This window comes from Anabrus simplex, chromosome 1, assembly GCF_040414725.1.
Source record: "Anabrus simplex isolate iqAnaSimp1 chromosome 1, ASM4041472v1, whole genome shotgun sequence".
In the NCBI taxonomy this organism is placed as follows: domain Eukaryota; kingdom Metazoa; phylum Arthropoda; class Insecta; order Orthoptera; family Tettigoniidae; genus Anabrus; species Anabrus simplex.
This window is the reverse complement of record NC_090265.1, coordinates 648,182,473-648,454,875: the sequence shown is the minus strand read 5'-3', so window position 1 is coordinate 648,454,875 and position 272,403 is coordinate 648,182,473. Positions and strand designations below refer to the sequence as shown.

The 272,403-nt window shown below is 38.7% G+C and overlaps 1 protein-coding gene across 1 annotated transcript; it reads right to left on the bottom strand.

The window, feature by feature from the left end:
* Positions 1 to 42,493: 42,493 nt before the first annotated feature.
* Edem2 (ER degradation enhancer, mannosidase alpha-like 2) lies at positions 42,494 to 254,732 on the bottom strand. Its single transcript, XM_068225114.1, has 19 exons — positions 254,167 to 254,732; positions 237,924 to 237,969; positions 237,599 to 237,699; positions 231,689 to 231,728; positions 231,490 to 231,602; positions 230,104 to 230,257; positions 229,571 to 229,699; positions 229,282 to 229,485; positions 224,189 to 224,314; positions 206,482 to 206,586; positions 194,704 to 194,891; positions 181,358 to 181,517; positions 166,010 to 166,180; positions 165,780 to 165,878; positions 152,291 to 152,491; positions 70,260 to 70,379; positions 65,037 to 65,265; positions 59,251 to 59,381; positions 42,494 to 46,158 (listed from the first exon to the last, which is right to left on the bottom strand). The coding sequence occupies exons 1-19, from the start codon at positions 254,307 to 254,309 to the stop codon at positions 45,457 to 45,459; spliced, it is 3,162 nt and encodes a 1,053-aa protein (XP_068081215.1). The 5' UTR covers positions 254,310 to 254,732; the 3' UTR covers positions 42,494 to 45,456.
* Positions 254,733 to 272,403: the final 17,671 nt, after the last annotated feature.

Sequence of the window (272,403 nt, the reverse complement as noted above, 5' to 3'; positions counted from 1 at the left end):
AGGTGGATCTCATGATGTCACAGTCGCTCAAGAAAGTAGAAAATGACATTGTATTGGCAGTATATATAATTGAGTTATTCATTTTTAGCCTCTCAATATATCTATATATTAATGTCTCCATTTGGAACTGTGTGTCTATTATTTATGCAGATGTGGTTTCTGGTTAATAAATATATTTTTTCCTCAGGCTGATCACGAATTCCAGTTGCTACTTTGATTATTCTTCAGTGTACTAGGTTGCTTGTGACACGGAATTTTGCCTTCTCGCCTCTTCTTTCGGCGGCTCCAATATCACCCTTCGTTAATATTTTAAATTTAAAGATCTCTGAACCTTTTCGTATCTTGAATGCTGTTCTGATATTATCTAGCTTGGAATATCACTTTAATCTCCTTATTTGGATTACTATTTTATTCTTCAACGATGATAGATTCCTTCTCCTTGCTTCTGCGATGACTATTCCTGTACAACCTTTTTCTTCAAGGAAAGAATGAGTTAGTTTCAGTTATTTTTTTAAAACAATACCTGTTCCATCTTAGAGTTCCTTTTCAAGGTCTTTATAATTCTGCGCTTTCTAGAGTTAGATTGATCTGAGGTTGGGTGACAATTTATATGTATTTGTACTTCCTGAAGTTGCCGCGCACCATTTTGTCTGCCACTTTTCCTTTCGTATGAGCGCCTCGAATGTAACGTAATGGTACACTAGTGATGGGCAGTCTGAGACGGGGTCTTGAGATTTCTCGAGAATTCTTGAGCCTAGCACAGGCACTGTCTTGCGAGAAATTTCGAGAGATCTAGAGTGTTTTTCCCCACACTGTGTAGCGAGCAGCGTGTCGTAGGCCTACAGGTAGACGGATCAGAATATTGTTTGTGCCGACTGTGCGAATAGCCAACCACCGGAGCTTCTCCACTCCACAAATAGTGTCAACAAGCGACTAGGGCGTTCATTTCTTTAATTTCTACCGAGGTCCATTTTAACACAGTATAACTTAATTATGAAGGATACACATTCTGGCATTGTATGCAGCGGTAAGTACACGAATGAGTGGGCTAAGTACAGAAACTGACGGCTACTGTAGGTACCATGGGCGCCGGCAAGGCCCCTCCCCCCCTGGAATTCTAAAGATTTTTATGTTCAATTGTTTAATATCATACCAGATTATTTCATAATCTGAACTTACTGACAGTCATCTAGCATCTGTTATAACCGGAAATTCCTGTAAACATTTTAATGTTGCTGACGTTATATTAGTTTTTATATTGAAGAAAATCCTAGAAAAGATCCTGCGGGCGCCCATGGCATGAATATTAGGTGGATGTAGTCCTAATCTGTGCATAGTGCCTGGCAGCAAGCTATTTATTTCATGCCCTGTTGAAGACATTGACATTGTTGGAATATTGAATGGAAGATCAGTGATAGGCAATTACATTATTATGTATTTTCTAAATTAATGTTGACTAGTAAGTTGCTATACAGCCAGTGTTGCCAACTTAGCAGAATTTCCATTAAATTTGGGGGACTGTTTTACTTCATCAATGGTTAAAAGTATGGGTGTAACAGATAGAGGTTTTTAGTGGATGTTGTTACAATTTACAACATACTTTGATGGGAGGAGGAGTAAAGCAAGTCCCAATCACAAAAAGACATTTAGTATAAGTGCAAAACATTTCTGTTGTGTCTAGCAGAAAATTCTCAGTGCCTGCTGCCACAAAATGTTTTGTAAAATATGTTTTTGATTGTACCAGGACAATGAATAAGGATGGTGAAATAATAGTACTGAAAGATGGGAGTAACTGAAACGATAGTTTAGTGATGGGCAGTCTGAGACGAGGTCTCGAGATTTCTCGGGATTTCTCGAGACTAGCGCGGGCACTATTCTCGCGAGAAATTTCAAGAAATCTCGAGAGGCTTGTCCCCGCATTGTGCGGCGAACAGCATGTTGTAGGCCTACAGGTACTCGGAGCTGAATGTTGTTTGTGCCGAGTATGCGAATAGCCAACCACGGGCCTTCTCAATTTCGTAAATATGTGTCAACAAGCGACTAGGGCGTTCATTTCTACCCAGGTCTATTTTGACGCAGTATAACATAATTATAAAGGATATGCATTCTGGCATTGTTTGCACTGGTAGGTACACGAATGAGGGGTTTAAGTACAGAACCTTACAGCTACTGTAGGTACACGCACCTGGATACTAAAGACGTGCATTATTCGAACTCGAGACGAGACAAGGTGCGCCTTGCTACATATGCAACCACCATTACGCAGGGGAAGGAGATTGCAGGCCAAGGGCTCTATTCAGGATCAGAATTCAGGACAGGTGTCTGTGCAAAATCGGTACGAGTCACTCCAGGTAGAACAACAGAGGGAAGATGAGGGACAGGGAACTGTTGCTGAGATGCGTGGAAATAGGAGGAAGGGAAAAGGTAGGAAAGGGAAATGTAGAGTAGAGGATAGGAAAAGACAGGTGGAACAGGGTCATGGGAAGGAGAAAAGGGAGGAGGAAGTAGCTTCTGCAGCTATCAGGAAAGATAGGGCTGACCAGGAGGGGAGGGGATCAAATGAGGTGGGTAGGGTTGAGGCTCTGGTCATGGGGGATTCCATCGTTAGACACGTGGGGAAAGTGTGTGGAGGAAAGGGAACCAGGGTAGAATGTTATCCAGGAATTAGGTTGAGGCAGGAAAGTAGAAGAGAGGGAGGAGGGGAAGGAGAAGGTGGTAGTGTTTCACGTTGGTACCAACAATGTAAGGCAAGCTGATATAAGTACCAACATAGTTGGAGATGTGTAGGATCTGGTAAATGCAGCACGGGTGAAGTTTAAGAAAGCGGAGATTGTTATTAGTGGAATACTGTGTAGGAGGGATACTGACTGGAGGGTGATTGGGGATTTAAATGAGACTATGGAGTGGGTATGTGGGAAACTGGGAGTGAAATTTCTAGATCCTAATGGGTGGGTAGGAGAAAGGGATCTGCGCTCGGATGGCCTTCATTTAAACCGCAGTGGTACGTATAAGTTAGGAAATTTGTTTGGAAGGGTAATAGGGAGGTACATTCAGGGAAACGGGATGGCCTAGGGAGCAGTGATAAGGGAACAGGGAACTGGAAATCAAGTAGGGATGACATAAAATTGTTAGTGTTGAACTGTAGAAGTATTGTAAAGAAAGGAATAGAATTAAGTAATTTAATAGATATATATTTACCAGATATTGTAATAGGAGTTGAATCATGGCTGAGAAATGATATAATGGATGCAGAAATTTTCTCACAGCACTGGAGTGTGTATCGTAGAGATAGGATAGGAAAGGTGGGAGGGGGAGTTTTCATTCTGGTGAAAGAAGAATTTGTAAGCTACGAAAAAGTTAAAGATGAGACACATGAGATTCTAGGTGTAAGGCTCATTTCTAAAGATAATAGGCAACTTGATATATTTGGAGTGTACAGATCGGGAAAGGGTAGCACTGATGCGGATTCGGAATTATTTGATAGGATAGTCAGCTATGTGGGAAACGACATGGAAAGAAATGTGATTGTAGCGGGAGATCTGAATTTGCCAGATGTCAGTTGGGAAGGAAATGCGAACGACAGGAAGCATGACCAAAAAATGGCAAATAAGTTAATATGGGAAGGACAGCTGATTCAGAAAGTGATGGAACCAACCAGAGGGAAAAATATTTTGGATGTGGTGCTGATAAAACCAGATGAGCTCTATAGGGAAACTGAAGTAATAGATGGTATTAGTGATCATGAAGCTGTTTTTGTGGTAGTTAAAAATAAATGTGATAGAAAGGAAGGTCTTAAAAGTAGGACTGTTAGGCAGTACCATATGGCTGATAAAGCAGGTATGAGGCAGTTTCTAAAAAGTAACTATGATCGGTGGAAAACGGTAAATAAATATGTAAACAGACTCTGGGATGGGTTTAAAGAAATTGTTGAGGAATGCGAAAACAGGTTTGTACCTTTAAGGGTGGTAAGGAATGGTAAAGACCCACCTTATTATAACAGAGAAATAAAGAGACTAAGAAGGAGGTGCAGACTGGAAAGAAATAGAGTTAGAAATGGCTGTGGAAGTAAGGAGAAATTGAAGGAACTTACTAGAAAATTGAATCTAGCAAAGAAGGCAGCTAAGGATAACATGATGGCAAGCATAATTGGCAGTCATACAAATTTTAGTGAAAAATGGAAGGGTATGTATAGGTATTTTAAGGCAGAAACAGGTTCCAAGCAGGACATTCCAGGAATAATTAATGAACAAGGGGAGTGTGTATGTGAGGATCTTCAAAAGGCAGAAGTATTCAGTCAGCAGTATGTAAAGATTGTTGGTTACAAGGATAATGTTGAGATAGAGGAAGAGACTAAGGCCAAAGAAGTAATAAAATTTACGTATGATAACAATGACATTTACAATAAGATACAAAAGTTGAAAACTAGAAAAGCGGCTGGAATTGATCAGATTTCTGGGGATATACTAAAGACAATGGGTTGGGATATATTACCATATCTGAAGTACTTATTTGATTATTGTTTGGCCAAAGGAGCTATACCAGATGAATGGAGAGTTGCTATAGTAGCCCCTGTGTATAAAGGAAAGGGTGATAGACATAAAGCTGAAAATTACAGGCCAGTAAGTTTGACATGCATTGTATGTAAGCTTTGGGAAGGCATTCTTTCTGATTATATTAGACATGTTTGTGAAATTAATAACTGGTTCGATAGAAGGCAATTCGGTTTTAGGAAAGGTTATTCCACTGAAGCTCAACTTGTAGGATTCCAGCAAGATATAGCAGATATCTTGGATTCTGGAGGTCAAATGGACTGTATCGCGATTGACATGTCTAAAGCATTTGATAGGGTGGATCATGGGAGACTATTGGCAAAAATGAGTGCAATTGGACTAGACAAAAGAGTGACTGAATGGGTTGCTATGTTTCTAGAAAATAGATCTCAGAGAGTTAGAGTAGGTGAAGCTTTGTCTGACCCTGTAATAGTTGAGAGGGGAGTTCCTCAGGGCAGTGTTATCGGACCTTTATGTTTTCTTATATATATAAATGATATGAGTAAAGGAGTGGAATCGGAGGTAAGGCTTTTTGCGGATGATGTTATTCTCTATAGAGTGATAAATAAGTTACAAGATTGTGAGCAACTGCAACGTGACCTCGAAAATATTGTGAGATGGACAGCAGGCAATGGTATGTTGATAAACGGGGCTAAAAGTCAGGTTGTGAGTTTTACAAATATGAAAAGTCCTCTCAGTTTTAATTACTGCGTTGATGGGGTGAAAGTTCCTTTTGGGGATCATTGTAAGTATCTAGGTGTTAATATAAGGAAAGATCTTCACTGGGGTAATCACATAAATGGGATTGTAAATAAAGGGTACCGATCTCTGCACATGGTTATGAGGGTATTTAGGGGTTGTAGTAAGGATGTAAAGGAGAGGGTGTATAAGTCTCTGATAAGACCCCTACTAGAGTATGGTTCCAGTGCATGGGACCCTCACCAGTATTACCTGATTCAAGAACTGGAAAAAATCCAAAGAAAAGCAGCTCGATTTGTTCTGGGTGATTTCCGACAAAAGAGTAGCGTTACAAAAATGTTGCAATGTTTGGGTTGGGAAGAATTGAGAGAAAGAAGAAGAGCTGCTCGACTAAGTGGTATGTTCCGAGCTGTCAGCGGAGAGATGGCGTGGAATGACATTAGTAGACGAATAGGTTTGAATGGCGTCTATAAAAGTAGGAAAGATCACAATATGAAGATAAAGTTGGAATTCAAGAGGACAAACTGGGGCAAATATTCATTTATAGGAAGGGGAGTTAGGGATTGGAATAACTTACCAAGGGAGATGTTCAATAAATTTCCAATTTCTTTGAAATCATTTCGGAAAAGGCTAGGAAAGCAACAGATAGGGAATCTGCCACCTGGGCGACTGCCCTAAATGCAGATCGGTATTGATTGATTGATTGAGTTGAATGTGTAGGCTAAAGTGCTTCAGTTTGCTCCAATTCTTTCGACAGGTAGGTGTACATCGTTATCAGACCCCACATTCCACAACATATGACCACTGCTTGTGTTTACCGATATTTTGGTGACGAAGGAAATAATTCTTTACAATGTAATAGAGTATTCGCGTCATTAAAAAAATAAAAATATTTCGATATATGGCGGTGCAATGTGAAATTGTGTCTAGTTGTACGCGACAACTGAAGACGGTGTCCGAAACGCAACGTTAAGTCGTGGATGTCGGTTATTTTAAAGAGATATCACATAGCACAGCCAGCTGTGTTGCCTATTCAACAGAAGTAAAATACGTCGGCAGAAATACTTCTGGGATGATCCGGCACTTACAAACGCGTAATATCAATGAAGAGGAATATGCACAGAACACCTCCAGCCCGATCTGAATCACAAGAAGCTACCCTGCCGACAACGATTGTGAGGAATCCAGGTAGGTGTACGTTCTAATAACAGTTATTAACAAATTATACAGGTTATTCAGCTAAGAAGTCCACCTGACATAACTCGTGAACAGTTTAAGATACTGGCATTCTGTCTTTACTTCCGTTGGTATTAAGGAGCTCATAGTTTAACATGCAGTGCTTTCCTAGGCTTTTGACAAAATTTATCGTCACACACGTTTCCATATGAGAACTGCTGATGATAACTATCAAGCTTGGGTTCGTATTTACTGGGACGTCGCACAGCTCGCAGCACACGAGAATCGGTCTCGAGAGCGTTACCCATCACCCCTCGAGCATTTTAGATTACACGTTCCACTCATCTTCCCCGTCTCAGGTTCGAATAATGCACGCCTCTAGTATCCAATTAAGTGCACATCCTATCTATAGTTATTCACAAATTATGCATGGTTATTCAGCTAAGATGTCCACCACAAATAAGCCGTGAACAGTTTAAGATACTGACATTCTGTTTTCACTTTCGTTAATGGTATTAAGGGGTTCATAGTTGAACATGCAGTACTTCTCCAGGCTTTTGACAAAATGTATTGGCCCACATGTTTTCATATAGGAACGTTATTTCACGCAATTACTGCCAATGATATGCTATCAAGTTTACAGTAGTCGTTACTAGTACGTCGCACAGCTGCACTGCAGGAGGATCGGCCTCGAGATCTGCGACGTCAGTCTCGAGCGAGAGCGTTAATTAATTAATTATATAAGGAGCACTCAAATGAGTATTAAGTTTGTTGTCCCAATTTACATTGTGCTGTATTCTGTTAGAGTCTTTATTCTGTTCTTGCACTTTAGCAGATGGTAGCGGTCGCACTTTTCCTTACACAGTGTACAAACAAAGTCATCTGTTGGATTGTGGAATTTTGTCTTTGCGCATATTTTGTGGTGGAAGCCATGTATTGCATATCTTGTTATGACATGTCTTTGCTCTTGAAGTTGCTTGGTCCAGTTTCGATCGATCATGGCGTCATTTCCGTAGAATTCGGGGTCTATTTCCGCGCGTTTCTTGAGAAGTTTTTTCTGAAGCTCTTGGAATGGGCTGGTAGATGGCAGTGGTAGATTGAGTCGTAGATCCTCAATGAAGTAAGTTTCCCGTGCCAGTACATAAACAAGTCTGGAGGGTGCCAGTTTGCCTACTCCTAGGGCCTTCTTCAGAAACCTTGCTTTGACCCTTTCTATCCTCTCCAAGTCACCAATTGTCAGGTTATCCCATATTATTTCGATTCCATACGAGACAATTGGGGTTATTGCGGTCTTGAATAGAGTCATCGCTGTGTTAAGGGATAGCATAGATATATTCTTGATATTGTGGATGGCTCTGATTGCTGCTGTCGTTCTGTCTATGACGTGGCTGTTGAAGGATGTCATGCTCGTTTGGAATGTGATGCCCACGTATTTGAATTTCTTGACTATTTCTAGTGGTTTATTATTTAATGATATAGCGTCGCCCTTGGCCGCCTTGCCACCTTTTCTGAAGACCATCTGTACTGTCTTTTCCTGGTTAATTTCAAATTTGTTATCTGAAGCCCAAGCTTCTAACTTCATCACTGTCGACTGTAGTTCTGCTTTTGAGCTCGATCCCAGAGCCATGTCATCAGCGTACATTATTAGAGTAGTCTCAGGGGAGTCCGTCATTAGCTGTGTGATATCTGCCGTTGCTACGTTGAATAGTAGCGGACTTAGTGGGTCTCCTTGGGGTACCCCGTTTGTTTGAATTACTTTCCCGGATGAGGATGCTCCATCTTCAATTTTGATTAGGTTGTAGTCTAGTATGGTCTCAACGATTCTCACGAGCTTGTTGTCACCAATCATTTGTTTCAATTTTCCTATCAGAATATCTCTGTCGATAATATCAAAAGCCTTCTTATAGTCAACAAAGACGACGTAGTACTTCCCTTTTGGATGCCTCAGTGCCTCTTCAATTTTTTCTTTCAGGCATGCTGCGGCTTGTAACGTGCTTTTTCCTTTGCGGAAGCCTAGTTGGCATTCTGGCATGAATGGGTCTATTTCGTTGTTCAGGCGATTCGCTACAATAGTTGCAAATGCTTTGTATAAGTTGCTTTCTAGAGCTATACCTCTATATGAGTCGGGGTTGTCAGTTTCTCCTTTCCCTTTGTACAAAATCTTCAGCGTTGCCGTTCTCCAAACTTCCGGTATTTTGCCTAAATTTAGACATTTGTTGAATAGTTCTGTCCAAAGCTGTAGTAAATGGTCTTGAGTACTTTTTAAGTGTTCTGTATATATGTTGTCCGGTCCTGCTGACTTCCCTTTTTTTCCTTTGCTGATTACCATCTGTACTTCCCCTGTGGTTAGTCTAATTTCATGTTCTGGATCGATAGGGTGGTTTGCGGTGTCACCTTTTGCTCTGCTGTCCCTGTTTAGAAGCGCTGAGAAATGTTTTTCCCATGTTTCCATTGGTATTTCCCTCGCTCTACACTCTTGCTTTTTCTTGAGGGCCCGAAATGGGTCTGTTTCTGCTTCGACTGCAATCTTCTTGGCTTCTGCTTCCAGGTATTCAGCTCGCTTCTCTTTTAGAAGTTTTCTGTCATTTCTTCTTTTGATGGCATATGCTTCCAAGTAATCAGCGGTCTCCATTTTTCTGGCTGAGTATAACGCGCGTAAGGTGTCTTTTCGTGCTATGTAGCATTGCCTGTCAAACCACTTTTGCGCTCTCCTTTCTTTCACAGGCAAAGCGGTTTCCTGTATCAGATTTGTAGCAACTTCTACTGCTTCATCTAGGTGTCCTCGAGCTACAAGTGCTCTTGCTTTTTGTATATTCGGGTGGTCTTGCAGTTTCGTTCCATCAATATTTCTTGAAATTGTGATGCCCTTATCATCGGGGATTAGTGTTTTCCATGACTCTTTGTGTTCAATTTCTGTGCAGATGGGTATATGTTTTCTGATTGGCGTTGACCCTGAGGACCATAGACCTTCCTGTTTCCTTATCATAAATCTTTCACCTCTGTAGAATAAGAGATCAATTGCACTAGAGCCATTTGGAGCAAAGTATGTTTTAAGGTCTTTTCTGTTTATCATTGTGTAACCTTCATCCCTCAGGATTTGAATAACTAACTCCGATTTTACGTTCGGCTTGTCTATCCTGCAGTTGAGGTCACCCGCGATTATCACTTCTTCCGCAGTATTTACTTTCCCTATTGCATTAAGTACTGATTCTACTACATCTTCTATTGAATTATCTGGTGCGATATATATTCCTATTAATGTTAGGTCAGTGGTCTTAACTATGATTGTGTTTTCACTTCTCTGGATTTCATGTACTCTTCCAACAGTTGGTTTGAGGAAGCATGAGACTCCTCCAGCCGGTCGACCTCCTGTTGGCGTTGCAAATGTGTGGTATCCATAGAATTTTGGTAGGTCTGTTGGTTCTAAAAGAAAAGTTTCCGTAGCTATGATGACATCGAAATGTTCCCATGTTGCCCATCACTACGATAGTTATGACCAACAAATCATCAATAAGTTAATCTGGGTAAAACAACTGGATCAGAAATTGATAGAACCAAGTAGAGGGAAGAACATTGTAGATGTGCTGAGCTTGATAGGGAAAGTGAGATGATGGATGGTATAAGTGATTGTGAAGATATTTTTGTTGCAGTTAAAAATAAATGCGGTACCAAGGAAGGTTGTAAAAGTAGGTCTATTAGGCAGTATCACATACAGGAGTTGATAAGACAAGTGTAAGGGAGTTTTTAAAAAGTTATCATGTTCAATGGAGAATGGTAAATAACCTTTCGGATGGATTTAATGCAACTGTTGAGAAGTGTCTTGTCGTAGTTATAAAATAGTTAATACCTATTTAAAGTTGGTTAGGTTTGTGTGTATATATGTGTGATTCACCTAGTGCAACCATTTTACAAGATACTCTACGTCACACAGACTCAGATAGGTCTTATGGTGATAATGGGACAGGAAAGGGCTAGGAGTAGGAAGGAAGCGACCGTGGCCTTAACTAAGGTACAGCCCCAGCATTTGCCTGGTGTGAAAATGGGAAACCACGGAAAACCATCTTCAGGGCTGCCGACAGTGGGGTTCTAACCCGTTATCTCCCGAATACTGGATACTGGCCTCACTTAAGCGACTGCAGCTATCGAGCTCGGTTGTGCAATAAATAGTGTTCTAGTGTGACATTATTTAAATTTTACATTGAGTAGTTCTGCTGTTCAGTAGATTACGTGTTGTAGGTTACAGAAGTTAGGTTTACTTAGTTTTACAAATAGGAAATAATACTCTATTTAAAAAATATCTATAGTGTTGGTACGATACTTATAAAGACAGGTTATTATACGGATTTGTACCTATCATGAGGAAAACAATATCTTTTAATAATCAATACAGTATTGGTAGCATCGTAAATTTAGTGGAAAAATGAAAACCTACAACCTGTTTGCTAGTCATTGACCAGGTCAGGGATGTAATGAATAAATCATATATAGGCTATTAGTATGATGGGGTCACCACTCCCAAAGTGATTTATTAATGACTGATGGATGCTATGAAATGAGAATGGAGAGTGTTGCTGGAATGAAAAAGGACAGGGAAAACCAGAGAAAAACCTGTCCCGCCTTTGCTTTGTCCAGTACAAATCTCACGTGGAGTGACCGGGATTTGAACCACGGTATCCAGCGGTGAGAGGCCGATGCGCTGCCGTCTGAGCCACGGAGGCTCTGTAAATTTAGTTAAAGAAAATAAAAGGACTTCAAGAGAATATAAGGTATTTCACCGGCAACATAGTTAACAATCTTTCATTGTTAGTGATTATTGCTGCTTGTCGAATTCAGATACTCCCTGTGAGCATATGGTCCAGTAAATTAGCTGATTCATATAATTCAATAATTGTAGTTGGCATAATTTTGAGAAAAGTTATTGGGTCACTGTTTTAGATGTCCTTTTAGCCAGGCTGAATGGCTCGTCTTCTTCCAGACCTCGTCCAGCTATATCATTTCTAATCTGATCAATCCATCATTTCCTTGGCCGACCTTGTTATTCCTATTATTTTAAAATTAAGATATACCTAAGTAGAATACTTGTAGTGTAGTTATTTTATCAGTTAGAATCTTGCTTGCTTTATTGTTAAATATTTATATATAATACAGGATTTCCTACCTCTGAAATATTGTATGCTTTTATACATAGAATACAGTATTTTATTTCTGTTTATATTTCTGTGTTATTTCATATTTGTTTGAAGAAGATAAAAGAATAGCTGAGCAAGACAGGTGTAGGGACTCTGGGTGTGAGTGGGAATTCAGGAATATGAGGGAAGAGATAATTAGGCTTTCAACAGGGGACAGGAATGGAGGTAGGTCTCCCTCAATCAGTGTACAGGATACGGTAGGTCAGCAAGAGGGAAGGGAAGTTGTGAAATGCAGGCGGGCTTATGTTTAAAAGGGGGAGGAAAATGAGCACTAAGGTTTCTCCTCAGGGAGCGATTTCAGCAGAGGAATTGTTATGAGTCGCTGCAGGTAGAACACCAGAGGGAAGCTGGGGAACAGGGAAGTAAAACAGAGAAGGGGCAAGGCAAGATGACAGACAGAGAGAGGTGGAACAAGGTCATGAGAGGCAGAGAAGGTAGGAGGAAGTAGGTTCTACAGGCATAAGGAAAGTTAAGGAAGCCCAGAAGAAGGGATCTAATGAGATGGGTGGGGTTGAGGCTTTGGTCAATGGGCAACTCTATACAATAGAAAGAAAGGTTGTAAAATTAGAATAATTAGGCAATACCATATGATTGATATGTGGGGGAAAGGGAACCAGTTTAGAGTATTATCCAGGAATTAGGTTAGGCAGATGTTGAGGAAATCAGAAGAGAAAGAGGAGGGTAAGTAGAAGGTGGTAATTTTCCATGTTGATATCAATAACGTAAGGCAAGCAGGAATTGGGGATATATGGGCTCTGGCTATGATAGTGCGGGAGACGTTCGAGGAAGAGGAAATTGTTACCAGTGGGATACTGACTGAGGGTGACTGGAGAATTAAATGAGGCTAAGGACTGGATATGTGGGAAATTGGGAGAGAGATTTGTAGATCCTAATGGGTGGGTAGGAGATAAGGATCTATGCTCAGATGGCCTTCGCTTGAACCACAATGGCACATATAAGTTTGGGGGTTTCTTTAGATGAGTTATAGAATGGTACATTCAGGGAAACAGGCTGGACTAGGGAGTGGTGACGAGCTTCTAAAGGTGCTGGAAAGCAATTAAGGATAACATAAAATTAACCCCACGGCACTTATCGCCCTTGAAAGGGCCTTGGCCTGCTCAGCCGGAAGGCCTGCAGATTACGAGGGGTCATGTGGTCAGCACAACGCATCCTCTCAGCCGTTATTCTGGGCTTTCAAGACCGGGGCCACCATCTTACCGTCAAATAGCTCCTCAATTCTAATCACGTAGGCTGAGTGGACCTTGAACCAGCCCTCAGGTCAAGAGAAAAATCCCTGAACTGGCTGGGAATTGAACCTGGGGTCTCTAGGCGAGAGGCAGGCACGCTACCCCAACACCACGGGGCCGGCTTAACATAAAATTATTAAACTATGTAAGTACTGAAAAGAAAGGAATTGAATAAAGTAACTTAATAGATATGTATTTACCAGATGTTGTAATAGGAGTTGAATCTTGGTTAAGAAGTGATATAGATGCAGGAATTTTCTCACAAAACTGGAGTATTTATTGTAGAGACAGAATTGGAACAGTAGGAGGGGGAGTATTCATGAAAGAAAAATTTGTATGCTACAAAAACATTAAAGATGAGAAACATAAAATTCTAGGTGTAAAGCTCATCTCTAAGAATAATAAACTTGATATTTTTGGGGTGTGCAGACCTGAAAAGGGTGTTGCTTATGATGATGATAATTATTTGATAAGACAAGCAGCTGTTTGGGGGGTAACAGAGAAAGGAACATTATTGTTGCGGGTGACCTCAATTTACCATATGTTAACTGGGTAGGTAATGTGAATGGCAGAAAGCATGATCAACAAATGGTAAATAAATTAATCCGGCAAGGTTAGCGGAATCAGAAAGTGACAACCAACTAGAGGGAAAACTATTTTGGACATGGTGGTGATAATGAGAAACTTGAAGTAGATGGAATAAGTGATCAAAAATTTGTTTTTGCCATAGTTAAAAATAAATACAATAGAAAGAAAGGTTTTAAAATTAGAATAATTAGGCAAAACCATATGGTTGATAAGAGAAGCATGGGGAGTTTAAAAAAAGTAATTACGATCACTGCAAAAAGCATAAATAAAAATGTTAACAGCATACGGGGTGGGTTAACAGCAATTGTTGAGGAGTGTGAAAAACAGGTATGTACCTTTAAAGATGGTAAAGAATGGGAAAGAACCACTATTTTATAATACAGAAATAAAGAGATAAAGAAGGAGGTTCAGGTACGAAAGAAACAGAGTTTGGAATGTTTGTGGAGTAAGCAGAGATTAAGGAAACTTATGTCCGACTCCATGGCTAAATGGTTAGCGAGCTGGCCTTTGGTCACAGGGTTCCCGGGTCGATTCCCGGCAGGGTAGGGAATTTTAACCATCATTGGTTAATTTCCCTGGGACGGGGGCTGGGTGTATGTGTTGTCTCATCTTCATTTCATCCTCATCACGACACACAGGTCGCCTATGGGTGTCAAATCAAAAGACCTGGACCTGGTGAGCCAAACCAGTCCCAGGATCTCCTGGCACTAAAAGACACGCGCCATTTCTTTTTTTTTTAAGGGGCCTATTAGAAAATTGAATTTAGCAAAAAAGTCTGCTAAGAATGATATGGTGGCAAACATAATTGGCAAGCATATGAATTATAGTGAAAAATTGAAGGGTACACATAGGTACCTAAGGCAGAAACAGGTTCCAGGAAGGACATTCTAAGAATCGTTAATGAACAAGGGGAGAGTATATACAGTGGGATGTATGGATAATGTTCCGTCGGAGCAGGTTACAAATACTGGAAAAATACTCATGTTACATACATACATAATCATTATAGACTATTGTGCATTTCAGTGTTCAGTCTGCAAGCCTCTGTGAATTTACTAAACGTTGCCACAATCCTCTATTTGCAACTAGTGCTGTGGCCTCATTTAATGCTATACCTCTTATCTTTAAATTGTTATAAACTGAGTCTAACCACCGTCGCCTTGGTCTACCTCTACTTCTCTTAACCTCCATACAAGAGTCCATTATTCTCCTAGGTAGCCTATCCTCCTCCATTCGCCTCACATGACCCCACCACCTAAGCCAGTTTATGCATACAGCTTCATCCATCGCGTTCATTCCTAAATGAGCTTTTATCTCCTCATTCCAAGTACCCTCCTGCCGCTGTCCCCACCTGTTTGTACCAGCAATCATTCTCGCTACTTTCATGTCTGTTACTTCTAATTTATGAATAAGATATCCTGAGTCCACCCAGCTTCCACTCCTGTAAAGCAAAGTTGGTCTGAAAAAACACTGATGTAAAGATAGTTTCGTCTGGGAGCTGATTTCCTTCTTACAGAATACTGTTGATCGCAACTGCAAGCTCACTGCATTAGCTTTACTACGCCTTGATTCAAACTCACTTACTATATTACCATCCTGGCAGAACACACAACCTAAATACTTGAAATTATCTACCTGTTCTAGCTTTGTATCACCAATCTGACATTCAATTTGTTGAATTTCGAACCTACTGACATCAATTTAGTCTTCGAAAGGCTAATTTTCATACCATACTCATTGCACTTACTTTCAAGTTCCAATATATTAGACTGCCATTAAGACCAAATCGTCAGCATAGGCCAGACTGCTTACATTTCCACCTAACTGAATCCCTCCCTGCCATTTTATACCTTCCAGCAGATGATCCATGTAAATTATGAACAGCAAAGGTGAAAGGACAAATATTTCAGATTCCGTATGGGAATCAACATCTATATAATCTGATGGCCAAGCAGGCATCAATTTTTAGTGATGAGACAAAGTCTCTTGGTGCTCTGGCACTGCCGGTGGCTCCAGTTAGCTTACGCAGTGGCCTCCACGGTATGCACTAGCCAGCGTCTTGGTAGGTGTGCTAGGTACCAACTGATGAGCCCACCCTAGCACATGAGGGCGAAACGCTGGCAACCAAGAATGAGTTAGCTGGAAAATTTATAATGTCCAATAACGGACCATTTATATTGGTATTAAAAATTTACTCATTCAGGACAAATATTTCAGATTCCGTATGGGAATCAACATCTATATCATCTGATGGCCAAGCAGGCATCAATTTTTGGTGATGAGACAAAGTCTCTTGGTGCATTTGCACTGCCGGTGGCTCCAGTTAGCCTACGCAGTGGCCTCCACGGTATGCACTAGCCAGCGTCTTGGTAGGTGTGCTAGGAACCAACTGATGAGCCCACCCTAGCACATGAGGGCGAAACGCTGGCAACCAAGAATGAGTTAGCTGGAAAATTTATAATGTCCAATAACGGACCATTTATATTGGTATTAAGCCTCCTCCACTCAATCAATCAATCAATCAATCAATCAATCAATCAATCAATCAATCAATCAATCAATCAATCAATCAATCAATCACTACTGATCTGCATTTAGGGCAGTCGCCCAGTTGGCAGATTCCCTATCTGTTGTTTTCTTAGCCTTTTCTTAAATGATTGCAAAGAAATTGGAAAATTATTGAACATTTCCCTTGGTAAGTTATTCCAATCCCTAACTCCCCTTCCTATAAACGAATATTTGTCCCAATTTGTCCCCTTGAATTCCAACTTTATCTTCATATTGTGATCTTTCCTACTTATAAAGACACCACTCAAACTTATTCGTCTACTGATGTCCTCCTACGCCATCTCTCCACTGACAGCTCGGAACATACCACTTAGTCGAGCAGCTCATCTCCTTTCTCCCAAGTCTTCCCAGCCCAAATTTTGAAACATTTTTGTAACGCTACTCTTTTGTCAGATATCACACAGAACAAATTGAGTTGCTTTTCTTTGGATTTTTTTCCAGTTCTTGAATCAAGTAATCCTGGTGAGGGTCCCATACACTGGAACCATACTCTAGCTGGGGTCTTACCAAAGACTTATATGCCCTCTCCTTTACATCCTTACTACAACCCCTAAATACCCTCATAACCATGTGCAGAGATCTGTACCCTTTATTAACAATCATATTTATGTGATTACCCCAATGAAGGTCTTTTCTTATATTAACACCTAGGTACTTACAATGATCCCCAAAAGGAACTTTCACCCCATCAACACAGTAATTAAAACTGAGAGGACTTTTCCTATTTGTGAAACTCACAACCTGACTTTTAACCCCGTTTATCATCATACCATTGCCCACCATCCATCTCACAACACTATCGAGGTCACCCTGCAGCCGCTCACAACCTTGTAACTTATTTATTACTCTGTACAAAATAACATCATCTGCAAACAGCCTTATCTCTGATTCCACTTCTTTACACATATCATTGGTATATATAAGAAAACATAAAGGTCCAATAATACTGCCTTGAGGAACTCCCCCTCTTAATTATTAGAGGGTCAGATAAAGCTTCGCCTACTCTAATTCTCCGAATTTCATTTTCTAGAAATATAGCCACCCATTCAGTCACTCATTTTTCTAGTCCAATAGCATTCATTTTTGCCAGTAGTCTTCCATGATCTACCCTATCAAATGCCTTAGATAGGTCAATCGCAATACAGTCCATTTGGCCTCCTGAATCCAGGATATCTGCTATATCTTGCTGAAATCCTACAAGCTGAGCTTTAGTGGAATAACCTTTCCTAAACCCGAACTGCCTTCTTTCAAACCAGTTATTAATTTTGCAAACATGTCTAATATAATCAGAAAGAATGCTTTTCCAAAGCTTACATGCAATGCATGTCAAACTGACTGGCCTGTCATTTTCAGCTTTATGTCTATCACCCTTTCCTTTATACACAGGGACTACTATAGCAACTCTCCATTCATTTGTTATAGCTCCTTCATGCAAACAATAATCAAATAAGTACTTCAGATGGGGTACTATATCCCAACCCACTGTTGTTAGTATATCCCCAGAAATCTTATCAATTCCAGCTGCTTTTCTAGTTTTCAATTTTTGTATCTTACTGTAAATGTCATTGTTATCATAGGTAAATTTTAATATTTCTTTAGTATTACTCACATCCCCTATCTGGACATTATCCTTGTAACTAACAATCTTTACATACTGCTGACTGAATACTTCTGCCTTTTGAAGTTCCTTGCATACAAACTCCCCTTGTTCATTAATGACTCCTGGAATGTCCTTCTTTGAACATGTTTCTGCCTTAAAGTACTTGTACATACCCTTCCATTTTTCACAAAAATTTGTATGACCACCAATTATGCTTGCCATCATGTTATCCTTAGCTGACTTCTTTGCTAGATTCAATTTCCTAGTAAGTTCCTTCAATTTCTCCTTACTTCCATAACCATTTCTAACTCTTATTTCGTTCCAACCTGCACCTCCTTCTTAGTCTCTTTACTTCTCTGTTATAATATAGTGGATCTTTACCATTCCTTACCACCTTAAAGGTACAAACCTATTTTCACATTCCTCAACAATTGCTTTAAACCCATCCCAGAGTCCGTTTACATTTTTATTTACCATTTTCCAGCGATCATAGTTATTTAAAAAAACTCCCTCATGCCTGTTTTATCAGCCATACGGTACTGCCTAATAGTCCTAATTTTAATACCTTCCTTTCTTTCACATTTATTTTTAACTACCACAAAAACAGCTTCGTTATCACTAATACCATCTATTACTTCACTTTCTCTATAGAGCTCATCTGGTTTTATCAGCACCACATCCAAAATACTCTTCCCTCTAGTTGGTTCCATCACTTTCTGAATCAGGTGCCCTTCCCATATTAACTTATTTGCTATTTGTTGTTCATGTTTCCCAATTGACATTTGGTAAATTGAGATTACCCGCTACAATCACGTTCCTTTCCTTATCGTTTCCCACATAGCTGATTATCTTATCAAATAATTCTGAATTAGCTTCAGTGCCACCGTTTCCCGGTCTGTACACTCCAAAGACATCAAGTTGCCTATTATCTTTAGAGATGAGCCTTACACCCAGAATTTCATGTTTTTCATCCTTTTTTGTAGCTTACAAATTCTTCTTTCACCAGAATGAATACTCCTCATCCTACCATTCCTATCGTATCTCTAAGATACACACTCCAGTTCCGTGAGAATATTTCTGCATCCATTATATCATTTCCCAGCCATGATTCAACTCCTTTTACAATATCTGGTAAGTATATATATATCTATTAAATTACTTAATTTGATTCCTTTGTTTACAATGCTTCTACAGTTGAGCACTAACATTTTTATGTCATCCCTACTTGATTTCCAGTTCCCTGTTCGCTTAACACCACTCCCTAGGCCACCCCATTTCCCTGAATGTACCTGCCTATAACCCTTCTAAACAAGTTTCCTAACTTACATGTACCACTGCGGTTTAAGTGAAGGTCATCTGAGTGCAGATCCCTGTCTCCTACCCACCCATTAGGATCTAGAAATCTCACTCCCAGTTTCCCACATACCCACTCCATAGTCTCATTTAGATCCCCAATCACCTTCCAGTCTGTATCCCTCCTACACAGTATTCAACTGATAACAATCTCCGCTTCCTTAAACTTCATCCGTGCTGCATTTACCAGATCCCACACATCCCCAACTATGTTGGTACTTATACCTGCTTGCCTTACGTTGTTAGTACCAACGTGAAACACTACCACCTTCTCCTTTCCCTCTTCCTCCTCTTCTACTTTCTTCACCTGGATAACACTCTACCCTGGTTCCCTTTCCTCCACACACTTTCCCCACATGTCTAACGAAGGAATCCCCCATGACCAGAGCCTCAACCCTACTCACCTCATTTGAACCCCTCCCCTCCTGGTCAACTCTATCTTCTCTCACTGCTGCAGAAGCTACTTCCTCCTCCCTTTTCTCCCTCCCATGACCCTGTTCCACCTGTATTTTCCTTTCCACTACACTACATTTCCCTTTCCTACCTTTTCCCTTCCTCCTATTTCCACACAAATCAGCAACAGTTCCCTGTTCCTCATCTTCCCTTGGTTGTTCTACCTGCAGTGACTCGTACCGATTTCTCACAGACACCTGTCCTGAAATCTGATCCTGAACAGAGCCCTTAGCCTGCAATCTCCTTCTCTTTTCTGTCCTTCCACTTTTCCTGCTCTCTTACTTCTGCCACATCCAATCCAGCTTCTCTAATGTCCTTCCAAATCTGGTCCATCCACCTTCTTCTCGGTTTTCCAACTGGTCTCTTTCCCTTAACTTCTCTTTCAAATTCTCTTCTTGCTACCCATTCCTTTCCCATTCTTTTTACATGTCCTAACCATCTTGGTCTTGCTTTCTGTATCTTGTGTACTAATGGTTCTATATTCAGCTCTTCTCTGATTTTAATATTCTGAATTCTATTTCTTCTTGTCTTTTTAACCGATGTTCTTAAAAATTTAATTTCTACTGCTTGGATCTTACTACCTTCTCTCTTGTTAGTTACCAGCGTTTCTAGTCCGTATGTTACAATTGGTATGAAATACTGTTTATATAATGTTAATTGCATTCTCTTGGGTACTTTGTCATCCCATAGAATCTCTCTGACTTGATAAAATGTTGTACCTTTACTTAGTCTGTTATTAATTTCAGGATTGATTTTATTACTTTCATTAATAATGCTACCCAGATATGTAAACTGTTCTACATTCTTTAACATTCTCCATCTATGTTCACTTGGCTTCTCTTTTTCTCTTTTCCACAGTGCATGACTACAGTTTTCTTTTTATTAATTCAAATTACTGATTCAAATTTCCTGTAAATCACATTAACAGCCCTAAGATGTTGCAAATCAGGTTTGCTTTAAGTACGGGCTGTACTGTGCGAGAGCGTTAGTTACCTGTGAGATTGGACGGAGTGACTGTGAATGGGTCAAGATGCCTTTATGATGATGAAGAGGCCAGTATCAATGGTTCACTGTGGTTGAACAAGGCCGTATAATAGGGCTATGTAAAGGTGGACTTTCCTTCTGCGCTATTGCAGAACAACTTGGCAGGAATGTCTCCACTGTGTATGCGTGCCGGCAGTAGTGGTCACGAGAAGGTATGCTTGCAAGAAGATCGGGCTCCAGATGTCCCCTCGACACGGGGAGGACCGCTGTATTTGGCATGTGGCTGTGGCGCAGCAGACTGCGTATGCAGAAGAAATTTGAGGGGCAGTTGGCACCACAGTGAAGCAACGAACTGTTTGAAATCGGTTACTAAAGGACAGCTCCAAGCCAGACGCTCTGTGGCGTGCATTCCACTTACCCCAAATCACTGTTGTCTGCGACTTCAGTGGTGTCAAGCAAGAGCTCATTGGAGGATCGAGTGGAGGTCCGTTGCATTTTCCGATGAAAGCCAGTGCCAGTGATGGCCGTGTATTGGTTAGGAGGAGGCCAGGTGAGTGCCTGCATTCCACCTGTCTGCGGCGTCGACACACTGGACCTACACCGGGAGTTCTGGTCTGGGGAACACTTTTCTATGACAGCAGGAGCACTCTCGTGGTTATCCCACACACCCTGACTGCAGATGTGTACGTCCGTCTGGTGATTCATCCTGTTGTGCTGCCATTCATGAACAGCATTCCCAGGGGGTGTTTTCCAACAGCATAATGCATGCCCCCATGCCGCTGTTGTAACCCAGTGTGCTCAACAGTGTGTCAACATGTTGTCTTGGCCTACTCAATCCCCAATCTGTCCCCAATTGAGCACATATGGGACGTCATTGGACGACTAACTCCAGCGTCATCCACAACCAGCATTAACTGTCCCTGCATTGTCCGACCAAGTGCAACAGGCATGGAACTCCATCCCACAAGCTGATATCCGGCACCTGTATGACACAATGCATGCATGTTTGCATGCCTGCATTCAACACTCACGAGATTACACTGGTTGTTAATGGACCAGCATGGCACATTTGCGATGGCTTTTCTCGTGCAGATATTAACCTGTAGTCTTGAACCTTTAATCAATTAAATATGTTACCTTGACAAATATATTGCCAAAATTTCCATATTCTACATTCCTTATTTCATGGTACTTGCATATTTTTTCTGCCAGTGTATATTTAATTGCCGTTTGCATGAAGGAGTTATACCAAATTAATCGAGAGATGCTCTAGTAGATTCATTGTACAAGGGAAAGGGTGATAAACAGGATAATTACAAGCCGTCAGCTTGACGAGTTGCATGTAAACTCTGGGAAGGCATTGTTTTGGAATATAGAATACATGTTTGCAAAATTACTAACTGGTTTGATAGAAGACAGTTCGGGTTTAGGAAAGGTTATTCTAGTGAGGCTCAACTTGTGGGGATCCTGCAATATACAGCAGATATTTCAGATTGATTTCATTAAATGGACTGTATCACTATTGACTTATTCAATGCTTTAGCTAGGGTAGATCATGGCAGACTACTGACAAAAATGACAGCTATTGGACTGCAGAAATGGTTAAATGCATGACTACATTTCTAGAAAATATAACTCAAGAGAATTAGAGTAGGTGATGCATTATCTGATCCTATAACAAGAGGGAGGGGTTTCCAAAAAGCAGTATTCGCAGATCACACACTGCGACGTTATGTCTCAAATTTACTTTGAACATCTGACTCAAATTATGAATTAAAAGAAATAAGTTTCATAATGATAGATCCGTATTGAACTGTGATTACAATAGAGTAAAATAATATATTATTATTGGTCCACCTTTTCAATACAAAATGAAAATTACATAGGGACTAGTTTCGACCTAGTAATAGGTCATCATCAGCCTGAAGTAAATTAAAGCGTAAATATCGAAGAAAGACATAAACAATGTAAACACAAGTACAGTCTTTTTAAAGGTACATACCATGTGGGAATTTGAGTAGAGATATATTAAAAATAATAACTCTTCCAATTGACGAAGCACTGAGCGGAAGTTATGTAAAGTTCGGTGCGCCGTATATTATAAAAGACCACTGTGCACTAAATGATGTAATAAAGAAGAAGAGTAGGTTGAATGCTGGCTTCTTCTTAGCTGTTGTATATTCGAAGAAGATTACGTCGTATTTTGTAAGGTATTGAAAGACGTCAAAATACATGGATGTTGGAAAGGCTCTTCATTTTTTAGAATTATGAATGTTGAAAGAATACCAGTATTGGACCTTTAGGTCTAATTATGCACATAAAAAATATGAGTAATAATTTCGTGTGGCTATTTCTAGCCAGGTGCAGCTCTTGTAAGGCAGACACTCCGATGAGGGTGGGCGGCATCTGCCATGTGTAGGCAACTGCATGTTATTGTGGTGGAGGATAGTATTATGTGTGGTGTGTGAGTTGCAGGAATGTTGGGGACAGCACAAACACCCAGCCCCCAAGCCATTGGAATTAACCAATGAAGGTTAAAATCCCCGACCCGGCCGGGAATCAAACCCGGGACCCTCTGAACCGAAGGCCAGTACGCTGACCATTCAGCCAAAGAGTCAGACATAATATGAGTAAAGAACAGGTATCACAGATAACGCTTTTTGCAGATGATGCTATACTGTATGGAGTAATAAATAAGTTACAGAATTGTGCAAGAAGACCTCGACCATGTTGTGAAATGGGCAGCAGATATTGGTATGATGGTAAGCGGTATTAAAAGTCAGGTTGTAAGTTTCACCAAGAGGAAAAAGTCCTCTCAGTTTGAATTAATGTGTGAATAGGGTGAGTGTACCTCACGGGGATCGCTGTAAGTAGTTAGGGGGGTAAAACAGGAAATCACATAAACGAGATTGTAAATAAATGTTACAGATCTCTGCATATGATGAGAGTATTCAGGTGGTGTTGTAGGGATGTAAAGGAGAAGGCATATAAGTCTCTGGTAATTAGTATATGGTTCCAGTGTATGAGAACAAGAAAAGACCTGAAGGAAAGCAGCACAATTTGTTATGGGCAATTTCCAACTAAAGAGTACATACATACATTATCATTATAGACTGTTATGCCTTTCAGCGTTCAGTCTGCAAGCCTCTGTGAATTTACTAAACATTGCCACAATCTTCTATTTGCAACTAATGCCTTGGCCTCATTTAGTTCTATACCTCTTATCTTTAAATCATTACAAACTGAGTCTAACCATCATCGTCTTGGTCTCCCTCTACTTCTCTTACCTTCCATAACAGAGTCCATTATTCTCCTAGGTACCTATCCTCCTCCATTCGCCTCACATGACCCCACCACCAAAGCCGGTTTATGGGTACAGCTTCATCCATTGAGTTCATTCCTAAATTAGCCTTTATCTCCTCATTCCAAGTACCCTCCTGCCATTGTTCCCACCTGTTTGTACCAGCAATCATTCTTGCTACTTTCATGTCTGTTACTTCTAACTTATGAATAAGATATTCTGAGTCCACCCAGCTTTTGCTTCCATAAAGCAAAGTCGGTCTGAAAACAGACCGACGTAAAGATAGTTTCGTCTGGGAGCTGACTTCCTTCTTACAGAATACTGCTGATCGCAACTGCGCGTTCACTGCATTAGCTTTACTACACCTTGATTCAATCTCGCTTACTATATTACCATCCTAGTAGAACACACAATCTATATACTTGAAATTATCTACCTGTTCTAGCTTTGTATCACCAATCTGACATTCAATTTGTTAAATTTCGTACCTACTGACATCAATTTAGTCTTCGAAAGGCTAATTTTCATACCATACTTATTGCACTTACTTTCAAGTTCCAAGATATTAGACTGCAGGCTTTCAGCACAATCTGCCATTAAGACCAAGTCGTCAGCATAGGCCAGACTGCTTACTACATTACCACCTAACTGAATCCCTCCCTGCCATTTTATACCTTTCAGCAGATGATCCATGTAAATTACGAACAGCAAAGGTGAAACATTACAGCCTTGTCTAACCCCTGTAAGTATCCTGAACCAAGAACTCACTCTACCATCAATTATCAATGAAGCCCAATTGTCAATATAAATGCCTTTGATTGATTTTAATAATCTCCCTTTAATTCCATAGCCCCCCAGTATGGCGAACATCTTTTCTCTCAGTACCCTGTCATACCGCATGCTTTCTCTAGATCTACGAAAGATAAACACAACTGCCTATTCCTCTAGTAGCATTTTTCAATCACCTGGCGCATATTGAAAATCTGATCCTGGCAGCCCCTCTGTGGTCTGAAACCACAATGGTTTTCATCCAACTTCCTCTCAACGACTGATCGGCTCCCTTCCAAGATGCCAGTGAATACTTTGCCTGGTACACTAATCAATTACTGGTGCAATTACTGCTTTTGTCCAATCTAAAGGTACCTTACCAACACTCCATGCTAATCTTTTTATTCTATGAAGCCATTTCATCCCTGCTTTCCCACTATACTTCACCATTTCAGGTCTAATTTCATCTATTCCTGCTGCTTTATGACAATGGAGTTTATTTACCTTCCTTTCCACTTCCTCAAGCGTAATTTCATCAATATCATTTTCCTCCTCCCCATGAGCTTGGCTATTTGCGACACCACCAGGAAGATTTCCTTTAATGTTGAGAAGATGTTCAAAATATTTCCTCTACCTCTTCAGTGATTCCCTTGGATCTATTGTGAGTTCACCTGAATTACTCAAAACACTATTAATTTCCTTTTTCCCTCCCTTCCTAAGATTCTTTATTACTGTTCAGAAAGGTTTCCCTGCTGCTTGACCTAGCCTTTCCATGTTATTACCAAAATCTTCCCAAGACTTCTTTTTGGATTCAACAACTATTTGTTTTGCTCTGTTTCTTTCATCTGCATACAATTCCCTGTCTGCCTCAGCCCTTATTTGGAGCCATTTCTGATAAGCCTTCTTTTTACGTTTACAAGCTGCTCTCACTTCATCATTCCATCAAGATGTTCGCCTTTTCCCATCTTTACACACAGTTGTTCCTAGACATTTTCTTGCTGTTTCTACTACAGCATCCCTGTATGACACATATTCTCTTTCAATATCCTGAACCTGTTTACTGTCTACTGTTCGAAACTTCTCACTAATCATATCCATGTACTTCTGTCTGATTTTCTCGTTCTGGAGATTTTCTACCCTTATCCGTTTGCAGACAGATTTCACTTTCTCTATCCTAGGCCTAGAGATACTCAGTTCACTACAGATCAGATAGTGGTCTGAAAATCCCCGGAGAACTCGTACATTCCTAACAGATTCCCTGAATTCGAAGTCGGTTAAGATATAGTCTGTTCTTGATCTGGTACCCCTAGCCTCGCATGTGTAGCGGTGAATAGCTTTATGCTTGAAGAATGTATTTGTAACTGCTAAACACCGACTAGCACAGAAGTCCAGCAAACGCCTCCCATTCCCATTAGCTTCCATATCTTTCCCACATTTACCAATCACCCTTTCGTATCCTTCAGTTCTATTCCCAACTCTCGCATTGAAATTGCCCGTTAGCACTATTCTATCCTTGCTGTTGACCCTGACTACGATGTCACTCTCTGCTTCATAAAACTTGTCAACTTCATCCTCATCTGCACCCTCACATGGTGAATACACTGAGATAATTCTCGTCCTAATTCCTCCAACTACCAAATCTATCCACATCATTCGCTCATTTATGTTCCTAACAGAAATTTTGTTGCGTGCAATAGTATTCCTGATAAACAGCCCTACCCCATACTCTGTCCTTCCCTTTCTAACACCCATCAAGTACACTTTATAATCTCCTATCTCTTCCTCATTATCTCCCCTTACCCGAATATCACTTACTCCTAGCACATCCAGATGCATTAGTGTTACAAAAATGTTGCAAACTTTGTGCTGGAAAGACCTGAGAGTAAGGAGACGAGCTGCTTGACTAAGCAGGATGTTCTGAGCTGTCAGCGGAGAGAAGGTATGGAGTGACATTAGTAGACAAATAAGCTTGAGTGGATTGGAATAATTTACAAGAGAGATGTTCAATAAATTTCTAACTTCTTTGAAATCATTTAAGAAAAGACTAGGTAAATAACTGACAGGGAATCTGCCCCTGGACAGCAGCCCTAAATATTGATTGATTGATTGATTGATTGATTGATTGATTGATTGATTGATTGATTGATTGACGCTTGATTGACAACGGGAGAAAATTAACTTTCAGTAAATCAAAATGAACATCCATTATGTGGAAAAATGTAAATAACACGATGGTTTTTTTTAAATTATGTGGCATCATTTATAGAGATGTCTATTTTTCAAAACTCATTCCAAGATCTCTCAAATTTTGTCTTGAAGTTGCTGGGTGTGCCAGGGTCTAATGCTGATGCCCAGAAATCTTCCAGTTTGCCAAACTGTGTGAAAATGTCCCTCTCCGAGCGAGTTGGCCGTGCAGTTAGGGATGCGCAGCTGTGAGCTTGCATTCGGGAGACAGTAGCTTTGAACCCCACTGTCCGCAGCCCTGAAAATGGTTTTCCGTCGTTTCCCACCCTAGTCGTTCCCCATCCCATAGTCACCATAAGACCTATCTGCGTCGGTGTGATGTAAAGCAACTTGTAAAAAAGAAGTCCCTCAGGAACAGACTAAAACCTGAAATGGTGAATGTGATTCTGACTATGCATGCCAAACTAAGGTGTATGAACATGCTGTTGTGATTACACTATATGAGAAAACATCCTCTGGCAAATGAGCATGATGACTTACTCGAAGAAAGAGCAACTGAACACCTCAACCACAGAACCAGAGGCAGATGAAAGAGTTATTGTCTCAGTTCACTTTGGGAAGTTAGAATACTTATTTTTTTTATTTGTTGAATGAAAATACTTTTTTGTTATGGATGCAATTCACAAATATGTACATCTTCACTCAGTAATACAGTTAGCATGCTCGTTTCCAGCCAGAGATGTTTGCTGTACATTCATGAAAAAATTAACATACCTCACATGAAATTAGCAATTGCAGATAACTTTCCTTGAATTAATTGGTGTAATTTATTAAATACAGAATACCTGTAAAAGTTTTTATTTTACAATTTGCTTTATGTTGCACTGACACAGATAGGTCTTATGGCGACGATGAGATAGGAAAGGCCTAGGAGTGGAAAGGAAGTGGCTGCGGCCTTAATTATGGTACAGCCCCAGCATTTGCCGGGCGTGAAAATGGGAAACCATGGAAAACCATTTTCAGAGCTGCCGACAGTGGCGTTCGAACCCACTATCTTCCGGATGCAAGCTTACAGCTGCCCGACCATAAGCGCATGGCCAACTTGCCCGGTACCTGTAAAAGAAGCGCCTGCACATCATGCTTGATGACTGTTCGATCATCATATTCTGCACAGAGCTATAATATCTTAGAACTTGAAAAGAAGCAAACTAACTGAACTCAGAATTTCTTCATGTTTGGCCAACTATGATTCTATTATATTAACTGAAACAGAATTATATGATGAAATTAATGACGAGGAACTAGGACTTCAGATATATTTAATTTTCAGATGTGATAGATCTTCTTTAATGAGTACAAATACATCCCATGGGGATGTGATGATCTGTGTTAGTAAGAGGTTTAAACCTACAGTGATACCATGTAACTGTACAGTTGAACAGTTGTTTGTGTCCCTGACTTTTAAGACCACAAAATCATCAGTGCTGAATACTTTCCATCCAGGTCTCCTGTCCAAAAACATTTTGATCATTGCTTTGCTGTTGAAAACATGATCTCATATCTTGATGACCATTGGAGACTACAATCTACCACATCTTAATTGGATACTAAACAACAAAACAGTTCCTGCCCTTATGTTAAGGTAACCACACAGGGCAATACAGATAAATTATAGACAAATTTTCTTATCTCTACTTAAAGCAGTTTAATTATATCTCAAATTTTCTAAATCATTTTCTTCATTTGGTTTTCCGGGACTCCAGTTCCATTGCAATAAAATCTACTAATGAAAGCATTGACCCCCTTGATAGACACCAACCAGCATTAGAGATTTTATTACCTATAAATGAAATATACAATTACTTATCCGTTGATAGTTATTATTTTGACTTTTAAATGGAGATTATCATGGATTTAATTATTACCTGTCTCAATTCAGCTGGAAGGTGATGTGTATCAATTGATGAAGCAGTTGAATCCTTCTATTCAGTGCTACATTATGGCAGGGAATTTTACATCCATAAATTTTAAGAGCCCCAAATTACCATCATAAATTGAAATCACTGATTATTGAAACAAAGAAAGCACATAAGTTGTACAAAATATCAGGACTCAGTAGTGATTATCAGGATGGCAGAATGAGTCTGCTTGGTGTATAACAAGGGAATACATATTTTTTGCAAGGTGGAAGAAATGGACAAGAAAGTTGCAAAAACAATTGGGAGTGAAAGCTGGAGGGCCTTTCATCATCATAATCATCTGTAGATCCTTTCAGCAGGTTGAGTAGGATTTGTGTGAACACTATAACCCCATCTGTTCTTGTTTTTGTAAACTTCTTCTCTTATTACATCTTCCAGTGTCCCTCCCCTTTTTTATTACATCATCTTTAATTGGCCCAACCACCTCTTTCTGGCTCATCCAACTGGTCTTTCTCCACACACCATCATCACAAGTACTTCCTGCTGCTTTTATCATCTATGCTGACAATCCATCTGCTCCTGGTGACTATCCTCCTTACATCAATTTCAGGGCACTTTCTGTTCTGCCCACGTAACAGGACTGTCTTTTTCCTCAGATTCAACAAACTTACAGATCTCGTATTCATCATCTTCCTCTCCATCCATTCACCGACTTGTTAAAATATGTTCACCTATCTTCTGCACTCATAACAATGTTCCCATCTTTTATTTTAGTTGCTTTAATGTCCTTTCTGTTTGATCATCTACCATTCAGTACTCCACACAACATTTTCTGTTTCCCTTTACAGTCCTCTTCAATTTTTCTTGTAAATATCTCCCAGCTCTTGACCTATTCTGATGTCACAATTCTCTTTACCAGTAGTTTCTTAGCTCTGTATTCTTCTTCAAGGTTTGCTATTTTTTTCATTCACTTTACATGGCCAAACTACTTCAGCCATGCAGTTCTCAATCTTTCCTCCATTGTTGAATTCACCTGCATATACTTTCTGAATTTTAAAAATTATTATTATCATCTGATCCATGTCTGGATTTGCCATAGACACAGAATTTTTAAGAGAAGTGCATGCACAAACTGTAAATAAAATATCCTGAGATATTTAAATATACACTGCCTGACAAAAAAAAAAAAAAAGTTAAGCACCGAGAAGGAGTGGTTCAAAGCGAATGAAACTACAAATGCAGAGAGACCGTGTGCCTTTACTGAACTGATTACAATATGGTATTAAAGAGACAAGGCCGTTGGCAGTTACAGGTGGAATGTTGGCGCCACGTCAGAATGGTGTCAAACACCCTTTGGATCCTCTCCTGAGGCAAGTTCATCCACAGTTGTTGCAGCTGTCCCTCCAGATCCTGTAGGTTGGTACTGGGATGGAGTCCCCTTCCAATGTCATCCCACACGTGTTCAGTGATGGAGAGGTCCGGGGATCTTCTTGGCCACGGGAGGACCTCAACATGCTCTAGGCAGTCCATAGACACATGTGCTGTGTTTGGACGTGCATTATCTTGTTGGAATACTGTCCCAGGGTGCTGTGCCATAAGGGGTAGGACATGCGGATGCAGAATGTCTGTGATGTATCGCTATGCCATCAAAGTCTGCCCAAGCACTATCAGAGGTGACCTGAATGCATATCCTACGGCTACGCACACCATGATGCCAGGGATTATGCCTGTGTGTCTTTCCACAATATGGGCAGGATCTTCCCTCGACGCCGCCAAACCCACACACGATGGTCATCAGAGGTTATGGAGAAGCGGGACTCATCACTGAACACGATGCAATGTCAGTTGTCCCCTGTCCATGCCTCCCGAGCAAGGCACCACTCCAAATGCAGGTGTTGGTGTTTTGGTGTCAATGGCGGTAGGACCCCAATCCTTCACAAAGGAAATTTAATATGTCCTATTCAATACATACATATCTCCATCTTTAGGTGCATTGAATAGGAGGACATATTAAATTTCCTTTGTAAAGTGAAAACTGTCAATATGAAATGATTTTAATATCTTGTAAAGGACCCCAATCTGGTGGATGCAAGTGTCAAACTGTGCAGGAACTCACAGGATGTTGTAGAGTGTCCAGTACATGTTCATGGATGGCGGGTGCCAAAGTTATGGGATCCCGCAATGCAAGATATATATATAAGTGTATAAATGTATATAGATAATACAATTAATCTTGTACAATCCTAGTTACGTATCTTCAATTATACTAAATTGTATTATATATATACATTTTCGCAACCGAAACAATTACAGACTGGATCATTAAGCTATTCACAGAGTTCCGTCGGCATTTGAAAGCACAGTGCCGGACATTGAATATGTAATGGAATAATATTAATAAGTTAATTTATTGAATTTACCACCTAATTGATTGTATTGATTGGGTGGTAAATTCAATAAATTAACTTAATGATATTATTCCATTCAAGTATCATCAATACGGATCAAGAATGATATTTATCACATGTAACATTGAATATGTTGCACTGATATTCAGGAGCTAGCAATTTGCTTCAATAAAAAGACTGGTCTTCGACTTCTACACCATTTTGGGACTTCATAATTATTAAATTATGTTGTGATTTTGCGCCTGATAGTATATGCAGGCTGGCTCTCCTTGTAAACATTTTGAGACAGTGCTGAACTTTGCGTGTTTTGTGCTACTATTCAGAAGATTGCGCCTTACTTCATATAAGTGACTGACCTTCTACTTCTTCTAGATTTTACAATTTAAAATCACACAGTGCCAATCCCCCTTACATTATCTTATATTGCCTCTTCAGTTGTTTTGTGAAAGACTCATTCTTTAATTTCTTATTTACCTATGCATTGTTTTTGCATTTTATTCGGCTGATGATGACCCGGACTGGGGTCGAAACCGGTACCGGTACCGCTTATAATTAAATAGGAATGTAACACTAATTTTCATATTTATTTGTATTGAATAGGTTGAACTATATTATTTGTTATTTCAGTTTAATTGTGATTTCAATACGGAACATCATGAAATTTTTATCTTTAAATAAAGTGTGGTATAGTTGATTTATAGATGTTTTTTCTTCTGATTGTCACTGCTTTGGGCTAAGTTCATGATTGCTCAAAGTGAATGGTTGGATAAATGATCTCTGCTGTATTTATCTTTATTGATAGTAGTTCCCAGTCAGCTTGTTTGCAGGTATAGATTTCCCTGTTGCATTTTTTTTTTTTACGGGTTGTTTCTTGTATGTTAGGGTAGCTGTAATGGCTAGGTGGTAAGAGACCGGGGATGACTTCTATCTCCAGTACTGAGAATGGGAGGTTAGTAAGGAATAAATCTAGTGCAGAACTAGAGGTTTAATTGTCTCACTGTATTCACCATGTGAGGGTGCAGATGAGGATGAAGTTGACAAGTTTTAATATGAAAGGGTGATTGATAAATGTGGGGAAAATATGGAAGCTACTGGGAATGGGAAGCATTTGCTGGACTTCTATGCTAGTATGGGTTTAGCAGTTACGAATAGATTCTTCAAGCATAAGGCTATTCACCGCTACACATGGGAGGCTAGGGGTACCAGATTCATAACAGACCACATCTTAACCGACTTCAAATTCAGGAAGTCTGTTAGGAATGTATGAGTTTTCCGGGAATTCTTTGATGATACAGACCACTATATGATCTGTAGTGAACTAAGTATCTCTAGGCCTAGGACAGAGAAAGTAAAATCTGTCTGCAGATGAATAAGGGTAGAAAATCTCCAAGATGAGAAAATTAGACAGAGGTACATAGATATGATTAGAGAGAAGTTTCGAACAGTAGACAGTAAGCAGGTTCAGAATATAGAAAGAGAATGGGTGGCATACAGGGATGATGTAATAGAAACAGCAAGGGAATGCCTAGGAACAACTGTGTATAAAGATGGTAAAAAGCAAACATCTTGGTGGAATGATGAAGTGAGAGCAGCATGTAAACGTAAAAAGAAGGCTTATCAGAAATGGCTCCAAACAAGGGCTGATGCAGACAGGGAATTGTATGTTGATGAAAGAAACAGGGTGAAACAAAGAGTTGTTGAATGCAAAAAGAAGTCATGGGAAGATTTTGGTAATAACCTGGAGAGGCTAGGGTAATAAAGAATCTTAGAAAGGGAGGAAAAAAGAAAATGAACAGTGTTTTGGGTGATTCAGGTGAACTCATAATAGATCCCAGGGAATCACTGAAGAGGTGGAGGGAATATTTTGAACATCATCTCAACGGAAAAGGGAATCTTCCTCAAGCTCATGGGGGGGAGGAAAATGATGTTGGTGAAATTACGCTTGAGGAAGTGGAGAGGATGGTAAATGAACTCCATTATCATAAAGCAGCAGGAATAGTTGAAATTAGACCTGAAATGGTGAAGTATAGTGGGAAGGCAGGGATGAAATGGCTTCATAGAGTAGTAAAATTAGCGTGGAGTGTTGGTAAGGTACCTTCAGATTGGACAAAAGCAGTAATTGCACCTATCTATAAGCGAGGGAACAGGAAGGATTGCAACAACTATCGAGGTATCTCATTGATTAGTATACCAGGCAAAGTATTTACTGGCATCTTGGAAGGGAGGGTGGGATCAGTGGTTGAGAAGAAGTTGGATGAAAACCAGTGTGGTTTCAGACCACAGAGGGGCTGTCAGGATCAGATTTTCAGTATGTGCCAGGTAATTGAAAGACGCTACGAGAGGAATGGACAGCTGTGTTTATGTTTTGTAGATCTAGAGAAAGCATATGACAGGGTACTGAGGGAAAAGATGTTCGCCATACTAGGGGACTATGGAATTAAAGGGAGATTATTAAAATCAATCAAAGGCATTTATATTGACAATTGGGCTTCATTGATAATTGATGGTAGAGTGAGTTCTTGGTTCAGGGTACTTACAGGGGGTTAGACAAGGCTGTAATCTTTCACCTTTGCTGTTCGTAGTTTACATGGATCATCTGCTGAAAGGTATAAAGTGGCAGGGAGGGATTCAGTTAGGTGGAAATGTAGTAAGCAGTCTGGCCTATGCTGACGACTTGGTCTTAATGGCAGATTGTGTCGAAAGCCTGCACTCTATTATCTTAGAACTTGAAAATAGATGCAATGAGTATGGTATGAAAATTAGCCTTTCGAAGACTAAACTGATGTCAGTAGGTACAAAATTCAACAGAACTGAATGTCAGATTGGTGATACAAAGCTGGAACAGATAGATAATTTCAAGTATTTAGGCTGTTTGTTCTCCCAGAATGGTAACATAGTGAGTGAGTTTGAATCAAGGTGTAGTAAAGCTAATGCAGTGAGCTTGCAGATGCAATCAACAGTATTCTGTAAGAAGGAAGTCAGCTCCCGGACGAAACTATCTTTACATTGATCTGTCTTCAGACCAAGTTTGTTTTATGGGAGCGAAAGCTGGGTGGACTTGGGCTATTTTATTTATAAGTTAGAAGTAATAGACATGAAAGTAGCGAGAATGATTGCTGGTACAAATAGGTGGGAACAATGGCAGGAGGGTACTTGGAATGAGGAGATAAAGGCTAAGTTAGGAATGAACTCTATGGATGAAGCTGTATGCTTAAATCGGCTTCGGTGGTGGTGTCATGTGAGGCAAATGGAGGAGGATAGGTTACCTAGGAGAATAATGGACTCAGTTACGGAGGGTAAGAGAAGTAGAGGGAGACCAAGATGATGATGGTTAGATTCAGTTTCTAACGATTTAAAGATAAGAGGTATAGAACTAAATGAGGCCACAGCACTAGTTGCAAATAGAAGATTGTGCCAACGTTTATTAAATTCACAGAGGCTTGCAGACTGAAGACTGAAAGGCATAATGGTCTATATTGATAATGTATGCATGTATGTATGTGTATGCCTGTACCAAGTGATCTTCCCTCATTCTACTCAACTTCACTGCAGTAATGTGCAAAATCTCTTATCTCTAAACTTTAGTTTTGAATCTGATTGTGAGCTGTAGCAGATAAATTATAATCATTTACACAATTATTGATGTATATTAACTCTCTTGGTGCCAGTCGGTAGTGCGAGCATCCACCCTTAAAATTGCCAGAGCCGATCTGGTCGGCCGTTAACAATCCAGTCGGAAGTTGCCAGAGCCGATTACATCGGCCGGCTTAAAATTCTGTGATATACGTAATTTTGAGGCAACCTATAGTGAAGTGCATACTTTTGTTACAACCTGTAGTAAAGGGGCTACACGTCATTGTGTGCCTGGCCTTGCTTTGGCAGTTCTAAGAGGGTGTTATACCTTTCACAAGAGTCGTTTCCTGTGTTTACAAATACCGCTAACCGGTCAGTAAGAGATTGCTCCTTGCAGTGAGTGGTTTTGTGACAGGAAAATGGCATGTTATTCACGTGATAATTTATCAGCAGGTATTGATGACAATAAATTAATGCAGTATTTAGAACAGTGTGAAGTTAACGCTGATGATTTATCGGATAGCGATAGGGAATTTAGTTCAGAGAGTAGCGGCGAAATTATACCGGACACGTCCGCGGAATCACCGCAGCTAAAGGAGAGACGTTTAATTATGTCTAACAGCACTAAAGCTGCTCTGAATATGGTGGTAGATGAAACTAGTGATAACGAATATGATGATGATGATGATGATGTCTCTGGAGAACATTTTGTGGAAATTTGTCCCAATGAACCCGACAACATTCTTCAACCTCCTGTCTCCTTCAAGAAAGTTCTTGGACCTAAACATGCCCTACCGTCTGATTCTCCGCCCGTATCACACTTCTATTTACTTTTCACTTGCTCTCTGCTAAACCTTATAGTCACATATAGTCCTCTATCATTACCTAAATGCCGGACTCCGCGGGCGAAGTGTAGCGTGCCTGCCTCTCACCCGGAGGTCATGGGTTCGATTCCCGCCCAGGTCAAGAATTTTCGCCTGGTCCTGAGGGTTGGTTCGAGGTTCACTCAATCTAAGCGACCCTAGGTGATTGCAATTGAGGAGATATCTGAGGGTAGGGGACCCCGGTCTGGAAACCAAGAATAATTACTGAGAGGATCTGTCTCACTGACCATGATTCACCTCGTAAAGTGCAGGTACCGAACTGAGCAGCGGTCGCTTAGTAGTTCAAAGCAAATCACGGCTTTAGTGCCATACATTTCTTAATTTCGTAAATTCTGTTGTATTGTAAAATTATTTTTCTAATATATACTACAACCGAAAACGAGAAACTACTTTTTCTGAAAACAAAAAACTATAATATCAACTACTATTTTTTACTTATTTAATAATTCAGAATTATTTTAATACTGTGTTGTCCACACGTAGAAAATTTGTTGTCAGTATTTGCCAAACATCGATACATACACGCGAATTTTATCAGTGAGTAAAATCGTCTTGTTTTATTAGTGACATATGTTTGAATTTTTATTTTTTTACGTTTTTATTTTTCTCGTTCAAATTAGTTATTGTATAGAATTGTATTTAGAAATACATTATACATAATTACGTATACTCTTTTGTATCGTAAATTATTTTTTCAAAGTAGATATTGAGAGAGAAAGTGCGAAAATATTTTTCTCTTCCTAAAAATAAACGTTTTCGACAACTATAAATCAACAATAAAACGTTTTTGACTCTTTATATCACTCCAAAACAGTTTCTTATTCTGCGTAGTCGATATGTAGAAAATTTCATGCCGGTATTTGCTATACACCGGTAGATATACGCGAATTTTAAAATACATGTATTTCCACTGAAAACGGCCTGGCACTTTACAGTAGTAGAGTGGAGGCGGAGCTCTGGCCACTTCCAGCTGATGGGGAGCGGCCGACTAGATCGGCTCTTGGCTCCAAGAGGGTTAAAACAGATGTTCAACTTGTTCCAGGTGCTGATATTGGAATGTGCACACCATTTCTTGGTGTGAATACACATTTTCATTTTTCCAGAATGGTCAAGGAAACAGCTGTATTTTAGAGAGAAATCTTGTCTATCAGATAATTTTTTGCTATTTGCTTTATGTCGCACCGACACAGATAGGTCTTATGGTGACGATGGAACAGGGAAGGGCTAGGAGTGGGAAGGAAGTGGCCGTGGCCTTAATTAAGGTACAGCCCCAGCATTTGCTTGGTATGAAAATGGGAAACCACGGAAAACCATATTCAGGGCTGCCGACAGTGGGGTTCGAACCTAATATCTCCCGAATACGGATACTGGCCGCACTTAAGCGACTGCAGCTATCGAGCTCGGTCTATCAGATAATAGACAGTGTATGGGGAATATGACTGACTCCACACTTTGCCTTTTACCAAGACGAGGGGTGTTATGGACAAGGCTTTATTCACAGAAGAAATCCTCTGATGGAAGAAATCCCCCTAATACTAAATTTTAAATCAGGGTGAATGGGGATGAGCTGTAGGGTAGTAGGAGAAAATAAAACAACATGCACTACTTGAACCAACAAAAGATATCTCTGTATTGGAAAAACAATGTATACATCTTAATTTGGCACACAAATATTGTGGACCAAACAGTGCACATAACTGCTAGGTATATATTACAAGAGTGGTTCCCAAACTGTAACATGCATACCAACAGTAGTGGATGGATGGAATATTTCTTCCGAACACTAAAATATCAGATAATGTATATTTAATACTGGCAAAGAATGCAGTATATTGACAATATTGTCAAGATGAAGTTTAAAAAATAAGTACATCTAAAATAAAAATATATGTATAAAACTGCAGTGTTCTTCATAATATTTGGATATCTTATTTTTTATTTTATTTAAAAGCTTTCTTGGTGTATCAAAGGTAGTGTGCTTGACTCATGATCCCAAGTTTGTAGGTTCAGACCTGGCCAAGGTAATACAGTTTTGAATGACAGGCAAGAATTTGGCACTCCATGTCTTAATTGTCAGCATGTAAAAACCTCTGGTAGTCTTCCAAGAAAATTAACTCAACCTTAGCAACCAACCAATAGAGTTCACTTTGCAGCCATATCCTGCCCCCCAAGACAAGAAAGCAAACCACAATAAAAGCAAGTGACCTAGACTCAGTCCAACAGTTGTTGCTCCAGAACCTGGTTTAAGAAGGTGCAAAGAAAATTTTCAAAATTACTAAAGTGTGAACAAAGGACTTCTATGTTCATAATTAATCTCTCTTGCTCTTAATATTACCAATTCACAATTACCAACAAGTTTATACAATGTAAACAATATTGTACATAATTTACATACATGGTTAAAGTCATTTGATAGAATTTGAGGAAGTTCTCATCATCCTACTTACACTGTTCATTTTTTACAGATATGTTACATTTCGTGTTTTGACAGACTGAAAAACTATACGTTACTCTAACTGAGTCAACAATGATAAAGAATGGCTTCCTTCTTAACTAAGTACAGCTAGATGGCAGAAAATTGGAATGTGAAAATTGATTTGCAGTCTTCCTAAATGGCACCACTTCAAGGACCAGTTAATCAACATTTATTTCAGCCAAATATTTAAAGTTAAAAATACACCTGTCAAGAGCCACAGTTGAAGCAGCAGCAGACTTAAGTCTGCATTGTTACTAAACTGGCTATTTAAATAAGTAAATGAAATATACTTAAATATAATCAGACTATTTGTACTTACATGTAGTATGGAAATACTTACACGAACAACTCAGAGTAAAGTTTACAAGTAATCCAATACTTGTGGTAGTGGTGTGGTATCAGTGATACACTATACTTTCATGTGAAATTGAAAACAAAATATAATTTTTAAAACATTTTGTCTATAAAAAGGAAGCATGAAACAGTATAAAAATAAATACCCTATTTACAATAAAAAATCTTTTGGGTCAGAGGTTATTGACCAGCTGCTCATGGGTAAGATGATATGAGCTGGTCGAATTTGAATGGTGCACATGACAGTGACATGCCAGATGGATGAGGGATTCTGTTTCAAGACATTCAATATTCCTTATTCCATACTGTTTCTGGATCCATTGCTAACCGGTTAGCATGCTGGCCTCTGGTCCAAGGGATCTTGGATTTGATACCCAGCCAGGTTGGAGATTTTAACATTCATTGGCTAATTCCTCTGGCTTGGGTACTGGGTGCCTGTGTTATCTTCATCATTAGATTTCATTCTACGTAAGGGCCCCATCATCACAGATGCGTAGGTCGCCTGTGGCCATAACTTGAAAGACCTGCATCGGATCTCTCAGGTGGCCATCTCCTATTATTATTCCATACTGTTGTGTATATTCTGGGATTATCTCACTGAAGGCACAAAAATCCACAGTATAGATCGCAGTAGACAACCACGACTGCTTAACGATCACGATAAGCAGTGTCTAGCTAGAACTGTCCATGATATCTAAGTAGCAACAGTGGTTCAGATCAATGTGGGAGGGACCAGACACATATCCAACAGCTTCTACGGGATATAGGTGCAGAAGACCAGCCATAGTGTCCACGTTGACAGTATAACGCTGGGTGCAGCATCTCACGCAGGATTGTGAGGTTGCCAAATGGACTTAACAATGCCGGGCCGAGTGGCTCAGACGGTTGTGGCGCTGGCCTTCTGACTCCAACTTAGCAGGTTCGATCCTGGCTCAGTCCGGTGGTATTTGAAGGTGCTCAAATACATCAGCCTCGTGTCGGCAGATTTACTGGCATGTAAAAGAACTCCTGTGTGACAAAATTCCGGCACCTCGGTGTCTCCGAAAACCGTAAAAAGTAGTTAGTGGGACGTAAAGCAAATAACATTATTATTAGATCTGAAAACTTGTAGCATGGCCCAGCGAGTCAAAATACAATATTGTTCTGAGCAAATGGCTGGGGTTAAATTTGCCATAAACCTAGTGAGGCCGATCCCAGTTGTCAACAAGGCAACATTCAGGTTAGTAAAGTGTTTTCCTGCTATGGGTATTTTTGCATCGCACTAACCCAGACAGGTCTTATAGTGGCTATGGTATAGGACTGGGAAGGAAGTGATTGTGGTCTTAACTAAGGTACATTTACCTGATGAAAATGGGAAAACATGGAAAATTATTTTCAAGGTTGCCGATAGTGGAGTTCAAACCCACCATCTCCTGAATACAAGCTCACAGCTATGGGACCGAATTCACCATCTCGTTTAGTTGTTATTGGCATCAAGTGTGTTAGTAGGATGTATGTCTGCCAGTCTGTTACACTACACATTTGAAAGGGGGGATGGGTATCCTGTATCCTACAGATAATTTAAATAACTTTCTTCCTTAGAGTTAAAATTTAACTAATTTACTGCAATAATAATAACAACAGGAAACACTCACATTCTACAGTGAAGAAAGGCCGGATTACCACTTTGGTTTTTTGAAACAGAAGTACTTGGTAGAACTTTGGATTTCATCAAGTATTTTTTAATATGAGGGCTATTGGACTAGAAAAAAAAAGAGTGGTTGAATTGGTTGCTATGTTTCTCAAGAACAGAACTCAGAGAATTAGAGTAGGTGAAGCAAGATCTGATCCTGTAATGATTAAGAGTACATCCCTCAAGGCAGTAGTATTGGACCTTTATGTTTTCTTATCTCAGACATGTAAATGATATGATTACAGAACTGGAATCACAGATATGGCTTTTTTGCAGGCGATGTGATACTGTATAGAGTAGTAAGTAAGTTGCAGGAGTGTGAGTGACTGCAGGAAAGACTTCGGGTATGTTGTCAGATGGACATCAAACAATGGTATGATGGTAAACGGGATGAAAAGCCAGGCTGTATGTTTCACCACAAGGAAAAGTCCTCTCAGTTCTAATTACCATGTTGAGGGGGTGAACGTACCTCAAGGAGATCACTGTAAATACTTGGGTGTTAATACTGGGTCATCCAATTATCTTAGAATCAGAGTTTTGTGTTTCAGTGAGAGCAACACTCGTGTGCAAAGTGAAGTGAGAATGAAGGAAAATAATAATAATAATAGGCCTATTTATTTTATTCCACGTCTATGCCCTTACAGAATCTCAAGAGAAATTCATAGTTCCAAGTCGTGGGACAGTTCATAGGTTAGTTAATAAGTTTTGTGAAACGGGATATATTAATGATAAGAAGCAAAGAAGGCGATGCACAATGCTAACAGAAGAAAATCTTAAAGATGTTGGGCGATGGCTGAGAAATTCTCCTACGAAATTTCTTAGCCATCTTTCTCAGCAAACAGGAATTTCTTATGATTCCGTACAAAGGGCTACAAAGTTACTGAAGTTAAAACTCCATAAATGTACAGTCGTGCAAGAATTTAATCCAGGTGATCCTGTGTTTAGGATTAGATTTAGTGAATGGATTTTTAATAAATGCATAACAGAGAAACTGATCTCAAACTCATTTTCTTCTCAGATGAAGCATGGTTTCGCTTATGTGGGTACATAAATTCTCAAAGCAGCAATAATGGAGTACCGAAAAACCTATTCTGCTCCTCTTCATTATGAGAAATTAGGATGAGTAATTTTAAAATGCATCAGAATTTATCAAGCAATCACTCTACCTTGCTTTTGTATTGCCTAGCTTGCGGGAAGTGATAGCTTGCGGGCCGGACCCTCCGCCTCGCCCAAGCTGTGGTTAATTGGATGACCCTGCATAAGGAAAGTCTTCATTGGGGTAATCACATTAATGAGGTTGAAAATAAAGGTTACAGATCTCTTTACATGATTGAGGTTTTTATGGGTTGTAGTAGGGATGTAATGAATAGGGAATAAAGTCTCTGGTATGACCTTAAGTAGAATATGGTTCAAGTGTATGGGACCCACACACAGGATTATTTAATATGAGAACTGGGAAATGCTCACAGGAAAGCAGCACAATTTGTTCTGGGTGATTTCCAACAAAAGAGTAATGTCACGAAAATGTTGCAAACTCTGGGTTGGGAAGACTTGGGAGCAAGGAGACGAGCTGCTCGCCTAAGCCTATGTTCCGAGCTGTGAGTGGAGAGATGGCATGGAATGACATTAGTAGATGAATAAGCTTGAGTGGAGTTTGAAAAGTAGGAAAGATCATAATATGAAGATAAATTTTGAATTCAAGAGGACAAATCGGGGCAGGTATTAATTTACAGGAATAGGAATTAGGTACTTCAATAATTTATCAAGTTTCCAAGTTCTTTGAAATAATTTAAAAGACTAGGTAAACAAGTGACAGGGAATCTGCCACCTTCGCAAAATGCAGATCAGTGATGATTGATTGATTGATTGATTGATTGATTGATTGATTGATTGATTGATTGATTGATTGATTGATTGATTGATGTGGTAAAACAACTCTCATGATAATGTCAGAAAAGAAGTTTTAAATGTTAAAACTGCTTTAACAGTGTCAACGTCTAGTCTGTTCTTTCTTGTCACTCAAAATTGAATTCACGAGTGAAAGCACAAACTCGACTGAAGCATTAGTCCAAGGGGAAAGAACAAATTCAACTACAGTCAAGACAGCTGATGCATCTACATTGTTTTTCAATAAATTTTCTAAAAGCTGGCACTTGACTGACAAATTATCATTCTCATATGAGGAAACTTTGATAGAGAGTACAACAGACTCATGCATAAAGGCATGGTAATCTTTCATAACATCCTGATGCATGAAGCAAAAACCGGCATAAAATTTTAATTTTGCTGAATCCTTTTGGAACACTGGGACAGATGACTGTAATCCAGTACTGTCCCAGAAAATCTAGGATGTACGGCAACCCTACTCAAGAAGCCCCCTTTATGGGCTTCGTGTTTCCTGTCAGTAACGGAATATTCCAACAGGATAATGCACTGTGTCATCAGGCTGCAGTTGTTCAGGATTAGTGTTTGGAGCATTCAAGAGAGTTCCAACAACCCAGGGCCCTCTGAACCAAAGGTAACTACACTGACCATTCAGCCTAGGGCTAGACATATGTAAAATCTATTAACAACTGAAAAGGTTTTGAACACATCATAATTCATTTGGATGAAAACATTACTTACTGAATAGGCTAACAACATTGTGTTGCAGTGTCTATTTTAATAATGAGCTGTTAGAATTGGGGAAATATTTAGCAATGCTGAAACACAGTTCGTTTTGAACAATTGTTTGTTATTACCCATGATATAAAGGTAAGGAACAAATTACTTCATCAAAGGATGACATTTTTCACACTGAGGGAGGGACAGAGTAAGTTAAAATAAGTGTATAAAATGTGATGTTTAATCAATTTATAAATACTGTAATTCAATTGGGAGGAGTGAACAACAGAGGAGTGACTTAACTAGGTACAAACATAAAGGATGCAATCATAGTAGCCCAGAATAACACAAGGAAGAACTTTGTCTCCAGAAATCCCTCACACTCGAGTCCTCTCATCCTATGCACTGACCATTTCATCCAGACAATCTGAAACCTGCTAGTTTCTAGATATAAGACCTTGCAACCATGCATTGTTTCTTTCTACATCCTTACAACTGTTGCAGCTGCCAAGGCCAAAGATCTGGAAGTCTTACAGGCCAAAGATGAGATAGTAATTCCCACATACAACGTTTTCATCACTGTGTTCATGATTTGCCTGGGCTACAATGCTGAATTTTGTGACACCAACATCTATATTCTTCTGTGTTTCAACTCAACCAGTATAAAAAGAACCTTCTTCAGCCAGTCATTTCAATAGAAGGCCTTCTTTAAGGCCTCTCTCATTATTGCTTGCACAAAGTGGTCCCACTGTACCCATGCATTTTCACTTTCTCAAAATTAACAAACCTGCATTTCTAGACTTAATAAAAAAAAAGTCAGCTGAAGTTTTATCACAGAAACTCCTTCCTTGAATATCTCAACACATTATCAATGTCATATGGCACATAAAATTCAATTTTATCTTCCTACCAACACACTCTCATGAAAGGCATTGCTGCAAGGACCTACATAACTGGATTTGCACTCAATCAACCAGAGAGCAACTCTTCTGTCTCACATTTGTCACCAACTATTTGGATCAATCCTCTCTGCCAACAGTGGTTTCATATCCTCTCTTCCTCCTACTAAGCTGCCTGCTTGATCTCCCTTACTTCAGACTTCCTTTCATGTTGATCAGCATATGTGCAAGACCTGTGATATTAATCAAAGCAGCAGCATTTTCATCTCACCTATCCTGTCAAAAGAGATATTGACTGGTCGATCAACACCAGTGCAAGAATGTTCCTCTCTGTCAAATGGCTCGATACCACATCTTTATGGACATTGAAGCAGAGGTAAACAAAACAGCAACGGCCTATACTTCCCTGACAATTCTTTTGTTGAACATTTTGATACCTGTCTTGCACAAAGAAATTTTGAGATAAGGCCTGGCCAGAGCATTAGGAAGTTCCACCTTGACCATTCTTTTTGACTTTTCTCTTTGTCACCAACTGTAATACCTCTACATCCAGCATTTTACCCATTCCTATTGAATGCTTGTTGGTTTATGAAATCTATTCACACATAATTTCACTTTCCCTCAGACTAGTGAAAATGAAATGTTAAAATATTTATTTTTGTGACATTCTAAGCTACTAGGTAATGCTTGGGGTCTTATGGTTTATCATCATCACCATTATCATCACCACTCGGAATTCTTATGAAAGAACTGCAAGTATTTCCATACTACTACTAAAGCGAAATATGTGGAAAGTAGCGCTCTCCTCGTATGTGTGCAATTTGTGATGTGGATTTCTTCAATGGAACTATTAAGCACTCATCAAAGTGAGTTACGGCTTTTTTATATTGATTCTGTCTAAATACTATACAAAATAACTACGATCAGTGTAGAATCCAACTAATAACTAGTATGCAGGATAAAAAGTTTGAGAACCTCTCACTTAACAAAATGTACAAGATTTGAAGGAAATTTTTACAACAATCCATATGAACCCTTCAATCAACAAGACAGGGTCAGAATAACAAATCAGAGATTTTACATCCACATTCTGCAAGCATGACAAGCAGCATCTCACATGAATCACTTCCTAAAAAAGTCGATTTTGACATTTTAAGTCAATGAATGTGTTAACCTCACCTTCTTTGAATCCAACTTTGAAAATTACTCTTTGAGTCAACTGCAGTAAGAGCTACACAAAATTCAGATCTATCTATATATTTTGAGAAAGTTGCTGCCTATTTACTGTAACGTTCCTCGCCCACCAAATTTAAAAAGAAACTTCAATCTAATACTCATTTGTTATTCTCATTACACTTTTCCTATTGCAGCAGTGACCTGCTGAAGGTTTAGACGTGGCAAAAAAAAAAAAAGATCTCGCCAAGAATATCTGATCATTAAGATGACTTCAAAATCACCATCTTACTTGGTTAGTCAGCATTTTTTCACTTGTGAAAAGGAGATACTGTATGTATCCTGTATGGCCGAATTGATGACACAAAAATTCTCTAGTAGGGCAAGGATTACCAAAATTGACTTTTCTAAGCTCTATGCTAACATTTTCTGCAAGAATATGTATGGTTTTGCCAAACTGTACAATTTTCCACATACATACAGGATAAAATAACAGAAAACTGAACTTGAGTAGCTCTTTCTACAATGCTCAACATTCACAAATATCTATTAAGCATATGCTCTTGAAACCATCTACCTTCCACTTCCTAAATAAGATTACTGTAAACGTTTAATACTGCCCTTGTTTGAATTTAACTTCCACTTTCAATCAGCAAGGAGGAAAAAGAAAACACACCTCTCTCTCTTTCTTGGCAGAAGGATAAAATAACCCCTTTCTTAAAGAATTTGTAGTCTGAGACTTGAAATAAAATTGTTATGTCTGTATGAAATGCTACTTTAAATGCAGTCAAAACTTCCCAGACATACAAATGTTAGGATGACATACACCCAACATTACAACTCATCACGTTTCTTCACTATCACTTTATTTTGTTTCTTACCATCAGAGAAATTTTGTATAAATCTATCAATGATCTCCTCCCTTTCTGTCCTTTCTTTCACATCACTATCTGTCCACTTATTATTAATAGTTGAGAGTTTTTGATCACCTGTTTTGTCACTGGCAGTTTCTGTATCCTTTTCTGGAGACTGTTCTTTGTCACTGCTAGCCAATGTCTTTCGTTGGTCCACACCTGCTTGGGTATCCCTGCCCACTTTCCCTGACCCCAGTTCAGAAAGTTCTGCTAACAACCAGGCTTGCAACTGTGTGAGTGAAACAGATAGGTCCTGCCCATCTTCAGACTGCTGCTTGTTCAAAAACTGGTGGTAAAGTCGCAATATGGGTGCAGGAACAACAACTTCTCCTTGTCCACTACCCTGCATCAGTCGTGACAGCAACAGCTCTCGTAATTTCAACCATCGATCATCCACTAAGTTTAGTGTCTGTGTTGGAGGTGGGGCTGGAGTTACACTACTGCTACTACTACTACTACTACTACTACTACTACTTCTACCACCACCATCACCATCACCTTCATCACCACCTTCCTTATTTCGTGAAATACGGATCATTTCCACACCACTTCGATCTAGTTCCACTGTGGCACGAAAATCACCAACATTCACCTGGGTCACTTCTGCTTTTCCAACAACAGTCTGCAAACACAGAGAGATAATAATACATACTAAATAGCATTTATGATAAGGACATACTGGTTTACAGAATTCAGAATCATAAATGAACGGAGAAATGAAACTGAACTGCCCAACATGTGAATCATCCCTAATTGTCCATCACAAAATATTGTACAGACTTATGGAAGGTAAGACAATGGTATCCTATAATTTATGGTTACATTGGATTACAAAAGGTCTCTACCATTAGCACTCTACTGTTATTGACAAATCAAATTATCACCTGACTCCAAATTTCATGCATATTTTGTATATAAGACCAGTTTTAGGTCATATTTCCACAATTCTGGAGGACATAAAAACAAATTTTGATTAAATTTACTAAAAGTACCATGATATCACTATTTTCTAGCAAACACCATATGTGTGAATGTTATCTGTCTACCCCTTAGTCTAGTTTCCTGATAAAGGGTCGGGGATGAAGAGAGATGAAATTATATGGGATGCTTTTACAGCCGGATGCTCTTCCTTGATGCTAACATCAGTTGAGAGGTTAATGAAGATGAAATGAACGATGGTGAATGAAATTAATAGGAACTATCCTGGCATTTGCCTGGAAGTGAAAATGGGAAACCACAGAAAACCATTCACAGGCAGCTGACGGTAGAGTTCGAACCCACTTGTCTCCTGAAAGCAGTGCTTGGCTCCATAGCCATAGCATGTTAGCACATGTGGCTACTCCACTCGGTTGTGTGAATACTATTACTATGTAAATATTACATGACCAGTTTACTTAAAGCACAATAATCAAGATAAAAACATAGCCATGTATGCCACAAAAGCAATATAACTACAATGCAAATGAAAGTACTGACTTCACAGGATGTTTTTCTCACACTATTGTATTTTCCCACCTTCTCTTTCCGCCCACATGCTTATAATACACAAAATGAAATGCATAGTTTCAGGCAAACTGTCTCAGCCTGGCTGCATATGGCTTGACTAGGCTAAAACAAAAATCATTCTCTCTCTCCTCTATTCAACACAATACTAAGTGATCAAAACTACTGCATATTGCAGTAGGTATCAAAGTCATGACCCTTACTAATAGGGCTTGTAAGGCCGACACCATATGAACTTAATTGTTGTGATTATTATTATTATTATTTTTTTTTTTTTTTGCTAGTGGTTTAACACCACACTAACACATCAACAGTTTTCCGGGATGGAAGGATGGGAACGGGCTAGGATTGGGAAAGGAGCGACTGTGGCCCTAATTAAGGTACAGCCCCAGAATTTGCCTGGTGTGAAAATGGAAAACCATGGTAAAACCATATTCAGGGTTGCTGACAGTGGGATTCAAACCCACTATCTTCTGAATGCAAGCTCACAGCACATACATGTTGTTTTGATAGTTCTACAATGCAGATGTGAAATACTGTACATTGTCAAGTCTCAGTTTCATTCCAGATTTTATTGTGGAATATTCATTTAACATTATGTGCACTTGGCAGTTGATATTTTAAAATGGAAACTTCACATTATCGTTCCGGGATCTTTGATATATCTGAACGACCACAAAGCACAATTTTACAAAAAAAAATTGATTTGCATACTGGTAGTGATTCTCGTACGGTTAGTGCAAATTTCACATTGTCAAAGGTTTCTCCGTAGCCTCAGCACAACGATGCTGTCAAAAACGTTCTTCCCAAAAGTAGTTTCACATCATCCTGTGAAAACCTGGCTGATAGTGAATGTACATCGACATAATTTAGCGTGTCTGCTGAATCATTCAGAAGTGGTAAGTGTACTGTTCTGATTCTGGAACCATCAACATCTTCAAGTTCCAGTGAACCACACACTTAAGATACTGGATTTCATGCAGGAAAACCACACGCTTAAGATACTGGAGTTCATTTAGGGAAAGAATTGTCTAATGAAAAAAAAAAATGAAAAAAAAAAACCTGGAACATTCACTCCCGTATCCGACTTAAGGCGGATAACAATAACAAGTGCCTTAAGGCGTTTCATGAGAAATATCAAGTTTCAAAGTTCAATATGCATTTAGCATCTCAGGCTTACCAATAATTCTTATTTCAAGCTAATACCGTAACATTCATATGTGAAGTACACTAGTGTCCAAAAGTTAAGCATAATCACTAAACGAGGCTATACCACCTGATAGGAATGTCAGACGGATTGCTGAACAAACGGAAGCTGAATTACACACCATATGTCACACAACTTGTCTAAAAACAGTGTCAGAAAGGTTCTGATAGCTAAGGTGCACCTTTGACAACAACTAACAAAACTCAGCAATGTCTTCCACAACAAAATATGCTGTTAATAGGGTGTATGGTTACCCCTAACAGCCACACATGCTTCGCAGCGATGTGGCATGCTCTCTATCAGATGGTCCAAGAGCTCTTGTGGCAGTTGATCCCATTCCTCTGAAAGGGCAATGCGAAGGTGTTGGAGGGTGCTTGGTGGAGGCTGACGGGATGAAATTCGCCTCCCCAATGCATCCCAGGCATGTTCTATAGGATTCAGATCCGCAGACCTTGCTGGCCAGTGCATGTGATTAATGTCTTCCCCAGCCAGAAATTCATCCACCAGAGCAGCACGGTGAGGTCGGACATTATCATCCACTAAGAGGAAGTCTGGACCAACCACACCTCTGAAGAGTCGAACATGTGGTCTCAGTACCTCATCCCTGTATCTCCGAGCATTAACAGTGTTCCTCAGACCACCCATGAAGATGTGCAGGTCCGTACGGCCATTCAATATGATGCCGCCCCACATCATGACGCCACCACCATACTGGTCCTGTTCCATGATGTTCCTGTGGTTGTATCAGCTACCCGATTCTCTCCAGATTAATGTGTGATGGGAATCGTTTTACAAACTGAAGCGGGATTTATCTGTAAAGAGCACATGCCTCCATTTATTCATGGTCCAGTTTCGATGTTGGCGGCTCCACAGTAAACGGGCCCGTCTCTGTGCTGGAGTGAGCGGGACGCACACTGCTGGACGTCGGGCAAACAGCTCTGCAGTTCTGAGCCTCCGGTACACAGTTTGCCGGGAAACGGCAACCCCTGAGATGGCTGCAAGCTCCGCCGACAATTGTCTTGCAGGTGCTCTCTGATTTCGTCGGGCAGTTAAGGCCAGATATCAGTCCTGCTGTGGGGTGGTTAGCCTTGGTCGATCTGGTACTGGCTTACGACTAACATCTCCTGCGTCTCAAAATCGTCTCCAAAGCTTGGAAATGACACTTTGTGGCACATTCAAGGATACGGCTACTTCAGTCTGTGTCCGGTCTGCTTCCAGGCGACAGAGTATTCTACCCTGAAAAAAAAAAAAAAAAGGGGGGGGTCCAAATGGCGTCGTCGTGGCATTATGTTGTCACGTTCACCACAAGGCTACATTCCGCACACTATAACAGGGCAAACATGACTGAGGGAATATGGGACGCAGGCACTGGCTGTGTTTATCTTTCTGTTAGTAAAAGCAGGGAACACTCCTTTCCTATACAGTGCGAACATGTAAGGTTGGTAGGTGCATATGTCGTGCGATTTGCAGTTTCTTTCCTGTTGCCCTGCTTACTCATAACTTATGCTTAACTTTTGGACACTAGTGTAATTTTCCATAAGCTATGCTTTTAACATTCAAAGACCCATCATTACTGCCTACTGGCCATGGGTATGTATTGCGAGGCACAAGTATACTTGCACGACCATAGGTCAGTAACACAGAAAATAAACGGTGGCTGATATGCATGGATGTTGATGGGGTGGAAGGAGTACCTTTGGTTGTGTTGGATCTGGCAAGCAACTCTTATGTCAACTTTGTAATATGAAATTTGAGAACTGAAAACCTGTTTTCGAGTGATTTTCAGAACAAAAAAGTGTCTGTATCACAAAAAATGTTTGGAGGTAGCCGGTACTTTGGTAGATATTCCACATGGGGGGAAAAATTATAAATGTGCTAACAGATACTGTAACAATGCAAAAGAAACTGGAGAACAGGAAATATCTTAAAGACATGACATGGCATAAGCCCAAAAGCCTATACAGTATCATGTCCTTAAGTACGGGCCGTGAAAGCATTAATGACAACAGGAAATATCTTATTCCTATTATTGAAAGTGTTTTGTTCTGCAAGAAAAGGAGTATAGCATTGTGAGGAAACAGGGATTCAGGACAAATAGGGGTTGACCAAGAACCAGAAGAAACTGATGGCAATTTCAGGACACTTTTTCGCTTTTCAGGTAAGACTGATTCAGAGTTAAAAAGTTGTCGACGTGCAGTGCCGGAAATGCACAGTAGACCAGTTACAGAATACAGACTGAAATAGCTTAAGAGTGCAACAACCTGACTGTTTGAAATCTTGTGAGAGAACTTACTGCCTCCAGCTGCACTTCTCTATTTTCATCAATGAGATGTCAGACATAACAGGCTTTGAACAATTATCACCATTTGTTCATCATGTTGATAGAGAAAATTTCATTGTGAAAGAAAACTTTCTACAATTTGTACCATGTTATGATGTGACCAGAAAAGGAATCACAATAGCGACGTTGAACAAGTTGCATTCATTAAATACAGACATAAATAAGCACACAGCCTCACCTTAGCTGTATCCAGTGCCTGTGAAGTACCTGCCATTAGAAACTCCATGGGTACAATATCAAGTTTGTATGAATTTCTTCATACACCTAAAGGCAATATGTTTTAAAATCTGTGATAAGTGAAATGAAAACTACATTATCATGCTGTGAAATACTCTATCAACTTTGTGCAACACATTGTTTGGAAAGGTATAACTTCATGGTGGAATTGTATGACCCTATTATTGCAACCCTTCAAAGCACATCAGAATGGAAAGACAAAGGCTCGTTCTCACAAGCAAATTCACTTGTATGTACTCTGACTGACTGTCAATTTGTAATATTGCTGTTTTGTATTCAGAGACTGTTTCTTTAAGTTTCCCACTGTGTAAATTCTTGCAGAATTCAACTACTGATTTTGAGGAAAAACATTAAACCTTGCTGAAGACATTAAGAGTGAATTTTTATTTGTGTTTCTAAAGTCTTGAACATATTGGGTTCCTCCATTCATAATCCCTCACATGGCACCACAAGCAAAATACTGTGTGAACTTGGACTTAACATCAGTGAAGCCAGAGCTTTACTTTTGTATCTCTACTTTTATTCCATTTCTGGATACCTTCATGTCCCAACTAGATTTGTGTTTCTTCAAACACAAGGAAGGCTTTCAGTGCCTTTTACCTGTGAACCCAATCTTTCTACCCCTGCTGTCTAAAGTTTCTGCTTTCACTTTGCTCACAGAGTTCTACACCAGTGGTTGCCAAAAAAGACCTGAATAATGAATTTAAATTATGGTACTGAGGCCCGGTTTCTCCAACTGTAGGTTAAATTTTACTTAACAAATGTTAACTAACAATTGTTATTAATTTAACACTTTGTTTAAAAGTGCCCTGTTTCACGAACACATTTCCAACATTTCTTATAAAACAATTGTTAAAGACAAATTAACACATTTCAGTGAAATTTCTGAACGCGTTTGGCAGTGAGCGTCTTTTGTTTCTTTATATAAAGCGCTCCTAGTGGTGTGTTGAAGTAGTATTTTGTCACATAGATCGTTGCCTACGCTATAATAGAAGGCCTGGACAAGCCGACACATTTCTGGGCGAACAAAGTAGTTCAGGCAATTGCCACTTGGATCGCGTTTATGTTCTGTTGTTCTCATGTTCTGTCTATATCCTTATATTGAAGATTCATACAATAACGCGAAATAATACATTTTATTATCATTATGCCTGGTGTGAATCAAATATAGAACACACTACACTTCATATATTTATTTCATTTAGTACTTGATTATCACACAAGAATAAAGAATAGGGAAATAGGCCTAAATAGAAGTACTCACAACATTTTTCCCTATTTCTATAATTTCAACACTTTTCTGCTCGGAAGCTTGCTCTTGAATTTGTTTAATAAATCACAGTCTTTAGTCTCTTTCTTTGCATTACTATCAATAACAGGCCTGAAAAATTTTGTACCGTGATGTGTGCTTGATCACAGTCGCGATACTGAAACGTCTCTTTAAACTTTGGAGCAGTGAGGAATTTCAGCTTTCGGACAAGGTTACATTTTCTGAGATATCCTAATGCCCGCATTGTAAATACTAATACATTTTTAAGAAGAAGATGAATTTGCGCCAGCACTTTGTCGGGGAGCAGAATTCCCCTCACTGTACTTACACTGTAATCTGATTCGACAAAGTGCAAGCTACATATTCTGAAGTTATCATTAGGAGCCTAAAGAGATCCTTCTTGCTACCCTGTCGAGAAATAGTAAGCCTCCATTTGTCCCCTAAACTCGGATCTTTAGGAAAAAGATGAAAATTTATATTTGTGTATATTTCTTCGCTGTGCCAGATGTGCAGTTAGGCACGCAACAATAAACCACCTTAACCCACAGAATGGAAAGAGAAACTTGACGGCAATTGGACCCAGGGGCTCTGAAATTTGGATCGTGGGTTGGCGACCACGGGGCCCTTAGCTGAGTCCTGGCATTTCTTCCACTTACTTGTGCCAGGCTCCTCACTTTCATCTATCCTATCCGACCTTCCTAGGTCAACTCTGGTTCTTTGCCGACCCCGACACTATTAGGTTTCCGAGGGCGAGGGAGTCTTTCATTTTCACGCCCTTTGTGGCCCTTGTCTTCCTCTGGCCGATACTTTCATTTTTCGAAGTGTCTGGTCCCTTCCAGTTTCTCTCTTTGATTAGTGTTATATAGAGGATGGTTGCCTAGTTGTACTTCCTCTTAAAACAATAATCACCACCACCACCTTCACGGTAATTTGAAAGCACATAACTAAACAAATGTTAAGTGCATCTCAGCAACCATCCATATATTGCAAACCGTGAGACCAAATAAATTAAAAAATGACAAAACTCTTCATATTTCATGTAAGATAAGGCTTTTCCTTATAAAACGAAGTTTAATATGTTATTTCTTCTCATAAAACATGTTGCAGTAACACACGTAATCATAGAATTCGCGCCAAACAACAGAACATAAACGCGAACCTAGCAGTGGAAAAGAGAAAAACTATTACCCCGCTTTTAATGCAAGAAATTGGTTCTCTGTCCAGGCCTTCTAGTATCTAGGAGGGTTTGCATAGACACATGGTTGACATTATTATAGGTTATGGTTAGCGGAGACCGATAAGACGTAAACATATCAAGTAAAAGGCAACAAAAGCGTTATGATGAATGCGAGTTTTTATTTCATTTTATTTCATTTACTTTTAATTTAGAAGTATGCGACTGTGCTTAAAAAATGAAAGTACGGACTGTTATATCACAACATTCGATATAGCCTATTCTTATATTCTTAACACTGGGAAAATGTGATCAATTATGTGTTTTGAATGGTTTTCGAGCATTATTTTATTGCGGGGAAAATAATGTAATGCCTTGTTAATGCTGCAGTGGCAGAAGGAATCCTTTGCAGGATTCTACACACTTTTTCTTGCAGTCATGAACATAGTCGCCTACAATTACATGAAAAGTGTCTCAAGCAAGTATAGCCCAGACCCTGCGGTCAACCGATTTCACCGAGCTTCAATGTACCTGTGGGGAGACACTCAATGGTAACTCGTGTATAAGGGTTTAATTCAAAACTCTTTCGTTTTCGAAAAAAATGAGGTCAGATGTCATTATACAGAATCTGCTTCGGACAAAGAGGAGGTGGTAGAACAAATTTTACTTAAACATGTCAGGTCTGCAACCTAATAACTTCTGAAAAATTGATGAATCCCCGATTCCAATGCAAGGCATATATACTTGGGAGTTACATCACAGCGGAGCGGAGTGGTGGCCAAGTGGTCACCGTGTTTGTCTGCGAACCTCGTAGACGTGAATTCAAGTCTCGTCGCAGCTATGATTTTTGCACAAAATAAATTAATATGTCCGCCTCTGTGGTGTAGTGGTTAGTGTGATTAGCTGCCACCCCTGGAGGCCCGGAGTGGATTCCTGGCTCTGCCACGAAATTTGAAGAGAGGTACGAGGGCTGGAACGGAGGGGTGTCCACTTAGCCTCCGGAGGTCAACTGATTAGAGGTGGGTTCGATTCCCACCTCAGCCATCCCGGAAGTGGTTTTACGTGTTTTCCCACTTCTCCTCCTAACTTAAGGCCAAGGCCGTTTCCTTCCCTCTCCCTTCCAATCTTCCCATGCCCCAGCAAAGCCCCTGTTCAGCATAGCAGGTGAGGCCGCCTGGGCGAGGTACTGGTCATCCCCCCAGTTGTATCCCCGACACAGAGTCTGAAGCTCCAGGACACTGGAGGGTAAATAGATAAATAAGAATAAGAAGATGATTAAATTAATATTTGAGGGAACGTTAAGATAAAAATTGGAACACAAATATTACAGAAATTGCAGTACAGTTTATTTTCTACCTGAATTTTTTTTTTTTTGCTATGGGCTTTACGTCGCACCGACACAGATAGGTCTTATGGCGACGATGGGATAGAAAAGGCCTAGGAGTTGGAGGGAAACGGCCATGGCCTTAATTAAGGTACAGCCCCAGCATTTGCCTGGTGTAAAAATGGGAAACCATGGAAAACCATTTTCAGGGCTGCCGATAGTGGGATTCGAACCTACTATCTCCCGGATGCAAGCTCACAGCCGCGCGCCTCTACACGCACTACCTGAAATTAATATAGGCCTAAACGTTCTCACAGTTACTGCTGGATATCTTTCTATATATATATAAATATCTGGATATCTTTCTGTTAATTTTAGGTAGAAAATAAAGTTCCACTACAATTTGATTATTCATTTTATTCACATTTTACCTTCACATTCCCTGAAACAATGATTTCATTTGTATTAAAATGTATGTCTATGGCTGGACGCGAACTCATGTTGTCACGGTTAGCAGACAAGTGCGATGACCACTCATCCACTGCTCCACTTGTCAAGGTTGCAACTCTTCAAGTATATAGATGTTGTGTTAGAATCGGGGGATTCATACATTTTTCGGAAATTATTAGGTTGCAGACCTGACAAGTTTGAGTAAAATATGTTCGCATTTTAGTGTTCTATCACCTCCATGTGGTCCGAAGCGGATCCTGCCTCATGATATTTGTCCTCACTGTTGGAAACTCTAACGTATTTTCAATATCGTCTAGTATCTTGTTCATTATGGCTTTGGTAATTAGAAATATATCTTCTGACAACTCTAGAAAGTAGTTATTTTTTAGTATGGGTCATCCTTTGCCTTCTTAGCTTATAAATAGTCTTCATACAGCAGTAAAGCTTCAAACTTACTTCTTATACATGCCTCCATTTTGAAATTTTAGCAGTTGTTAAGAGGTTTAACACAGGGCTGCTGCCAGGTTAATTTAACACAAATATTAACATTTGTTAGAGTTAACAATTCTTGATGTGACGACCATTTTGTTAAATTATGTGTTAAGTCTCCTTAACAGCTGAGTTAACACTTAACATTCGTTGAAGAAACCGGGCCAGAATCTTGAGAAGGGAGACCAACTGAAAATGGCCATAGGTGGGTTAACTATGTGCAATCCTAACATAATGCGATATATTTACTTTGCCAGAAAAATTAGCTGTGCTTCCAGTTATCACATGTATAAAAGAACGATGTTTCTCAACATTACACCGTCTGAAAACATATTTACATATTTCTACTAGAAAAAGCACAATCCTGAATCAATGATGCTTGTAGTCTAAAGGGATCCAAAATCCAGGTCATCGAACCCTCATTATGGTACTTATCACTAAGAAAGTAGAACCATGGTATTTATCATGTTGCGGTACTAATCAAAAGGAGCGTAGACTCACATAATGGTACTACTCACAGTTAATGTAATATGCACATGTAACACAGACCTATGGTGTTTCTCACATTGCGGCACCATTTACAGTTAACGCAAATCTATGGTGCTCCTCACTTAGGTGTACTAATCACAGGGACTCCTACTATCCCATGGTGTTGCTCACATAGTGGGTACTAATCATAGGCAATGCTGACTCATGGCTCATATAGTGGTACTAATCACAGGTACTGTAAAACTCACCCTGATTCACACACTGTCGTTACTAATCACAAACCTATTGTGTACCTATGTGCAAGTAAAGGCAACCCATGGTGTTCCCCGCGTGGTGGTACTAATTACAAGTAGTCGCATAGTTCTCATTCGATCATCCTTTGGTCGCTCCTTTTAGTCGTATCTTACGACAAGCAGGGGATACCGTGGGTGTATTCTTCGCCTGCGTCTCCCATCCACAGGGGGATGTGTGTTTGGTCCGCGAGAGCTATTTTATTTCGCTGAAGTCCGCCGGCAAGCCGGTTAGGACCTTCCTATCTGCCACGTGGGACGTGGCACATGGGAGTATCACCTCTTCCCCTGCTATGTCTGTATAGTAGGCTCATGGCATTTGAATGGATTAGCACTCCTCGACATACATAGAAATTACACTCCAACTGCAGAATATGTGGAGAGACAAAGAAAGGGGAAAAAAATAGTAGTCTGGACATTGTATTATTTGAACATTTGAGACAACCGGAATGAATTCTTGATTCAAATTCAAATTCATTCCTAGAGCGTGGATTCATCATGCCAGTTTCATTCTTCAACCTTGGTGAGTCCCATATTGACATATTGAGTTTAATTAATTTTATTTAAATATATTTGATTCCTTTCATGGATTTTCCTGTTATGTAAAGTGTCTCACCTATCATATACAAATGACCATTGACCAAAATATATGATTACTGTGTAGCATAAGTGTAATACTGGCATGTGGCACTGGTACAAGCATTTTTAACAAAACGAAACAGATGTTAAAAATTTGTTAAAAATTGTAGCCTAAGGCTATAAAAAAGATACGTTCAGAAGGTATTTATGAAAATATTCTATTCAAACATAGGAAAATAAATATACCACAATGTGATGATAATAAATACAGTAGAACCTTGATAATTCAAAATCACACCTAATTCGAAGAAGCTCCCATTCCCGGAAACATGAGGTACGGTTTTGCACGTTATTTAAAGTGTTTAATTCGGAATACGGATAATTCGTAATTCGAAGAACAATGTCTGTTCCATTACTGAAATTCAGACTTTTAATTCAAAACTACTTTCACTCACTTCGGTGTGTCTACAGTGTGCTTCGTATTTGCTAAGTTCAAGTGAAATCGTCAGTCTTCTGTATTCGGCGTTTTAAGGAACGCCATAATATCACGTAGGAGACAGTGTGCAGAGAAGCAGAATCATGAACAATGGTGATGCCAACAGTTGTCGAAAAAGAGTGGCTCATATAATCAATTCATACGAACCGAACAATATTGTCATTAATAATACCAATATAAATGGTCCATTATTGGACATTATAAATTCTCCAGCTCACTCACTCCTGGTTGCGAGCGTTTCGCCCCCATGTGCTAGGCTGGGCTCATCAGTTGGTACCTAGCACACCTACCAAGACGCAGGGCTAGTAGTGTATACCGTGGAGGCCACTGCGTAGGCTAATTGTAGCCACCGGCAGTGCCAATGCACTATGAGATACTTTGTCTCATTACCAAAAATTGATGCCTGCTTGGCCATCAGATGATATAGATGTTGATTCCCATAGGGAATCTGAAATATATGTTCCGAATGAGTAAATTTATAATACCAATATAAATGGTCCATTATTGGACATTATAAATTCTCCAGCTAACTCACTCCTGGTTGCCTGGTTGTCACTGTTGATGAAACTATGATTTTTTTTAATGATGAGCACTTAATGTATTAAACAGTTTTAAACGAGAGAAGCACCAGCTGGGAAATCGTACATGGAAGCGAGACTTCCCGCCCTTGTCATAGGAAAGTTTGATAAGCCACCATGTTTTAAGGGCGTCAGGCACTTTCTGTGCAAGTACAGGCATCTAAAAAATGCAAACACTAACTAATAAAAAAAGCACTTGCACAGGGGAACCAGCAATATTTTTCTTCGTCTTTGAATCGTGTGGATTTTTTTTCGTTGCGTGAGGTTATATTTGCCAGTGATTTATCCAAATGCATTATTTGAATAGGACTTACGTCAATGCATTTTGTTGGATACATTTCAGAAACAGTATTCTCCATGGCACTTGAAATGTTTAAACTGTGAATCAAAGCGACTGCATGCATTAATGGGTCTTCTAATACTTTGTGATGCAGCAAGGGTTGGCATTTCTGAATTAGGAGTCGGCGGTTAATTCAAAATCATGTAATTCGAAGTCTGATTTTTGTGTCTCAGCGACTTTGAATTAGCGAGGTTTTACTGTACTGAAGTCAATTTTAAACAATTTTAATAATGACCCCACCCCACCCCAATTAACAAAATTCTGCATAACACAACAGTCTAATATGAACCACATCAACTTCCTCCCTCTTCATGCTCTCTCCTGAGTGAACACAACTGCTGCAAGACATGCCACTTTCATATACCCAACACCACTTCCACTCATCATCAAGTCTTGTTCATAAAAGGTTATCGTAACTGCATTTCATCCAACGTCATCTACCAGCTTCAATACAGACTCTGTCCTGCTTTCTACACTGGCTTAACTACCAACACTCCAGCCAAACAAAAAATGTCTGCTGCAATTGTGCAAAACCTATAATATGGATATCCCTGTCCCCATTCATGCCTGGCACAATCAAACCACATTTGATGTTTGTTTCACAGTTAAAATCCTTAAACATTTACTCCCATCTTCCCACTCTCTTAACCTTAGAGATTCTAAAGTTGGACATCAACTAGTATTCAGGTCTAAGGAAGCACCTAGCCTTAAAATTAGGTAACTGCTACTTTTTTCCATTCTCTAATCTCACCTACTCCCTCCTGCTTTCTTTTTTCTTACAACAGCATCTAATTTTCAACAATGATCACTACAATCATTTTTTATCCTCCACTGATGAAGACTACTGCTGAAAAGTTTGAAGACAACTTTCCAATTAAACATTACGATTCAAATACTTTTAGGTAAAAAGGTGCAACAGTTCTTCACAAAACATTTTAATTTCTTACCTTTTTTGACATCCCATCTTGTCGACGGAGGATCTCTTGCAGGGAATCTTTTAGCCGTTCCAGAGTAGTTTCTGTTGTTCGTTTTTCATCTAATATGTTAGAAGTTTGTTTTGTAATTTCCATATCCTTTCCTGCAAGACACAGGGAATTATTCACAAAAGCTGATAATAAAAGTTAAGTAAAAATACTTAGTTTAGCTAATGAGAAGCCTACAATCAATACTTTAACTGAACTTGTTAGAGACAATATGCTACTTCTAGATTCGTATATATATTGGCGACTGGAAGTTAGATTAAACAAGAAGTGGAGGAGAGCATTAAGTCATGTTTTATCCTTTTAAATAAAACTGTTCATCACACTGTGGAAGGATTAACTAAATCAGTGACTACCACCCTTCAACACTGTTCATGCCATCAGAAGAATTGTGGGATCATTGACTAATTAATAAGAATCGTACTTAAAAGTTCCACATAATACCAGAAGTTATTTATTTTTCAAAATAACATGTCTGTTAATTTAGAACATGTCTCGTTCCCATTGGGGAAATCATCAGCTAAGGAGCAAAAGACAAGTTAAAAATAAAACGAGGATATTATGACACATTTAAAAGATAAAAAGTGTAACAATTCAAGAAACAATGTTTACAGATGAACATGCCTTCGAGTCACAAGGTTACAGAACCTTTAAAAGTAAAAATTGCAAACTTGTAATGAACAACATTCCCCACCTTGGCATAGGATATATTATTACAGAACGATTTTAGATGCAATCACGGACTTCACCTCTCCTAACAGCCGAATCTCGACTCTTTTCTTCCGAAGTTCAAACAAGACCTACACTACTGTCAACATACATGAGCCAATTAATCAGTTGAACAACTATTTTTTTGCTAGTGGTTTTTTTTTTTTTGCTAGGGGCTTTACGTCGCGCCGACACAGATAGGTCTTATGGCGACGATGGGATAGGAAAGGCCTAGGAGTTGGAAGGAAGCGGCCGTGGCCTTAATTAAGGTACAGCCCCAGCATTTGCCTGGTGTGAAAATGGGAAACCACAGAAAACCAGCTAGTGGTTTAACGTCGCGCTAACACACTGAAGTTTTTGGCAATGCAAAGATGGGAAAGAGCTAGAATTGGGAAGGAAGCGGCCATACCCTTCATTACGGTACAGCCCCAGCATTTGCCTGGAAATAAATTAGGAAACCACAGAGAACCATCTTCTCAATCGAACAAGACAGACTCACAAGGAACAAATACACAATTATTTTTCTTGAGGACTTCAACGCCCAACTCGGCAAGAAAGAAAATTCCGAAACCTTGTTAAAAATTACCTGACTTACCAGAAAACCAACCATAATGGAGAGAGACATGTAGAACTCTGTAAGGCATTCAACTGAATTATGAAATCAATTGCATTCAAACACCTACCCAAGAAGCAAAAACTTGGGCATCTCCAAACCCCACCCCTGGTGAGTTCCAGATCGATCACGTCGCTACTAAATCGAAAGCACAATGAGAGATCTAAAATGTGAAGTTTCTAAGAAGTGCCAACCTTGATTTTGATCATTACCTTTCCAAGATCACGCTCAAACTCCTTCCAAGAAATACCAGAGAGATCCATCTTAGAAAAATCAACATGTTTGTAACAGAAAAACTGAGAGCCAACCAAGAATTCACTGAGAAACTTTGCTCCTTGGATTGACAGAATTGGAAACAACTACATGAGACCCTGGTTGAAACAGCTAAGGAGACAGTCTCACTAACAAAACCAAGGAAACTTTCATGGTGGACAAGGGAATGTGATAACACCACTTGCCTGGTAAAAATGGAACTTGCTGAAGATCACATAGGTATATGTAATTGGGAGATGTTCTTAGATACAAGAAAAAACACTTCAAAAACTACCTATGGGGTACAGTATGTCTTTGACAAGAACCAGCTGGGACAAACTGAGCAAGACTTTGAGAAGGAAAACACTCCTGACTTCTATACAACTTACAAACAGAGCCTCAATACATACGCTCCATCAAGCCTACACATCTAGGATCCTGACAGAAAACTGCTCATAATGACAACTGCCAAATTCTGGCTAATTACTTTGAGTTTCTCCTCAACTGCAAAGCACCCCCCAGAATCCACATTCTTCTTCGAAGACAATACACCCACTCACCCAGATTCACTTCCATCAACAAAAGAAGAAGTCAAACAGATGATCCAGTCACTGAAAAACAACTGTGCACCAGGTGAGGATTCTATAATCACTGAATTATGGAAGCATGCTATTGATAAGTTAACTGAGATAATATGCAAGATTTGGGAAACGGAGAAATTCGCTGATGGCTGGACCTCAGTCTTGGTTCACCCTCTTCATAACAAAGGTGACAGAATGGAAGTAAACATGTCTTGCTCCTCACAATAACCTATAAGATTCTCTTGAAAGTTCTTCAAACTAGGGCAGAAGATCAACAACAACTGGACCCACTAGTAGGAGAATACCAAGAATGTTTAAGGAAAGAACGTTCATGTGCTGAACAGATCATGAATATTAAATCTGTTCTTGCATATATCACGCTTAGAAACAAAGAGTTTGTAGTGATTTTTGTTTTCAAGAAGGCATATGACCTCGTTGATCAATTCACCCTATTTGAAACCATACAAGAACTAGGCTTGGAGACAATAAAACAAGGGAAATCATTCAGCAGACCCTAACCAACACTAAAATTCAGGGGAGAGTTCTCTCACCTCTGTTCTTCAACAGCATACTTAAGAATATCATCCATGAGTGGCAAAGAGAAATGAGCAACCCAAAGCAGTAAAAAATGGGGTCAGGCTGGGTTACATAAACATGAAGATGTTAGGTGACTGCCCTAGCCTTTACAGATGATCTTGCAATTCTTTCGGTTAGCCTGGATACAGCTGCAGAACAGATCAACAAACTCCAGAAACGAACAGCAAAGGCAGGCCTCAAAATCTTCTTTGAGAAAGAGTAAGTAAGCTGGTACCTAGAGAGCTAAATGATGGACAGGGAAAGAACATGCAGATGGGAAAGTTCAAATATCTATGTGAGTGGATAGAGCCCAACATCTCTAAAGAAGTCTTTGCATCACGGATGAGAAAAATGGAACCAGCATATTAATTAACCAAGGGCTTCTAGAAGATACCACTACCCCTAAATGCCAAGTGCTTAGACATTACCGCACAGTTATCTGACCAGAAGCCTTATAAGGTGCAGAGTGCCTTGCAATGCAAAGGAGAAGTCTTATGGAGAAACTTGAAGTTAAAGAACGATTCTGAGAAAAGTCTCGGGCCCAGTAAATGAAAATGGTAAATACAGATGATAGCACAACCAGGAACTCTACACCCATGTGGAAAAAATAACTGACATGATGAAGAAAAGGAGGATTGTATTTTATGGTCACATAGCACAAATGAAGTCAAGGAGATTGACAAGCAAGATCTTAACCTACTTTCTGAAAGAGGAAACCAAAGGAGTCTGATTCACAGAGATGGAAAGAGACCTACATGAAGTTGGGGTTACATGTGATGATATTCAGGAGCGTATCTCCCTTAAAATGAAACTCAAAGAACACCAGAGTTTCCAAAAAAATGCCTGAGCTTAAAAGAGGCAAATTGTAGACTGAAGAAAGGAAATAACAACATCAAGAATGAATGAGATATTACTGGGCAAATGCTAGAGCTTGGGGAAGAGAACAGTTGGATTAAAATGGTCCATAGCTGGCTGAAAAGACAACAAGAAATAAAAATTAATTCTAATTCTGTAGAGAACAGTATATAAACACAGGAGTACTCTGAATTAATAAAATATTGTGACAACGTTTATTTTCCATCGTATTTCTGTAGAGAATTGGATGAAGCATAGCCCTCATTCAATCGGTCAATTGTCAATTATTTCATTTTGCCTCCAGGCACATAGCAAATTTTTGATGTCTTGATTACCTCTAGACACTCCCCTGGCTTTGTTAAGTGTTGTGGATTGCTATGGACAATCTTCCTTCAGGCTGATCACCACATTATTGTTATACACCATGCAGAATGGATGGTACTTCAAGCAATGACGTCCATGTAGTTGTAGGCTTTACCTCAGTGCTCTGAGACCTATAAATTTCATGACATGATCCTGGTGCAACATTATTAATTTGTATTCCTTGTCGGAATGGGATTGACCGACAACTTTACACTGGGAGCTGTAATCAGAAAAAAAAACGTACGCTTCACCACAGCACCTTTTCCAAATCTATTTCATTTTTCTAGCACAGCTTGTAAAGGTTCGTGTGCAATCCAATATCATGACGAGTAATGTTCTTTTACTTGGGTGAAAGTTCTTTCAACATTATACCTCGTTCTTCATGGCCAATGGATAAATGAACCTCGTGAAGTGTGCTAAATAACTCTGTCCGTGATGTAAAACAGAACACCACTCTCACCTTCTTCAGTCTACCTTTGTTCTCAACCACCATCACATTATAATGTTTCAGCAGCCAATAGTCCTGTGGTTCCTTCTTAGCAGTATCTTTTTCCTCATTGTCCAATAACGTTTGGTAACTGGTTTTGGTTAGAAATGCACAGAGTATGCCAGCATAGGTACATACTTCAGATAGTTCGCAGAACTGCTACTGCATGCCAGTATGCTCTGATTCTTGTCTGGACACTACACTCTCTTCAATCATCTCACACAGCAAAAGACTATCAACACAGCGAAACTTGTGTGCTTCGCCATTGCCAAATAAAGACTTGACTGTGACTGGTGCACACTGGGCTGGGGTAGGGACCACTGCTGAAAATCATGTGCTTTGTCATGCAACACCGAAGTATCATTATCAAAAGCATTTTGTACTTTGCTGTTTAGGCTTTGACATTACACAGAGTGTTCATTCAAAGTGTGAAATATTAACCCCCCCCGCATTTTCACCAGTGTATACATTTCCTGAGCATTAATACAAGTATTTAGAGATCAACTGGTGGATGAAGTAATCCCAGTTATTTGAGCCCAAAGACGAAAAGGACTTGGTGTCCAATAAATACAGCCTAATTCCTTTATTGCATTATAGATATTCTTATTCACAGGACTGTTTCTAGCATATTGAATCACTGAATCATTGAATCACAGTAGTTAAGATTATGCAAATTATGGTAATCAGCCTTTGCTGGCAGGACCTAGTGTTTACACTGCACTATGTCTTCTGGTATAGGCTAGAGCAATTTTGTTTCTTTCATTGAACTGTCTCTGTCTTATCCTTGGCTTTGACAATATGACTGAGGTATGAGCGATGCTAGTAATGCCATTCCTTGTGCAGCCAGTCCCTGCTATGAATGGTGTGAAAATTTTGCTCATAGGGTCAGTTGATGCGTGCATTTCAGTGGGCTTGGCAGGCTGATATGTAACAGCAACTTCTGGCTCGGTGAGGAAAGCAACGGGAAACTACCTCACTCCTCGTTTCCCTAGTACACCTCTTCAGTGATGCCTAGGCCATCTATGACAGCTGATGGCAGAGCTGTTGAAGATCCAACCAGCCTTAGGGCTGAAGACTGAACATGTACATGGATGAGACTTAGTGCACTCTTTTGAAAAGTTTATGGAATCTGAACTTAAAAAAATGATCTAACCATCTATATTACAGGCTTACAGTCAATAGTATTAGTCTTTCAGGTAATGTCATGAAAGTTTGAATAAAACAGAGGATTAAATTTTCATGCTTATCACAAAATTAATGGAAATATGATAGAAAAGACTGACTCAACCAATTTTGATAACTGATGATGTCAACCAACCTTTTCTTACAGAATTCATGTCAGCCAAAGTTACGACAAGAGCAGGGTTTCGACCTGCTGCCTGCAATAACTGCGATCCATCCTGATAGAAAAGAAACACAACTGGAATTGTTACATCATTTGTGCCATCACCAGACATGGCAAACATAGGTGAAGTAGTAGATGAAGTTCCAAAAGTATTGTCCACAACTATCCCAGCAATAGCACCTGCTTTCTCAATGCGACGAGCCTGTAAAACATACATCTTACTTTTAGTACATGTGTTACCTCATTTTTAACATTGTTCACAAGAAAAACCAATACCACATATACATTTAGCTTTTTCTTCACACATTTCTCTCAATTTAACAATGAAGTAACAGTGTCTTCTACAGGGAGAAGTAGGAAGAGGATAAAGACACAATCTTCAAAATGAAGTACAAAATGAACAAAATTAATGTTTAAAAAAATTATATAATGTACTGTAGTCAGGTAAAGTATGAAATATATCGAGAATGTGGAAGAAATTTCTAGTCAGGAAGTACGGCTATCAGAAAAGGCAGAAGCAAGGAACACATAAATACAGACGAGTCCAGCATAGCAAGATATGTGAAGAATAAAAAGAAGGAACTGTTTGTTTGTGTTGATTTTTGAGGTATGGAGTGGTATCACATAAGCAAGTAAACAATAGCTATTTCAAGTCAACTGGAGAATTCATACAACATGCTTTCACTTACCAGTGCCAGGCTCCTGACTTCCATCTGTCCTATTTAATCTACCTTGATCAGCTCTTACTCTCTTCTGACCCTGACAGTATTAGGTTTGTGAAGTCTAGAGACCCCCTTATTTTCACAACCCGGGGCCCATTCCTTTCCTTTGTGCTACATTCTCTTGGAAGGGACAACTTCCTTTTTTCTCTTCTGTTTAGAGTTAAGATGAGATGTTTATCTAGTTGTACTTCCTTGTAAAACTGATAAATACTGGTACAATCTGCATGGTACCCTGGTACCTATCCTCAAACTCTATATAAACACTCGTAATGCCAACAGCGATCTATGTCAGTGAAACATGGAAAATTACAGCATGGACAGCACGGAAGGTCAACGTATTCCAACGGCACTGTTTACGCAAAATTTTGGATGGCACGATCGAGTCGCCAATGAGGACATTTTGAGACAGGCTGGCTCCAAGAAATTACAAGATATTGTAATGGAAAGTCAAAATGTTTATACCAGGCCACCATATTCTTCATTCACTTACCAGACAGCCAATACTCGAAAATCACTATGCATTGCGAACCACTAGGAGGCAGGCAGAAGCCTGGTGCCAAATGTACAAAGAAGACCTACGAATAGTTAACATCAGGGGTGACGATATAGAGAATGCCTTTGAACAGGCCTTGCTGGTCAAAGCTTGTTGCCCTATGCACTTCACACTGAAGGAACCATTCAATGGTGGTGGTGGTGGTGGTGATGATGCAATTTTCAGTCTTACTGTTCCATCATTTACATAATTATTTACTGAAAGATAAAAAATAACACGGTGGGACTTTGTATGTTGAAAATAGAGTAAACTGATGATTTGGTCTTAATAGGGGAGCTTCCCAACCCGGCGGAAGCTGGATGAGGGAAATGGATGATGATGATGATGATGATGGGACTGTATTGAAAACTTTCCAAGTAATATCTTGGAACTTGGAGAGGAACTATAAGATGAACTATAAGATGTCTCTTTCAAAAAGAAGAAGAAACCTTGAGAAATGAGTACCACTTAGGTATTACAAAACTGGAACTATCAGATCATCTGAAGTACTTAGGATGGTAAGTGAAAACGAATTAATGTGTAGCAAAGGTAAATTTGTTTGCAACTGCAATCAAAAGTAGCAAAAACTATTCTTACATCGCACAGTTTTCTAACCAAATTTGCTATAATAATGAAAGTATGGAAGACAAGGGAGAAGGAGGTAACAGACATGACAATGGTACAAACATGCAGGACCAATGGCATTAGGGTATCTAAAGTTAACAGATAAAATCAAAGTAAGAATTGAACTTGTGGTGCATATAAACCTGCTTTAGTGGCATGGTCATGTTAAGTAAATGGAGTGGAATGGGTTATCTAGGGCAATAATGAACTTAGCCATGGAGGGAAAGAAAAATAGAGGGAGTTCTAGAAGACAACGGTACAGTACGGTTTTAAACAATTTGAAGGCATAAGGCATGATGTAGTGTTATTGCAAATAGAAGGTTGAAGAGGTGCTTAGTTCATTCATGAGACTTGTAGAATGAATAATGAAAGGCATAACAGTCTAAAATGAAGATGTATGTAAGCAGTGGTTAATTTGTAGCTAAAAAGCTGGGGGGAAGTCTCCCTTAAAATAAAATAAAAGGAAGGTATTTACATAACAGTAAATACTATCTCTGACCAACTCGGATTAAAGGGGTTGAAAAACAAGCAGATGGATTTAAACAAACATATTCTATAAAATTTAGTACAACATCAACATGTTTTGTTTCCAGTAGGTTTATCCTGATAAATTGGCTTGTTCATAATCAATTAAACTATATAATGTAACAACAGACTGCAAAACATGACCTTACTTTTCATACACACTATACAAAACTTACACAAATTTTCATAAGATTCCACAGTGACTCTATTTGGATGGTGATCCTTACTATTTGTGTTTGTGGCTAAACTTTCTAATAGGTAGGAGAACACCGTAAACAGGTGGGGATCACCGATCCCCTGTGTTCCCTCAGAAATTAAGCACTGTATGTATGTTACATACAGAGTAGGTAACTCAAAAAGTAACTTTCCCTGCTTTATTGTTCAGAAACAAAAGAATGGAGTTCACTCTGAGACCTGTGGAATATGTCTTTCTCAAAGAAACGTTTACTATGTTGTGTAAAATATCATCTTGCATATGACCTGTGGAATATGTCTCTTTCAAACAAATGTTTACTATGTGGTGTAAAATATTATTGTAGAATATTTTATTTGTAATCCTTTTATCTATCTAAATTTGGAAATGTAACTACTAAATTGTAATTTATTATTATTGTTGAGTGATATTTTGTAATGTTCTGGAAATTTTTGTGACGCAGACTTTCAAAACAGGGTGTCTGCCCCTGTCGATTCTAGAAGCATGTTTTTACTAATTTTGGAAGATGGAAAGTTCGCGATTAGGGTTAGGTGATGTTCTGGAATATTGTGAAAACATCGCGACTTGGTAAGGGGTTTTGATTGGTGGATCTGGGTGGCGAGAGGGAAGCTTCTGTGGTCTGATTGGTTACTCGGTGATCGCACCGGGACCAGCCTTGCCTTCTTAAGAGAGCGAGGCAAGATTTCGTGGTCTTTTCATTTCTCGTTAGTCCAGCGATCAGACACACGTAGGCGATTCTCCCTCCCAGGATGGGCTGCCTTGGGGTAAGCGCTGTTGGTTTCATTTCAATCTTAATTTGTATTTAATGTTTGCTTGTACTTTCACATAGGAGTTTACCCCTACTCGCCCAGACTCGCCATTCAATTATTTAGATGCCTTAGCTTTTCAGCTGGGCCTGCCTGTTTGATTTTGGAGGCATTTCCTTTCCTTTTCTTGTAAACCATGTAATTAGTAGATTCATTTTATTTCCCTTCGGGGTTTGCCTCCAGTAACTTTGTATCACTTGTTGCACGCTAGTTTTTCCTCTGCCCCACATCAAAAGTGTTCTTGGTGTGGGAGCAAGTTGAACTGGCCTCTGCATCAAGTTTAAGTATTTCTGATTTCCCTTTGTTTTCATTACGTGGCGTGATTGTCTGAAAGCGCGTTAACTTTGACTTCATATCGTATTTGTATCATGTGGTTCCTATTTGCCTTAAACGTTGTATTCTGGAAGTTGCATTATGTTAAGGTATCTTTGGTTAGCCTCTTTGACTTAAAAGAAAAGCCCTTGGCAAATTAATCTAATTTGTTGTTGTGAGATATCGTAACTGAATTTTGAATTGATGGATTTTGTTTTGGATTTTCTTTGTACTGTCTATTTTGGAAAAAATATTAACAGATTAAGGAATCACCATTGAATTTTCTTAAAATCTGCCACCTACATATCCCCATGGGCCTGGTACGGTTTCCGTGCTCCACATCCTTATTATAGTTGTCACGTTGCCCAACCTGATGTTCATTTGTTTAGACTTGATGCAGTTTATCTGATGTTTTGGCTTGTGCTAAAGATGCTAAAGTGCCATGTAATTTAATTTTTCTTTGTTACGTGCTGTGCAACCAGAGAAGACCAGTTACACACTCCAAATTATGTATCCGATAGTCTGTAGTTGCATTGTGCACAGGTACGTACGTCGGTAAACCAGAACGACGCAATGACAGTCGCAAAATGGCCAACTTACTGAATGAGTAGTCGCAGAAAGAGGTATGTACAGTGATCAGTTTTCTGCAGGCAAAAGCACAAAACCTGTCAATATTCACAAGAGGATTGCGTCTTTAAACATAGAGAAAGTGAAGTTTGTCCAAAAAGTGTGGAAGTGGTAATGCACATCTGCAGAGGACTGAAGGACTCTGAAAGATAAAAAGCGGAATGGTCATCTATCAACATCAGATACATTTATTAATGCCACTGATGGAATGGTACAGGAAAACAGATGTGAAACTCTATATCAGTTGAAGGTGATCACACCAAAGAAAGGAGAAACTCATTTTATGCTATGGTATGCTAAATGCTTGAATAACTTTGGTGTTTACATTAAAAAATAAGGGAGTGATGTCAAAATAAAGCATACCGGTAATTCTTTATCTTGAGCTGTCTTTACCTGTTCACCTAGAAACATGTTTTAGACTTATCCTCAAATATTGCAATATAGGAGGGAAGGCCTGAATAATTTTGGTGATGCTGGTGTTTAACAGTGAGCAACCATTCTCAATAAATACCTGTTACCTGTCATATAATAGAACTGTTCATTTTCTCTATGGTCTGTGGTTTATGAGAAAGACATCATTTTGATTTTATTTCAAATGAGAAACCATGAAAAAACATTGTTAAGGAATGTCAACAATACTTGAAACTATCGGTATTATCACATTGGTAGTGTGATATCCTGGTTTGGTCCATTCATGTGTTTCAACTGTAATTCCTAATACTATCAGTTTGCAATTTCCTTATAAGAAAGGCCCAAGGAAGTATTTCATTTTTGCTTTCCGTGGTGAAATGTGCAATCAATAAAATAAGGTACTGAAGATAAAATGACACTTACCTTATCAACAAACATGCAGTCACCTCTTTCCATTATAACCACACGACCAGCTAATCTTTCTGGGTTTACCAACTCTTGACAGGCTCTTAACGGGTCAGCAACAGCCAGTCTACCCGTCACCTGAAATTAGAAATCGACAAAAACATTATGCAAAAGTTATATAATATGTTAGGCAGAACACAATTCTATTTCTTCAAAAACGGAGAAACAGAATGTTGCCAGATTTGAAGAGATGAAGAGCATAATTATATCAGATTGAAGAATGATTCTATTTCTGGATGATTTCATTTCTATTAAACTGTGACAAGATATTCTACATGTTCTAGATATGATTCATGGTGTAGGTTAATACAGTCATGTCCTAGTCTGTGAACCAATGGGTGAGTGACATAGTAAGTGGTCCTGGATGTCAGGATAGCAACTGCTATGGAATAGGAGTGGAGATCTTGGACATATTCTGAGTCATGGCCCTCCATGTACTCAGGTAGCTAGTACTATACAACCCACTGTGGTCCCTAACCCGTTCGAGGAGAGATTCTCACTGGTCTATGTGTAAGCAGGGTAGCATCCTGCTTTACAGAATTTTTACCAAGCACGCTCAGAATGTTTTACGCAAGCCTCAGACCTATGGGAGTAACAGAGTAATAATAATGTTATTGGCTTTACGCTCCACTAACTACTTCTTGCAGTTTTCAGAGACGCCAAGGTGCCGGAATTTAGTCCCACAGGAGTTCTCTTACGTGCCAGTAAATCTACTGACACCTTCAAATACCACCGGACTGAACCAGTATTGAATCTGCCAAGTTGGAATCAGAAGGCCAGTGCCTCAACTGTCCGAGTTACTCAGCTCGGCAAAGTAACAGAGTCCCACTTTCATTTGACAGGTGAGGGACTCGTTGGAACTTGGTAAACAAAATGTAATTTGATAGGGAGCTATCAATATTAATGTGGTTAATGGAAGAGTCAGCAAAGAGAATGTGCTGGACTTGTTGAAAGTTAATGATATTCGGGTAAGGGGAGGTAATGAGGAAAAGATAATAAATTGTTCTTAACAGATGTCAAAAAGGAAAGGGCATAGTATGGAGTAGGACTGTTCATCAGGAATACTATTGCATATAACACAGTTTCTGTTAGTATGAGAACTGTCTCAGAATATTCACCATCACAGGATGCAGATGAGGATAAAGTTCACAACTTTCATGAAGCACTGAGTGACATCGTAGTCAGGGTCAATAACAAGGATAGGATAGTTAAATGAGTGATTTCAGTGTGAAAGTTGGAAACAGAAGTAAAGAATATGATGAGGTGATGGATAAATGTGGAGAAGATATGGAAGCTAACAGGGATGGGAAATGTTTGCTGGACTTCCATGCTAGTATGAGATTAGCAGTTACAAATACATTCTTCAAGCATACGGCTATCACTGTTACAAATGGGAGTGTAGGGGCACCAGATTCATAATAGAGTACTGTATGTCATAACCGACTTTGAATTTAGGAAATCTGTTAGGGTAAAATTAATGGACGTAAAGGTCGCGGTAGAAGAAAACACTCTTGGCTGAGGAATGTACGGGACTGGACAGGACTAGATTTGTGCAGACTTCGCTGTGACTGCAGCCAACCTTCAGTAGTGGAGAAGGCACTACAAGAAGTTAGGAATGTGCAGGTATTCCAGGTTTTAAAAAAATAATACAGACCACTATCTGATCTGTAGTGAACTACCTACCTCTACGCCCAGGACAGAAAAAATTATATCTGTTTTCTGGCGAATAAGGGTAGAGAACCTCAAGGACGAGGAAATAGATGGAAGTAATGAATATGATTAGTGAAAAGTTCCAAAAAATATATAGTCAGCAGGTTCAGAATATAGAAAAGGTCCAACTCATTGGCTGAATGGTCAGCGTTGAGGCCTTCGGTTCACAGGGTCCCGGATTTGATTCCCGGCTGGGTCAGGGATTTTAATCACCTCTGATTAATTCTTCTGGCCTGGGGACTGGGTGTTTGTGTTTGTCCCAACACTTTCCTCTTCATATTCAGACAACACAGTACATTACCAACCAATACAGAAACACGCAATAGTGATTACATCCCTCAGTATAGGGTTGGCATCTGGAAGGGCATCCAGCCGTAAAACAGGGCAACATCCACATGTTCGACACACTTCGCACCCGCAACCCCACAGATGTGGGAAAAGCGGTAGAAAAAGAAGAAAGAAGGTTCAGAATATAGAAAAAGAATGGGTGGCATACGGGGATGCTGTAGCAGAAACAGCAAGGGAATGCCTAGAAACAACTGTGTGTAAAGATGGTGGAATGATGAAGTCAGGGCAGCTTGAAAATGTAAAAACAAGACTATCAAAACTGACCCCCCCTCAAAAATATTCTGATATAAGCAGGGAATTATTTGTAGATGAAAGAGAGCAAAAGAAATTATTGTAGAATCCAAGAACAAGTCAGGGAAGATTTCGGTAATAACCCGGAAAGGCTTAGTTAAATGGCAGGGGAACTTTTCAGGACAGTAATAAAGTATCTTAGAAAGGGAGGGGAAAAAGGAAATGAATAGAGTTTTAGATAAATCAGGTGAACTCATAATAGATCACAGGGAATAACTGGGCAGATGGAAGGAGTATTTTCAAAATCATCTTGATGTAAAAGGAAATCTTTCTTGTGGAAGTTGCGAACAACAAAGTTTACAGGGAGGAGAACAATTATGGCAGTGCAATTATGCTCGAGGAAATGGAAGGGATGGTAAATAAACAACACTGTCATAAAGCAGCAGGAATAGATAAAATTGTATCTGAAATGGTCAAATATAGTGGGAAGACAGGGATGAAATTGATTCATAGAGTAATAAGATTAGCACGGAACGTTCATAAGGTATCTTCTGATTGGTTCAAAGCAGTAATTGCACCCATCTATGAGCAAGGAAACAGGAAGGATTGCAACAACTATAAAAGTATTTCATTGATCAGTATACCAGGCAAGGTGTTCATTGACATTATGGAAGGGAAGGTCCGATCAATGGTTGAGAAGAAGTTGGATGAAAACCATGGTGGTTTCAGACCATAGAGAAGCTGTCAGGGCCAGATTATCAGTGTGCAGCAAGTAACTGAAAAATACTATGAGAGGAACAGACAATTATGTTTATGTCCTGCAGATCAAGAGAAGGATATGGCAGAGTACAAGCAATCAAAGGCATTTATGTTAACAATTGGGCTGCAGTGAGAATTGATGTCAGAATGCGCTCTTGGTTTAAGGTACTTACAGGGATTAGACAAGCCTGTAATCTTGCGCCTTTGTTGTTCATAGTTAAATGGATCATTTACTGAAAGGTATAAAGTGCCAGGGAGTGATTCAGTTACCTGAAAATGTAGTAAGCAGTTTGGCCTATACCAACTACCTGGTCTTAATGGCAGACTGTGCACAAAGCTTGCAATACATGTGCAATGAGTGACACCATCTGGTTGCCTGCTCACCAATTTCAATGTTTCATTTTACTCTAGGTCTACCAGATGACAGAGTAAACTGAAATTCTCTTGGGCAGTGTCTATGACTGAGATTTTAATTAATTCTGTCAGGTGAACACCATATGGTGTCACCAGAGATCCTTCACATGCTGATAAAGTACGACATGGAGAGATGAATGGGCTTTTTTCCCAACCTTCAAAAATCCAACTACCTCTGCCGAGGTTGAACCCGCTACCCTGGAATGCGGAGGCCGACACTCTTATCACCGATCCACAGAGGAAGCTGTCAATCGGGAAGAAACCTAAGAGGATTGAATGCCAGGTTGGGAATACACAACTGGAACAGGTAGATAATTTTAAGTATTTAGGATATATTGTATTCTCCCAAGAAGGTAGTGTAGTAAGCGAGATTGAATCAAAATGCAGCAAAGCCAATGTATTGAGCTTGCAGTTGTGAAAGAAGTATTCTGCAAGAAAGAAGTCAGCTACCAGGTGAAACTATTTTTACACCAGTCTGTTTTCAGACCGACTTTATTGTACGAGAGTGAAAGCTGGGCGGACCCAGGATCCCTTATTCAAAAGTTAGAAGTAACAGACAAGAAAGTAACGAGAATGATTGTTGATACAAAGAGATGGGAACAATTTCAGGAGGATACTCAAATTAATGAAGATGTATGCATAAACTGGCTTCAGTGGTGGGGACAAATGAGGCGCATGGAGGAGGACAGGTTATCTAAGAGAATAATGGACTCAGTCATTGAGGCTGAAGGAAATCCAGAGAAACCAAGGCAGCAATGGTTAGACTCAGTTTCTGATGATTTAAAGATAAGAGGTATAGAACTCAGTGAGGCCACAGAGCTAGTTACAAACAGAGGACTGTGGAGGCATTTAGTAAATTCACAGAGGACTGAAGACTGAATGCTGAAAGGCAGAACGGTCTACAATAAAGATGTATGAATGTATGTAACTAGGCAGATGTTTACCAAATTTACCCTTCTTACCAGGGATAAATATAGTACCGATACAAGGTCTGTTTCTTGGAATCACTGTAACATAGCAGTTAGGCCTTCATTCAATACATACCTGAATGAGAATCATATTCAAATATGAGGCAGTACACCAATTAAAAAATCAAACATGGCATCAAGTCCATTACAGTTGATTGCTACAGCACTTGCAGATGATACATTTTCAGATCATTGCAGAACTATTAATAATATCAAGTAATTGCTCACTTAGCCTACAATCTGAATACTAATTATAAAAGCCAGAATTCTAAATCTATTTATATATAATTTCCATTTATTTTGGAAAGACCTCCTGTATTTACAGGCTGCTGCTAAGAACAAGGTAAAACATATCGTCATCATCATCATTGTTGTTATCATCATCATCATCATCATCATCATTGTTGTAATCATCATCATCATCATCATCATCAGCTTCCTCTTGGCTTTCCACCAATTTAATGGGGTCGACACTTTGGATTTGAACCAATTTAATGGCCGGATACCCTTTTCCTAATGCAATCCTATGAGGAGTGATGTAGTCACTATTGCACGTTTTTATGATAGTTGGTAGTGTGGCATGTTGTATGCAAATGAAAGGAAGTGTATTAAGAAGGACACCCTCTGCTGCTGGGAATCTAACCAGAGTCCTCTGAACCAAAGGTCAGTATGCTGACCACTAAGCCAAGCAGCAAGTCTTTAAAGGTCTAAGGATATGCATTTCATATTAATGATAGATGGATGATATTTTTCCATATAAATTTCACCAACATTATAATTACAGATTGATTTTGTTTTTTAGTTTACATTCAGGGCAAAAAAATCATGTAATGCAACCTGCATATAAATATTTTGCAGAACTGTGCTCTGTTGTTGCAGATATTTTTCTAATTAATGGAAGTCCCATATAATGTTTTCATTAAGATACAGTACTATATGTTTATAAATATCATGACATATTAAAATTTGGATTTATTAGAAAAGCTTTCAGAGCTTGCACTAACAGAAATTTTGTAGCTCACCTCTAAGGTATTAATGAAAAGAAACCTTTTCCAGGTGAGGTATTGGCTAAGAGTACGCAGAGAAATTCAGAGAAGAAATCTATCCAATTCAGAGAAGAAATCCATCCACTACAGGAAGTTAAATAATAAGTAGCTGAAACCTGCCAAGACATAATGGTCAATGGGGTGAATATTTATTGAAAGATTTCCTTATATATGACATTCCTTGTACTTTACTTTTTTTTTTTTTTTTTTTACAATTTTCTTTACATTGCACTAACACAAATAGGTCTTACGATGACGATGGGATAGGAAATGGCTAGAAGTAGGAAGGAAGTGACCATGGCCTTAATAAAGGCCTGGTATGAACATGGGAACCCACGGAAAAATATCTTCAGAGCTGCTGACAATGGGGTTCAAACCCACTAACTCCCGAATGCAAAATGATAGCAATGTGACCCAAATCATGCAGCCACTTGCTTGGTGCATTCCTTGTACAATTATCCTTTGGTACTACTGCAACTTTAAAATATATCTCTCTTGACATTGCAACATTTAACTGGGCATGGGTGAAAACTGGCCAAGGGAAATAAGAGACCTACACGTTCCTTGAGGCTTAAGGCTCGTGATAAAATGCCAAGCAAATTGGAAATTGATGCCTTTTGAAAGAAAATGGAAGTGTTTTAGCAGATGTTGTTAAGTCAGTTTGAGGGATTAGAGCTCTCTGTCCAGCTTCATCTCCACTTATTATTTCCAAATATAAACTGGTTCAATTTAGGAACCATTGGGAAACGTTCCGATTTCTAAGGAGCATAACTATGGCTCCAATTTTTAGAATATGAATATGTGGAGGCAAACCATTAATTCGAAAGAATTCAAGAATTCAAGAATTCATCATCACCATCATCATCATCATCATCTCCCGGGTCAGGGTATTTATGACACTTCTCCATCTTCCTCTTTCCTTCCACCATTCCTCTTCCACGATCTTATCCCAGTCTAAATTTCGTCTTCTCATGCTGCTCTTCACTGATCCAATTCACCTTGTTCTAGGTCTTCCTCTTGCTTTCTTGCCCTCGCACTTTGCCTCCAGCATCTGTCTTGGAATTCTATTCTCCTCCATCCTCTTTACATGTTCAGATCACCTGAGTTTATTCTTTTCAATTCTCTCATTTAGCTTTCCTATCCCAACTTCCATCCTAACATCTTCATTTCTCACTCTGTCTTTCCTTGTCTTTTTTATCATACTTCTTAGGAATTTCATCTCACTTGCTTGAATTCTACTCTCTTGCCTGCTAGTTGAAGTCCAATTCTCAGCTGCATAAATCAATACGGGTACATAATACATTTTGTACATTATCTCTTTACTTTTCCTTGGTACTTCTTTGCTCCAAACAAGTTTCCTTACACTTTGGTCGAATGCATTGCCCTGCTGTACTCTCCTGCTAATCTGCATGTCCACCCTAGCATTTTGCATTAATTCACTTCCTAGGTATTTAAAGCTGTCCACAATTTCCAGACTTTGACTTCCAATTTTCACAGCGCCCCCTTTCCTTGCCTTTCCCCTCTCGCCATCACCATAGTCTTGCTTTTATCTGTACTGATTTTCATGCCATACTTCAATTTTTTGTTCAGTACATCTAGTTGTTGTTTTTGTTGCACTTCTTTGCTGTTCTTTCCCCAGATCACAACATATCTTCATCTCTTTATCTCCATAGTCTTCCTTTTCTTTCCTTTACAATTTTGTCCATGGCCATAATAAACAAAAGAGGTAACAGCACACTCCCCTGCCTTAGTCCAGTCTTATTCCTAAACCATTCTGTCTTTCCAAATGGAGTCAGTACCCTGCTAACACAGTTGTTATACATTGCATGCACCATTTTTCTTCCAAGTCTCCTTTTAACCATGGTTTCCCAAACCTTCTCTCTGGGGACACTGTCATATGCCTTTTCTAAATTTATGAAAGTCATGACCAGATGCTTTCCATATTCCCAGTCCTTTTCCATCAGCTGTCTCATGCTAAAGACTGGGTCCACTGTAGATCTTCCACTCCTGAAACCATATTGTTCCTCTTGTAACTCTCCTTCAATCTTTCTTCTTATTCTTCTTTCTAATATCCTTTAAAGTATTTTAACTACCTGCAATATAAGTGTGATTCCTCTATAGTTACCACAAACTTTCTTGTCCCCTTTCTTATTATTCTTATTATTCCTACTACTCCTATTTTCCAGCCTTCTGGTACACATTTGTGTTTCCACATACACTTTAGTAGTTGGTACAATCATTGCATACCAAAGAGTCCAGCAGCCTTTAGCATTTCCACACTGATTTCATCCATCCCTCTTGCTTTTCCCATCTTCATCTTTTGTACTGCTAACTCCACCTCCAACATTGTTATATCATCCCCTGTTGTTTCTATTGCTTCTTTTGCTTTCTTCTGTTTGATCTCAGTTCCATTCTCGCCAGGCTGTCTTCTTTTCTTTCACCGCTATCCTCACTTCTTCATTCCACCACGGTTGTTCACATTCAATAGCTTATCAAAATACTCCTTCCATCTTCCCTTTATCTCTTCTGAGTGTGTTGACAATTCCCCATCTTCCTTTCCCACTAGCTTTGTGATAACTCTTTCTGTCCTCTTACTTCTTAAGAGGCCATATAGCAAGCATCCTTTTACTGCCACTTACATCCACTTCCATTTTTTGTGTAAATTCTTCCCAACTCCTCTTCTTTTCTTCTCATAGGTACCACCTTCTTACATCTCCATTTGCTGTTGAGATACTTCCTTTTGCTTTCTTCTGTTTGATCTCAGTTCCATTCTCGCCAGGCTGTCTTCTTTTCTTTCACCGCTATCCTCACTTCTTCATTCCACCACGGTGTCTCCTTTTCTTTCACTCTTTTAGATGTCCTGCCACAAGCACTCTCTGCTGCACTAACAAATGCCTTTTTAAAATTGTCCCACTCCTCTTCTACATTTTCCACTTCAGTAACTGAAATTTGTAGCTTCAATCTCTCCTGAAAATCTTCCTGTACATTTTTGTCTTTCAATTTCCATACTTTTATTTTCTTTCTCTTATCTCTTTTAGTTTTTCCATTTTACCAACCGTAATTTTGCCCCCACAACTCTATAGTCCCCATCAAATGCTTCTTCTGGTAAAGCTGTCACATCCATCAACTTCCTGTGATTTGTTTTTTCCACCAAAAAGTAGTCAATTACTGATTTTGTTCTTCTGTTCTACCCATATCTGGTAATTTTCCTGCTGTTTTTCTTTCGAAACCATGTATTCCCCACTATCAGTCCATTCCTTTCACAGAAGTTCACTAGTTTCTCTTCTTCATGATTCTTTTTCCCATATCCACAGGGTCCAATGACTTCTTCCTTTTTTGTCTCTTGTTTCTGACCTGTGCATTCAGATTTCCCATAACAACCACTTCCACACCTGAAATTTCTCTTTCTACTTTCTCCAAGAATCCTTCAATATCTTCTTCCTTGTTTTCCGTCTGTGGTACATACACTTGGATGAAGTCCATCACTTCATTCTTCAACTTTAGTCTAATCTTAATTATTCTGTCACACATTCTACCACTTCAAGATACTCCTCCAATTACTTCAAAATGACTTTTTTTTTGCTAGTTGTTTTACATCGCACTGACACAGATAGGTCTTACGGCGACGATGGGACAGGAAAGGGCTAGGAGTGGGAAGGAAGCGGCCGTGGCCTTAATTAAGGTACAGCCCCAGCATTTGCCTGGTGTGAAAATGGGAAACCACGGAAAGCCATTTTCAGGGCTGCCGACAGTGGGATTCGAACCTACTATCTCCCGAATACTGGATACTGGCCGCACTTAAGCGACTGCAGCTATCGAGCTCGGTCTTCAAAATGATTAGTCCCATTCCATTTATTGCCTCTTGGCCACCACTCCAGTATAATGTGTATCCTTTCCTCAATTTCTTTCTTCCGTTACCTTTCCATTTCACTTCACTCAACCTCATCATTTTCACCTTCTCCTTCTCCATGAAGTCGACTACTTCCTCTGCCTTTCCTGTCAGGGTCATAAGATTTACTATTCCTATCTTAATGTTGGTTACTGGTCACCCATTTCTCACAGTTCCCCCAGTACCCTGAGAACTGCACGTCGCTTTAAGTAGGGGACGCCGTGACCTTTTCCGAGGTTGATTTACTAGTACCATATCATTTATAGGTTATTATTACGATGCATAGGTTATTATTACTCCCAAAGGCATTTTATACCTACTGCCAAGTGTTATTCTAGGCCTCTCCACTGGAGTACAGATGCTACAAGTTTCCCTCTTCTGTCACTGATGCCATACCGAAGTTCACCTTCTCCGCCTCTGGTGCCGTTGGGGTCTTCACCCATATCCTGGGCTTGGGCCCTCCATATTTGTGACACATGGAGAGAGGGTGTCCTAGTATTTTAAAGCCCCCAGGAACTGGGCTGCCTGTTGGTCTGCAGGGTGTATTATTTTGTGGTTTTGCGCTCATATATTTATGTAAATGGCGTGTTTTGAAGAAGGGTAAAAGAGGAGACTATTTAATACAATTATAACTATATAATTGTTTGGCAATAAGCATGTGGCAAAAAAGGCAAAACCTTTATTAAATCTCCCCCTAGAACAACAATTTTTGCACCAGAAGGAATGGAATGTTGTTACCTATGATATATTTTAGAAGATGATTCACATACATTAATGAATGACTATTTGCCATGGGGCTTTATCCCATATTGAGCCGTGCTCATCGAATATCGTCACCAGCTTTGGAATTAAATTTTAATCCAGACTCTGAACTCTCATTTAAATTTAGAGGAATTTTGAATGTAATGTGCACTGCTCAACTGCTGAGGAGCAAAACAGCAACTACGGTATTCCTGTCCACAAAGTACAGCTGACCAGTAAGTGTACGAAATGCAGGGTGGAGAACTCCTCACTCAGCGCTCATCACTCCTTTCTCTTCACACAGGAAGCCGAGAGATGCAAAACACCCATATATTTCAATAGTGGTGTTTATGCCAGCACTTCAATCATCCTTCTTCTCTCCGCTCCTCCTTCAAGAATCAAATGGGTGATGTGCTTCATGAGTACTGTTCTGTGATTGGTTGGCTCAAGACCAAGGCTGTCTACTCATAATATTATCGTCCTATGTTCATAGAAAGTAAAATATCAATATTTAGTCGGCTACAGTGGGGTTCGAACACACTATCTCCCAGATGCGAGCTAATACAGTAGGAGAATTCGGATTGGGACAAAGGAATGAAAGAGGAAGCCGGCTGGTTGAATTCTGTAATGATCATAATTTTAGTCCTTGCTAATACTTGATTCAAACACCACATACGATGGCTGTGTAAACGGTAGAGACCTGGAGACATGGGAAGGTATCAAATAGACTTCATTATGATTTCGCAGAGGTTCAGAAACCAGGTGCTGGATTGCAAGACTTTCCCAAGAGCTGACGTGGACTCTGACCACAACTTGGTGGTCATGAAATGCCATCTGAAGTTGAAGAAATTGAAGAAAGGAATGCAAGGAGATGGTATCTAGACAAGTTGGAAGGAAAGAGTGTGAAGGATTGTTCCATGAAGCACGTCACACAAGGACTAAACGTAAAGGCTGAAGGAAACACAATAGCGGAAGAATGGACAGTCGTGAAGAATTAGGTCAGTAGGGTTGCTAAGGAAGGTTAGGAAGAAAGGAAAGATCAACTAAGAATCAATGCATAACTCAGGAGATACTAGACTTGATTGACAAATGATGGAAGTACAAGAATGGAAAAAATGAGGACAGAAAAGAATACAGGCAATTAACGAATGGTGGATAGAAAGTGCAGAACAGCTAAGGAAGAATGGCTGAAAGAGAAGTGCAAGGATATTGAAAGCTGTATGGTCCTAGGAAAGGTAAATACTGCATACAGGAAAATCAAGGAAACCTTTGGAGAAATGAAAACTAGTTGTAGGCCTATGAATATTAAAAACTCAGATAGAAAACCACTTCTAGGGAAAAAAGGCAAAGCAGAAAGATGGTAGAAACAGTTGTATCAAGGTAAAGAAGACGATATGGTTCTGGAACAAGAAGAGGCTGTTGATGCAGATGAAGTTGGAGACCCAATTTTGAGGTCAGAATTCGACAGAGCTTCGAGAGACCTAAATAGGAACAAGGCACCTGGAATTGATGACATACCCTCGAATTATTGACCACCTTAGGAGAAACCAGCTTGGCGAGGTTATTCCATTTAGTGTGTAAGATGTATGATCCAGGAGAAATCCCATCTGATTTTCGGCAGTGCTGACAAATGTGAAAACTATCGCACCATTAAATTAGTATCTTACGCCTGCAAAATTTAAACCCGTATTATTTAGAGAAGAATGGAAAACAAGTTGAAACTGAGTTGGGAGAAGATCAATTTGGCTTCAGAAGAAAAGTAGAAACATGTGAAGCAATCCTGCTTGATGATGCTTGTTGTTTTAAGGGGCCTAACATCGAAGGTCATCGGCCCCTGAAGCAATCCTATCCTTATATCTGATCTTAGAGGACCAAATTAAGGACAAATCCACGTACATGGCATTCGTAGATCTAGAAAAGGCATTCAAGGATGTTGATTGGATAAGCTATTTGATATTCTGAAGATGATTGGGATCAGATACCAAGAAAGAAGAATTATCTACAATCAGAATACAAATCGGCCTGCAGTGATAAGAATTCAGGGCTTTGAAAAAGCAGCAGCAATCCAGAAAGGAGAGAGGAAAGACTGCAGTTTGTCCCCCATCCCCCTTTCCAATGTTTGTATAGAAGAGGTGGTGAAGGAAATCGAAGAGGAATTTGGAAAAGGAATAACAATCCAAGGAGAGGAGATCAAAATCTTGAGATCTGCAGATGATATTGTTATTTTATGCGAGTATGCAGATCTGGAGAAATTGCTGAGTGGTATGGACAGAGACTTGGGGAAGAAATACAAAATGAAAATAAATAAATCCCAAATAAAAGTAATGGAGTGCAGTTGAACGAAGTCAGGTGATGCAAGAAAAATTAGATTGGGAAACGAAGTCTTAAAAGAAGTAGATGAATACTTTTACTTGGGTAGTAGAATAACTAACAATGCCAGAAGTGAAGAAGGGCATAAAATACAGACTAGAACAAACAAACAAACAAACAAACAAACAATGCCTTTCTTAAGAAAAGAAATTTTGCTAATTTTGAACATTGATATAGGAATTAGATGTTTTTGAAGACTTTCATCTGGAGCGTTGCATTGTATAGAAGTGAAACATGGATGATAACTAGCTCAGAAAGAAAGAGAATATGAGCTTTTTAATTTTTGGTGTTACAGAAGAATGCTGACGGTGAGATGGGTAGATCAAATAACAATAGGTGACAGGAGATCGATTTGGTTAAATTTGATGAGAAGAAGGAATCTAAAGATAATAGATAATCTAAAGATAATAGGCAACTTGATATATTTGGAGTGTACAGATCGGGAAAGGGTAGCACTGATGCGGATTCGGAATTATTTGATAGGATAGTCAGCTATGTGGGAAACGACATGGAAAGAAATGTGATTGTAGCGGGAGATCTGAATTTGCCAGATGTCAATTGGGAAGGAAATGCGAACGACGGGAAGCATGACCAACAAATGGCAAATAAGTTAATATGGGAAGGAGAGCTGATTCAGAAAGTGATGGAACCAAACAGAGGGAAAAATATTTTGGATGTGGTGCTGATAAAACCAGATGAGCTCTATAGGGAAACTGAAGTAATAGATGGTATTAGTGATCATGAAGCTGTTTTTGTGGTAGTTAAAAATAAATGTGATAGAAAGAAAGGTCTTAAAAGTAGGACTGTTAGGCAGTACCATATGGCTGATAAAGCAGGTATGAGGCAGTTTCTAAAAAGTAACTATGATCGGTGGAAAACGGTAAATAAAAATGTAAACAGACTCTGGGATGGGTTTAAAGAAATTGTTCAGGAATGCGAAAACAGGTTTGTACCATTAAGGGTGGTAAGGAATGGTAAAGACCCACCTTATTATAATATAGAAATAAAGAGACTAAGAAGGAGGTGCAGACTGGAAAGAAATAGAGTTAGAAATGGCTGTGGAAGTAAGGAGAAATTGAAGGCACTTACAAGAAAATTGAATCTAGCAAAGAAGGCAGCTAAGGATAACATGATGGCAAGCATAATTGGCAGTCATACAAATTTTAGTGAAAAATGGAAGGGTATGTATAGGTATTTTAAGGCAGAAACAGGTTCCAAGAAGGACATTCCAGGAATAATTAATGAACAAGGGGAGTGTGTATGTGAGGATCTTCAAAAGGCAGAAGTATTCAGTCAGCAGTATGTAAAGATTATTGGTTACAAGGATAATGTCGAGATAGAGGAAGAGACTAAGGCCAAAGAAGTAATAAAATTTACGTATGATAACAATGACATTTACAATAAGATACAAAAGTTGAAAACTAGAAAAGCGGCTGGAATTGATCAGATTTCTGGGGATATACTAAAGACAATGGGTTGGGATATAGTACCATATCTGAAGTACTTATTTGATTATTGTTTGGCCAAAGGAGCTATATCAGATGAATGGAGAGTTGCTATAGTAGACCCTGTGTATAAAGGAAAGGGTGATAGACATAAAGCTGAAAATTACAGGCCAGTAAGTTTGACATGCATTGTATGTAAGCTTTGGGAAGGCATTCTTTCTGATTATATTAGACATGTTTGTGAAATTAATAACTGGTTCGATAGAAGGCAATTCGGTTTTAGGAAAGGTTATTCCACTGAAGCTCAACTTGTAGGATTCCAGCAAGATATAGCAGATATCTTGGATTCTGGAGGTCAAATGGACTGTATCGCGATTGACATGTCTAAAGCATTTGATAGGGTGGATCATGGGAGACTACTGGCAAAAATGAGTGCAATTGGACTAGACAAAAGAATGACTGAATGGGTTGCTATATTTCTAGAAAATAGATCTCAGAGAGTTAGAGTAGGTGAAGCTTTGTCTGACCCTGTAATAGTTGAGAGGGGAGTTCCTCAGGGCAGTGTTATCGGACCTTTATGTTTTCTTATATATATAAATGATATGAGTAAAGGAGTGGAATCGGAGGTAAGGCTTTTTGCGGATGATGTTATTCTCTATAGAGTGATAAATAAGTTACAAGATTGTGAGCAATTGCAACGTGACCTCGAAAATATTGTGAGATGGACAGCAGGCAATGGTATGTTGATAAACGGGGCTAAAAGTCAGGTTGTGAGTTTCACAAATAGGAAAATCCTCTCAGTTTTAATTACTGCGTTGATGGGGTGAAAGTTCCTTTTGGGGATCATTGTAAGTATCTAGGTGTTAATATAAGGAAAGATCTTCACTGGGGTAATCACATAAATGGGATTGTAAGTAAAGGGTACCGATCTCTGCACATGGTTATGAGGGTGTTTAGGGGTTGTAGTAAGGATGTAAAGGAGAGTGCATATAAGTCTCTGGTAAGACCCCAACTAGAGTATGGTTCCAGTGTATGGGACCCTCCCCAGGATTACCTGATTCAAAAACTGGAAAAAATCCAAAGAAAAGCAGCTCGATTTGTTCTGGGTGATTTCCGACAAAAGAGTAGCGTTACAAAAATGTTGCAATGTTTGGGTTGGGAAGAATTGAGAGAAAGAAGAAGAGCTGCTCGACTAAGTGGTATGTGACATTATAAATTTTCCAGCTAACTCATTCTTGGTTGCCTGCGTTTCGCCCTCGTGTGCTAAGTTAGGCTCGTCAGTTGGGACTTAGCACACCACCCAAGACGCAAGGCTGGTGCATACCGTGGAGGCCACTGCATAGGCTATTTGAAGCCACCAGCAGTGCCAATGCACTGTGAGAGCCATGTCTCATTTTCAAAAATAGATGCCTGCCTGGCCATCAAATGATGTAGATGTTGATTCCCATAGGGAACCTAAAATATTTGTCCTGAATGAGTAAATTTATAATACCAATATAATGGTCCGTTATTGGACATTATAAATTTTCCAGCTAACTCATTCTTGGTTGCCTGCGTTTCGCCCTCGTGTGCTAAGTTAGGCTCGTCAGTTGGGACTTAGCACACCACCCAAGACGCAATTCAGGACAAATATTTTAGGTTCCCTATGGGAATCAACATCTACATCATAAGTGGTATGTTCCGAGCTGTCAGCGGAGAGATGGCGTGGGATGACATTAGTAGACGAATAGGTTTGAATGGCGTCTATAAAAGTAGGAAAGATCACAATATGAAGATAAAGTTGGAATTCAAGAGGACAAACTGGGGCAAATATTCATTTATAGGAAGGGGAGTTAGGGATTGGAATAACTTACCAAGGGAGATGTTCAATAAATTTCCAATTTCTTTGAAATCATTTCGGAAAAGGCTAGGAAAGCAACAGATAGGGAATCTGCCACCTGGGCGACTGCCCTAAATGCAGATCAGTATTAACTGATTGAATGATAGGACACTTCCTGAGACACCCAGGACTTGTGCAGTTTGTTTTTGAGGGAAGTGTAGGTGGTAAGAACGGTAAGCATAAACCATGGTATGTATATGACAAACAGATTAGAGTAGATGGAAGATGTAATAGTTATGCAGAAATTAAAAGGTTAGTAGAGAATAGGGTGGCATGGAGGGCTGCATCAAACCAGTCTATGAACTGATGACTCAAACAACAACACATTCATTTTTATATTTCTTCCTATTCTCTGTGTTTATTCAGATTTCTTCTTATTTCTCACTTCCAGCATCAAAACAATATCTGTCAAGATAACCCCTCCTGATGAATCTGAGAAGCAGAAAAGAGTTCATCAGGGGCCAAGAAGAAATGGATCGACTGGGATTGACACGGGGAAAGAATATATACACTGGCAAAAAATAAAATACCAACACAAAGAGTGTTACTGTGACCCTGAAAAGCAAGTTTGTTTTCAATGTACTCTTCATGAGTGTTAGTCATCATCTGGTATTGACGCTGGTTGGTGCGAGTCAAACATGCCTTTAAGGAGATGGAGAAGGCATTATCAACAGCTTAAGCAGTTTGAACAAGGCCATGTAATAGGGCTATGAGAAGGTGGGTGTTTTTCCTGCAATATTGCAGAAAGACTTGGCAGGAATGTATCCACAGTGCATCGGCGTTGGCAACAATGGTCATGGGAAGGAACTGTCTGAAGAAGACCGGGGTCTGGCTGCACACGGGCCACTACAGAGAGGGAAGACTGCAGTATTTGCCGCATGGCTATGATGGATCATGCTGCATCTGCAGCAGCCATTAGACATTCTGTTGACACCAAAGTGACGTAGCAAACTGTAACAGATCGATTACTTGAGGGACAGCTCTGAGCCAGACGTCCTGCAGCGTTCATGCCACAAACTATGAATCACTGCCATCTGCAACTTCAGTGGTGTTAAGCTAGAGCTCGCTGGAGGGCAAGTAGAGATATGTTGTGTTCTCAGATGACAGCCGTTTCTGTCTAGTGCTAGTGATGACCGTAGGGTGGTAAGGATGCCAGGCGAGCACTTGTAACCAAGCCGTCTGCGACGTTGGCACACTGGACCTACACCAGGAGTTATGGTCTGGGGAGTGATGTTCTTTGACAGCAGGAGCACTCCCGTCATTATCCCAAGAACTTTGACAGCAAATTTTTACGTCAGATTGGAGACTGAACCGGTTGTGGTGCCATTCACTTGGAGTATTCAAGGAGATGTTTTCCAACAGGATAAAGTTTGTCCTCATACCGCTTCTGTCACCCAACGTGCTGTACAGAGTGTTGACCAGTTGCCTTGTCCTGTGAGGTCATCAGAACTTTCGCCTATTGAGCACATATGAGACATTATAGGATGACAAATCCAGAATCATCCATTACCAGCATTAAAACTTGCTGATTTAACTGACCAAGTGCAAACGGGCGCGGAACTCCATCCCACAAAATGACATATGGCACCTGTACAGCACAATGCATGCATGTTTGTATGCTTGCATTGAAAATCATGGTGACTACAGCAGTTATTAATGCACCACCATGTCACATGCCTTCTTTTGCATATTTGAATCTGTAACCTGAAAACTTATATCAAGTATGTTTCCTAGACAACTGCTTAGCCTAAATTGCATTCCTTTACAATAATATTTTTGGTGTTCAGATTTCATTTTCTGCTAGTATGTTGCAGATGGTAGTGTAAGAAAATGTGGAAATTGTCCTTGTCCATATGTGTTTTCAGTTTAATCTTGTCTCCTTTCTCTATTGCTCCTTCTTCCCATACTGACCTGTCATTGTATTCATCCTATGTGTTCCTTTCCATGTTCCTATAACTATATATATATTTATAAATTATATAATTTAATTTAAAAACTAACTGTCTGCCAATTACTTCTTTCAATAATGCAACAATAACTGAAAATGCTCATGCTAAATTAAAAACAGTGACACTAAGCTACCAAAAGAAAAGTTATAGAACAAAAGTAAATTAAATTTATCTTGATAGTAAATATATATATATATATATATATATATATATATATATATATATTCAGAGGTCAAATTCGTATTTTCTTCTTTTTGTGGTTTAACATCACACTAAAACAATGAAGGGTTTTGGCCGATACAAGGAGGGGCAAGGACTAGGATTGGAAAGGAAGTGACCGTGGCCTTAATTAAGGTATAGATCTAGCATTTGCCTGTTGTGAACATAGGAAACCACGGAAAACCATCTTTAGAGCTGCCAACGGTGGAATTCGACCCACCATCTCCCGATTGCAAGATCACAGCTACGCGGCCCTAACTGCACAGCCAACTCGCTCAGTCAAATGACGTTTACGGAATACAAATATTTAAAATATTTTTCAAGTGTTCAATTATGACAGTATTTGCAAAATAAAATAAGAAATCTTACTCAAATAATGCTTCCATTTGTAACAAGAAAAGCTGATGATGCTTGTTGTTTTAAGGGGCCTAACATCGAAGGTCATTGGCCCCCAACACAAGAAAAGCATCAATGTTGGCTACCTAGAGTGAGTTACATAGCTGTAAACTTCATTCAGGAGAAAGCGACTCTGAATTCCACTATCAGCAACCTTGAAGATTGTTTTCCATTTTCACATAAAGCAAATGTCGAAGATGGACTTTAGTTAAGGACAAGGCCACTACCTTCCCCATTACAGTGTTGTCAAAAACTTGTATTAGGAAAAAGAAGAAAAGCATTAGTAGCTGCCTAATCATAACATTCAACATCATCTGAAGTACTCTTCAAATTCTATTTCATTAATAAGGACATACCATTAAAACCTTTTCGATATATACCCTCAAAATAGCAATGTAATTCATTCTTCAAATTGGTGGTCACACATCTTACCAAGTTCCTACTCTAAAAAGTGTTGCTTCACCAAGCTATAATAAACATACGTGTGATCAAGCTAGAGAAAAATATTTACTCAAATCATGAGCTGCTAAATAGTACGTTACCATTTTGTTATAAAAATGCATGTGTTTGTTTAAGAGTAACAAGACAAAGCTCTTTACAAGCAAGATAAAGCAGAAGTATAATCTAGAAACTTCAACAGATATCAGATAAAGGGCTGTGAATGAATACTGAACAGAGACAAATGGAAGCAAGGTCAGGAACATGACAACCTATGACAACCTACTGTTATAGATATGAGGTGGAGTTAAACAAAAATAAGACTGTAATCAAAATTAATGAAAGGAGACACTCAAAATAATTTATGAATAAAAAATGAGTCCAATGGATACAAACAGGCAACATGAAACGTACAACTTCAAAGGCTGGCTGGAATGACCTGACCTGGAAGATTTTTTTCCCCCCTATTTGTTTTATGTTGCATCAACTCAAATAGGTCTTCTGGTGATGATAGGATAGGGCAGGTATTGGACTACGAAGGAAGTGAAGGTACAGCCCCAGGATTAGCCTGGTGTGAACATGAATGTGTGAGTAACAACAATTATGTGATTGATACTATAGTCTGTGACAAATGGGAAACTGATTCCGGTGGGGTCGGTTTTATAAAGTAAAAATATTTTGGCCTGGCGCAAGTGATATTTAATACAGAGAAATTTTCCACAGAGCAGAGTGCAGTGCAGCACATTGAGTGGATGAGTTAATGTGATAAAATAGCAGTCACTTGGTTCGACATTAATTCTAAGTAGCCTCTTGAGGCCAAAACAATTCTATTTTGACACAGATTATAACTAATACATTTTGTATCCTGCAGCCTTCTGCTTTGTGTAGTGTTGTATAGTATTAAATATAATATACATTTTTATTATAAACCGTTATGTCACACAGAAATTTTCTGTGACCGAGTGAATTCATGGGTCATGTGGCAGTAATCTTGTATTTGGTGGTTTCAAACGCCATCATCATCAGCTATCAAGACCAAAAGGTGTTAGTAATAAAAAGAAATGGTTCGATGAGCCATGTCAAGATGCAGTTAATGAACTGGCAATTTGGCGTAATAAGTGGCTGCAGTCTAATAAGAATGTAGATGTTAAGGAACTATACAGAGAAAAACAGAAAGAATGTAGTACATTAATTTGTAGAAAGAAAAAAGGCTACCTGAGACAACAAATAGAATCAATCCAAGATGATTACAGAAACAGGAACATTCGCAAGATGTATGGAACTGTCAACACAATTAAAAAGGGATTTCAACCAAGATCGAGTATTATGAGAATAAATCTGGAAATTTAATTGCTGATCACAACAAATTATTAAATTACTGTAAGCAATACTTCAATTCCTTGCTGAATTGTGATGATCCAGAAACCTGTATTGGTAAACCATCTAGTTCCCCATCAGAAGAACAAATACCACAGCCATCATATCAACAGGTATTACAAAGTATTATACGTTTAAAAAACAATAAAGCTTCAGGTAGTGACAACATTCCTGCTGAGCTTATTAAATACGGTGGAGAAAGATTACATATATATATATATATATAAGATCACTCTAAGGATACAGCACGATGAAGTTATCCCAAAAAAATGGCAGGAATCACTTATTGTCCCAATTCATAAAGGAGGGGATAAGGAAGAACTTCAAAATTATCGTGGTATATCTCTTGTAAACATGGTCTACAAAAATCTGCCTTTTATTCTTTCACAGCTTTTAAAACCATTTGCTAAAAATGTTATTGGGGACTATCATAACGGTTTTTGAAGTAACAGATCCACTACAGACAACACATTAGCAATTAAGACTATTAATGATAAGGTGTGGGAATACAAGGAGTCGGTTCATTATCCCTCTATAGATTTCTTCACGGCATATGATTCAATCCATAGAGAAGGGCTGTGGAACATTATGATGGAGTTTGGCTTTTCCATAAAATTAATTAACATGTGCATACTGTGTATGGATGGTAATGTTAGCTGCGTTTAGCTCAAGGGCAGAAACTCAAGTACCTTCCAGAATAAAACTGGTCTGAGACAAGGGGATGCACTATCTCCTCTTCTATTCAACATTGCACTGGAGAAGATTATCAAGAAATTAGCTCTTGTACCTCCTGGCATCATATTGGGGAGACAACATAAAGTCTTTGCATATGCAGATGATATTGTTCTTATTGGCCACAATGAATTAGAAATTAGGCAGTTATTTGTGGAACTAGAGGAAATAGCAGCAAAAATCGATTTACGGGTAAATGATAAAAAGACACGTCCACAGAGACCGAATCATGAGGAGGTTGACAGTTTGCCTTTGAAGATTGGGAAATATATATTTAAAAGAGTAGAGAGGAGTTTAAATTTCTTGGTGTATTAATTGATGAGCAAAACTGAATGCAACAGGAACACCAAGCTAGAATTAAGAATGTAAATAAGGCATTTATGAGCCCTATATTAGGCTCCAAGTTTTGAACAAGGAATGCAAAACTGACTATCTACAATACAATCATTCGACCAATACTTCTGTATGGTTCCGAGACATGGAGTATAACCAAGAAAGGGCAGCAGCAGTTGCAAGTCTTTGAGAAAAAAGTTTATAGAAAAAGATTTGGCCCATGGTTCGATCCTATCTCTCAAAACTGGCAGAGAAGATCTAATTATGAGATTTACACCCTCTCACAACAACACACTATAATGGGTGTGATAGAATCCAACAGACTGCACTGGGCTGGATGCGTACTAAGGATGTAGGATAACAGAGCACCAGCAGATCTATACAAGGGATCTCTTAATGGGAAAAGACCTTCAGGAAGACCCCAAAGCACCTGGAAGAAGGAGATCAACAAGGTATGCCGGACACTCCAAATTGATGGCTGGAAAGAGCAGGCTCAAGATCGAAAAGGTTGGAAGAGGATCGTGAGATCGGCACGGGAACTTCATGTCCCTCAGAAGCCTATGGAGTGAGTGATTGAGTGAGAGGAACACTAAGAATAATAGTAATAAAACCTAGAAGTACAGTTCAAGTGTCATTGATCTAACTGAAGCATAATGTAACATAAAGTTAACTAACTAACCAGCTGGACTCACACCATTGACAGAGTATTACACCACCTTGCTATTCCATGCTAGAGTGGAGAGAAGTGAGGATTTCATCACGATAAGTTATAAATTTCAAGTATTTAATTATTTAAATGTAAATATTCATAGATTTCTAAATATTTTTGAGTGTGATTTTATAGAACATGTCATTCTATTTTTAATTAAGTTGTTTCTTTTTCTGTTATACATTGTGGGTTTTTCAGGTAGTTTCCAAATGTATTTATTCATGAATTAGTTTTGACAGACTGAAGAATCTAACAATTATAAATTATTATTTCTGGCAATATACACAATTCTTGGTCATGAAAGCCAAGTAGTATGGCTGAGGATGTCATCACGATGATTACGTGACATTCTAAAATCTGCAAGCCATCTGATTGGTAGCAGTTGTCCTGGCAGGCCAAAGCTCCTCATTGGCTATTGAACATGGATTTGTTGGTTGAACAGAACTGTTGCACTGGTTTATTATGCATAACTTTATTGATAAAGAATCATCTACTTACCTTATTGTTTGCCCAACACCATAAAAAAAAATTGATTCATCCCAAGAACTGATCAAAAGGAGATCCATATCATCAAATAAATAGAACAGATGTATTATTTTGAATACCTCCAAATTATAGTTTGTCTCATAAATGTTTTCTCCTTTCTATATCCAACAATGTAAGCAGTACCAAGAACAGCAAAATCCAAGTGTACTGTATTTTAATTTTTTTTTAAGAGCTGGAGAAATGGGATGTTGTGTACATAATTTAAAAATACGGTGCAGGGAAGACTGCCGAGGCATCACTGAAGAGGTGTACAAGAGAATTTCCTAATGTAAATAAATAAATGATTACTGGATTAAAGCCACCATGTTTATTTAAAGAAATCGAGCTTTCAGCCAAATTGCATTGGCCTTCATCAGGGCAAGTTAAATTCTGCTTCTGATAGTGAGCAAAGAAATTCAAAGAAATGTGGAAGTCATGGCCGTACTATCCACGGCCTACCCCACTAATAGGTCTCAAGGATCTACGTGCTGTAATTCAATGCCCTCTGTCGACGGTTTCGTGAGTGTGTCCCGCTGTTCCATGGTGGTGTTACGCATGTATTTCTGCAGTACAGGTCTCCATGTATTTGATAACTTGAAGCTGTCTTCCCTGTTGATGTTACTTGGGCGCAGCTCTATCTCTATGGCTTCTCTTCCCAGTCAAGCACAGAAGTCTTTTACAGGTGCGATGACCTTCGCCTGATCAAAGAGGATTTCATGGTCTGTACTGTAGAATTTCCTTTTTATTTTTACAATTTGTTTTATGTCGCACCAACACAGGTAGGTCTTATGATGACGAAGGGATAAGAAAGGGCAAGGAGTGGTAGGTAAGTAGCCATGGCCTTAATTAAGGTACAACCCCAGGATTTGCCTGGTGTGAAAATGGGAAAGCATGGTAAACCATCTTCAGGGCTGCCGACAGTAGGGTTTGAACCCACTATTTCCCAAATGCAAGCTCACAGCTGTGCGACTCTAATTGCATGGCCAAATTGCTTGGTTACTAGGAAATTGAGGAGTAAGGTATTTTTCCATTACTTTCCTCACCGAGTCAGAAGGCTCTACTGACTATCATTCTGCCAATCCCACTGAAATGCATACAACAACCGACCCTTTGAGTGACATCTTCGCATCATTCATCACACGGACTGGCTGCATAAAGAGTGATGCTACTAGCATCTAGCTCAGCCACTTTCACATTGTCAAAGCCACAGACAAGACTTATGCAAGCAACAAATTCGCTCTAGCCCATACCCCCACACTACAAACTTAGAACTACATTTATTATAAATGTCCTGGCCATTCTACCAGAAACTCTGTCTGTGCTTAGTAAACGAGCACTAGCATCCAGCCTGCTTCAAGCACCTAGGCTGCAGTTGGCTATTGCAAAGTGCTGTGCATAATATCATTATTTAATGACAAAATGTTGATTGCCATGGTTTATTGTTGTTCTGCAGGATGATAACACTAAGGGAAGAGAGATAAGAGAGTGTAAATAGAGTGAAATAGCAGTCAGACACTGCATTTTACCACAAAGCAAATCTCCGCCTGTGTGTGAGCTTGTCAAAATATGCTCTACTTACACTTCCCAGCAAATCAATCCTAAAGCCCCATGTTGTCACCTGTTTAAAAGAGAACTTTACTGAGACTATCATAATAGCGAAATTTAGTTGGTGATGAAGGAACATTTGGTTCTCTTATTTTATTGATGATATGATTATTTGGCCTGAAGTTTTTTTTTTTTTGTTGCTAGTTGCTTTACGTCGCACCGACACAGATAGGTCTTATGGCGACGATGGGACAGGGAAGGGCTAGGAATGGGGGAAGGAAGCGGCCGTGGCCTTAATTAAGGTACAGCCCCAGCATTTTCCTGGTGTGAAAATGGGGAAACCACGGAAAACCATTTTCAGGGCTGCCGACAGTGGGGTTCGAACCTACTATCTCCCGAATACTGGATACTGGCCGCACTTAAGCGACTGCAGCTATCGAGCTCGGTGGCCTGAAGTTCAGCATTTACATACAGGAGTTTCTGTTATCAATATAGTGGATATGGATTGATACATACATACATACATACATACATACATACATACATACATACATACATACATACATACATACATACATACATACATACATACATTATCATTATAGACTGTTATGCCTTTCAGCGTTCAGTCTGCAAGCCTTTGAGAATTTACTAAACGTCGCCACAATCCTCGATTTACAACTAGTGTTGTGGCCTCATTTAGTTCTATACCTCTTATCTTTAAATCGTTAGAAACCGAGTCTAACCATCGTCGTCTTGGTCTCCCTCTACTTCTCTTACCCTCCATAACAGAGTCCATTATTCTCCTAGGTAACCTATCCTCCTCCATTCGCCTCACATGACCCCACCACCGAAGCCGGTTTATGCCTAAATTAGCCTTTATCTCCTCATTCCGAGTACACTCCTGCCATTCTTCCCACCTGTTTATACCAGCAATCATTCTCGCTACTTTCATGCCTGTTACTTCTAACTTATGAATAAGATATCCTGAGTCCACCCAGCTTCCGCTCACGTAAAGCAAAGTTGGTCTGAAAACAGACCGATGTAAAGATAGTTTCGTCTGGGAGCTGACTTCCTTCTTACAGAATACTGCTGATCGCAACTGTGAGCTCACTGCATTAGCTTTACTACACCTTGATTCAATCTCACTTACTATATTACCATCCTGGGAGAACACACAACCTAAATACTTGAAATTATCGACCTGTTCTAGCTTTGTATCACCAATCTGACATTCGATTCTGTTGAATTTCTTACCTACTGACATCAATTTAGTCTTCGAGAGGCTAATTTTCATACCATACTCATTGCACCTATTTTCAAGTTCCAAGATATTAGACTGCAGGCTTTCGGCACAGTCTGCCATTAAGACCAAGTCGTCAGCATAGGCCAAACTGCTTACTACATTTCCACCTAACTGAATCCCTCCCTGCCATTTTAGACCTTTCAGCAGATGATCCATGTAAACTACGAACAGCAAAGGTGAAAGATTACAGCCTTGTCTAACTCCTGTAAGTACCCTGAACCAAGAACTCATTCTACCATCAATTCTCACTGAAGCCCAATTGTCAACATAAATGCCTTTGACTGATTTTAATAATCTGCCTTTAATTCCATAGTCCCACCAGTATGGCGAACATCTTTTCCCTCGGTACCCTGTCATATGCTTTCTCTAGATCTACGAAACATAAACACAACTGCCTATTCCTCTCGTAGCATTTTTCAATTACCTGGCGCATACCGAAAATCTGATCCTGACAGCCTCTCTGTGGTCTGAAACCACACTGGTTTTCATCCAACTTCCTCTCAACGACTGATCGCACCCTCCTTCCCAGGATGCCAGTGAATACTTTGCCTGGTATACTAATCAATGAGATACCTCGATAGTTGTTGCAATCCTTCCTGTTCCCTTGCTTATAGATAGGTGCAATTACTGCTTTTGTCCAAAATGAAGGTACCTTACCAACACTCCACGCTAATTTTACTACTCTATGAAGCCATTACATCCCTGCCTTCCCACTGTACTTCACCATTTCAGGTCTAATTTCATCTCTTCCTGCTGCCTTATGACAATGGAGTTTATTTTATTTTTTTATTTTTTTGCTAGGGGCTTTACGTCGCACCGACACAGATAGGTCTTATGGCGACGATGGGATAGGAAAGGCCTAGGAGTTGGAAGGAAGTGGTCGTGGCCTTGCTTAAGGTACAGCCCCAGCATTTGCCTGGTGTGAAAATGGGAAACCACGGAAAACCATTTTCAGGACTGCCGATAGTGGGATTCGAACCTACTATCTCCCGGATGCAAGCTCACAGCCGCGCGCCTCTACGCGCACAGCCAACTTGCCCGGTAATGGAGTTTATTTACTATCCTTTCCACTTCCTCAAGCATAATTTCACCAACATCCTTTTCCTCCTCCCCATGAGCTTGGCTGTTTGCAACACCACCATGATGATTTCCTTTTACATTGAGAAGGTGTTCAAAATATTCCCTCCACCTCTCCAGTGATTCCCTGGGATCTATTATGAGTTCACCTGAATTACTCAAAACACTGTTCATTTCCTTTTTCCCTCCCTTCCTAAGATTCTTTATTACTGTCCAGAAAGGTTTCCCTGCTGCTTGACCTAGCCTTTCCAGGTTATTACCAAAATCTTCCCATGACTTCTTTTTGGATTCAACAACTATTTGTTTCGCTCTGTTTCTTTCATCTATGTACCAATCCCTGTCTGCCTTGGCCCTTATTTGGAGCCATTTCTGATAAGCCTTCTTTTTAAGTTTACAAGCTGCTCTCACTTCATCATTCCACCAAGATGTTTGCCTTTTTCCATCTTTACACACAGTTGTTCCTAGGCATTCCCTTGCTGTTTCTATTACAGCATCCCTGTATGCCACCCATTCACTTTCTATATCCTGAACCTGCTTACTGTCTACTGTTCGAAACTTCTCACTAATCATATCCATGTACTTCTGTCTAATTTCCTCGTCCTGGAGACTTTCTACCCTTATTCGTTTGCAGACAGATTTCACTTTCTCTACCTTAGGCCTAGAGATACTTAGTTCACTACAGATCAGATAGTGGTCTGTATCATCGAAAAATCGCGAAAAACTCGTACATTCCCAACAGATTTCCTGAATTCAAAGTCTGTTAAGATATAGTCTATTATGGATCTGGTACCCCTAGCCTCCCATGTGTAGCAGTGAATAGCCTTATGCTTGAAGAATGTATTCATAACAGCGAAACCCATACTAGCACAGAAGTCCAGCAAACGCTTCCCATTCCCATTAGCTTCCATATCTTCCCCACATTTACCAATCACCCTTTCGTATCCTTCACTTCTATTCCCAACTCTCGCATTGAAATCGCCCATTAGCACTATTCTATCCTTGCTGTTGTCCATGACCACGATGTCACTCAATGCTTCATAAAACTTGTCAACTTCATCTTCATCTGCACCCTCACATGGTGAATACACGGACACAATTCTTGTCCTAATTCCTCCAACTGACAAATCTACCCACATCATTCGCTCATTTACGTGCCTAACAGAAACTATGTTGCGTGCAATGGTATTCCTGATAAAGAACCCTACCCCAGACTCTGCCCTTCCCTTTCTAACACCCGTCAAGTACACTTTATAATCTCCTATCTCTTCCTCATTATCTCCCCTTACCTGAATATCACTTACTCCTAGCACATCCAGATGCATCCTCTTTGCTGACTCAGCCAGTTCTACCTTCTTTCTTCCATAAGCCCCATTAATATTGATAGCTCCCCATCGAATTCCATTTCGTTCGCCAAGTTGTTTCCAAGGAGTCCCTCGCCCTTCAAATGGGAGTGGGACTCCGTTACTCCCATAGGTCCGAGGCTTGCTTAAAGTGTTCTGAGCTCGGTAAATTCATGAAGCAGGATGCTGCCCTACTTGCACATAGTCCAAGTGAGGATCTCTCCTCTAACGGGTTATGGACCACCGGTGAATTGTATAGTCCTAGCCGCCTGAACACAAGGAGGGCCACGACTTAGAATATGTCCGAGATGCCTACTCCCATTCCATAGCAACTGGTATCCCGACTCTCAGGACCACTTACTAGGCCACTCAGCCGTTGCCCATGGTTCACGAACTAGGACGTAACTACAGTAACCCACAAACATGGATTGATTGGAGAAAGAATATGGCACAGAGAATGATGTTGCCAAATGACTTACATGCTGTGTCTTACAGGCGTTAGCATCTAATTTTGTAATTTCTGTGCCCTACTTTTTCACTGATATGCAACAGGGTGTGAGTTAAATAAACTCACACTGAAAGTCACTGCTGAAATAAAAGATGGTGGTTTTACAGTTGTAAGCATCGTGATAGATAACCATGCTACAAATGTTAAAACATTCTCTGGACTTTGCCAGAGAAATCTATATCCTGAGATACCTCATCCTTATAACCCTAACTAGTATTTATGCTACAAAAATTAAATAAGTATTGGAAGGTGGGAAAAATCCTTTGACCTTAGTTGAGTTAAAGCCAATATGGGATTTTTAAAATGAGATTTATAAGTTGTAAGTTACATTAAGTGGCCCTATCATTTATGCAAAAGCATGAGAAATAGCAGTCAAACTGCACATAGACTTTCCTGCTTCCAATGGTTGGTTTGATACAGTAGATTGAAGCAAAGGCAAATCGGTGGTGAATGAGTCAATTAGTGACAGTAATGTATAAATGACTGGCAAAGTGAAGTGCTTCCTAGGCTCATTAGTAATTATGCAGTGTGCCAGATTTTAATGCAGCTGAGGTGGCCAATGCTTTAAACTAATGCCCAGCAAGTCACATGTGTTCAAAAGGGAGAAATGTCATGGTGGCAAATTAAGCAAAGAAAGAGTCACTGTACTTGTTGCTGCAAATGTTGATGGATGTTTTAGGAACATTAAAAGACTGCTTTGTGAATACAAGAACCAAAAACTGTCTAGATAGCTAGTGACATGTTTGTCACTTGTACAAAAATATGATGAAAACCAACCGCAATATCCTGCTTTTCGTCAGTAACTGTCCAGCTCACATGAGAAATGGAAGTCTCAAAAATGTTGAACTCTCTCTCATTCCTACCTCCCAACACAACCAACATGCTTCAACCAATAGATCAGGGGACGGTTAAAGTGCATTTTTATCAAAAGTGTGCTGTTCTGTGATATGTGCAATACACAGACTAAAATTACACCACCTTACCAGATGCTATGAATTTCATCTCCTCTCCATTGGAAGAGACTGATCCTCAGATCATTACCAAATGTTTCAGGAGAACAGGACTTTTTAAGGTAAGATTCTCAATGTTATTAAATTTGACTGTTATTAACCTTTCATACAAAATTTCGTTCTCTTCATCAGGGTGTTAATTAGTTTTAGGAGCATGGCAAAACTTTGTGTGAAATCAATGACCTTTTCATAATGGATGGTGACAAGGACAGGGCAGTTGTATGGGAGAAGTTGGGAGATGGTAATTTAGGGGGTTTTGTGTCAGTTGACAATGATCTAGTACATCAGAAACATCTGATGGCGATGAAATGATCACAGAGGAAAATGTCCCCACATGAAATTAAGCCCTTGGAACAGTAAATCTGCTTCAAAAATACATTAGTGTTGCTCTTAGCAGTGTATCAAGTGATGCTAACAGTTGCTTGAAATCACACAGAACATAATTTATAATAGTCACACACAGCAAACAACAATTAAAAGACTTTTTTTCATTTGCATTTTCACTATAATGATTTCATAAAATAAATTTCCTATTGAAGTGGTGTCAAAATTGCTTTCCCAATCTCATTAAACATTCCTTGTCTATAGCGCTGTCCCGCTTATTACACGTTTAGACCACAGTCCCTTGAGAAGCATAATAACGGAGTTTTCCTGCACCTTGTGATTGCAACAGCACGTTTCTCTTTATCATCTGGTTTTCAGTGCCCGAAAGTGTCCAAGGACATATTCAGCTCACCTGGTGCAGATCTTTCTATCTGATGCCCAAGGCAGCCTGCACATCTGGGTGTGTAATGATAATAAGTAGGGAGGGGGCGAAACCCAGAGTCGACACATGGCCTATTCATGCTGAATAACACCAAGGGGTCTCCTCAGGACCTAACATCCCCCACTGATGGACGAATCACCAACAGCGTTGTACGTCCTCACTCCATATGAACACTGTGGAGAGGTTTGAAATTAAATCCAAGCTTTTGGCACGCAGTGATTAGAAATGGTATACCACCGTCTCCGCTACCTAGCTGGTTAACATTCTGATGACAAATTGTTTTTCACCAACAGGGGTTGAATTGGCTAACGACTGAGTCAGACCATATAGAGCTGGGGCTGTACCTTAATTAAGGCCACGGCCGCTTCCTTCCAACTCCTAGGCCTTTCCTACCCATCGTCAACATAAGACCTATCTGTGTCGGTGCGACATAAAGCCCGTAGCAAACAAAAATAATAATAATTCTGATGAATGCTAGATAAATAAAATATTGAAGTAATTTAGATACAGTAGCTCATTATTTCTTTGTAAACTTGAGCTTTAAAAATATTTCCTGCACTTATCTATATTAATATTATAAAGAGATATCAGTAATTTGTTTACTATAAGAAAGCTTATTTTCAGATTATTATAGGCCATACACAGGGTTATTCACAAAGAAGTTTTTTTTTTTTTTTTTTACGTCGCACCGACACAGATAGGTCTTATGGCAATAAACGTAAACTCGTGTCCTCATCCCGAGGGGTTGCAGCTCTTTTCAGGCACACCCCCATTGGAGGTGAGCTGCATGTACCATTTCGACCACGTACCAGCCCTCCTGCCATTCTTAAATTTCTGGCAGTACCGGGAATCGAACCCGGGCCCCCAAGGACGGCAGCTAATAACACTAACCGTTACGCTATGGAGGCGAACGGTCTTATGGCAATGATGGAATAGGAAAGGCCTAGGAGTGGGAAGTGGCCGTGGCCTTAATTAAGGTACAACCCCAGCATTTGGCTGGTGTGAAAATGGGAAAGTACGGAAAACCATCTTCAGCGCTGCCAACAGTGGGGTTCGAACCTACTATCTCCCGGATGCAAGCTTACAGCTGCGCAACCCTAACCGTACAGCCAACTCGCCCGGTGAAGGTAATACTTTCAAACATTCAGCATTTATTCATTTTTCAAGATAAAGTAATGCAACAAACGGGAGTTAACAGAGAAACTCTCAAATATTTTTACCCGGCCTGAAAGATGGAAAGTTGTCTCGTCACTAAAAATGAGAGCGCGTTAGTGAATCTGTTCCACATCATCAATGAGCTCTTCGAAAGCTCAACAAAATTCGTTTCAGCATGCACAGTTGTTCAGTACGCCACATGATCAACTCAGACATGCGTAGCTCTCTACTCTCCAGATTAGTTGACTTCCGGGACGTTGGTACACTTCTCTCACTCGCTCAACCATCTCCATCGATGGTCTGGGCCGACCACGGCTCTTTCCTTTACAAAGACCTAGAGTACTCTCAAGCCTCCTAACCCACTCGTTAATCATCTTCCTAGCTGGGGGATCCTTAAAAACTTCCTATGGAAATTGCGCTACACTAACATCACTGAATTTGTTTGAGCAAACTCGGTCACAACAAATGTCTTGTCTATAGCCGAGGCTGTGCTGAGAACTAACACCATCTTCAGTGGTGGGAAAAAAGATTTCATTCATTTGCAAGACATTTTAAAAACTTAAGAAGTTTTTCTGTTAATTGCCATTTGTTTTATTGCTTTATCTTAAATTCATACTGTATATTTGAAAATGTTACCTTCTTTATGAATAATCTTGTATAATTGTGCTAGCTTATCACAAAATGTAGAAAAAATCAGAATAATTGTCATCTGGAACCAGAATAGGAAAATGCAATGCCTGAATTGATAGTCCTATTAAAAAATGGAGCCCATATAGTCTACTTAAGAATTAAATTTTCCACACAAAAGTTTGTATACATTTTCTTCTAACTCAAGCGGTTCTCCAGAAAGAAAGAAAGAAAGAAAGAAAGAAAGAAAGAAAGAAACCTTTCTGTATTCTGGCGCATAAGCATCAGAAAATAAAATGGGTAAACGGCTAGTCGTATTAAAAACTACAGCATGCCACAGAATTTACTATGTGACAGAATTATTATTAATATGATAGATGAGGGACAATGAAATAAAATATGGGGCAAGCCACAAGAAATGTACATCTGGGAATGCCTAATTTGATGAGAGTGCAAGTAATCCTCTCCGGCTACAGGAATTGACACGCTAATTGATTTAGAAGTTGAGGAGGGAGGTGAAACGCGACAGAAAGGGTAATCAGAGGTAAGTTACTATTGGAATATTCACTATTGTTTTTATAATTTGCTTTACGTTGCACCGACACAGATAGGTCTCATGGTGACAATGGGGTAGGACAGGACTAGGAGTAGGAAGGAAGCCGTGGCCTTAATTAAGGTACAGTCCCAGCATTTGCCTGGTGTGAAAATGGGAAACCACGGAAAACCTTCATCAGAGCTGTTGACAGTGGGGTTCGAACCTATTCTCCAAAATGCAAGCTCACACCTACATGGTCCTAACTGCATTGCCAACTCGCTTGCTGTTCACTAACTGTTACCATTGCTGGTCTTCAATAACTGGTTAGTCTAACTAGTTATCTGATCACTGAGTAATCAAAAAGAAAATACAGTGGTGACATCGGTGATTTCACTCATGCATTTCCAGAGATATTACATAAAAAACCTAGACCTAGACATAAAGATATAGTTTGCTTTTCAAAATGAAGTATGTATATATTGTATCTGTAAACCCATATGCTAAATAAGTAACTGAATAGATAGATAGATAGATAGATAGATAATAATGTTATTTGCTTTACGTCCCACTAACTACTCTTTTACGGTTTTCGGAGACGCCGAGGTGCCGGAATTTTGTCCCGCAGGAGTTCTTTTACGTGCCAGTAAATCTACAGACACGAGGGTGACGTATTTGAGCACCTTCAAATACCACCGGACTGAGCCAGGATCGAACCTGCCAAGTTGGGGTCAGAAGGCCAGCGTCTCAACCGTCTGAGCCACTTAGCCCGGCAATAGACAGACAGACAGACAGACAGACAGACAGACAGATAGATAGATAAATAAATAAATAAACTTAATAGAATGTACAAGAATCTTCCAATCTTCCAAGTAACACAAACATTCACATAAGAAACCATCATAACTTTGTTTTATAAGTCTCAAGCTGGCAAAATGCAGTAGTTGGTGCTGCCGATTCAATTTGGGAGTTTGGACACCTTTGCTTACCATCCCCATGTATAGGTATGTGATAACATGCATTTTCAAAAGGTCTATGTTAAAGTACAGTACTTAATTCTCTAGTTTTCACTGGCTATAACCATCCAGAGTAAACTGAAGGTTAAAGTGTCAAACACTTAGAGTACACATCATAGTGACCTGAAATGAGCATGGAAAACATGGTCTCTTCCAGTTCTGTGTGTGTTCTAATGGCTAGGCACTAGGATATGATCCACTGGCTGCAGTGGTGGGCAGTTTGTAAACTCCATTTATTTCTGCACACCATCTTTGTCCAGGGAGCTTGCCTCAGCGGCAAAGAGTATTTTGCGAGTGTATGTGTTTCTGTGTCCAGTGTGATGACTGCATATTATGCAGTGTGTGGTGGTGGTGCTGGTGGTGGTACGAAGAGGGTGAAACGTGAGTCAGCATAGAGCCTACTCCTCTTATAACTATGAAGTTTTACAGTCTGTTAAAAGTAATAGAGGATTAAAAAAAAAAAAAATTTAATAACAGATTATAAATGAAAATTATCATTTTAAAATGATGATTGCATGTTTAAATGTTTTTCTAATTTTATTTCTAGCACTTAATTGTATTATCACAGGGGTCCTGGGTTAGATTCCTGGCGGGGTCTGGAATTTTAACCAACACTGGTTAATTTCGCTGGCACGGGGAGCTGGGTGTATGTGTTGCCTTCATCATCATGACGTGCAGGTCGCCTACCGGCGTCAAAATGAAAGACCTGTACCTGGCAAGCCAAACACATCCTCAGACACTCCTGGCACTAAAAGCCATATGCCATTTCTTTTTTTCTAATTTTATTAATCCTGCATTAGTTGCAACTGAAAATAAATGGCTACCTCAATAATTTTTTTTTTAAATACTCCTGTCGAATAACACCAAAGAGTCTGTCCAAGGCTCAATCTTGCCATTCGACGGTCAAATCACCATCAACAACACCATATGCCCTCGCTCCATATAAAGTCCATCTCCTTAGTGTAGGCTATTGTTAACACTATTAGTTGCAGTCCTCAGATGTCAGGGTTCGATTCCTGGTAATGCCACAGATTTAAGAATGGCAGGAGGGCTGCTATGTAATCAAAATGGTACATGCAGGCTCACTCCCCCATGGGGATCCGTATGTGCACCTATCTCCAAGAGTGGTGGTGTGTGGAGTACCGATACCGATACCATTGGCGCTCCTCACTCGGTCTTGTTGGGCGAGTGTATGTGTTGCCAGGGAGTACGGTTTTCTGTTGTGATATGGCTGATACAGTTATCTTGTGTTACAGTGTGGCAGTCCTGGATGGTGATCCATCCAAGTACTGACCACGCCGGATGTTGCTTTAGAGATTGAAACTGGCTTTACTGAGAGATTGACGCTACTTATTTCAAGTGTGCGTTCATAAGTTATTGCAGGTGGAATTTGTTTAAGCAACTTTTTTAGCAGGTGCAGGTACCTGTCTTGCTTGTGCCACTGTTTCGGTAGTTCTGTTTATTATCAGGAAGTGAGAACTTTATAGGCTTGGATCTTGATGTGAATGGTCTTTTTTGGTGGGGGGGATCTGGTTAGACTTGTTGACTAGGGTACTGGCTTGGTGGGGGAGGTCTGTTATGGGGCAGGAGTGGTGTTGGGGGTGTGCCTGAAAAGAACTGCTCCACCTCGAGACGGAGACACAAGTTTGTCCATAGACTGTTTTGATGTAGCTTCCTCCTCACCCTATCCTGTGCTAACCTTTTAATTTCTAGTGTACGTTCATATCTTGGTCTACCCCTGCTGTTTTTACTACCTAGAATTCTCTCCCAACTGAACAAGTTCTGGGTGTCTTAAGATGTGTCCATCATTCTCTCTCTTCTTCTGGTCAACTTTTGTACAATCATTCTCTTTTCACCAATTCAATCCAGTAACTCATCATTCACAATTCAATCTACCCATTTCACCTTTAGCATTCTTCTGTAACACCACATTTCAAAAGCTTCCATTCTCTTTCTTTCTGAGCTAGTTATCGTCCATGTTTCACTTGCATACAATCCTACGCTCACTTTCTCCATATAAACACGGTGGAGAGGGTTAGAATTTAATCCAGGATTTTGGCAAGCAATCAAGCAATATGGAATTTTTTAAGACCCAACTGATCACAGTGTCAGACCATTAAGACTTGACACGTTATTGAACATGGGTGTCGTGTGCTCTCTTGTAATGCTTTAAAGGCTAAATTGTAAACACTATCCTTGCGCACTCATGGGTGAAAGTTATCTGTTAACTTGTACTATTGTAGTATTTGTAGTAGTGAGTTTGATTATAGTTATTTTAAATCAGGATTGGGATAAGCAAGGTAAGATTTGAAATAAGATAAACAATTACAGCATTTCTAGTGAGTGAGTGAGTGCTGAAATATCCACACGAAGACTACACTCATCATTGACAAAGGTTGCTGTGATCTATTGTGGACCACTTAATATGGATTTCTTGTTTGATATACATCTTAGAATGCACTGCTATGAAGGCAAATAACCAATTCCCATTAGGATTGGATAGCTCATGAAACACCCAGATCTTTTGAATGGTTCTTTCTGAAGAACGAACGAGCTGAGGGCTATTAAAAGTGAGCAGAATTTCTCAAGCGAGCTGAAGACTGTTGGCTCTGCTCGGCTTCCCTCACAGACACCCCACTCCCGCTCTTTGTAACTGTTCTTAAATCTTGTTTGTGGTCTTTCCAAAGCTTGGTGTTCATGATTCCTTCTCCCACTCCCACTTTTGCATTAAAACATATGAATGCAATTATATTGTCTGTAAAAAGAACAACCAGTTAATGTGCATGCACAAAACTGAAAGAAATTGGGGGGGAAATTTGAAGATGCTTGTTTTACAATCAAATTGCTTGGTGAAATGTAGCTGGGATAACTATATATTAAACAAAAATCTGATGTGTAATGCATGGCTTTCTTTGCCCTTCTACTTTTTAATAACTTTATTACATTGAAGTTTGGAGACAGAACAGAAAAATGTTTTACTGTGTACATGAGGTTTAAAAATTGACATTCGCACTAATTTTCAATTTCTCGATGCTGGGGCGGGTTGGGAATCTTCCTCTTCAAAGAAAAGTAAAAATGAGGTATTATAGCATTCAGTGCGGATGCACAACACATGATGTGTTATGCGTTTTCCTACTCAATGAAGTACACACCTTTTCCTTGTAATACAAATACCCCACCTCTCTCCAAGCTAGATTGCTCCCTGAATCTGGTTGGTTGTAAAAGAGGTTAATGAGCTGCTGAGCAGTTCACAAGAGTCTGTTGATTTCAGTGAGTGAATCAATGAGCGGTACTCAGACAGATGAACCACTTTGTCCATCTCTAACACACACACACACACACACACACACACACACACACACACACACACACACACACACACACACACACACACACACACACACACACACACACACACACACACACACACACACACACACACACACACACACACACACACACACACACACACACACACACACACACACACACACACACACACACACACACACACACACACACACACACACACACACACACACACACACACACACACACACACACACACACACACACACACACACACACACACACACACACACACACACACACACACACACACACACACACACACACACACACACACACGCACGCACGCACGCACACATGCACGCACGCACGCGCACACACACACAAAATGAGGAAATCTAATTTATGAAAATAAGTCATCAATTCAAGAGTAGATTTTTTTCCTTTCAGTAAATTGTGTATTTTAGGTCATGCAGTAGGCAGGTATTCTAATAAGGAGTATCAATTATCTTTTATCTTTAGGATAAAACTTCACAGGAGGAAGAGTGCCATGGTGGTTCATTGCGTACATAATGCAGCAATAAATAATGGAACACAAGATAAATAAAAAAATATACAAGGTTTTATTTTTATTAAAAGAACAAAATTAAAATAATGGAAGCAATAACAAAATTTGCACAGATAGAATGTACCCTTAGAAGAATTGTTATCCCAAGAAAATGAATACATAAATACAAAAAGGTGAAGCAGAGTTCCAGCCAAAACTGCATCTCATCCGAGGTTTGTAGCCACGATTTTGCCCAGGATGCCATCAGTGTCCATACCGCAGCATATGACTCGGTCTGTAGAGCGACAAAACTGCACGTTACAACTGATAACCCATTATTTTAACAACTGCTCTACAACCAAAGAAGGGATAGATATAGGAAGAACAGAGTTATTCCACAGCAACCAGAGACAACTACATTAGAAGGCACTAGAACCTGCAGCTATCACTTTCGATTTCAACTGTTTTCAATAGGTGAGATTACGAGTCTAAAGACATTCCTTGAGGTAAAGTAAACATAAAGGAAAATTTTATTAAAATGACTTGATTTTATCAGAACAGAATCCATGCATGTACATATATGTCTCATATATATATATATATATAACATATTTTTTACCCAGGAGACTTAGAAATAATTTTGTATCTCGGTATGCATTTGCTTTAAATTATTGCAATTATTATTGTTCCAACAACTTATGGAAACATTGATGTGATCAATAAGCTATAAATATAATACCTGATCAGTAACTCTCAGGATTCATTTGTAGGGATAACTATATTTTTACATCTCATTAGTCTAACCTACTTAGCAGTAGACTCGATAAGATTCAACTTATCCAACAAATCTACTCTAATTTATTTCTTACTAATTGAAGTTGCTAAAATTGTTCTAATTCTACATCATACTGTGACAGCGAAGGCTGTGTGCAGGGAACCAGCAAAAGGCTACAATGCCAGCAGAGCAGAGACAATATGGGCAGGGCGAGTGGTGAAAAAAAGCAGTAGCCCCGGTGAATTCTCAAGGCGTGCAATAAGAAAATTGGCCAAGCTTCTCGGGAGATGCTAAAACAGGCAACAACGGAGAAGGCAACTGGAATGATCTTGAAATGGAAATTGTGAAATACTTTATCAAGAATCTTCACTGGCCTATAAAATGTGTCAAACTGGGGATCACTACTTAGTGACAAGATGGTCACAAGTCAGTCACGACACAGTCAGTGACTCAGGAGCATCAGCAACAAGCAAGTCAATCAGACAGTGTTGGCTATGTGAAATTCAGCACTGCAAGGGAGTCAGGTTCTTGGGCTCCAGCTGTGTTGTGGAGTGACTTCTCTGGGGACAACACAACACACTGAGAGTCCCTGTTGGAAAGCCTGAGTTCAACATGCCAGAGGGCACTGTGTTCAGCCTAGTTCACGAGAAACTGTGTGAAGTGAAACACCCAAACTAGAATGCACTTGGAAATAGTAGTTTAATGAATTCAGATGCTATTAAAGCACTTCATCTCTGAATAAACATTTTAGTTTTAAGGACCCAGACATCATACCATAACATTAAAATAAATAAAAAATCAAATTTAACACATCTCTGATGGATGACTTGCCAAGAAATTGTAGTTACTGTACCATGTAGATTTCATTTTACCTTTTCTGTTGAGCTATTTCTTTATAATTCTCCAATAATGCTCCCCCCCTCCCCTTTCCCCCAAACCAATGGTTCATTTTTCACATCTATGAGTTTGAAAATTAAATTACACATAAAAGAAATTTTACACAGGATAGATTTCTATGAAAAGAAATATAATCCAATGCATTGGTAATGGAAGTGTCATTTTAACAGCACCATAAAAATAACCCAAAAGTGTTTTTGCAAATTACAATAGATTTCAATTCAGGTGAAGTAAGCAAGTGTGCATCTTTATGCAACCGATGATATATATTTATTTAAAATCTGCTTTACGTTGCACCAACACCGAAAGGTCTTATGGTGACTGTGCCATGAGTAAGGCCTCCTGGTGAAGTTTAAGTTGTGACTTCTCTGACTGTGCATCCATCTCTAGTATGAACTGTGATTCTTCTGAAATCATAGTAGTTTTTTCCTTTGAGGACTATATTGTCTGACATCAATAAGTTAGTGCAATCTAGGGCTCAGATCCCATTATTAGTCAGAGAGAATGTTTGTATTTAGATGTTGTACGTACTGTCGACCTTCTATTGTTCAGTTTAAATCTCCAAAGTTATCTAAACTGCAATTAATTTAACCTCCCCATCCAGAGTTGATTTACCAATCATAAATGTTAATATGAATTTCCTTTAATCCAATCAAAAGAGTTTTCACAAAAACAGTTAACTGTTCTGCCAAACCCCTATGTAAGGAATGAATTTTGAGCATATGCTGTCAGATTTTGTGGCAGCTTTATTGTGTGTTCTACAAACAAAGGAGAGAGAGGAAAACTCCTTCAGGAGATGAGAGGTGGGGGTCTCGGCATCATGACATCTTTATAAACAAGGTATGGCAGTCAATTTTATTAAGCGAACTACTGCATGTGAAGCTACGGAAGATTTCTACATTCCCCTTAGTATGTAATTGCTATGTTGCCGACTCTTTTCTCAAAATTAAATGCAAGGCTTTCTCTTTCCTAAATCAAATGTAACTTCAGTCAATGGATTTCTAGATTTTCTAAACCTTCATGGGAAATAATGGAAATGTAAGGAAGCACAAGGGGTTATCCTCATTCACCTTTCTTGAAATTAATGTGGGGTGATTAAGTTTTCCAACCATCTAAATTCCTACTAATGTTTCGGCTGTAAATTTTCTTTTACTTAGTCACCCGGTATGGGATTAAAACCTCACAGAGCCTTACGCCTGCAGAGGTCTCCTACTTCAAACTAATTCGGAATGCTTGTATTTCCGCCTCCATTTCTCTGTATTTTTGGCCTTATAAACTTAACCTTAGTGTTCTCTTTCTTCGATTGCTTAGTGTAGGCTTTATGCCTCTGAAAAAATTATTTTGTCTATGAGGGTAGCAAATGCAATTAGATGTGGAGGGATAATTGTGCAGCAGTGTACCTACTGCTTCAACTGTGATTTTGACCGATGGGATCATATGTAAAAGTTCATAGCCTACAAAAGGGCAAATTGTACCCTAATGTAAAGCGAATTACTGGGGGGTTTGAAATCCTGAGTGTTGTAAAACTTATTGAAAGCCAAGGCTTCTTTTTCTGAACTTAGGGGTTACCTCCCCTTGGCAAGATTCTGAGGACCTGTAGGTCAAAGGTTGTGACTATTCCACTCAAAACGAGTTGAATTCAATCGTGTACATACCTTTAGCCTTCGAACTCCGATGTTGTATAATTCTGAATTAACTGATATAATTTCTCGAGCTTCTCAGCTTCTTGGTGAAAAATTGAAGGTACCTTCCTGATAGCAATTGTGTTTAATTCCACGAAAGAAAAGAAGTAAACTTCAAGTGTGATTTGTTGATGCTTGTTGTTTAAAGGGGTCTAACATCTAAGGTCATCACCACCAAATGTGATTCGGTAGCAATACGTAAATTCTGGTTAGTCCTTTGTCCAGCCATTCACCCCTCACGCTTCTTTCACCTCTCTGCTCTGCGGAAATAACTAGGTAACAACAAAGATGGGATAGGAAAGGGCTAGGCATGCGAAGGAACCGACCGTGGCCTTAATTAAGGTACATAAGACCATCTTCAAGGCTGCCGACAGTGGGGTTCATACCCACCATCTCCCGAATACAAGCTGACAGCTATGTGACCCAATCTGCACAGCCAATTGCTCGATGCGACCGATGATATCATGATCGTAGACACAGGACCTCCGATTTTACGAGGAATTAGGACCACTGGGTATGACTTCCTTTTTTTCTTCACCGTTATGACCGCACAGGATTGCTTTTAGTCAGTCCATTATCCAAGTTTATTCTAAGAAACTGTTTGGGCCTTGCGATCCTTCCTATACTTTTTCATATGTTCCAATCTCCGTGCTCTTCCCGATGCTGAAATCGTGTTGTGATTTTCTTTCTTGCATATCTCTACTATTGTATTATAAAATATTCAGATTTAATTAAAATAATATAAAAAGAATGCCTGAGCAGATTAAATATACTATTTATACATCATCATAATTTTCCTTTATCCAGCTGTAGCCGGGAAGCCAATGGAAGCGAAGGAAACTATGTACAAGATGTATTACATACCCAAAACAACTTATGGAGTAGAAATTTGGACAATGACGAAGAAGGATGAGAGTCAAATACAGGCAGCCAAAATCAAGTTCTTGAGGAGTATGATACAGAAGAGTAAAAGAGACAAAATAATGAGAAAATATGGGAAGAAATTGGAGTGGAAAAATAAATGATAGAACAGAGAAGAATGATTAAATTGAAATAAATAATGGATCAACCTATTCAATACAAGTAGAAATAAAAATGTAATGTTACATTCCTAGTTAATAACATGTGGTACCGGTTTCGACCACTGTTCCGGGTCATCATCGACTGATCAGTTCGACTCGTTGGCTGAATGGTCAGCGTACTGGCCTTCGGTTCAGAGGGTCCCGGGTTCAATTCCTGGCCGGGTCGGGGATTTTAATCTTAATTGGTTAATTCCAATGGCATGGGGGTTGGGTGTATGTGTTGTCTTCATCATCATTTCATCCTCATCACGATGCGCAGGTCATCTACGGGTGTCAAATGGAAAGACCTGCACCTGGCGAGCCGAACCCATCCTGGGATATCCCGGCACTAAAAGCCATACGACATTTCATTTTCATTTCATCAGCTGATCACATAAAATATAAAAACAATGCACATAGTGCTTCATGAACTGCATTTGCTATTGTTTTCCCATGCATTGTTTTTATATTTTATGTGATCGGCAGATGATGGCCCGGAGCAGTGGCCGAAACCGGTACAGCATGTAATTAACTAAGAATGTAACATTACATTTCTATTTCTACTTGTATTGAATAGGTTGATCCATTATTTATCTTATTTCAATTTAATTGTGAACTCAGTTCAATACGGAACATTATGAAATTCTTATCTTTAAAAATAGAGAAGAACCGACTAAAATGGTTTGGACACATAAAGCAAATGAGTGATGAAAGAATGCCAAAAGAGGTGATGGAAATGCAAATGCAAGGAAGGAGAGGCCGTGGAAGACCACGATTGAGATGGAAAGACACAATCCAACACAGTATTATAGAAAGAAACCTGGACTGGGACACAGTGTTGGAGGAGGAGTGGAGGAAAGACCGAAGAAAGTGGAGGGGAACCATATTTGCCCCTACCCTGTTTATACATACGAGGGTTTATTTACAAAAACACCCCTTGTTTTTTTAAAACGAGATTTTGATGCCATCTAATACAAAACAATTTCTACTACAGTCAAGATTTATCATTTACATGAAAATCAGCCTATAGAAAGAAACCTGGACTGGGACACAGTGTTGGAGGAGGAGTGGAGGAAAGACCGAAGAAAGTGGAGAGGAACCATATTTGCCCCTACCCTGTTTATACATACGAGGGTTTATTTACAAAAACACCCCTTGTTTTTTTAAAACGAGATTTTGATGCCATCTAGTACAAAACAATTTCTACTACAGTCAAGATTTATCATTTACATGAAAATCAGCCTATGCCAAGCATGAGGGCATGTCAAATATTTGGTGGTTTTATAAAAATAACCTATGTCATTTGTGGTTGTGATAAAAATTGTCCATGTCTGTTGATTTGGGCTATTTTCAATCAAATATTAGCAACATTCTAATTGGATATTTAGATTAAATCAATCCAGTTGCTTTTAAATATGCAACAATGCAGATATTGGGGGAAAATATCTTCCTGTATCATCATCACAGGTTGTTCTGCCATTCAGCAGGTCCAATCATGGCTGTGACCTCCATATCTCTCAATCTTGTGCCCTTTTCTTCACTTCTGCATAATCTTCCTTTTTCTAATGCTGTCTAATAACTGATAACGTCTCCTTCCTCTTCCTCGTTTTCCTTTTATCATCCCTTCAATTGCTAATCATAGTAAAGTGTTGTGTCTTAGATTATGCCCTATCCAATTTTTCTTCCTATTTTGGATTACGGTCATCATGCTCCTCACTTCTCCCACTCTTTTCAGAACTTCCTCATTTGATATTTTATCTTCCCACTTTACACCTTCAATTCTTCGCCAAATCCACATCTCAAATACCTCTATTCTTCTCTGTTCTTCCTTCCTTAATGTCCATGTTTCAGTGCCATATAGAGCTATACTCCATACGTAACACCTTGCAAGTCTCTTCCTCAGATCTTTCTCAAGCGGGCCACAAAACAGTTTTTTCTTCTTGTTGAAGCTTTCCTTGGCTAAGGCAATTCGAGCTTTTATGTCTGTTATAGAGTGAAGGTCTTCAGTCACAATACTTCCAAGATACTTATTCACCTGTTCAATAATTTCTCCCCCCATCTTGATTGTTGCTTTTTCACCTTTACCTCCAAGTATCATGAATTTGGTTTTCTTTTTGTTTATGCTCATTCCATACTCTTCACACTTTTTGTTTAATTCTCTCAACATTTTGCAGAGGTCCTTCACATTTTCAGCTATTACTGCCATATCATCAGAAAATCTTATACATTCAATTCTCTTACCCCCAACCATACAAATATTCACAGATAATTTCCTCCAAGTAAATATTAAGTAAAGTTGTTGATAACCAGCAACCCTGTCTAACACCTTTCCCCAGTCTGATTTCTTCTGTCAATTCTCCTCTTATTCTCACTCTTGCTGTTCGGTTGTAATATAATTCCTTGATCAGTCTTCTTTCTCTCTCCATTCCACTCCATGTTTTTTAAGTATCTCCAAGAGCTTATCCCACCTCACTTTGTCAAATGCCTTCTCTAAGTCTACAAAGACTGTGTATACTTTTCTATTCTTCTCTATGTACCTTTCTCCTATGACTTTCAGTAAACCAATGGCATCCCTTGTGCCTATGCCATGCCTAAATCCATATTGTTCTTCACCAATATAATTCTCCATTTGTCTGTAAATCCTTCTGTTTATTGCTCTTAATAGTATTTTAGCTGCATGAGAAATTAAACTTAAGTGTCCTGTGTCCTTTGTGCTTCACATTTCTTACTATTTTTCCTTTTTTCTATTGGTATTACATTTTCCAGAAAATCTTTTGGCCATTTCCCTTTAAGTATATTTCTTGACAAAGTTTTACAAATATATCCTTTCCTTTCCCCTGCAGTACTTTGAGTAGTTCAACTGGTATTTCATCTACACCAACTGCCTTTCCATTCTTCATTTCCCTAATAGTTGCCTCCATTTCCTCTTCTAATATACTGAACCCAATCTGATCTTCATTTATTTCATTTTCCTTCTCCAAATTTATACTACTCTCGTCTGGTCTGCTGTTCCCATCATATAACCATTCTATGTACTCTTTTCATCGTTCCTTAACTTTTTCAGGCTCATTTACTAACTGTCCATCCAATGTTTTAATTTCAGTCATTTCACTTGCATTCCTTTTATCCTTGAATGTTAATTCCATAGCTTCTTTGTACATCATGTCGTATTTACCTTCACTTTCCAACCGTTCTATTTTGCTGCAGGTTTCTCTGATCCACTTTTCTTTAGCATGTTCAGTCTCCCTTCTTAATTAATTATTAATTTTCTATACATCTTTCTTCCTTCTTGAGTGTTTAACGTTTTTCCATTTTCTCCTTCTTCCAATATGTCCAACATTTCTTTAGTTACCCATTCCTCCGTTTTGTTCCCAGAACTTATTCTGCTGTCTCTTTTTGTTTCTAAATTTCTCCCATTTTTCATTAACACAGCCTCATTCTCAGTTTGTAATCTTTCAACAAGCCTCTTTTCCAACTCTACTACATTTTTGTTTCCTTTCAAATTTTTAAGGCATATCACTTAATTGCTCTTACTTACCCTAACTCTTTTTAATTTAATGCACAGTTCTGCAACAACTAGGTTGTGATCAGAACATACAGTATGTCTGCTCCTGGATAACATTTTGCATTTTTTAAGCCATTCCTATATCTTTGTTGTATCATAATATAGTCTATTTGGTACCTTTCATTATTAATACTAGATGTCCAAGTATCTCCGCTTTTTACTGTTTTCAAACAATGTATTGCCAATAACAATGCTGTTTCTTTGTTTCTCTGTCATTTCTAACTCCGAGCCCATATTTCCCAACTATTTTGTCTTCACATCCTTCTTCAACAACGGCATTCCAATCTTCCATTATCACCACACATGTATTCTTAATTTCTCTTCCACTAATCTAATTGGTCATAACATTCCTCTACCTCCTCTTCTGGGTGTTGACTGGTTGGCATATAAACTTGAATTATTACTAAATCTTTCTGATCGCCTTTCAATCTTAGCATAATTATTTTCTCATCTACATATTCTATCTTCAACACTTTAGGCTTTATATCTTTCTTAATTAGTATTCCTACACCATGTTGTCCACTACGCTCAGCACCTGAGTAATATAGTGTATATCCTCCACTATCCAGTTCTCCACTACCTCCCCATCTCACTTCACTCATGCCTAGTATGACAAGTTTGTTTTTAGCCATTTCTTGTTTAGTATTTTCTAATTTTTCTTGCTGTAATAAAGTTAGTACATTCCACATACCTATCCTCAAAATCGGTTTACTTTTTCTAGGGCTTTTACTCATCCTTCCTTCATCTCTATTAGAAAACCTCGACGTATTCCCCTTCCGGAGATCTGATTGAGGGGATGTTTTACCTCCGGAGTCTTTTATAAAGAGGTCCATTGCCATGAACTTCTTGGGATGATTTCAGTGGTGGTTTCCCGTTGCCTTCCTATAGTCCCATCCAAATCCATTTCAAGTCAGCAGAATGCATCATCAAGAGTTTTATGTCAAAGAGACAATGCAGCAATCTGGTTAAAGTCTTCTGCAAGTGAAATGAAGCTTAAGGCTCTTAAGGATGCATAGAACTGTTGAGAATTGCCATACATTGGGGTAAGGGACTCCTATTTAGGACCATAGAGATCAATTAACATAATTAATATGTTAGCAATCCCACAAGAGCTATCTTTTCCTCAAATGTATAATGAACTACCAAAAATAAAACCTTATAACATACAGAATACGAGAAAACTTACGTTTGCCACGATCTTGCAGTCATCAATTTTTTTGACACTCTTACACAAATTAATGCTCATAGATACTGATGAATCAGATAACAGCAGTGGGGAAGACTGATGTTGACGATTTGTTCTAGTGGATATTACTCATGAAGAAAGATGTTAAAAGTCACTTGTACTGTTGCAGTGAATATCGGTCCGATTTAACAATGTTTTATATTCAAACATACATATAATATCAATGTTCAGTGCTGTAGTGCTGTAATGTTTGAATTTTTAATTATCTTTTTTTCAGCATGAAGATGACCTCCATCTCTGTTTCTAAATAGCCAAAAAGGACTTGTCACACAAGCCGATCTTCAAGAATTTTTAATACTTACATTTAAGAGTCAATTAATGTGACTTTTTTTGTTACATTATGATACAAAACCTTTAAAAACATTATCATAAATATCTTCTTGTTTATACTGCACTTTTGGCTTCACCTTCTGCTTTTTTTGTGAATAGCCCCTATGTCTATACAAAAAAGAATAGTAACTGAAGATACAATATTTAATATGGAATAAGTGTTAAGAACACCTTAACTGAAAAGGTAGCTAACACAATGCTTGTTTGAAAGCAAAGTTAAGGTACAATGTGCTGAAAAGCCAACTTAAATGGTACTTTGTACCAAAAATAACACTGAATGCATTAACTGCAGTATGAAAGAAAGCAATATGTGCAGAAACACTCGGAACAACACCGACAAGTTGGCAAGAATACACAATTCAACTATCATAGAATACTATAGCTATATTCTCAGAATTCTCTTCCAATTTCACAGTTGCTGAGAAAGCTCGTCTAACATCATTGGACACCTGCTTAGATGAACAGGACGTGCGCTGTATGAATGATGCCAGGCTTCCTTGGCAAATCCTTCATGGTGAACTTTCCTCTGGCACAAAACTTCGGCGTGCCCTTTTGAGATGTTACAAAGACCAGTTTAAACAAACCATGAAGGTGACAAATATAAACCCTCAAATCAGCGATGAACTTGCGGAGGACCACTCTGTTTGGTGCTGAATGATCTCTACCAATATTGAATTATTTGAACAAGAATGTCACAGATATGAACTGATCAAATGACTAGCATTTTTAAATAGGAAGAAATAGTATACTCGGGCATGAGTAACAGCCAATGATTCTCAAAATGAATATCAATCGATTGATCGATCAATCAATCATCTGCATGTAGTATGTATTCATTTAGATATTTCTTAAGTTGGATCAGTCTGCTCACAGTTTTAAATTTTCATACAGAAAATAACAGCCTAGTTTATACTCTGAATAGCCACGAAGATGGATGTTCGGTCAGATGTAAGAGATTTATGAGGCTGACTGGTGTGACGATTCTTTTATGAAGTAACCCAATAGAATTGTTGACCAATTTTTGAGAGATGGAGAAAATAATTGAAGAGCACGAGGGTGAAAATCAGAAACAACTGCTGGGAGAAACTCAGTGACACTGTCACAGAGCAATCACATCTAATCATATTATTAAGTTTTAAATATAACTGAAACAAAGTGAGATTGATAAATGCGACAAAACACCACTTGCTATTTCAGACATAAGGATCAAATTACAATGAGGAAAAGTAGGATGGTGCAGAAGTACAAAATAATTGCAGGTCAAGTGCAAAAAAAATATTTTACACAGAACTGAAAAAAAGGCTAACAGAAACACATATGAAAGCTTAGTTCATTGACTGGCAAATCAACATTTCAAAATATTTGTTAGAATGAATTTTAAAACAGGTAAGTTTCGATGTTTTCCTTCCAGTACAACTAAATCTATTGCTAAACAAATACTTCCTTATGGTAGCTAATCATGAAAGTATGTCACCTTAACTACTATTTAAAGGTATTGTGTATAATGTATTTAAATGGCTTCCTCTCTCAATTCTAACCTCAATCACAAATACAAACCAGTATATACACCACAGCAAACCCACCTATTAGATTGGCTTCACACCCAACAAGTGCATGAGGCTGTTGACTAAGACATCTCAAGACCCTTACACAAAACTACCACCACCACCACCACCACCACCACCACCAATGTATTTTCTTTTGTTATTCACTTTTATTTCATCTGAGGCAGTATCCACTTTAACGTAAAGATCAGCACACAAGCACAAAATTGAATGATGTTGAATCGATTTGCATTTCAATACAAGCAATCCCTTATTTCTGTGCTATAATAGTTTTACGAACAATGAAAGAGAAAATTAAATATAATACATTTGAGTTAATGTTACAACGATCACTCGAGCGACTGATTCTTTAGCATTAGACTGTGCTGATGTTATTTACCCTTTTAAATAAATCAGAGATAAGACTCAGACACACAGTCTCTTCATGCATCATTACTGTTAACCAACCTGCTCGGGGCCAAACCCTTGGCCTGGTAACAAAATGGCCAATTCAACCGATATTAAAATAAAGGGCCTAACAAGCAATTTGTAGTACTATACTCCAAGATATTTTCAATATTTTGAAACATTTTAGCCTCATAAACGAACTAAAAACAGCATCAAGCTATTGTAATAAGCAATATCTTGTCTGCAAGCAGGGCAGTGTGGAAGGCAGGGTGAGAAGCAGCGTGGGCACTCGCGACCGTATGAAACCAAAAGCAACATTCACTGGGTCAACTAGTTAATCCGACAGGCAAGGTGGCTTTTTAAAAAAGTGGTTTAACATCGCACTAATGCATCAAAGGTTTTCGGCAACGCAAGGATGGGAAAGGCGTAAGAGCAGGAAAGTAGCTACCGTAGCACTAATTAGAGTACAGCTTCAGCATCAATGGCTAGTTAACTCTAGGCTGGTTAAGAGGACGTCCACTGTATTAATACAATGTACCCTGACTATTTAATGAGGTGTTATTCCTCTCAGCCAGAACGATTTAAACCCTCAGAAAAATACCGTTCGTTTTTACTACAAAATTATAAAATATGTTGCATATTTTGCCTGAAGGGTCAAGGTTTAATTCCTGGCTGATTCTACGTATTGAGATCCATACAGAATGAGAGTCCTCAAGATTACAGAGAAGGTATACAACTATGAGAAAATATAAGAATGAATAATTAATAAAACCTGCTCAACATTGCACAAGAAATAATAATGTTATTTGTTTAACATCAGGTCAGGAACATCCTATTACCGTATGTGACAGTAGACGGTACAACCTGCAACTGTCTGGCAGAGGACTGAACGGCCAAAATCAAACCTGACGAAGCAAGGGAGAACTAACCGCATACAGGCTGATGACATTAGTCTTAAGTCTCCCTCAAGAGATTGTTGAAGCTTTTGTGGAGGAAATGCAACATAAATTCATCAGAAAGCTGCTGCCCTTCAGAAAAAGAAACAGTTGTGACAGGGGCTGCTAAAAGGTAAGGGAGTTAATCCCCAACAGGAAATATTTTGAATACGTTAGGCCTAGCAAGTCTTAAGAGAGTTTTGTAAATTCACTTTTAATTCAAATAAGAGCCTTAAAACACTTTCAATTGAAGTAAGAGCCTCAAAACACAAGATACTTGACTAAGACACTAGCATGAGCAGACATTTGTCAGGTATGATAGTTAACAGCCTGATGATGCTGTAGGCAGGGCCAAGTGACAATGCACCAATCTCAGAGACGACAGACAACACCGACTGGGACCATGAGTATACTCACCCTTAGAGAAATGTGAAAACTAGTGAACCTGATGGAAAGGTAAAGGGACAAAGAAGTTAAGACAACTGTACACCCTACACTGCCAAGATAACAAGAAAAAGATGAAGAATGGAGTAGGATTCATCATGGCAAATGACTTTGTAGGGATTACTAACATCCAGTCTGTTGATGAAAGAATAATGATGGTGTGATGGTGATTGAGCATCTAGGGAAAGATATGTTAATACTGGTACAGGTGTATGCATCACAGACAGGGCACAACCAAACCAAAACCAAACCAAATCAAATTCCATCAGCATATAGAAATGTCTATCCATGAAATATCCTTGTAGGACACCTATATATATATATATATATATATATCCTTTCTCACCAAGCTGCTATCTTGTAAATATGTATATAAGCTTGTAATTTCTTAACTGTTCAATTGGATATTGTAAATTTACTGTATGGTTACCCTGTCAACCTGTTTCGTGAACATTGACGCCAGATACTTTATACCCTTTCTCCCCTAACGGTTTATATGTAAATATATGTATAAACTTTATAATTACCTATAATTTTCTAATGAGTAGCATCAATTATTCTTTGGACCACCAATGCTGGACTCTGCTAAAATACCCAGTGATTTTACGCATTGGTGCCGACTACTGTGTCTATAAACTTATATTGTTCAACTGCAACTTTCCCATTGTAATGTATCTTAATGTTTACAGTTTATTTACTAATCAGGTACCCGATTTAAGCCTTGAGGAGGTACTATGACTGATGATGCCCTCAATGAGGGGTGAAACATATCTCAAATGGATTAATAAGAAATCCTAAGTGTTTAAAAATTTATAATGTATTGAATAGGTGACACAATAAACCCTTCAGCATCCTACATTCAGTATCTTCAATACGGATTAATGATATTTATCACTTGCAACCTCTAAGATCAGACGAAAAGTCAGGATTGCTTCACGTGTTCCTACATTTCATCTGAAGCCAAACTGATCTTCTCCCAAATCAGCCTCAACTTGTTTTTCCATTCTTCTGTAAATAATATGTGTTAAAATTTTGCAGGCATGAGATACTAAACTAATGGTGTAGTAGTTTTCACACCTGTCAGCACCGGCTTTCTTGGGAAAAGGTATAACAGCATTCTGCCGAAAATTGGATGGGACTTCTCCCGTCTCATACATCTTACACACTAATGGCCGGTTTCTGGTACACCACAGTTACCTGTGAGTTACCTAAAAGTGCTTGTAACTTTAACTGTGCTGTTAACTTGAATGAGTTTCCAGAAACTTAAATCCAGATTTATAAGCCCTGGGCCCTGTTTCATAAAACTAACTAATAATATTAGAACTCATAAAAATAATTATTAGTTAAGAAAATTCTGTTTCATAAAGATATACACATGACTAATGAAATATCTTCACTAATAATATTAGTTCATTAGTCAGCTGATACAAATGGAGGTTAGAATCAGTCTGCTGCATATATCCTTGGTTTGGGTTTGTTCCTAGCAGTAGGCTAATGCTTGACTACAACCAATTATTCATCCACATGTTCAAAAGGCTCACTTGATATTTTCATTGTTGTGACTTCGATACATATGAAAATAGATAAAAGAAGTGAAAATAATGTGAGAGAAGAAAATTTCTTTGCAGAAAGTGATGAGTTAAAGCGCCAACTATTCGCAGCCTTTTGCACACTATAATTCTCCTTGTTCCTTTAACTTTTTTTATTTCATGTGCTCTTAAAAATCTCTGTTGAGATGGACTAGCAAAATATTTGTTTACTACCCTCTGTTGGTGGGGGCAGCAGAATAACAGCCACGGTATCCCCTGCCTGCCGTAAGAGGCGACTAAAAGGGGTCCCAGGGCTTTCAACTTTGGAGCGTGTGTTGGCGAACATGGGGCACTGAGATGAGTCCTGCAATTGCTTCAACTTACTTGTGCCAGGCTCATTTTCATCTACCCTTCCAACCTCCCTTGTTCTTTTCCGACCCTGACAGTATTCGGTTGCAAGGCCGAGAGAGTCTTTAATTTTCACGCCCTTCGTGGCCCTTCACTTTCTTTGCCAATACCTTCATTTTTCAAAATGTCAGATCCTTTCCCTTTTTCTATCTGATTAGTGTTATTATAGATGATGGTTGCCTAGTTGTAGCCTACTTCCTCTTAAAACAATAATCATCAGCAGCATCGTCTTGGTTTACTGGTGATATACGTCAAGATTTTAAAAGATACGTGGAGTGTCCGAGCAGAGCTGCTCTAGAGAAACACAATGATAATGTGTATCACTACCAACTGGTGGAGTGCAATGTGAAGCTGCTATTTTAAGGTTATGCTTCATTCCTTGCAGTGGAACGTTCTATTACCTACCAATCCTATCAAGCAAATACTCAAAAGTGATGTAATCTAACCTAAATCTTCCATTGTACCGGTATTCAAATATTTGTTACATGTCAGTACAGGCTATTTTTGACGTAACATTTATTGAACAGTGAATACCTACACTCGTTCCTTATCACTATTTGAATCAGAGTCGACCATTTCAGTGATCTTCATGATTTTATGCCAAAATATTAAAATACTGCTCACTTTAGTTTCACTAATAATATGAATTATGAGTCAAAATACACTCATGGAAATAATCCTAATAATATGAGTAACTTTTATTTTAGTCATGTTGTCTATGAAACAATTTACTAATATTATTAGGAACATCTACTAATTATTTTGACTCATAAACTAATATAAATAACTAATATTATTAGCTAATAATTTTATGAAACATAATACTAATATTATTAGTTAATGTTATTGGTTTCTTACTAATAATATTAGTGAAAGATGTTTTATGAAACAGGGCCCTGGTAATGAACAGCACAGTTATCGTCATGTTTAGTATCTCTCGTCCTCCAATAGATGTCTCTAGGCAGATGTTTTTAGGGTTATTTTGATAATATCTAGTTACTTTTACTAGCAGAAGTTTTCTACAATGAAAATGGTTGGCAAATATGTACACATGCATCTCAATCAATCTGATTCAGCATGTAATAATCTCTCATAATATGAAAATATGTACGATCTAATGATGCAAAAATTAGGTATATATTATTTCCCTTTCTTTCTTATTCACAGTATGCAGACATCATCTTAAATTTCACCTTGATCGTTGCCGTCAGTAAAATTATAAAATTACACCACAATTACCAAACAGAACACTTTTCACTTATCCAGAACACAAGCGTAAACGAAAATAATCAAATAAATGAAAATGTGATGCACACTTTGGAACCTATCATTCCGGCACTGAAGTTCTGCACTGATGGTGCGATATTCATCTGTTCTCGCTGTAGCTGTTATATATATATTTTTTTTTTTACACTGACCACGCAACATGCATTGACAAAAATACTATCTTAACTGCTGACGTGAAATCCACTCGAGAATTTCAATAGCGAGCTAACCCTGACTCAGGATGTGAAGCATGTTGAAACAGATAAGAAGGTAACAAACTACAGCTCCCTGCAAGAAGACTTTTAATTAAAGAAGTCCAGATGTTTTACGTTTATTGGTAGTCTATGAGACCTCACGTCACCGGTTAAAGGATATAATAGCATTAAAAAAAAGCAATGAAAAATCTATATTTATTATTCATCAAGTTTATATTAAATGCATACCGGTTCCTAAAATATTTATTATTTAGTACAAATGTAAATATTAATGGTAAATACTCCATAATTTCAGATTGTGTTCGCTAACTGTCAGTGGGACTCATTCATGATTCAAAGCCTGACGAAAGAGATGTTAACATTATAGCTACACTGAAAGATCAATTACAGCCTGATGAAAATCAGTTTTGTCGAGTTCTACTTTATTTGAAGATTCATTTTCCGTATTGGAAGGTATATCTACAGTACAGGCGTCATGCTCCGGGGAGATTATAACCTAAACAGCTGGGACAGATGACACCATACAAGTGAAATCAGTGACTAAAGCCACTGATAACATGGAAGTAAACGTACTAACCGAAATACTGTCGAGTCCAGCACACCCAAGCATGTTAAAACTACAATAAATGACTGTAAATACATTATAACCAGTTCATTATTACTTTCTAATGTTTACGAAACTAATATAAGACCTTGTACGAAACGGTATGGAGTGGCGCCTCATAGCGGTATTTGTTGGAATCAGTTCTAACATAGAGGTAACTACAGCACTAACTGCGGAGATAACCGTTGCGGAGATAACCGTTGTTTCGGAAACTCATTTTATACGTATCACAATGTTAAGTCACTGATAACTACGCATCTACAGATAACTGTCATTCCAGAAACCGGCCATAAATGGAATAACCTTGACGTGCTGGTTTCTCCTAAGGCAGTCAGTAATTCACAGGGAATGTCATCAATTCCAGGTGCCTTGTTCCTATTTAAGTTGCTCACAGCTCTGTCAAACTCTGACCTCAAAATTGGGTCTCGTATTTCATTAGCATCAACAGCCTCTTCTTGTTCCAGAACCAAATTATCTACATCTTTACCTTGATACAACTGTTGGATATGTTCCTGCCATCTTCCTGCTTTGTCTTCTTTCCCTAGAAGTGGCTTTCCATTTGAGCTCTTGATATTCATACACCTAGATTTCCTTTCTCCAAAGGTTTCCTTGATTTTCCTGTATGCAGCATCTACCTTTCCCAGGACCATACAACCTTTGACATCCTTGCACTTCTCCTTCAGCCATTCTTCCTTAGCTACCTTGCACTTTCTATTAACTTCTTTCTTTAATCGCCTGTATTTTCTGCCCTCTTCATTTCTAGCATTCTTGTATTTTTGTTATTCAACAATCAGGTCTAGTATCTCCTGAGTTATCCACTGATAGTTGACCTTTTCTTCCTTCCTAACATTTCTTCAGCAGCCCTACTGACTTCATTTTTCACAACTACCCACTCTTCCTCTATTGTGTGTGTGCAGCCTTTTCATTTAGTCCTTGTGCAACGTGTTCCTTGAAACAATCCCTCACACTCTTTTCTTTCAACATGTCTAGATCCCATCTTTTTGCATTCTTTCCTTTCTTCAATTTCTTCAACTTCAGATGGCATTTCATGACCAATAAGTTGTGGTCAGTTTACGTCTGATCCTGGGAAAGTTTTGCAATCCAACACCTGGTTTCTGAATCTCTGCCTAATCATAATGAAGTCTATTTGATACCTTCCAGTGTCTCCAGGTCTCGTCCACGTATACAGCAGTCATTTGTGGTGTTTGAACCAAGTGTTGGCAAGGACTAAATTATGATCAGTGCAGAATTCAACCAGCCGACTTCCTCTTTCGTTCCTTTGTCCCAATTCAAATTCTCCTACTGTATTGCCTTCTCTTCCTTGGCCTACCACTGCATTCCAGTCTCCCATCACAATTAAATTCTTGTCACCTTTACATATTGTATTAAATCTTGTATCTCTTCATATATTCTTTCGATTTCCTCATCATCCGCTGAACTAGTAGGCTGTATAATAAATCAAAATTGATTTCAATGAAACACTTTAGAAAACTGTTGACTTATACTAGTTTTACTACTTACACTTTCTCACCTGTATGGTTTGTACCATTCATGTTTTCAAGTTCAGAATAGCTAAAGGTACATAAAATTTTATATGAAAACATAATAAAATTGCACTAATTTCAAACAAGATATATAAAAAGTGTCACGAAATTAAAAGCATTAAAATTGCTGATAATAAAATGCTGTCGGTAATCATCTGACGCATTTGGTGAACTCTATCTATAAACTGGCTTTCCTTCATCACTGCATTACTGCCCAATGTTTGTTTCTAGCTCAGTCTTCGTCGTCATTTCCTTCCCCATCTGGATAAATGTCTGCAATACTGGATGTTTGCATATCCTTGTAGAACTGATGGAAACCATTTGGAATAAGAGGAAGCAATTCTAAAATGTCCTTTTTCTTCTCCTTAGAAATGGGAAGTTGTAGCACCTACTTGGTCTAAGCACTTCTTCTACGCCTTTTTTTTTTTTTTTTTTTTTTTTTGAGGTCCGCGGTTCTAAATGAATCCTCCTTTTTCAGTGTAGTTTTGAAGTACCTTACACTCCAATCCCTGGTATAATGTACCCACTTTACATTACGCCAGCTGAAAGATTACCATCATATCCTTTTTTGCAGTGAAAAAATGAAGTTTTGTACAGGCCTCCACAATCCAAAAAGTTTGATGACCTGAAACTTCCTTTTTCTTTCCCACAGAACGTATAAGCTGGCTCAAGTCATGGGGATGATAGAAAGGAAACTGCAGTCTTTTCTTCTGCTTCTCTATGTGCCCGTGGTCAACATTACAATCTAAGTGGCTATGGCTGCTAACCATACATTTATGATCTATCATTTCCAAGCTTTTGTTATCATTCAGTGCACAGAGGAACATAGCAGAAACATGGAGTTCTTATTTTGCACCCCTCCCACATGTGTCCTGATGGAAAGGCTATCAATTGTTTGTAAATGCAGGTTGAGACCTGATTTACCCCATGTCATCCATCAGTCTCATTCCACAAGTAGCATGTTACATCTTTTTTGCCTGTTTCGTGCATTATGAGGTTAAAGGTCCACAAATGTCATTTGTGAAAAGAAACAGATGTCTGAAGAAATGATGTTGGTAAACACTGTTACATTTCGAACGAGTAGCACCGGGCTGTAAGCTACTCTTTACACAGCTCTGCTAAATACAGTAAGCTGCATCTACTTCTTTATGACGACGTGCAAGTTGTTCTTCCAGTTTCTACTTCTTTTCTTGGTCTTCAAGTTTTTTTTTTTTTTTTTGAGTTTAAAACATCATATTCATGACATGTGTCTATTTTGGGTTTCTTAAAAGAAATGTTTACTTTATGGAACTCTTTTTCGTATATTGGACAAGATACCGGGTCGCATTTGTTCTCACAATACAACTTGTACATTATTTGCAAATTTAGGTGGGGTGGTAGATACAGATGACAACTTTCCCGCCTCAAGTAGTGCGATTTGTATGCTGGGAAAGATGAGATGTGTTGCTTAACTTCTTGTAATTTACTGTCATAGTGTTTGTTAGCTGGCGGGTGTTGCCCCCTCCAATCTGGTTGGATTGCACTGGACACGCTAACCACTTTGATTTGCGATAACAATAGCAACGAACATTTGTGACGCATCAAGTGTCCACATGAAGCAGTCTCTACAAACCCTAAATCACTCACCATCAACTCTGAAATGAAACAGTTGAGTCACTATCCTAGTTTTTTGTCTATCTGCATCATTTGTGCGTTTCCACGATGTACCTGACTGTTTCGTTTCTACGAGCTGAGTGGTGTAATTAGCTCTTTTGTTTCTATCATTGAAGACCAAAATTCATCAAGCAGCTCTTCCCTGATCGGTTTCTCCCTGTGGATTGCCTCCAGAATCCTCTTGCACTTCATCCAACAGTCCTTAAGTGGCTTTGACCTCTTAGTTCTTTATAACATTACCCTTTGCGGTTACACATTCCTTTCCTGTATTTCTACTTAATTTCCGCTCAGCACCAAGCATTCTGGAAAATACTTCAACACGATTTCTCACTTCTTTTGTATGATTTGCGAGCTGGAAGTGCCTTCGTTTTGCAGACTGGCTGAATCACTGCTTTCAGGTATATAGGTCTTGTCAGATCAGAATCATCGAAGTCTGATATTTCACTATGGTTTTCATTAGAATTTGTAACCAATTCTATTCAAATGTTGCTGGCATTTTTAAGAGTGGTCGAAGTCAGTGAACTGAATTCTATGACACACTGTTCAGCATCACTGTCACTGTTCAGGAGCTACACAACCTCTTCTGCTGTTTTTATCTGTTCATCGTCAAGTTCCGAGAAAGACATTGAGCCAACTTCCCTGTGTTCAGTTGTCATGCTGATCTGAAATGACATGAACCACCACCATCCTGACACTAAAAATATTATAATGTATGGTGAAAAATTTGAGATGTCCTTTTCCTGAGCCAGAACCATCTCCAAAATCTTCTTAGCCCTTGATACCAATTTGCATCACAAAACACTCACTCATAGAGCAGGGAAGACTACTTTATTAACAGCAGCAAGTCGCAGCTGAACTAATCCTTCTGATATCATTATACACTCTAATGAACAACAATAATTGGAATTGTTCCTTGGTATTGTTAATGCATCAATCTGTGAGCAGAATTGTATCCAACAATCGTAATCAAGGAGGAAAATTACTTTTACTCTTTTACTCAGTATGCCTTATAGGAAGGTGCAGTGGTAAAAACAGTACATGTTGACATATAACATTCTGACCAGCAAATAACTTTTTCTCAGTTATACTATTTATATCATGTGCCCTTACTTTTACCATAGCTGTGTGATGGCTCTACTTCACAGAATCTGGACTTCTCATTTTGACAATTTTTGACTTATACTCTTTTGCCCAAGCATGCTAGTTATGTAATATGCATTTTTAGCACAAGCAAACTCTCAATTTTCTTACATATAAGCAAAAATAAAATACAATATTTTTCTACAAATATCTAATCAAACTATCTTTTAGTTTAACTTTTATTGCTGAAAAGTGGAAGTAAAATTCTGCAAAAGTACTGACGAAATAAAATAATAGTAAGAAATATTACAAAATTAAGCAATTTTTATACAAAAAACAGGTGCCTCTACTGATAGGATATTGCTGTTACATTTTCACTTTCCTCATTCGTTCCACCATCTGCACTGTTATTTTCACCAAATCCTGCTTTCATGAAACAATTATAAGAATGGAACGAAGGCTGAACCATTAAGGGTCAAACTGGTCCTATGATGTATTTAATGTAAATATAACTCACATCAAATATCCATTTGTATTGAATAGTGGACCTTCCTTTAATTCTTGTAACTGTGAATGTTTGTCAATACAGATCATAATGAAATTCATATCTTACAATTCATGAAACAGTCAAAGTTTCAGCATTTATTTTGTTTTACAGCCAATCTTCTTCAATGTATCTAGAACTGCACAGACTGGCAGTTTCCATAACCATTATCAAAGACTGCTTTAAACAGCATCTATAGTGTGACTTAAATGTAAAAATAACACCAATATCCAATGATTGTAAAACACTTGTTGCATTAAGTGGGAACCAGGTCAATTCAACAATTGAAAGCTCTATCTTTGGGTGGCAGGTGGCATTGTCACGGAAAAGAATAATATTCTGATTTTCCTTTTTCATTTCTACACTGAACCCATTTACCCACTCCTTGATCACAACAGCAAACATCCATGCACTTTTAGTAAGATTAACAATTTTCAGCTTCTTGAAGCACCTCATTTTCACTGCCTCCCTGATCACGAGAGGTTTCTTCATTTCCCTGAGCGAGCAAGAAAGAGAGTGCGCGTATGTGTGTGTGCGTGCTCCAACGTGTGAATCACCATCACACACACAATAACACTGAAGTATTTTCTTAGACATTTTACCCTTGATACATTTTTCTCTCTTAAGTGCAAGCAACTTCGACTGTAACGGGGGGGTAGGTAGTTTGGTCTGCACTGAAAATGACGTTTTATAGTCAGAAATGAAAGCAAATGTTTTTGGTTTCTATTCATCTATTACACTTCCATCCACATCCTTGGATTCCCCATAATGTTATGTCCCACCATGAAACTATCAAGCCATCCTACATATATATATTGGTATACTGGCGACAGAGCTGTGAGGATTTCTGTTGAAGAATGAGAACATAAATCACCTCCTGTTGGCCAAGCGAGGAGCAAGGAGATCAAACGTATGCCATTTTCTTTGCTTCAAGCTGGGAATTGGTTGCCTATCCCAACTATAAATCTGCTTTTCATTCTTTCCGCATCATACACGTAAAGTTTGACAAATTCTAAAAAAAAACTCCTTTCCCTTTTCATGTTGGACACATTCTCCATTATACAAACAGTTTTATTAATAAAAAATCCTTATACAGATGTTTAACACTTGTACAGTTATATGTTGTATTACTATACTGCACATATACACTCGTTCCAAGCCTAGGGATCTCTTTCTGCAGTTCACTGGCGTATTTCTTCACGTTCACCGCCTTTATGATCGCTTTTGCTGGTTATCTAGGAGCAAACCCTTTCAAGAAGCCACGTGGTAGCACGAATAGAACAGAATTCTCGAATAAGCTAGAATATAACTTTTTCTTCAAGTTGCTTTACGTCACACCGACACAGATAGGTCTTATGGCAATGATGGGATAGGAAAGGGTTAGGAGTGGGAAGGAAGTGGCCGTGGCCATAATTAAGGTACAGCCCAAACATTTTCCTGGTGTGAAAATGGGAAACCACGGAAAACCATCTTCAGGGCTGCCGACAGTGGGGTTCAAACCCACTGTCTCCCGGATGCAAGCTCACGGCTGCGCACCGCTATCTGCACGGCTAACTCGCCCGGTAAGAATAGAACAGTAACACACGCATTTCAGCGGTATATTATTTCACTAGTAATAAGTATGTCACTGATAATAATTATTAACCTCATTCTGCGCCCATGTCCGTAGTGCTGTGAGAACATGAAGTTCACGCGATATAGAGACACCTCTTGGATCTTTCATGAAGTCATTTCTGTCTATGGTAATGACAATTTGAACATACTGTTTCGTGAATATATATTTCATTTTAAAACTTTTCATCATCTAGGAGATATGGATCACTGTCTCTTAAAGCGTTTTCTTTTACAAACATGTCAAGGCTCTATAACCCGTAAATGTTCTATGCCTTCAATGTTACAAATATCGTGGAGATCGTTATTTTCCATTCTTTCAGTGTGTTCTTAATGCATAAGTCGGATATTTTAACACGACTATTACTGCAGACAGTAAATACCACTAAAATAAATTGATCACTCGTTTCTTTTTCGTCTCTCGCTGCTATACAACGCTTATACGAGGGTCCTCGTCTGTATAAGCATTTCAGTGAATAACTATAACAGATGTATACACAGGAGGTTTACACATGGTTTATTGGTAAAAATTGCACCAAAAATGGTGTATAAACCTTGTATGAAAGTTATACAGTGCACCGTTTACTAGTAAGACTGAAAATTAATAGCACTGTAAGGCCTATTTTATCTGCTGGGTCTGGAGATTCTGTCCAAATTTGACTAAAATAGAAAATATTTTTACTTCTTGTGCTGATTATGCTATATGCTATTTACCGAAATAATACTACTAGTAAACAACAAAATGTGCCAAACAAACTTATATGGAGAGAACCAACACCGTAAACCCAACCTCCCACTCAGAAGAGAGAGAGACGAGTAATATGAGGAAACCACTCATGAAAATTACATATTTAAATAGAAATAACTGGTGTAACTTTCACATATTTTCAATCTTTCATTGACATAACTTCACAACAATACAATTATTATTTAGGAACTATCCAAGTAGAAGTGGATATTTTTATAAATCATTTATTTCCTTATTCAAGACACTAGTAGTGGAGTAATAATGTCATATGGAACAGTTGAACTGTGCAGTATTATCACTCAAAACTATATCATTATTTGTGACCCACAGTATTCTTGAGTACACGAGCTGCAATTAATTTATTTTGTTCTACACAACTCCAAGGACAAAACGGGACTTGCCTGCCAGCAACAATGGTGTTGTGACTGAAACGATAATGTACGCTGCCAGTAGTTTTTTTTTTTTCTAGGGGCTTTACGTCGCTCCGACACAGATAGGTCTTATGGCGACGATGGGATAGGAAATGACTAGGAGTTGGAAGGAAGCGGCCATGGCCTTAATTAAGGTACAGCCCCAGCATTTGGCTGGTGTGAAAATGGGAAACCACGGAAAACCATTTTCAGGGCTGCCGATAGTGGGATTCGAACCTACTATCTCCCGGATGCAAGCGCACGGCCGCGCGCCTCTACGCGCACGGCCAACTCGCCCGGTGCTGCCAGTAGTGGCTCCTGAATGTCTGCGCTACACATGATGTGGAATAAAACTTTGCGATGTGTCTAATGTATAAAGGATTGAAAATGTGATATTTTAAGGTTAAATACTGTTCATCCCAAGAGTTATCTCTATGTAAGGTATGGTATATGGAGTAACCATCTTGTGGTGATGGACCAGTAATTTAGGAAAGAAATGTAAGTAAATCAAATTCCTGTTAATTAATCAATATAGCTTCTTCAGTCTGTCGAAACTAATTTATTAATAACTTAAATACATTTATTTCAGGTATAATTTTGTTATATGTTTTCTTTTTCAGGTAGTCCCTCAATGTATTTTTTATAAATTAGTTTCAATAGACTGAAGAACTTCTCAGTTATAAATTAACCAAGTAAAAACTATAACAAAAATAACTATAACAAACACTATTACAAAATTAATCTCTCGATATGAAATGTTTTCGAACTACAATCTTGCATGAACCATAGAACTTCAAAATCCAATCACATAATGGTTTATTACCTCGGAAGCTCCTGAACCTATTTCAATACGTCAGCCCTATAGCTTGCATAAATGTAAAATCAATTAAAACTAATTTAGGACAGTACATTAACAGAAGATGTTTTGGATAGTGAAATAACAATTTTAACATTTATTTTTTCAGAGCATTTGATGAATAACTACCTGCAAAATTGAATTACTTTCATATATAGGAAAAATATGTAATAAGTCACAGGATTTTCACTATTGTGTTGGAAGGTTGATTCCACTGAGAGACATCCCTAGTAACTACTGAGTGAACGTCTATATTAATTTATTCTCATATTTCCTGTTGACTGGCATGTGATTTTGATGTCTTTTCATTTCATTTTTGCTATGAATTAGCATGTTGGTTGATCTAAGGGTACTGTTCCCCTTTTCTTTATTTGAGTGACCTATGTGCTATGGTTGTTTCTTTACTGGTGCTTAGATTATTTATTTGATTTTCTGATTATCTTGTTAATTACAGTCAACCCCCATAGACTGCCACCTCATATAGCGCTACCCTCAGTTATCACCCTCGATGAGCAATGAACAGATATTCTTGATGAAAGAAGTATAGTAACAACTTCAATATAATGCCACCTCCACCTAGCACCGTCTGCTATTGGTAGCACAAGTGAATAAGTGTCATACAGCATAAGTGCACTCAATATATCTGCCAACTTCATCCTCAAAAGGAAACATGGCTCTTTAGAGATGTGAACAGGTTGGGTACTACCCTTATCAGCAGCTAATTACCTCGAGTGGCAGGCGCAGCACAAAAGATTTACTGTATCTATTTTTAAGGAATGATCATGGCATACAATGGGAAATTCCTTATGGTTTATCACTGTAGACTGTTTCTGAGAATAGCTTTGGAATCTTGGACAAAGCAATCTGAAGGTAAAGAGCTTGACAGTAGCGCTCACCTTGACCTGTTACAAACTTCAGTCATATCAGTGTTATCTGCCCTGTGCGTGCAAGTTTCTATGACGAATAAAGGAACAACATTAAGTGTAAGAGGGAAGCAAGATGTGTGTGCTTATAAAGAACAGTATCCTTCTGGTAGTCAGCAGAACATTGCAAACCACTTTTCATTACTGTGGGGTAAAACCACAAGTAGATGAAGTGTTGGAGACATTCTAAGTGAAAAATGTAAATAGACAGATGAAACATCTCTGTCAGCCAAAAAATTGAAAAGTGCCATTTGTGAGAAGCTAGAAGAAGCTTTGGTTAGCTGGATATCCCAAGTCAATGCGAAAAATGGAACTGTAACCGATGAGGTTATTAACCTCTCAAGCCGGCAATTTAATCCAGAGTTGCTCACTTCTCAAGCGGTATTTAAATTGAAGCTCAGCAAAGGTTTAGACACCATCAAGTGAAATAATTCATAATGTTAAATCTAAAAATGTAATGTAATGAACATTTTAGGACTACTCACCAAGATCAAGTCTAATGTTTCTGAGCAATATATGTGATGGCTGCTGATCAGGGTTGTCCATAATCATATGCAATATTTACAAAAATATATAAGGGAATATAAATTTTCCAAGTCTGCCTTTCCAGACTGCAAGGGACTCGCCCACAGAAATATTTTCGGTGTGGATGTAGGCCATCTGAAAATTTTCGTTCATAATTTCCAGGAAAGGCTGAATTTTGAAAAGCTTTTTAGATCCTGTGTAGGTATCCCATGAAGAATTATCAACAAAATGTAAATATCGCAAGATGAGTTCAAACCTGCCCCTTGCCACTGTTTGTGAGAATGTAGGGGTTTCTAAACATTCATCCCTGGTGAAATAGCTCTTCGGGGTGGGTTTCTGTCCCCATGAACATTACAAACCCCAAGAACACATAAATTTCCTCCCATCACTGGCTTCCACTTCCAAGCGCACGACCTTGGTTTCAAGGGCGCACCAAGTATACACTCTGCCGCGTACCTATTTGTTTCTCGAACAAATTATGTCAATCACTTTGTCGAAAAATAGAAAGAAAAAAAAAACAAACAAACAGAACATCTAAAATAGACGCGAAATGCTTTCTTGTACCTGGCACACCCATGAAGGGGATATATGTGTGCTCGTCACATCTACCTCTTGCCATAACCACTGAATAGCGGATGAAGTTATTATGGCTGAAGCTATTTCTTCTTCATCTGCGCTGCCTGCCACTTCTCCAGCAACCTCTTGCTATGCGTAGTCACTGTCCGTATCCCTACCGAATATATCGTTTCCTGATACATCACTTCCACTACTGTCATCTATCAAACCAATAATCTCCACGCCCGTAAGAGAATGAGACAGCCCAGTGACTGAGTAGTCGCTAGCTTGTGAAGCAAAAAAAATACCTGCGCAGTATTTGCTTTCAGTGCTTCCCCTTCATAATTGGCAAGAATTTTCAAGTTAGATATAGTTCACAAAATATTCTCGAGATGGCAGGAAAGGATGTGATATCTTTTAAAGCAAATACCTTGAAACTAAATAGAGCGCATCTCATGTTCTGTCCCTGATCAATATGATTCAAAAGCAACAGATATCGATCAATTTTAATTCTATATGAAATAGAGATGTCATGAAAGTACGTAACTTCTTGATTCATAAGGTGAAAACAAATCCCACGAAGCAGCAGTGTTACATGACAAGCATTCTAACTTCCGCCTGCACCGGCCGTTTGTGGTACGTCAAAAGGGCTGAATGAGTAGAGTCCCGCAGAGGTCATATGTACGTTGAACCGGCCTGAGAAGTTAAGGAACAAGCAAAGCTTATTGGTGGCAAATTAGGCATTACAGACATGGCATACAGCAATGGTTGGCTATTTTGTTTCAAGAATGGCCATGGGCTGACGCAGCATGTGAAGCATGGTGAGACGGCAGAAGTTGAGATTGCGATTGTGCAAGAGGGCTGCGGAAACCTTTCAGTAATTATTCAAAATTATGATGCAAATGATGTGCACAATATGGACAAAACTGTTATGTTGTTATATGCAACCTGATGAAACAATATCAAATGCTACTATAAGGGGTTGCAAGAAATCCAAGGACAGAATATCTGTTGTGTTTTGTACCAATGCCAATAGAAGTGATAAAAGAAAGGTGACTGATGGGTAAGTCAGCTAAACCAGGGTGTTTCAAAAATTTTAACTCATCGTTTACATTGACTATAGGAAAAATAGAGAGGCATGAATGACTGCTGGATGGATCAAAGATTTCAACAATGACATGAGAATAAAGAATCGCAATGTGTTACTCATCCTTGTCTATGCGCCATGTCACAAAATTCCAGCTAATATAAACAACATGAGGGTAGAATTTCTTCCTACTCAATACACTGCATATCTTCAGCAGCCTTTGGACGCAGGATTAATCAAAAGTTTTAAAGCGCATTGTAGGAGATATCACGTTTAAAAAAAAATCATTTAATAGATCAATGATGTGGGTTCTGTTGTCAGTTTGTCACTGAAAGATTCTCTGTTCTACGTCAAAGTTGCATGGGGGAGTTTCAGCTACAACAAATAAGGAACTGCAGGACCCACACTGGAATTACTACTGGAGCTGATTCATCTGAGGAAGACAAATTAGACCAAGCATTAGAGGAAACTCTTGAATGTCTTCCCAATGCAACAACTCTCACAGCAGAAGAACTCAGAGCAATGGACCAATACCAGCCAGTATTTCAGGAACTTTCCACTGATTACATTGTTGACTTAGTGAAACCATCAGAAATTTCAACTGACAGTGAAAATAAAATGAAATATCTGAGCTGGTGCATCAGAAGATCACTACTAGAGAAGCTGAACAGTGCTGACCATTTGTGTGGTTATTTTGAATAGAATTCTTTCTCGAAGGAAAAGTACGATCATATCATTGCCATTCACTCAGCTGTTTCAGCTCACAGTGAGATCCATAAAGTTCAATCCAAAATCAATTCATTTTTCAAAAGGACCTAATGTGCAGGTACACTGCTGTGTGTGTATCAGGTATGTACTGTATACTCCACTGAAATCAGTTTTGAGGCCTGAATAAATGTACTTTACTGTGTGTATAATAACTGTATAGTACAATTAGAAACAGGAAAGGACTTCCACCTTATCAATACTTATTTATTGTTTTTTCTTTTTTCTTTTTTTTTGTTGATAAGATGGAAGTCCTTTCCTATTCCTAATTGTGTAGTTCGTCAATACGGATATGAAGATCATAGATTACAATAACTGTATAGTACGCAAACCTTTTCTTGATCACTGAGCTCCATAGTGGTGAATGGGAACTTGGAATCAAGAAAAGGTTTGCATACTATATAAAATTTGCATGTAATATCTGTCACGACATTGTACAAATACAAAACACCAACATACATTAAATACAGAATTATGTACTATTATTCCAGAAAATCCCTGTACTGTATATCACAACATAGTGTAAGTCATTCAAATTAATGTCTTAAAACATAACCTCAATTTAACACCACCCTCTTTATTACATCAGCTACACTCTGAACAAACCATATGACATTATAGTGAGGGATAACTGTATGTTTTGGTATCTTGTACTGGTTATTTATTTTCATAAGTTATTCCTCATATTGGTTTAACCTCCTCAAATAGTGATCACTAGAGCCCAGATTTCCATGCACTATCAAATCTCATAATATACATCCATTCATGCACTATCATACAGCAAAACATGCACAATAAACTGGAAAAAATGCACTATCAAAATTCAGTTCCTAAAAAATGCACTATCAAAATTCAGTTCCTTTTGAAAAATTGTACAACTAAATTCTCTAAATTGTTTTGATTTAAGCTCATCCATTTATCTGTCAGCACATTCTTAACAGAATATGACCTTTCTACCTCACAAGAAGTGACAGGTGCATGCTTAAATGAAGACATTTAGGACAAATAATGGTCAAATTGTACGTCTGTGTGCTTTCACCACAATACGTTTTTATAAACTTGACGCATTCAAAATCAGGTTTTGAGGGGATCAGTTTGTTCAGCTTATTTCCAACTGCTGCAGGTAGTTCTCCGTGCAATGACTGCAGATGATGGTATCTTCAATAACTGTTAACAATTGCCTGCAGCGATAACAAAGATGTGTGATGAGTGAGAGTTTCAGGTAGGAATTTCCAGGATAACAACAGAAGAGGGTTCAATGCAAAACCAAGGTTTGGAAACTACTATCTCAGTAACGCGGTATCGCAGAAGTGCGATACAAGTTTTGTTTTGTTCGTCTAACAAAGACAAAAAAATGAGGCGTCATTTAATAATGCACAATTTACAGTTCAATTTATAGCCATTTATAAATGGGCCACTTATTCCTACACATTACAGAGATCGACGTGGGGCCTTCTGGCTTACTTCAATGTTTACTCAAGCAACATATGACATAGACATAAGCCTGGAATGAAACATCTGGCGACGAGGAACGTACAAATTTGGAAAACACCGAGACGAAATAACAATAGTGAAGGGACAGGGAAGGAAACTACCTACGTAAATTCTTAATGGCTGGCAACCAGGTATTACTTAATTGATAGCCGGTGTCCCTGTTGAAATTGTTAGGATTTCTACATATTTCCACAGCTTCCCGCATAATCCTGAACCTGTAGTGTCTAGTGTGGGTAAGAGCTCGGGCATCTTGGAACATGACATCATAACCCGACAATAGAGTGTGCTCAGCTATTGCCATCCCATGAGGATCCAATGAGGTTTCATATCCTGTTCTTTGTGAACCAAAACTTTTTTTTACTAATAGGCCTACAGTATAGAATATAATGTAATACGGTTTCAGAATTTACATTCAATAAGACCTAGTAGATGGTTCAGTGCAAATGAATGGTAAGACTAATGAACAATTACTAGAACCCGATTGCCCAAAGAGCCAGAAGTGGATGAGATATGTTAAAATACTCAGGTAAGAAAGCTAGCAAAAGCTAGCGCGCGCGCTCTCTCTCTCTCTCTCTATATATATATATATATATATGTACTCTATCCATATGTTCTTACACAGTAAGTTAATACTCTCCATCTGTTTATTTGTAATCAAGCAGATTTGCGGTAAGGCGAGCTCGAAGAAAATTAGTACGCCGCATTAATTTTATTTTAGTTTATTACATTTAGAGAGTTTGGAAGAGTACGTAATCAAAATTAAAATACAGTTGTCATATATACGTTTTTTATATAAATAGTGATTAAATAATGAGAAATGAAGGCACAGGGCGTGGTGTAATACAGGAAGTCTTTACGTAGGTGGTTTGAAAAGTTCTCGGAGTGCACTAGAATTCAGTATCTTACCTCGGTGGAACTGCTTTTATTTTTCAACATAGTCTCCCTGTAGACTAATGCACTTGGTCCAGCGATGTTCCAATGTCTTGATCCCATCTCGAAAATGAGATTCTTCCAGGCCTGCAAAATACCTCTCCAATTCGACCGTCAGTTCTCCCCTTGTAGAAAATCTCCGTCCACCGAGGAAAATTTTCAGCCTGGGGAATAGATGAAAGTCTGATGGTGCCAAATCAGGTGAATAAGGTGGATGTGGCAACAATTCTTACCCCAGTTCATGAAGTTTTGCCATGGCAATAACACTTGTGTGCGGCGGAGCGTGATCATGATGAAAGATGACCTTTTTCCTTGCCAAACCAGGCCTTGTTTCGCGTATCTTTTCCTGTAGTTGGTCTAGGAGGTTTGCATAGTATTGCCCCATAATTGTTTGGCCAGTAGGAAGATAATCTATCAGCAGAATGCCTTTTGCATCCCAGGAAACTGAGGCCATGACCTTTCCGGCCGAACGCACTGCCTTTGCTTTCTTTGGTGGTGGTGGTGAATCATCATGTTTCCACTGCTTTGACTGCTGTTTTGTCTCTGGGGTATAGTAGTGGACCCAAGTTTCATCTGTAGTCACAAACCGGTGCAAAAAATCTTGTTGGTTGCACTGAAAACGGGCCAGACTTTGTTCGGACATTTCCAATCTGGCGCGTTTATTGTCCAATGTCAAGAGCCGCGGCACCCATCTTGCGGATAATTTTTTCATACCCAATTCTTCGGTTAAAATATAATATACCCGTTCAGAAGACATCCCTACAGCTTCAGCAATCTCCCGCACTTTCAGTCGACGATCCTCCATGACCATTTTATGCACTTTTGCGATAAATTCTGGGGTCGTAACACTTTTTGGCCATCCACTACGCGGATCATCATCCAAGCTCTCCCGACCAAATTTAAACTCGCTGGTCCATTTGGCAACAGTTGAAAATGAAGGAGCAGAGTCCCCCAGTGTGTTCTGAAAGTCGGCATGAATTTCCTTCGCTTTCATACCTTTCTTTGCAAAGTATTTAATCACTGCTCGAATCTCAGTTTTTCCATCGTCACAAATCACTACGCGGGAACAACGACAAAGAGTCATCACTACCACACTCCTGCAGCTAGAGCACTGACACGCCACATGTTCACTCACAAAGGATGTGTGATTATTGCGCAGGAACCTCGTTGCTCAAGCACTGACATCTAGTGTGATTCCGACAACTTTTCAAACCGTTCTCATACATAAAATAAATTTCATCGTAAAGTCCGTATTGTCGTACGTATACTTTTAGGTTAAGTCAATATTCCACCTTTACAATACCATAAGTTTATTGTCTATTTATTTAAATAACATTATTAACTATGACGGGACATGTTTCATCTAACTTGTAGAGATCATCAGCCGTAAGATATTTAAGAAAAAGCACAAAAAGACAAGGACAGAACAACACATTAAAATAAATCGGGTTGCCGAACATGTCAACCAAAATAGTGAGTATGTTTCGGATTGTTCTAAGTACGAACATTCAAAAGCTGTTGATGAACAAAATTAAAATCATACACATGAGACGATACAGTAAAGCTTGTTGTTAAAGTTCTTCTTGAGGGTGCCGTTGACATGCAGCATTCAGATGCATCGGCAAAAGCTCATAATGAAGTGCATAATGTTATTTGTAGCAGAAAAAAGACGATCAACGAGCATGTGTAGGGAATCCAGTGAGAAGATGTAAAGAACGTCATATTGGTGCAAGGTTGACATTTCTTATTAAAACTAGGTGGAATATCAGATCGTATGACGTACGTAAAAATACAGTGGACGACCCTAGAATGAGAATAAAGATGATTATAAAAATTGAAAAAAATGAAATTAAGCAAGCTTTTACGATATAAAAATGAAAGAATGAAAAAAGGAAGATTGTGGCACATCTGATTACTTGTGTTCTCGCTTCTCAAAGAGTAATTACCTTAGCATGGTTTTTTAATAGCGAGTAAAAACGGTTTTAGTAAGCATTTCATTGACAGGATAGTCAACAAAATTGTCAACAGACCCAGTTCAACCCCTTCTTAGAGAACAAAAAGAAAACAGACAACTATGCCCCTTTCACCTATACCAATAATAAGATTTACGAAATCACCAACGTTTTTAAGAAGCATAAGGTCAACATTGCCTTTAAAACAATTAACAATAACATTAATCTCTTTTACAACCACCATAAAATCAATAACACTATGAACAAATACAATAAATCAGGTGTATATAAGTTGAATTGCAACCAATGTTCCTCGAGTTACATTGGGCAAACCGGAAGAGGATTTTTTAAAAATCAGATATAAAAAACATGTCAACGCTGCCAAACATAAAAGATACTCCGCCACGAGCACTCATATGACAGAGTCCAATCAATTCTTCACTTCCATAGAACAGGACCTAAAAATTCTTTATTTTCATAGTAAAGACAGTTTACTCAACGTTTTAGAAAACATTTATATTAACATAGATAAAAAATGCAACCCCACTCATAATTTAAATGAGATTTCAGAAACTATGAACGTAATTTTTGAGGCATTACTCAACAGTTCCTATTTCGACAAACATTCAAACAAGCTTCCACGTGATCGCTCCCTGTCTATTGATTCCAACCTTCCCCTAATTTCCCCTCACACCGGCTCCCATCACACACGTCCTCCATAGTTCATCCTCAGTCAGCCAAAAAAAACAACATGCTAAGCTAATTACTCTTTGAGAAGCGAGAACACAAGTAATGTGCCACAATCTTCCTTTCTTCATTCTTTTGTTTTTATATCGTAAAAGCTTGCTTAATTTCAATTTTCTCAATTTTTATGATCATCTTTATTCTCATTCTAGGGCTGTCCACTGTATTTTTACGTACGTCATACGATCTGATATTCCACCTAGTTTTAATAAGAAATGTCAACCTTGCACCAATATGACATTCTTTACATCTTCTCACTGGATTCCCTACACATGCTCGTTGATCATCTTTTTTCCGCTACAAATAACATTACGCACTTCATTATCAGCTTTTGTCGACGCACCTGAATGCTGCATGTCAACGGCACCCTCAAGAAGAACTTTAACAGCAAGCTTTACTGTATCGTCTCATGTGTATGATTTTAATTTTGTTCATCAACAGCTTTTGAACGTTCGTACTTGGAACAATCTGGAACATACTCGCTATTTTGGTTGACGTGTTCGGCAACCCGATTTATTATTATTATTATTTTTTTGCAAGTTGCTTTACGTCGCACTGACACAGATAGGTCTTATGGCGACTATGGGACAGGAAGGGGCTAGGAGTGGGAAGGAAGTGGCCGTGGCCTTAATTAAGGTACAGCCCCAGCATTTGTGCCTGGTGTGAAAATGGGAAACCACGGAAAACCATCTTCAGGGCTGCCGACAGTGGGGTTCGAACCCACTATCTCCCAAATGCTGGACACTGGCCGCACTTAAGCGACTGCAGCTATCGAGCTCGGTAGTTTTATTTTAATGTGTTGTTCTGTCCTTGTCTTTTTGTGCTTTTTCTTAAATATCTTACGGCTGCTGATGTCTACAAGTTAGACGAAACATGTCCTGTTATAGTTAATAATGTTGTTTAAATAAATAGACAATAAACTTATGGTATTGTAAAGGTGGAATATTGACTTAACCTAAAAGTATACAGGAAGTCTTCTCGTAGTGAGGGAAAGTCCCAAGCTGTACGGCGTGGAGACAAGGTGTTGCATCTTGCAGCAAGAGGTAGGACCATCATGTGTAGTGAAGCACAAAAGAGGAAAACCGCTCAGAAGTTTGTTTTTTTTTTTGCTAGTTGCTTTACGTCGCACCGACACAGATAGGTCTTATGGCGACGATGGGACAGGAAAGGGCTAGGAGTGGGAAGGAAGCGGCCGTGGCCTTAATGAAGGTACAGCCCCAGCATTTGCCTGGTGTGAAAATGGGAAACCACGGAAAACCATTTTCAGGGCTGCCGACAGTGGGGTTCGAACCTACTATCTCCCGAATACTGGATACTGACCGCACTTAAGCGACTGCAGCTATCGAGCTCAGTCCGCTCAGAAGTAACCACTGGCTGTGCATTGTGAATGTGTTCAGTAAACTAAGTGAACAGAGTCCAGGTTTAATCATTTATTCAGAAGTTCAGATCTTTGCACTGTTGTATGCGATGCGCAGCCCTGTACATCCGAACATAAGGCGTTGACAGGGTGGAGGTCGGTACTACACGCTCAGCGAATCATAACCCTTTCTTTGACGGAGGCGTCGACATACTATGTTTACATCAGGATTAAACTCTCGTGAAAAGACATATAGTGTGTTCCTCATTAACACGTTTTCACGCTTAGCATGTCATAAATTCAAAGTCTCGATTCTCATCGTATTAACACATGGGTGACAGGCCCCGAGAAATCTCTTAGGATGCTCGCCGGTGGTAGGTGACTGGCCCCAAGAAATCTCTGTTTTATTCATGACATCGTTTGGTCTCCCTGTAACATCCCTTGACCATATATTGAACTATTTCGGACTTGCACATTGAGCAGAAAAAATCATCGATGTATATCTGCCACTTTTCTTTCATTCACGGCCTTCTTTCATTCTTTGATTTAGTTTCGAAATGTCGTCTTTCTTTCTGCCAGTTCAGTCGATGATAAGATTGACTGCTTGCGTAATACAGTGTTAGATGACGATGTTTTAGAAGAATTGTATGCCGATGATCGTTCAAATGGATATATGATTGTGAATGAGTGAAAACTGAATGTGAGAGTGATAGTGGAAGTGATATTCAAGCGCCTACACTCCGTCATTCAAGTGACTCTGATGACAACAATGTAAACATTGATACTGTATTAGGAATTGGCGCTGAAGATGGTTTTATAAAGACTCATACAAACTTTAAAGATAAAATCTTGACTAGTTTAATATTTATGTACATTTTTATAATCATGTGGACTCTAGTACGCTCAGTAGAAAAATGTCCGGTCCACAGGGTACGTGTGACAAGCTCAAGCATCCGGTCAGCAATGTGTTAAATCTATATAAAAATACCTCACTTATAGTGTCACAAATTTTCGCTATTACCGCTTAGTACAATCACATTTTTCTTAGCCCTGAAAATGTTATTTGTCATCCCTTGTGAAAGAAACGTGATTTCCAAGTCGGGTAAGATCCGTTGCCAGTTGCGTAATTACGGGGAAAAAAAGCCTTAAATTCCTGAACTTTACAGGATAAGTTGCACGTTCGGGGAGCAAGCCGTCAGGCCTCAGGAATATTCAGTTTTGCTTGCCGGTTAGCAACAAAATTGCAGAATAACAGTGAGTCTATTTGTGCTTGTATTTCGCATTCCATTCAGGAATTAGAAATTGATTTTGTGTTGAATGATACAGTGAAGTTTTGTCGCGTGATATGGTAGCCTATATCTGGATCAGGAACATAATCGTCTGAAATTGACTAGTGTGGTGCTTATTTGTTTTGTGATAGCCTAGTAATGGATATGGAAAAAAATCGAGAAATTCCTTACTAATGAAGACAAAATTAAAATATGTCAGAAAGTGGACTGGCATCTGTATCTTCAATCAAGCACGGAGAGGTCGCGAATGTTGAACTCTGATTGAGTTTCGACTTGACCATTCGAGTTGGTTGAAGTTTTTAAAACTGGCTCCCAAAGTCATTCTTCCTGATTCCTCCTGGTTGCACATGGTCGAATGTAACCTCCAATTCTTCTTTTTGCTATTTGCTTTATGTCACACTGACAAAGATAGGTCTTATGGTGACAATGGAACAGGAAAGGCCTAAGAATGGGAAGGAAGCGGGCGTGGCCTTAATTAAGGTACAGCCCCAGCATTTGCCTGGTGTGCAAATGGGAAACCACGGAAAACCATCTTCAGGGCTGCCGACAGTGGGGTTCGAACTCACTATCTCCCGGATGCGAGTTCACAACTGCGCGCCCCTAACCGCACGGCTCCAATTCATTGTCTAGGAGTGTGACCAGAAAATAGTGTTTAATAAATAAAAGGCTTCTACTGACATTTGTTTTAGAGAGAGAGTGATCAGCAATGAAACTCATATTTTTATTGTTTTCATATTTGTTGTTTGGTGTTTTTCACAACTTTCAGTGCACTTGTTATTTTATAAGACCCAGCAAGAAAAGGTTTTCATGTTCGTTCTCTTGTGTGTGCCACACCTTTTAACACTTTCCTCGCGTCTTAAAAAATAGTGGATTTTGTTTTCACTGCACCCACGGATACACGATATAAAATGCCCTCATGTCAGAAAAAATCGTAACTAGTGTTTCCATATCCTTGTTGGATAGTTTTTATTCGTATACTCAGTAGCACGTTTTCTCGCTTAACACGTTCATTTTTGTTGTCCCCTAAAGAAACATCTTAACAAGGTTTTACTGTAAGTAGAAATTTGTTCCTAAGCAATGTCATTAGATCCTACGAGTAGCTCTACTTATAATACTCCCACAAGCATAATTCTGTACATGAGATGAATGGAAAAAGAGATGGGGAAAAAAGTGAAGTAAACAGTCACAGAACTAAAGGCCATTCCATTCCTCTTGAAGAAATCAGAGGACAGAACATGGAAGATGACAAATTGTTCAACATACAGCGATGAACTCTGCTAATGTTCATGCCATACCAACATTCCAATTGAGTTTCAAATAGCAGCTCTTCTTGGATCAATATTGTACAGACAGACAGGTACTTTCTACTTACCTTTCAAGTATTGGAAAAAAAAAAAAAACAAGTGTCAAATCTGTTCATGTATTGAGAGATGGGAACAAAGAAAGGAACACAAAAATAGGACAAACACAATACCAGATCAGTGTAGAAAGAGGGAGCAACAGAAAAATAAAAGCTCGGAACCAGAAACTAACTCATTGGGGCTAAAAAGATACGGATGTAGAAGAACTGGGATTGATGGGGAGAGGGTCTAGCTATTTGAAGACAGCAGTGTATGAAGATGTAGAGATTGTCCATGCCATCCAAGATTTTCATGTTTGTTCTTGTGTCCTTTTTCTGTTGCTCCATCTTTCTACATTGGCCAATAGCAGTTATTAAATCGTTACAAATAAAGGCTAAAGTAAATGATCGCATAATTTAAATACTGAAATTAAGTAAAAATGTACACCTCGAGATATTGGAGACTGCATCATTGATTTTAGAGGTTTGATTATATTTTCTCATGTCTGGTTAAATTTCAGTACGGCTATTCCCATGTAAATTTATAGCGAGAAGGTTTATCACTCTTCTACTGGCGCTTGGTATAAGTTTTCATGGTACATATACAGTTAAGTTAGGTTAGGCGACGCTGTTTGAATTTTAAAAAAAACTTAAGCATTTACCACAAAATGCGACCTTTGGTATAGTTTTCTAGCTATGTGGACTTGCGTGCTCTCTTGTTGATATTCGTAGGCGATGTCGGAGACGATTAGTAATATCCGTGAACTGCTGTTCCGTAAGAAAATTAGAAATGGAAGAGGAGAACACATTTTCATAATAAATATGTAAATAACGTGGTCAATAATAGTTGGTCAACTCATTAGAAATAAAGGCTAAGTAAACGATCGCTTAAATCTAATAATATACACTGAAATTAAGTAAGTATGCAAAACACCTCAAAATATGGTAGAACGCATCACTGATTTCAGAAGCTAGCTTATATTTTCTCGCGACTGGTTAAATTTTGGTAAGACTATTCCCACGTCAATTTATGGCAAGAAGGTTATCATTTCTCTACTGACACTTCAAATATGTTTTCATCATACACATAGTATGGTTAAGTTAGGTTAGGTGACTGTCTGAATAAGAAAACTGAAACGTTTGCCACAAAATGCGATCGAACATCTTCGGTACAGTTTTCTCGCTATGTACACTTGCGAGCTCTCTTATCGACATTCAAAGGCAATGTGGTCAATTAGTAATACCTGTCTGCTGCTCTCTAAAGAAAATTTGAAATGAAAGAGGATAACATGTTTTCATAATAAATGCGTAAATAACGTGACCAACAGCAGTTGTTAACTCCTTAGAAATAAAAGTTGAAGTAAATGATTGCTTGATTTTAATATTATATACTGAAATTAAGTTAGAATGTGATACACCTCAAGATATGGCAGAGTACGTCACTGACTTCAGTGGATAGTTTATATTTTTTGTGTCTAGTTAAATTTCAGAGGGGCTACTTCCATGTAAATTTTTAGCAAAGAGGTTATCATTGCTCTACATGTGCCTGAAATATGTTTTCATGATATATATATGGTTAGGTGATGCCGTTTGAAGAAGAAAACAAACTTTTCAACAGAAGCCTCTGGAGTGATACTATAATTTTATCAGAATAAAATTAAACACACTTTCTCATAGTATCAGATTACAAGTTATAAATTTCATTTCTGTTCCATATTGAAGTGCAATTCATCATCATCATTTCCATTTATCCAGCTGTAGCCGGGTAGGGGCAAATATGGTTCCTCTCCACTTTCTTTGGTCTTTCCACCACTCCTCCTCCAACACTGTGTCCCAGTCCAGGTTTCTTTCTATAATGCTGCGTTGGATGGTATCCTTCCTTCTCAATCGTGGTCGTCCACGGCCTCTCCTTCCTTGGATTTGCATTTCCATCACCTTTTTTGGAATTCTTTCGTCGCTCATTCGCTTTATGTGCCCAAACCATCTCTATTCTATCATTCATTTTTTCCACTCCAATTTCTTCCCGGATTTTCTCATTCCTTATTTTGTCTCTTCTACTCTTCTGTATCATACTCCTCAAGAACTTCATTTCGGCTGCCTGTATTCGACTCTCATCCTTCTTTGTCATTGTCCAAGTTTCTGCTCCGTAAGTTGTTATGGGTACGTAATACATCTTGTACATAGTATCCTTTGCTTCCATTGCACATCTTTGTCCCATAATATGTTTCTTACACTATGATAGAAACAACTTCCAGCTTGAATCCTTTTACTAATCTCAGCATCCAGTCGAGCATTCTCCATTAATTCACTCCCCAGGTATTTAAACGTTTCCACTACTTCCAGGGGCTTGTCTGCAAGTCTAATCTGACCTTTCCCTTCTTTCTCCCCTCTAGTCATAACAAGAGTTTTACTCTTTTCTACACTTATTTTCAATCCACATTCTTCAATCTTCCCATTCACCACATTCAACTGTTCTTGGACCTTCCTGTCGTCTTCTCCCCAAATCACAATATCATCTGCAAATGACATCATGTTCATTTCTCTTCCTCCATATGCTGCTTTTGCTGTTCTCATGATGTCATCCATTACTACTGTAAACAGGATTGGTGATAGAACACTTCCCTGTCTCAGCCCACTAGTTATTTTGAACCAACTTGTCCTGCCAACTTGTGTTTGCATGCAACTACAACATTCCTTATACAATGCCATGATCATTTTTATTAATCCCTGTCCAATTCCTTTTTGCACCAGACTGTCCCAAACTTTCGTTCTAGGGACACTGTCATATGCCTTTTCAATATCAATGAATGTCATCACCATATCATTCCCGTACTCCCAATGCTTTTCCATTAGTTGTCTCATAATGAAAATGGGCTCTATTGTTGACCTTCCATTCTGAAACCAAACTGATTTTCCTGTATCTGATTCTCAACCCTCAACCTTATTCTACTATCCAGTATCCTTTCCATTATCTTAGCAACATGGGATATTAGAGTAATTCCCCTGTAGTTCTTCAAAACTTTGTCACCTTTCTTGAAAATTGGGATGATTATTCCTTTTTGCCAATCCTCAGGGACCTCCTCATTCTCCCAGACATTCCTGAGAACCCGATATGTCCACTGCAGGCCTACAGCTCCAGCTGCCTTTATCATCTCCACTGAAATTTCATCTATTCCAGCAGTTTTTCCATTCTTCATCTTTCTTACTGCCATTTCAATTTCATTCATTGTAATTTCTTTATCCATTTCTTCATCAGCTAATTCCCTTTCCTGGTCGTCCATTGAATGACTGTCATCCGTTCTTATGTTCAGCAGCTTCTGAAAATACTCTCTCCATCTCTTTCTTATTTCTTCTGGCTTTGTTAAAATTATGCCACCTTCATCCTTCACAAATCTGGTGTTTACTTGATCTCTCTTTTTGTTTCTTAAGATACCATACAGTAATTTCTTGCTGCCCTGCGTATCATCTCTCAATTTCTGTGTGAATAAGGCCCAGCTTTTCCTCTTTTCTTCCTCCACTACTTTCTTGGCCAAATTCTTTGCCTCCACATATTTTCTTCTACTTTCTTCAGTCTTAGATGTTTTCCATGCTTTCCATGCCATTTTCTTTTCCTTCATTTTAGTCCTTACCCTATCATTCCACCAGTGTGTTTCTTTGTCTTTCACATTTCCTGATGTTCTACCACACACCTTTTCTTCACATCCAACCAGTGCTTCCTTAAATCTTTTCCATTCCTCTTCAACATTCCCCACCTCTGTCCTGGGTACCAAGGGTATTATTTCCCTTTGAAATTCTTCTTGTATGCTTTTCTCCTTCAACTTCCATACTTCAATTCTTTTCTCTCTTCTTAATTGGGGTTTTTCAATCTTTCCAACTTTCAATTTTCCTATCACAACTCTATGATCTCCTCCAAAGGCTTCTTCAGGCATGCCTGTTACATCTACAAGGTTCTTCCGGTGTTCTTTCTCTATGATTATATAATCAATCATGGTCTTTGTTCGTCTGTCTCCCCAACCATACCTTGTAATCTTCTGACTGTTCTTCTTCCTAAACCAGGTGTTTCCAACAATCATTTGATTCCTCATGCAAAAATCCACCAACAACTCGCCTTCTGGATTTACATTTCCATATCCAAACGGTCCTACAACATCTTCCTTTCCTTGTCTTTCCATTCCAACTTGTGCATTTAGATCTCCCATCAATAGTACTTCCTTATCTTCTATCTGTCTCTCCACTTCCTCTAAGAAGTCCTCTAGATGTTCATCTATGCAACCAGTTTGTGGGGCATACAACTGAAATAGATCTTTCACGCCATTTTCAAACTGGAGTCTCATCATCATCCTATCGCTGAGGTACTTTGTATATTCCAGGTATTCTTGGATTTCTCTTCTAAGTATGATGGCCACTCCATTTTTTGCTTCAGGTCCTCCGCTGTAATACAGCCTGTATCCTTCTCTCAGAGGGATCTCCCCTGTACCCCTCTTCTTGGTCTCGCACAGTCCAAGTATGGCTATATCTTTTTCTATCATGAAGTCAACCGGTTCTTCTGTCTTTCCAGTCAGTGTCAGTACATTAACTGTTGCAATTTTGATGTAGTTTGGTGCTGGTTGCCCATTTTTCACAGTTCCCCCAGCACCTGAAGAGCTGCGCGTCGCTTTTAGCAGGGGACGCCCTAACCTTTTCCGAGGCACCATATCTGCTTTGTCCATACAGGCTATTGTTACGATGGGCTCGCCACACCCAAAGGCATTTTATACCTACTGCCAGGTTCAAAATTAGGCCGCCCCTAACATGGAGACAGACGCCTTTCGTAGCCGCTCCTCTGGAGTACAGACGCTACGGGTATGCCCCTTCCGCCATCTCCGCCGTACCGAAGTCCACCTTCTCCGCCGTAGATGCCGTTGAGGTCTTCACTCGTAACCCTGAGCTGGGACCCATACCAGATGTTACACACCGGGTCAGTGTGCTGTGAAGTGCAATTATAAGAAATAAATTGACACGAGGGTCCGCCTTTTCAATACAATATACCAAGTAAATATTACATCAGTAATATATATACATTCATACATACAAGTGTCCATTGGGATCTTTTTCTCCTTTTGTGTTTGCCCTGTGTTCCTGATCTTTAATCACCTGTATTCATCTTTCTTATGTTTCTTCCCATTTCCAGTACTTACCCAGCTTTCTTCTTACTCTACACTTCCCAAGTGAAGACAAGATCCGACAAGATGGCCCCAATGAGTGTTGATGCCCACCCTCCTGATAAAGCTCGGAAGCAGAAACTAACTCACTGGGGCTAAAAAGAGATGGATGTAGAAGAACTGGGATTGATGAGGAGAGGGTCTATCTATTTGAAGATGGCAGTGTATGAAGATGTGGAGATTGTCTGTGCCATCCAAGATTTTCATGTTTGTTCTCGTGTCCTTTTTCTGTTGCTCCATCTTTCTTTGCTGACCTGCCATTTTGTCTGTCCTATTATGTATTCCTTTTCTTGTTCCTATCTCCCTATTTACCTTTTACTTTACCATGAAGATCTGTACTCACAGTACAATGAAGTGAGCTACATGACTTCACAAAATTGATACAAATTTAAACAATAATTCCATTTAAATTCATCAATTTCAGTCAGTCATTTTGAAAAGAGATTCATCCTGGAATTATCCCATCCCTGAAGGAATTCTTTTTTTTTTTTTTGCTATTTGTTTTACGTCGCACCAACACAGATAGGTCTTATGGCGACGATGGGACAGGAAAGGCCTAGGAATGGGAAAGAAGTGGTAGTGGCCTTATTTAAGGTACAGCCCCAGCATTTACCTGATGTGAAAATGGGAAACTATGGAAAACCATCTTCAGGGCTGCTGACAGTGGGGTTCGAACCCACTATCACCCGGATGCGAGTGAATGAATTTTAATTTTTTTTAAAAACATAACTTATAATCAACTGAAATTAAAATGTAAACACAATCATTTATACAAACTTATTAAATTCAATGCAGCCATTACACGAACACTAAAGTTATAAAACCAGCATGCTATTACAAGGATAAAACATTTTGATTCCGTGAGTTAACATAAATCTATATTGTGATATTTGTACATCACTCGAAGAACAAAACATATGATAATTACTAGCAATGGGTGCCACAGATTAAACGGTCACAATTCTAGAGCATCATGATTTAAAGTACTATACAATGAATGCCAATGCCAATCATCGTAGCCCTACATTCACCAAATATTCAAATAATTTTTATCACCACTTTCGCTGTTAGTAACTGAAATTTCTTATTTTCTTGTTCATAAAGGTATAAAGCTATGACAAAACACATAGGGTATATCAATGGGATACCATGTTATGTCTCAAATTTCTCTAATTCTTTAACTCATCCATGATACTATTTAGTATCAAATAAACATAAGTAAATAGAAGCATAAACAAAACACAAGTAAAAATTTACCTTGGTATTTCCGCGAAGTTCCTGGCCGAAGTGAGCAGGTCCAGCATTAATAATAACTGTGTGTTCCACTCCTGTTTCACTGATTGTCTTGAAGTATACAGCTTGAGGAGGAGCATCAGGCTGCTGAGACTGGGACTTCGACAATTCTACCATCTCCTGCATGAACATCAGACCCTCCTCTGCGTCGGCAGCAGTCTTAGCCTTTAAAAAAAAAAAAGCTATTTCAAGAAAGTTAACTTACAACAGCAAAGCATGACTGAAATAGACAGTTTTGATATCAGATGAGATTCTAACAAAACAAAAATTGTAAAATAAAAAGGAAGTACCCACTGTTAGTAAGTGAAATTTCTTATTTTCTTGTTCATAAAGGTATAAAGCTATGACAAAACACATAGGGTATATCGATGGGATACTATGTTATGTCTCAAATTTCTCTAATTCTTTAACTCATCCATGATACTATTTAGTATCAAATAAACATAAGAAGTAAATAGAAGCATAAACAAAACACAAGTAAAAACCATTCTAAAACTGCAATTTACTGAATTTCATTCCAGTCTATTACACACCTACAAGACAATGATAAATGTATGGTTATGAAGCACTACTGGAATGAAATGCTACAGGGGGGAAAACTCAACAGCCCCAGAGATTTATCCGACCTTGCAAAAATTTTACATAATGTACACAAAGTTGCAACCTAGAAAGCAGAGTGAGAAGGACAGCATGAATGTATTTGGGCTGTGAGAGTCCTAAGCTTCAAACAATATTGACCTGTAATATGAGAAAAGATGGAAATATTTGCTATTTTGGACAAGGTCATCTTCTGAGACACATGCCAATTTAAAAATATCATGCTTTGTACGACTATCATAGTGTACAATTAGACAGTGCACTGTATTGTCTCCCCACAGAGTGGTACTTTTGTTCTACTGGGTAGTAAAATTTCACTTACTTCGTCAGCTATCACTGCAAGGGAGGAGTAGTTTCATAAGCACCTCTTTAAAGTTTGAATCACCTTACTATCTGCATCACGGGCCATTTCAATAATTACGGCAAATGTTTTTATTATAGCACATGCATACTTCTTTGCAATGTGTGAATCTGCAAACATCTTTCTGAACAATGGTCCTACATGATCGGAACAAGATAATGCAAGGTTATATTAAAAAATGAACACCATGAACAAATATTCTGCTCGAGTGATTGCATTATCTTCCTTCCTGCCTACAATAAATAAAATAAAATACCCTTAATTTTTTGTTCCTCTCGAGACAGCTACCACTATCTTTGTGTTTTTGTGTGATACTGCGAGCTACAAAATCAGTCTTCCCTCCATGCGAGATATATATATATCACACTGACAAACAGAACAAACTGCATAACAGTTTCCTTTATTAAACTGCAAAATGAACAGAAATTCAATTTTATAGGTATCTCTGAACACTTGGAGATAACATTTGTTATGTCTGGTGGCCATAATACATACATAATACATACATAATACATACATACACACATAAATCATTATAGACTGTTATGCCTTTTCAGCGTTCAGTCTGCAAGCCTCCGTGAATTTACTAAACGTCGCCACAATCCTCAATTTGCAACTAGTGTTGTGGCCTCTTTTAGTTCTATACCTCTCATCTTTAAATCGTTAGAAACCGAGTCTAACCATCGTCGTCTTGGTCTACCTCTACTTCTCTTACCCTCCATAGCAGAGTCCATTATTCTCCTAGGTAACCTACCCTCCTCCATTCGCCTCACATGACCCCACCACTGAAGCCGGTTTATGCGTACAGCTTCATCCATCGAGTTCATTCCTAAATTAGCCTTTATCTCCTCATTCCAAGTACCCTCCTACCATTGTTCCCACCTGTTTGAGCTAGCAATCATTCTTGCTACTTTCATGTCTGTTACTTCTAATATATGAATAAGATATCCTGAGTCCATCCAGCTTTCGCTCCTGTAAAGTTGGTCTGAAAACAGACTGATGCAAAGATAGTTTCGTCTGGGAGCTGACTTCCTTCTTACAGAATACTGTTGATCGCAACTGCGAGCTCACTGCGTTAGCTTTACGACACCTTGATTTAATCTCACTTACCATATTACCATCCTGGGAGAACACACAACCTAAATACTTGAAATTATCTACCTGTTCTAGCTTTGTATCACGAATCTGAAACACTAAAAAAAAATGCATCATGTCTATTAACAGACAAAGAAAGAAAGAAATGAATACGAATCCAAGCCTGCCAAATGCCAAAGCACTTCCCAACACACATAAAACTGATGTTCCCATCCAACCCATCATTAATTACAGACCCAGTCCTTTATATAAAATTTCACAGTTCATCCAACATTTCCTCAAAAGAAATTACCTTTTTTCATCTGTAAATTCCATTAAGAACACTAAAGAATTGGTTGAAAAACTAAATCATGTTACTATTCAACCCAACTATTCTCTCCATTCCTTCGATATTGTTAACATGTACCCAAGCATCCTGATTCCAAAAATTTGTCCCATTATTCACAACAATTTGAATAAACACAGTGGTCTGATCACACTAGAAATTCATGATTTCATCTCTATTCTAAAAATGGTTTTGAATAACAATTATTTCATATTTGACAATACCATTTATCAACAAAATGGGTTAGCTATGGGATCACCGGCATCAGGCATCCTGGCTGAAATCTATCAGGATCATTTCGAACACACCAAAATTAATAACAACATCTTTAGTAACATTACTTTTTGGACAAGATATGTGGATGACACTCTTGTGATCATGAACGAAAATGCAACTGATGCCATCACCACTCTATTCAATCTTAATCACATTGACCCACTTATCAAGTTTACACTAGAATCAGAAAACGATAAAAAAATCAATTATTTAGATCTAACGATCATCAGACAACCTGGTTAATTGAGCTATAAGATTTTTAGAAAACCAACTCAAACCGCTAACACAATCCATCAAGATTCCATACACCCACATACCCATAAATGTGCAGCATATCATAGCATGGTACACCGCACTTTTAGCATCCCGCTGTCTAAAAAAGAATTTAAAAAAATTAAACCATTCGCAGTACAGCTAAATTTAATGGCTACAACAGCTCCTTTATAGAGAAAATCATTAATAAACATAAACACCAACCTTCAACCACCTTAACAAAAGAAAAAATTCATAACAATATTTTATCTACTTTTACGTTTAACCCTCTTCCGCCCATAGCGTAGTAAAGCGTACTTCTACTTCTAGTCACATGTATGAGCCATCTATCGGCCAATAGACAAATATAACCTACTGTTACTACCATGTGCACTTCCTAGAGACCAAAGATATTAGTTTTCTTCTTTTAAAACCTTAGCAGGCGTATTAGAACATGAAATATGGAAGGCAGTGACATATTGTAAACAAACATGTCGACGCTTAATTCGCGTGAAAATATTTTATGCGATAACAACATTGAACGTTTGGTGAACGATAATTCTGACTGTGAAACTGTTAGTAGTGGCTTAAGTGAACTCAGTAAAGTGGAAAGTGAAAATGAAAGTGACGATATTTCAGGAAATGACAACGTACACATGCGTGATGACAGAGTGTAGGCCTAACTTTCAGTGGACAAAGACATTGTCTTACATCGAACCGCTGGACTTTATTGAAGAGGTAGGACCTTGCCATTCTCTTCCTGTGGGTAGTACAGCATTAGAGTATTTCTCCCTTATATATGATGAAAACATTTTCGATTTAATTGCCCAGAAAACAAATGAGCATGCTGCTTACTTGCAGCATAAGAAAGGTATAGTTGATACGAAATGAAGAAATGAAGAAATAAAGGCATATTTTGGAATATTAATCTATATGGGTATTGTTCAGCTTTGTGACACACACATGTATTTGTCAGACGACCTTGTGTCTTGCCCTTTAGTAGTTCAGGCAATGCCGCGAAATCACTTCAAAGACCTGACAAAATATTTGCATTTGGTGTCAAAAGAGGAACAAGATAAGGAAAATTTGGATTATTTGTACAAAGTGAGACCAATTCTCAACCTTGTGGCAGTATTCAGAGAAATCTATAAACTAAAAAAGGAACTTTGTGTTGATGAGGCTATGATTGCTTTCAAGGGTAGGTTAGGTATAAAACAGTATATGAAGTCTAAACCTACCAAATGTGGGGGGGGGGGGGGGGGGTGAAAGCTTGGGTTTTGGCAACAAGATCAGGTTATACTTTAGACAATGATTTCTACCTCAGAAAGAAACAAAAGAGGAATAAAAATTTGCTGCTACGTGAACAAGTTGTTCTCGAATTGAGTAGGAAATACTGGGGAAAGTATGATCACCTATATTTTGATAACTTTTTCACTTCACCAAGACTCGTGTCAATACTGAATGACAATAAGACTTATGGTTGTGGAACAGCGAGAACTAACAGAAAAGATTGGCCCTTACCCCTCAAAAATACCAAAAGCCTGAAGATGAAAAGAGGAGATTCTAAATTTATGCAAGCTGGAGATGTCATTGCCACAGTCTGGCATGATAAAAGAGACGTTGCTTTCCTCAGTACCAACAGTAACCCTGCAGTTTTTTTAACCCTGAAGAAAAAACGGGGCATAGCAATGAAAGAATTGATATGCAAGCACCAGAAACTGTACACAACTACATGAAAAATATGGGTGGAGTTGACCGAAGTGATCAAGCACGTTCATATTACAAAGTTGGCAGACCATCCGTGAAATGGTGGAAGTATATTTTCTATTTCATTATGAACATTGCTATAGGGAATTCATTTATTGTATTTGACCAAAGTAATAGATCCTGCAACAGTAAATATGGAACAACACAGCTAGAATTCAGGACGCAAATTGTCAAACAGCTGATTGGGAATTTCACTTGCTGCAAACAAGTAGGAAGAAAAAGAAGTCTTCCTGATGCAACCACATCTCCAAAATAATTCCATTCCATAGTAAAAATTCCTGGTAAGGTAAAATTATGTGTGAAATGTGCTGCTGACAAAAAGAGGACTTTATCTGGAAGAAATGTGCAGTCAGCCTTTATGTGTAAACAATGCAACTTGTGTTTGTGCAAATCCGATTGCTTTCTATTGTTCCGCCAACAAAGAGGAGTTGAAGTTATAAATTAAACTCTACAATGCACCCATTTCCTATATGTATGTACTGTTGACTTTCATTTGGTGAAAGAATCATATTTCTATGTTCATTAGTTTTTGTACAATATACATTTTTATATTAGTTTTTGTACAATATACATTTTTATAAATGTCTGCATTATCATAATGATGGCTGAAAAGAATTGCTTTAATTCTGGGGAAAACATGCATTTTAATATGGGTGGGAAAGGGTTAATAATAACAAGTCTGCCAAATCACAAACATATTTTAAAAGCATGACGTCAAAATAGCCTTCAAAACTTGTACCAGAAAAACAGATATTTTACACAATATCAATTCTATTAATCATAGCAATAAGTTCACCAAATCAGGTGTTTATAGACTCAATTGTTATAATTGTAATGCATATTATGTCAGTCAAACAGGTAGGAGCTTTCATACAAGATACTTAGAGCATGTTATCGCCCTGAAATATAACAGATTTTTGGCCATGGGACAGCACATGTGTGATACTAACCATAAGTTCACTAATATCAACCAAGACATGAAAATTCTCAAAGTTATACGAAAAGGCCCCCTACCCAATATTATGGAAAATTGTTTTATCCATCTGGAACAGTTTTTCAATTGTAACTTCAATCTAAATGAAATTTCAGAGAAATCAACATTTTATTTGACCTTTCAATTCCTATCTTTAGTAATCATGCCTCAGATAAAAATAATTATTTCTTTTATAATCTCTTTAAATTCCCCTCTCAGGAGCAGTCTTTCTTTCCTCATCCTTCAGCCCCACCTTAAACACCCCTTCTCTCCTCCCCTCCCTTGTCTACCCCCACCCCTTCTCTCCCTATCTACTCCTTTGTTCACATTGCCTGCTTCCTACAGCAATCATAGGTTATGATTTTCATTTCCGTGTTGACGTATAACTAATATAATAGAGTTAAAGGGATATTCCACCATTCAATACAATGTAAAATATTTGAAATTTATTAAGCGAAGACTGGTTTTGACTCCCTTGGAGTCATCATCAGTACTTGTAGAATAATTAAATCAAATGGAATCTGATAATCATCATGAGGATTGACTACATACATCTCAATAGGTTGACATAAAACATGACAAAATTCGTACATACACAATGGCAAATGCCTAAATAAATATCAATAGATTGACATAAAACAATGACAAATTAAGTACACAATGACATGAAACACTTGGCACTTTAAGAAAGTTCTTGGATCTGGCTTAAAAATACTGTTGTGTGTTTGTAGAACTCGGAACAGACTTGTCGGTCTTCTTTCAATCAACCTGAAAACATGTGAACCAGTTGAAATAAAACTTTCCAAGTGTTTCATGTCAATGTGTATATTTCAAATAGTTCATACATTTTCAAGTACATTAAAAACAAGACCAACAAGTCTGTTCCATGTCTGCAAACACACAGCAGTATTTTTAACCCAGATCCAAGACCTTTCTTAAAGTGCCAAGTGTTTCATGTCATTGTGTACATAATTTGTCTCATGTTTTATGTCAACCTATTGATATGTATTTAGGCATTTGCCATTGTGTATATAATTTTGTCATGTTTTATGTCAACCTACTGAGATATATGTAAGCAATCCAAATGATGATTGTTATCAGGTTCCCTTTGATTTAATTATTCTACAAGAACTGATGATGACTCCAAGGGAGTCTAAACCGGTCTTCGCTTAATAAATTTCAGATATTTTACAGTGTGTTCAATGGTGGAACATCCCTCTATTATATTTCGTACAGCAAGTCTGTGCTTGTTCCCTATCCACATCTTTGTTTACATGGCCTGCCTGCTTTCTCCAGCTAGTCTGTGCTTATTCTATATCTGACATTAGAGGTAAGTCTCATTAATAATTTTTCTCCGTTTTAATTTATTTTCTTAATTCTGGCTATCATTTCCAGATTTACTTCTTTGCCTGAGGTCATAAGAAACTTTAAGACATATTGTGACAAAATGATCATAATCTTAATTTTTATCATGATATATATTTTAATGTTATAATTATTCCTACAACATTGTCTTTATCTGGTATACAATATATCTTTTAGTTATCACATCATTTGTTTAATTTTTATTTGGCCGAAGATGGCCACTTTTAATTAATTTCATGTGGCTATTTCTAGCCGAGTGCAGCCCTTGTGACGCAGACCTTCCGATAAGGGTGGGCAGCATCTGCCATGTGTAGGTAACTGCGTTTTATTGTGGTGGAGGATGGTGTTATGTGTGGTGTGTGAGTTGTAGGGATATTGGGAACAGCACAAACACCCAGCCCCAGGCCATTGGAATCTGGTTGAAGGTCCAGAGCCAACCGGGAATCGAACCCGGGACCCTCTGAACCAAAGGCCAGTACGCTGACCATTCAGCCAATGAGTCGGACAGATGGCCACAAAGTGGCTGAAACTAGTCCCAAGACTTATGTAATATAATTTACTTACCCAATTTATTCTTATAAATGACGTAAGACTTATCTGTGCCGGTGTGACATAACAAACACTATAAAAAAGAGCACAGAACTGCAAGAAAAACACGTGGCCTACAACTCCAACAAAACTACGCACAGAAACAATATTAACAACATACGAACAACACAATAACAAATTCTTTCGTCCCAATTAACAGAGTCTTTAGCGCACGCTAGCCTCTCTTGCCTGTATGACGATTGCCGTCTCAAATTCCCAGCTGTAAAGCACACACGCTGCTTAAGTGAGCGGGAGCACAATATACGAAGGCGACGGACAATACACTCACCAAATAAAGCATCAAATAAATACGCTTGAAAAAGAGGTTGCGTAAATTACACAAGCACATAAAAATTTATCCTAGGCGAAGAGTATTGACCACACTGGAGTCATATTGGTCATAAATAGGAAGAAGTAAAATTAAATTGGAAATTGGAAGATGAGTTAAAAAACGGAAAGTTTCCAAGTAAATCAGAAGGGCTGGCAGGTATGCTAGTGGTGTGATGCTTCAATAATTGCAATTTGCATTTCCAGCTTTTGAACCTTGACATTTTTAGTGCATTTCTTTCACTTGAAAGAAAAAGGAATCAATTCTTGGAATACTAGTTTCAGAGTTATTCCTTGCAGTTCAAAGCATGTTACTCTTATCCGTTGGTGCAAAGTTCCTAGAATTGCAGAATAAGTAACTACGCCCTAGTTACAAATTTCCAATACCTAATGGCAACATAGCATTTCTATCGAAGTAAAGGATACTGCTAGTTTCGACCTACAACTGAAAGATTTCCATCCCTAACAACTTTTTAATGCTGTACGGCACACTGGACTTTAATCGTAAATAAATGACATGACATCGGCTCAGTTGTTCTTCAGTTGGATAACAGCATCTTAAAGGAGCCAGCATATACTAATCTCCTTATCCAGCAACTCAAGGATTCCTATCTTTAACATATTTTTAATGGGCACTCGACTTTTTATGAATCTGTGTCATGGAGTTATTTTTTAACATAGTGCTGCACATCTCTAATTCTTTCCTCAATATCTCACATGGTATGTACATTTACGAGACCTTATGTGTCTTTACATTGTTTGATTTCTTTGGTATTTATGTTTTAATTTTGCTTTAGGCTGATGATGACCTAATATTAGGTCGAAACTAGTCCCTAATCATTTATGTAATTTAAACTCTGTATATTTTGTATTGAAAAGGTGGACCTTAATAATACATTAGTTTAACTCTATTGTAAACACAGTTCAATACAGATCTATCATAATGAAACTTATTTCATTTAACGCCCCACCGGTGACCCAAAGGATTTTTTTTTTTTTGCATCTTCCACTCATATTGCTTCGGGTTACCCTGTGTTCCGATTGTTGTCTAACCTATATTTTACGTGGGAATCGCTCAGTACGGTTATAGTGAATGAAGTCTACAATGTTGCTGTCTTCAGATGACAGACTCTTTTTTATTACAAGGAGTACCACCGTTCTGACATCTCAGGTAACCTATTCCTTTCAACAATGCTCTCAGGTAAGCAAATTTAAATTTTCAGATTTTTATTTACTGGAGTGGTTATTGACATGTTTATTATCTTCCGCAGATAACATTTATAAGCAGGGGGATGATGATGATGATGATATCCACTGTACCTGATCATGGCAACATTTTGAAGATACCAGGAAAAGGAACAGGAAAGGAGATCCAATTTTGAAGACGAAATCTGTGTTGCACTACAACAAGATCAAAAGGGTGTTAAAACTTCTCCTGGGGAATGCTGTTGTAAATGCCTGGATCCTACACTGCAAGCGCAATTCTGGACAGAATAAGTCTTTTCGTTATTTCAAGGAATTTCTTGCCTTCTCTCTATGTCGGTACAGTACTGCTACATCCTGTACACCTCCAACTAGGAACAGGGCAGACACACACACTGGGCAAAGTGGAAGTACCAGCCAGAAAAATGCAGCTACACTGCACAGTGTGCTATAAGGAGATATATTTGCATAGCATGGTAAGAGAACTGCAGGCAACAAAACGAAGAAGGTGGTGACATTCTGAGCAGTGTGTGCAGGAGCACCAAAAATCTGTATCGAGTGCTTCAATGAAACTCATGTGAAAAAGTGCCAGTGAACGTGTAAATCGCAACAGCGACAGTGTTTGTGCTATATTTCTTCTGAAAATCAGTCGTTTTACTTGATGACTTTTCTGAAAATTATAGGCAAATGTTATATTTTTCTTAAGTTTCAACTGTAAATAGCTGTTCAATTGTTTTTCTCATGTCTAGTAAATATTGTTTTTAATTTATATTCTTTGTCTTTTGTCATACTATTTTATTACTAAGCATAATATGAAAATAATTAACATAGGCCTATCTATATTCTCATAAGAACAGATTAAGGAATGAACGAGAAACTAGCATTTACTTCTGGAGTCATTTCTGGGTCACACACTTGTTGAATCGGAAATCTGCCGCAGAAGTAAATACATTGGAATGTCTCCTCAACAATAACGCACACAACAAGTGCACCCACGTTGTTTTGGATTTCATAGTAGGGACTACACAAAGTCAAATTCGTCAGGTCACCAGTGACCCGAAGCGATAATAACTAAAAGGCAGCATCGGGTCACCGGTGGGCCAATACAACGTAACATTAAGTCATCAAAAATCACTACCGAAGGGAACGTGTTAATGTTCCTAAGTTCATCCAACTTCAGGAGGCTGAATCACCCATGTTACTGATACGGTCTAGAAGTTTAAAAAGTCATACTAAATTTCACGTTCAGGTTATAATAACTTTTCCACCACAGTAGTGTATCTGATTAATGAATTGAGTGATACATTTTCCTCTCAATGGCGAGGCTTTGGAGTTGATTCAAATTAGCAATAGACTCCAATCTTTCAACCTCATTGTGCAAAGTTTACCCAAATACTTTATTACAGTAAGTAATGAAAGGAAACAGTAAGATTTAGTTGGGAGGAAATATTCTAGGCAATGTGACTAATGTCAAATGACTTGGCTGTAATGCCAACAACCATGAAAATTTGTAATCTAATGTCTTCTAACTTCAAAATGAAGTGAGCTTGCAGAACAAATTATCCCCAAATCCCTCCATTCTCATGCTGGCCTAGCAATACTGGAGTTAAAGCTCGATGGACTCGGGTATTACCCTATTTATCCACATAATGGCTGCACTTCTTTTGTGCAAGGAAAAAATTGCACTGAAAAAATTGGACATTACAACACACACCATCCCAAATGTCATATAATCTATAGCATCAATAATGATATAGCAAACCAGTAACAAGAGCAAACAATGTATAGATGGTCTCGCAACCAACGTGTCTACAATCGTATGTTCAATCGATAACCAGAATTAGTCCAGCTGTGTAACTGGTTAAACAAACCATTACTAAAATTAAAAATGTTAATAATGTTATTGGCTTTACGTCCCACTAACTACTTTTACAGTTTTCGGAGACGCCGAGGTGCCAGAATTTAGTCCCGCAGGAGTTCTTTTACATGCCAGTAAATTTACCGACACGAGGCGGACGTATTTGAGCACCTTCAAATACCACCAGATTGAGCCAGGATTGAACCTGCCAAGTTGGGGTCAGAAGGCCAGCGCCTCAACTGTCTGAGCCACTCAGCCCGGCTACTAACATTTTACATGTTACAAATCTCATGTTATGGTCCGTATTGAAATGTACTTAAAGTCAAAGAATAATACTAGAATATAAATTCCACCTATTCAATACATAAGCCTTTTATTTAAATTTAAGAAATAAACCCCCACATGACGCAACAGCCCCGAAGGACCATGGCCTACCAAGCGACCGCTGCTCAGCCCAAAGGCCTACAGATTACGAGGTGTCGTCTGGTCGGCCATTATCTTGGCTTTCTAGACCGGGGCCGCCATCTCACCGTCAGATAGCTCCTCAAGTGTAATCACGTAGGCTGAGTGGACCTCGAACCAGCCCTCAGTTGCAGGTAAAAATCCCTGAGCTGGCCAGGAATTGCACCAGGGGCCTCCAGGTAAGAGGCAGGCGCGCTATCCCTACACCACGGGGCCGGAATAAATTTAAGAAATAGATCTTAACATAGAATTCAGGGACATGTTTCGCCCATAATGAGGGCATCATCAGCCTAAAAATCTCGTACCTGAAAAAATGAAAAAAAATCGGGATCCTGATTGTTCATATTCGTAGATTTTAACGAAGGTTTAAAATATAAATAAGAGGATACTGTTGAAGGTACAAATGTCTAAAAAAGACTAGGAAGTAGAATACAGCAGTTATAAGTACTCTAATGACAAAGTCTTAAAATCAATCCCTGTTATAGATTATTACGAATGTCTTGTTTTTATATGTGGTAACGTAGTGAGTTCATAGTTCAAAATGAATACATAAATTTCTGCGTTGAAATGAAATCTGGTAAATATAGTGCCTTATTCTAGAGATGGCGTAAGGAGCTTATAATAGCTTAAATATTTAGGATAAAAGTCTCTCTTAGTGGTGGTTAAATTAAAATACAAAGTTGTTTGTCTGTTGAAGTTGTTAATCTTATGTGAAAAGATAAGACGGCAAACTTCTTAAAGCACTTAGGAGCAAGGACAAGTACTCGTCAAAAACATAGGTATATTTATATTAGCAAGTAAACGTGGTTGTAGCTTCTTACATTAAAAGTCGAAAGGAAAATGTGCGAGGTTGAGTAGGGCTTGTGGTGTTAAGTCTAAAACAAGAGGAGAGTGTAATGTTAAGGAATAAAATTAAAGGAAAAGGCGAGAACGAAGAAAAAAAGAAGTGTGAGAAATTACTTACCCCTTCGACAGTTGTGATGTTAATATGGTTAAAGATGAGGTGAGTTAAAGAAAATTTGTTGTGTGTAATTTCATTTATCTTTTCGACTGTTGTAGTGTTAATTAGTTGCCATGGTAGCATTTGAATGACTGACATATGAGCTTCTAGTGTTATATTGATGTGAGATTAGCAGGGGAGGGTGTGGATGTGGGGGAGGGTTGGGCGGGGGGTTAAGTTTGTATGCTATCGGATGCGGTTGGCTTGTGGGGCGGATAGGGAGGGAGTTGTGTTTCTTAAAGTGGGAGGGGTTCTGGAAGATAATTTTAGATTGTTTATTATGTTTATGGTTTAGTGATTGCAACAATTTTGGTAAAATATTGTATAATGGGTTTTTGAATTCAATATCGTTAAATTTCATTTCTGTTCCGTATTGAAGTGAAATTATAAGAAATAAATGGACAAATATTACATATTATTGTATTACGTATTATTTATCGGATATATTGTATTGAAAAGGTCAATTTATTTCTTATAAACGGTCATAATGTAATAAAGTTAATTTTGTTGTAATATACAGAAGTTATTCATAGACAATGTAGCCAAACCCCATAATTTTAAATATTGTTTTAAGGTTGCAATAGAAAAGGGGTTCCATGATAGGTTGAACATATTCTCGGGTGTACCACGAAAGAAAAAAAAAAAAGGTAGGGAACCTCTGGATTCTGTTCCTCTCTGACTGTAGATGACAATAACTTCAACATATTTTTTCTGTCTTTTTACTACGAATGTCTTTCGTATTCTTGTGTAAGTAAGTTCAACTTCTCCATTTTTTTTCCGTGCAGCTAGACTTGTACGTTATGTGCCACCTGCTTAGATCTGACATTCAAATTATGTAAGTTATTTTGAAAAGTCAATATTTTCACAACTGTAAGGTGAACTCTGTCCGACATGGACCAGTCATTAGCTAACAAAATTTTCCCTATATAACTTTACTCACAGAAGAAGTTTCTATGAAAACACTGTAAACATATAAACAGAACTAATAGATTGTATCATCTTACATTTGAAAAAGTGTGAAGGAGTTGAACTCTTCCATCTGCAAGAGTTAGAATGGTGATGCCCATATCCTTAACCATTCTCATATGGTCTGGATTTCCAGCCTATAAATAACAAAAAGAAATAAAAATAAGGTATCAAGAATTTTAAAGACTACTATATGCATTCACTATAAGTACATAGATGGAACTCTTGACAACATATTTTAATCATTTACAGTTGTTCAACTACTTACTTGGAAGTCAGGAGCATGTAGTTTCCTCCGACTAGCTCTACGTGGACAAACGCCATCCACCATATTACGTAAAGGACGTCGCACAGACTCAGGAAATAAATGAAGTGTATTGGGACATGATCGCGCAAACTCAAAATCTTCTTCCAATTTAACTTCATGTGGTTCTAAAATCTGGAAAACCAATAAAAATTATTTATACACTACAAGTAATAATAACATGGAGGAGTGTGATCAAGATGGCAGTGACTTTCATGATGTTCGCTTGTAATATTGTTGCTTGGAACTATTGAATAATCGGTAATTCTAAGCTAAAAATTTACCGTCTGAAGCACCAGAGTGAAGCTGCTAAGTACTTTTGTAGTGACTGTGGTTTTAAATCTGCATTATGGAGATTAGTGTTCATTAAAGGATCAATCTCATACCTATAACCTCATCCTGTTAGCTAACCGATAATGGCCGCCTCTGTTGATGGAGGTCGGCAAGATTTTACTAACTCACTGAATCTAAATAATGAAAATCAGCAAGTCTCAAGTAACCTCATGAATCGACAGGATAAAGAAAGCATAATTCCTACCCATACTGGTGAACCAGGTAACCTCATGATAACCTCTATTACTGTTCCAAACACACTTAACCAATCTCCTAACAATCCAAGGTTAAGTTTCTCTGCAGCAATGCAATCCTATCCTACCAAAGATCAAGCAATTGTTATTGAATCTTGTGATGGTATTAGTATCCGAGATTATATTCTAGCAACTGGAAAAGTGACTAGCCCTAGCAACATCCAATTTGTCTCACGGATATTTAATGGAACAATATGTATCTTCCTTGCAAGTCAAAAGTATGTTAAAGAATTAATTTCAAAACATACCAAGATTCTCATAAATAATGTTTCCTTGGAAATAAGACCTCTCCTAACTAAAAACAAACGAGTTATTCTATCTAATGTTTGCCCTGCGATTCCTAATATTGTTATTGAAGAAGAATTTCTCAAACTTGGCATTAAACCAATGTCAAAGATATCACCTATTAGAGGAAGTTTAACAATCCCTGAATTTTCTCACATTCTCAGTTTTCGGAGACAGATTTATGTTCAAAATGATTTTAACAAACTTCCAGACTCACTCCAAATCGAATATGAGGGTACCAATTACTGGATTTATTTATCCTCTGACACACCCACCTGCTTTCTTTGTAAAACTGAGGGGCACTTAGCTAGAAACTGTCCTGATAATGATGAAATAATAAATGAAGGCTCCTCATTAAATCAAAACAGTCATTCTCGTGGCAAGATCAATCTAACGGAATTTCCCCAACTAGTAGAGAATACACAAAAAATTAAAACAAACTGTCAAGAAAATATTACCTGTACTCCCTCGCAAACTACTCTTCAGACAACTGCTACATCTACATCACTTCAGTGTTCTCAAAATTAAAACTGTGGGCCATTACTCTGTCGAAACAACTCTAACCTCTCCTTTGGAATGTCCTCAAAAATCCCCATGTGTTCATTTTGCTGGATCAAAGAGGCCAATACCACTATCTAGCAGTGAAACTACAGGCAGAACAGATCTTGATTTTAAGAAACAACCTTTAACAACTGAACCTAAGATAAGTGAACAGGCAGGGAAACACAAGACAAAACAAACTTAAAAGAAACCAAAGACAGAAAAAGAAAGCACAACTATTAGTGATATGCTTAAGCCAATTAAGCAAGTTCTAAAAGTCAACCCTCAGTCCTTTCCCCTCAGTTACAACTACAATCCTTTTTTGAAAACAATATTGGAGTTAATGACATAGCAACAATAGCTTCCAATTACACCCAAGATCTAGAGGGTTTAGCCCAAGCCCTTCAAAAACTATATCCATACTACACTGAAAAATCCATTAAGAACAGGAGTACTCGAATAGTCAAGAAACTGCTTAAGGCTAGCAGTGAAAACCGAGGTGAAGCAATTACAGTAAAACCTCGTTAATTCGAAGTCGTTGGGACTCAAAAATCGGACTTCGAATTACGTGATTTCGAATTAACCGCCAATTCGCAATTCAGAAGTACCAACCCTTGCCATGTTACAAAATATTCTATGGCCCGTTACTGCATGCAGCTAACCTTGATTCACAGTTTATACCCTTCAAATGCCATGAAAAAGGAACTATTTCCAAAATGTATCCAAGAAGGTGCATTTACAGTATTCAAGTAATGCACTCGGATATCTCACTGGCAAACATAACCTCACGCAACGAAAGAAAAAAAAAAAGCACGATTCAAAGACGAGGGGAAATCTATGCTGGCTCCCATGTGCAAGTGCTTTATTAATTGGACTACTATACTTTACGCAGTTTAGATGCCTTGTATTTACAAAGGAAGTACCCGATGCTCTTAAAATCGAACTTTTCTATGACTATCCTTGTACGATTTCCCGCCATGGTACTTCTCTCGTACTTCAGAAATGTAAACACCTGCCGCGTCACAAAGTATTCTAAGACCCATTAATACATACAATCACCTCGATTCACAGTTTAAATCTTTCAAATGCAATGGAAAAAAACTATTTCCGAAATGTATCCAACAAGGTGCATTTACAACGTTCAAATAATGCACTTGGATAAATCAATGACAAACATAACCTCACCCCAACGAAAGAAAAAAAAATCACACAATTCAAAGACGAGGATAAATTATGCCGGCCCCCCCTGTGCAAATGCATTATTTTTTGGATTTCTGTACTGTTTCCATTTGTAGATGCTTTGTACTAGCATGGAAAGTGAGCGACGTCCTTATAACATTGTGGTTTATTGAACTTTCCTATGACGAGAGGATAAAGTTTCTCGCTTCCATCCCATGTGCATTGCAACGTACTACTATGACCCATTTAAAACCATAAGACCGTTTGGGCTTGCATTAAAATAAAGCAATGCAGTTTCACCGGCAATGACAATATTGTTCGGTGCCTACGAATTTATTATCTGAGCTACGCTTTTTCGTCAACTGTCGGCATCGCCAGTGTTCGCGGATTCTGTTTTTCCGCACACTGCCTGTTGCGTGATATTACGGCGTTCCTTAAAAGGTTGAATACAAAAGAATTCCGATTTCATTCAACTTAGCAATCATGAAGCGCACTGTAGACCCACCGAAGTGAGTGTAAGTGCGGAAAGCTACCCTTCCACGTTCCGGAACGCGCGTTCTATTATGACGCGGAGCGGATACATTTCGAGTTGAAATTACTCTGTAACATACTACTGTTTTAAAATGTAAAGGCAGTTTCGAATTAAAAGTCTGAATTTCGGTAATGGGGCCGACATTGTACTTCGAATTACGAATTATCCGTATTTCGAATTAAACAATTTAAATAACATGCAAAACTGTATCTCATGTTTCCGGGAACGAGAGCTTCTTCGAATTAGACGAGATTTTGAATTAACCGATTTCGAATTATCGAGGTTCTACTGTAACAGTTTAGTTCCAGATTACTCAAGCGATGACTCTACTTCCCTCACAGAATGATGATAAAATTCCCTCTACACCTGTTTTTCATTCTTATGACTATAACATTACTTCAGTGGAACCTCAACAGTTTTTGATCACAGCGAGAGTATTTACATCATCATCATCATCATCATCAATTCCCTTTATCCAGCTGTAGCCGGGTAGGGGCAAATACGGTTCCTCTCCACTTTCTTCGGTCTTTCCACCACTCCTCCTCCAACACTATGTCCCAGTCCAGGTTTCTTTCTATAATGCTGCGTTGGATGGTATCCTTCCATTTCAATCGTGGTCGTCCACAGCCTCTCCTTCCTTGGATTTGCATTTCCACCACCTTTTTTGGAATTCTTTCGTCGCTCATTCGCTTTATGTGCCCAAACCATCTTAGTCGGCTCTTCTCTATTCTATCATTCATTTATTCCACTCCAATTTCTTCCCGGATTTTCTCATTCCTTATTTTGTCTCTTCTACTCTTCTGTATCATACTCCTCAAGAACTTCATTTCGGCTGCCTGTATTCGATTCTCATCCTTCTTTGTCATTGTCCAAGTTTCTGCTCTGTAAGTTGTTATGGGTACGTAATACATCTTGTACGTAGTATCCTTTGCTTCCGTTGGTACATCTTTGTCCCATAACATGTTTCTTACACTATGATAGAAACAACTTCCAGCTTGAATCCTTTTACTAATCTCAGCATCCAGTCGAGCATTCTCCATTAATTCACTCCCCAGGTATTTAAACGTTTCCACTACTTCCAGGGGCTTGTCTGCAAGTCTAATCTGACCTTTCCCTTCTTTCTCCCCTCTAGTCATAACAATAGTTTTACTCTTTTCTACACTTATTTTCAATCCACATTCTTCAATCTTCCCATTCACAACTTCAACTAAATAAACATCAGCCTTTCAGTTGTCTGTCTACAAGAAACTAACTTTAGAGACAACTTTGTTTCCAATTTAAGACAGTTCAACGTACATTATAAAAACCAAATTAATCCAAATCATGCAAGTGGAGGCGTAGCTACCTATGTTAAAAATAATTTACACCATCAAGAGGTTCCTATAACTACTGATTTAGAAGCAGTCGCAGTTTTATTATACCTACCACAAGCTATATGCGTATGTAATGTTTATTTTCCTACAAATGGTACAGCTCACGCTGATGATTTAAGAAACCTAATACACCAACTCCCCAAACCCTTCATTTTGATGGGTAATTTTAATAGCCACAACAGTTTATGGGGTAGTCGCAATACTGATGCAAGGGGGAAAGAAATAGAGAAGATACTAGATGAATTTACTCTAGTATTATTGAACTCAACTGCTCCAACCCATTTTGATATAGCACACGGAACATACAGTAGCATAGCTGTACTATTTAACTGGTCCATTTATTCAACTCTACAAGGAAGTGACCATTTCATCATAATTAACGATGATCAAAATTCTTCAGACAACACATCAAAACCCCAATACTGTACATGGAATTTAAATAAGGCAGATTGGCAATCATTTACAAAGACTGTAAGTAACTATTTAAATGATCTAACTCCAACAAATAAATTTCTTTCCAAGAACATCAATGATATTGTTCAAGACTTCACTGAAGTAATAATTAAATCTGCTGACGAGAGTATCCCAAAAACAACTCCTATGCCCTTCAAGAAAACGGTTCCCTAGTGGAATGATACCTGTAAAGAGGCTATCAAAAATAAAAATCGTGCTTACTACCTGTACAAAAGAAATCCCACGCCTGAAAATAAAATCAATTTTCAGAAATATCAAGCAATAGCACGAAATAAAATACAATTAAGTAAGAAAACCTCCTGGTTAACATTTGTCTCCTCCTTAACCTCCCAAACTTCACAAAAAGTTATGTGGAATAAAATCCAAAGAATAAGTGTTAAATACAATAAATTTTGTATTACTTCTCTAAGGCCCGGTTTCATCAACAAATGTTAGTACTTAACAAGGTGTTAAATCATTTTAACATATGATTTAAGAAAATTTGTGTTTCATCAACAACTGTTAACATTAACAAATGTTAAACTGTGTATTAAAGTTAACATCAGCCATTTCCAATGTTAAATGGCTAACATTAGCATTTAGCAACCTGTTCCAAAATGGCTGCTGTGAATCTCGCTTTCGATGCGGAATTGCTCTATTTAGATCTTTTACAAAACAATCCTGATCAAAGAAGAGTTCAGCGACGTAATGACTTTGAAAATTTGACAGATGCGGAACTTCTTCATAGATACAAGTTATCGAAAATAATCGTTGCTAAGGTTGTTGGCGAAATTCGAGTGAAGGAATATCCTACAAAGAGAAACCCTCTTTCTCCAATGTTGCAGGTACTGATAATATTACGATTTTTTGCTACTGGTTCTTTTCACATAATGGTCGGAGACAATGCTGGAATTTCTAAATCCACTGTTACTAGAGATGTTTGTCGAGTGTCTGCAGCAATAGCATCCATGAGAAGGAGGTATATAACATTCCCTTCAGTAGAAGAGCGTCAGCAAATTATCCGCGACTTCAATGAAATAAGCCGTTTTCCTGGTGTTTGTTCTAGGTGAAATAGATTGCACACGTGTAAGAATTACAAGATATTAGAATCATTCCGTATTGACGGTTTTCACCTTTGTAAGGCACGTGTAAGAATCCAATCACCTGGAGGCAATTGGGCCAAAATATATCGTAATCGGAAGGGATATTTCTCTGTTAATGTTAATGTTCAGGTGATTAGTGAGCCTAACCTCCAAATCAGGGATATACTTGCTAGGTGGTCTGGTTCTGCACACGACAATACAATATTTAATAACTCCCATATCGGAGCACAGTTTTAAGTGGGACAATTAACGAAGTGATTTTGTTAGGTGACAGTGGATACCCGCTAAAAAAGTATCTGTTAACCCCATTGAAACCCTCGCGGACTTTCTCCCACGCCTCGTCTTTTTCTTTTATCATCAAGCCATCTGTGCACTTGCATTCAATAACATATATATTTACTAATTCAATTAACAACTCTTTTTCGAAGGAGGAAAAGTTAGAACTACGATTCCGTTTCACTTCACGCGCCGTATTTTACAGCTGTACTCAAACAAAAGCTCATCGGAGCGCGCTGTAAAACAGCATGTTCGTACCACTGCCTCCTTGGTTCACACCAGTTCGCAATATTGGGAGGGTTAACAGTCGATTAGTTAACATTTCACAAGAAAAGTTTGATGAAACGCAAAGAAACCTAACAAGATGTTAAATTTTTAACTCCGTATTAACTACTTGTTAGTATATATTTAACATGTGTTGATGAACCGGGCCTAAGAGATCCAGTTGCTGGGTCAATTGTAAATGAACCTCAACAAATAGCTGATCAACAGGCTAAATCATTTTCAAACATCTCTAGCGATAACAATTATGAACCTGAATTTCTTCACATGAAAACAACTCGAGATCCAATAGACTTAAGTGAAACTGTACCTACAGTGAACTAGGCTTACAATAATACTTTACAGTTACAAGAAATTGTTACAGAACTCAACAAATGCGGCAGATCTAGTCCTGGCCCAGACACCATTCCATATGAATTTTTTAAACAGCTTCCACATAGTGCACTCAATTATCTACTTGCTATTTTCAACTATATATGGAGTTCCAAACTATTTCCAGATCGATGGCATTGTGCTATTGTAGTGCCTATACTCAAACCAGGAAAGGACATTTTGATCCCAGATAATTATCGTCCCATCGCCTTGACAAATACAATGTGTAAGCTAATGGAGAAAATTGTTAAGAAGAGATTACGCTGGTATTTGGAACATATACACTTTTTTAGTGATCCACAAAATGGTTTTCATAAAGCACGTTCAACAACAGATACTCTGATATGTCTGGAATCAGAAATCCGAGAAGCTTTTCTGAATAATCAGCACCTCATAGCTGTTAGTTTAGACAATGAGAAAGCATATGACATGGTGTGGAAAGACTATCTAATTGAAACATTGATGAAACATAATATTTCAGGAAACATGCTTTACTTCATTTATAATTTCCTTAAAGATCGCCGAATTCAAGTCAGGACAAATGGAACTCTTTCACATGAAGTAACCATTGACAATGGAGTTCCCCAAGGATCAGTCATCAGTGTCACATTATTCCTCGTTGCAATAAATTTCATTGTGTCCAACATTCACCTACCAGTAAAGGCTTGCATTTTTGCCGATGATTTGACTATACAAAGTGCAGGAAGAAATAAACTAACTACTCAACAGCTACTTCAAGAATCAATTGATAATATCCAAAAATGGGCTAAAGTTACAGGGTTCAAGTTTTCCAAAACTAAAACCAAATGCATACTCTTCTCCAAATGTAAACATACTGTACAACCCTGAGCTGTACATGGACAATCGCAAAATTGAATCAGTAACAACTATGAAAATCTTAGGAGTTTTATTCGACACTACGTTAAGTTGGATACCTCACCTGAAAAACCTTAAAGATGACTGCTTGCGAAGGCTGAACATAATGAAGATCCTGCACCAAAGAACTGGGGGGGGCAGACTACCAAGTGCTAATGAACATGTACAAAGCCATTATTAGGGCCAAATTAGACTATGGCAGCATTGTATACAATTCCGCAAGAATGTCTTCACTCAAAATCCTTGATTCCATCCAGTCCACAGCTCTTCGAATTGCTCTAAGAGCCTTCCATACCAGTCCAGTAGCCAGCATTCAAATAGAAGCAAATGAACCACCACTCGCAATTAGACATAGACAACTAAGTTTGACTTACGCGCTCAAGGTAGCAACTATGAGTGAATGAAGAATTAAGTTGTATGCTTTTTCTAACAAGCACCAAGGTACACACATTAAATCAGGATCACAACCACAGCCCTTCAATGTCAAAATAGCCAAGTTTCTTGAAGAATTAAATTTAAATATCCCTCCAATACTCCTAGCAGACAACTCTCTTAATGTCCTACCATGGACTATTACCCTTCCAACAATTAACTTTGAAATAAATTACAGTGCCAAAGATGAAACTGAAAGATCTCACTACCATCAATTATTTCTTGACATTTCTAATAAATCCCAAGGCACACTGCAATCTACACTGATGGATCAAAATGTGAGGAAAGAAATGGATGTGGGATTATATATCCTGAACGGACCATGCTATACCGATTGCCGGACTACTATACTGTCTTCTCTAATGAGCTGTACGCAATAAAACAGGCTATGCTACATATTTTGAAAACCAGCACCTGCAATAACTCCATCATTTTTTCTGATTCAAAAAGTGCATTAACGCAATAGGAGTCCACATACTTGTACAAGAAATACAACTGTTGTTTACAACATCATGAAAGAAGGCAAACAAGTCATCCTTGTGTGGATACCCTCTCATAGAGGTATTCAAGGCAATGAATCTGCTGATCAAGCAGGTAAAGATGCTACTTACCTCCTGCTAGGTGATCTAACAATAGCTACCCCTCACACTGACATTACTGCCTATGCTAAAATGAAATTATACCAACAGTGGAAGATAAAATGGCTTCAAACAGCAAACTCCACAAAGTAACAACGGAATCTACATTACAACACTATCTTCACAACCTTTACAGGCAAGATCAAGTCCTAATATCTAGAATACGGATCAGCCACTCCAAGATAAGTCACAGCTACCTCCTTGAGAAGAAACTGCCTCCCATCTGTACAGCATGCAATAGTGTGTTGACTGTGAAGCACATCATTACAGACTGTTCACTGTATGACAAATGGCGCCAGTACCAGGGTATACCTAAGGATATTAAGGGGGCACTCTCATCTCCTTCACTGTGCAAACAAATTATCAAGTTTTTCAAAGACACTGGTCTGTGTTCAAAAATTTAACTGTTCAGTTTAAAATACCAAAATCTTTTATATTCCTTTCATTCTTCACTCTACTGTAATTTAATCTACATTCTACAGTTAGAAGTTACAATAAGACCTTAGGGTTAAAGTGACTAAATTAATAAAAAATTAAAAAAAACATGGAGGAGAAACTAACACTGCAGTAAAGATATAACCTTTTAAATTTTTTTATACTATAACATCTACACGATACTCACTGAATATGTATTGTATATTGCTTTCCACGAGTCTAAACATGTTTGACTTTTTTTACTCCATCTAAGGATGGATTTATATTATGTACTGAATAGGAGGACAAATTCAATTTTGCTTTGTAAAGTGAAAACCGTCAATACGGAATGATTCTAATATCTTGTAATATTGTTACTTTTAATCAGCAACAGGTCAAACCGGCTGCCGCTTCATGCATGCCTCGCATGCCGGGTTCAGCAGACTTCAGTGGCTAGCGATGTATAGGCCTAATAACGATGCGGACGTTGAAGGTCAACAAATGAGTTTATTGCACTGTGACATGGCGATTCCACCTTTGCGTTTTTTGCGCACATACCTCACAGTTTCATCTTTGACTTCTTGAAAGCACCCTTGCTGTGAGCCACTGAATGAATTTTTTTGTACAGTATGCATTTTTTAAGCTCTGCATCTTCATGCTAACGCCGAATATTGGATTTAGTTAGGCCTATGCCGTATTTTCTTGTGGTTGCACAATTAATCTTCATTTCTGCATGTTTAATAACCATTAACTTAAAACTGACATCATAATATCAACGAGAACCCGTTGAAAATTTGCTGGCAATACCTGTTCCATGCATCTTCACAATACGATGATCCATCATGAAAATATTCCTGATGTCTATAGAACAATTTTACTAAGCGTCAAGTACAGTAGACACGTTATAGTTCTACCACTGAGTAGCCGTGGCCTTCACAAGAATTCGAAGGCTCGCATGTCTTGATGCCATTCTGCGGATCTGAGGAACGTTTTTGTAGAGGCTAATAGAATGTCTTCTCTCTTCACTATTTCCTGAGATCCAGTGACATTACACAGAGGCACTGACAACCAGTTGACGCGCGATGTATAATAAAGAGGAGGGCATTGAAGCAGCGTGGCTACCATGGTAGCTGCCAGTGGTTTTCATTACTGTTAGGTCGCGAATGCAAGATGACCCTTGATTTTTCACGAGATTCTGAGAAAAAAAAGTGTCATCTTGGATTCAGAGAAATACAGTATTATCTTTGTTTCCTTCACAATTTCATCCACAATCATTATGAATAACTTCCTTGCTGTAGTCAAATTTCATTCTAAAACCACACTCTTCTCCCCTAACGTGTCACTGCTGCAACAATTTTTGTACTTATTCTATCATTCGTTTTCCAAATCCTTTCTGCTGCATTACTTTCCATGCCTTTGCTCTGGATACACTATCATAAACCTTTTCTAAATCGAGGAATGTCATCACCATATCTCTTCCATATTCCTAATGTTTTTCCATTAACTGTCTCACAAAGAAGGAGTCCAGTGTTGATCTTCCATTTGGAAAGCCATATTGCTCTTCCTGAAATGTTCTTCCACCTTTCTTCTCATTCTCTTTTCTAGTGCCCTTTGAAATACTTTTGCTACACAAGATAAGAGTGTGATTCCTCGATAATCATCACGTATCTTCTTGTCCACATTATTAACTATAGGTATTTTATTCCTTTACTCAGTCATTTGGTACAGATTATTTCTTTCCAAATACATCTAAATAGCCTTTATAGCTACTGTAGACCAACATGTCCTGATGCTTTTATCATCTCTACACAGAATTCATCCATTCCTGCAACTTTTCCCATTTTCATCCGTTTGACACCGGTTTCCACTTCTTCCATTGTGATTTCACTCTTAAATTCTGCCTTCTCATACTCTGCTTCTATCACCACATCTACACCCCTTCTCACATTCAGGAGTTCATCAAAGTAATCCTTCCATCTTTTCCTTATCTCCTCTGAATGTGTTATTGTCTCTTCCCCTTTCCCTTTCATCTGCTTTGTGTAAGACTCTTTCTTATATCTTACAACTCCATATAGCATCCTTTCACTGCTATTCACATCCTCCTTCAACAGCTTTTGTGTAAATCCTTCCCATCTTTTCTTCACTTATTACATTCTTACACTGTCTTTTCATTTCCTTATACTTTCTTCTACTTCCTTCTATTTTATCCATATTCCATTTCTGCAGTGCTGTCTTGTTTGTCACCCCTCATTTCCCCATGGGGATCTCTTTACCTTTCACTCTTTCAGCTATTCTGCCACAAGCATTCTCTGCACAGCTTCCAAATGCTTTCTTGAACATGTCCCATTCCACTTCCACACACTCCACCTCAATTCTGGGTACGCGTTTCAATTCATATTGGATTTTTTTTCCCTTCTTTTGTTCTTACTTCCATGTCTTCTAACTTTCATACTTGTATTTCCTTCTCTCTTATTTCTTTCAATTTCACTATTTATCATACTTTCATTTGCTATGACTACCCTATAGTCTCCATCTAAGGCCGTCCTGTCAATGCTGTTAGATCTAATAATTGTCTACGATTTGTTCTTTACACCAAGAAGTAATCAATTACCATCTTTGTCCTTCTCTTAACCCACTCATATCTTCTAAGCTTTCTACAATTCTTCTTTCTGAACAACATATTACTGAGCTCAATAGCTGCAGCTGCTAAGTGCAGCCAGTATCCAGTATTTGGGAGATAGTGGGTTCTATCCCCACTGTTGACAGCCCAGGAGATTGTTTTCATGGTTTCCCATTTTCACACCACGCAAATGCTGGGGCTGCACCTTAACCCTTTGGATGCCGACCCATAACAGGTCAACATATGCATAGAATGCCAAGCATGTTTCAATGGATTTTGCATCATGTATACAAAATTTAATTTACGTCTCTATTTAAAAGATATTTATTTATTTTTATTTATCATGCCTTTGTAGGTGGCGAAGTTAGGGCTCTTGGCCCTCTCTTACACTTAACCACTGTACACATCATTGAGAGCAGAGTTTGAGTACATGGAGGTACATGGAGGTAAAATTTAGTATGTGAGCATGATATATGCCAAGGAATATAAACATGTGACTTGCATTTCAAAAGACAAAATTTCATGGAATACTGTGCACAAAAATATGGGAAAAACATTTGAAATTAATCCAAAGTGACTGAGTAAAGATATTTAATCTTAACTCTTATCTGGGATCATAAAATACCAATTTATATTGTTAGTGCAGGTCTACTTTCCAATTTATAAACTAATTTCCAAAAACAGTGAACATGTGGAGGGAAAGACACTAACAGTGTAACCTATCAATGATTGGATATTTTATGAATTTTGGGAGAGTGATAGTAATCATTTGAGAAAACTATGTCTAGTAGCAGTATTTGTTACTACAGAACAGTTCAGAAGATCAGAACAACATACAAAATCAACTAATAGTGTCAGGAATGAAATTGTAAAGAACAGCATCAGGTTGAGGTAAGCCTACATAATTTGGCCCTGGGATTTGATAAAAAAGGTGGGGATATACAACATTACTTTTTGGGAATATGCATTTAGTCCAAGAATCATCTAATTCACAATCACTGTCATTTTCTTTAGCAATGTCACTGTCATTTTAATTAGCACTGTCACTATAACTCTTTGACATTGTACAAAATGTTGTAAGTCCATCAGCCAATGTTATGGCTCAATCATTCTCTGGTGCTGTCTGAAGACCCGAAAACATAATCATTACTTTCGCTAAAATCAGAGTCGCTCACATCTTCAAAGCAAGCCAAAAGTTCCTCAATTTCTTCTTCCGAAATAGGCCTATGTGATGACATGCCTTGTTGTGATGATAATGTACTATTTACAACAATACTATTGCTAAGTTAATATAACTACAGTAGAAATAATAATAAACTTAATATATCATGATACCTCAAATGCGTCAATTAGAACATAACATTATTGAAAACAAATCACAACACGCGGACATAAACAAACAAGGAGACTGCCATATTGGATCATTGACGTCAAGCGCTCACAGATCATACACTCACAATTGACGAGTAAACTAGCAAAAATGAAGCTATGCCAGTGCCATCTAATGACATAAGAAGGAATTACAAATATTCTACCTTCTTTCTACTTGATTTGTGGCGCAACCTAGCACCTGACTGCACAACTACACCACTTATACGAGGGTGTCGATCAAATTAGCATCCTGGCATTTTTCGTACAGAATGTAAGTCCCGATGCATCGGCATCTTGGCACTGTAAGAGTTCAAAAGGCCACAGCTGCTTCCTTCCAACTCCTAACCCTTTATTGTCCCATTATCGCCGTAAGACCTATCTGTGTCGGTCCGACGTAAAGCAACTTGTAAAAACAAAAGAAAGAAAGAAAGAAAGAACATATATTGCCTACACTTAACCAATCACTCACACAAAAATCCACCATCTTCTCACCCTCTTCATTCTTCTTTCTATATTCAAACAGTCCATCTTCTTCCATTCCTTTTCTGTTGCATCTCACCATTACATTAAAGTTTCCTATGATGGTTTTGAGAGTCACTTCCACCACATCTTTTAATTTTCTCTCTCCCTTTCCCTCCTGCGTCTCCAGGAATATGTCCATACCTTCTTTACATCCAGTCTGGAGGAGTGCATACACATGGATGAATTCCTTTATTCAATTTTCTGTCCGTAACTTTATCTTGATTATTTTTACTTATGTAGCTGTATTTATTTACATACTCATCATCTTGTTGGTTATTATCCCCACTCCATTCTATGCCTTATATCCTCCACTCCATTTAATGTCACTCAATTCCATCATAGCTATATTGTCCCTCCCTGACTTTCCAGTCAATGACATGAGGTTGATTATTGTGACCTTCACAACAATCTCTACTGGTTGCCCAATTATCAGAGTTCCCCCAGCATAAGAACTATGTGTCACTTCTGGGGAACTCCCTAGCCTTTTACAAGGCCAATTTAAAAGTGCCATTTTCATTTTAGGCTGTTATTATGAAGGGGTCACAACTCCCAAAGGCGTTTAAGAGCAACAGCCAGCAGCTGATCAGGGCGCTCCTTACATGGAGTACAGATGCCTTTTGTGCAGCCGTCCCTAACATGGGATCAGACTCTACTCAATGGGTTCCAGTAACATTTCCCACACCGAGAAGACCATCACTCATCCGCCTGAAGCCGTTGGTCACCTTAGGGGTTAGGGTTATTTACTGCTGCCCAAAAGTTGGCATCGAGACCTCATAAAATGAAGAAGAAAAAGAAGGTAAAGAAGATGAGGTAGCTTACACTGCATCATTTCAAGTCATAGAAAGATAATAATAATAATAATGTTATTTGTTTTACGTCCCACTAACTACTTTTTAAGGTCTTTGGAGACGCCGAGGTGCCGGAATTTAGTCCCGCAGGAGTTCTTTTACGTGCCAGTAAATCTACCGACACGGGGCTGTCGTATTTGAGCACCTTCAAATACCACCGGACTGAGCCAGGATCGAACCTGTCAAGCTGAGGTTAGAAGGCCAGCGCCTTAACCGTCTGAGCCACTCAGCCCGGCAGTCATAGAAAGATAGGAACACTAAAAGTAACATAATAAATAGGACAAACGTAACAGGTCAACAGCAGTGCAAGCAACAGAAAGAAGAGGCTATTCTCCACATCTTCATATAATGCTGTTTTGAAATAGATTAGCACCCTCCTCATCAATCCCACATTTTCTACATCCATCCATTAATTTCCCATCAGCAAAGGACAAACCAGTGATTTATTTGGATCATTAGTACTGAGCTTCTTACATAGTTCTAAAGAACATTAATAGCTATTTTAAAACAATATTTTTCTTAAAAAGAAATATGTTAAGCTTGGTAACACTTAGTAATTTGTAAAATAAAGAACTGAATGTGTAGGTACAAAACTGAACATCAACTTACCGTAACCACAGTATAATTGGAGTTGCGAGCAAGAGAAAGAGGTAGGAGATGAGCTTCAGTGGTGAAGAGAAATTCATCCAAATCCAACACGAGATCTGAAGAATCCGCAAAGAGCAGATACAGGTACTTAAATGTTTCAGCAAGTACGAAGGAGTCCATCCTGAAATTCATTATTCAGTATATTTATCGATCTGTTTTGAAGAAAATAGTAATGTAAATCAAAGGCAGGATGAAAGGAAGGGGTACAGGAACATATTAAAAGGACAAAGCAGCTGTCAGCATAAGCAGCAGGAGAAACAAAGAAAATGCAAAGAAGTGAAAGAAGCATCAACAAACCACTAAAAAAGCATACATAATTTGGAAGTTATATTTTCAAGTGTACCCTAGACAGTTCACACTGGGACGACCTTTTTTTTTGAAGGCTGAATGAATTTTCCTGCCATGAAATTCTCCAGAATGCACAGTAATAGCCGCTTTAAACAAATACTTTTCATAAAAACAAATATATCAAGCTCAGTAACACATTATAACTGGTACAAATGGAAAATCCACAGCCTGTTTCCAGTCATTCGACCGGGACAGGAATGGAATGAATGAAGCCCCAATCTAGCGGCGAGGATAGGAATTGTGCCGGCTGCCGAAGCCTGTCGCACTTCCTCTGGGGCAATGATTAATGAATGACAGATGAAATGAAATGATACTGGAGAGTGTTGCTAGAATGAAATATGACAGGGGAACCCAGAGTACCCGGAGAAAAACCTGTCCCGCCTTCGCTTTGTCCAGCACAGATCTCACATGGAGTGACCGGGATTTGCACCACGGAACCCAGCGGTGAGAGGTCGGCGCACTGCCGCCTGAGCCACGGAGGCTCTTATAACTTGTACAAATATTATATATTAATAGAATATTTAGTATATACACTGCAAATCTTAAGTTTATTAGTGGAGGAATAAATAGGGACAAGGAGCTGAAGTGCTGTTTGCAAATGATATTGCGGTGTGGGAAGCAAAGAGAGAAGAAGTATAAGGAAAACTTAACATGCTGAATGAGATTATTGAAAAATCATCAGTTTCCCTTGTCCAGCTCCCGCTGCGTTGTGATGTTTATGGCACCATTATTTCTCCTTAACTATATTCCAATCAGGTTTCTTCTAATTATACTATTCTTAATTTTAAACCACCTTAATTTGGGTTTCCCTCTTGCCCCCCCCCCTCCCCCCCTATCTGTATTTCCATCATCCGCTAAGGCATCCTTCCCACCTCCATCCTCTGAACATGTCCGAACTATCTAAGTTTATCCCTCTCCATTCCTTGAAACACTTTCCCACTCTGATTTCCTTTCTGATGTCCTCATTTCTTATTCTCCCTTTCTTGTCTTTCATAACATACTTCTTAACAATTTCATTTCAGTGGCCTGAATTTTATTCTACTGTACTTTTGTCAGTGTCCAGGTCTCTACTGCATATGTCACTATTATATCATATGTAATAAATTTTATATTGATCTGTATTGATAGATAATTCACATATAATGAGATAGGAGTAAGTCCACCTATTCAATACTTGTTAAAGAGTAAAATAGCGGGCAACGCGTCCGCCTGTCACCCGGCGGCCCCGGATTTGAGTCCCGGCCGGGTCAGGTTTTTTAATTGTAAATGATTAATATCCCTGGCCTGGGTGTTTGTATCGTCCTTAACATTCCTTTCCTCACATTCAACACTTTACACTTTCACCATTTACAAAATACACACAGGTTCCTCACATATGCTGCAAGTAGGGGCAAAAGATCTTTCTAGGTCGACACCCTGAACAAATAGCATTTTTTTTTTAAGAGCAAAATAACAATAATAATATAAATATAAAAATGATGTAACTATATTTTCATACAACATTCATAGGAAGTAATTTCGACCTTGATTGCGAGGTCATACTCAGCCATTACATTAAAACCATAATTGGTTAATATAAAAAATAAACACTGAAGCACAGTACATCTAAAAATATGGTGAGAAAAAAACACTTTAAAATGTTGAGTCTTTGTTGCCAATCGTGTGAGCAATTAAACATGCCCAAACCTTGTGACAAAATCTTGAAATAGTGGAGAGTTTCAAGTACTTGGGAAACAAACTGATGCAGGATGCAGAGCTGGACATAGAGATCAGAAAATGGATTTAACAGGAAAATGCATTCTATCAGAGTGTGTGAAACCTGGTGTAGAGGAAGAGGTACTAATGAAGTGTAAAGAGGTGGTGTCTTTTTATCTCTTCTTTCAGACATCTACTGAATACTTCATCCAAACTGACAAATACATGTGTTTTTTCACCAGACCACTTGTCCATCGATTAAGTTATAGATGGCCCCATTGGCCAGCTCAATATGTTTGTAAAACATCATATCATTCTACTTGTACGGGAATCAGACTTATTATAAATTGCCACATCTTGACATTTGCGCTAATCAGCTAGACAATATTTAAAATCAATAAAATTGGAAGAACCAAGAAAGCAATGAATGGATGAATAATGTTATATTGCTCACACTTACAAATGACAAATACTCAAGATTTTTAAAGTGTTTTTTTCTCACCATATTTTTAGATGTATTGTGCTTCAGTCTCTATTTTCAACATTTTACCAATTATGGTATTAATATAATGGCTGAGGATCTCACAATCAAGGTCGAAACTAGTGCCAATATACGTTTTCTGAAAATATAGTTATCATCATCATCATCATTTCCCCTTATCCAACTCCTCCCAGGTCGGGGTATTTATGACACTTCTCCATCTTCCTCTTTCCTTCCATCATTCCTCTTTCACGATCTTGTCCCAGTCTAAATTTCACCTTCTTCACTGATTCAATCCACCTTGTTCTAGGTCTTCCTCTTGCTCTCTTGCCCTCACACTTTGCCTCCAGCATCTGTCTTGGAATTCTATTCTCCTCCATCCACTTTACATGTTCAAACCACATTAGTTTATTCTTTTCAATTCTCTTATTTAGCTTTCCTATCCAAACTTCCTTTCTAACATCTTCACTTCCCACTCTGTCTTTCCTTGTCTTTCCTATCATACTTCTTAGGAATTTCATCTCACTGGCTTGAATTCTACTCTTTTGCTTGCTAGTCAGAGTCCAAGTCTCACCTGCGTAAGTCAATATGGGTACATAGTACATTTTTTACCTTATCTCTTTACTTTTCCTTGGTACTTCTTCGCTCCAAACCAGTTTTCATACACTTTGGTAGAATGCATTGCCCTGCTGTACCCTCCTGCTAATCTCCATGTCCACCCTAGCATTTTTCATTAATTCACTTCCTAGGTATTTAAAGCTCTCCACAATTTTCAGACTCTAACTTCCAATTTTCACAGTGCCCTTTCTTTGCCTTTCCCCTCTCGACATCCCCATAGTCTTGCTTTTATCTATACTGATTTTCATGCCGTACTTCAATTTTTTCGACAAAAATATAGTTACATCCTTTATATGTGTATTGAATAGGTAGACCTACATCTTTTCTTTCTGCAAGTTGCTTTACAGACACAGATAGGTCTTTTGGCGACAATGGAACAGGAAAGTGCTAGGAGTGAGAAGGAAGCGACCGTGGCCTTAATTAAGGTACAGCCCCAGCATTTGCCTGGTGTGAAAATGGGAAACCACGGAAAACCATCTTCAGGGCTGCCGACAGTGGGGTTCGAACCTCCTATCTTCTGAATACTGGATACTGACCGCACTTAAGCGACTGAAGCTATCAAGCTCTGTAGACCTACTTCTATGTCACCTCTATACACTTCATTGGTATTTCCTTTCTCTACACCAGGTTTCACACACTCTGGTAGAATGCATTCCCCTGTTAAATCCTTTTACTTATCTTCATGTCCAACCCTGCATCCTGCATCAGTTTGCTTTCCAAGTATTTGAAGTTCTCCAATATTTCAAGGTTTTGTCACTATTTTTATTTCCCTTCCCTCTCTCCTCTAGTCAATAACACTGTCTTACTCGTTTCCACACTTATTTTCATTCCGTAATTTTCAATAATCTTGGTCATTTCTCTGTTTACTCCCCACACCATAAAATCATCTGCAAATAGCATTACATTCAGCTTCCTGTCCCAATATTTTAGCTCTGTCTCCTTCACACGCTTGTCCATAACCATTATGAATAACAGTCAATCAATCACTACTCATCTGCATTTAGGGCAGTTGCCCAGGTGGCAGATTCCCTATCTGTTGTTTCCCTAGCCTTTTCTTTTTTTTTTTTTTTGCTAGCGGCTTTACGTCGCACCGACACAGATAGGTCTTATGGCGACGATGGGATAGGAAAGGCCTAGGAGTTGGAAGGAAGCGGCCGTGGCCTTAATTAAGGTACAGCCCCAGCATTTGCCTGGTGTGAAAATGGGAAACCACGGAAAACCATCTTCAGGGCTGCCGATAGTGGGATTCGAACCTACTATCTCCCGGATGCAAGCTCACAGCCGCGCGCCTCTACGCGCACGGCCAACTCGCCCGGTCCTAGCCTTTTCTTAAATGATTGTAAAGAAATTAGAAACTCCCTAGGTAAGTTATTCCAATGGACACAACATATTCCTTGCCGTGGTCTAATTTCATTCCAAAACCACTCTGTTCTCTCCACATGGGTCTGAACAATGCTGCAACAATTTTGTACATTGCTTGCACATTTCCCACCATTTGTTTTCCAAATCCTTTCTGGTGCATTACTTTCTGTTCCTTTGCTCTGAGTACACTACCGTAAGCTTTCTTTAAATCAAAATCAAATCTTCCATATTCCCAATGTTTTCCCATTAACCCGGCATACGGCGCGTGGTTACTAGGAACGGGAGCATGCGTGTGGTGAGATTTTTCCTCACCCATGAAGTAAATTAAGAAAATCATCTTTATAGTACAGTTTTAGATTTAACTGGTTAAGTAAAGCTTTCTGTATTCCTTTTCATAATAATTATTGTAGCTTTAAAATATTTTAGTTACAAACATAGGGCATTCTACCTTGTTTAATCAGTATCACTGAAATCTCTTTCACATGTGACTCTTTTGCGCATTTCTGCCAATTTGAGATTAGTATAATGCATAATTTGTTCTACTGCGTCTTCAGGGTAAAATAAATAGCAAGCTTCCATTGCCGAATTTACATTTCGTGCTTGTCCTCTGGCACCTGGTAGATGTCTCACGAGATTCCTATACCCAGTTTTATGTGTCATGTTTCTACAGTGTACATCCCAAGTGGTAACTCCATATTTCCCTGTGTATAGAGGTCTATTTCGTACCAATTGGTCTGAATTTGTAATAACAGGCGCCGTTTCAATTCCTGAAAACTCACTTTCGCTATTTTGTTAAATTGTTTCAACACCGTCACTGCAACTGTCAATTATATCATCTAAATCTTCACCTGCTTCCTCCTTCCTGTACATCTCATTTTCCACTTGTTCTATCCATTATAACAATTTACATGCATTCTTGTCACCCATAGTTCAATATATTTAAATACAGTCAATATATTTACAATTCAACTATGCCAGAAATGTTAACATAACAAGGCACAAGGTGAGGGGAAAATTTGACTGAACTGCAAGGATGACTGCAATGCACTGTAAACAAAAGTAACTTATCTTCACCAATATGCAACAGTTGCAGACCGATGCAGAAAATAATGAAATTTGAATAACTACAACTACAGTGGGACATGACGAAATCAAGGAATGAGGGATTCCCTTTCCACGCGCCCGGTGCTGGGTTAATTGCCTCATACTGAAGATGATATCCAATATTCCTCTTCCTATAACTGTCCTTCCACCTACGTTTCTTCTCTTTCGCTTTTCTAGTAAACTTTCAAATATTTCTGCTACCTGAGATATGAGTGTGAATCCTCAATAATTATTACATATCACTTGTCCCCCTTCTTAAAATGCAGGTATTATTATCACTCCTTTACTCCAGCCATTTGATACCAATTTTTCTTTCCAAATAGACCTAAATAGCCTATACAGCCACTGTACACTGCTTTTATAATATTTATCACTGAAAATTATGGAATGAAAATCAGCATGAAAAAAAAGTAAGACAATCGTGTGGACTAGAGGAGAAGGGAAGGGGAAGGTATTATAAAAATTAGAAGACAAATTATGGAGAACTTCAAGTATTTGGGAAGCAAACTGATGCTGGATGGATGGCTGGACATGGAAATCAATAAAAGGATTCAACAAGAAAATGTATTCTGTCAATGTAAGAAACCAGATGTGGGGGAAGGTGTTCCAATAATGTGGGAAGAGGTGATGTATAAGATGTACTACTGCCCAGTACTGGCATATGCAGCAGAGACCTGGACACTGACAAAAAGACAGAATATAATCCAGGCCAGTGAAATTAAATTTTTAAACAGTATTACAGGAAACACAAGAAAGGTCACAGTAAGAAATCAGGATATCAGGAAATCAGAGTGGAAAAGCTTTATGACAGAATGGAAAAAAATAAACTTAAATGATTCAGACATGCTAAGAGGATGGAAGGATACCAAAGTGGACGATGGAGACCCAGAAAGAAGAAAGTAGGGCAAGATGGAGGCCCAGACTAAGGTGGCTGAAACTGTCAAGAATAGCATAGTTTAAAAAAAACTGGATTGGAACACAGTCAAGGAGGAACAATGGTGTTTGGATAGAGGAGGCAACAAGGTGCCATAAAAATCCTAATCTGGCAGGGGCCAGATGATGATGATGATGATGTTTAGTGGAGGACTATGGAGTTATATGTTTTATTTTGATATGAAGAATGATGGTAATATTCATAAGGACTAACATACAAGTAACAAATATTAACATCTATTTACAATATGCTAGAGGGGTGTGTGTGTGTGTGTGTGCGCGCGCGCGCGCTGGTAGTACACTAAAAATAATAGTTATTTCCTTAAACTAAAACATTACACTTTAATCAAAATAACAGCTACAGCTACATCGTCCCTGCAGGAACACCACCTCATATCCCACAATACTCTTCCTATCCATTATTTCCCTGAAGGCTGGTCACGTCTCCCAGCCACACATGGATATGCAGTCCATTAGAACATTTTTCAATGTGTTCATTTTCCTATGCTGATGAGCAAAGGAAAATGAACCTTATCATGTTGGACTGTAGGGTTGTATGTCTAGATGCTGTATTTACGCGCTCCTACAGTATAATGTACTTAAAAGTTCATTTTCCTTTACACATTGGTATAGGAAAATTAACACAACGAAAAATGTTCTGATGGACTGCATATCCACGTGTGGCTGGGTGGTGTGACCAATCTTGAGGAAAATAATAGATACAAAGAGCGTTGAGGGATACAAAGTTTTGGTCCTGCAGCGACAACATGCTTAAGGTGGACCCTTGCTCCTGTGCAAAAAAGCAAATAGTTGAACTGCGTGAAGAGAATAGCAGATAGCTACACAGCCCTCTACTGGATGACAAACACACTTACAAGGCATAGTGAAAGCCACCCTCTGGACTGAGATGACGTCTAAAAGCTATAAATTAAGCCACTAACAAACCTAATTTGTGTTAACAAATATATCACACACACACATACGCACGCATGCGCGCACACGCACACACACACACACACACACACAAAAGTAATCTGAACCAATCAAAAAGTTGCCAAAGTTCACAAGCACAAACAGTTAACACATTAATCAACTGTCATCAGCTGAAGAACCTGTAAAGCACAAAGAGCACAAGAACACTAGAAAATGTCAGTTTGAAATTACTCATCAGGAAAGAGAGATATTTTTGTTACAGGCCTTTTATAGGACGCTCTAATGGTTCAAACTATCACCACACTGACTAAACCATCAGACCCAGAATGAGTTGCTTTGACGATTCCAGCTGACCAGGTAAGAGGTGTAAAGTTATCCTCCTCCAGAAGAACCAGCCATCCTCACTGAAGGTTAGGCTGGTTATGCAGCCACTTGGCACGCTGCTGAAGCTGACAGAGATAGCCAAATGACCATCTCTTCCACACGGCCTTTCGACTCTGCTGCGTCTGTTGCCATCTTGTCAGTCATGATGATTGTTCTAATTAACTCTGGTTCAGGAAAGGATGTCAATAGTTCACCAATTAAAAAGGGCGAGGTGTTAGGAATGTATATTCATCAGGATTATCGGATATGGGAATAATTCATGAATGCCTCAATTTTGAATGAGCAAAGTAGACATTTTCAAAGGTCACAAGTGCAATTCCCACTGTCTTCTTGAGATGACTTAACAGATGTGATGCCAGCTTTCCGCAGCCCATGAAAATTATGAGTGAGGTGGAATGAGGTGCCACTCTATACCTTTTTATGCTGTGAAATTTGAAACTCCTGTACGAGGAGGTGAGCCATCTTACTCAACTTTGATCTTGCTCCCGTAAAACAGGTACTGTTGTCCCTATATATGGCTACTGCGTCCATGTCTGGAAAGAAATCTTCGTAAAGCAGCGAGGAAGGCTTCTGTCGCTTACTAACTCAATATGCACAGCCTTATGCTCATATATACAGTTTCCCATCATCTTGCTCCTTGAATTTCTGTATTTAATTTGCAGAGGTCCGGCGTAGAAAACATCACAATGCGAAAATGGTTTGCTGGGTGTTACTCTGGCCTCCAGCAACTGCCCCATGAGCTGATTTGTTGATATAGCCTTCATTCTGAAACAACTAATGCATTTGTGAATCATTTTCCGAATGACAGATCAGCCATTAATAATCCAAAAGTTGGGTGGAAGTAACAGAGGATATTTCTGATTGAAAGGTGCTTTAGAATCCTCCAATCTTCCACCTACCCTCAAAAGGCAGCCGCCATCCGCAGAAGGATGGAGTGACAGGAGCTTGCTACGAATGGGCAGTGGTTTAGCTAGTTGCAATTTATGAATCCCTTCAGAAAATTAGGCATGCTGAATAACACTAACTATGACTGTTAAAGAATTGCAAAGCTCACTTGTAGTCAAAGGTCCACTCCAATTTGACGCAAATTGTGGTGGAATCTAAGCACATATGCTATAACACAAAGTAACTTTGACCACCTCGAAAACTGGCTGAACATGTTGTCAGATTCAGTAAGAGTTACACCAATGCATAACCTCTCCTTTCCCTGTTCAGGAATTTAAGTAGCGATGTACTGTTTTCAGGCCAAGATGAAGGATCTGCAGATATCCATGAATGACCCACCCAACATAGTACACTATCTTCAAGTTCCTCTGGGTCCGTTCTTCTAGAAATGATGTCTGCCGGGTTGTCTTGGAATGAAATATCTACAGACTTCCTGTGGGTTAGTCGTTGAATCTTCGACATCGGGTTGGCTATGTATGCCTTCCAAGATGGAAACCCAAGCAAGAACAACAGTAGAGTCGCTCCAATAGTGGCATCGCTGAATCTTGAAATTAATGGCGGCTTTCACTTTGTCCGTGAGATGGCTCAAAACAACAGTACCATTTAGCTCTAGTCATGGCAAAGTGACTTGTTTCAGCAGTGCATACTCTACAGTTGCTCTACAATTCAAAGATAATAAATGGAACTATGGAGTTCCGTTTGAAGCTTGTGCAGTGAAAATATATACAGGCACCATAGGCTTTCTCAGATGCATCGGCAAATCAGTGCAGTTCAACATGAGCACTCAGATCATTTAATGTCACTCTTCGAGGTATGTCGATTTTAATCAAATCTAGGAGTTGAGACGAATTTCCTTCCAATGAGCTGAAAGTTCTAAGGGTAGTGGTTCATCCCGAACTAGCCATTGTTGCCAAATGGTTTTGATGAGTGTCTTGCTGTGCACAATTATGGGTCCTAGAAGTCCCAGTGGATCGAATATGGAGGCAACAAATATTAAAACAATCTTTTAGTCCATATCCCAGATTGGTTGTGTCTGTCGTATGGAACTGGAACTCATCACTAGTGGGACTTCGGTAGAGGCCAAGACTTTTCACCATCTCATGATCAAGTGGAAGACTGCAAGGCTTCTGGTTCTCACAAAGTGTTGCTGAGGTGGCTTGCAAAATGTCAGGACTCTTGGAGTGCCATTTTTAGAGGGTAAATCCTCCAGATTTCAGAAGTGAAGTGACATCTTCAACGTGTTGGATAGCTTTGTCAACAGTGCCTGTCCCAGTTAGCAAATCAACATAAAAATCTTGGTTAATGACTCCAGCTGCTGTAGGGCGAATCTCTTATCCTTCAAGAGCCACCTGCAATAAGCATCTAGGAGCAAGTTAAGAGTGCTGCAGCAATGCCGCAGGCCATAGTAGTTAAGGTGTAGGCTTCCGAACGATGACTTGGACAGGTGCGCCACAAGATCTTCTGAAGGTCTTGGTCAGCCTCAGTAACTTGGATCAGTTGATATATCTCCTCAATGTCTGAGAACATATTTGTATAAACAGAAACGAAGGATTTATATATCCTGTTGGATTGTTGGTCCTATCACATTATACCATTCAGCAAAACAAAGTTGTTTTTGTTGACCCTTAAAAACAACTCAAATCTTAGTAGTGCTGCTTGATGGCATGGTGAGTATCAACAATTTCCATGTGCCCTAATCTCAAGTATTCATCCAAGAATTTGATGTACTCATTCCTCAGATCTAGGTTTGCTCTGCAGTTTTCTCTCCAACAATCAGAAGTTCTGCTTGCCATTGGCAAATGAATTTCCAACTTCTTGAGTGGTAGTTTTACCTTTAATCTACTTTCTTATCTCATGTAAAGGAATTTTTGGAATGTTCTTCACACAAATATTCTTCCTTTGAATGGTGAGGAGTTGCAATTTCTTCTTAGTACCAGAAGCGTTAAGACTTGTTTATGCAGATTGTCTGTGATTGTTAACAATGAAGTTAGTGCCTGTCTGTGTTGAACAGAGTGAGAAGGAACATGTCCTGACAATAATCCAACCAAGTTCTGTGTTCTGGAGCATTGTATGTCCATTTTTAAATCGTTGTTCTGGTCTCAATACTTCGAAAAAGGCTGTTGCCCCTAGCAACAAATCTATTCCTCTAAGCTGGTAGAAGTCAGGATCCACTAGAGTAATATCATTAGGAAGTTGTCACTTCTTATAGTCTATTCTTGATGATGGCAATGGACCCATGATATGACTCCTAATACAGAGCATATGGTGTGCTTACTCTACCTACTAACACAAGATGCAATCTGAACTTTGCAGAAGTACGAAGATTCCGCTGGCTTTGTATTACCGATTCCATTAACTACAATAGAATGACGATCTAATTCGATATCCAGCTTGTTTGCTAAATCGTAAGAGATAAAATTCATTTGCAAGGCACTAGAAAAGCATAACACTTATGTACAGTACTTTTCCACTCACAGCCTTGACAGCTATGCACAACAAAACATCATCTTGAGAAAATGTAGCCCTGGCTGAACAGTATGTCTGACTCTGAGGAACAATGACATGAGGTAGCACAGTTAATAATTTGTTCAGTGTGCAGCATGACGAGATGCCTCTTATTACTCTGTTTACAATTTACAAATTTGCAACTGACTTGATGATCACAACGGAGGCAATAAAACTCGTAGACATACCGAAGTGAAAGTGCGGAAAGTTACTCCTGCACGTTCTGGAGGGCGATCGTCACACGAAGAAATTTCAAAGTTAAATTAGGCCTACACTGTAAAATATTTAAAACAATATTACAGATAATTTTGAATTAAAAGTCTGAATTTCACTAATGGAAGCAACACAATTCTTCGAATTACGAATTATCTGTATTTTGAATTCATTTAAATAACATACAAAACCGTACCTCATGTCTCTGGGAATGAGAGATTTTTTCGAATTAGGCGGGATTTTGAATTAACCGATTTCAAATTATCGAAGTTCTACTGTAAATTAAACAAACATTGCAAATGTTTTTCGCAGAGCGTTTTATGCTCAACAATACTTCTATACATACTTGCAGTCTATCACTGACTGTCCAGCTCTGTAGTGTAGTGGTTGGCATTATCAGCTGCCGTACAGCAGGGGCCTGGGTTCGATTCTCAGTATGCCAGAAATTTGAGAATGGCAAGAGAGTTGGTACGTGGTTAAAATGGTACATGCAGCTTACCTCCATTGGGGGTGTGCATGAAAAGAGCTGCACCACCTCAGGGTAAGGATGTGGGATTACTTACAATGACAGTTTAGGCATCACAAGCCAAGAAAGGGTTTTCTTTGACTACCTTCATTAAAATCACCACTTTTCAGCTCCCTTTTCAAGCAGATTAATGTTCTGTGCATACAAACCATCCTCTATAAATACTCTGTGTAATGAAGAAAACCATGACAAAATATGTTTGGTGTCCGTGCGGTTAGGGGCGCGAGGCTGAGAGCTTGCATCCGGGAGATAGTGGGTTTGAATCCCACTGTCGGCAGCCCTGAAAATGGTTTTCCGTGGTTTCCCATTTTCACACCAGGCAAATGCTGGGGCTGTACCTTAATTAAGGCCGCGGCTGCTTCCTTCCCACTCCCATGCCTTTCCTATCCCATCATCACCATAAGACCTATCTGTGTCGGTGCAACGTAAAGCCACTAGCAAAACAAAAAAACAAAAATTTGGTAGTTCTTCAGATTAGCCCACACAAACACATAAAAACACCTTCCAAGGGACTTCATTCAATATGTATAGATTTCTTAGATGCAAATTTCTTGTAATATATTATGAAAAGCACAGAAGATGGGGTAGAAGGGAAATTCTACCTGTGTTGCTGAGATAATGTAAAATGCAGAGTAAATGTGAAAAAACTGTAGTGTAAAATACATATATGAACATCATTACAAAGCCTCTATTACAGAAAATAAACTTCCAGCTACAGCAGAGCCTTTTATTCTTAACTAACTGGGACTGTGGCCTTCTCAGACCGGCAAATTTCGGATTATCAGAATTTTCTTTCAAAATCTAGCATTGTGCCACAACCACAAGTTTAGCATGTAATAACCTAACAGGTATAACTGATTCTGTAAAGAGAAATAACTAGCGACTGACATTTGGGGAGTGTTGTGTTTTATGAATTTCTGTGTAACCAAACACCACGGCATCTGATTAACTTAGTTACATTATTTTGCTTCGACTTCTACCTCAAAATACTATTGCAATACACAGTGCAATGTTATTTTATATTGTTTTCTCATAAAAATAGTAAAAACATAAATCATTTTTGTCAAGAAATGCATTTTTTCGTTTCATTACAACTCTGGCACCTTAAAATTTTTGGTTCAGATTAATAGAGTTTTTGGATTATCGGGGTTTGGATTAGTGAGACTCCACAGTTTTTCAAAAATGAGAAAAGGAAAGCAAAAGAGGAAAAACTATACCATTTCATAAAAAGGATTACATTACTTAAGTACAATTACTTGCCTGTCTTCATGAATGCCAGTCCGAACATCCTTCACAGCTGCATAACCACAAGGCACACGAGCATACTTCTGAAGGCTCCGCAGGACATTGCGCCCTACTTCTAAGTAATATGGGTCATTTGTAGCTCGGTAAAGGAAGTAAGTTGATTCCAGAAATTCTGGTCTCAATGGATGCTGGCCCCAATGAACCTAATAATAATACATTAAATGAGATCTCAAGTCAGATTATTTTGTCATATCAACATATAAACAGCACAGACGGAACAGACATAGAAATTCCTCAATAGAAAAACTGACATGTATCACTAAATGTAAATGGCTGATCAGTTTATTGTTTAAAAAAATATCTTTTTCCTTCATTCCAGCAGTGAAATAATAGATTGATTGTTGTTTCTTTACTGGACTCTTTATCATTTATCATTAATTTCCCTTTTCCAGCTCCTACTGAGTCAGGATGTAAATGACACCATCTTTCGTTATCCAACCACCTTTGCTGTTATCCAACTGTATTCCAATCTCTTTCCTTCATTCTTAACCTCCATCATCTGCTTCGGTATTCTTCCCTCTTCCATCCTCGTAACATGTCCAAACCATCAGTTTATTTCTCTCCATTCTATTTGAAAGATTTTCCACTCTGATTTCCTTCCCGATAATAATCATTTCTTACCTTGTCCTTCATTATCTTTCTTATAATTCTTAAATTCTTACTCTTCTGTCTTCTCATCGGTGTTCAGGTCTCTGCTACATGTCAGTATGAGGCAATAATAATACATCTTGTCCGATCACTTCTTTAGACTTCCAGATCAAGTTCCTCATACTCTGGTAAAATGCATTTCCCTGTTGTATCCTTTTACTGATCTTCATGTTCAATCCTGCATCCGTTTGCTTCCCAAGTTCGGTGATCGAAGTTTTCAACTATTTCAAGGTCATCTACCCCAATTTTTACAGTATCTTTCCCTTTCCTTTCCCTTCTAGTCAACAACATTGTCCTGCTTTCCTCCACACTTATTTGGATTCCATAATTACCAATATACTCACTCAATATGTCCAGTTGACCTTTTACTTCCTCTCCACATCACAATGTCATATGCAAACAATATCACTTTCAGCTCCCTGTCCCTATGTTTTACCTTTGTCACCTTCACAATTTCATCCATCACCACTATGAACAGCAATGGCAACACCAGTCTTCCCTGTCTTAGTCTAGTTATATTTCAAACCTTTCAGTCCTACCCACACAAATTTGGTCCTTTTGTTTACTAATTAATAGGGTGTCTAATATTGTAAGAAGGAAATGTCTTATTCATGTAACGATAGTTACTACTTACACAATTCTAAAATCATCATCATCATCAATTTTCCGCTCCAACAAGCTGGGTGCGGGTGTTTAAGAGCCTCTTCCAGTTCACCCTGTCCATCCACAGCTGATGTTCTACCTTTTGCTGTCAATGTACATCACGTTTGGCAAGGTCTTTGAAAATTTGCTTTTCCCAACTATCACGAGGCCTCCCTCTGGGCCTCTTACCAACAACATTCCTTGGGGTCCTAATTGGAATCATCCTTCTCATATGTCCATACCATCATAATCTGCTTAATTCTACGGTTTCCAACAGGCTCCTGTCCAATCCAAGTTGCTGCTGAATACTTTCATTCCATATTTTGTCTCTCCTTGTCTTTTGGAGACATGACCGATGGAACTTCAGTGGCCTGTAGGCAACTTTGTGCAGATCTAGTCAACGTTGCTGCCTTCAGTTCTTATGTTTAAACTGGTACAAGATATGTTTTGTACAGTGTGAGCTTGCAAGCTTGTGGAAATGAGTCATCCCACAGTAACTGACAAACGGAGTGGTAGAATTTTGATGCAGCATGTATTCTATTTTGATGCAGCATGTATTCTATTGCCTATTTCTTGGTTTATGGTATTGTCAGAAGAAACGAAGCTGATAAGTATTTGAAGTCACTGATAATGACTACTTCTCTATTTTGCACTCGCAGGTGGACTGCTTTAGGATTTCGACTCATCACTAAACCGACGGTTTTTGTTCGGCTGATGATCATTACCATGCTTTCAAATTCTTCTTGCCAAAGATCTACAGTAGTTTAGCTTGAACTTCTGCTTCTGTCTCACCCCATAGCATAACATCATCAGCAAATACAAATTAATTTGTTGTCCGATCCTTCATTTTCACTGCTTTAATCCAATATAGTAATAAAGAGAAGTGGTGATAGACAATTTCCTTGTTGGACTCTGCTCTTGATTTCAAAACAGTTTGACCTGCCTCCTTGAATTTGCACACAGCTCTTTGTCTCTTGATAAAGTTGTTTTACTCGAGCTATAATCTCATATGGCACTTCTTTACATCTCAGACATTCCCATGTGTGCTTACCTGGTACATGATCATATGGCTTCTCAATATCCAAGAATACAACTATAACCCTTCTATTCTTATCACAGTATTTTTCACACAGCATTCTTACAATAAAATGAGGTATATTTTAGGTTCCACCTTTTCAATACAATACTGCTTTGTTAAGCAAATTACATCACAACATGTTCACATGTGGTACCGGTTTCGACACCATATCTGTGTCATCATCAGCCAATCGATCAAAAAGTGCACAACATAAGAATCACAAGTTAATACATACACACATAACAAGAAAAGTAGAAAGTGTTACTTAAAAGTAAGTTTGTCCATGATAAGAGTCCACATTAAAGTTGAAATTTATTCACCATAATATGACATATTAGACTAAGACTTTACAATTTTTTTAAATCTTGATGTGAGGAGGAACATATATATTGATGCTAAGTCTTGACAAAGCGTATTTTTAAAACATTAAGGTGACACGTTAAAAATCTTAAAAATAGTTGTGGTTATTTATCTTGTTGTGTCAAGAATAAAAATTAATCACTAATATGATATTCTGCATCGAACTGAGAAACTTGGTCTAGAACATAAAGGACCTCCACATGTACATCTTGCCTCCTCACAAAGTACCTGAACATAGATTTTAAAGCCGCTGTTGAACGTCAACTGTATTCAAACTGCACTCCATATCACATCAGTGATTAATTTTTATTCTTGAAACAAGACAAATAACCACAACTATTTTAAAGATTTTTGTCACTGCTTGTGATTAGTACCACCACATGGGGAACACCATGGGTCGCTTTTACTTGCGCGTAGTACTATTGTTAGGTACGAAATAGGTTTGTGATTGGTAGCAACAGAGTGTGTTGTCGGCTTTTCTCTGTTCTCTGTATTTTGAGACTGTGATTATGCCATACTCATTGAAGTAAGGCTGAGAGGCACCGCCATCAATTCTGAGGTATATGTGAACACGTTAACCAAACTCAATAAGCGTTTCCAGCGACTTGGACACCATAACATCCCAGGTGATTGTCTGCTTCAACATGATAGCGCCCACCCTCACACAAGTTTGAGGACATCGGAACACATCACGAAACAGGGTTGGACAGTGTTACCCCATCCACCCTATATCCCATGAACTAGCACCCTCAGATTTTCACTTGTTTGGGCCATTGAAGAATGCCATTTGTGGGAGACATTTTGAAGATGACAAAGAAGTGATTCGCACAGTGAAGAAATGGCTTTGTAAACAGAACCAGGAGTGGTACCGACAGGGCATACACGCCCTTGTGTCTCGCTGGAGGAAGGCCATGAAACGGGAAGGAGATTATGTGGAAAAATTGGGAGTGTAGAAGAAATATCATTCTTCTTGTGTATAAGTTTCATTGTATTCAATAAGTAATTGTTCAAGAAAAAATGTGGTGCATTAGTTTCTGGGCTACCTTCATAGTTAGTGGGATGTAAAAATATTACTACTACACATTCAGCTACAAATGAATATAAATACAATTTTCTTCCTTTCAATTTTTGCTTTAGTTTCAAATTTTCTATAAAACTTTCCATTGGTAACAGAGAAATTAACACATTCACTGCTGGTGACACAGCAGCAGAACAAGAGGTGAGCCCATGCAGCTGATGTTTATAAGCTTGTGACCACTTGCACTGTGCATATTATTCACTCTAGCTTGTCAGCTACACCTGTTTTCCTCGCACTTGACCGAAACCTTAAGGAACATTTCAGTGCCAGCAGTTTCGTCTTCCTTTTTTCTTTAGTGTTGGTGGTAGGCATTGTTTAAAATAGCAACTAAGAAACCTAACTGGGACTTTCTAAACCAAAAGAAATAAAAGCTATATGGAAAACTGACCGACTGTGAGCTGTTGAGGGCTTCAGAAAACAGCGAATATGAGTTTAGTGTGGAAGATTTAAAGAACGATGACTGGGATCCAGTCAATACAAATGCCGTGGATAGTGATGACAGGGTGGAAGAAGACCTTAGAGTATTGCAGAGTTAGAAGACACTATTGATAATAATTGGGCTGAGTATCTCATACGGTTGAGGAGTTCTTACCTCAACATCGCAGGTTCGATCCTGGCTCAGGCCAATGGTATTTGAAGGTGCTCAAATACATCAGCCATGTGATGGTACATTTAGTGGCACGTAAAAGAACTCCTGCGGGGCTAAATTCCAACACCTTGGCATCTCCAAAAACCATAACAGTAGTTAGTGGGACAAAAGGCAATAACATTATTATTTACTACTGATAATGAAGTAAATGAGGAACCAAAGGAGACAGCAGCAAACAAACTACAGAGAAACCTCATTAGTATGTTCCTCATTAACACGTTTCTCTCTTAAGGGACCATTAATCAACGTTAAGAAAACTTGAAACCAATTTATACACCATCCAAAAGAGCACACCAAAATATATAAAACCCTCAAATATTACATCCTATCGTGCATGTATCTATGAGTTACAGGGCGGTAAAGATGTGCGGGTGGGGGTTATCAGTATCCAATTGGAGTGGTTATTTTGAACTGCTAGTGCGATGTAAAGAGAAGCAGGCGAGTGGTGGTGGAGGTGGGGGGGGGAGGTAGCGGGAGACCAGGGTTAGTATATACAGGTCACCCACAATGGCTGACTTGCGGTCATTGGCTATTCCAGCGTGATGTCACACAGATACCTGCTCTCTGATCGCGGGAGCGCTTTCCAAAGGAATTTAGTGATTGCGATATGTTTTAACCAAACAATTATTAGCTTGTGTGTCCCCTATACATGCTCAAACCGACTTTGTAAATAGTAGATAATGAACACAATAATGTACAATACAAGAGGACCGTGGTTATTGCTAATAGGATTTTAGTGGCCACACTACGCTACTGAAATCCAATAAAGTATTCTTGAGTTAAACAAAACTGAGCATTAAATATGACCAATAAACAAGCAAGCGAACAAAAGAACAAACAAGCAGTTCTATTATGATAAAGTGAATCTTAACTGGAAAGTTTCTTCATTTTCTTTATCTTCTTGAATTTCACCTCCATAACTGACTATTTCCTCACGTCTGTTTTAAAAATTTATACGAGCATATGTCCTCATTTTCATAAATGTGGCTACCAGATCACTACTTAAATTAGGATCACTTGCACATATTAAAGAAACTAGGTTCTGTACTACTCCCAACCCTCTTCAGACTGTAAGTCCGTGATAAGAACAGTAATGTCTGTTTGGGAACGTAAGTGTGGACGAGGGCTTTCATGTTTTTTAGCCATCCAACCTTCAATGTACTGAAATTCAAACCTTCGACCTCTATTTCAGCGTCAGTTTCACCGGCAAATGTTGTCACAGTATCATATTTGCCTCCTTCAAAATAGCTTTCAGCAAGAGAACATTCTAACTCATGACACATTATTCAACAGAGGTTTCTGTTCACGTGTTCTTGTGTTTCTCTATTTTACCAGCATTATTTCCAAGAATAATCAAAGAATATTAAAGAAACTTGCACACTACACACATACAGTATTGCTGCACAGACTTTTAGCGAGACTGGCAGTCAAGATGGGCGACCGGCTGACGTCATAACCGAGCGCTGCCGAAGCCCTCCAAATGCAGAAACCCCTGTTCTGGACAACCTGTTTTATACTAATATTGGCGGAGACAGCGCTGCGAGTGCATGAATCACATGAACATTGTATGCCTGTTAAACTATGTATTTATTTCTTATAAATCATAATGCAGTAATCACAGATGATGATGATGCTTGTTGTTAGGGGCCTAACATCTAGGTCATTGGCCCCTAATGGTATGAAATGAGATGAAACGTAATGACAAATTATAAGTCCAAAATCCTCCACTGACCAAAATTCAAAACATGAGTAGGAAGAATGAATGGATGGATATGAATTTTAAATAATCAGTGGATCCAACCCGCAATGCCTCACATTCACAGCATCTGACATTAAACAATCTTATTACTGATCAAGGGACTGCTTCTATAGCATAATACTGACTCGATGATGCTTGTAGTCTAAAATCCAAGTCATCGGCCCCTTATAATGGTACTTATCGCTAGGAAAGTAGAACCATGGTATTTGTCATGTTGTGGTACTAATCAAAAGTAGCGTAGACTTGCAGTATTCCACACATTATGGTACTACTCACAGGTCATGAAATTTGCACATGTAATACAGACTTATGGTGTTTCGCACATAGCGGCGCCATTTACAGGCAACGCAAACCTATGGTGCTCATCGCATACGTGTACTAACCACAGGGACTCGCACTATCCTGTGGTGTTCCTCATATAGTGGGTACTAATCATAGGCAAGCCAGAACCATGGTGTCACTCCTAAAGTGGTACTAATCACAGGTACTGTAAAAGCCGACAACACATTCTGTTGCTACCAATCACAACCTATTTCGTACCTAACAATGGTACTACGCACAAGTAAAAGCGACCCATGGTGTTCCCCGCGTGGTGGTACTAATCACAAGTAGTTTCATGGTTCTAATACAATCATCCCTTGGTCACCCCTTTTAGTCACCTCTTACGACAGGAAGGGGATACCATGGGTGGATTCTTCGTCTGCGTCCCCCACCCACAGGGGTTGTGTTTGGTCCGCAAGAGGTATTTTATTTTCCTCAAGTCCGCTGGCAAGGCGGTTAGGACTCCCCTATTCGCCACCTGGGACGCGCCACGTGGGAGTATCACCTCTCCCCCTGCTATGCCAGCGTAGTAGGTTCGTAGCAGTAATCACAAAATTTGGAATTCATTTATACATGTTTTAAAGACACAAGTAAATACTAACCTGCAGTTGAGTTGTAATCGCATGAGGGATAAAAATATTGAAGGTAAACTTTTAAACACTGTATGTATGAGTATGTACTGATTAAACAATTATATAATGTGGCAGTCATACTTTAATCCCCTTCAAAATATTCAATCTCCTATGAATGATAAAGGATATTAAGAAAAAATGTTCGAAACACAATAGCTCTTGCACCAGCCACATTTGAGTAAAGAAAGCTGATCAGAATTATTATTGTCCTCCATAAGAATTCGCAAGTACCAGTTCCTTTACTAACGCAATAGCCTGTGCTATTTTCAAAAGTTTCATTCGTGCTAATTAGGCCTGCTAATTTCCACTCATGTCTATATGACAAACTGGAGTACGGCGAACATTGTTCATCGTAGATCAATGACATACGTTTGATAATATTGTTACGCTGTTGCAAGTTCACATGGATATAATTTGACACAACGAAATCAGATATGTTGGTCCACTGTTTCGAACATTCGGAAAAATGCTTGTCGAACGGTTGTAATTCAGAAGTTGTTTTGCTGGAATGATTTGCACTTTTCAGGTTCATAGTTATTTAATGAAAGAAATTCAACAGTAAACAGTTCGATGGACCAGTGTGGGTAAAAATGTCAATGCCAGAAATATACAGAAAAGTTCTTTTGTCATTTTACCAGATTTCGACCACTGCACAATTAAATTACGGACTTTAAACATACCCTGCTGGATAGCTTGACTTGGTGGCTTTGATTCTTGCAGTATGATAGACAGGGAAGGAGATGTCCCATGCATGATACAGTTTGCATAATTGGGGATGAATGTGTCTGTGCGCTTTGTGATTGTGTAACACCACACACTATCTTCTTACCACAGCGATGAATTGTTCTCCCAACATGCAGTTCCTTATTGATGCCAGATTGATCTGCATTATACACATTGTCAGCATCATACTGTTCGATAAGCAGCATTCTCTCTTCTCTCCAGGAATGCAGTACATTGTTAGTAGTTTCATCTTCATCTTCTTTTTGGGTGACAAACTGTGTAATTTTTCGTGATACTATGTGAAAACGATGCTTGAAATTCCATACCCATACTTGCTGACAAAGGTAAATCAAGTGATTTGGCTTCTTCACGGAACCGTTTTAGTAAGTTCATATCGTGCACTATCAAGCTGTTTGCGCGAACTTCCATAAATTTCATTAACACCAAATCGTGCAACTGCTTATATTTATCTGTGACTGTTAAACTAGAAGATGGCTTGCCAATAGAATTCACTTTTGCAAATATCTTCCTTAAAACGGTACAACTGCGTCTCATGCTTCAATCGAGGGTATCTGTTTTTCATAGAGATCCATGATATGTGTTTGAATTGGCTTCCACTTCTTTGCACTCAACCATGTGTTTATAACCTTTCTTTTTTTCTTCCAGTGACCATTCTACTCTGTTATTCTGGGCTTTGTGGGCCTTCTGATGTTGATTCCTGTTTTGATGAAGGTGAAGTAGATTCTCCTGATGGAGATTCGTATTTGTCGGGCACTAACAGTGTTTCAGATACTGGTTCATATTAATTAATACCTAAAGTCTGTGTATATATTATTTCTGTATCAGACTCTAATATATCTACTAAATACTGAAACATTGTCTCATCTTCCTTGGTTAAAAGGGAGAACTGAAAATTCTCTTCTTTGAAGTGATTATAAAACGCATTCACTATGTTTAGAGGGTTCATTTTTACAGGTAGAAGCTTACTTCCGAACAATCCGTGCACAGCTCACGATGCCTCACAGTACTGTCTTCTCGCTTTTCCTTACATCACGCCAGCAATTCAAAATAACTTCACTCCGATTGGACACTGGCGACCTCCATCCCCACGATAGGATGTATTACCGTATTTACGCGAATAATACCTGCACATTTTTTTAAAAAATTGAGGCACGAAATAGGGTGCGGGTTTTATTTGCATCAATGTTGCCATTTTTCTTTTTTCGAAATAAGCCTTTCTAAATTTAGGGTGCGGGATTATTCGGTGGCGGGTATTATTCGCGTAAATATGGTGGCGGAGATTATTCGCGTAAATACAATACCCGCACATTTTTTTTTTAATTTGAGGCACGAAATTGGGATGTGTTTTTATTGCATCAATGTTGGCCTTTTTTTTTTTTTTTTTTTTTTTACAAAATAAGCCTACCTAAAGTTAGGGTGCGGGTATTATGCGGTGGCGGAGATTATTCGCGTAAATACGGTAATCAAGGGTTTTACATAGTGTGTGCTCTTTCGAATGGTGTATAAATTGATTTCAAGTTTTCTTAACACTGATTGATGGTCCCTTGTTAGCACCTCGTAAATTCAAAGTCCCGATTCTCATCATATTAAATCCATATAAAAATACCTCTCTTGTCGTATCACGAATTTTCGCTATTACCGCTTAGTATGCCTTTGCTGGCAGGACATAGTGTTTACAATGCACTATGTCTTCTGGTATGGGCTAGAGCAATTTTGTTACTTTCATTGATCTGTCTCTGTCTTATCCTTGGCTTTGACAATATGAAAGTGACTGAGGTATGAGCGATGCTAGTAATGCCATTCCTTCTGCAGCCAGTCCCTGCTATGAATGGTGTGAAAATGTTGCTCATAGGGTCGGTTGGTGCATGCATGTCAGTGGGCTTGGCAGACTGATATGTAATAGCAACTTCTGGCTCGGTGAGGAAAGCAACGGGAAACTAACTCACTCCTCATTTCCCTAGTACGCCTCTGCAGTGATGCTAGGCCATCTATGACAGCTGATGGCAGAGCTGTTGAGGATCCAACCAGCCTTAGGGCTGAAGACTGAACATACACACACCGCTTAGTACAATCACATTTTTCCTAGCCCTGAAAATGTAATTTTTGCCATCCCTTTTGAAAGAAACAATTTCCAACTCGAGTAAGAGCTGTCGTTACAGTTGCGTGATTACAGGAACTTTACAGGATAAGTTGCACCTTCGGGGAGCAAGCCGTTAGCCTCAGGAATGTTTGGTTTTGCTTGCCAGTTAGCAGCGGGATTGCTGAATAACACACCGAGCTTATTAGTGCTTGTATTCTGTATTCCATTCAGAAGTTAGAAATTTATTTTGTGTTGAGTAGTACTGTGAACTGTAACGAATATATGTTGCATGATACGGTAGTCTATATCTGAACTACGAACATAATCGTGTGAAAATGACTAGCGTGGTGCATATTTGTCTTGTAACAGCCTAGTTATGCATACAAAAAAGGTCGTGAAATTAATTACAAATGAAGACAAAATTAAAATCTGCCAGAAAGTGGACCAGCGTCCCCCATCTTAAAGCGCGCAGAAATTGCTAATGATGATCTTGCACCTTCGAGTTTCAACTCGATCACTCAAGTTGGTCGAAATTTATTCAAATTGGCAGCCGAATTCATTCCACCCAGTTGCACTTGGTTGAGTGTAACCTTCAATTCATTGCCTAAGAGTGTGACCAGAAAATGTTTAATAACACACTGCTCCGAAATAAAAGGCTTCTACAAACATTTGTTTAAGAAAAAGTGTGATCTGCAATAATACTGTACACTTGTTATTTTATTAAGCCCCAGCAGAAAAGGTTTTCATATTTGTTCTCACGTGTTTTTCCCACCTTTGAATGCTTTCCTCTCATCTTAAGAAATGCCCTCATGTCAGAAAAAAATTGTATCTATTGTTTCCATATTCCCATTGGATAGCTTTTATTTGTATATTCAGTAGTACATTTTCTCGCTTAACACGTTCTTTTTTGTTGTCCCCTGCAGAAACGTCTCAACAAGGTTTTACTGCAGGCTATATGATGCATGGAATAAGAATGTTTATTTTTCACTTTACGTAGGAATTTTGTAAAAGGTGTTTCTTGGTATTTCTTTTCAGAAACCTTATATTTATTCTTTGCCCAAGATGTATAATTTATTTTGTGTTTTTTTTAAATCATTGAATTTATTATGAATTATAAATTAATTTAGTTTGGAGTCTTTATGATCACATAAATAATGAAATGTCTGAAATAATAATATGATGCTTTTAAGAGTCAAATAGCATACATGCATTATCACATGATCCCAGTGTGGCTGATGATTGTAAGAGCTCTTGCATTTAGAACCGTCCGGTATTAAAATTATCTTAGAAGTCAATATTCAGTAATTACACAACTCCAACTTCAAGGCTGGTTATGATTTCAGCTGCTTGCAGATGCACAAGTCTAAAGGAGTAGCAGTGAACGTGGTAAAAAAAACAGGTTCAGCCCGTTATTAATATTATCATTATTATTATTAAGGTGCAGAATGTACGCAACGTCTCTTCAAAACTAACTGTCTGAAGAGATGCTGAACTGTAGAAATGTTGCTCTATTTGGGATAACTTCAGCAAAATAAATTGTGATGGGACTCAATCTCTCAATCTTGAGCACTAGAGGTAAGCGCTAAACTAACTACACTGTACTGTTAGTCAGAATATACGTATGAATGCAGGACTTACGAAATTCACATAGTGATTCTTTGATTAGGATTAGGTTTCATTAAACTGCATATGATTAGAACAGAATTTTATAACTACTGTAAGAAACATTAGGATTTAAATACCTGAAAGTCTGTAGTGAAGGCCTCTGGTATAAAATTATGTCGTTGCATCACTTGGTATAACATCTCATGGGTTTCCACAGCAGGCTTAATATCACCTTTCAACACCTAAACAAAATTAAGTACATACGTCAACTTGGAGATGGAAGATGTTACCTTGTCACACAATGATTAAGTAGTAAACGTAATCTTTATTTTTCTGCCAGATCTACAGCGATGAAGCCTTATTGATCCTTTACGGAAGAAAAATAATAATGCCTAGCCTAGTCTGCTTAAGTTGCTGTACACATATCATAAAGCTCGTATAGTAAAAAAAACTAACACAAAAAAAAAAAAAAAAAGTGACTGGAAATGATAATAATCAATTGTCAATAAGTCACTGTTGTCTTTTCATATATAAAAAATCTCAATATTGCTGTTAAGAACAGGGATAAAACGAAAACTGATAGTATTTAAAATAATAATAATCAAATGTCAATGCTTCACTGATGTCTTTTCAGATATCAACGATCTCAATATTGCCATTGATAAAAAGGGATAAAACGAAAACTAATATAACTACTGCTGTAAGGTAATTCCATCTATTTGATAATATGGCAATACTAGTAATGGGAAACTAAAACTGGCAACATATAACTGGGCAGAGTACAATGCTGTGTCGGGCTGAATCAGCACTTAGGCCACAGAGTATATCGCTTCCGGCCGGGATCTCATTCAGCGCATTCTCTCTTGAACACTGACCTTTCTTATATTCTACTTATGTTGCACACCTGACTACGTGTTACCTCCACTGTAATACCTGAGTGCCATTTACTACACCTTAAGATTCTCTACTGGTAATCACACTTCAGCATCTAGTATTTCACTATATTAGTTACCTTTAAAGGCCAAGCAATTCGTCAACTAAGATGAAACCATATTAACTCACATATCACTAGGCTACTAGAGCCCCAGTTCATATTCCAACCATCTCCATATATTCACTTTCTCCTTAGCACCTGTCCTAGTTACACACACTCTCTTCCTCATTCACTACACACTTCACCATCTGGTATCATGCCTCTTCAGACCCACTTGTCATTTAACCGCTCTTGTCATGGCTATGTATAACATGCACACACTCCACTATTCTCCAGAACGCAGCAATTTACTTCCAACTACAGATTACCTTTTTTACTTCTTGTCACTATGCCTTCGTCTTCTCTGTTCTTTTTGCCCCATATCTCTCTTAGGCTCAAACTTCTCCCTTTCACTAGGGCACCTCTTGCTTCTTCTTCCTGACTCCCAGTCGTATTTTCGCTTCGTTTGCATGTTCTTGTTACATCCTGCGTTTCTACTCCCACAATCGCTCCCTGTTTTCTTCTTTCGCACTGGCCTCCGTTCTGGACTCCTTCAATATTGCCCTGGTCTCCCTTATTTCCCTCCTCATCTCTGCTAATACCTCCCTGTTCGCTACTTCGAATACTTCAGCTATCGCATCCATCCCTTTCTTTCTTTCTTGCTGCGAGCTTGGATCCGGTGCTTTATTGTCCTTGGTTCTTTCTTTACCTCCATGTCCGTCTTCGCCCACTTTACTGTCTCTGGTCTGTCTTACTTCCACACTTTTCCCCACTACCATTTCGTCTTTGCTGTCATTTTCCATCTCTCGTAATTTCTTCGCAGTCCACACTCTGGTCCATATACCGTTAGTCACAACTAATTTTTGACCCTTAATATAGGCTCTCAACCCTTGTAATTTAGCCCTGGCCAAATGTTTCTTCAGTGTGTTAATGTTCTTTACCCCTTCTCTGCCAATGTCTTCCTTGATCCAAATTTTTGTGCTACGTATGTTGTCTGCACCTTTTAACACTGCTTCCGCCATCAAGGTGGAAAACAGCTTCAGTTTTATCGGTCTGTCACCCCTTTTTTTGCCTATCCTTTCCACATCATCAATGTCAACTTCGCTAAAGTTAATTCTCATCATTTTCTGGATAATCTCCACTACTTTGTATGTTGTCAGTACTTTATCTTCTGCTTTATCTTCCGGTACTCCATATATAAATAGGTGTTTCTTCCTCCGTTCTCGGTTACAGTCTTCAATTTCCGATCGCAGCTTCACCACTTCTCCTTCCATCTCCCTTATTCTTGTCTTGAGTGTTATAATCTCTCTCTCGTTGGATTCCACTTTGCTCATTATCTCGTCTGTTTTTCCCTGTATCCACCGTCGTATATGCTCAAATTCCTTCATTTGCTCCTTCATCATATTCTTAATCTGCTCAAACGGGCATACTTCTTCCACCACTTCTTTCACCACTTTTTTTATGACCTCCACGTCTTCCCAGTTCATGTTGCCACTAGAAGTCGGGCCAGGGTTTAACTCTACACCTCCTATAGTTAGTAGTACCAATATCACCGCTGCCGCTAATATCATCTCGTCCATCATTCTTGCTTCCATTATACCTCCTTTATTTCTAGCTATCTCCTTTCCCTCTTTCCTCTGCCATCTCCCAATAGCTGCACGATATTGCTCCACTCCAATCATCTTCCTCTTCCCACTCGAATTACTATACCACACACCGTTCACATTCCACGCTGACTCTCCTGGCACCTCCACACAATACGTCCGTCCCCGAACGCTGACTAGGTTAGACTGGATTAAGTAGTGGCTACTGTAGTGAATATAACTGTATTTGGGTTACAATTGTGGAAACAACCCTGTATCTAGAAATAAGGCATTGATTTGTCTAGAGTGAGAGAAGAAAACCCTAAGGAAAACACACACATTATGGCCGCTCCTAACATCATGATTCCTGTAAATACTGGCTGAGCTATGTCGGTATGCAGGTATAGATAACCCAACTATTAAAAGTACATAGATATGTATGACTATTCTTGCATGCAACACAGAGCTGTAAAGCCATCAAAGGCAATAAATTCCTATTAAATGCTTTAACAGTCACAATAAACTAAAGGACTGCATCAAGCTCAACCAATACAATATTCCAATATCCTGTATATTTTAGTGTAATTTCTATGTCATGGTAATCTATTTACAATTTTAAACTAGTAGCAGGTCATTTTATAACCCAGTCTACTATACACCGTAGTGTTAAGGTAATGGAAATATTGAAGTCATCTGTTAATTTGTATGCCACTGCACTGTATTTATGCTACACTGCAAGAAATAAAATATTTCATATTGTACATTTTGAAAAAATGTTTAGAGAACTTTTGAGTGGTTGTATTGTAACTCTGTTACAATACAGTAGAAGTCTGCTATAGCGAGTACTGCTTATAACGAGAACCCCGTTATACCGACAATATTTTGATGTCCCTTCAAAATTCCTATGTTAAACTGTGTATTATCCTTCGGTTACAGCGAGAGCCCTATCGCTGACGCATACGTTATTACGAGCGATTAAGCGCGCACGATTTTTTCCGTTATCGATATTTATGCACCCCAGCCATTATGATGCATGCAATCGATTATCTTCGCGTTGTTTCCTCGCTATGTCCACTAGCGAGTTCTCTCGTCGACATTCGAAGGCGATGTCAGAGTCTATTAGTAATACCCGTCGACTGCTGTTCCGTAAAGAAAACTTGAAATGGAAGAGAACATATTTTCTTAATAAATGCGTAAATAACATGTCCGATAACAGTTCTTAACTCATTAAAAATAAAGGCTGACTAAACGATTACTTAATTTTAATCCTAAATACTGCAATTAAGTAAAAATGAGATACACCTCGAGATATGGCAGAGTGCACAATTGATTTCACAGGTTAGTTTATATTTTCTCGCGTCTGGTTAAATTACGGAAAGGTTATTATCACGTAAATTTAAAGCGAGAAGGTTTATAATTTCCCTAGTGGCGCTTGAAGTATGTTTTCATTATATGTATAGTACGGTTAAGTTAGGATAAGTGACGTTGTTTGAATAAAGAAACCGAAACTTTTGCCACAAAATGCGATCGATCATATAAGTTAGGATAAGTGACGCTGTTTGAATAAAGAAACCGAAACTTCTGCCACAAAATGCGATCGATCATCTATGGTACGGTATAGTTTTCTCATTATGTGCATTTGCGAGCTCTCTTGTCGACAATCTAATGCGATGTAGTCTATCAGTAATACTCAACGACTGCTATTCTCTAAAGAAAATATGAATGAAATAGAATAACTAGTTTTCGTAATAAATGCGTAAATAACGTGGCCGATAGCAGTTGTTAACTCGTTAAAAATAACGGCTGAAGTAAACGACCTTTTAAGTTTAATGTTAAATACTGAAATTAAGTAAGAATGTGATACACCTCAAGATATGGCTGAGTACATCACTAATTTCAGAGGATAGTTCATATTATCTCGCGTCTAGTTAAATTTCGGAAAGGCTATTCACATGTAAATTTTTTGCGAGGATAACTCATTGCTCTACATGCGTATCAAATATGTTTTCATGACACATATACGGTTAGGTTAGGTGACGCCATTTGAAGAAGAAAACTCTGGAGTAATACCGTATTTCTCTGAATCCAAGACGACGTTTCCTTCCTCAGAATCCCATGCGAAAAATCAAGGGTCGCCTTGGATTCGCAGCCTAACAGTAATGAATACCACTGGCAACCCTCGCGGTATCCATGTTGCTTCTTTTCATCCCCGCACGCACATGCAAAATTCGTTGACAATAAGCGACCGCCTCTTTATTATACATCGCTAGCCGTGACAACCGGCTGTACAGTGCCTGTGTGTAACATCACTGGATCTTGGGAAATATTGAAGAGAGAATGAAATTCTATTAGCCTCTACAAAAACGTTTCTCAAATCTGCAGAATGGCATCAAAACATGCGAGCCTTCAAATTCGTAGAAAGGCCACGGCTACTCAGTGGCAGAGTTATAACGTGTCTACTGTACCTGACTATAGTAAAATTTTTTATAGACAGCAAGAATATTTTCGTGATGGATAATCGTAAAGATACGTGGAACAGGTATTGCCGGCAAATTATGAACGGGTTCTCGTCAATATTATGCCAATTTTAAGTTACCGGTAATGGTTATTAAACACTCGGAAATATAGAATAATTGTGCAGCCGCAAGAAAATATGGCGTAGGCCTAACTAAGTCAATATTTGAGGACAGTGCGAAGACAAAGATACAAAAAATGCAATCAGTGGTCCGCAACAAGGACGCTTTAAAAAAGTCGAAAATGAAATTGTGAGGTATGTGCACGAAAATGCAAGGGCGGAAAAGCCATACTGAGGTGCAATAAAGTCGATCGTTGACCTTCAACGCCTGCGATTAGGCCTAGCTATCCGCTGAAGTTGGCCAAACCCGGCAAGTGAGACGTGCGTGTAGCGGTAGCCGGTTACATCTGATGCTGAGTAAAAATACCGTGAAAGTTTTTATATTATTATTTATAAATTTCATTTTCCGTATTGATAGATTCAATGTATAGACAAGAAATGTGTTTTTCCACCAATCAATACTTAATTTATTGTAAATAGATTACACTAGTACCGGTTTCGGCCCTTAACGGCCATCATCAGCTAGTACATGATTAGTTTCCAGCCATTAGACAAAATCACAAGTTGTTATTATGTTAGACATCCGGATGTCTAATGGGGGATGGAAATGCAATATACAGTAGCATGAAGTTAAAATATCTGTGGTCAAAGGTAAGAAGTTACAATAAGTTAGAACATAAGTACACAGAACACATTAAAACATATGGGCCACAATATAAAACACTTAAAAAGTTTTAACACATTAAAATTTGGTATGTATAGGTTAGACACTTGTTAAAATTTAAGTTCATGTTGCTTAGATTCCATTCTTCTATCTTCTGTGTGGTTCCTTTGCTTCTATCTCATGTTGGTTTAGCTGTGTGAGGTAATCTTCGAGAATGTTCTGAGGCTGATATGTGTCATATTGGTATGGACCTTTGTCATGAAAAAAAAAAAATTTGTGTTATATAATTCAACTGGGATGTACTCCAGTAAATTTTTAATATAATAAACTGCAGGTCTTGAGTTTGAATTTAGAAGCTGTTGGTGGCGACACCTCTCTCGCCTATGTTCATTTGTGGTTGTAGTCTGTAAAGGTAAGCTAATATAAGTATAGTGTGTGTATGAAGGAATGGCTGGTGTATATATGGAAAGAGTACTTACTATTGTTGTTGTGGAGGTCTTGTACCAATATGTCTGAAGGCTTGCTGTGTTCTACTACGAGTGCATCTGGGGCTCATATTAGCTGTGGAGGGGGATGTAGGTGGAGAGGAAGAAGGAGTGACTATTGGGGAAGTAGGGGCGGGGTCAGGCTTGTGATTCGTTGGTTTGTTAGAGCGTGTGTTTACTATTTTGAGGTAATCATTCTTTAATGCCGGAATGGCTTTATCAAAAATGATGCTGGTTTTCTCTGTAATATCGTTAATGTTATGATTGGGATTAGCGTATTGGTCCAAAGAAATATAGAAATTTTTGGTTATGTTGAGCAGGGGGCCCTTAGAGTTTATGTCGTCATATCGTTATTGATGTCTGTGATACTATGCTTAGATTCTTCTACATGTTGGCCTATTGATGAGAAATGGTTGTTTTACTGCATTTATATGTTCATTAAAGCAGACGGTGAAGTTTCTGCCTGTATGTCCAATATAACTTGTGTCACAATTGTTACATTTGATACGGTAGACACCTGATTGGTTGTATTTGTTATTATTATTGACTGTTTTAGTGTTATGTATAGAGTTGGTGCTGTAGTGTATGGTTTTGAATGCTATTTTCATGTTGTGCTTCTTAAAAATATTGGTGATGGTATATATATATATTATATATATGTCGTTAAATGTAAATAGGGCATAATCTTTTTTGAGTTTGGCTGTTTTAGTTAATTTAGTTTTAGGTTGGGATTTTATTTTGTGAATGATTTTGCTGACCATTTCTTTGCTATATCCGTTATGTTTAGCTATGTCGTGGATTAATTTCAATTCATTATTTTGGTCTTCTGTTGTCACTGGGATGTTAAAAGCTCTATATATCATACTATAATAGGCTGCTCTTTTGTGTGTATTGGGATGAATGGAGTCATTTTTATGGTATTTGAGGTGTGTGTGGGTTTCCTGTAGATCTTGTAGGATATATACTGTATATACAGTAATCAAAATAAATACATTTATTGGAAAATTATATTGAAAACTGACAGGGTATTCAGAGTTCTTCAGTTTACTGGTTTGATCATTTGCTGTGGGTTTCTCTGAAGACTCTGTGATCTGTATGTCCCTTTGTGTGGAACGGAATGAAGCAACTTATGCAGAGCCCAACGTCACACTTAACACAAGCTGTACGGACTATGCTAGAGCATTTCTCATATGCACACCATCTTGTCTGGGATATACATCACAAGGTGGTCTCACTCGTACCGTACTACTTCATGTACGCGACCTTTCCCCGCGAATAAATGGCGCGATTCAACTATGATTTCCTCCTATATATACGAGATAAAATTTCCTACCACCATTTATAATAATAATAATAATAATAATAATAATAATAATAATAATAATAATAATAATAATAATAATAATAGCCTAATAATATGCATCACAAAACTGGTATATGAGTCTGAATTGCATGCACAGCAACGAAGGGTTGTTATGTCAATAACAAACCCTTCAATACCAAATTGGTACATAAGTGATTTGACAACAGATCCGCCTAGCGTTGCGAATGTGCAACGCCGGGAATATGTGGATCTAACTCGCCCACGAGTTATTAATTGTAAAAGGAATCGTGCTACATTCAAACTCTGATGAATTTACTTCCTGGATTTCCTAAAAGAGGTTAATTATTTCTAAATCATAAAATTATATGGCGAATCTTACCTCTTAGGGTATACCATTGTGATAGCTGGAACACACAGCGAACTTCAAACATACTTCTCGTCAACAATCAAGCGGTGACTATTGATTAACAGACTTGTAACAAAGCACAACACTTCACTTTACCGAATGCGCGTGCAATTTTCATTCTTTTACTGGGAAAAAACTTCATACATTGAAAGAAAAGAGCACCAGCAAGTCATTGCACATATGCAACGCTAGGCGTTCATGGGTTAACCGTATACGTACCATGAAAACAGCGCCAGAACAGAACTGATAACCTTCTCATTATAAATTCATATGGGAATAGCCTTTCTGAAACTTAACCAGATGCGAGAAAATATAAACTAACCTCTAAAATCAGTGATGCACCCTGCCATATCTTGAGGTGTATCACATTGTTTCAGTATATAGCATAAAAATTAAGAGATCGTTTATTTCACCAGTGGTCCATAACCCGTTAGAGAAGAGATCCTCACTTGGACTATGTGCAAGTAGGGCAGCATCCTGATTCATGAATTTACCGAGCTCAGAACACTTTAAGCAAGCCTCGGACCTATGGGAGTAATGGAATCCCACTCCCATTTGACAGGCAAGGGACTCCTTGCAAACAACTTGGCGAACGAAATGGAATTCGATGGGGAGCTATCAATATTAATGGGGCTTATGGAAGAAAGAATGTAGAACTGGCTGAGTCAGCAAAGAGGATGCATCTGGATGTGCTGGGAGTAAGTGATATTCGGGTAAGGGGAGATAATGAGGAAGAGATAGGAGATTATAAAGTGTACTTGACGGGTGTTAGAAAGGGAAGGGCAGAGTCTGGGGTAGGACTCTTTATCAGGAATACCATTGCACGCAACATAGTTTCTGTTAGGCACGTAAATGAGCGAATGATGTGGGTAGATTTGTCAGTGGGAGGAATTAGGACAAGAATTGTGTCCGTGTATTCACCATGTGAGGGTGCAGATGAGGATGAAGTTGACAAGTTTTATGAAGCATTGAGTGACATCATGGTCAGGGTCAACAGCAAGGATAGAATAGTGCTAATGGGCGATTTCAATGCGAGAGTTGGGAATAGAACTGAAGGATACGAAAGGGTGATTGGTAAATGTGGGGAAGATATGGAAGCTAATGGGAATGGGAAGCGTTTGCTGGACTTCTGTGATAGTATGGGTTTAGCTGTTACGAATACATTCTTCAAGCATTAGGCTATTCACCGCTACACATGGGAGGCTAGGGGTACCAGATCCATAACAGACTATATCTTAACAGACTTTGAATTCAGGAAATCTGTTAGGAATGTACGAGTTTTTCACGGATTTTTCGATGATACAGACCACTATATGATCTGTAGTGAACTAAGTATCTCTAGGCCTAGGGTAGAGAAAGTGAAATCTGTCTGCAAACGAATAAGGGTAGAAAGTCTCCAAGACGAGGAAATTAGACAGAAGTACATGGATATGATTAGTGAGAAGTTTCGAACAGTAGACAGTAAGCAGGTTCAGGATATAGAAAGTGAATGGGTGGCATACAGGGATGCTGTAATAGAAACAGCAAGGGAATGCCTAGGAACAACTGTGTGTAAAGATGGGAAAAGGCGAACATCTTGGTGGAATGATGAGGTGAGAGCAGCTTGTAAACGTAAAAAGAAGGCTTATCAGAAATGGCTCCAAACAAGGGCCAAGGCAGACAGGGATTGGTACATAGATGAAAGAAACAGAGCGAAACAAATAGTTGTTGAATCCAAAAAGAAGTCATGGGAAGATTTTGGTAACAACCTGGAAAGGCAAGGTCAAGCAGCAGGGAAACCTTTCTGGACAGTAATAAAGAATCTTAGGAAGGGAGGGAAAAAGGAAATGAACAGTGTTTTGAGTAATTCAGGTGAACTCATAATAGATCCCAGGGAATCACTGGAGAGGTGGAGGGAATATTTTGAACATCATCTCAATGTAAAAGGAAATCATCATGGTGGTGATGCAAACAGCCAAGCTCATGGGGAGGAGGAAAATGATGTTGGTGAAATTATGCTTGAGGAAGTGGAAAGGATAGTAAATGAACTCCATTGTCATAAGGCAGCAGGAATAGATGAAATTAGACCTGAAATGGTGAAGTACAGTGGGAAGGCAGGGCTTCATAGACTAGTAAAATTAGCGTGGAGTGTTGGTAAGGTACCTTCAGATTGGACAAAAGCAGTAATTGCACCTATCTATAAGCAAGGGAACAGGAAGGATTGCAACAACTATCAAGGTATCTCAATGATTAGTATACCAGGCAAAGTATTCACTGGCATCCTGGAAGGGAGGGTGCGATCAGTCGTTGAGAGGAAGTTGGATGAAAACCAGTGTGGTTTCAGACTACAGAGAGGCTGTCAGGATCAGATTTTCAGTATGCGCCAGGTAATTGAAAAATGCTACGAGAGGAATAGGCAGTTGTGTTTATGTTTTGTAGATCTAGAGAAAGCGTATGACAGGGTAACAAGGGAAAAGATGTTCGCCATACTGGGGGACTATGGAATTAAAGGTGGATTATTAAAATCAATCAAGGGCATTTATGTTGACAATTGGGCTTCAGTGAGAATTGATGGTAGAATGAGTTCTTGGTTCAGGGTACTTACAGGAGTTAGACAAGGCTGTAATCTTTCACCTTTGCTGTTTGTAGTTTACATGGATCATCTGCTGAAAGGTATAAAATGGCAGGGAGGGATTCAGTTAGGTGGAAATGTAGTAAGCAGTTTGGCCTATGCTGATGACTTGGTCTTAATGGCAGACTGTGCCGAAAGCCTGCAGTCCAATATCTTGGAACTTGAAAATAGGTGCAATGAGTATGGTATGAAAATTAGCCTCTCGAAGACTAAATTGATGTCAGTAGGTAAGAAATACAACAGAATCGAATGTCAGATTGGTGATACAAAGCTAGAACAGGTCGATAATTTCAAGTATTTAGGTTATGTGTTCTCCCAGGATGGTAATATAGTAAGAGAGATTGAATCAAGGTGTAGTAAAGCTAATGCAGTGAGCTCGCAGTTGCGATCAGCAGTATTCTGTAAGAAGGAAGTCAGCTCCCATACGAAACTATCTTTACATCGGTCTGTTTTCAGACCAACTTTGCTTTACGGGAGCGAAAGCTGGGTGGACTCAGGATATCTTATTCATAAGTTAGAAGTAACAGACATGAAAGTAGCGAGAATGATTGCTGGTACAAACAGGTGGGAACAATGGCAGGAGGGTACTCGGAATGAGGAGATAAAGGCTAATTTAGGAATGAACACGATGGATGAAGCTGTACGCATAAACCGGCTTCGGTGGTGGGGTCATGTGAGGCGAATGGAGGAGGATAGGTTACCTAGGAGAATAATGGACTCTGTTATGGAGGGTAAGAGAAGTAGAGGGAGGCCAAGACGACGATGGTTAGACTCGGTTTCTAACGATTTAAAGATAAGAGGTATAGAACTAAATGAGGCCACAACACTAGTTGCAAATCGAGGATTGTGGCGACGTTTAGTAAATTCTCAGAGGCTTGCAGACTGAACGCTGAAAGGCATAACAGTCTATAATGATAATGTATGTATGTATGTTTATTTCTAACGAGTTAACAACTGCTATCGGCCATGCTATTTACACATTTCTTAAAAAAACATGTTCTCTTTCATTTCAAATTTTCCTTACAGAACAGTAATTGATGGGTAATTCTAATTTCCAACACTGCCTTTGAATGTCAACAAGAGAGCTCGCTAGTGCACATAGCAAGAAAACCATACCAAAGATGATCGATCAAATTCAATATAATTGCTGGAATACACAAATACAGTAGAAGTCCGCTATAGCAAGTATGGCATATAACAGGAACCCCGTTATAACAACAATTTTTGTCTGCCCCTTCAAAATTCCTATATTTAACTGTATATTATCCTTCGGTTACATGCGAGAGCCCTATCAGTGACACATCCGGTATTACGAGCTATTAAGCGCACACGATTCTTTCCATTACCGATATTTATGCACCCCAGTGATTATGTTATGTGCGATCGATCACCTTAGGTATAGTTTCCTTGCTATGTCCACTAGCAAGCTCTCTCACCGACATGCGAAGACGATGTTGAATTCTATTAGTAATACCCGTCGACTGCTGTTCTGCAAAAAAAAAAAAAAAAATTGAAATGAAGGAGAACATGTTTTTGTAATAAATGCATAAATAACGTGTCCGATAACAGTTAACTCATTAAAAATAAAGGCTGAATAAACAATCTCTTAATTTTGATGCGAAATACTGCAATTAAGTAAAAATTGGATACACCTCATGATATGGCAGAGTGCATCATTGATTTCAGACGTTAGTTCATATTTTCTCTCGCCTGGTTAAATTACAGTAAGGGTATTATCATATAAATTTATAGCGAGGAGGTTATCATTTCTCTACATACGTTTGAAATGTTTTCATGATACACATACAGTTAGGTTAGCCGACACAGTTTGAAGAAGAAACCTGAAATGTCTGCCACAGAAGCCTCTGGAGTGATATCTTATTTATACGAATTCAAGACTACCTTTTTTTTCTCGGAATCTCGTGTGAAAAATCAAGGGTCGTCTTGCATTCGCGACCTAACAGTAATTAACACCACTGGCAACTACCGCGATAAACACGCTACTTCCTTTCACCCCCGCACATGCGCACACACAAAACTCGTTGACAATAAACGACTGCCTCTTTATTAAACATCACTAGCCGCGGCAACCGATTGTACAGTGCCTCTGTGTAACGTCACTGGATCTCAGGAAATAGTGAGGAGAGAATGACAGTCTATTAGCCTCTACAAAAAAAATTCTCAAATCTGCAGAATGGCATCGAAACATGCAAGCCTTCGAATTCTTAAAAAGACCACGGCTCAGTGGCAAAGTTATAATGCGTCTACTATACCTGACGCTTAGTAAAATTAAGTTTTATAAAGAGCAAGAATATTTTCGTGATGTACCGTCGTATTGTAAAGATGCATGGAACAGGTATTACGTGCAAATTTTCAATGATGCCAATTTTCATTCAATGGTTATTAAACACTCGGAAATGTAGAATAATTGTATAGCCGCAATACGGCATAAGCCTAACTACAGCCACTATTCGGCGTTAGCGTGAAGACAAAAATTTTAAAAAATGCCTACTGTACAAAAAATGCGTTCAGTGGCCCACAACAAGAACAATTTAACCCATTCGCCTCGCATTTAAATACCATAGGAGTTCACTAAGAAATCACATTTAAATACCGCTCTACGGCCGTCGTCATCACACTATTATTTAGAAAATCATACAAAACCAACCAGTAAATATTCCTTTCTGAAAATTTGCATGCATGATAACGAAGTAATAAACTTACCAATGCCGCTATTTTAGTATGTCTGCTGGGTGTGGTACACCTCAAAACATTCTTCTAAGTGAAGAGCTACGCCACACTTTTTGCACTGCCAGCAACTTTCACTTCCTTTAGCCTGGCTGTAGCACACAACGCACCTTCTTGTGACTTTTGATTTCTTCTCTGTAGGGGGAATATGCATGGAAAAGTGGGCCCATGATTTAGCTTGTAATCTGATGGGGGTGGTGCTCGCTGAAGGTTGACCTCGAACCGAGTACTCCGTCAACTGAACAGTCTCTAGTAGCTGCTGTGCAATGCTAGTTCTGAAGTCTGTGTAGCTCGTCTTTCTGTTAGCAGCGATCTTGTGATACACAGTGAAGGGATTGAAAATACACATATCTAGGAGGTAAAATAATATTTTCCTACACCCTTTCACTGTGCATCGCATGACAGGGAACAGAGCTGTAACTTGATCCTGAAGGTCAACACCACCCATCCCCCTTCTGGTATTCAAGGCCACAATTGGGCTTTATCACTTCTTCCCTAGGGGTTTGTCATCTCTTTCGTCTGAGTTTGCCTGTCCCTCTCATGTCAGCTGATTTGTGTTTGGTGGTGAGAAAGCAAATATCCTTGTTATTTTTCCACTTCACACACAACATACTGTTGTCACCTCTCATACTCTCCACGTTTTAGTTTCGTCTTACTGATATCTCGAGGAATGTCCTTTCGGTTCTGTTTAACAGTTCCAATTACATTCATCTGCTTGTCGTGTAGCCTTTTGAATAAATATGGGGAAGAATACCAGTTATCTAAAAACAATATATGCTCTCGGCCTAACAAGGGTTCACACATGTTGAGCACAACGTTTGTATTTGCTGGCAGACTTGGATCCGTAACATCATCACCTACATAAATTTTGAAAGACAGACAGTAGCCAGAACTTGATTCACAAATTTTGTAATTTTTTATTCCAAACCTATAACGTTTAGACCTATTACACCGGACATATGAAAGGCGACCTCTGAATTTCATTAGACTTTCATCTAGAGCAATGTCTTGTGAAGGTAAATATAATTCTGAAAATTTGGAGCAGAAATGTTGTATTATAGGCCTAATCTTTCTTAGTTTGTCACTACTATCGATTTGCTCATCAACAAAATGTAAAAATCATGAAATTATAATAAATCTTCCCCTGCTCATGGTTTCATGAAAAACAGGAGTGTTTATACACCTGTTTTTACTCCAGTATAACTGTGTTCTTGACTTTCACACTTGTAACATTAGTATAACCAACGCAAAATATGCCCTAATTTCATCGGGTGTAGTCTCAAACCATTTGTCATCGTCTTTCAACTTTTTTCTGTCAGGTTTGCTCAACTGTTTTGCTGCATACGAATTTGTCTCGACAGATATTTTGTCAAACAAAGCATTCATGTATTCACAAAAAACTGAGAGTTCAGATAGTGGCTGCGTATCAAACGTTTTCGATAAGTTTTCACTAACCCCACTGTATTCACTAAACTTATGTACAACAGGTTTATTGTCACTTTTTGTCCAGTTCCAGTCAGTCAAGTTAGTCTGTGCCGAGGTACGAGCTTGTTTCGAAAGACTCGGCACACCGTCGTTATTTGCATCACTTTCCATGTCATCAGAACTATTATACGCATCGCTAGTACTCGAACTAAGGACTTCAGGGTGTATTTCGTCGTCACAAACATCACTGCCTTCAATATCACTCTCTAAAACACTATCTATTAGCTTCCGTATTCCTTCTTCATCAACACCAGCACATCTGCTTGACGCCATGATGGCAACTGACAAGAGCAAAATAATATGAAAAAAGATTCTCTTATCTCTTGTTCCGGAAGTGTGTGAGAACCTGGTGAAAGGGAAAAAACCGAAGCCACATGTGTAAACTTCAGCTCAGAATGCATTCAAGTGGCTACTGTGGGTTAGTGACTGAACTACATGGATTGATGTACAGCTGTGCACCACCGCGAGCAGAGCTCGTCATTTGATTCACATGCCACAAATAACTGACGAGCTAGGGTCGTCAAATGATGCGATTGGGTTAAAGAAGTCAAAGATGAAATTGTGAGGTACATGCATGAAAAACGCAAGGGTGGAATCGCCAAAGAACGGCACAGTAAACTCGTTCAATAACTTTCAACGGCCCCGATTAGGGCTATACATCGCTAGCTGCTGAAGTTGACTGAACCCAGCAAGTGAGACGTGCATGTAGCGCCGGTTGTAGCTGACGCTGAGTAAAAGTAACAGTTCAATAGACAGCAAGAATATTTTTCTGATGGATTGTCGTATTGTAGAGACACGTGGAATAAATATTGCCGGCAAATTATTAACGAGTTCTTTTCGATATTATGATGCCAATTTTAAGTTAATGGTTATTAAACCCGCAGAAATAACGAATATATGTGCAGCTGAAAAAAAAAACCGGCATAATTAAAGCCAATGTTCGGCATTGGCGTGAAGACAAAGATAGTCTAAAAATGCAAGAAAGGCATTTATATGATTTTACAAAGTACTTTTTAAGCCTGATTAACATTTTTACAAAGTACTTTTTAAGCCTGATTAACATTTTTTGAAGGAAAAAGTGGCGGTCGTATTGTATTCAGGGCCGTCTTGGTTGAAATTAAACACACACTTTCACGTAGTATCTGATTTCGAAAAATAATAAACAAGTAAGCCGTACTGTGGATATCATCTGCAAAAACGCAAGTTTTGAACAAATTGATTGCCGTTTCATACCAATTTTAATGTGTACGGGGGTTTTCCCAACTTTTACAAAAAATCTGATATAATGACAATCCGAGTAAGTTTTTCGCTCTTATGGATTCTCACTATAGCGAACTTCTAATGTATTGATAATGAAAAAAAATAGCGCGGTCTTAATTGCTAATAATAACAAATGCATAAGGGATGGGGTTGTCGTTGAAACTAAAGGGCAATACAAAGGGCACTAGGAAAGTTTTGCAATATGCAAAAACGGTTGGCTGGACACCCCTGTTATGGTGAGGCATGAAAAGAGGGGTGAAAACCTATCTAGAAGACAGCAAGACGTGACCTTCACACCAGTTGTTACCAAACAGTGGGATTGAAAGCAAGTTAACATGTCAGTGTGGTCTAAAGGTGAATATCGCGTAATTATCCGCTAAAATTTGCTCGTGGATTAACTGTTGACCCGTACCTGGAGGAAATGACCCCTGCGCTGGGGAAAGACTATCCACATTGGACAACAATTTTCCGCTGGTACAAAGAGTTCCAGAGGGGAAATTTTGGGGTTAAAGACGATCCTCGTTCTGGGCGACCATCTGAATCAGTGACTGAGGAAAACATTGAAGCTGTGAGGAAAATGTTGCAGCAAGAGAGGCGGTGACACATTGGCAGGTAGAAGAGACCCTTCACATCCCTGCATCAGCTATTCATTCAATTCTACATGACCATCTCCATGTTAGAAAGGTTTTTTCCCTTTGGGAGCCCCATTCACTTTCAGAGGAACAAAGGGCACATCAAGCGAAATGGGGCCGAAAAATGTTAAAACAGTTTGGAAATGGGACTTCGCGTAACGTCAATAGCATCGTTACAGGTGATGAAACTTGGCTTTATTATTACGATGTCCCAACAAAATCCCACAAGGTGTGGCTGCTTTAAGATGGGGGTACTCCTGTGACTGTGCGAAAGTCAAAGTCAGTGAAGGAAAGGATGATTGCAGTATTCTTCACTAAACGGGGCATCCTGACTCGGGTTGTGCTAAAAACACAAAGGACAGTTACTGTGAAGTGGTACAGTGAGACTTGTCTGCCTCAGGACATCCAGGCTTTCAAGCAGCTCCGTCCAAGGTCACGGCTCAACACTTGCCTCTTGCATCACGACAATGCTCCAGCACATCGTGCTAATGTAACAATGGATCTTCTTGCCATATCAGGGTTGACTGTGCTTGATCACCCTCCATACAGTCCTGATCTTGCCCCATGTGACTCAGCACTCTTCCCAGAAGTGAAGATGAAACTGAAAGGGCAGAGTTTTGTATCCGATGAGGAGCTTCTGGCAGCATGGGATCAGGAGTGTGAAAATGTAACAGAAGAAAAGTGGCAGAGTTGGTTCAGTGACTGGTTTCAACGTATGGAGAAGTGTATTGAGTGTGGTGGAAATTATTTTGAAAAAGTCTAAAGCGTTCACTCATATTGCAAAACTTTCCTAGTGACCCTTGTACATAGTTTAATACAGGAATTTTCAAGGGACAGAAAAAAACTGTAGTTATAATGGGGTTTTCGCTATGTACCATACTTGCTATAGTGGACTTCTACTGTAATTAAAATTTAGTGCAGTAATAACAGTAGCTAGAAATGAGACACTAATGATGAACTTGCACCCTGGCTGATGTGCATTAGGAAATTCTTCCTGAACAGGATGCTCTGCTTGGTAGGCCCAAAACATTCATAGGTTTTCAAAAATCTGTTATAACAGACACGGTAGAATAGATCTTGGTTAATATGAAATCTTACCTGCAACCCAGGCCAAAATGCCAACAAAGCATCCATGAAGTTGCGGGAATTAGTGTGCGGCCTATGCATATGGACATCCAGTAACATTGGGCCCTGGCTAATGTACTTCATGACTGCTGAGTAATGCTGTCAACAAAACCAAAACAAACAAAAATAACAACCATACTGTTTTAGTTTTGAAAATTTACCACCATAAATTCTGTGCTTAGATATCACCTTCTTGCTGCAGTGTTAATTTAGTTTCGAGACAATATCCGATAAAATGGCAAATATTCCTTTTCTCTAAACAGAACTCTATAACAACACATCAGTTCTATTCATTAATATACAGCGTTATTCACCTATGGTGTTAAATGGAAATAAGTCTAAACCATTAAAGATATCGGTATTCTGTTTTCATATTCATAAATGATCCCCAGCAACTTGTAAAATAATGTGCTACGTATTCTGATGGGGTGATTAATAACCAAGATATTAATACTAACTCCATATTTTAAAATGGAACCACACAAATTCGTGCAGCTGGCCTAAAAGTTCAACTGCGTACAAGTTCAAATATGTAAGTATTTTCAAAATTGGACAGTTACTTTCTGAGATATCAATAAGAACAACATGCGCGGTTTTGCATGCCGCATTAGATAGCGTGCAGTTGGGCAAGGACATATTGACATGCAAGTAGTTTCCTGGGTGTGATTGCAGCCACAGAATGGATACCATGCATGTAAGCACATCGTACACATGTGATGGGTTTGCAAAGTGGGTATGTACAGGCGAACTCATGACAGAACAGGGAGGGTTAATATTTTTAGAAGGAATTAAATAATTACTTTGACTTGGTACCTTTGAGATAGGCTATGGGCGACGTCTTTTCCAAATCCTTTCCATTCCCGTCCATGGGGAAAGACACCAAACTGAGCACAACCTGTTACACATGGATTTCAAACAAAACAAAAACTTTAATCTTTCTTCCCCATTGTGTGTTCGCCAGTCATACAATAACGTTGAACAACCAGGGTATGTCACGGCACATCACATTTTGTGTACGATAGTTTACACTACATTCCTGGCATCCATTTAGCGGCTGGAATCAATGCCAGCAAACAGCTTGCGTACCAATATGTCCTTGGTCGAAAGTACTTTGTCTGATACGGCACGCAAAGCCCAAAATACTTACATATTTGAACTTGTATGCACTTGAACTTTTAGGCCAGCTGTATGTATTTGTTGCCTTTCCATTAAAAAAAAAAAAAAAAAATGGAGTTAGTATTAATATCTCGCTAATTAATCGCCTCATGAGAATAAGTAGCACGTCATTTTACAAGCCCCTGGGTATCATTTATGAATATGGAAACAGAATACCGATAACTTTAATGGTTTAGACGTTATTTCCGTGTAACATCTTAGGTGAATAACCCTGTATTGAGCAATGAAATATTTCTAAATTACAATATTTCAACATCATCTTCAGATAACAATTACTACTAAGAATTATTAAAACAAAAGATATTTAATCTATATCAAAGTATGAAAACAGAAAAAAATATTGTTTCTGTCAGTACTTTTAAATTGGATAACTACATGAAAATGAAAACCTACAACCTGTTTTCCAGTCATTGACCGGGTCGGGGATGTAATGAATGAAACATATATAGGCTGTTATTACAACGGGGTCGCCACTCCCAAGGTGATTTATATTAATGAGTGATAAATGCTATGAAATCATAATGGAGAGTGTTGCTGGAATGAAAGATGACAGGGAAAACCGGAGTACCCGGAGAAAAACCTGTCCCACCTCCGCTTTGTCCAGCACAAATCTCACATGGAGTCACCGGGATTTGAACCATAGTATCCAGCGGTGAGAGGCCGACGCGCTGCCATCTGAGCCACGGAGGCTCTGTGTATAACTATAAATACATATAAAATGAAGTTTACTATGAAAGAAGTTTTCTGCTCTAACATACAAGCCATTATCATTACCACAACCTATTTTCTCATAAGCCTCCTTGTTGTGATATGCAGGCTAGAGATCTGTAGATAAAAACCTACCCCCCCCCCCCCCCCCCCCAGTATCCAGTTCTCAAGAAATTTGTTTACATACATTTTGTGGCTAATTTAACTCGAAATTGGTAATTTTATAGAGCCTAAACAACCTGAACATTAGTATCTATATTTTCTTATTTTAAATTTGAAAGCCTAAAGCTGGAATGTTGCAATCAGCTACACTGTGCGGATGTTGGGGAGACTGAACACTAGATGAGCGGTGCTACAGATACTGGCATGCAAATTGTGAACAGTTTCACAGACTATTCAATATAAAGGGCGATTGTCTCATTAAATAAGGAGCAATGACACAAATCTTCAGACACGTATCTGTTTATTTTATAAAATAAAATACAAAATTCACAGCTCTTTAAAAAAAATTACTGTAGTGTTCTGTGAAATGACTGAAATGCCTGTAAAAATCAATAACGTCAAGGCTGAGCTGTAATGGTATAGCCAAACTGGCAACACTGTGATACTGTATGGTGGAATGTGGATCTTGTCTCACTACGGGAGGTAACAACTATGGCGTCACAGATATCATATTAACTGTAAGGACCAAGCGAGTGACTGCGTTGTTACGGTCGCGTAGCTGTCAGCTTGCATTTGGGAGATTGAGAGTTCGAACCCCACTGTCGGCAGCCCTGAAAAGGGTCTTCCGTGGTTTCCCATTTTTGCACCAGCTGTACCTTAATCAAGGCCATGGACACTTCCTTCCTACTCCTAGCCCTTTCCTAACCTGTCATCGCTGTAAAACCTATTTGTGTTAGCTTGACATAAAGCAAACCATAAAAATAAAATATTTAAAAAAACAACTTAAAGGGGTTGTTCTGAATCAAAAATAAACAGATACGTGTCTGAAGATTTGTGTCATTGCTCCTTATTTAATGAGACAATCGCCCTTTATATTGAATAGTCTGTGAATCTGTTCACAATTTGCATGCCAGTATCTGTAGCACCGCTCGTCTAGTGTTCAGTCTCCCCAACATCTGCACAGTGTAGCTGATTGCAACATTCCAGCTCAACATGTGCCGAATGTAAAATATACCACCACATCTGTTGATGGAGAACGCTTATTTTCAGCTAATAAACCGATTTTAACAGACAAGCACTACAGTTTTTCTCTACAAAACTTAGAGAAGGTTTTTGTAATTTTTTGCAAAGCCAGTATGGTGTGAACATTTAAAACAATTTGTTGCTTTAATTTTTGTGCAGTTTTAAATACATTTAGGTGTATACATATAATGTTCGGTGACTACCTTTTTCTTAATCTTTTAAATAAACACAGTTTGGGTAGGGGCCGATGACCTCGATGTTAGGCCCCTTTAAACAACAAGCATCATCATCCTCATCACAGTTTGGACACTCAAGTATAGTGTTCTCATTTCACGAAAATTGTATCATTTTGCTGCCAGCTGACTTCCTGCTCCCCCAACTACAGTGTGGGAAACCAGGTATACAAAACATCTCAGCAGTTAGATGCTGCTGAGAATTGTACTGGAATATGTGTGTCTCTCTGGCTTGTGTATTATTGTGTAAATTGCTTGTATACTAAGAAATAAATTGAAAAATGAAGTATTCGGTTGAACAGTGAATTTATTTGGTGGATACTTGAAAAGAGATAACTATAGAAGGTACATCTCGATATTTTCTCGTAAATATCCTGACTAGCATTTCTACAAAATCCTGCATTTAGAAGTTGATGGGAAGTGGTGTATAACACTTTTAGTTTGTAATGTACACAGGAAGCAGAAAAGACATGTTTTAACCAAAGATAAACTTGGGAATATTCAGGCATAGTTAGAAGTAAGTCCCAGAAAATCACTTAGGCCCATATCCACCGTCAGTAACTTTAGCTGTTATCTTAGGTTTCCAAAACTTGGATAATGTCATTATCTCGGATAACGCTCACTTCTGTATTCACCATCTTGGTTTACCAAAACTGTCATCGTAGTCTTCAAAATATGTAGTGCGTTATTTTTATCCACTTAGGATGTTTTATTGCATAATCTTGGTTATATTCCTCATGGCTATAATTTTCTCTTTCTATCTGATTTTGAATCTTAAATTTTTCATACTACTCTGACCTGAGCAGGAAACGAACCTGGAACCTCCAGGTTAAGAGGCAGGCATGGTAACCCTACACCACGAGGCCAACATAACAATAAAGAGAAAGGGAAATTTCATATGGTTGGTTTCAACAAGTTCTATATCACCACTTACAACTGCCAGACCGAGTGTTCATGACGTCAGAAGTGTTGGTTTAAAGCCACATCAGTCCAAACAATACACAATTTTATTATTTATACAGATCTTCGAAAGACAAGGAAGACGACCCGTGGGAAGGCCACGAAGGAAATGGATAGATTTAGTTAAGAGCGATGTACTGCTGAGAGGTCATGATTGGGACAAGTTGGTGGAGGAAGAATGGTACAAGGACAGAATGAGATGGAGGAGGCTCATATACCACACCCGGGAAACTGGAGATGGTTTAGGATGATGATGATGATCTTCGAAAGACAAAGTATATAATCCTCATCCTTGTACGCTACAGGAAACAGAAGATAATTTCAAATATGCAATGATAAGAATTCCTTCAGTCAGCTTTAGCAAGTACAAGCATACTTGCATTTTATTCAGAGAAGAAGGTTGAAGTTTTGAAATGTATTCATTTCTGAGGAAGTAAAGCAAAGTTTTCATGAAATGTAATGTTTTCTAGCATGTCTTGCTGGCTAGAAAACTATCTTTCACTTCAAAATTAATGCTGTTATAGTGTACTAAGATTATTATTGTAAAACTTATTAACTCAACAATGCTATTAACTCAATAATGCTAATAAGTTTTACAATATTAATCTTAGTACACTATAACAGCATTAATTTTGAAGTGAAAGTCAGTTATCTAGTCCAAGATGTGTCCACTACAAAGTCAGATGACAGAGACACTCTGGCAAGTTTGGTAGCAACGTATAATAACGACTATGCAGAGGGGGAAAGCACATTCTCTACATCAGGAATTTTCATACTTTGAGCATAACCAATTTCCAGACTAACCTTATTGAAACGGCCGAGATAGCGTTCATCCCCAAGCAAAATGTACGCTTTAAGGCAGTATTCATAATATGAGTCTATTCCAGCTCCCACTCCTGAATCACGTCGAACCCAATCACCGGAATGTATATTTAGTACTGTGCCCATGAGATCAGAGCTGCGATGACGCATTTTCCAAAGTTCATCCATAGCACGATGAGCCTTCTCCTGTGTAAGGAAAGAAACAACGTTTATGAGAAGATGCTGCCTACTACACTATTCTTCTTTATTTGCCGTACTTGATATTGCTTACCTCAAATATAGGTTCTCCTGTAAGCCTAGACAAAGCTGCCATCTCTAGGATCATAGTGCCAGCACAAGCTGTACAAGTCTCTCGAGAAGACTCAAGCTTGGGAGTCTTGAGACCATAACGTAGGTTGATCTGAAATATCACAAGATAGCAAACAATGAAACTCCTGTGCTTATGATAAACAAAAAGTGTTATGGGATGTTGACATTTTCATGGTCCTGAGATAAATGAACTTTTTCCTGACTGTAATAAAACCAGAAATGCAATCGGTGATTTCTTCTAAAATAAACAATGGGATGGAACTTTCCTATGCACTCTAAGACCTTTTCATGAGACAGAAAATAAATATTTTGCTTCAAAACCACATATAACTCAACTTCAGCCAAACGTTCACTTAGTGACTTACCTCTAAACCATAGAATTACGTGAAAATGAGAGGAAAATCATATCAAACAAAATAGGAATTTCACTGCATCTGTTAGTGTGTTTAGAGTTGATTAAACATTACTTAAACCTTAGATAGGTAATGCACATACCCTAGCATGAGGTATACCAGTGGTGGTATTGAATGCTGGTAAGAGACGATAACCAAGGTCACGAGCAAGGTTCAGCAGGTCCCCTCGATACCATTCCATGATACCAGCTCTCTGCTGAAGATACTCTGCAAGGATGTGACTGGATAACAGGCCTCTGTCAAGACATACATTCACATTTCAATGTTCATGTGATAACTTAGAAATTGTTTCACTTTTTGGGAGAACAATGATACTGAAAATGCATACAGGTAAAAATTATTTTGACAGAATAGAAACAAAAAATGTCATTGTCATAAATAGAAGAGAGATAAAAGTTTTATCAATTCATCACTTAAGAAATCATCACAAATTGGCTTTTTCATCCAAGGACACAAGGAAAACAATAAAGTAGGTCAGGAATGAACGTCAAGAGGTAAATGAAGGTGGAAGTCATGAAGTAGTAGAAGTAACAGCCATGGCCCGCAATGAATTGAAGTTTCAAATCTCCCTTCTACCATAAAATTTCTCAAAGTCATGTCCCTATCGTTTGAATTCCACATAAAACAGAAGTCCCATTACTACTACTACTACTACTACTACTACTACTCAGTAATCCCACCTTCTACATGTCTAACCCAGTGGTGGTCATCTTCAAAATCATACCCAAATAAGTTTCAATTATGAACTATGATATTCAAAGTTCTTTTGACTTCTATCTGTTGGCTTCTGTTCACAAACATCCCATCACTTTCAAACCTATTTTGAATTTTGAAGAAGTGTTCAACCTATTTTGCACTTTCAGAAAATTATATTTTCAAGTAACAACCCAGATGATATCTCCTTTACAACACATCCTTTATAAATATTTAGAACATTGTAAGAGGTACCACTCCAAACTCTTCTCTTTGTCACACAGCCTACGTCTTCCACTCTCACTTTCTGATTCAGTTACAAATGAAATCCAAACATACATTTGATATTAAACTATAACAGAACATACAGCAAATGCAAGAAACAATACTATATCCAAGATAATGATACAAAACCTCAACTATACAACAGATTCAATTAACTTAAAGGGGAATAATCCACAATGTCACAAAATAATACCTAATAAATATAGACTTAAATAATCATAAACAACCAATTAATTTTCTTAAAGTCTTTTCTGTATCATGCAATGAAAATAATAATTCTGCACTAAGGATTAAAAGCAATATTCACAAGAAATTAGACTAACAGGATTATAATGGAAGCATCCAGTTCTACAGAAAGTTGCAACTGTCACACTAGTATTTCATTATAATCCTTTTAAATTAATGTCATAAGTTACTGAATATAACTTCTTTTTGTGGCCCCAACTTCTGTTAAAAACTTTAATTATTTTTAAGTGGTACAATTTCTTACCCAAGTATTCGAATGTTAGTTTCGAAGACAGAAACGATGACATCGTTGTCGAAGGAGACGTCTCTAGAGACAAGCTTGACAGCATGTTCAAACTCTTCTAAATCACCTAGAATCTACAACAATTAAAAAGTTAGAATACTTGCCAGGAAACACCATATTTCTAACTCAACAAATATTTCCATATATAAAGAGAACTTACCACTAGAGTGTCCATAGAGTCCACGAGGGTAAGAGAATAACTGAAACACAGTCAAAAATAAAATGTTAATATTCCTTCTCAAAAATCCTGACTAGCACATTTTGTGCAGAGTTTTAAAAGATACAGAAACTTATAGTAATGTAAAAGCATACAGAGGGATAAAAAATGTACTATATATAACAAGTTGCTTTACATCACACCGACACAGATAGGTCTTATGGCAATGATGGGACAGGAAAGGGCTATGAGTGGCAAGAAAGTGGCCATGGCCTTAATTATGGTACAGCCCCAGTATTTGCCTGGTGTGAAAATGGGAAACCACAGAAAACCATCTTCAGAGCTGTCGACAGTAGGGTTCGAACCCACTATCTCCTGAATACTGGATACTGGCCGCACTTAAGCGACTGCAATGTATATAAAAAACTATACACTGGCCAACAAATGAAATGGGAAGAGTTGCATGACTAGTCAAAAGTCAGAAATCAAGATAACTCAAGGTCAAAATTAGAAATTGGTAAGAAATATAAGGAAGAAAAAGAAAATTAATCTCATATCATGAACGCTCTGCTTCAAAACTTTCTGAAGTACTGGGTAGAGCAGGTTTTTTTTTTTTTTTTTTTTTTCAATATACCTCACAGACAAACTATACTACACCCTATCCATTATGCAATTATCTATACTGAATCTCCCCTAGCACACCATACTTATTTAAAGTGACAAAGGCAGATTGATGGAAATCATTTGTTCTATCGACTGAAGATGAGCAAATACCTATTAACAAATAAGAATATTATTTTGCCATACTTATTAAATGCCAAGAGAACCAAGATATCAAGACAGCTATCATGCCTGTCTTAGAAAGGTCAGCCATGTTGGTGGTTCTAGCAATATAATTTAAAAAATTCTTAATAAGAATTTACATACATGATGATGCTTGGTGTTTAAAGGGGCCTAACATAGGTAAGGTAATCAGCCCCAATTTACATATATTGTGTTACGTCAATATGGAACCGAAGATTAAATTTATCAGGTAAATGGAGAAAAGCAATCTGATTCATGACTGTAAACTCTCCCATTCCTATCAGCACCTCCAAAGTATGGATCCTATGGCTCAATTACAATAATGGGCCAGTGTGTCAAGTGCCAGTATTACCAGAATAAGAATGATCTAGAGGAATGGGAAGATAAAATAAGAAAGTTATCTAACTCCCAAGCTGCTCCCTAGATGGCGACCATACCGATGTCTGTTCACAACCTGCTTTGGGACAGAGTATGTCCAGGCATCAGGATCTGTAGCCTTTCCACTACAATAAAAATATACGAGGCATGTAAGATCAGAATTTACTATTCCTCTCTTTGCTATAAAGGATTCTTCCTTAAGATTAACATAAACAATGACAGGACACAAAGAAGAAATCTATATATCTATATATGAACAGAAACTGGTAAATAAGTTAATTTGGGAGGGAGGATTTACACAAGTAGTACAAGAACCGACTCGTCTCAATAACTTGCTAGATGTATTCTTGGTTAAACCATGGGAAATTGTTGATAAAACTGAGGTAATTGAAGGATTAGATGACCATAAGGCTGTAATAATGGATGTAGGACTCGTACCAAAAATGCTTAATAAGAGGGTCACACAACACAAGAAATTGTACAGAAAAACTAAAGTTGATGAATTTGGGACTTACCTTAAATCACAATTCAGTTGTTGGATAAGTGAAGGGAGTAATGTGGATACACTTTGGGCTAAATTTAAAGGAATCATTAGGGAAGGAGAGAAGAGATTTGTACCTGTTAAGAAGGGTAAAATGACCTCAGACCCTGTTTATTATACAAGGGAAATAAAAAATGTAAAAAGAAAATGTAGAATAGTAAACAGGAAAACCAAAGAGGGTAGGGAGAATAGGGAAACTAGAAAACAGCTAATGAGGGAACTGAATAGAGTGAAAAAGGAAGCAAAAGAGAAATATGAATGGCATACTTCAAGAGGGTAATGACCACAAAGGGAAATGGAAAAAGCTTATTCATATATTAGAAATCAAAAAGGAAAAGGAATCCAAATTCCTACAGTGGTGGGAGAAGGGGGTGAACACTATTTAACAGATACTGAGAAAGCAAATCTGTTTAGTAGGGAATTCAGAGATTCAGTAGAAGATTGTCAGGAGTTGGAAACAGTAACAGAAGACAGAGAGGGAGACACACATAGGGAAATAAGAAGCTTCTCATTCACAAATGAATATATTTTCAGAGAAATCAAACTGCTTCAGCAAGGAAAAGCAGCAGGAAGTGATCAAATTACTGGGGAGGTATTAAAGACAATGGGGTGGTACATAGTGCCTTATTTAAAATTTCTCTTCGACTATGTCATAAATAATAGTGTAATACCAAAGAATGGAAGGAATCTATAATAATACCACTTTATAAAGGAAAGGGTGATAAAAGGAAACCAGAGAACTACAGACCAATCAGCCTGACCAGTATAGTTTGTAAAATACTGGAGAGTTTAATTGCAAAGTACATCAGAGGGATATGTGATGACAAAAATTGGTTCATGAGGAGCCAGTATGGATTTACAAAGAAATTTTCTTGTGAGGCACAACTGGTGGGATTTCAGCAGGACATATCAGATCAGTTGGATTCAGGAGGCCAGTTAGATTGCATAGCCATAGAACTTTCCAAAGCCTTTGATAGAGTGGAACATGGAATATTATTAAAGAAATTGGAGGGAATAAGATTGGACGTAAGGGTTATACACTGGATAAGAACATTTCTAAATTCAAGGGTTCAGAAAGTCGAAGTAGGAAATAATATATCACAGGAAGAGAAAGTTTGGAAGGGAATCGCACAGGGTAGTATAATCGATCCATTACTTTTCTTAATATACACAAATGATTCAGGGAACAATATAACATCAAAAATAAGATTGTATGCAGATGGCATAATTGTTTATAGGGAAATAAATAACAATGAGGATTGTTCAGAATTACGAAGGGATATTGAGAGTATCCAACAATGGGTTGAAGAAAATAATATGAAGGTTAATGGAGGCAAATCAACTGTTACAACATTTACAAACAGGAGCTTTAAAACTGAATTTGAATATACTTTCGATGAGGTAGTTATCCCAAAAGATGGCAAATTACTTAGGTGTGAGATTTGAAAGTAATTTGCACTGGAAGGGTCATGTTGATGACATTGTTTGGAAAGCATACACATCGTTACATGTCATAATGAGGCTACTTAAAGGATGCAACAAAGAATTAAAAGAAAAAAGTTACTTAAGTATGGTTCGTCCATTATTGGAACATGCAAACAGTGTTTGGGATCCTCACCAAGAATACCTAATAAAAGAAATAGATAGTGTGCAGAGGAAAGCAGCAAGATTTGTAACAGGGGATTTCAGGAGAAAAAGTAGTGTGTCAGAAATGTTAGAGGAACTTGGGTGGGAAACTTTAAGTAAGAGAAGGGAGAAAACTAGACTTATAGGATTATATAGAGCCTATACAGGAGAAGCAGCATGGGGAGAAATTCGTGAGAGGCTTCAGTTGGAAAATAATTATATCGGCAGAACTTACCACAAGTATAAAATTAGAAGGAATTTTAGCAGAAGCGATTGGAGTAAATTTTCATTCATTGGGAAGGGCGTGAAGGAGTGGAACAGTTTACCAGGGGTAGTGTTTGATCCTTTTCCAAAATCTGTACAGATATTCAAGAAGAGAATAAACAGCAACAGGGAAAATATGAAATGTTAGAGGGCATTCGACCAGTGCAGGCTATTGTAAATAAAAAATGTGTGTGAAAAAATTAATTCCATCCCCTGGTCCATGGAGTTTGGACAGCCAAAGTAGGGGACTGCCTGTAGGGGTGAAGTACAGTGGGGACTTCGAAGGCTCTGGGAACGCTACGGTAGCTGTGAAGGCCCTTCAGGAACTCTGAAAAGTGGTGGCAAAAGGGGCTCTGGTTAAGACGCAGCAGGTCATTATGCTACTTAGGTTCCAAAATTGGTAAAAGAAAAAGTAAATAAATACAATGTAAATTTTAATCTTATACCAGTTGCATAGTATTATTTGAAGTAATTCCACATACTGTATATGAGTTGACTATAATTGTAAGTATAGGAGATATTATAAGTAGAATTTTGTAAACAATATAAATTTATTAGGGATGATCCGTTTAATACAAAAAATTGTTAGCGTAAATTGTATATTATTGTATTCTAGAAACATGTTCTTCTTCTCTTGTTAATTTAAAATTTAGTGCTTGAAAATAATGTATTTTAGTGTACCATTTGCCACCGAGGTAGACATCTCATTTGCAAATAAAGAGATTTTGATTTGATTTGTTATATTAGATACGAGTTTTGTCTTCACATTGCTCAGAATTTAAAAAGAATTGTATTTCTACATCGGTCGAGTCCACACAACAAGAAGATGCACTTTTTAATTTTCCGTAATTTATATCCGTCTGTATGTATGAACGCGCATCACAAGAAAATGGCTGAAGAGAATGTAATGAAAATCGATATGTAAAGTCGGGGAATAAGTCGTTACAATCGAGGCAATAAATAATTTTATTCACGCTGAATGCCTTATTCCCTAATCTTAAATACTAATTTTCATTAAATTCTGTTCAAACGTTTTGTCGTGAGACAGGACAGAGTTTTAAAAAGAATTTTTAAAAGATTTTCTTCTTATTCTGGGCATGACTGACACAAGAATACCAATATTTTAAAATACAACTGAAGTGCAGACAAAACTCTTATTTTATTTATATAGATGATGTAAATTAGTAATTAAAAAAATGAACCTGCATTTCCTACTTCTATAATACTTCACAGCTCACAATTTCCTTTGCATGTTGTGCAAAGGACATAACTGCAGTACTAATGCCTGTTTATTATGGCTACTACAGTACCTCCAACTAAGTGTTGTGTACCAGTAACCAGTGTTCAAATTAATCGGGGGAGCATTTCCCCTTCTCGTCAAAGAATAATTACTTCCCTACCACGGAAAATTGGTTTACCCTTTTTTACAAATCATCACCTTGTGAACACAAATTTCTTCTCTAATGAATCACCTGCTTAAGGCAATACAGCACTGCAATAAAAGTCATCTGGGCTAAGAAATGTATCTTCACTAAGCATGCGACAAAGATGCAACAATGGAAGTAACATTTTTAACAATTTATTTCATATTATTGCTTTGCTTCCATAAATGCTTAATGTAAACACATATTAAGAGACGATAATGCTAATAAATTATGTTTCTCAGAATTTAAATGTGTGCTAGACACAGTTGCTCAGTAGTATTCAGTTCAGTTACTCTAAAAGAAAAAGTGAACCGGTGACTTTGGCTGGTGAATGCCAGAATAGATAATACTTTATTTTTTAAAAATGTGTAAAGTAACAGAACAGAATACTGAATCGGATTCTCAAGCATCATGCAATAGGCCTACTTCTCATCACATAGAAATTCCAGCAGTGAAGGGGCAAGTGTGAGTGAAAGTATGCAATATTATGTAAGATAGCCTAATTGGGGGGGGGGATATAGAGACAAAGTAAGATATCAAAAATGGAAAGCAAATCACCCTTAGCTTTCATCAAAGAGTACCAGAGGGGTTCTATGCTTGAACTGTTCAGTAATTCGAAGTAAGTCTTACGGCGATGATGGGATAGGACAGGCCTAGGAGTGGGAAGAAAGCGGCCGTGGCCTTAATTAAAGGTATATCCCCAGCAAGAAGAAGCAAGATCAACTCAAAATATTATTCACTTAAAACCAGACAACTTTGAAAATGAATAGTAACCTCAGAATCAGAATACAACCATTACAGAATAATCAGTCTATGTAGTCAACATATACAGCTGAGACACACTAAATTTACATCTGAAACACCAACAACACTTACTTTCCCAAGCTATCATCAATGTCACCACGGCTAGGTTCAGTTCCTCGCCAACGACCAACACAGCTTAATGGCATCAGTTCATCAGCAGGATAAGCATTTTCCTGTGGCACATCAAAAGTATAACGTAAATGACACTGTAGTATTGTAGCAAATAGAGTACCTCACATTAAAAATCTTTGAAAACAATATATGGTAAATACGATACTAAGTCACATTACTACTGTAAAATGAAATTCTTACAAATGCCTTTTCTCTGCAGACATTTTATTACCAAAAGGTCTCCATAAAAAAGAGTTAATTAAACTAATTAATTATGTGTACTTACCATGTATGCTCTGTAAGCATGGTAAAACATATCTCGTGCTTCCTCCCTGAAAAATAAAATCATAAATAGCAACTAATTTAAATTATGAATTCATATTTGGAAAGATAGGAAGGTGAACAGAAACTGTTAGAAAAAAATACAAAGACAGGTCAATGTAATAGAAAGAAATAGAAGAGAGAAACACAAACATGAAAATACAAAACGATATACACAATCCCCATATTTCATTCATGGTCTTATTCAAATTAACGACTGTTGATGTTTCATTACAAGTTAGAAACATCATTTGTCCGTATTGACTTTGAAGTTCTCTAAAATAAAAAACTTGAGGATTTCCACCTTTTCATATAGGCCTAATTCTAATCACACTTTGCGATTAAATTACATAATAAAAGTACATGTTTCAGTACATGAACACCAGATGAGTTACAGCGGCTGCCAAGACGGGCCATGTCATTTGAGGGGCGACAGCCGTAAGTATTAACAAGAGGACAACCGCTTCAAATACTGTTTTTCATACATTTCATAACAGTTACAACACCTTCTGTGTTCCCCCTGCTATACCTATATTGTCCCACCACCTTCCCATACCCCCATCCTGTCTGCACCAATCTGTGAATTCAGGTCTCCTATGAGACCTTCATGGACGGCCTTTACTAAATCATATAAAACAAACTGAGTTTTATCATCCTAGTTGCACCTGGTCTGTGATGCATATACCTGTACCAGCATTAGTTTCTCCTTCGTTCGATGCGCAATTGCCTTTATTTTTCTTTCATTCAACGTACTGAATATCAGTGAAATCTTCCAGGTCATTTGCCACTGTGAATTCAACTCCAATCCTCGTGATCTTTGATGTTCCCCTGCCATTGTAGGGTACACAGTTTCTTCAATTTCTCCATCCATTTGGTTTCATTCAGCCCCAGGATTGCTATTTTACTCCTTTCCATTATGTCCACTAATTCTTTCCTGTAACGCCAAATATAATGATGGGTCCCAATTTGAGTTATGACCTCTCTGAGGTTGGTGCATAACCATACAGCCATGCCTATCATCAGGCCATAAGCTATTACACGTGGCATAGGTCTATTCATGCTGATGTCTATCTTGCACTTCTAGGATCATACCTGAATTGAAAGTAAAGTAACAAAACTATACACTGACTTGCTAGACCAATATAATCAAGGTTTCTTTCTGTTGGGGTTAAAACCCTTGGCTCGTAGGAGTCTCCTGTCACACCTGCAAGGCAGCAGCTTTCTGATTTTATGTGGCATTTCCTCTACAAAGACTTCAACAACCACAAAAAGGAAATCTTTTTCCCATAGGTATTGGTTTCTCAACCCTCAGCTACGACGTTCTTAGGTACCATCTACTGCCGCATACGGAAGCAGGATGTGACATGATATTTATTAATTTTAAAATGCAGATCTCAGTGATGCAGTTGGATAGTCATCACTAGAGCCTGGAAGTTAGGCATTTATTTTTGGTTAAAGTAGGCAGGCAAAAAGGCACTTGAAATACTGAAAATAGGCAGTACTGTAATTAAAATAGGCACTTATTAGGAGTGAAAGCAAAAAGGAATCTCACTCATTATTAATGAAAATATGTATTTTAAATACTCATTCATTTCTTTATCATCAATTTATCACATAATTAGTGTACTTACTCTTACTTTCCTTGGTTACAAACAACAACAAGGTGTTTTTTCAAAGTATCAACTGTCATAGACAGACGCTTGTCAGAAAGAATATTTATCATCATGGAAAAGGAACGTTCTACTTCCATTGAAGTGATTGGCGCAAATGTGAAACAAGCTATTTCGGAAGGACACATGCCAGTTAAAACAGAATTCTCACCTTTCAGAACATCACGAATGTTCATTTTTTCATGTCCACATTAGCACTCAGAACACGTTTACACTAACACTGCTTCCTTTTCCTCCTGGTGCTTGCAGCAACTGATCTACTGCATCTTTGAAGATCACCATAGATGATACCAGCGAATCATCTCTTTTCTCCAACTTCAAGATTGCTTCCGGTATCACACTATAATGTGCCAGACCATTGCTGAGCTCTTCATGGTCCAACAACTATTTTACCTCGTGAACTGAAGCAACTTCGTCTACTGATACGGCATGAAGTATCTCACGTATCTTGTCCAAATTGTTGCTGTAATATATAACTGCTGAGATCCACGTTCCCCATCTGGTGAGAACTGGCTGTGGAGGTAAATGGAGCTCTGGTGCCACATCCTTGGAAACCCGAATTTGGGAGGATGATTTTAGGAAGATTTTCTTGGTATTCGAAACTAACTTATCCACGTGAGGATACAAACTTCTTATCTCTTCAGCAATTCTGTGCAGTCCATGGGATAGACATGTGAGGTGGAGCATTTTAGGAAAGAGAACTTTCAAGGCTGTAGCTACTTTTTTCATGTAAGGTGCCGCGTCTGTGACAAAAAGTAGGACATCATGCCGTATTCCATCCAGCCAGAGTAACATTAATGAATTTGTGAACAACCGTGTCACTGTGGAACCATTTGCTCTCTCCATCTCTTCTGTCATCGAAAGAAATACTGATGATAGGTCAGTTTGCTTTGATTCCATAGTTCCAATGATGACGTTGGCCACGTAACGTCCCATTGCATCCATAGTTTCATCAGTGGAAATCCAGATCTTTTCTGCAACTCTGCTTCGAATCCTCTGCAGGGTCTCTTCAAAGGAGATATTCAAATACATTTTTCTTAATGTGGATTCTGACGGAACTTCTTCTTTAGTGTACTTCTGCAGAAACGTCCTGAGGGATTGATTTTCCAGTTTTCAGAACAGAATTCCAGAGTCCAAGAAAGCTTTACATAGATCCAGGGAAAACAGATTGCATGCTGGATGTTGTAACTGCTGTTGATATTAAATTGATCTTAGGGCCAACAATATTTAACCTAGACTTATGTTTCGTTGTTGCAAAATGTTGAGTTATAAAGTACTTTTTTTCGCGATTAATAGATTTTTCACAGATTTTACAAAAGAGTATAGCTCCATCAGCAGAAAGTGTATCCGAACCAAATTCGCAGACATAGCCATGTAATTTACCACGCAACGATGAAAATTTCGGCATGATAAGTAATAATAAAATAATGTTATTTGCTTTACGTCCCACTAACTACTTTTTAAGGTCTTCGGAGACGCCGAGGTGCCGGAATTTAGTCCCGCAGGAGTTCTTTTACGTGCCAGTAAATCTACCGACACGGGGCTGTCGTATTTGAGCACCTTCAAATACCACCGGACTGAGCCAGGATCGAACCTGCCAAGTTGGGGTTAGAAGGCCAGCGCCTTAACCGTCTGAGCCACTCAGCCCGGCGATAAGTAAGTCAGCGCGAACCCGAGTTGCCTTTAAGTTCAACAGTAAACTAACAGCTTCTTTTATGTTTGACCTGTTAGACAGAAGTGATTTCCTCCCTTCCTCTGCATTATCTTATTTTGAAATCGGGAATACCAGGTAATTACGCATTGTCACAGCAAAAGGGGTATGAGGAAGGAGAAGAGACGTACTTCCCTCATTTTCTCTCTTTCCTGGTATTCATTATGCTTGTGCATTCCTTTCACAAATGAAGGTTCTGCTATTTACAGAGGTTAAATGAATGGGCTGAAAAAATAAGCTTTTGAATGCCTGAACACAATAAACGATTTACAGGGAACAATATTCTAAACAGATATTTGTGACGGCAATATGTAATTTAATTCATGCAACCTTTTTTGTCTTCGATGTATGGAAATTCATTATGCGCTTTTTAAAATGTGTAAATCGCAGAAAAAATTGCGTAATGATCAAAAAAGGCAAGAAAAGGCTTTAAATCTTAAAATAGGCAACGGGAGCCAAAATAGGCAAAAAAAGGCAAAATAAAAATTCTCTCTACACTTCCTAAATGCACGAAAACATATTTATCTCTATCCGATTCAATATATCCAGTCAGATAAAAAAGGCATTTTGCCTAACTTACGGGCTCTAGTCATCACTCTTTTGTTCCGAAGATTTCTATCTTGATACCAGTAAAGGTTGGTGACGACTGAAGATGTTAAAATGAGACAACTATATGATATTGGCTTCTGGCGTGTCAACTCTTTGTCATACAATTATTTTACTTGAACAGGCACCGAGGAACTCAATTACTTAGTTAAATGTTAAGTTAATAATTTTGCAACCAACAACACTGAATTACATTTTAGATTCCTACCTCTTAACTTAAGTCTTTGAGTGTTAAATAAGCTTTTAATCGATTACTGATAGTCTGGCATCTTGCACTTGACCCGAGTTCCTGTAATCTACCTCCACCTCGTCAAGGACATATTGACTCAAAAATAGTTTGGTCTTGATCAGGACTATGTTGGCTATGATGGAACTAGCAGCTGCACTCATTCCATTAGCTATTGCTATTTGTTTCACATCACACCAAAACTGAAAGGACTAGGAAACAAGTGACTGTGCCCTTACTCAAGGTACGACCCCCAGCATCTGTATGTCGTGAAAATGGGAAACCAGAAAATTGCATTTTGAGAAACGATAGAATTTGAAATGATAGGCTGCTGCTATTCAAAGAATATCTTGGAGGAAAAAGAACAAAAATGTTACACAGAACATAGTTTATGCCAGCTCTTCCTTTTCTCTCTCTTTTTCTTTTTTTGCTAGTGGCTTTACGTCGCACCAGCACAGATAGGTCTTATGGCGATGATGGGATAGGAAAGGCCTAGGAGTTGGAAGGAAGCGGCTGTGGCCCTTCAGGGCTCCCGACAGTGGGATTCAAACCCATTATCTCCCGGATGCAAGCTCACAGCCGCGCGCCCATAGTGCACAGCCAACTCACCCGTTTTTTTTTTTTTTGTCTAGTCAAGTACTACCTGTTAACATCTTGTGAGGAAGAATTTTTTTTTTTCCTAGTTGCTTTACGTCGCACCGACACAGATAGGTCTTATGGCGACGATGGGACGGGAAAGGGCTAGGAGTGGGAAGGAAGCGGCCGTGGCCTTTATTAAGGTACAGCCCCAGCATTTGCCTGGTGTGAAAATGGGAAACCACGTAAAACCATTTTCAGGGCTGCCGACAGTGGGGTTCGAACCTACTATCTCCCGAATACTGGATACCGGCCGCACTTAAGCGACTGCAGCTATCAAGCTCGGTGAGGAAGAAAAATGCTAGTGAATTTGAAGTTGATGGAAAAATTAAATAATTCATCATCATCATAAATCCCAAAAACCAGCATGCAAAACGACTATGGATCTTACAACCACTCAGTTCAACCTCCAAAGGTGGAAGAATTTTAAATATTGTAAAACTTAGTGATTAAATTTTGATACGGAAAATAAAGTTGATTACTTGCAACACCTCCAGAGGAAACGAATGGTTAAACTCATCACCTCATGGCCTTATTCAAATCTGTGACCCTACTGAAAGACTAGCTGGTTTCAATTTAAATCCAACAGAATAGTCAAGACTGAACAGAATTTGGTGTGGAACAGCTCAAACTAGCACAGCTCTACATCAATGGAACTGGATACTCTCCTTGATGTGATGTGGTTGCAGAGTATAAAACATATTATACAGGAGTGCCTTCTACATTCATACCCTGGTTGCATGGGTGAACACCACTTGTTCACTCCTCAAGCAATCACATGGATTACAAACCTTTTGATCCAAATATGAAAATATGGTCCTAATGCTGTAAATTGCTATTTTGTAAATGTATTTCTCATTGTCTAAAAATGTTATTTGCTTTACTTCCCAATAACTACTTTTACAGTTTTTTAAGACACCAAGGTACCAGAATTTAGTCCAGAAGGAGTTCTTTTACGTGCCAGTAAATCTACCGACATCAGGCTGATGTATTTGAGCACCTTCAAATACCACCGGACTGAGCTAGGATCGAACCTGCCAACTTATTGTCTTGTAAGTATCATACGCTAAATAATCATTGTCATCATCAATCACTGGCCCCTAAAAACCACATGCTGTCTTACCTTGCATGTATGCCATTCTAGTGCTTCCCTCCTGCAGTCTCTCCCCGACACCCAACTGGTCTTTTTTCCAGCTCATCTCGCCCAGTCTTTTGTGGTATTCCTTGGGTATTATAATTTCTGGCATTCTCACCAAATGACCACCACATTGGATCAATCTGCTTCTCAGGATGTTTGAGATCGATTATCTGTCCATCACATTACACATCTCTGTTTGTCCTCTGTCTCCACTCGCCTCCATTTTTGATAGTCCATAGGATTCGTCAAATTACTTTCTTCTCAAAGATATTGAGTTTGTTTCAGTTAGCTGTCCAGTTTCAGAGCCTACAATAAAACTGAACAAGTGATGGTTTTGTGCTTCTATCTTCGACATGAAAACTTCGGATTGCAGTGTATGATCTTAAAGAAACTGAATACAGTATACAAGTATTATCTCAATTATATAAATTTTTCAAAGGGCATACCTTGTACTTTAGAATCAGAAAAAATATGATGGTGTCAAGTATTTGAGAAAGACACAGGACTTGCTGTGGTATTTCCCATTGGGAGACTTCCTCTGCACCCACACTACATTCCAGATATGGCCACAAATGTTTTACTTTAGAGATTTTCAAAGGTGAAGAAACATTTAGCTGGAGAATTATTTGGCAATGATGAAAGCATAAAGGATGCTATCATAGACCAGTTGAAGCAACAGGCAATACTTCCTAGAACTGTTAAACTGGTAATAAAGTTAATGTTAATGTTACTGGTTTCACGTTCCACAAACTATTTTAACAGTTTCCGGTGACACCCTCAGAACTTTGTCCTGCAGGAGTTCTTTTATGCACCTCTAATCTACAGACATGAGACTGGCATATCTGAGCACCTTCAAATACCACCGGACTAGGTTAGGCTCAGAACTGCCAACTTGGAATCAAAAGACCAGCACCCTACTGTCTGAGCTACTCAGCCGGTCAAACTTAAACTGGTTTCCAGATACAATAAGTGTTTAAATGTCCAAGGTAACTATGCGGATAATTTATGTCTTCATAAAGTGGCAAAGTTAGACCTCTTGGCCCTCTCTTACATTTCAATTTTTAGATTTTTACAGAATATTTACAAATATGGTGATCAACTACAAGTCATAAAAATCTTACCATACAGTATATTGTCCGGTAAATAGGGAGTATATAATACCTGATGAGTACATATGTTACTACATCATATATTCATTAGTTTAAACTGGGTGGGGTCTTACCAGAGACTCATAAGCCCTCACCTTTACACCTTTACTGCGATCCCTAAATACTCTAATAACCAAATGAAGAGATCTGTAACCTTTAATTACAATCCTGTTTATATAATCACCCCAAGAAGAATTTTTTTTTTTTTTTTTGGTCTTTTACAAGTTGCTTTATGTCGCACCGACAAAGATAGGTCTTATGGCAATGATGGTATAGGAAAGGTCTAGGAGTGGGAAGGAACCGACCACGGCCTTAATTAAAGTACAGACCTAGCATTTGCCTAGTGCGAAAATGGGAAACCATGGAAAACCATCCTCAGAGCTACCGACAGTGGGGTTCGAACCCACTATCTCCTGAATACTGGATACTGAGAATAGTCTCTTGCAATACTGGATACTAGCCGCACTTAAGCAACTGCAGCTATCGAGCTCGGTCTAATGAAGATCTTTCCTTATATTAACACCTAGGTACTTAACAGCGATCCCCATGAGTTACTTTCATCCCATGAACACAGTAATTAAAACTCAGCAGACTTCTCCTCTCGGTGAAACTTACGACCTGACTTTCTACCCTGCTTACCACCATCATCTGCTGTCCATCGAACAACTTTGTTGAGGTCGTTTTTGCAGTAGCTCACAATCCTGTAATTTATTTATTACTCTACACAGAATAACATCATCTGTATGCTTCTCAGGATGTCCAGGACCCAATAGCTGCCCCTCCCACTACACATTTCTGATAACGATTCCAGTTAGACATGATAATCTTCTGGGAGTTTGCCATGAACAGGGAAGCAAAGACTTTGCTCTGTGTCTCTAGAAGAGAAAACACATCTGTCCACCAACAAGACTTCTCTGACAATGATGGTTTGAACTTGAAAACATTCACCTCCACCTAGACTTCCTTACATCTAACAATCCAACTGCACATGGTTATACGCATATTTATGGGTTGTTGTAAGGATGTATAGGAGAGCGCATATAAGTCTCTGGTAAGACCCCAACTAGAGTATGGTTCCAGTGTATGGAACCCTCACCAGGTTTACCTGATTTGAGAATTGAAAAAATCCACAGAAAAGTAGCTTGATTTGTTCTGGATGATTTCTGACAAAAGAGTAGTGTTACAAAAATGTTGCGAAATTTGGGCTGGGAAGACCTGGTAAAAAGGAGACGAGCTGCTCGACTAAGTGGTATGTTGCATAAAACTATTTTCATGTTTTTTACCCGTACTGAACTTGATACTAATTGTTGCAATTCTTGTTTTTATTTTCCACCTAATTCAATATATTAAAATGTCTCTAGAAGGACATTTCATTACAATATAACACTAACAGGGACATGTTTCGCTCATTATATCAAGCATCTTCAGCCTCATTTAAACAAATATCTCAAGGTTAAGTCTTCATATTGAACCTTCTTATGATTAATTTGTTCATTAAAATTGTTTTACATTAAAATATTACTAGTTACACATAATTAAAAAGAATTAACAAATTAAAATATAGCTGTGATGGACTAGATATTGATCACAATTTACTGATGTCCAAGACATAGTAATATTCTAAACATCTGTAAGATTTGGCTAAAAACTAGTAATTCCCAGTTTTTATTAACACTATTTAGTGCTAAGTTATTTTTCAAAGTTTAAATGTCCTATTTAAAATTAATGATGTTAGAGGATTAAACTTGCGATGTTTACCTCCTTCTCTCTTTCGTTGTACTTTCAGTTTAGTTGAGAAACCACTACATTATTAAAAGATTGTGCATTGAAGGTTTGTGGTCTGCTGGAAACATCATACTAGTAATCCTCACCAATCCTCACCTGGTTTGAGTCAGCCTATTTTTACACTGATCTGTTTGTTATTGAAGCGTGGTTAAAAGGGACACCAATAAATTATACTTAGCTGCTGGTGCATTGTTTCAGTACTGCAAAAAGTACAGCTAGGCACTAAAGCGTGAATAAAGGGACACATTCATCCACAAATGTTGCAGTGAAAAATAAAAACAAGAATTTAAATAATAAGTGGTATGTTCCGAGCTGTCAGTGGAGAGATGGCATGGAATGACATTAGTATATGAATAAGTCTGATTGGTGTTTTTAAAAGTAGGAAAGATCACAATATGAAGATAAATTTGGAATTCAAGAGGACAAACTGGGGCAAATATTCGTTTAAAGCTACGGGAGTTAGGGATTGAAATAATTTACCTAGGGAGTTGTTCAATAAATTTCCAAATTCTTTGCCATTATTTAAGAAAAGATTAGGTAAAAAATAGATTGGGAGTCTGCCACCTGGGCGACTCGCCTAAATGGAGATCAGTGGTGATTGACTGAATACTTCTGCCTCCTGTAAATCCTTACATCCCCTTGTAAATTAACGATTCCTGCAATGTACTTCTTGGAACCTGCTTCTGCCTTAAAGTACCTAGGTCTATACATACTGTTCTATTCTTCTCTACAACTCATGTGACTGCCAATTATGCTTGCCATCATGGGTGGCACTACCAATGACCCTTTGCAGGTGAAAAAGCACACAAAAATGACATGAAACAATACCTGAAGTAGCATAGAGGAAAGATCCTTCCTTTACGCCTATGCTTGCCAGGGACCCACAAACCCACCCAAATAAGTATTCTTACTTATGTACGAGAATTAAAACATAGACTGTGTAAATCTCACATTTGCAACTATTTCCTGTGTTGCTATTAGCCGACTTGGGCAAGCTGTGATAAAGACAAGTTGTCTATTGCCTCCGATAGATTTTACATCATGTGTGCCTACAAGGCTGCCAACTTCATTGAAAATGAGGAAACCCTGCAGTTTCAAACTAGCTTGTAACCTTATTTTTTGTCACATTTTAGCAGGCCTCCAGGGGATGATAGAGGTCTGTTGACTGCTTAGCAACCCTAACCTGGGGGTTTATGCCCCCCAACCCCTGCATTCCCTTTCCTTCCCCTCACAATAATGGTATTGCCCAGGCAATATCCTAATATATCCAGACAAATAGTTTTGTCCAGACCATGTCCTACCCTACCCAGACCAATGGTTTTGTCCAGACCATCTCTTAACCTATCCAAACCAATGGTCTTGTCCAATCTTCTCTCCTCTTCATTCTCTTGACACTGGCAATGCTTGTTTATTACCAGTGACACTGTTAAAAACGTGCCACTTTGGATCTCTAACCTATCTCTTGCAAAGGGTCAATGGAAGCTTCACCCCTTCATGTTATCCTTAGCAGACTTCTTTGCTAAATTCAATTTCCTGGTAAGATCCTTCAATTTCTCCTTACTTCCACAACCTTTCCTAATTCTGTTTCATTCCAACCAGCACCTCCTCAATCTATTTCTCTAATATAATAGGCCTATAGTGGATCTTTCCCATTCCTTAATCTTTAAAGGTAGGCCTATGTACTATCTGCACACTTTTTAGCGATAGATTTGTGTACGGTTTTGTGGAGTAAGGAGGGAGCACTTCCAGTCCCGTTAGTACTGCCAACTGAATGGAAATGTAATCTGAATTGAATTGATAATATGATCGATCGATATGAATTTTCTAAACCTTTGTTATTTTAAGCCAACAACTGTGTCACACACACATTATATAACATTTCTTGATGCGAATCTTATTCCTAGAGTGAATTCTACAGTTTGGCTTTGCTGTGTAAATAACAACAGTACTAGTACGTAAAGTGTACGCCAGACGTCGCACAGCGATTCATAAGCTATTCATAGTTTGTGTTTCAAAGATTGCCAAGGTCGACCGCTTCAGCACTAGGGTGTAAATCTATCGCTAAAAAGTGTGCAGATAGTACTTATTTTCACACTCCTCAACAATTACCTTAAATCCAACCCATAGGCTCTTTTTACTTACCATTTTCCAACAATCATAAATAATGTTTAAAAACTCCCTCTCTTTTCAATCATATAGTATTCCCTAATACTCTTACAACCTTCCTTCCTATTGCATTTATTATTAACTATGACAAAAACAGCTTCCTGATAGCCTACACCATTTATCCCTTCAGTTTCTTCATAAGGCTCATCTGTTTTATCAGCACCATGTCAAGAAAATTTCCCTCTAGTTGGTTCCATCACTTTCTGATTCAGCTGTCCTTCAAAGATGCTTTATACCATTTACACAGCGGCAGTTCGTGCATGAAGAGCTTTGGGGCGGCGCAAAAACATTTAATGCTTTTTCGTTCTGTAATTCATTACATACATAAGGAGATGGACAAATGTAGCGAAGTAGAACTTATGTGGTGTGATATTCAGTTCTACAATGTTATCTTTATTATTTTGGATGTAAACATTTTGCTCTTCTATTTCCAAGAAAATGGTATAGGTTTTCAGACTGTGGCTGCTGTCCAGCAAGCACAATGTTTTCTCTTTAGTCATGAGGCACTTGGACTGTGGCAGCAGGGCCCTGAGTACGTCCCCTGACTTCTCAAGAGTGCGGGGTGCGGGAGGAGCCTGGATGGACGATATGGCTTGTCAGGGGAAGGAAGAGTGCAGGCGGGTGTATGTCTTTCTGGCAGAGCCCTCAGTAGGTCCTACGAGTTAACAAGTGTGCAGGGTGCAAGAGGAGCCTGGAAGGATAATATCGGCTTGTCAGGCAGGGGAAGGAAGAGTGCAGGTAAGTGTAAACGCTGAACGGCGGAGCCCTCAACAACATTGCCAACCAATTTGCAACGTACCCAGGCTTCGCCCCCCGCCACCCGTCTTATATTAATTGTTGTTAAGAGATTAATTCTAAAACATTTTACAAAACAATTAATTCCATTATACTGACTATTTAAAAGATTCATTTGTATAAATGAGCTAAAATGAAAGATTCAAAATGTAACCATAACATGACTGCACTATTTCTAGGGTGGTCAAATTGTTAAATACGTTGTCATGCTTTGAAATTTGAGCAAGGAGAGAGAAAATTCGGGAGTGCACTATTTATTTGTTTTCATGAATGTAATATCACTTGTGATTGTGATCATTGTAACGTTGCAGTGCCATAGTGGTCAGGATTGCATTAGCCGTTAGCCTGTTAATGTGTGTACATAAATGCCATTGTAGTGTAGTTAATTAATGTTGTAGTGCAAGCAGATTTCTATTAAGCCAGTGTCATCGTATTATATAATAATAATAATAATAATAATAATATCTAAAAGTATCGTGTTGCTGGTCGGTGAAAACTGGACCGATTGGGGAGGGGAAAGAAATGGCGGCACAGCCCTGCCAGAGTAATATGTCATGAACCGCCACTGCATTTACATTACCTTCCCAGTTAACTTTTGGTAAATTGAGATCGCCCGCCACAATAACATTCCTTTCTGCGTCATTCCTCACGTAGCTGAATATCTTGTCAAATAATTCCGCATCAGCGGCAGCACCACTCTTTCTAGGTCTGTACACCCCAAAAATATAAATTGCCTATTATCTTCACACGTAGAATTACATGTTTCTTATCCTTCGCTTTTTCATCGTTAATTTAATTTAATGCAGCCAATGGCCATGGGATAGTTATATACAAAAATACATGGAATATATGTTCACTTAGAATACCATAGTTCTCCGGGTTAGTCGCTACAAAATTTGGTCAAGGTCACCACTCTTTTTCCACATTCCTGGACGTGATAGCGATCACAACGATTCTTGCACAGCCGACACATATAATCCTCCTGCGGATCATGATGTTTTGTATTGTCACATATTCTGTGATGGAAGCCATGTACCGCAATTCGTGTCATGACATGTCGTAGCTCATAATATGATTGTTTCCAATCTTGAGTCATCATGGCATCCGTGGTATAAAACGTGCTCCATATTTCCTTTTTCTTTGAATGAAGTTCTTGTAGAACACTGTTGTAGGCAGGTGTAGAATGTAGTAGCATCCACTCTCGCAGGTCCTCTATGAAGAACCTTCTTTCTCTTACTAGTTCGTATACCAATCGTGAGGGAGTAAATTTCGATAGGCTGAGAACTTTCTTTAGATAAACGGCTTTCGTCTTCTCTAAATCGCTTAAATTACCCTTGGTAAGATGGTCCCATGTTAAATTTAGTCCATAGGCCTAAGTCACTATTGGTGAGATCTTCACTTTAAAGAGCTTCATCGCTGTATCCACTGAGAGACTCCGCAGATGCTTGATTTCATTCATGGCTATTACCGCAGCAGCGAACTTGTCTTTTATATGTAGCATGAAAGTGGTACCCGTGACCTGCAGAGTCATTCCCACGTACTTAAAGGAGGCGGGCGTCGATAATCTCTCACTCATATAATAAATTGTGTCTTTCGATGCAATTTTCCCTCCTCGTCTGAATGTCAAGACTACTGTTTTACTTGCATTCAGCTGTAAATCATTTCTACCTGCCCATTCCACTAATCTGTCAAAAGATGTTTGTAGATCTTCACTGAACGAAGACACAATTGCCATACCATCCGCATAGACATAATTTTTTTTTATAGTTGCTTTATGTCGCACTGACACAGATAGGTCTTACGGCGACGATGGGACAGGGAAGGGCTAGGAGTGGGAAGGAACCATGGAAAACCATTTTCAGGGCTGCCGACAGTGGGGTTCGAACCTACTATCTCCCGAATACTGGATACTGGCCGCACTTAAGCGACTGCAGCTATCGAGCTTGGTACATAAATGTTTACATTCTCCGCACTTACTCTCCTGATTGCGTCCATGGTCGCTATGTTGAACAGGATTGGGCTCAACGGATCCCCCTGAAGCAGCCCTGTTGTTTGTTATATCGGAAAGGACGTTGTAAGTTGTCGTCAATTTGTACGTAGTTCTCTGCAAGTATATTTCGTATCAGAATAAATAGGGCATTATCACTTCCAATAAGCAGTTCGAGTTTTTCTATCAGTAATGTTTTGTTGACCAAGTCAAAGGCCTTTGAGAAGTCGATGAAAGCAACATGTAGTTTCTGCTTCTGTCTCCCTGTTGTTTCTAGTATGTCATTTTGTAAGCACTGAACAGCATGTAGAGTAGATCTGCCCCTACGAAACACAAATTGCTCTTCCGGTATCACATGGTCCACAAGTTCTGTTAGTCTTCTTTCAAGGAGCTTAGTCAGTATTTTAAACAGAATGCATTCTAATGCAATACCCCTGTAAGCGTGTGGGTTCTCATTATTTCCTTTCCCCTTGTATAGTACCTTTAGTGTGACGTATCTCCATTTGTCCGGAATGGATCTTCTTATGAGGCACTGATTCATGACGGATGTCCAAGCTGCTTTGAGCTGTGTAATGCTCTGTTTCAAGTGTTCGTTGAATAGGTTATCTGGATCACAAGCCTTGTGGTCTTGACTTTTCCGAATTACCTCCTCTACCGTGTCTTCTGTGAACAGTCGGGTAATGGTAATGTTGTTATTGTCGTTCTTCTTGGATGGTCTGGAGTCCTTGGCCTGTAGTACCTTACTGAAATGTGATGTCCACATTTCATTGTCATGTGCCTTGGGAATTTTTGTTGCCTTGGTTGCAGAACCCTGTAGGGATTTTGTTCCGCTCTTTCTATGAATTTAATTTCAGTTATACGCTGGAATGCTTCCTTGGCTTCTTTAATCACCTTCTTGTAAAGCCTCCTTAGTATGTTTGTACATTTGTTTCTGTTTGAAATCTAGTCACTTTATGTAGAGCATCTAATGCATTCCTCCTTGCCTGGTAGCAAGCAGCAATGAACCATGGTTTAGCTCTATGTTTGTTTGATCGTCCTGTTACCCTTGAGTTTTCCAGCATATTTTCTATGATATTTACTGCTTCGTTCAGATTTCCCAAACGTATCCTCTCTAAGAGATCCAGTGTTCTTGCTAATTCCTGAGCTAGGAGGGCCCTATCAACCATCCTTGAATTCGTCTCTTGTCGTGGGTGTAAAACCTCATCGCATCCTCTGTCTATGATGAAGGTCATCTCCACTGGTAAGTGCTTCCTGACAATTACGTCTTCGAGAACTATCTGTTTCTTGAGGTTGAGTCTCTTCATGTTTGAGAAGACGAGGTCGATTGTGCTGCTCCCATTATGTGAGAAGTATGTTTTCTTCTCTGGATCATTTAGAAGGTTCAAACCCTCTGTTTGTAGGAAATCTAGACAGAGTTTTGTCTTCGTAGTCTGATAATCTATTCTACAGTTCAGATCACCAGTCATTACGAAGGGCTCATTCTTATTTATGTTACTGAAGGCTGTGCTACATTCCTCTATTATGATACTTTTGTGAGTGTCTGGTGGGAAGTATACACCCATTATGGTGCACATTGTAGTTTTTACAACTAAAATGTTCTCATTTTTAAAAATCAGTTCAAAAGGTGATAGACCTGGACTTATTATAATCATGAAGTACCTCCTTTTTGGCACCCTTTCGGCCCCTGCGTTGCTAGTACATGGACCGCGTACTGATCTGGTGGAGTCCATTCCTTCGCTTTTTCATAGCATACAAACTCTACTTTTAGCAGAATGAATACTCGTATTCCCTTCAAATCTAACAAACCCAAAGGTTTTTGAAAGAGAAATTATTGAACATGAAGAGACTGGCTAAAATAGCAAGACCTTCTAATCAGCACTCTAATGTTTGAAGTAAGAGATCGATGAAAATACTGCAGTGAAAATGTCCTAGTTGTAAACTGTACTATCAAACAGTCCTTAAACAGCTTATGTATTATTCATACCTAGCAACTGAAAGTAAAATCTAAAACCATTATCCCATGGAAACATGCAAACATTTGCCCAGTGTTACATAAGACCTACATTGTGAACCACCCCTTTAAGAAAACATCACTACACCCTTTACTAACATCTTCAAGAGTAATATATACTTTTACATGAGAGAAAACGTGTAGCCTACTTTGATTCTTAATAAATTCAACATAATACTATAATTTCAGTCAATACGCCTAGGCCCACACATAACGTAAAGAAATCCTGTCATAAAATTAATGTCACACTGGACAGACAGCAGCATGCTAAATTAAAAAAACACAGTGGCAAATACAGGCACCTAATAACCTAACTTAAATATACTCACTTAAGTTCTTCTCTCTCTTCATTTGACATAGCCTGTGCCACATCTCCTAGATGGGCCAGTATAGTAGAAAGCCCCAAACAAAAGGTAAATAGAATCATTACAGCCAGTATTACTTTCTTGGACGAGCAAAGGCCTCTTCCCATTTCTGTTTGTCGACGGATATAAATCTGATACCTAACCTTAACCTGCTGTCAAGAGAAGTGCTGTTTAATTCGAGAAGTGTAATATGCCATACTGTCAATTACAGCTGATTTGTTTCAAAATTAAATTGCTAGGATTAGCAACGTTATTATCTACATTTGCATAACAAGTTCAACTGTAATCCTGACACTTTATACATCAAACCCTGAGTCTTTTACGTAAAATTCGTGTCATTTTTCGAAAGGACACCTTTCCATAACCAAAGTCTATTTACACAAACACTACACTAAAAAGTAACTACAGTGACTATCGTCCACCGCGGAATCATCCTATAACAAGATATTCCACTGTTTCACTAAAAAAAACATACTAAAAAAATTCACACGTCACAGAATGCTAGGAAAGCTACAGAACACAAGACTGTCTCAACCTATACATATACTGCAAGTATCAAAGAGTAATATGAAAATCCTTCGCTGCAGGGATTACTCCCTGCTTCGCTGCTGATGTTACCAACAATCAGAAAGTAAACGTGAATCGAAAGGTAGGCTAGTCTGAAAAATCTAAAAAAAACTACTTCTATTTCTACTTCTACTACTATTTGTTCTAGAAGATTCCAATATACACTAGAAAAATAGACCTTAGGGATGTTTAGAGAGTCACACCAGGCATCAGTACGGGAGAAGGAAAGATGAAGATTACTACAAAAAAAAAAAAAAAGAATGAATTACCGACAGGTTCTTTTCGCATAACAGAAAGGGATAAAGGGGTAAGTGTGTGTGTGGGGGGGAGGGTCGAATTAGAGAGGAATAAAATGGAATACAAATGTAATGTTTTCTCCACAAATTGGGGGGGGGGCACCCCTCCCCTAGACCCCCCTAATCGCAGCTACTGGATGTAAGGATAGTTTATTAGGTTGTCCAATAATAGAAGGTCTTTGCTGAGATCGCTCCATCAACTATTACTTACCCGTGCCTATTCATGTGATCATGTCACTTTTGGTTGCAATAACAGTATACAATGTGCTAATTGCGTCCCTTGTTACTAATATCTCGTGCTGTTTAACTGTTTTTGGTGATGATGTTGTTGTGGTTGTGCTGGTGGTGTGCGGGGTGGGGGTCATCGTCGTTTTCTAATCAGCTCAGTTTAATATTTTGTTCGTAAGACCAAAAATATGGCTTCCGATTGAGATAGCTAAATAAAATTCAGGAAACTCAATCGTCAAAAATTACCAATGTTTCGCCCCAGTGCGGCATGGGCTCATCCGTTGAATACCGCACCTTCCCAAGACACTGGCCGGCTAGCACGTCGGTAGTGACACCACTGCATCATCATCATCATGAAAAGTTTCAAGGGGGGACCACCTAGAAGGTAACGCCTTCTCTCTAGCTAGGAGATTCGGCGAGGTTTAATGGATTAGGGAGATGGGCTAGGGTGATTGGCACGGTGAAGGAGGTAGGGGGGGGGGGAATGTTTGCTCAGGCTGTGTGCTTTATTACCATAATGGGTTTTTACAACTGTTTCAGAATTTTACAAACGTTTCATTTACAATTTACAAATTACAGTTTACAACTGGTGTACCTATTCTTCAAGTGATGGTATATACAATGAAGTGAGATAACAATAAGAACGCCACTGCAAGCTACACATGTGTTAAGCACAATGCAGTGTCGAAGTACAAGGATTGAATTGTACCTCCACTTGCTATATATGGCCTCTCGGCAAGGACGCCCATGCCTCGGGCAAGGGGGGGCCACGGCCCCTCTCCCCCAGCTCTCAGGGAAAGGAAAAATCGAATGTAGTCAAGTGTTTTTCTTTCAAGAAAATGATTTAAAAGTCGGTATTACGTAGAAGTTGTAGTACCCCCCCCCTCCACCACCACCACCACCACCACCGCAACTACCACCACCACCACCACCACCACCAACAGGCAGAATACCGCGGACGTTATTCTATCGCGGAATACATGTCGCCATCCATCTTTCAAAATATTTAACATACTACATACCCCCAGGTCTAGCACCCCCCCCCCTTCCCTACAGACTGTCATATGGGCGCCCATGCCTTCCGGGCTACCATGACCAAAAATATGGTTTCCAATTGAGATAGCTAAATAAAATTCAGGAAAAACAATCGTCAAAAATTGCCAGTGTTTCGCACCAGTTCGGCATGGGCTCATCAGTTGGATACCACACCTTCCCAAGACACTGACCGGCGAGCACGCCGGTAGCAACACCACTGTCTATCTATCTATCTATCTATCTATCTATCTATCTATCTATCTATCTATCTATCTATCTATCTATCTATCTATCTATCTATCTATCTATCTATCTATCTATCTATCTATAATTGTTTTAATTCCCCATCCTGAAGGGATGGGGCGGGCCACCTAGAGGGTAACGCCCTCTCTCTGGTCAGGAAATTCGGGCGGGGTCTGAAGGAATGAAGGATTCAGGAGAGTGGTAAATGGATGTGTGGATATAGGAGGGGGACTAGCCAGCCTCTTTATTTACATTGTAAATTCTGTGAGATTATTCAGTGTATTGGCTGCGAAATAGTTCAGAGTGTCAGCATCGGTGAATGCATGATTTCATGTGGCTAGAAGGTGGTGGATTATTTATTTATTTATTTATTTATTTATTTATTTATTTATTTATTTATTTATTTATTTATTTATTTATTTATTTATTTATTTATTTATTTATTTATTTATTTATTTATTTATTTATTTATTTATTTATTTATTTATTTATTTATTTATTTATTTATTTATTTATTTATTTATTTATTTATTTATTTATTTATTTATTTATTTTAGCACAGTGTTACTGGATGGGTGGTGCAGAGTGAGAATGCATTATGGGTGGGAAGAGATCTTAATTATGTTTGACGGATTGATGTTAATACTGTGGATGACGTGGGAATTATAGGTTGGTTGAATTATCGCATGAGACAGAGGCTGGCAGAAAGGCGCTGTTTAGATTAATGTTTCCAGAGGGATGAAAATGACATGCGTATTAAGTCCACTGTGTGAAGTATAGAAATGTAGGTTGAGAGTTTGATTCTCTGCTGATTGAAGACTGGCGAGTACATGAGGGCGATCAAAGGGGTGGATATTGTAGAGTGCGACTGTGATAAAGCGAATCATATTTTCTGTTGTTGTCGGGTGGTAATAATGAGTGAGCTGGTGTTGTAGGGGTGTCAATTGTTTTAACAGGTGCTACAAGTTGTCGTTTGCTGGGGGGCGGGATAGGGCGTGCTTTGCAGCGGCGGGCATATGTAGGGTGTTGCTCACCACAGGTGTTACAATGAGGTGGCTGGGAAGTATTCGGACACTTGGCGGTAGAATGGCTTTCGGTACAGTGGCCACATCTGGGTGATTCTGCTTTCCAGTGAGATGTAGTGTGTGGAGAATTATCTAACTGACCGTACCTGTTCGCTACACAGCTAAGGAGTTTGAGCCTCCATGGACGTTAACATACTCTTGCTATCTACTTAATATGGACTCCATGAAAGTAATAGTATAGTAGTCTTGGTGATGTTTGATGCTGTTGTAGCAGAGGATGATTCTTTGTAAGAATAAATCAGTAACCCTATGACATTTCAGTGTTCTTATGAAGTAAAACATTACATAATGGTACCGAAACCCGTTTATGGAACGATCAGCGGCTAGAAAGACGCGGACAGACAACGGTAAGCAGCATCACGCAACATCGCCGTATCAACAAGAAACCAGCTAACCCAAGTAAGATCTCTACTTACATTCAATTTCTTAAGCAACGGATATACATTTGAAGGAATATACGTAATTATGTACATTACGAACAGACTCATTTGAAGTGTTACGAAACATCATTTGTACGTTTCAAAGTGCGTCGCAAAAACAGTGAATATTACAAGTGTGTAAAGCCTCTGTTGACAGGATCAGTACTATAACCAACACTTAAGATTTAACTGTCGTAAAAACATAATACGGAAACCCGGACTGTTTACGAATGCAGTGTAACTTCAGGTTGCAGTGAAATACCAATTACAGTACAGATATAGGTTAAAGACAGGAATACGGTAATGTCCATGTACGTAGTGTATGTTATTTTCGTTAACGGTATTCGTGCATAATTCAGTTCAGTGAAACATGGAAAATACGAATATTAACGCACCTACTGCTCAGTTTACAGTTTCAAATGCAAACATTTTACAAACTGAAAGACGCATTCGAACAGCAACCAGATCGTCGGAAACTAGACTTGTTCAAAGACTACGAACAGCGATCGAAGATGGATATGATGACATCGAAATGGAAATATTAGCGCAAAGATTACACGAACTACTACTAGATTTGAGCGAAATTCAGAAACGGATACAGGCGTTGCAGGAAGACGATGCGAACGAACGGGATGCAGAAGAGTGTGAAAACCGTCAAATAGAAGGCCGAAAACTAATTGCAATAGCAAACAAGAAGATCACAGAAATTAGGTTTCCCCAGCAGCAATCAAACGCAAAGAATGAAACAACTGTTCTTCAGTCTGCAATCGTGAGACCACGCTTACCTAAGCTTGAAATTAAACCTTTCATGGGCACCTTTTCAGACTGGCCAAGATTTTATCAGCAATTTGAATCAGCAATTCATAATAATTCGGCAATTACGCCAGTTGACAAACATCTGTATCTATGGAACTTGGTAGAAGGAGAAGCCAGACATCTCATCAGTGGGCTGAAAATGTCAGAGGAAAATTACAAGATCGCACTTCAGAAGCTGAAGGAACGCTTCGACAACATTAAATTACAGCAACAGGAACATATCGATTTCTTCCGTACCTTGAGAAAACATTCAGATCCAACTACTACCGAGTTGAGAAGCATATATAACAGTTGCCAGATGAATATTGCAGCTCTTAAAGGACTTGGGTTTGATGCCTGCATGCTTGGTTCCTTTTTATCTGCAGATATTTTACGTGCCTTTCCAGATGAAACAAAATTCGCCTGGTACACTACGCAGGGCGATGATGGTAACTTGGATGCCCTGATGAATTTCCTGGACAAATGGGTACTCAGCAAAGAAAAATCAGAGAAGTTGAACGAGTTCAGTGACAGTTTAGGAGAACAGTTCTCTACAACAATGAATCTACACACCAGTCAATACAAGAAAGAAATAAAAAAGAGTAAGCATACTGAACAGCAAAATAATCCACCTAAACTAACGTACAGCGATGAAATAAAAACAAACCCAATCTCATGCGCCTTTTGCGATAGAAGAGGCCACTGGAGTAACGAATGCCATAAAATAGTCTCAGTTGCAGCCAGATCAGAAAAATTAAAGAAAGATGGACGATGCTTCATCTGTTTAGGCAAAAACCACAAAATGAAAGACTGTAGAAAGAAAGATCAGAAATGTCGAGTCTGTAATAACACAGGACATCATAAATCCATTTGCAAGTCATCCTTGGATACAATAACGGCAGTAACCACAGGGGAGTCACTTACGAAAGAAACAACTGTTACAGCTGTCCATACTGCAGAGACAAAGAATACACAATTGCATGAGATGTTTTTGAACACAGCTTTAGTATGGATTTCTGTTCGCAACGGCAATCAGCATATGACAAAAATACTACTTGATGCCGGAAGTGAACGCAGTTATATCGTCAAAGATCTAACAGATAAACTAAACTTGGAAAACATTGGAAAAGAGTCCTTAATTATTTCAACGCTTGAACATCACGGTAAAGCAACAATACGCAACCGAGTACGATTTCAACTTACAGGAGCAGCCACGGGAACTGCAATCAACATAGAAGCTTTAGAAGCTACACATACTTTTCAAGCTCTGAGACCAGTTCCAATGGATATTAGGCAACAATTCAGCAGTTTAAAATTTGCAGATGCTGATGAAATATCGAAGAACATCTCTATTGGAATATTAGTTGGCGCTGATTACCATGAACGTATCTTCCAAGATGACATCATCCGCTTATCAGACTCACTCACCATTCGCAGAAGTATTTTTGGTTGGATTCTATTTGGAAGTCGCACTGGGATTTCGATAAAAGAAACAAATTCATACTTCATTCACTCAGAAACAGACAACCTATTGAGGAGATTCTGGGAGCTAGAGAGCATCGGAATCAGGGATGATGAAACTCGCAAATTCACAGCCAAGGAACAGAAGATCTTGACAACAACCAATGAACAATTTGCGATAACTGAAAGACGGTGCACAGTATTCCTACCTTGGAAAAAGGATGAACCTAATCTACATGACAACAGGAATATTGCGTTAAAGCGTTTCGATAGTTTGAAGAAGCGATTTGCAAGAGATAAGAAATACGAAGAACGCTATGTACAAGCAATGCAGAAACACATTGAGAACGAACAAGTTGAATTCTGTAGTGAGGAATCACAAAGAGGAAAAACATTCTTCATGCCACATCATGCAGTAATTCGAGATGATCATGAAACAACCAAAGTGAGGATCGTATTTGACGCTTCTTCACATGAGAAAGGCGAATTGTCTTTGAACAGCAACTTAGAATCTGGCCCCAATCTGAATCCAGATTCAACAGCAACCTTACTTCGGTTACGAACGTTCAACAAATACATTGCAGCAGACGGTAATCAGAGCTTTTTACAGTTGATTCTGAATGAGAAAGACAGAGATTCCACTCGTTTTTTCTGGTTTAAAATGATTCGTTCAGAAGAAGGGTGGCTGAGAACCAATGAGACCACAATATACCGTTTCTGTCGACTCCCATTTGGGCTGACATGCAGCCCGTATTTGCTGGCAGCAACTTTAAGACAACTAGCAACGGTGATGAAAGACAAATATCCAAACGCATTAAGAATTCTAGAAGACAACGTGTATGTTGACGATCTAGCAGCAGGCGGAGACACGGATGAAGAATTGATAGACATTTATACTGAACCCTTGAACTTACCATTCCATCGTTGGTCGGCCACGGCTGCTACAGTAGAACAATTTAGAACTCTTAAATCTTGGGTCGTTGCGGGAATAAATTCGGTCACGATCTTAACCAAACGATGGGGTTCAGAAGAGAGCCTAACTACTTGAAATGAGGAGCAAAAATGTGCTTACTAACTTTTATTAAACTGAAAGAGCACGATAACATCGTTAATTTAATATGCATTCTTGCCACAAAAATATAGAAAATATTTAATTATTGATTTTTGAAAAGTTCCAAACACAGTCACATTACATAACGTCACTTCGTTTCTTCCAATGTCGAAGAGTTGCTTCGGGGAAGCTAATATGTTAGTGGACAGCGAAACTGAAAAACTGAAAAAGGGAAGACCTGAAAACCGGGCACCTATTATTCCAAACGAGAACTGAGAGTTAATCCACACGATCCGTGGAAAATCTGACTTTCAACAAGTAGAACGCCTGATTTTCTCTTAATTAAGGTTATCCACCAGTCAAATACCCTTCACGGATACGGAACATCCGCCGAATGGACCCTTAATCGAACCAAACTGACTATCAGTTGCTTTGGATAGGTTGCGAAATATTATGGGAAAGCATGGTGTTCACTACAAGTTAATGGCATCATTCACAATTGAAATAAAATTCCACCATGTATTTGTCATTCATGACACCCTTAAGTGATAAGGTAATCCCGATGCTAAACGTGCATCACCCCAAACAGCTGTTCGGAAGGAACCAACAACAACATGATCCGGGAGGATCTTACGTTAAGTCGTTCTAAAGGAACAAAACTGCGAAATGCAGGAAACACTTACTAATCATGCATTTAGAAGAAATGCCAAACACTGAAGTTAATCAAAAAGTGAAAAGTCACTTGAAAATATTATTATTGAACCGATTTTCAGGTTAGAAATGGGTTTATTATGCTTAATAAATTTACCAGTCCACGCTAAAATTTACTACAATTTTAAGGAATTCTTTCCCTTGACAACAATGCTACCAGTACAGATCTCTCTATTTACTGTCTGTCCCAACACACTACTAGTAAAGTGATTACTTAGTTACTCTAACCATGAATAAGAATGAAAATACGACAAGATGAAAATAATATAAATTACTGGCTCACGAATCGAAACCGCATTCGCAACTCAAGTCTCTAAAACACTGAGTGTCAATATGCACACCATCAACGAAAAACGAACGTCAAGACGAGGAAACAATAAAGTCCGTAAAAATAAATTAACATCTCGAAGTCATACAGCTTAACACGCACGAAGAAACACAGTAAAGATATTTAATCTAGATCGGGTCGATGTCCCACACTTGGACAGCCCTCAACTCGTCTGATAGCATTCCCGTTATCTCAATGAGAGCTTCGCATAGACCCTCTACAATAAATCATATCGTACTGTAACCGCTACCTTCCTCCAGGCCACCTCACAAAAGAAACAAAAGAAACACATCTAAACTGAGACTTGAGTGTGTACAGCTACCATCCCAGACCTATCGTCGGGCTCACTTGAAGTCTGTACACCCTAAACCTAATCATTATTTACATGATGCCTTCCAAATCCTATCGTCGGGCGTCAAAGTGGGTCGTACTACGCCTCCCTTAACATATCAGGCGAAATGCAATTCTCAAACAACTCTGATATTTAACACTAGATTTCGTCAAACAAATACGCACGACGGAACCCACGTCTCTATTATCAAATTAATGCAAGTCGAAATACAGCAAGTGTCTACCTCTCGAAAAATACAGTAAGTGTCTACCTCATTATAATATGTGAACTCAAAAATAAATAGACGTGACGAACGATTCTCCACCTCGAGCACAATCTCAGCCTGTGCACTGACGTGTTAGGGAAGCAAATGAAAATTCCCAACACACGTGTACCCTTTTAGTGGATGCCTTCAAAATAATAATCATCACCATCGCATTCGAAATTCTCAGATCGCCTATCGTCAATTCCAACCATCTTATCCATGACCTCTCCAGTGAACAAATTAAATATAACCCAACCGTGTGTCAAAAGTGCTCTTTGATCCTGGGGATCGTTCATTCTCTTATCATCCATGCGGGCTTTACATAACATAGATCACTGGATGTGTACTACCCAGACTTTAACATTTTACAAGAGTCGTTTTCACTTGGAATCTTTCTATAAATTTCACAATGCTTCACATCATAGTCATCTCAAATTCGGATTGATTGCGGAAAACAATACAGCCTGCCTCACACAGCCTGTTCCTAAATACTTCCTCTACAAAAATACAGCTTGTCTCAACACTCTTTCTCCTCGCTTTCCAGCGGTATTACTTCCATCTATCTCGTCTCCACATACATATCAATTCATCGCTCTCAATTCCTTTTCCTTCAAGATCCTTTTTCATACATCGATCCCCTGGTAAAAACGACAACCATTATTAAACACATCTCTTACTTTACTATTATTAAGACTTTCGGACCTCAAGAATCCAAGAGCACACATCGACCTTTCGCAACACTGGTATACACGATGTCTCAAAAATTTCCTTCCCATTAATGACTGTGACTCTAACAAATTTTATTGACATTATCTAAATATGCCTACGATCCTCGTAGAAATAACTGGTTAAATGTAATTTAACAGAGAGGAATTTCCTTATCCCGCGGTAAACATTATTATTATTATTATTATTATTATTATTATTATTATTATTATTATTATTATTATTATTATTATTATTATTATTATTATTATTATTATTATTGACCAGCATTTCTGAATGCAACTGACACCTGAAATTACGATATTCGCCACGACAAATTTACACTTATAACGTTCACAAATCCGCACTTTGAATGATATCTCATCTCAACACAAAATTTTAAGCGTCGCATGTTACCGTTCTTGACATGAACTTTACACACTGAAATTTTCACACGCTGACCAAAAGTTACAACGCCTTTCGCCTGATAAATACGAATATCACCCGACAATCATCTGGAAATTTTGTTTAGGACAGACAGTAACTAACTAACTAACTACAACATAATATAAAATAGACAGACCTGCACATTGGTGACATTCTCAGCATTCTGATTACATCATCTCCTGCAACCTCGTACTTAGCCACTCATTTTCACAGATAACATTTTCATTTTCAAAAACTCACTCATCCAAACACTACCCTTCACACACACGAGATTAAAATTACCATATAAATAATGCACTTTCTCTGTAACTTGCACTCGTTCTGCAGTCGACTCTAACTGTCTGATGCGTTTCCCAGAGTGGTTTCTTTCCCCGTTGTTTCAATAAGAACAGGTGTTCGGCCGATAAGGGAGTAGAACTATTTTGAATCGCTTCCCCCAGACCCTCTTCACTTACAAGAGTACACGAAATGATAAAAATAAAATCTGCTGTGTATTTTCAACCAGCCTACACCTTCCCAGTTCGTCTGCAAACGTTCACAGCTTCTCCAATCACTTTTCTTCTTAACTAAGTATATGGACCTTAGCCACGAACATGTATTTAATTATTGTCGGTCAATCTGGCGCGAATTTCTAATGACGACGGGCACAAGCTCCCGCGGCTCCAAGTTCCAGATCGACACTGAAAAATCTACGGTGGGGGGTTTCTTTTATAATTTCCGGAAGGACGCTATCCCCTCTATGAGGCTTGGTTGTGAAATCTGCCAAATTTGCTTCTAATAGACCAATTTTGATAAGACTTGTCCCAGAACTCCGGACAGACTTGCACTTATGTTCGATGTTAATTTTATAATTTTTCTACACTCACAACAGGAGAAATAAATTGTTTCTGCCCGTGCGTTTCGCGCGTTTTCTTCCTTCCATGACCTTGGCACGTGTAGCTAGTTCGCTGGTCTCACGCTACCATGTACTTGGGCTTAAATACATTTAAAGTTTTCCCTGGTGTCTCTACCTTCACAGAGGGTGTATGAATCATTTTGCTTATTTATTTCATCCTTTATTATGTTATCAAAATCCCTCATTGTGCAGAATTCCATGGATTAAGAGAATTGTCGGGCACTCGAGCCCCGCCGAGGTGTCCCGGCAATCCACGAGCTCGCCGGGAAGGAAGAACTTCCCCACGCAACATCGGGCTCTTGGGAGCGCAAAATGGCTGCCCTCAAACATACAGTAGTTCCTGAATACCAAATAAATATTTGCGAAAAATAAAAATTTTTCTCACCGTAGAATTATGGGTTCATAATCCACCTACAACGACGAAATGTTTACCCAGAAGGGGGAAATATTTAAACAGATATATTCCTTCAAAATTCTGAATTGTACATGGGAATTTTGATACAAATGAACCATGATTCTACGTAAAATTTCCCAGCCGATCTCACTCTTGACGTAGGGCTCTATTACTTTCACGCATTTCCCTGTTTTCTTCTTCCAACAATAGGATTGCGTTACAGATATCATCAACAAAGTCTTCTCTTAAGAATGAACATTGTAAACATTCAGCGTCTTCCTCTTCTTTACTCCCACTGCTTGCCTGTCCTTGGATTGGTGCCTCGACCTGTCTTCCTCTCGACGTGACGATCATATTTACGGGTTGTACTTCTTCTTCTTCTCCTTCGGTGACCATTTCCCCAGCTGGTAAGGCTGCGTCATCCTGTAGTGGAACTCTTTCTTCGGCTCTATGATAGACCTTTAATCTTCTTATTGGGTTGCGGTCATCATTTAATTGGGAGTTGCTCGGAGTCTGTTTCTTGTTGTTATTGATGTTACGGGTGTCATTTGGTTGTCTCTCCTTCAGAATCTGGGATGAAAGACTCTGAACCTTTTCCTACTGGGAATTTGAAGTTGTTTTTCTTCTATCAAGAGTAGACATTGACTCCTGCTCAAAATCTGGCGCAAACGGGTTCAGACCGGAGTTTCGTTGGTCTTGCCTATGTACCTTCTGGAATTCCAAACTTTCAGCCCCGAAACAATCGGTGTTGACGTCCTGGCGCTGTATAGCCCCCTGCCATTTTTTCCTTTCGTGGTCCTTCCTTAACCCGTCGGTGTACTGAACACGTTCACGGTACCGTTCATCCTCATCACGGCGGAAGTTCTGGGTTCGATTATTTCCCCAGTCCCTGCGGTTATTAAGTCCATTCCTGAAATTCCTCTGGTTTTCTCTGTCCCCATCGTATCGCCTCCAGTAAGGGTTCCTCCTTTGTGGATAATTCCAATTACCCCTACGCCTTTTCCAATCCTCATTTCGTGGATGCGAGGGTTCCCAGTTATTGCGAAACTCACGCCTCCGCTCAGTCGGCTGTGGTTTCCCCTGCTCAGGTGCCTCTGGACTTCCCTCTGGAACCTGGCTAACAGTGTTTACATGTTGCTCGTGCGATCGTCCCCCTCTGGGTGCTATTTGATTATGGGTATGATCCAATTGCCTAAGGATCATTTCTGCCTGCATGGGGGTCTCTACCTTTGATGCAATGAGCATCCTTTGTACTTCGGGAGGTAACTGCTTCTGGATGGCCTGTACCAACTCTTGCTCCGAGGGCGGCGCCTCAAGTTCTCTGAACTTTACCATTTGTGCAATAAAGTATTCACTGAACTTTGTAGGGCCTATTGCAGTATAACGACGTGAGTATAGCTCTAATCTAAGACTTTGCTGAATTTCCGTACTCCAAAATTTATTGAGAAACGCCCTCTGGAATTCATCAAAGGTATCAAAGTGGTATCGGAAGCCTTTAAACCATAAAAGTGGTGCCCCCTCTAAATATCTTTCAGCTACCCTCAACTGACGTTCCTCAGGAATCTTGGCGTCCCGGATGTACTCCCTGAGATCCTTAAGAAACCCCTTCGGCGTGGTATGTGGACCTCCATTAAATTTCTTAGGCTGGTCCTCATGTAACTTGATCATGTTAATAACGTTGGTGACCCCTGAGCTTTGAGATCGACTGGTACCTACATTCGAGCTCTGACCGTTATTATTCACATGATTGATATTTGGCAATTGACCACTGAGGTCAGAGTTAACAGCTGTCGAGGTTTGACTTAATACTTTGTCCACCTTGGACTGCATATCTACCACGCTGCTAATCCAACTGCTCACTTCGCTCTTAATGAACCCAACTTTCTTGTCTGTCTCTTCCTGGGCTGACGTGATTTCCCTTAAGTCCTGTTCTATACTAATTTGCCTGTCGTTGAATTCCCTGATATGTTCATTTTTCATTTCAACTAACTCCTCTTGAATTTCTTTAATTAAAATTTCGGAGTCCTCATTAGCCGCTTGGAGTTTACTAATTGCTTCCTCATTAACTTGCAACAGTCTCTTCTCCATGGTTTCGGTTTTTGACAACACCTGACTCTCCAATTCCACACTAATTTTATCTACCTTGTTGTTCAGTGACTGAATGTCCGCAGATAATATTTGACGTTGTTCCTCTATTATGGTTAGCGTTTTCCCCTTTTCCTTATCACTGGAGATCCGCATCTCTACGACCTGTTGTGTAATGTCGTCCTTAAATTCAACCTGGCTGTCGATCAGCTGCTTATGCGCCGCCTGGCTTTCCAGTAAATGCTTGTCAAGTTCCTTTCTCATCTCATCCTGACTATCGCATAACCTACTGTACATGTCGTGGCTTTCGTCAAAACGCTTGTCCATATCGGTTTTTAAACTGTCATGGATTTTAGAAAATTGTTTATCAAAATCGTTCTTTAAATTGACCTGCACTTCCGCAAATTGTTTGTCAATTTCATCCCTAATTTCCACTCGGCTATCATCGAAACGCTGGTTGAGTTTACCTATCTCACCCCTGACTTCCTCTTTAAGTTCGGTGCACATAGTGCGTGTCTCATGAACTACATTCTTCAATCCAGCCTTCAACTCATCACTAGACTCTCTACACCTAGCCTGGGTATCCTCGATACTACTCTGTAACTCCTCACGAGTGTCTTTCAAACTCGACTGCAACTCCTCAATCTTACCATCCAAACTTTCATTATGAGCCTTCATGTCCTCTCTCAAATTCTCACTCTGGACTTTCGCGTCCTCCATCTTACTATCAAAACTCTCTAACATTTGCCCTTTCGTATCCTCCATCTTACTATCCAAACTGTCTATCTTACTATTTAAACTCTCATTTATCTTAATATTTAACATCTCATTATGAACTTTCATGTCTTCCATCATCTGCTTTAGCAGATCCACGGTCACCTGACCTTCCATCTCACAATACCACAAAGAATACAATAATGAGTACGCTGGCTGTTGATGCAACCAGAATACTCCAAACTACTAAGGAAAGAATTCACTATCTACTGCGTTTTCACATACAAACGCTATTACAATTTAATACCGAAACTGACAACATTCCAACAGTTGTCTTATAAAATTTTGTTTAGGTGGCTGGTATCACAAACTCGTTTAATAAAAAGAAAATCTGAAGTTAACAAGTTACTATGGATAAATATCCCAAATGGTTTCGCTTCCGTAAATTAAGTAAATAACGAACATGTTAACGCATAAACTTTGAATGTAATTCAGCATTACCACTTCCAAAATTTATATTGGCAACATGACATAAGCTTCAATACAGCTCTAAAGTACTGATTTCCTGAAATGCATTGTGACTGTTATTATTATTATTATCTACCAAGTAGTTACGCTCCTCGTTAAACGTGTTAATATCTAGCACTCTCATTGGGCATAATTCGTTTAACTGTGGCTCAGCCATAGTTCTCACCCGCTTGTATTATTTATAATGTGGCTTAGGCCTCAACATTAGTTTATATTTTTCTATCGTTTATTTTAAATATATAATTTCATTATCGTTATCGTGGCATCGTATCGTTCTCGTGACTTTGGGCTCCTCATTGTTATCGTGACATTAAGCCCCACAGTTGGTGCGTCACTTCTACTGAACCCTTGAACTTACCATTCCATCGTTGGTCGGCCACGGCTGCTACAGTAGAACAATTTAGAACTCTTAAATCTTGGGTCGTTGCGGGAATAAATTCGGTCACGATCTTAACCAAACGATGGGGTTCAGAAGAGAGCCTAACTACTTGAAATGAGGAGCAAAAATGTGCTTACTAACTTTTATTAAACTGAAAGAGCACGATAACATCGTTAATTTAATATGCATTCTTGCCACAAAAATATAGAAAATATTTAATTATTGATTTTTGAAAAGTTCCAAACACAGTCACATTACATAACGTCACTTCGTTTCTTCCAATGTCGAAGAGTTGCTTCGGGGAAGCTAATATGTTAGTGGACAGCGAAACTGAAAAACTGAAAAAGGGAAGACCTGAAAACCGGGCACCTATTATTCCAAACGAGAACTGAGAGTTAATCCACACGATCCGTGGAAAATCTGACTTTCAACAAGTAGAACGCCTGATTTTCTCTTAATTAAGGTTATCCACCAGTCAAATACCCTTCACGGATACGGAACATCCGCCGAATGGACCCTTAATCGAACCAAACTGACTATCAGTTGCTTTGGATAGGTTGCGAAATATTATGGGAAAGCATGGTGTTCACTACAAGTTAATGGCATCATTCACAATTGAAATAAAATTCCACCATGTATTTGTCATTCATGACACCCTTAAGTGATAAGGTAATCCCGATGCTAAACGTGCATCACCCCAAACAGCTGTTCGGAAGGAACCAACAACAACATGATCCGGGAGGATCTTACGTTAAGTCGTTCTAAAGGAACAAAACTGCGAAATGCAGGAAACACTTACTAATCATGCATTTAGAAGAAATGCCAAACACTGAAGTTAATCAAAAAGTGAAAAGTCACTTGAAAATATTATTATTGAACCGATTTTCAGGTTAGAAATGGGTTTATTATGCTTAATAAATTTACCAGTCCACGCTAAAATTTACTACAATTTTAAGGAATTCTTTCCCTTGACAACAATGCTACCAGTACAGATCTCTCTATTTACTGTCTGTCCCAACACACTACTAGTAAAGTGATTACTTAGTTACTCTAACCATGAATAAGAATGAAAATACGACAAGATGAAAATAATATAAATTACTGGCTCACGAATCGAAACCGCATTCGCAACTCAAGTCTCTAAAACACTGAGTGTCAATATGCACACCATCAACGAAAAACGAACGTCAAGACGAGGAAACAATAAAGTCCGTAAAAATAAATTAACATCTCGAAGTCATACAGCTTAACACGCACGAAGAAACACAGTAAAGATATTTAATCTAGATCGGGTCGATGTCCCACACTTGGACAGCCCTCAACTCGTCTGATAGCATTCCCGTTATCTCAATGAGAGCTTCGCATAGACCCTCTACAATAAATCATATCGTACTGTAACCGCTACCTTCCTCCAGGCCACCTCACAAAAGAAACAAAAGAAACACATCTAAACTGAGACTTGAGTGTGTACAGCTACCATCCCAGACCTATCGTCGGGCTCACTTGAAGTCTGTACACCCTAAACCTAATCATTATTTACATGATGCCTTCCAAATCCTATCGTCGGGCGTCAAAGTGGGTCGTACTACGCCTCCCTTAACATATCAGGCGAAATGCAATTCTCAAACAACTCTGATATTTAACACTAGATTTCGTCAAACAAATACGCACGACGGAACCCACGTCTCTATTATCAAATTAATGCAAGTCGAAATACAGCAAGTGTCTACCTCTCGAAAAATACAGTAAGTGTCTACCTCATTATAATATGTGAACTCAAAAATAAATAGACGTGACGAACGATTCTCCACCTCGAGCACAATCTCAGCCTGTGCACTGACGTGTTAGGGAAGCAAATGAAAATTCCCAACACACGTGTACCCTTTTAGTGGATGCCTTCAAAATAATAATCATCACCATCGCATTCGAAATTCTCAGATCGCCTATCGTCAATTCCAACCATCTTATCCATGACCTCTCCAGTGAACAAATTAAATATAACCCAACCGTGTGTCAAAAGTGCTCTTTGATCCTGGGGATCGTTCATTCTCTTATCATCCATGCGGGCTTTACATAACATAGATCACTGGATGTGTACTACCCAGACTTTAACATTTTACAAGAGTCGTTTTCACTTGGAATCTTTCTATAAATTTCACAATGCTTCACATCATAGTCATCTCAAATTCGGATTGATTGCGGAAAACAATACAGCCTGCCTCACACAGCCTGTTCCTAAATACTTCCTCTACAAAAATACAGCTTGTCTCAACACTCTTTCTCCTCGCTTTCCAGCGGTATTACTTCCATCTATCTCGTCTCCACATACATATCAATTCATCGCTCTCAATTCCTTTTCCTTCAAGATCCTTTTTCATACATCGATCCCCTGGTAAAAACGACAACCATTATTAAACACATCTCTTACTTTACTATTATTAAGACTTTCGGACCTCAAGAATCCAAGAGCACACATCGACCTTTCGCAACACTGGTATACACGATGTCTCAAAAATTTCCTTCCCATTAATGACTGTGACTCTAACAAATTTTATTGACATTATCTAAATATGCCTACGATCCTCGTAGAAATAACTGGTTAAATGTAATTTAACAGAGAGGAATTTCCTTATCCCGCGGTAAACATTATTATTATTATTATTATTATTATTATTATTATTATTATTATTATTATTATTATTATTATTATTATTATTATTATTATTATTATTATTATTATTATTATTGACCAGCATTTCTGAATGCAACTGACACCTGAAATTACGATATTCGCCACGACAAATTTACACTTATAACGTTCACAAATCCGCACTTTGAATGATATCTCATCTCAACACAAAATTTTAAGCGTCGCATGTTACCGTTCTTGACATGAACTTTACACACTGAAATTTTCACACGCTGACCAAAAGTTACAACGCCTTTCGCCTGATAAATACGAATATCACCCGACAATCATCTGGAAATTTTGTTTAGGACAGACAGTAACTAACTAACTAACTACAACATAATATAAAATAGACAGACCTGCACATTGGTGACATTCTCAGCATTCTGATTACATCATCTCCTGCAACCTCGTACTTAGCCACTCATTTTCACAGATAACATTTTCATTTTCAAAAACTCACTCATCCAAACACTACCCTTCACACACACGAGATTAAAATTACCATATAAATAATGCACTTTCTCTGTAACTTGCACTCGTTCTGCAG

Coding starts and splice junctions, on each gene's coding strand:
- Edem2 (XM_068225114.1), bottom strand. CDS start 254,309: ATGGGAAGAGGCCTTTGCTCGTCCAAGAAAGTAATACTGGCTGTAATG. Junction 224,315..229,281: donor ATCTCGGCCGTTTCAATAAG/GTTAGTCTGGAA, acceptor TTTTGTTGACAG/CATTACTCAGCAGTCATGAA. Junction 59,382..65,036: donor CATGAATTCTGTAAGAAAAG/GTTGGTTGACAT, acceptor TGTGTCTTGCAG/GAAAGGATATGGAAATTACA.